Raw genomic sequence first — 240,590 nt, forward strand, 5'->3', positions numbered from 1 at the left:
TTTTCTCATCCAGATCAAGGCGGGCACGATATCAGAATTTCACTCCACAATTATTGTGGCCAAAACCGTTCACAATAATATTATTATCATTATATTTTTAAAAAAGCTATTTGTCTAATTTATCTTTGTTTACTGTGTGATTTTTCTGTCATTTTAATAGCAAAAAAATTACACTCATAATGCGGGGTTGGAGAGAAGCAGTCTGTAACAATAACTGTACAAAATCAGACAAAAAGAGCAATGATATCTATTTTATAATGAAAAGGCGGCCAGAGTGGGCTGTGGAAGGGAGACAGAGCAAAAAACAGAGAAAATAAAAAAAGTTTACAAGGTGCTGGATTATTTACACAATATTGTCATGTGTATCAGACTATTAACATGATATCAGTTTTTCATTTCCAAATAGAGTTATCTTCTAGTGTATCAACAAAAACCCTAAAGCAGAAGTGAGATGAGTCTTTAAGGATTCCAGTGGTGGAATAAGTACTTTTACTTATTGTACTTAAGTACAGTTTTATACTTGTACTTACTTGGGTATTTCTAGCTTATTCATACTTTGCCTTGACCACATTTTGGATGAAAATATAGTTGTATTTTTTGCTACTAAATATGTTTGACAGCTTCAGTCACTAATTATTTTTAAGATTCAGATTATTAACACTAGATATAAATTAAATTATAAATAATGCTTATCATTAACAAGATGTCCAGCAGTAAACAAAGTTGTTGAAATTAGTAGGGATGTTATGATATTAATTAAAAAAACAAACACACGAACAAAAAACAGCTGTTTACTACAAATACTGTAAAGATGTGAAATGATTGCCATCATTCTCATATGGCATGGCTCTAGCTAAACCCTAAACTGTGGGACTTTGCAATATATAATATTACTAAGTTGCTGACAAAAAACAGCTGTTACACAAGAAATCTAATTTTCTTCATCACTCTGAACATGTGGCTGCACAGCGTAACTTGCTGGGTAGACTACTGTTTTACAACAGCGAAGAAGAATTGGTCTCCAGGTAAACTATCTTGTCATACAGGTAAGAAATACTTAAAGGTACGTGGTATTGGATCAATGCGTACACTTGCATATCAAAGAAATTTCTGATACTTTTATCAGCTCAGCTGCAACACTAAAGTGATATACACATCATTACATCAATAATTATAATCCAACAACATTATGAAATGGGCCATTTTGCAATGAGTAATTTTACTTTTAAGTAAAATTTGATGCCAATAATTTTATACTCTGAATGCGGAACCTTTATTAGTAACAAAGTATTACTACTGTTAGTTGAACAAATTTAATAATTTATGAGCTCTGTGTTTCAAATGTAATGTTTATACATGAGAAGCACAAACATGAGCTGTAACATGAGGACTGTCTGACAGTAATTTACAGTACATACCCTGCTACATTTTAACATTTCAGTTTATGGAGCTGTGTGACGAAAAAAAGTCTGTGCTGTATCTCATACTGCGTAATTAGTATCACAATGCAGGAGATCTGCACACTGTAGCATGCATTAATGTAATGTATGTTCAAGTGGCAGGATGGTGCAAAGCAAGTTCATTTTCCAACAAATAATATATATAACTAATATAATATATATCCTCCGTTCAGCCCTCGCTTTTACATTAGACACTCTTATACTTTTCATTGATGTAATGTAGCTTTCGCTGTTAAAAAAACAACCAAAAAACGGTTCTGTAGATTTTTCTCTACAATCGAAGAAAGTTCCACTTGTGCAACAGGCCGCGACAGATAAAAAGTGATGAAATGAGAGGTACAAGATGACAACCCATTTATTTAGTAATACATTCTGCAAACTAGAAATTTTATTCAAACTTCAAAGGCTAAAAAATGAAAGAAAGGAGGGAAAGAAGTGGAGAAAATTTAAGGAGCAGGGGAGAGAAATGCATCAATTCACAAGCAAGGAATGCAATTTGTTCAATCGACAACACAAATAGTACAATTTAGTTCAGGGAACAAAGCTTTTTTAAACATTTTCTTTTTTTTCTGCCATTCCTTTGGAGCTAGAACATAATACAAAATATACAGTTATTGAACTTTGTAAAATCACTCACAGAGGCCTCTGAGAAGCATTTGAATCAACATTGACAATACTTATCTACAGCACTCTAAAGCTATTCTTGAATGTAATCATAAATATAGCAGACATGAATGTATGTATGCACATTTTGAATGCTTACGAGGTTACCATGTTAAAACACTTGCATTAGTTAAAAGTATGACATCATCTGCAGTGAGAAATTAAATAAGCTTTCAAGACCGAGATTCAAGAACATAGGGGGGAAATAATAGCAGACACACCAGCGATGGTTGAAAAGTTGTACCATGTGACAACCAGGACAAAGTCACTTTGTTGATAGCTTATGTACCCTAACACAGGGACAGATTTGAATCAGTAAGAGTGTAATGTCCACAGCATTACTCCGCCTCATAGTGTTTTGTTGAACGAGTACTTTGGGGGGAGGGGGGGGCAACATGAGATTGGGTAAGGCAAATCGGTGAGCTTATTTACGAGCTGAAAAAGGTCAGCAAAGTGAGGCTCAGGTCACCCTGTGAGGGGGACAAATAAACCACAACTGCTAAGGGTCACACAGTAAAACGCCACAACCGAGGTACATCAATATGTACAAAGAGGGCGCAAGCATTTAAAATCTCTTCTGCCAGGTAGTCGTCTCTGTACAAGAATATACAGGATGCACTCCAGGCAACCAAAAAGGTAACTCTGCAAATAGCTTTATAATCTTTTGTTGTTCTCTATAATAACAATTTTCTGAAAGAAAAAAAAGCTGATTATACGAATGATCAGTGCATATGACTTCTGCCATTTAGTCCCACACATCTCACATTTCTAAAACCCTGAACTGTCGATAAAACAACGATTTATGCAAAGTGAGCGCCACAAGTAAATTGGTGAAACTACACAGGTGAGCATCTGAGAGTGCTGTTTAGGTGGTGGTGGTGGTGTGTGTGTGTGTGTGTGTGGGGGGGGGGGGGGGGGGGGGGGGGGGGGCAGCTTTATATGACAAGGCCAATAGTGTTACTAAAACTAGTTATTTGTGGTCACCACTTGAATCATTATTTGTTTCACATCAGCACCATTCAGTCAGATACTGTACATGAGCACAGGCTTATCCCACTCAAATAGATCAGTGTTTTGAATAATGCGTTCGGGGTGAACCAAAAGAAGTAGAAGAAAAAAAAAGCTATAACTGAAGAAGTCTCTACACGAGAACTGCTTCCTGAAGAGTTTGGATCCACAGAACACAAGACGAAAAAAACCCACTTCCTATAAATGTTATGAGGTATTTTAGTTCTTAAAACATCAAAACAAGGAGAACAGATACTTAGGATCTTTTTTTTTCTTTTTCGTTTTTGTTGTTGTTTGGAAAGGACGACTAATGGATGCAATGGAAATTTTAAATCATTAAAAAAATACACCCAGATGTGACAAATCACAGCTAAGCCACAGTCAATATCTCCTAACATTTCAGTTATTTTGTATATTTAAGAAAAAGCAAATTTCTACATTTTGTATCCTGTGGTTTGTTTTAGACATTGGTAATTATCCAGCATCATCCTGAATTATAAATCTCTTGGGCAATGAAGGTCAGTCCAAGGTTTTTAGGGGTATCAATGGCCTCGAGATGCAAATAAAATATTATTTGTTTTGTATTAGGTGTGAAGAAAAGCTGCATGAAATGTTACTTAAAGAGTCATCAGCACCAACCAGGTTTGCAATAAGCAGCTGGGTGCCGAGAAACAACGAGAGACATTAAGAGCACTCACTTAAAAACAAACAATGCATCGCAAAATAAACCTAACTAACGAAAAAGGCATTTTCATACACATTACCCTTCAAACATACTGAATAAACTGTTTTCATTTTACAAGTACTGTGGTAGAAATACAATACTGAAATCTAAAACCATTAGATGTGAATTAAACAATGTTTTAACTGTTCTGGTTGTATTTTGTTGCTTTTTTTTATTTTTTTCATGGAAGGGAAAATCCAGTAAAAGCACATTTTCATGCAAACACACACACACACACACACACACACACACACACACACACACAAAGAAATCTTCTAAATAATGTTGTTTTTCATTTTTCAGGTGACTGTTTAAAGATACCCTGTGGAGCCTCCACTGTAAACACACTGTTAGGTTTACATTCAACATTTCTAACCAGAATAAATTGTGCGTATCATTAAGGCCTAACAAACATGTTTAGTGCTATTCCAAACGTCACAAGACATTTTCGATGGCTTTTTTTTCTTGTTTCTAAACTTGCACTTTTTTACATCAGCTTGTCGTCTTTTACGCCTCGTTACAGTGACACCAACTGTTGATACACACAGTAATCATGTTCACATGCTAGTAGAGCGAGGACCTGCTCATCAAAACATCTCTCTACAGCACCATCAGTGGTCAAAAACTCCACAGAGCACCTTTAAACACTTAAAAACATCACTCTCTAACAGCTTTACATTTTTAAGGGTTATTTTAAGGGTATTTTTACAGGGTTACAACTCCTTTATATTGTTACCTCTTGTGATATAGACTTCGCAGTTACAAAATTGAAGTGTCTTTGGCCTTTTTGCCACAAAAGAAATATATATCATATTAGAAAGCAGCTAATTTAGGATTGAAGTATGTTTTGTTATTAAAGATTTAATAATTTCCCATAAACCTAAATGCAGCAACATAGTTAGGATTGTCATTTTGATAAATGGAGTTACAATTTAGTATAGTATTATGGTGTATTATATAAATTAAACAGTTCAGTGTTGATTAGAGGGACACCAAAGTAATTAGAGGGAAACACAAATATTCAACTAACCGTCCCAAGACAAACCAGAATCACATTTTGTCCACGGCAAAAAACTAACTCAAGCGACATGATTTATTCCTTGAAAGTTTAAGTCAAAAATATATACATACATAAATTTCCAACAATGCAATTTTAGACAAATAAAATGGCAGAAAATAAATCTGAAATAAAATCATTTCTCTTCAAGAAATATATCTACTGTGTGTGTGTGTTAAATACAGATTTAGTCAGTGACTATTTGTTTCAGAGGGGGAAATTAGCTGGGAGGAAAAAAAAAAAAAATCAACCCACAGATCATTCACTATAGCAGCAAACTGTTTTGTGCTCTGGCTTGTGGTGCCGTGGGAGAGGGGCACACCCGATGGGGATTAAAAAGGTGCGAAACAACCACAAGAACTCATTGCAGTTAGCAGATTTGTTCTTGGTTTGCATGTCTGACTATGTGAAGAAAAGAATGGTTTTAGAGTCAACAGTTCCTCCTATCATCAGACTATTAATGGGTGATTTTTTTTTCTAAAATAGTCAGTGCTTAAACTGTTCACATCAAATTATCAGATGTTAAAAGTAGAAGCTAAAAATCTATCTGTACCACATAAAAAAAAAAAACTTAATCTCATGAAAAAAAAAACCAAAAAACTTGGCATAGGCTGTCATAAAGCTGAAACAAGTGATTATAAATCATATGGCACCCGCATAGGGCACTGGTAACAACGCATATTTAGAAACTGATATTTAAATATGACACAATAGATGTGTAAACTAGTCTAGACTCGACTAGCTGAAAACCACTGTACACCACGGGTAAATTGAACTACTTGTGTCATCTCAGGTTAGTTCTGATATATAGCTTGAAGTTGTTCAAACAGCGTAACAGCATGTAAATTCTGTTATCCAAAGCGTTTTGGAATAAGAAGTAGTGAAAGTTGGGTTGATGTGGAACACTGGCTGAAAAAAGGGGCAGATAATGGGTAAGCATTTCCCTTAAAACTCCAGCCTGGTCTGTTGTCTGAACCACACATTTATATTAGAGTTGCACACACAGTTCTGCCTTTACACTGACACACGTGCGCACATACAGACACACAAGCACCCACGCACGCTTGCAAGTATCTATCCGCACAGACAAACGTGTTAACAGGGGTCTTTTTCCCATCAGATGCCTCAAAGAAATGAAAAAAGAAAAAAGTTATTTTTTCATTTCAAATGTCCAAAATGACTGACAAACACTTTGCCATTATTATTTGAGCATGTACAGAAAACCACTTACAAAAATAAAATACAATAAAAAAAAGCACAGGGAAAAAAATAATTAGGATTTAAATGGTTTGATATAGAGAGCTTACTGTGCTGTCAACTATACAATTTACCCGTTTCTTAAAGGAGCATAGACTAACTGAAAAAAAAAAAAAAAAAAAGGAAAGTAAAAGCGCAGAGACATTGTGCCTGGAGGACAAGCAGTAATATTCACTGAATAGACATTTGTTACAATTCCAGAAGAGCAGGAAAAGGCAGATAGTGCATAAAAGGTTCTCTTTTTCTTTTCTTTCATTTTTTAACTTAAAATCAAGCTGCATTAAATACAGGCTGTTTGTACAGGACAATTGCACTTCACAAAAACAGAAATATACAAACACACACAAGGAAATGTGAATCAAATTAATTACAGCAAAAAAAAAAAAAAAATCTTACTACTTAAGCTGATTATTTAACAAAAAAAAGAAAGAAAACCTTGTGGACTCACTTGTTATGGATTACTTTAGAGGAGAGTATTAAGGTGGGTGAACATAAAGGGGGAGACAAGACGGTGGGGATCCTGAACTCCAGAGTGGACTGGTGCTGCACTATTCCAGGTTTGTGTGCATGCAACTCCTCTTCTTCCTCCTCCTCCTCCTCCTCCTCCTCCTTCTGCTCCTCCTCCCATGAAATTCCCTTCTTAGAAACCAAAAGCTCAGAGTGACGGAGAGACAGACTGCTGAGCTGAGCTGCTGTGGGTCTTGAGAGGATGGTGGTTTGTAAACTCTATGCTGTGTTAGTGGTAGGAGGTTGTGTTACCACATGTCGTCTGTGGACGCAGAGTCCTTGATAAGAGAGGAAAGGAAGGAGAAACCCTTCAGACTCGGGCTCTACATCCATGAGATCTCTATCAACAGCTGGAAAGGTTTAAGCACGTGTGACACAAACTGACAAAATAACACAAATCATCCAGGAGTTGATAGAGATTCAAAACCATTATTTTCCCCCAAAACCTTTGTTACTATTGTCAATACTTAGACAGATGATCTGGTGATTTAAGTATATCATGTGATGAAATGTATATCTGTGTATTTTTATGAATGTTGCATTGAGAAATTTTAGAGGAATGGAACTGTATACCATTGCCGTAAGAAAAGCATTGCTTATTGGCTGTGTATAAGGCCACATTGCAGTGTGTATCTCTCTCTCTTTCTATCTCTCTCTCTCACACACACACACACACACACTCCAACAAGGGCACAGGTTTTGTCGCATCATACAGGGGGACACATATGAAACAGGGGCTTTGGGGGTCATCTGCCAGAAAATTTTGAGCATTAAAACACTTTATTTCTTGCACTGCAGTGAATTTTTAATGCACAAATTTGTGACTTTTCTGTATCAATTTATGGTGTATGTTTGATAAATAAAAATCCTGTTGCTTTCATGTTTTTATTGAGGGTGACAAATGCACATTTTCTAAATATTGAGGCGGGCCATGTTCCTTGTGTCACACACCCACCACCTGAAATCTGCACCTATATACGCACTGCATACGGTCTAAAGTAAACAGGCTTTCAATACTTTTTACATTTCAAATTTCTCTATTTTAATTCCAGAATTTTCTGTAGATTTTTCAGACCATATTTGACATGTGAGCACAAATAGCAAGATGTTTTTTTTATTTAACTGTTAACATGTATGTCACATTCTCACTATGTATGCCATTATGTTGACAAATGACAGAGCCCAAAGAGTAGGGTCCCCAAACCTGATGTGATTATGACACTGGGTCCTATGGGGTCCTATGCGAGCAGTTTAGACCGGACATATCATAACGCAGATTTTCTTAGTGGCTCAGTTCGGTGCCACGTTGTATCAAGTCAAAAGAGAGAGCGTGCATGTGCATGTGAAAAGAAAAATAAGACTTAAAATTTCAGCGAGTATAGTGATGATTTTAGCATCTCTCAGCCAAACTGCAAACCACAAGTAACAACAGATCTTTATAATGTGTATCAAACTGAATCTACTGGTCACGAGTCGACTTATTTATACTTGTAAAATGAAGGTTGTTTTTAACAGATATTGGACCAGGCTAATGCACTTTTACAGACTTGCTTTTATGTGACGTCACCTTTATTTATTTTTTCATTTTTATCTCTTTCTTTTGTTATTTAGCTGCTGTTTCTGTTTATCTTTACCTCATCCTCCCTATGTCCTGTTCTTGCCATCTTTTCACATTTTATTTATTTACTTGTTCATGTGTCTTTTATTCATGTTTTTATCATCATATCTTTGTTTTATCCCCACGTATGCGACGTTGTCTTGTTATATTACTTCTTAGATTACTTTTATCGTCTTTTTTTGCATTTTGACTGTTCTAGAACTTTCTCTGTTTGACATATTTGTTGATGTTTATTTTTTATTATTCTTTGAGTTCGTGCCTTTGCTTTGTCAGTCAAAGCACTTTGTAAACAACTGCTTTTAAAGGTGCTATATAAATAAAGTTATTATTTTCCAGAAAGCAGCTACACTACTCTTATAACATGGCCTTCCACACTGCTGCCAGCGTAAAGGACAGGGTGGCAGAGGATGAAGATAAACAGCCTCTTTCATGAATTAATTAAATCAATTTGTCAAGAATCTGGTTGAACGTGTGAATATTAATCGATCAAATAACGATCTGATTTTGAAATATAAACAGTGTGCAGTCTTTCCTTTTGCATTCTAGCTATGTGCAGAATGGTGCATTCTGAGAGAATATTTCAAAGGCTAGCATTAGCAAACAAAGCGCGTAATAATACTATTTCAGACTAGACAAGGCAGCCCTCTTGCGGTCTAGAAGAAGAGCGCGGCAGCAACATTGTAAAATGAAGCGGGCAAAGCTGAGCATGATTCACTTATATTCAATGTGTTTCATATGTCTTTTCCTCTACATGCTATGAGCTTTGATTGAGGAAAAAAACTTTTGGTATTCTCTGGTATAAGCAAAGAAAAGATGCTTTTTGAAAAATCAGGATTAAAAGATTAATTGATCATTACTGTTATCAATGCACAATTTAAGTGCACACAGCCTTCAGATCGGCAGATATCCAATATCAAAGGACTTGACCTGAGAGTGAGAAAATTGTAATTTCATCTGGACATCCCTGTTAACGCGTGCTGAGGCATTATCGGCCACAATGATTGAACTGTCTGTTGCAAGCAAATGAAGTAAACAAATAGGTTATAAACTCAACAGTGAAAAAACAAAATGCTACCTTGCTCCACTATGCCAAACAAAAGAAAAACATCAATGCTGAACTCCTTATTTTAGACTATTTTGCTTTCTTTTTCTTACCATTTGGTTGTAAACTGTAGTACTGTAATGTCAACTAGTCATTGCAGTTTACAAGAATATCAAAATTGTAATCCTATGTACCTATTTTTTTTGCAAAAAAACCCCCTAGAACAGTATGACTCCCTTCTCAAGTTGATATGAAACTAATTTTATCTAGTCGAAATAACATTTTATTTATACATTTTTATGGATATAATGTATTGTCTCTGTGTATTATTGTACCTAATACTACCTTTTGTCTTTTTTGTGTCTTATACCACTGTGATTTTAATGGGAAGGAATTTACAGTTTTATTAATAAGGCCTTCTGACTAATGTTCTCCCTTTAAACAAACAAAACTGCCAAACATGTAATTGCTTGATGGAGATGTTTAGGGAGTTTTGCTAAAAAGCAGAACAACGACTCAGAGGTGACACAGAAAGCAGTAAGAGATGTCTCAAAAAGGTTTCTCCCCCTAGTGCAGTTATCTTAGTTATTTCTGTTGTTATTACCTTCACAGAGAACACTTACCACAAAATCTCAAAGAGAAAAAGTAATAAGGTGGACTGACCTATTGACACCTACTACAGTCACAGCATTTATAACAACATTTCACTTCCTTTTTTATAAAGATTTTAGTAACATGGTTTGCTTTTACAGTATAACGGCCTCTGCCACAATGACAAAGAGCCGGTTTAGCAAACCAATCAAATATGACAAAAAATAACGTGAGAAATAAAATGCCTTAATGACACATTTCCCAGACCTTTCCTGCGTGGTACATTCACCTAAACTGTACAGGCAAGAGTAAAATTTGTCGGATTGTGTCAACGGCAAGTAAAATAGTTGGCAAGCCACAAAAGACCTTGAACTAACTTTTTACAGAAAGGAATAGGAAAAAGGCGAGGAGTATTTTGGCAGAAAGCTCCCATCCTCTCTTCAGCTAGTTTGAGCTCCTGAGCTCTGGTAGGCGTTATGGAGTCCCTCTGGCAACCAAAACTGTATTTAAGAAGTCCTTCATCCCAAGTGCCATCACTGTTCTTAACTCAACCAAGTGACGGATGAGTTTAAAACCGCAGACGGACAGTGATATAAACTGATTTAATGTGTTCCTAATGACCCGTTTATGTGTTTGTTTACTTACTGCTCGTCTGCGTTTTATTATGCTGTCTTCCGTGTCTGGTGGGCCAAAGACAAATTTCCACCCGGGTGGACACTAAAGTTATATTCTATTCTCTTTTCTATTCTATTTGCTGTATTTTGCAGTGCTTTTTAAACTTATAAGGGCTTTAAGAATTGATTCGTATAGATCTACCTCTTTGACTTCATATGGCATGTTCAACAAAACAACCTATTAATGTGAAGGTCTTTTCTGAAGAATAAAAGGGATAGGTAGTGGTGTTGTATGATGTACTATGAATAGTCGGTGTGTTACAACAGTCAGTGATGGTAAGATAGGAGAAACACCACAGAAGCTAAGCAATGTACTGCTGTGGACAAAGGCAGCAACAAAACTAATTTCAGCCACCTAAAACAAATATTAAAGTGTTTACCTTGCCATCAGACAGCCTTTTTCAGACAGCTAACTGAAGCTGTGATCTATGCTCTCTTCAAAGCCACCAGACTTCTTTGACAAAAAACACAAATTTTACCTCACTGACCACAGGAGCTGCTGGTATACCGCTGCTTCGATCGGTCGGTTTGTTTGTGTAATTGCAAGACTTTGGTGTTTTACAGGGTTAGTTCAGATTCACCAGTTATACAAATACATTAACTGATAAAGGAAGCGGTATACTAGCAACTTCCCCAAGGTATTCTGCAAGATTACTGTGTGTTTTTTTAAGGAGTGTGGTAGCTTTTAAGAGAGCATAGCTTCAGTTCCCTGTCAGAAAGGGCTGTCTGACGGAGAGGTAAAGTGGTGAAAATATACAACGGGTAATGTACACTAACTAACACCAGTTTTTCAGGTGGTTAACAAAGTTGAGTTGCTCTCCATCCACAGCAGTGCATTGCTGAGCTTTTATGGCGGTGCTCCAGCCTGCTTCTCTCAACTCTGAACATGCTGACCGTCATTTACTAAAGGTAATACACACTTCAACAAATCCAAACTATCCCTTTAAGAGACAGAATGAGCTGGATGGCAAAACGCATCTAATGAAAAGACCATTAACTCCTCAGCCATACTGCTTCATGTTTTCAAGCATGGTCCTGACAGAATTCGTGTAGCGACAGTGTGATACCATCACTGAATTAGACCAAATAAAAACTTTCTCTAAAGCCTGGTGTACGCTTAAGAATTTTGGGCTGTCCCAGGAGAAAGATGACCAGCGTGAAAGAGATGTGTCGATATCTTTGGTGATGGCTCTAAAACGGTGGACCTTCGTCACACAGTGAGAGAGGTTCAAGGACGGCCATAGTAACGGTTGTGCAATCAAATACAGCCTGAGATCAAATTCTGACAGTGTCAAAAATTTGCTCTCGCAGCAAAGTTGATATGCCAAGTTTACCCAAGTTTAATAGATCCGTGTCTCACAGTGTGGCTTGCTATAAACTTATAAGATTGCTAAAATTTCACACTCTGTAGGAGGCTTTAAGGAGAATCTGGTGGGAGACACAGAGGAGAAGGGGCATGTTTGTGCTTTTAAAAACACAATGATTGTACACTAAAGGCATAACAGTATGGTCACCTCAGAATTAGGTGCATAAAACTTTTTTTTAAAAAGAAAAAAAAAAGGTATCATTTGGCCACAAAAGAAATGTCATGTGTATATTTCACCTTAAGCCATCTGTTCTTTAGCTTCAAGATTCCTTATTTTTTTAGAAGTGTATATAGATTTTATGGTTTTTTTTTATTTGATCAAATTCTTATTATTGTCCTTTTTTAATCCTTATTTGTCGTCAGCCTTTTTTCCTTTTTTCTTTTGCGTCTATGCATACCTCACACAACAAAATCAACATCAGAGCGGCTTCAGAAAAAAAAATATTAAAGTCCTTTAGTGGTACTTTATTGTATTAAGTTAAAGAAAAGTGTTCACAGCCTCCTCTCACCCTGCTTGACCGAGCTGAAGCAAAGCTACAAACAAATGGATATATCCATATGTGTAAGCTGATAATGAAGATGTGTCCCAGATGAACTCAAAGTGCCAATACTACCAAAGGTGGTTTAAATGACTACTCACTCAGAGGGTTGAACGTAGCAGCAAAAACTGTGTAAGGTCTCTATGAATCTCTTTGAATTCATTTGCAAACATTTCAAAGAAGCTACTCTCACTTTATCCATGGAAAGCTTTGTGTCGATTTAGCCCATTCTGTATTCAGGCTGCGCTACATAATACAGAGGAAGTCAAGGGGCCTAACGGCTTTCAGAAGGCACCCTAATTTTCGAAATAAACCAATGTGTGAAAGTAATTTAAAAAGTCCACCAATACACAAACATGAAACACTGAAACAAAGTGCCAATTTTCACTGTCAAGGACAAGATAACATGTACACAATTCAAATGTAGCTGACCCAGTGAGCTCATCTGATGAAAACTTAAAAGCACGATATCTGAGTGGACGAGGGCATCAGCTTTGTGGTCCTTATATAAAGAAATGATGAGCAAGGTTCCTTTTTTAAACTAGTATGTCACAGAGTGTAGATTTTTATTCCATCCACACAAATACCACACAATTTCACTATTTAGCTCTTCTCTCTTTGATTTAAACAGCACCAATTAGTGAAATCAGCTCATGTGGTGGGAAACTGAGCCTTTTTGGCACAGGACCTGCAATGCAATTGCAGTCCTTTGTCAAAATGAAACCAAGGTATGCAACTGAAGTTTTACTAGGACAATTTAAAGGTCCATTGTGAAGGATTTAGTGCCGTGTATCAGCAGAAATGCTAAGTAAAACCCTTTTTGTTTTCATTTGTTTATAATTACCTAAAAATAAGAAATGCACTTGAATTATTTTTGAATAAGCCGTTTACATCAAAATACAAAACAGGTCTTCTTCTCCAAGTCCGCCATGTTGCTATACAGTGGGCCAGAATGCCAATTCAAATACTGGCTCTTTGACAGGGATATTTGCATTTTTGGCTCAGTTATCATAGTTCTCCTGCATGTTGACTGGCACACAGCAGAAGTTCCCGTTCTGCATTCTCACCTTTAGATGCCTCTCAATCCTTCACACTGGACCTTTTAAAGGAAACAATCCGACCATTTTCTACTGGCGACGGCCACAATTTAAAAAAAAAAAAACAAAAAAAAAAAAACAACTGTAGTATTAGAACAATTGGTGGTGCTTTTATCAATTTTCTCTGTTCTTCAGACAACACTGAAAATTGATAAAAACGGGACAGAAGGCAAGAGACACAAAACCTGGACAGACCACTATGTCATTGTTGAGACAGTCCGCAACGCGTTTTTTTTTTTTCTCTCTCACTGCATTGAGTGAATTAAAATCAGGCAACAAGCCTATTTTCTTGCTCCATCTTGTTGAATACTAATGACATGCATAAAATTGGTTAAAATTTGCTGGTCACACGTCAAAACTCATGCATATTCCAAACCAAGCGCACCTACGAAGAGTTAAAAGACAAGCTTGGATACTCACTGTGTCATCACTTCGGTAGGGGTTGAGTTTGTTGTACACTGCTTCAATAACACTTCGTCTGTGAGGAGGAAAAAGCATAAAAACATTTAGTTTTCATTAAAATTACCATCAGAAAGATAAATGTCATTGCCATCAAATGTGTCCACAAATTTCACTCACTTGCTTGCCAGCTCTCCTCCAGGTGGGAGGTTAGGGATGCTCTCAGACGCTAACGTTCGCATAACATGGACCAAATCCGGGACTCCTTCATCCCCCTGCTTTTTGATGATCTCTGTTGGAAAACAAATTATATTTGGGTCATTTCACAAGACTGTACAGTGTTTCTAAAAATGATCTGTATTGATATATACAACTAAAATGATAGAATGTGTATCTACGTGCACAAGAATATGGTATACAGTAATAATTAGGTTGACGCAATGGTATGAATATCATGATTTTTCAATTTAAGCATAGAGTTTCTAATGGCTTTACCGCACATTTATGAAGAATAAGAGGGCAGCACATAAAGTTCATGTTTTTAAAAGCAATCTCAAGACCTACCTTTTTAGTTTAGCCTTTAATTGAACAATATTTTACCTCTTGTTAACTTATTTATTGTTTTATTCCTATTTTACTCCATTAACTTATTTATTGTTTTAATAATATTTTACCACTTGTTTACTTATTTACTCTTATTCTTTATACTAGTATGAGTAGTAATATTTTATTTATTTATATAGTTATTTATGCACTCATTTATTCAATTAATTATCTTTATTTATTTTGTATTAGCTTTATAATCTTTTTATTGTTATTCTTATTCTTCCATCATACCTCCAGTGTTTCCTCATCTGAGATAGTGTTTCCTCAGGCATTAATGCCTGTTGTTACCTAGTTCATTAATGCAGATGTAGATTTAACCTTGTGCAGGGTGCAGGGTGGGGGGTGGATGGTGGGGTGGCGGGTCGTATTTCTTTTTATCTGAGGTTAATCTGTCTATTTGTGAAGGCTTTGTGCTACAATGTTTTTTGTATGAAAAGTGCTACATAAATAAAGTTTTGATTGATTAATTGAATAAGAAGTCTGCAATGCAGCTGTCAGTCATGTCAATCACGGCTCATGAACTGCAGTCAGACTGTCCAACTAGACAGCATTGATCAAATATCAATCAAGATTCTCTTTCCGCATTACATATTTCTAGTCTAAAATGTTTTCAGATAGATATTTTAGTGTACTGTAGAATGAGATTGTCAGTCCTGCTGGTATGCAGTACAGTACTGCAGTGCAGTGCAGTACTATTTCCAACACGGCAGCCAGGTCACAAACATTTTACAGCTAAACAGTACACTAAAATGTTTCTGAAACCTGAGAGAGGAGAAATAGACAACGCAGAAACAGAATCTTGATTCATATTTGTTAAGCGCTGGCTACTTTTACAGTTTGACTCATAAAAGCCGTTATTAACTTGATTGACAGCTCTGATTGGTTGTTTTTGGCGGTAGATTTAAGTGAACGTCATAAAAAGCAGTATGAAAAAGAGGACGGATGTAATTGTTTTCATAAATCATCTGTCTCATATACTTCGTTCAGAATAAAGTGACAGTTTTAGTAAATATGACACACTGTCATTAAGTGACCAAATACACCTTGAATACTGTTATTTTGTGTTAATAACGCTCTTTTGCTGATGTAACAGACAAACAATAGGATAACAATCCTCTGTAATGCATGCAAATAAAAGTTACTACCTTCATTATTTAAAACACATTTTTCTCCGTATACACATCTGCAGTCCTGAATGCCAGTCTGTCCTAGAAGAGTGATCCCTCCTCCATTGCTCTCCCTGAGTTTTACCCAACCCCCACCCCCTTAAGGTTTTTTGGGCAATTTTCTCCTTATTCAGAGTGAGGGTCTTGTATGCTGTATAGATTGTAAGGCACACTGTGGTAAAGTAGTGATTTGTGTTTTTGGCCTATATGAAAAAAACCTGGCTTTGCCTGCTGATAGAAAGTGTAAAGGTTTAGGAGTGTAACACTGAAAGGGAGTGGTAACCTGAGACCTATGTCCAACTACTGTACCTACAGTAGAGAAATATTAACCAGAAAGGTTTGATAGACAAGCGCTTTCTCCTGGTTTCAAAGTCAACATTGAACGTGTGTTCAGTTTCATTCCCAGACAAAATGGTGTCCAATTACAAAATATGCCTCCAGCATCAAAATGTAATTGACTGAGGATTGTTATTGTTATACAGTTGACTCATGTTATTTGCTCAAAAAGGAAACGCAGTTGATGCTTGTGTACTTTAAACCATAGATTCTCTCTTGTTTAAAGTCTACTAAAAAGCAACTAATTAAACAAAATGAGCAATTCTTCAACAGTGAGGGGGATTCTTTGCTTCTTCTCACTTGACATTCACAGTGAATATAAGGTAATTCCCTCTCCCTCTCTTGACTTTTACATGAAATAGAGGGAGAGATCTCTACACAGTGGGGCTCTGAGAAAACATTATGTTCTCTCGTCTGCCCAGAAGTGGTGAATTTACAGCTTGTAGATACTTAATATGACACAGTTTTGGACTTTTTTTTTATATCTAGTGCCGGCGTAAAATGTTGCTGCACAAAGCTGATCCGCCGTTAGGTTGGTTACTATATTACAGTGCTGCCATCACACTGAGCCTGTTCAAACCTTAAAATTTATATAGAGCAAAAAAATGAGTCATCGATATTTGTAATGAACAGCCAAATCTGATCGACTGGCATAATTCTTAATCGGGTACAGCCCTATATGTTTTTCTGTCCTACCTTCTACTCTGCCCTCCAGATATTTATCCAGCTCAGCCTCTCGTTTTACTGCTTCTGGAGATACCTTTGGTGCCCCAGGAAAGCAGATTAACACAACACTCATATTGTCCCGGCTTCCCTGTGGAAAAATAAAAACAAAGACAGAGAACATGTAAATCACAATACCAAAGCAGACAAGTGTGTATGAAAATGTCCATGTAGGTTCTGTGGACACGCCATACCTTGTACAAGCAGGTGTCAACAATTTCATTGCTGACTCTTTCAAGATCATCTGTCACCTCTAGTCTTGACCTGACAAAGTCACACAGTTCTTCGTTGGCCATGACATCCCAGATGCCATCACAAGCTAGTATAATGAATTCATCTTCCCCCTCGCATCTCTCTATTGCATAAACTTCAGGCTCAGGAGACACAAGCTGCTCTGTCGGGCCTTTTCCATGCACACACTTGTAATCGAAGTCTCCCAGAGCGCGAGACACAGCTAGGGACCCATTAACTCGCTGGATCATGACTGAGCCACCAGCATTCTGGATCCTTTCCTTCTCCAAAGGGTTGCTGGGTTTGTGATCCTGTGTGAAGAAGTGCACAGCTCCGCCCCGACTGAGGAGTCCCCGTGAGTCGCCGCAGTTGATAAAGTAGATATGGGTCGGTGCAATCATCACTCCCACTGCAGTGGAACCACTGCGGTCCACGCCATGCTTCTTCTCGGAGATGGTTCGCATGTGTTCATCAATCTGCAGGAACCCTGTGCGGATCCCATTCTTCACGCTTTCCACATTAGGGTCCCCCTGCAGAGCACTCTGGAAGTCTACGTTGCTGGTGATGTGCTCCAGCAGGTGCTCACAGCAGTACTTGGCCACCTGAGAGCCAGCGTGCCCATCATAAACAGCAAAGAACGACCAGGGGTCGAGACCATGAGGCAGGCCAATTACTGCTGTGTGTGCATCTTCCATCTCTACCCGCCAACCCTGCATGCTACTCAGCCCATACCTCAGTTCGTTGCCCTCGCCATGGGAATTGTATTTTTCCATCTTTGGTTTGTCAAGAAATGCACCCATTGTGTCCCTCTTTAGACCTGTAGCACAAATTAAAAGAGAGACATATGTTTACAACGTATGGCATAAATATAGTGTTTTCTAATGTAGCCAATTAACAGGGTTCCAACACATTTTCATGGATAACATTTCTAAAGTTTCCCATGACTTTTCAACAGCCCATAATGTTTTTTTTCTTTCCTTTGGCCTATTTGCCCCGACTTCATTCAAACATATCAGATTCAAACTCTGTTTGAACATAATTTTAACTAGCGGAGAGTAATAACACTGGCAAAAAATGTACATAATGGTTAACAAAACATCACACATTGATGCATATCAGAGCTACAGTATGTCGACAGCAACAGAAAATACATTCAGGTTACTGTTATGTTACATCTCTTTTTTTGAATACTTTTTTGCAATGTTTTTTCAAAATCTTACAAATACTTTGTACATATCATTATTTAAAGTTCACTGCATAATTGTTATGCTTTTTTAAGTAAATTAAAGTTTCAAACATAGATGCAAGCGACCATACACAATTACATGAATGAAGAACGGACACCGTGCAAAACGCTAAATTTGTTTTCCCCCTCATCTTCATAATTAATAAAAAAAAAAACTACAACAATAATAACCATAAAACCCAAAAATTAGCTTATAAAAAAAGAAGGAAGTGTATGTCACCCACTGAAGATTTCTGTGCCAATTTCATTGCACACAACAACATTCCATGACTTTTACAAAACTTTCAGGATTTGTGAGTAAAACTTTTGCAGGCCTGGAAACGTGATTGTGAAATTCCATGACTTATCCAGGTTCTTCATGACTGTGGGAACCCTGAACTGAGGTCTTTATAGCAATATTCAGTTTCTAATAAAGTAATTATGAAAAGATTTATTTATTTTTGGCATACACATCTGAATTATTTCCTACAGCATATACATTATGTGTACGCAGTGCTAAACAGGGGGACACAGTGTTCCATATCGATTGAGCTGTAACAGATAACACATAGTCCATTCAAAACTGAACATGTTGGAGCTGAGTTCAGGCCCCCTGCTCTAATCTAAAAATAGTAGACCTGGGCACACATTTTGGCTAACGTTACATATTAGGAACACTGCTGGTGTGTAGCAGATTGAAACGCCCTTTCACATTAGATACAATGATAGGACGTACGTTATTTAATTGTATTTTGAATACACCGCTGGGCAGCATCTGACCTTCGCAATGAGTAACACTTCACCACGTTAGCTAGTCGGGGTAATGATAGTTAACTTACATGCCTGCAGAGCTAACATTAGCTAACCCACTGACCAGTTACTCGATAACCACCTCTAAACAGTTTCAGCAGATCTGGTAAATCCAACATTAAAATCAACGTTGTGGTATGCTAATTTACAGCATGAACCTGCACAGTGAGGGTAGCTTTTGCTGTTAGATTTACGGCAAAAGTTAGCTATGTGGCAAGTACATACCACAACCCAAATAAACAAACAGCTTTGCCTAGCTGCGGGCCTTGACCCTTGTCCCTTACAGCTAACTTTGACAGGCCTCCCTCTGCCATAGTGTGCTAACGTTATGTTAAGGCAAGGAGAGCGCTCGGCCTTGCTAATTGCTACATGCTAACGCGGCTAGCTGATCGTTCACTAACAGTTGCTGGCTTAAGAGTAAACATTTTATGACTTACCAAATATCCAAAATACCGGTTGACAGCAACGGAAGCTGCGACAGTAACAAGGACTGACTGGTCTCGGTTCACACCAAACAGGGACACCGACGAAACTAGGGGGTTTGCGGCGGGTTAGCTAGGCTAGCTAGCCAGTTAGCTAGCGACGAGCAGTCGTCACTTCAGACTCAGTGCATATAAAATGTGTAAGAGCGGAGGTCCCTCTTTGCCCGTGGTGCATTACATTATCTCAGCTGAAGAACTAAAATCTATTCTAACAGGTTTTCTTGGGAATTTCGGGGCCGGAGCTTTGCGTGTCCAAGCCAGGGGGAAGCTGAAACGTCTGTCCCAGCCTCTCCACTAGACAGCTTGACAGCTTGCTTGCTAACATTAGCTTCATGAGCTGTGAGGTTGGCGTAGTGGCTGCGCTGTGTAATTACAACTTCCGGGATCGTCACGTGAGCCAAAATAATAATAGTAATAATAATAATAATAATAATAATTAAACGTCTAAATGACAAGAAAATTATCTCGACCCTACATCATTTTGACCTGCTATTGGGTAATTTATGTTCTACGTCATTTTTAACTGCTGCCACTTTGTTTTTGTTTTATGCTTTTTGTTTGCATGTTTGTTTGTTTTTACTTTATTGTTAAGTTTCAGTCTTTCACTTCTCGTTTTGACCATTTGTGCTTTCTATGATGTCTGATTCTGTATTATTAGATATTTTAAATGCACAATCATTACACATAATAAGTTATATCACTGTCCCTTCTCCCGTGTATTGGTCATCCTCATTGAATGTGTATACTGTGGGGAAAAGCACGGGGAATTTGTGACAAATACTGTATAAATACCAAGCTTAAGGAGACATTAACAAGATATTACAAAGACTTTATCCAGAAAAGATTTTGTTGGAAATTCTTAAACTGAATATTTATTAATGTGATTTTTGTCAGCTGGAAAAAGAAAACATTTGTCACTTATTTTTTCTATGTATTTACACCAGAATGTTTTTGGATTGATGTTGCCAACCTTCTAATAATAATAAACTTTAAATGAATTTTGCGTATTTGATATAATGTTATAGCATAACCTAGCATCATCCAATATGAATTTATTTATTTTTTGTTTGCTTTTTAGCTTTTGTCTTTTTAATGTATTTTTATTTATTCATGCTTTTTTTGTTTTGTCCTTCTATTTATATATATAGGCTATGCATTTTTGTAATGATCACTTGTCGAAGTTATTTTTTTTTTTAAGAAACGAAAGGAAAAAAGGCTTTTAAAAAACCCACAATCATTGGAAAATGAGTGGCTGTCAAATGCATACAATTCTATTAGCGCCGCAGCAACATGACTCTTTACATTTTTAGAATTTGTTCCATTTAGTTCAATAACATCTGTAAAGGCTGGAAGAGTCGTGTGATTAATTCATTTAATACCACTACTGTGTTTGGGACATCAACAGGAAGTCAGATGGCTCTCCGCGTGCCATGTGCGCCTCTATGCCATGGATCTATTATATGCGCTATGTGAGCAACTTTTATTGTAATGAATGGGGCGCCATCTTTAGATGCGGTATCCAGTTCTACTTGACACATCAGAGGCAGCACCCGGATGTTGCAGGTTGCGTACTCGAAAACATGACATCATCCCTACAGAGTCGAGCTGCTCAGGCTACAACACAGGAGGCATGTGTGCTCGGATATACGCTCCCAAATGTGATATTTACATCATGTCACAGATCTTATATTAGATATCAGCAGATATTGCATAGATACTACCCTTATTGTTAATCTTAGAGTAGCCATTTCTCCAACTTGTTTTTTTTCTGTAGAGCAGAAATTGAATCAGTCTCTAATTTATTCTATGAATGTTCACTCTCAAGGTTGAAGGTTCTCTGTTGATCTATCCCTACATGTTTTAATAAGTTTTAAAAGACACCAATATTGGAAGACATGGTCTTGTTTCTTCACTGCTTTGCAGCCTCGCTGTGGCAGCGATGTTATGTAATGCAACTGTAGTGTAGTTCATTTATTGCCTAACTTTTGCTTTTTACCCCTGGCAAGTGCATTTAGTAATCAAAAAATCTGAAAGTAGTGTTCTTTGTGAAGATTATCTAGCTGAACAAAATGTGTAAGTACTATAATTGTTTGTTTACCACAGAGCTTATTTTCTGCAATGATCCAAATCCAATGCAAAATCACCTGCTGACAAGTTATTAAGGATTTAAGTTGTGCATACTTAGGGGCTGAGCCGATTGAGTGACAGGCTGTTTGTGAGGCGTCACAACAGTCTGTGAGTCATATCTACCACAGCTCCACCCTATCCAAATATGGTCACTTCTGGCTCAAAAACAAATAAATAAATAAAATGTGATGTCCCAAAAGGCGCACAAAAGGTCTGTGGTTAACACAAGCTGAAGACACCTTCATGTTTTGTTTTACAAAATAAATTACATCAGTAAATACTCCACAGTCAAACTTTGAAGCTTTTAAGGCTTAGCCTCTGAAAAATAAATCAACTTCTTATTTAGTGATTACTAAAATCTGATCTTTTTCTTACAACCCCCCGTTAAGAGAAATAAGGAGCAAAAGAATAAATCAGCAGGAGTCCTTTTGCTGTGCTCATAGGCTTCTCAGAGGTTTCTAAACTCCAAAACAGATATAATACACTGAGTTGAGACTTTTGGATCTTACTGTTATCCTAAGAGCTGATTATTTCAGACAAATGAAGATTACTGCAACGAGAGAAGAGAGAGAGCATTAAAACATTTTTAAATTAGAATTGGACGGAGACAAGAGGAATACTATTCCTCAGGAGTTGAATTTATGAAATGGTCAAAAACTCATGTTGATGTTATACTGAACTCAGTTATGTCTAGGAGAAATAGGCTGGACAAAGATGAGATCTCATTTTAACTTTACCTTTCCTCACCATCTCATCCTCCACACTTTAAAATAAAAATATAGTGTGTTTTTGTTTGTTTGCATTTAGCACACAGGGACTGCAACTGCATTTTGATGACAATAATTTTACCCTAGACCTTGAAGGTAAGTTCTTCAGTTTTGCTGCCTTAAAGGGGTCAAATTTAAGTATATAAAAGTCTATATAAACAGTCTGTAAGTTAACTGTTGTAATTAAATTTAATTTTAGAATCTAAACTCTCTTTAGTTGCTAAACCCAGGGATTTCCAGGAAGAAAATACAGAGGACACAACCTCAGTTTTCTCAATGGGAGAATCTACATTGTCAGTAATAACCAGATAATTGTTCTTTGGTGTTCACAATTGGAAAATGATTCTATCTCTGCTGCATAAGACCTGCATGAACCAACTTTTTGGTCAATAGTTAATGAAAATTAGAATGCTGAATGGTGAATGGCCTCTTTTGACAAAAAAAATACACAATAGAGGACTCTTTATCTTTGATGCTTTAGAAACACCTAACTAACTGAACATGAGTCAGCCGGTGCTTTATCGATTTAATGTTTTATGTCCAAATATCTGCTTTACGTAATAATATTATTCAGGATTGTGCTAAAAGAGAAGCTGTACCTCTTTTAACAGGCCCCTGTGTCACGGTCACCTTTTTAAGCTTCTCCTGTTCTTTATCTCTTGACCTGTGCATTATTGCACCATTAGAGGCCACGGACAATTTTTTCCAATTTTCCTTGGTCATATTATGCTTTGTGTATTTGTGTATCGCCCTGCTGCACATTTGAACGCAGTGAGAGTGAGCTTGGCTTATTTTGGTTTTCCATCTGTGTTCTGAAAGAGGATATTGTTTTGAAACAATCGCTTTTAGAGAAGCGACAAGCTTCAGAGGAACAGTTGTGGTTGAAGCTCATTATTGCAAAAATCTAACATTTGCCACTGCGAAAAAGGGCAGTTTCTGCAATCTGAAGGCAAAGAAGACTGTTGCTTCATGAAATTAAAAGCAGATAGATACATAGATTGACTAACTCACGGGCTGACTGATGGAATTCTTTTCATACCTGCATTATACAGACCTAATACACAAAACTGGTCATGGAAATGTAAACCACAAAAACAGTATCACAGTTTACATTAAATGAGCTTAATTTAAGAAGTTTATTTGTGCTTACATGATGCATTTTCCTTAATTATTTGATTTTAATCAAATGACCACACAGCAAACCTGGGGCAATAGACCTATTTCAACCAGTGGTGTAGCTAAGTACATTTACTCAAGTACTGCATTTAATATGCATAATATACATATCCTTAAATTATTTGATTTTGATCAAATGACTGCAGAGCAAACGCAGGCCATATTCCATGCAGTGGTGCAATGTAACTATACACATTTACTCAAATACTGAACCTAAGAAGCTACGGCTACTCCTCTACAATCCAAAGGAAAATATTGTTCTTTTTACTGTATTTATCTGACAGATTTAGTTACTTGTTACTTTATAAATTAGCTTTTTTGCATAAAAATATTTTGTAAAATACAACGTGTTTGTTATAAATTAAACTACCTAACATTTCATACACATACAGGAGAAACAATTTGTAAAGTAACCAATTAGCTGATTGGAAAAAATAATAGGCAACTACTTCAATAAACATTCCTATAATTTTCTATTTAAAAAAAAAAAAACAATAAAAAAGTTTTCTGCTATGGTTGTTTTTACATTTTATACTTTAAATACATTTTCCTGATTATACCTAATTACTTTTACCAAAATAACATTCCCAAAGCAGAGCTTTTACTTTGAACAGTTTTAGTGCTTTTACTTAAGTAAAGGAAAAAAATACCACAGAAGCAAACTGTAATAACTGAAGAGCATGCCCCAGGGCCTCATTGCAGCTTAAACTGACCATGACTGAAAATACTAAAGAAATACAGACTAAACTGTTGTTATATACAGTGGTGTAATGTAACAAAGTGATAATACTTTGTTACAGTACTTAAGTATTTTTTGGTGCTTTCTGTACTTGAGCCAACTGTCACTTTTGCTCCACTACATTTCCTAAATAAAATGTATACTTTTACTCCAATATAGTCCCCAATACATGTTTGTTGCTTACTACAAAATGATATATAAGGGAGGATGGAGGAAGAGACAGATGGATGAATAAAGAGGTGTAAAGAAAAGAAAAACTGAATTTTGAAAAAAAAGACTCATTTATTTATCTGTTAATTTATTTATTTATTTATTTATTTATTTATTCAATACTGACTAAAATGTCATTCCATTCAGATAGGCCTTCTTCACCCACCACTGGTTATATATTTTATATTTCCTCGAAAATCTACTTGATGGTATATATACCCACCTTGGTTGGTGCTCCTCATCGTTAGAGCTTTAATTTTGAAAATATCAGCGCGGAAGTGACGTCGATATCCTTTAACTGCAGCTTTGTTATTGCAGAGGGAGCTTGAGTCTAAACCTAAACTATAAGTGTATTCATATATTTATAATAGATCCACGATTCATATACAACAAATGGACTGTTGCATTGTATCCGCACTGTGGTGTTTTATACCACTTTATTTATTTATTCACCTCCTGTGTTTTATTTTCGGGGACGCAGATTTCACTTTGCTGTGGGCAAGTGTGTTAGGACACAGACCAGGTGAGTTAACCTGTCTTCATGTCTCTTATTGAGTTTCATATTCACTAACAAGGTAATGTATCCGTAGATGGTTGCAGACAATATCCCCCGGTGAGCCCTCGGTATCGTTGATAAACCGTGAATAAACAGTCGTTAAACAATAATTAGCTCTTAATATTTGATCCATGTCTGTTAACTCAAATGTTGCTCCTCTGGGCTCCTAAAAGATCAAACTCCACCTTTTGTATGTGGTTAAATTTTACCTAAACTCCTAAAAGTTAGTGCAGTCATATCTGGGATTCATATCAAGGACCATAATGCCGAGTTATAGTACAGGTTATAAAGTATTATTGTAGCTGTTAAAATCGATGTTAGAATATTTCTCTCTGAAATGTAGAGGATTTTAACCCCTTGAAACCTCGACAAATTGGTCTGATTTTCGTCAAAAACATGGGAAGGAGGCAATGAGCAACTCACTCAAGATGGTATGACCGACACATCTGGAAGAAAATTAGTAAAAAAAATAATAAAATAAAGAAAAAAAAGAAAGAAAATTACCTTTACAAATAGCAAAAAAAAAAAGAAAAGAAAAGAAAAGAAAGAAATAAACAAATTAATAAATAAAATACAGATTGGAAATGGGGAAAAAACAAGGAAATTACCTAAAAATATTTTAAAGTTCTAAATATTTTATAGAATAATTTTAAAAATATAATTGTATTGATTAGACATATAGTTCTCCTAGCTTTTTAACAATAATATTTTCCTAAATCTACTAATTTCTTGCAATTTGCAGGACATTTCTTTCCAAGATGCTCATTTCCCTCTTCTCCATGTATTTCAATAAATCAAACCAATTTTTTTTAGGATTCAAAGGTTTAAATACTAGTAAAAGGCTTCTGAATGTACAAGAAATTTGGCACAAGTGATGCTGATCCAAGTTTCAAAAGGTTAATTTATAAATTACCATAAAATGAAAACACTACATTAAAATAAAATCATCATAGTATATATTTACCATAGCTGTAAAATAAATGTAAGGGAGTAAAGGTAAAATATTTTCCTCCGAAATGTAGAGAAGCATGTTGCAAAAAAGTAAATACACAAGCAAAACTATTTAAAGCTGTACCCAAGAAAAGTTACTGACAGTGATGGAATGTAACGAATAATATAAGTACAGTTACTCAAGTAAAGTTCTGAAGTACAATTTTGTGCTACTTTGCATAAGTATTTCGATTGTATGCTACTTTTTTTTAACCTCTACTCCACCACATATCAAAGAAAAATCAATTCAAACAATCAATTTGTTGCCTGAAATTATAAAATATGATTTCTGTGAAATGTAGATGTCAATTCCATCAATTTGTATATTGCAATATATTATTTATTATAATAGTAACGACTTACTTTAAACAAAATTAAGATTAATAATACAAATATAAATCAACTAAGAAATTCTGATATATTATTTTTTTATAGATAAGGCGACCCAGCAGTATATATGGTTCATTAAAACGAGCCCCACCTTCACCAGCTGAAGTCATAATCAAATGATATAAATAAAAATATATATTTTCTGAAATCAGCCATTCTGCATAATGAGTGCTTTTACTTTTGGCCTTTAAGTATAACCTGACACAAATACTTTTCAACTGTTGCTTGAGTGATATTTTGAATGTATGATTGTAACAGCTTATTTCTACAGTGTGGTATTGCTACTTCTACTAATATAAATGATTAGATTAGTTCTTCCACCACTGTCAACCTTCCACAGAGTTATTATTCATTTTTCTGAATTTGTTTTGAAGGTTTCTTCGGGGAACGAAAACCAGTAGTGGTCTCATTTTAAAAAATAAAAATTGAAAAAAACATTTTGCTCATGTGATGTTGAGCAGACTCAGACTCAGCATATGCTGCATAAGAAATTTTCGTGTTTTTGTTTTTTGTTACCAGAGAAAAAGCTGAAGGGGCTGGTGGTGTGGGTCACTGGAGCCTCCAGCGGTATTGGAGAGGAGCTGGCCTTCCAGTTAGCACAGTGTGGCTCACGTCTCATCCTGTCTGCTCGACGTGAAGATGAGCTAAACAGGGTGAAACGACGCTGTTTAGGTCGGAAGTTTAAAAATGTTATTACTTTTGAATTATTATTTTTGTATGGCCTGGTTAAAAGAAAGTCCAGTTAAAATTCATTAATACTAAAACTTAACTGTCGATTCAGACGCAGAATAGTAATGCAGTAATCACACAACTAACAGTGAATAAGAGTTTCAGTACTGCACCTGAGTTTCTTTGATTTTCATGTAGCTTTACTCAGTTTTGACCAGCTGAACTCTGTCCGTCATTTATTCCTCAAGATTGCTCCGACCTCCAGGATGAAGATGTTCGTGTTCTTCCACTTGATCTGTTGGAGAGGACGTCACACGAGGGAAAAACAAAAGCTGCAATTCAGTACTTTGGACATGTAAGGCTGCTACAGTTGCTATTTTATAATACAATGTGTTTTTATCGTTAGTGTCACTGCAAAAAGAACATTTCTATTTGATCAGCAGCCTAATTTGGTGGGAATGAAGATGACTTTGTTGTTGTTTTCAGCTGATGGTATTGCTATTATGCTCCTTTATTTGTGTGTGTGTGACCTTCTGTTGTAAAAAAAAAACAGCAACTCATTCACAGTATTTGATGGACTGGTTTTCAGTTACATAATAGACACCCTCTCTGCTTGCTTGAAGGACACGGCATTTAGTCCATAAACATTTCACTTTTGTTCCCTTTCCATTATACCACGTACAGATGACCTACGACCGAGCCGAAGTATTCTGTCAGTGCAGATCAAATGAATTTTTCTGTCCACTTGTCCTCTTCAGATTGATGTCTTAATTAACAATGGCGGCCGCAGCCAGCGCTCTCTGTGCTTAGAGACCAGTGTTGATGTGTATCAGGCCCTGATGGAGCTCAACTTCCTGGGTACGGTCTCCATCACCAAGCAGGTGCTGCCCCACATGACGCAGCGAGGAACTGGGAGCATTGTGACTGTCAGCAGCGTGGTCGGCCTCGCTGGGGCGCCCCTGGCAACAGGATACTCAGCCAGCAAACATGCTCTTCAGGTGATACAGAGAGCAGCTGTTTGGACCAGAGCTACAACAGTCAAATAACATTGTGGGGTTTTTTTTTCTAATTTCAATCCAGAAAGTGTTTGCCAACAAGTTGTTGACTTGATTTTTTTGGGGAACATTTTTCTCTCATAGAGGAGCAGATCTGGTTTATCTGGACCGCTCCATGAAGGGAAATTTTAGTGTTTTTCAAATCTATTTTTTCAAAACCTTTCATTGTATAAAAACAAACCACTGTATGTATATTTTTTTATGCAATCAGTGGGATCTAAATCAACATCCAACATCATAGCACTACTTTCTGTGCATTCTGAGCGAGAATTAAGGAATTAACATTTGCCTATATCAGTAAAGATAAAAATAAAAGTGCTTTCAGGATTATTCATGTGAACAAATTAAGAAAATAAGAAACTGTAAAAACCTGAAAGTGTTGGAAAATCAATACAGTATCATGAAACATAATATAGCAATACTGAAGTACATCGATATTTTCTTACACCTCTATTTGTCAGTGTGTGTGTAACTGAGTCTAACGAGTTTTACCATGACATTGAAAATCTTTTAGGTAACACTAAGATACACTTTCTGTACTCCAGCACAACACACCGCTCTCCAGCTCTCCCAACGATTCTACTGTTGTTTTCCTGCAACAAGTCACCTCTCGTGAGACTTCAGAACGAGACTTCAGCTTGAGGAAGACTTAGTTTGACAAACCTTTGACAAGACCTCTTTACAAGGGAGACCTGGCCAAAAATAACAGCAAGTTTTGACAATCATCCTAAAACATACAGCAACATAAATTTGATAACACTGAAATGATCAGATAACCTGAAAACAGATTTCACCATAGTTTTAAGATCAATCAGGATCACCATGTCTTGAAGTTTAAGATCATTTTGCGAATTGCTCCACGCAGCGGGCACAGAGAACCTAAAAGCTTTTCTTTTTCTATTTTAGTTTTGACTTTGGGCACCACAAAAGTCCTGCAGATGAGTGAAAGATAAAGACAAACATTTCTGTAGTGTCCTTTCCATAATGTTGTCGGACACTTTCAACAACAACACTTTTAACAATCTGAGCCTGTCGGTGACAAAAACAAGCACTTTTAGCCCTGAGTGGTTACATCGCAGCCTGTCATGTCTGCAGCGCACACCCTAAACACTGGACCAAATTCAAAAATTGTTGCCTCCATTTGTCACTTAGACATAAAAACGTGAAAAACAGGGCCCAGCCTGAAAGCACTTAAGCTTTCCTTAAACTTTTTTATTAGTTTTATATGTGAAATAAAGACCTTTGCTGATTGTTACTGTGCTGTCTACAGGGTTTCTTTAATTCCCTTCGGACGGAGCTCACTGACTTTCCAAACATCCTGATCAGCACAGTGTGTCCAGGCCCTGTACAATCACAGATTGTCCACAATGCCTTCACAGAGGAACTGAACAAGGTATTTGTTAGAGAGCTGTTGATTCTGAACATAACAGTCCTGTATTTACCTGTTTATGATATGACAGTAGCTATGCCAGTATTATGTTCTCGTTAAATGTTTTCTTTTAATTACCTGAGCCCCTGGCTGCAGCTGGTAACCAGGAGCACAAGATGCCAACAAGCCGCTGTGTGCGTTTGATGCTGGTGGGAATCGCCAACGGCATCAAGGAAATGTGGATCGCCCAGCAGCCGTTCCTCCTGTTTTACTACGCCTGGCAGTACACGCCCACATTCGCCTGGTTCATCACAAACATGCTGGGCAGAAAAAGGGTGCAGAATTTCAAAGCTGGTCTGGTAGGTATATAATTGTCTTTGTACAAAGTCAGTGTGGTGCAAATTCACCCAAAACATTGGCTGGATTTATAATCAGGGAGCCAAAAGCTTCAGGAGCAACAGTCATGACTCTGTGTAGACAGGCAAGGTGACTGTCATTTTCCAGCAGAGGACCACCTGATATGAATTAATTAAATGATCCTTCACGCTCTGTCACTAACGAGAACAAACACAGGTGGTTGAGATTCATGTCGTTTTACTTAGTCCTGAATTCTGCTGCTAAAATCCGAACTGAAGATGTGTTACAGGAAGCCAATAAGAGATGATTATTGTTCTATATAAAGTCATACTTATATTTCAGTTGACTGGTCCCTTAGTTTTTTAGACCCTGCACACTCACAAAGATGTTTCTAGTTACTGTGAAGATAATGAACTTAAAGAAGTTGTTCAGCATTTTAGGAATTAGACGTCTTTCCTTTGTTACTGAGAGTTAGATCAGAAGACAGGTACCACTATCATTTCTGACATATAAATGTGTAGATATAGCTTTCCAAGTTTATGGACGGGTATATATTGAAAAGGCTGCTCATAGTTACGTTGGGAAAAGGCTCCCCTAAGTCACATCACGTTACCAGACAAAGGTTGGATAATGTTACGACTCAAGTGGCCGAAACTCTTAAAAATGTAAATTACATTATCTTATGTATGTAAATATTTATCAGTCTTGGGAGGTAAATTTGGTAGTTTTTTATTTATTATTATTGTTATTATTATTATTATTATTATCATACGATCAATTTCTCATCATTTCTCAGCACCTTAGGGGTAATTTGGCAGAGAAGTTACAGCCATAGGCTGCATGTCTTTTAAATCAGATTTTCATAGAAAGAAACATATTAGCGTAATAGATCAGAACTGAAAATGTCCTCGGAAAAGGCCTGAAAATGATCTCTAGAAAAGAAAGAATAGTTCTTTCTTATTAATTCCTAATTTTGACTTATTTCTTGGCACTGAGCATTTGGTGGACAACCAGTGGACACTCCTCGAAGTTACTCGTGCTGGCCAAAAATAAATGGACTAACACATAACCCACCCACAAACAATAATTCTTGTTTTAACACTTTTAACATTTTTTTTGATGGATGAGGATTTTACTTTAAATCAGAGCCAGGCTACCTGTTTCCCCATCTCCAGTCTTTGTGCTAAGCTTAGCCACATTTATCATAGAGATATGAGTGATTACAATCTTCTCATCTGACTCTTTCAAGAAAGCAAATCAGCAAATTTCCCAAAATGTCAAACTATTCTTTTAAAGTTGGGTGGAGCTATGCTGATTTTTTACTTAATACCAATCAACCACAAACTCACATAGTCCCAGTTAGACATTTAATTTGGCCAAAATGAGTGCTAAATTAGTTTACTTTTTAAATTATTTCCCATATTTGTGATGTACAAATTCAGATGAAAAGGCTCACTGTAGTCAGAATCTACCACGAAGCCTCACATGTGGTGACACCAGTTTGTTTTTATGTTCGGCCTTATGGTTTGGCCTTGCTCCGTTGGACCTGTGACCGGGGGATTCTCACTGTGTCAAAGGACTTAAAATACTTGAATAAAGCAGAACGTGGCAGACGCTATGCAAAACTGTGTCTAACAGCTGGGGGGCCTCAGCTGTTACTGACCTTGCTTGGCTCTAACAAGAAGAAGACGGTGGCCAGGCTATGACAGTGAGCATGACTACTTACCCGCGGTGCTGACTGACTGACCAGTGTGCCTGTTGGCTCCTGCTGGACAGTGACAGCTGAGGGCCGTGAAGAAAGGTCATGTTCCAACTGGCCAGACATCGGAGCGTCACATGCTTATACTTCAGTGAGGTCTGTGATGTATCCTTTTGAGACAAAACCCCCCCAAAAAATCTGCACAATATTCCTAAACAGTGAAGGTTAGGACAGTTACGCCAGGTTTACAAATATCACCAGAATGCAGTACATGGAAAGATAGTTTTCATGAATAACAACAACTACCACCGTGCGATTGTATGCCTCTGCAAACCTACTAAGTTGCAGTTTCAGCTTACATCCATGTCTGTGAAAACATGAACGCTACACACACATCCTCCATTCGTCAGCGCAAAAAGAACCATACAAACAACACAGTTTCAAGATACGTTTCAGCAACTCTGTGCGTGACCAAATGACCTTCTGTTCCTAAATTAGGACATTGAGCCATAAAAGTTTTTTTGCAAATTATGTGGCAGTGAAGTTAACCTTTGACCTCTTGGATATAAAACATCAACACTAAGTTGTTTTATCCTGTCAGACATTTTTGTGAAATTTTGGCATAATTTGAGTATGAATTTCTGAGTTATGGCCAAAACATGTTTTGTGAGGTCAAGTGACCTTCGACCACCGAATTTGAATCAGTTCATTCTTGAGTCTAAGTTAATGTTTGTGCCAAATTTTAGGAGGTTCCCTTAAGATCCTCTTGAGATGTTAAATTTGCAAAATGACAGACATAAGGTCATAGTGACCTTTGAGCTCTGATCACCAAAGTCTAATCACTTTTTTGTTGAGTCCACGTGAATGTTTGTGCCAAATTTGAAAAAAAAAATCCCTCAAGGTGTTTTTGAGGTATTGCTTTCACAAGAATGAGACATATGTAAGGTCATGGTGACCCTGACCTTTTAATTTTGACTGAAAAAAGCTAATTAGTTCATCCTTGAGTCCAAGTGGACGTTTGTGCTAAATTTGAAAAAAAAAAATTCCTTCAGGGCATCCTTGAGATATCGCGTTCATGAGAATGAGACAGACAAGGTCACAGTGACCTTGACCTATGACCACCAATTTAATCAGTTCATCTTTAAGTCCAAGTGGACATTCGTGCCAAATTTGAAGAAATTCCCTCGAGATGTTCTTTCACAAGAATGGAATGGATGTATATATGAAGGTAGAGATGGATTGGCTACCCGAAAACAAAGTGTTTTCCGGCCACAGCTACCGCTGGTGTAGAGGCATTAAAATGCTAAAAGCTAAACAATAGTCAAACATTTCTAACAGCTAGTTCTTTCTTTTGCAGGATGCAGACTCTGCATACTTCACGAAGCCAAAGACCTCCTGAGAATCACACCTTCAAGCGGAAACACATTTGCAGCATTCCTGATGTCCGACCTGGACAGTGGTTTGAGTTTTCCTGCAAAATGTGGTTGTCTTTGCCTTCATTTCAGAGGAAAACATGTAACAAAACAGCTGCTTTGAAAGTGCAGAGCTCTCTCACCAGAGCAGGGCAGGATCATGTCAAATGTGACGAAAATCTTATACTCTATTATTCTAATGGAACAACCATCGTCAGATTATGTGAATTTCTGTCTGAAAGCCTACATGAATTTATAACATAAGCATTATGGACTAGGAATATAGGAATGAAACACCCCTACTAACTGTTTTTACTGCCTAATAAAATTTAGTTTGAATCAATTTTAAAGTTTGTTTAGTCATACATTACAAAACTGCTTCTGCCAAGCTATTTTATTATAAGTATATACAGGTACACATATAAAAATCAACATTATGTACAAGAGAATATGGACAAATTCATTTAACGCTTCATCCTAAAATGTAAACAAGTGAATTGTAAACAAAACAATAGCACTAAAACACCTTACACATACAGCGAGACATACCCAAGGCACATCCTTGATATCTGAACATAACATTAAAATTGTATTTTGTGGACATAAGCGGAGGGGTCACCTGAAAATTATAAAATCTAAAAAGTACAATAAAACCAGAGGTATTCAGCAGGTGCCATCTACTGTAGAGGGGAGGTGGACAAATTCATTCACTTTCTTTGAAGCACAAACATTAATAAACAAACCACACAACTCTTGTGCTTCGCATGGGGACTCCCTAAAAATGCAGGGTTTTTCCGCAGTGCCTTACATCCTGTGTCACGCAGAGTATATCGTGCCTGAAACGCATCCTCATCAGCTCACAAACCTAATCTTTACCTAACCCTGGGACTGAATTTAAGACCCTCACACCTAACTATAACTTGAAACACATAGATTGATTCTTTAAAATTCTTTGTGATAATCTCTGTGATGGTCTATTTAGGTTGTTTTTTGGTCCTTGTACTGAGAGCTGCTGCAACCGCAACTAGACTTCTCTGCATTTTTTCAAATGACTATCTGACTACTGATAAAGGTACCATCATATCCTCATACTGGGAAAAAATAACAACTAAACAGTGCTTTAGTATTTTGACATTTAGATAGACTAAACTGTGTCCCAACGAAAATCTATTCAGACGGGGCACCCACAAGCTCACCCGGGAAAGTGGGCACCCCATAAACAAAAGCCATGTCCGTGTTGCAGCAGTGGCGGGTTCGATTCCATCTTTGAACCTTTGCTGCATTTCATTCCTTCTTCTCTCCCCTTTTCATGCTAAAGCTGGCCTGTTTAATAAAGGCCAAAAAAGCCAAAAAGGTAATCTTTTAAGAAAAAAAAAACTGTCAATATATCTACTCAGATGACCAGTCTTAATTCCAATATCAATATAGTATAAACATTAGACGTCCTTATGGAATTATAAGGCAGACCATTAGTTTCCATGTATATAAATGTGAGACCAGATATACAAATTATAGGACACATGAATGGTATATTCTGTATGCCTTCAAACTTGTAGTGTGTGCCTAATTTTCCAAGCTTTTGAAAAAAACAAAAACAAAACAAAACAAAAAAAAGCTAGCCCATACTTTGCCAACTTCTCATTTTCATCAAATTGCAATATTTCAGGATTTATGTTCTGCATTCTTACAAAGGCGCACCCAGCTTATCATATAAAGTATAAATGTGCACTCAGAGCCAGGCTGAGACGAAGCGTTCACTGCTGCATCCTGCAAAACCATCTGAGTGAAACCCTGTGTTTTTAGGGAATCCCAAACCCATTTTGGACTTTTGTCTTCTTGAATGTGCTGTTCTTGGAGGTAGTCCACATTGTCTATTAAAATCAGTTGACAACATTTTGCAACTTTTACAAGAGTAGAGTGGTGATGCTGCCATTGCTTCTTGCTCTGCGGTGCAGCAAATGAGTCACCAAAAAAAGTCAAAATAATGTGAAAAAAAAAACGTTCCCAACAGACATTATTTTTCTTTAGTCATTTGAGTCAAGTTTTCTCTTGAATTTGCTATAGTTTCCACACGATAATAACCATTAACTTTGGAAATGGACGTTTTGCTGTGGTAGTACCGGCTGAGGAGCGACCTCCTACCTCTCCAGAGTGTGTTCAGCAGAGGGAGTCGCAGGTCAGAGGCAGGGGAAGTGAAGGGGTGCTGAGGAGTAAATGGGGTATCCCAGCGGGGGATCGGCAGCCTGAACAGTCAGATTCCTCAGCATGAAGGGGTGAGCCTGGATGCTGTAACGCTCCTCGTCATCATTGGTAGCGTACAGGAGCTCCCAGGAAAGGTTTGCCCACTGGCCCCGCACCCCCTCTCCATTCAGACGGCCCACCTGCACCAGCTGCTCCTGCAGGGACAGGACTCGCCCTGTGTAGGTTCCCTATGGACAAGGACAGCAATACAAATGTAATACACACATTTCACTGTGATTCACTGTAAAGGCCTTTTTGCACTGAGTCTAGAAAGTCCACCATGCGGCTGTATGACTGCGCAACCAGTGAAGTTACACTTACAGTTTACATCCATATCTATGAAAACATGGATGCTTCACACACACATTTTCTCCTGGCAGCACAGGAGATCTAAACAATCAGCACAGTTTCAAGACAAGTGTCACCACTTCAGTATTTGACCAAAAGTCTCCCCTTCTGTTCCTGAGTTATGACGTTCAGTAATGGCCAAGAAGTGTTGTTGCATAACATTATGTTGTCACAGTTGACCTTTGACCTCTTGTATAGAAAACATCAGAACTTCATCATTATATCCTGTTTGACATTTGTGGAAATTTTGAGCGTATGAATTTCTGAGTTATGGCCAAAAATGTATTTTACGAGTTCACCCTGACCTTGACCTTTGACCACCATATTCTTATCAGTTCATTCTTTAGTCCAAGTGGATGTTTGTGCCAAATTTGAGGAAACCTGATCAAGGCCATCTTCAGATATTGAATTGGCGAGAATAAGATGGATAGAAGGTCACAGTGACCTTGACCTTAACACCAAATTCTAATCAGCTCGTTTTGAGTGACTGTTTGTACCAAATTTGAAGAAATTCCCTCAAGGCGTTCTTGAGATATCGTGTTCACAAGAATGGGCTGGACGTACATCTGGACATACATACCAAACTAACCGAAAAACTGACTCAGTGTGCAAGAGCTTTAAATTGTCCTCTGTTTTACTTTAATGGCATAATAAAAATAAGCTGCAGATGAGGTGTCATTATTTGTACTTTTCTATTTTGTAGCATAGACAAGATGTAAACAAAGGCTGGTGTGTGTAATTACCATAGCGAGGTCGTGTCCTAGAGAGAATAAGAAGGGTTTCTCCTGAAGGACGCTGTCGTGCCAGCCTTTCTCCGTCACCAGGCCAATGTACCAGTCCCTTTCATATTCCTCCAAGGTGCTGAATAACTCCTCAGGAGACTCTATGGGCCCAAGACTTGCTTGATCAAACAGCAGCTTGAAACTGAACCTGAAGGAAAACAAAACCATAAAAGATGAATTCAATAACATAAACATCTCTATTCTTCTGGCATTAATAGTCCTGCAATGCGTTTCAATACACATACTATCATACTATATAGTAAGCCAGGGACAGATTTAGTATGTCCCAATACATAATATATGTAAAATGTAGTATGCCAAAAATCCCAGGTCGTTCTACTACCTCCGGTCAGATTTTGCAATACTCAAGCCAGCATGATTTTCTAATTATAACCCACAATCCTCTGCACAGCAGAGTATACGTCACATCCACTGACACGCTAACAGGTGACAGCTGATTGACAGCAGCGGATTCAAGTGACTGATGACCAGTCGAATGGTAGTAATAGGAATATTAATTGTTTGTGAACAAATTGTGACAATACTGTAGGAATAACTATTGGTACTTTGAAAAAAATATTAACGCAATTCCATTTTTGATCAATAATCATTAGTAATGTACATATAATGACTAATTGGGTAAAGGCAAGTCTTAAAACAATTAGAACTGTCTGAGAAGTCGAGAAAAGTACATCACTTTACTGTAATGCAACTTTTAAAATCAGGAAGAAACACCATTTATTTGATATCACAATATAAAAATATCCAATATCTAAGACGATAAATACTACCTCATACTGATACGATATAATATCTTTATATTGCCCAGCACAAGAAGTAGTATGGCCCAACTGTACGCATTCTGCATCCAACAGTACATACTTTGTAAGGGCAGCTGCAGAACATACTGATCGTGAAAAGAAAAAGTATGTGATTTGCAACCACCCGTGATGTAATGATTAGAGTTAACAAAACCTAGAAACGACAACTGCTAATTTTACCTGAAAGCTCGGAGAGCGAGCTGGTAAAGTTCTTTACTTGAGGAGAGCCAGTCGAGTCCTTCCGTCCACGGTATATCTCCACAATAGAGTCTGTAGACGTAACTGGGACTGGTGAAGGTGGACTCTGCCCCCACTGAGATGAGACATGAAAGTGTAACCTGTGTGTGCAGCTCTTTCAAGGCTTCATCCTCCTTCAGGGCTTTGGTCATGTCCTCTGAGGTCTCGCCCTGCACAGCGGGCCCAAACCGCCCCAGGGTGAACCGAAACCAGTCCTCAGGAAACAAAGGCTTGAGCTGCAGCAGGCGGGATGGCAGCAAAGGTGCAGTCCTCCACCCTGTCGGCAGGTTGAACGACTCCGACTGGGGGCAGCTGAAGTTCAGCTGAGGGAGAGAGCCGGGACTCTCTCTGAAGACCTCGGGGTTACGGCCTTTATCCACCGCTGGCATCCCGATGCCCAGACCCAGAGGCTGCAGTGGCTGCAGAGCAGAGAGCGCCATGTTTTCAAAAAGACTGTCCATCTCCACAGAGCCCGGCAGAGAGGCGCCTGTCTGCAGCGCTGCGTGTCCAGGCTGGACCTCTGCAGTCACTAACGCCACTGTCCGCCTGGCTGGTTGAGGTCCAAATAAATCGTCCTCATCTGACCAATCACCAAAGGAGGTCAAACTGGAGCTGTCCTGTCTGAACCTGAGAGAAGACACGTTAGATTCCACCACCACAGCCTCAGGTGGCTGGGTACAAGTGGTCTGAGCCAACTGGGAGGACTGGGACTTCCTGCCTCCGACCCCTGGCCCTTCTTCACTGCTCCACAGAAATCCTTTATGCTTCTGCACGCAGTACCGGAGAAGCAGCCACACCAGTGCTTTCAGAAAGTCATCTTGAAGTTTCCTCAAATTGTCATGAGAGTCGATGATGCCAGAGAGGACATTTCGGGCGTCGGAGTAGACTCGCACTGCAAGGGCAGCGCAAGGGGTGAGGGCGTTCCCCCAGTGCAGGTTAAAGCCCTGCGTGAAACCAAGCCGCTCAGGGCGCTCAAAAGCAGCCTCGAACACCTCGTCCACCCTACGTGCCTCCACTGTGTGGCAGGACGTCTCCTGAAGCTCCAGACCCTGTAACAAAACACACCACATTATCAGGGTCCTTGAGGATCTTTAGAAAGTCTAAAAATCTTAAATTTGTTATATTCAAGGACTAAAAGTGTCTTGGAATGTCTATTTTTATCAGTTTTTATGTTTTATTTTAACAATATTTTATATCCCACAACAATGACCATTTCCGCAACGTTTAGTACATATTTATCATTTATGTGTTATAGTTTGGTAGGAGGCATCTTGTGTGGCTGTCAACCACATTTTAACCTAGAAGAAAAACTTGTTTATCCAGTTTCCAATCTGAAACTGCGGAGAGGGAAAAAGTTAACACCACACTATAAGCAAGTAATGAAGGCTGAACCATGGGTAGTATTTCAGTGACTAAGTTAACATGCACACAAATTATTGGGAATATGGCATTACTCTTTATTTGATCCAGGTCAGCATTTTTGGTTTAGATATTCAAAATTCACCTTTTTTTTGCAAATTACGCCTTTTTTCAAATTTCAAATTTAGCATTTTCCAATTATGACGTGGGATATGCTGACATTATTTGCGTTTTAATAGCATTATTTTGGAGTTTAAACAACATTTTCGGAATAAGCTTCTATATTGGGGTTTTGACCGCTGCCCGCGATACATGGCCTCTGGCCTGTTTACATTCAGCTGTGTGTTGTCATTCATAAGTTGTACAAAAAACAACTCGACACCAGTTTGCAAGTCTGTGGGAAAGAGATGCATGCCCAAAAGAAAAGCCAACATTTTTGTACGGAAGAGCACACCTACTTGTAAATGTAGTGACAATAAACCATCCACTGATTTGTTTGGGGCATGATGGGAACTTTTCCAAGCCCTATGCTAGCAAAAAAGTGCTTTATTTATAGAGTAACTCCTAATAAACTCAAGGATGAGTGCTCATTTATGTGTTGAGGAAAAAAAGGCTTGTTTGTCGATTTCTTTTGCTGCAGAAATTGTTTTTTTTTTTTTCTTTAGAGGTATTAAAACAGAGGATGGGTGTTCTCTTTTTGTGGTCCATTTATTTTATCATTCCTTGTCTCCTATGTAAATTTGAACCTTTTTGCAAGTTCGTGAACACAGCGCAGGCAGACCTCGTCATGAGTTTTTTTTTTTTCTCTCAGCAGCAGTTTGGGTCGCTGGTTGGATAACTGAATAACCGATCTGTCGTTCCGGTCAGAGCAGACAGATGGATGAGACACAGAAGGCAAACTTTTGGATCCCGCACAATGAACGATTAAGTGTCACTTCACTGCGCCTCGCACTTTGCCGCTCTGTCTGTACCCAGAATACGCTCTGCACTCTCAGAGTGTGGCAAAATGATTAACCAAAAGGTATATATATATTCAAATAGTGTTCCAAATAAACATCCCAGCTCCTAAGATATAAAATCATTAAGTGGCGGCAGATTTTTTTAATCAGGGCAGGCTGCCACAAATAAATATATATGGCTCTTCGTTAAAAAAACAGAAAGACAGAGTACCTTAATGTTGACTGTACAGTAGCCATATCCTCTCTCCAGGATCATTATCCAAACCATACGGTCCTGAAAGCGCCCAAGAAAATGAGAGCCTGGGGCTAAAGAACCTACAGAGGGGGAGAAAAAACATCAGCCATCAACGCATCTAACATGTAAAAAGATGTGACCTGTAAATTTGAGGGCAATATGGAGGAGAAACAATATATGTACATCATGTAACACTCGGAGGTAATGGTGCACATTCCTTTCATTTTGCATCAGCTGTGCGTCCCTCTGCTGACTATGTGGATAACATGGCTACTGGATGAGCTGCAGGGAGACGCGTACCATCACAGTCGTACAGGAAGGTCATGATACTGTTTTAACTGGCTGACTGCACAGAGATCTAAATATTACATCTGTTCTTAGCCCTAGCTTTCCATTAGTCTCTAAAAATTACTCCTCTTTTGAAATGTGAACGGAAGACAGACATTTATTCCAACACAGATGAGCAGAAATGGCAAGGTGATGGAGGCTTTTGTTTAAGATGACTAGTCCTTGCTTGGCTCAAGAATAATGTCATCTCCCATAACGACATCTCAGAATAGTCCTGGCTGCTACCTCGTGATGGGAAGTGACAAGCTGGGCGGACTCCTTTGCCGCTCGCTGCTCCGCGGCCCCCGGTGTGAGCAAAGCAAGAGAACACTACAAACTGCCATTGTTAGACTGTGGGCATCAACCTAACAAGAGCTTATTCTGAATTATACATCACAGCTACAGCTCTCCAAGCTCACAAAAAAAGATTGAGTGATGACATCACCTCAGCGGCTTTATTCAGTTTTGAATCATCAACCCATAAATAATGATTCTCTACTTGTAATGTTTTTTTTATTCTCTCTTGCCTTCTCCTGAACAAAACTGTGGCAGCAGCTCCATTCTGCCTAAGAGTATTACGCGGTTAATGGTGTGGAAATATTTGGATGTAATGAATACAGATCAGAGCTATTTTTTTTGGGTCACTTCACAGGAGGCTCAACTGGATCATGCGAGCTCGCATTACTGCCAGCGATTCCAAAGAGCTGCTCACAACAGTATTCCTCCTACTATTAAACCATATGAGGTGATGGTTCAGTGCTCTCTGATCTGCATACAGGCCCTACTTAACCTATAGGAAGGTTCAGTCACTGCAATTAGAGTGCAAGTCAAAACACATCGTGAAAACAAAAGAAGAAGAAGAAAATCATACTAATAAATAATAATAATAATAATAATAATAATGTTTGAACTCTTAGACCTATGTATATAAGCTGTATATAAAAATCAGAAAAAAAAATTGTGTAACTGGAAAAAAAAATACAACTGTATCACACTGAGTGATATAAAATTAAATTTTAGATAAAGTTCTAAAACTTAAATCTAATTCTTGGATTAATGAATTTAAACACATATAAATAAAAAAAAAATATTTTGATAGTTAATATCTTATATATTTATTTATTAGTATATTATTTATTATTGCCATTTTCATTATTATTACTATTATTATTACCAAATATTTGTAAGCTTTTATTAGATTTTTTGTCTTTTATTTTTCAAGAAGTAAAAAATAAATAAATAAATTGCCACATTATTTAGATCTAGTTTTAATATAATGATATGCTCTCAATGGACACTACAATAGAATATTCACATCTTCTAAATGCTAAAACAGTGTGTATATGTCAAATCTGAGCAAAATTTGAAAGAAAATGAAAAAGACATCATAGACAGAAGACAAATCAAGCATGGACAACTGACCCAGTGACCCTCTCGCAAAGGCCGTCCTCAGAGCAGAGGCCAGACTTCCGCTCATCTGTTGGTAGAAGATCGAGTCCGGACAGGGACATGCGGTACCTACGGGGCCTGGCCAACTGCGCTGAGGCCTGGGGAACCCCACCAGGAAGACGGGCAGGGTGAAGAGGGGCAGCAGAGGGGCAGAGAGAAGGGCAGACAGGGTCACCACCGCTAGCAGCAGCGGGCAGAGGGAGGCGTTCAGAGCCAAGAGAGTCCCAGCCGACTGACGGCGCTGCTTCTTCTCCGTCCAAGATGTCACCAACACAGTCAGGGTGAACTTTAGCTTGGCGAGGAACTGGGTCAGTCTGTCCATCAGGAGGCCCACCTGGATGAGAAACACACGGGCAAAACATGAAGAGCACCAACTGCCACCAGGTCACCAGCTGATGTAATACACAGCATGTTTGAGTGCTTTTTCTTCTTTAATTTTTTTGTTACATTTTTCTGCTTTAAAAGTGTGGTGTGTAGGAGTTAGTAAGATCCAGCGGTGAGGCTGCAGAGCTGAAATTTTTTCTCATTTTCACGTTTAAAAACGGATGACAACAAAGTTATGAATAATATATCACTTTCTGCTCCATATGTAGATATAAATGACTCATTCTAAGGTAACAAAAACAAAACTATTCTTATTTTCAGGTGATTAAACACTGAAAAAAACATACCATATTATACTTATTTCTGCAACTACATCCCCCTAAATCCAAAACACTGGACCTTTAACTTTTAACAAGATGGTCTCATTATGGTATTCATGTTTCAGACAAATATTGTTTGAGTTCAGATATTAAGTGCCTACATGTATGTCAGCAGTTCAGAGTGCTATTCACAGCTAGAGTGTAAAGATTTGAGAGATGTGACGGCACTATTTCCGTCAGATTTATGCCTGCAGGGTCTAATTTAGGGTGGAATTATGGGGGAAAGTGAATGATGACCTCACCAGAAGAAGCTGAACTCCAGTACCCAGGTTATCCCAACCTGGCAGCATGTTGCTTCCAGCTGCAAGCCGCACCAGAACCACCACCACCATCTGTAGCAGAGCGTCCTCTGAATTCTGCCACACCTGCACAAAGAACCAGCACGGTGCTGAGCATGAAACAGGTGCAATAATCAAGTAAAACTCACTCGGGGATAACCCATAGTTCTTGTTTTTCTGCATGTTATGTTCACATTGATAATAACATTGTGAGCAGGAGCAAGTGTGAGCGTACCACTCTAAAGGCTCGTGTGAATCCCACACTGAGGGAAGCCCTGTGGAGCAGCTGCAGAGATTTGTCCATAGACAGGAAAGCGATCATTGCAAATGGAGACACTGTGAAGTAAAACACACAGTAAATGCGTGTCAAAAACACATTCACATACAAAGCATTGTTGTTTTCACACCTGAGAGAGACGCTCAGACTGGAGAACATCACGTTAAAAACACACTTTATAATAAGCTCACCAAGATAAAGCAGGACTCGTCTGATTGCTGCAGCAGTGTATAATCCTCTGCTCCTCTGCTTGAAAGTCTGCACACTGGACATGCCTTTGGGGTACAGGGGATTGAGGAACACCCCTCCAAATACATAGGCCCCCTGGATCTCTCTGAGAGCCCAACAGAGGCAGAAGAGTACGAGTAGGAGGTAGCTGACAGGAGCCTGGGGTCCCGTAACTAAGCTCTGGGACTGAGCTGAACCAAGGAAGTGATGCAAGAGCCCTGCCTCTGCCATCGCCACCAGAAACAGGCTCAAATATAGCAGCAGCTCCCTGCAGCCCAGATTCCAGCCAAAGGAACTGGAAAGAGGAGGTGGCGACCCCCCTCTGCGAAATCCACGGTCCCCAAAGGCTTCCCGGGGACCTCTGCAGAGTGTGCAGACCTGGCTGAGGTCCAGGCTCAGCAGAAATCCCGTAGAGATGGAGAAGAGAACCACACCCAGCGTTGACGGGATGAAGTAGTTGCACACAGCGACGCCGGCAGATATACCAAACATCAGCAGCAGCCTGTGGGACAGCGAACCCACAATAAGTCAGGGCTGGTGATACACAGGCTACTGTCACGCTTGTCATTTCAATGGGACTGTTTGAATCTGATGAGGACGTTACACATCACGTCAATGAACAAAAACTGGGTTTTGCTCAAGTTGCTGTTATGAAAAAACACTGAGGCTACTGCTTTATTTCATGATATCCAAGTTTCAGGCGCACATAATGACTGCATTTATGCGCAGTTCGCATAGATTTTATATATTGTACATTAAAGCAGTGAATTCTCTCCCCTTCTGGTGGACCAACATGGACCTTTACCACAAGATTTATTTTTTAAAAAATGCACGGTAGTCTATACAGATGTGCAAAATTAATTGACCAGTCGGTTAACCCTTTGAAACCTGGATCAACATCACCTTTCTTGTGTTGCATTCAGACACTTTTCACAAGTATTAAAACCTTTGAAACCTGAGCACACAGGTTTGATTTCACGGGGAAAAAAGTCAGTGAGCATCTTAGCAAGAAATGTCCCGTAAAATGCAAGTGTAACATCCAGAGCGATCGAGAATTAAGCTTCTAATAATCCTAATTACAATTATTTTACAGAATCATTATTGTCTTGACAACATAACTTAACAATCTAATTATCTAACTTGCACATACACACACACTGTATCAGATATATAAAGGGTAAATACAGCCACAGCCTCCATTAGAGACAGAAATCCATAATACTAATCTCAAAACATCACTGGTATCATTTACAAAACATAGTTGTTAGTGTGGTTTACGACTTTCAGATTTTCTCCCCCTCTCTCTTTTGACATAGTCAGTAAAATAACATTTGTCAATAAAAACTGCTAATGAAAGCTAAGCTGAAGTGTGATGTGTCAATAATTACCTGAGGTTGCTGGACATGGGCGAGCCTCCTAATCCAAACACAAGAGCCTGCTCCATTCCCCAGAGGAGCAGGGCATCCAGGGGAGGCAGGATGCCTAGCGCCCAGAGCAGAGGTAGGAAGAGGAACAGCACGTGGAGAACCTGGCTGGCCAGTTGGAGCTCAGGGACAGGGCCTGAGAACCTGTGTCAGAGCAAGACAGCGAAATGTATTACGGCAGCAAGCATTGTAAAACATCTAAAATAACCAGACAACTGTTGCTCACCTCTCAGCCAGGTCCACAGCAATGAAAATAAAAATGTAGAGGGGCCGCGTGAGTGGTGTGATCTCATAAGTGTCCTGTGCCTGGAAAGTGGCCGTCTCTGTGGCTGTATTTACAATGAGTGAATACTCAGCTATACACAGTGTCACCCAACTCATGACAAAGACGACCAGGGATACGCCAATGCTGCCGTAGAGAGCAGTCAGTCTGCCAAGGAACACGTACCACGTCCCAAAGCCACAGAGCACCCCAGCTAGTACTGTATGCAGCACCACATTCAGCCCAAACCTCTTCCCCGGGGCAATAAATCGCACCGTCTCCGGGCTGACACAGTGGGTGAATTCCACTTCCTCTTCATCAACCAGGATGTTGGACGCACCAAGTCTCTCCACAGCGCCGCTCCTCCGAGCAGCATACAGTGCCAGGGCCTGGACACCCGCTGCAGCCGCGAACATAAGCATACCAGAGAGCACTGTGGCGTGGAGCTCCTGAAGCAGCTGCAGCTGGCAGAGCAGAGTACCGATGCCCCCAAAAAGCCATGGTGTCAAGAACAAGACTGCCTGATTGACGTAGACATATGGTGGGGCACAGTAGCCCAACTTGAAGCGTGGACCCCCCAACACTGTCTGAGGGAAGCGCTTCCAGAAGAACTCCTGCTTGTACTCATTAAGAAGGGGCACATCTGGCCCCATTCTGACCATTACCGAAAGGGTGGCAGGTCATCTCCACACAGCTAAAGGAGGGTGTCCATTCATCGTCCCACACGCAGTGAAGCTCTCTGCAAGGAAGCACACGTTCGATTAGGCAATGGAGAAATAACTGATACCAAACAAAATAAATATGGTCCGAAAAAATACAGAACAAACTAGCTGGTGAAATAAATAAATAACTGATCATCTTGTTACAATGCAATGTTCTGCTGGGAAACCAAAGGTCCTGTCAGCATGTGGATGCCACTTGATGAGGTCCACCCACCCAAACCCCATTTTAGACAAAGCTATCTCCCTCATGGCAATGGCACACCCAAATGGCAGTGACCCCTCCAGCAGGATGATAACTGCCCCAGGAATGATGATTTTTTTAGGCCAAACCAGAAAGCTAGCGTCGCCCTGGTTCCCTTGTCAAAAAACCTATGGGACTTTTTCCATTGGATTTTAGATAATTGCAGAAAAATACCTCTGTGGCAAACAAATGTTTATGGCACTTACATGTTTTGTTCAGCAAAATAATCTTCACAAATGAACACCACTTTCAGGATGTCTGAAGCCTAAATGTAACAGCCAGAAATAAAAAGCTTTTGCTAGGCTAAAAGGAACTACAGTACAATCTCATTGCCACCACTATGAGGCTGTGGAGCTGTGTTCGGTGTCATGGCGTTCTGTAGCCTCATTTAGCCACTTATTAGCGACTGTTTTTAGTAAGAGACATATAAAGCATGAAAGTTTGCGAGTGGGGTATTTACTAATGTATTTTATGTCATAGAGCAAAACATGAAAGTGTCACCCTAACCCTTATTTCAGGCATCAAACTAAAAACCCATTAAAAAAAACACCTCTGACTTTGATTTTTCAGGTTTTGGGACTTATTACTGGGGTTCTCTATGTACCATGCCACAGCGCAAAAACTGCTCGGGAATGGCTTGAGAAATGTCACAAATAGCTCAAGGTGTCAACCTGGCCTCAAAATTCTCTAAATCCCAACCTCAATGAGCATCAGTGGGACATGCCCATACCGACCTCGTAACCCACAGGACACAAAGAATCTGCCGCTAATTCCACGGTGCCAGACAGCACAGGACAACTGTGTCGATGTCTCGAAAGGTCAGAGCCAAGTCTGAGCCAAGGAGGTCCTACTGTGGATTGGGGTACCTCCGGGGTACCACCACATCTCACTGATGCTCGATCAGATTGGGATGTGGGTAATTTGGAGGCCAGGTCAAAGCCTTGAGCTCTTTGTCACGTTCCTCAGGCCATTCCTGAGCAGTTTTTATGGTGTCGTATGTTGCATTGTCCTGCTGGAGGGGGCCGCTACCATCCGTGAGTGCTGCGTCCATGACGGGGTGCACTTCATCTGCAGCGGGTGGGTGATGTGCATCAAGTGACATCTACATGAATGCCAGGACTCAAGATTTTCCAGCAGAGCATTGCATTGTTAGAAAATGATCAATGTTATTCCCGGTTTCCTACAGCTTAAGGCAAGTGTTTTTTAAGACTTTTTCAATGCCATTCGGAATGAAATTAGGCCCAATTTAAAAAAAAAACAATACTGAAGAGAAAAAACATCAACCAACATAAATTACTTAGGGTTAGGGACAATTTTGTCCAAATATGTTTGGTAACGTAAAACACTATTCTTTGGGTGATAGTAATGTGAGAGAAATTAGAATGTTTATTTATTTATCAATTATTTTTATTTTCATTTATTTTATAATGTAACGTCAGAAAAAAAAACTCTTCATGAAAACCCTTTCCCTTGCCTTATTATTTCTAACTTTTGAAAGATCGATTTAAAACATTTTGATACCAATTAAGGCCTTATTTTTGGATTGCATTCAGTGCCTTTTCAGACTTTTCAAGCATCTGCTGGAAGCCTGTATTCATGTCTCCCACCAATCGGTGTCTATCATTGTCATTCAAAAAATACAATGCCCTATCAGCGGTTTTTGCTGCCTTCATATGGATGATTTCTGAACCCCTGCAAATGTCTCCCAACTCACATCTTATAGATGTCATACTATAAACACAATACTAGGGTCACTGCAACCAGGGGTTTAACTTTTATGAGCAGTCAGAAATACTTTATTGATCCCCAAGAGGAAATTATTGTTCATTACAGTTGCTTCGATGCCAACTATGGACAATTACATAAAGTAAAAATAAGCACTTGCACAAATATGTAAAAATACAAAATATAAATACACTAATAATAAAAAAAAAGCACGAGTATAAAACAGAAATACAGTAATAATAAAAAAAAAAATTCGCTGGTATCTGAATACTTAAAATGCTAAATATGACTAATGCTCTGAAAATAATGTGCTAAAAATATTAAACTATGCTACGTAAAAACTATTATGTAAAGTTAGAAATATAAAATATGTGTATGATGCTACCATCTGCAACAGATATATATGAAGGAAGAACAATTAGAACACATACAATATATACAATATGCGTAACATGTTAAATAAAGCCTACTTTCAAGAGTTTAGCACTAATAGATAAATAATAAACATATAGGATTTTATGGTTAATCTAATACTACTGCCAGACAAAATGAATAATAATGGTTAAAGGACTAATTTCTTTACAAATCTGATAACACTGTCAGAGCATCCCTGAAACTCTCACAGAGTTCATATGTCGAAATTATCGTTAGCACCTTTCATAGCAAGTCTCCCTTAAAAGTGGATGTTTTAATAACAAAATGAATCACGGTCATCCTTCAGTTTATAACATACAGCACAAAATTAGACTGAGCAACAGCTGCTGAGTTGTCATGAAAACACACCACAGCAGCTTGTGGATGCGCTAATGTGCGCTAACCTGTTCAAGCTAGTAGCTGGACGTTACAAATTACACCCCATACAATCAAACCAAGTTATAAGCGAAATGTAAATTGCTTTTTAAACCTCAATGAGACTGTTCTTATCTTTATACGTTAGCTAGCTAAAACATTATTATTGTTAGCCAGCGATGCCAGCAAGTCTTTTTCAGCCTGACTATCCGTTAGCTTGCTATTACTAACAGGTAAATAACAGCAGGTTGGCGACCTGCGGAGTCACTGGTGTGAGACAAACTTACCGTTAACAGCAGAATAACCGACTGCAGGTAAGCGTTGTGTAATATTTGACGTTATAGGTGATACTGTGAGGAAACAGGAGGAAATCGTCAACATTAACATTAGCTGCGAGCTAACCGCTTGAGAGCCAAGCAACATCGGCATGATACACAGACAGATTGTAGCCAATAGGAGTGGAGAGATGAGGAGAGCGCGCCCGCTGATTGGCTTAAAATTCGTGAGCCCGCCTCCTACATCAACAAACCCCGCCCCTTCAGCCACACACGTTATTAAAACAAAAGAAAACACACACACACACACACACACACACACACACACAGGCTATTACTTACAAACATACAATACTCTAAGGATAAGGTAATGAACGATCATACACAAAAAAAAAATATAAATCAGTAATGACTAATGGTCAATGTGTCTGATCTGGAAAATGAGTTTGTGCCTGTGTGGTGTAATATGAGGCTTGACAGATTTTGGTTTTTCAGGACCGATACCTATTATTAGTGTTTAATGAGACCAATAATCAATATATGGAGCTGCAATGCATTAATAATAAAAATTAAAATCTTTCTGTCAATATTTAGAATTTGAAATATGACTCCAATAAACTCTAACACAAAACTTTGTTTAAATGCCTTTAGCAAATATTTAATCAAAACTGAGACTTTCAACACCAAATGCAGCAAGTTCCCGGCAACTTTTTCATAAAGTCAAGTGAAAATTGAAATAAAAAATGAATAAATAAAGGTAGCTCTCTGAGGCTTTACAATGTAAAAGTTCCTCCCATGCTGACACTTTCTTTGCACTTTTTAATTAATTCATTTTATCAGCAATCATTGAAATAAAATGCTGATACAGGCAGACAACAAAATACCGAATATCGGCCCCAATAATCAGCCAGGCTGATATTCTGTCGACCTTTACATCTGACAGTCTGCATGAGCACGTTTTGTAAAAAAACTAAGAATTGTGATTAAACTGTGAAGGTGACCTGTGAGTTATCACCTGTGCAGTGGTGTAAAGCACTTAATTTTTGGGAGTATCTGTACTTTACTTGAGTTTGTATAATTCAACTATTATATATTATTACTCTTATAATTCTGCCAACTTTCACTTTCACTTCACTCCATTTCCTAAATAAAATGCTTCTACTCCTCTGTGAGTATCACATTTAACTGCTCCAACAACCACCTTTATTAGAAACTGTGTTGTGAAAACTGACAAAAATACATTATCACAAAGTCAATTGTGAAATGCTGATATCCCTCCTAAATAAATAACAAAGGATTTCACCACAACAACTTGATTTTCACTGAACAATAAAAAGACCGTCCCTCTCTGCAATTATAATGATATGAAATGACTTGTTTATCCTCCTTCTCCTAAATAATTTTTCAACCTCTCACCTCTCACTGTCTTTAAATCCTGAATCTAATGTGCTCAGTCGACCCCAGAAAACTGACACAGGATTAGAAATATTAATATTATATCCTAAACCCTTGTTATCATGTTCTTAATACTAAAAGAGCAAATCCCACAAGTATTTTATTATTTCAATATAATGAAAGTGTTCAAGTGTCTGCCTCTTCAAAATGTTGATTTACTTTGAGAGAAGGAGGGCAAAAAGGGGGATCATGAAGTGATCAACTAAAAAGGCCACAATATCAACACTAACAAAGATAATAAACTGGAGCCATGGAGATTAAATTGTTGTTGTTGTTGTTGTGATTCTTCACCAGGGCTGAGGGGATAAGGGTGAGCAAGAGGCTGTGTTTCCTTGTCATCTTGAAAAAGCAATTTCTGCTCTGTGTAGGACACAATAAAGCCTGTCAGTCACAACAACATGTGTGTAATCCCCCCTGTAGCACCACTTATTTAAAATCATTGCTCCATTTTTGTTGTAGCTTAGCTGCCCGATGAAGAATACAAACTTGAATTACGACTTAAGACTCATTAAAGGAAAAACGCAAATGCAAATATCATGACATAAAAAAGGCTGACACCAAATTGGCTACAATCTCCAGAAAGCAGACCGTCTGACGCTGCTCTGAAAATTGATTCTCGTTAAATTTACGAGAAAATTGGGTCTGTTGTTTTGTTATCGGCACCTTGTTTTCGCCATTTTACCCAAGCCACAAGCTTTGTGTGATTGAAATAACGTGAAAAACGACAAACACGTTCAATAACGTAATAAATCACACACAAGTCCAGAGATGAAAGCAGTTGAGACTTAATGCTTATGTGAGACGTGCGCTCATCCAAAATATCTACACAAAATAAAAGCATTTTCCTTTTCAGTCTAATTGTCACTCTCACTACATTCTTTTATCTGTGTTTCCTCTCGCTCCATTCGCTCTCTATTCTTGGGAGCCTCACAGGAAACAAATTACAGGGAAATGACAAGCGACAACAATAACTCAATGACAGATTTCAAGAGAAGCAATATGGCGAGATTGTTTTTGAATAGAGGATGTGTTCGTGGGGTGGAAAAATGAACTCTGGGGGCATAATGTGCACCTTTTGAAAACAAAATAATTCGTATTTTCATTATCTGAATTTGTTTGCCATCAGCAGCCAAATGTGGAGAGGGAACATTTCATTTTTACAACAGCAATTCTGAGTCAAGTGATGGTGTTGATGTAATTCTATCGAAGCACTTCTAAAGTTAATACAAGCTGGTAAATGTGTAATGCACGTGGAGTTTAATGTCGCTCATCCATTACTCGCAGGGTGCATAATGCTTCGATAAGCACTTCAAAAGATGCTGCGTTATCCTCTGACATCAATCAAAGTCCTCATCCCTCTCACTTCACCCACAACATCAACCAACACTGGAACCTGAGCAGATAGCGGTGAAAACATGGTCCATTCAGCAATTATTCACAGAGTCTTGGACTAATGGCGCTCTGAATGCACAGACAAAGCAAATGTAGGGAGTTAGTGGACCTGAAGTAATGGCCCCATACACAGCATGTGTTTCTCTGTGTGTGTGTGTGTGTGTGTGGGGGGGGGGAGCATCATCTATAACTGATTCACAACAAGCGCAAACATGTCTAATTATGAATCCAGACTACAACTGCAGAGGCCAACTCACTTTCCCCTCTCTCTGTGTCTCCCCCTCGTTCCCTCCCGCCCGCACCGGGCTCCATATCAGGCCGATGAAAACATAACCTGTCACATTCCATCCCATTAAACCAGCTACGAACCATGTGGTCTACTCACATGGAGGAGCGACGGGGAGGGAGAGAGATAGACAAGAGAGAGAGCAGTGCATCTGGGTTCACTCAGGACTGATGAATTATTCACAATCTTTATGCTAATGTCATTTTAATGTTAAAAATACTGGCAGATATGCAAAAAGAAGAAACATGCTGCATGAAGTTGCAGTTGCTCTAAACTTATACCACACATGGACATACAATTGCATTATAAACAGTTATATTCCTAACATATCCATGCTGCACATACTGTACACAAATATAAAATGTGTAATTATCCTTTGCAATACCTAATGCATTAGAGGGCTCCCACTGAGGCCCCAAATCTGTGCATTAGTTGTTTTTTTTTGTGAGTCCATCAGCTGCCATTTGATTTCAGGCAGAGTAAGGTAATGACAGTGCACTCACTTGTGCAGTCATTGGCCCAGCTTAATGCTGGGAATTAACACAAATCAAGTGAAGTTAAGTACATGCATTAGAGGAGCTTGTTTAGGGGAGAGCTTTTCACTTCTGCTGCTGAGAGCTGGCTGTTGCCTCACAAATGTTCGTTAGCAGGGAACACAAAACTAAAGCACACGTATCCGCCTTCAGCTGATAAATTACTAGCTACAGGGCATGTGGTAAATTTATTGAGTACTGATTAGCTGTGTGTACAGAGAGAGCTAATGGAGCTCTAAGGACACCTAGTGGTCACATTATCACCACTGAGCCATTGAGTCCAGAGTTCAGGTTGGTGGAGAAAAAAGAAGAGAAAAGAAAAAAAAAAATTAAATTTTTTTTTTTTTTTTTTTTGTTTTTTTTTTACAATGTGGGCATATATTTTCCAAAATTGAGTCCTGACTATGTATTTTCGGTCGGTTTTTTTTAAAGGTACACTATCCAGACATTGTCAGTTGCAGCAGTGGTTCCCAACTGTGGGGGGGGTGGGGGGCAGTTCGAAAGTAGGTCGTGGGGCCTTTCTGAATTGACTGCAAGTAACTCACGAATGTGTCAAGTTCGTAAAAAAACATTTCATTTTAAAGCACAGTAAATTTCTGATACAGAGCTTTTATTTGGAGTGCCATTTCTCCTTCTTACTCTCTGCCAAAATGTTTCATTTTTTTTGTGTCCTAAGCCAACATGTTGTTTACATTTTATGAAATAGATGGATTTATCTGATGTGTGAATTTTGAACTACTGACTAAGAAGAAATATGGACCCCGTTGTTTGACCAGTTGGGAACCAGTGGGTTACAGTATAAATATAACCCAGTATAAATACAAAAATGTCTTCCTAGTTTATAACATTATGTATGGTTTAGCTCCTCCTATGTCCGGTTTAATCAAATCTACTGAGGAGGTGAAGCTAAGGGGGGACTGCACATTAATAGAATTTAGTGCCACGATCAATTAGAGTCCCCATCATATAATTCATTTAAGTGTAATATTAATGTTAAGGGTTTACTGAAAACTGAGAATCTGTTTTGCTGATTCCATGTAAATGAAGCATATATATTTTCACATGTAGGTTTTCATTATACAATGATCAGTTTAGAGTTCCCAGAATGAAAAAGGTTTTAGATCACATAATACAGGCTGTATCCTCTATGTTTAAGGCTCAGACTGGTGTTTTTGTTAACTACAGAACTACTCGACTAAATTGACAGGAAGACAGGAAGGATTATAATCTCATGTTCAGCAGAACTAACAGCATAAACATCAAGTCACTGAAATGCCGTTTCCAGTTACAACACACGAGATTTGCCTATTAGTCGAAACTGTGGTGAGCTTTTGGAAAAGAGGCTAACATGATGAAACTGACAATCTCTGAAAATCCATTTGGACCTCATTCAAGATTACATCTTTATCTGAGTGACTGCAGATTACTGTCCACAGAGAGGTGTGCTAAAGCTGGATTATCCACTTGTTGGGGATGCATTTGACCCCGCAGAAGCAGCATGCCAGCCTCACACGCCCTTACATCTGTGGGTGTTTTTTTTTTTTTTCCACTTGTTTGGGGCCAAGGATGGGATCGCAGTAGAAATGACACCAAAACCTCTCATCCCCAGATTACCATGGTTAGTGATCCACATATGTGGATAAAAAAATAAGGTCACAGTCATTATGAATGCATGTGAAAGAGATGCACTGCATGCAACCTTCAAGTAGCCTAATTTTCCTAAACCCCAAACATGTTTTAGTTTAAAAATTCAAAGAGTGGAAAAGCTGATTTAATGATACATAAACAGCAAAAAAAGGAACCTTTAAAAAATTAAAGAAAGTTATTCATTGCCATGTCAAAAAACTAAATGCACCGAAACTGTCCTATGGTCTGAATTCTTCCTTGATAAATATGTAAATATGCAGATGCTCATATACATTAAGGCACACTTAAACTTAAAAACTCCACCATTAACCCATTAAAATCTGAGCAAATTGGTTTGATTTCTATTAAAACAAGGCAACAAGCAACTTAAAAGTACAGTAAAAAACAAAAACCTAAATGGACCTAAGGAGAAAATGGACCTAAAAGAGTGCTAAAAATATATCTGACAGACTTTTAAATATATAATCATAAGAGTTATGGATTTAATTTTCAGGGCATTTTGAACTTGTGTTTTGATACACCCCTCCCCAGCCAATTTCCAGGTCAATTTTTGTCAAATTTTCTTTGTAGGAAATGCATGCTTAGTTGCTCATGAGCTTGTTTTCAAACCAATTTTCACAGGTTTCAAAGGTTTAAATGTGAAAGGTGTGTGAATGCAGCACAAGAAAACATATGCAGATCCAGATGTTCAAGGGTTAAGATATGATGTCCTGAAATACTGATATATGACCACACCACAGTCATGGCTGTCACATGCGTTCACCTTTGTTTCATCTTCATGCTCCACCTCCTCTGGCTGCTACATGGATGGAGGTTTGCCACCATTAGGAAATCTGGAAAATAACGAGTACGAGGAAAAAGTCAAGGTGTGATGTGTTATCTTTTAAACAGATCTCTCTTTTCCCTTTTAATTTTCGATGTGCCAACCTGTTGTCTTGCTCCTGGCTGGGGTACGTGATGATGACTCTGTTCCCATCATGAAGGAGACCTGTGGTTGAAAGGTTGCCTCCTGTTCTTCGGATGTTTCTAAACGTAATGTCAGCTTGGCCATTACGAACAGCATTACCATGCTTGTGCTTCTTGTCTGTAATGGGAATTAATACACAGGTGAGGCTTAGAGAGACGGAATAGGGAATGTTATTCTGAGGGATAGTTCAGATTTTCAGCCGAGAGCAGCAGTAAAACATATTTTAGTCATCTGTGTAAATACCTGTATGTAGGATATTTTCACAGTTTTACCTTGCAGGCAGACAGCCCTTTCTGACGTGTAACTAAAGCTGTTATTCAGATTCAAATTCAGAAAACGTTTTGTTTATCGTGTCAGAAAATCGTCTTAGACGTGGCTCCACATATACTGTAAAATAAACTCGGACAATAAACATACTTTATGTGTTCCTAAAAATAACACAGAATAAATACCTGATAAAATAATTCAGACAAAATAAATATATTAAACCTTTTGTTTAAGGTGTTTATGGCAGTTGGAGTGAAGTAGTTTTTATAAGTATTTTTCTTGGCCAAGGGGGTTATCTATGCTCTTTTCAAAGTCACCAGACAGTCACTTTTGGCTCACTGAGCAAAGGTAACTGTTGTTCTACTGCTGCCTCGAAAAATGAATGCACCAAAATTGAGTGGTAATACGTCAGACTGGAGTGGTGGATTGGTCCTAAAATACCAAACTTTCACTGAGACTTTCCCTAAGAGATGCATGTGCAGAACCAAAGGAACAATAGGAACCGTTCTATGAAAATACGTTGTTTAAAGGGTTCATTTGGACTCACCAAAGTCACACAATAACACAAACAAACTAACTGCCTGATGCAGTGAAAAAAAAATAAATAAAGAGTACCTATACACGCTAATTCATTTTTTTTAGGTTGCTAAAGAATATTTTGTTCTTTAAAATCTAATACAGTCATAAGGATTGACCTTCTGGTATAATCATATACCAGAAAATTGTTTATTAAAGGGATAGTTTGGACTGTCTATAGATAAGTACCTCACAGTTTTCTGGTATGTGGTTATTCCAAAAACTCATTCATTATGGGTGTTTTAGAACTTAAAGAAGCTTGTTATTTATCATATTCATCAAGAAATGTATGATCTTCAAGAGGAGAAATGTCACACTCACGCTTGTATGTGTAATGAGTTTGGGCCTCGTCCACGTGACTCGGTAGGATATCGTGCCCATGCACAAAGTTCTGCAGCCCTCCACTTATAGTCATTCCTCTTAGAGGGGTGTTTCGAGGCATGAGGGGCAGCAGCCCAGGTAGGTTTATTTCAGTTGTGGGAAGAGAAGCTCCAGGGTACTGGGTGCATGGCTTTAAGAGAAATATTCAAAAGGGAGTATAAATAAGTCAGAAATGATACTCCAGGAAAGAATTATGTTTTTAAAAAAGCAGATATGTAGATAATGTGTGACTCCAGGGCCAACTCAATGTCTTTGACCCCCTGATATTTGCATCCAAATCCTGAAACCATTTAGCTTTTCTCTGCTGCGACTGCTGTCACTGCAGTGTGTCCTCTCCACCTACACACTTGGCAGTGGTTTGATGATTATATTGCTTGTTGTTCCACATATAGAAGCATCTTATAAGGGAATAGTAATTACTACTCATCAACGTTTAAATTCAAACAAAAGCAGAGGCGTAGGCATAAATTGACAGTGACAACCGAGATGGCAGTCATTAGAGCCAATAGGGGGAGGTTTGAGTTTGTGTTTTTTAATGAGGAAACTCAGGATCTCTGCTCTGTCATTTCCACATCTACGATTAACAAGCAGAGGGGGTCGTGTTGACCTGGCTAATAGGGGGTAAATCCACTGGTGCATTATCGGCCGGTCACATTTCATCTAATCAGCAGGATGATGCCAGCAGGCTTAGGCTGCTTTTAATTCAGAGCTGCAGGAGAATTACTGCCCTGGTCTCTCATTACATGAACATCAAATCAGTCAGACTGAAAGAGTTTGATCCAGGCTTTTCCCTTTTTTTGGTGGCTGTGGTTTGGTTGTTGACATTTTGATTCTTTCAGTTGGACTACATCTTACCTGATAAGGCCCATTATGAGCTTTTAACTGAGATTAAGTCTTTATTCATATGTAGCTCACACAAAAAGGGAAGTACAGTGAGAGTGATGGAATGAAAGATCTCTTTCCTACACACTAACCTTAAAGCTAACCTTACAAATATGTCATAAACTGACTTCAGCGCTCTCCCGAGCACAACTTTTATGTGCCAGCCTTGAGATGTAAATTGTGTTTAAAAGCACTCTCTTCACTGTTACCCATTTTTCACAAAATTAGCTCAGATTCTTGAACCAGTTGTGTTAAGGATTGCTGGAACCATGGTACTATCTAGAGAGCCACCTTACATTTTCACCACTTTTGAAAGGAATTACTGTAACTGAGGATATGTCACTGATGGAGGGTGTGGCAAAACAGAAGTAAACTGTAGGAGCAAAATGGTAGATCACGTTGATGACTTGCAAGGTTTTGTTCTGTCATCGCAGATTTCTTTTCATCAGGGTTCCTACAAGTGAGGGCAAGTCTGATTTAAGACTTTTTAATTTAAGAGCAATTTTACAATAACCAAAAAAAAAAAAACTGACCTGATCAGTTACTTGCAATTGATTTTCTGAATTTTTTTGTTTCATGGCAGGAATGAGGGCAGACCTTAACTGAACAGAACTGGGAAATATCTGCTATTTGTTGGCTGGTTCTCTTGGCGATTTTGAGTTTCTTCCTTTACATGTTGGATTCCACTGTCTTTATTCCCATCAGGCCAAATTTCAAAAATATGTTTTGCATATAGTACACTGGGCATTGTTTGCAATGCCTTGTAGCGTTGTTAGCTATGCTGTGAGAATCCCAGCTGGAAACAGAATATAAGGGTTGTTGGTTTCACTCTCCTGTTCCACATGATGTTAATGCAAAAATCATTTTCTAAATTATTTGAAAAAAATAGATACTAGCAATTATTTTGAGATGTTACAATGCAACATCAGAAAAAGAAAAACAATTAATCAAACCATGCCTAAAATGTCTTAGCATTTTTAAGACTTTTAAAGGCCTTATTTTTTTATTAATAAATGAAATGCCTTTAAGACTTTTTAAGGATCCATGGGACCCCTGTTTTATCCAAAAAACAAGCATGGGCCAATGCATGCTCTTTTTTTCCCTGACAATTTATTACTTGACTTTATTGTTTCCTTCTCAATCCCCTCTTTCCAATCCTAAGAAAATGACACACCCTCTGAATAAGTCATGATTCACACTTCAGGTTAAAATAAAAAGAAAAAAAGAAAAGTTTTTGGTACCAGCTGAAAACCAAATGCTTATGTTCCAAGTTAATTTACATTTGTTCGAAATGCTCTGAGCAGTTTAAAATTAGGTGTGAGAAAGGGAATGGAACCCGTTCCGTGTTGTTGGAAAATGGGTATGACAGCAACAATAACATTATGGGTGATCAATTCTGCAGCTTTAATTTATGTATTGCTCTGTTATCCTTAAAGTAGTCTAATTTAAACCAGTGAAACACTAGGGGACAGAACAGAGGCATACTGAAATACTACAAATATCTTTGCGTCCTTAATGAGGACCACAACCCTGTATGTATGTGTACATACTGTATGTGTATGAGTGTGTCTGTGCGTGCATGTCTTGTGCAGCTCTTACTGATGGATCAGCACTGAGGAGTTCAGCCCTGGTCCTTTCTTCCAGGGTGACCATCACTCCATCCAGGACCTGTAACTGGGACAGACGGAGCACCATTGCTGGTCTGTGGAGAGAATTTTTGGCCACCTGGAAGAAAGAAAAAGAACCTGTTCAATAAAACAACCTTGTAATAAATTACACAGCAGTTCTAGCTGTGGACCATCAATGAAGCCTGCCCTGAGACATCTGGGATAAATATGATGCACTGTGGGTCCCAATGTTGTTATCATGTTCCCAGCAGCTACTCCAGTGACCCAGCTGAGTGCAGCAGATAGCTCCCAGCTGAGGGCACAAATTCAGCCTATCCAGTCACACAACTTTAAAACGATAGTTTGGGTTTTTTGTGTCACTGTCTGACTTTGGTGAATTGATACTAACCCTTTAAAACACCCAAACCACACAATATCACAAACAAACTAACAGATCGAGGCAGCTGCAGACCAGGAACTCCTTCTTCTGTCTGCTTCTCCAAACTGGTGCTGATTGCCAACTACTGTAGATAAACACAGACTTTGGATGAGTACCTAATATATCTCCACTTTACTAAGTTTGAACCACTCCTTTAATGTTCCTATAGGACACTGTTGCAAAGTGCGTGTCACTGGATGTCCAGTTAAGAACAGAAGACAGACTCCGGCGAGGGAACATGGGCGAGGTAGCAATCTCATGTTATCAACAGCAGGAGGTATTGTCTCCAGGGTGGCTGTTGGCCTCTACCCCCTGGCAGGATTAACCCCCCTATGGGAAGAGAAGGGGGAGGGGGTCCAGCAGTATAGTGGCTACCACAGCTGAGCATTGCCCTGTGGACGATAGGGCCGCCCTGGGCTGCAGACTCTGCTCAGGCCTGATCCATGAGCTCCAGATGGGTGATGTAACCGGGCCAATAGCGCCCTGCCATTTGGTCAACGGATTTGTCTCTGATGCCGACCAGTTTGAGGCACAGCAGATGGCCCATCATGTAATCGCTTAATTTGGGGCCATAGAGTTACACTGGGATAGTGTTTTGGATTGTGCAAGTGAGAAATTGAGCCCATTAGCGAGCTTTTGAGCATTTCTTTGTGAGTTAAAGAGTTCAAAGTGTCCTGTGACTGACAGCTAGTAGATTCATAAACCCAGGCAAAGCTCATAATAGAAAACAAACTTGGATAATATTTTTTAATATAACCTAATAGTGTTTAGTGCACAAACACTTACAGGATTGCCAACAACAGAGAGCTCTGTCAGTGATGGAAGGACTTCTAGTTTGTCAAGCTCTGTGATGTCCTGCACAAAAAGAAAAGAAACAAAGATTATATTAAATTCTCTTTCACCAAACCCTCATTTCACTTTTCATTCCTGCTGTTTGTCACCTACTGTGTTGATAACATGCATCAGAGCTGAACCTTTCATAATTTTGGTGTAGGGAGGATGGAAGCAGCTGATGGGAGAGATTACATATGTGAGCTCTCATTAATCTCATGAGAGAGTTTGGGCACGCAACAGGGCATGGGCGTGTTTTCTCTCATTCCCAGGTTTATGTTTGTACTTGGCTGCGATTCAAAGACGCCCCCACTGTGAGAACTGCTGTGCTGCGATGATTGCTGTATATTATGTCTTAATTGAATGCATGGAAATATTAAGGATGTGAAAGGAACTGGCAACAAAAGTGCAAATCACTTTCTGTGGGTGAGAAGCAGATGCAGACTGAGAAGCTGATTACACGTTGTCCTGATTGTTCCCCTCTGTCTTCATACACACAGCCCTGACCTTCAATCAAACTTGATTCTCCATAATGCTACCCCTCGCATGCCACAGTGGGGTGGTAACGACTCATGATTACTATACTTCATGTCTTACTTTGCAAATGCAGGGAAAAGTAATTCTGCTACAAGCTGAATAAAATACATTCTTAAACATCTGACAAATTTTTTCAATATGAACCAATCAGTAAAATTTGGTGATAAATCAAAAACTGCATAAAAGCTTACTGTGACCTTGATGGTCACCTTAAAAATTCACTGCGGTGTGTGTCATTAAGGCAGTTTCAATGAAAATTTGAATATGTGGCTATATTAAAAATCTGAATGTCAACATTAAAAACATCCAGCGTGTGAGGAGACCGCCGCTGCTGGTGGAGAATACCTGCAGCTTGTTCATGCCGAGAAAGAGCTTGCGGAGCTCAATTAAAGGATCGAGATGGTTGAGCTCCCGGATCCGGTTCTCTGCTAGGTGCAGCTCTAGCAGGACGTTCTGGGCTGCAAAAGAGTTTTCAGCCAGAGTTTTGATCCGGTTCCTGTCTAACACAAGCTCTCTGAGCTGGTGAAGACCCTCCAATCCTTCCACCTGGCTGATCTCATTACCTAAGGGGAGAAAAAAACTCATAAACACTATGAAGATTTAAAAACTGTCTAATATTTCTGTAACGAAAACAAAGGAGTAAATTAAACACCCTAAACAATACTAGGATAATGCACTCAAATGAGAACAGATCTGTGACCAGGCTGATTGTGGCCACTCCAGACAATTCTTGTAATACCAGCAGATGCGTTTCAGAAGCTCAGAGAAGCTAAGAAAAATACACTCCTCATCTATTTTTAATGCAGCCTTGGCATTAAGTGGACTTTGAGTGGTATTAACTTTGTTTGCAGGCTACAGGAATGGCTACAAGATGGCAGTGAGCATAGCAAAAACAGGACAAAAAAAGATCTCACAATGTACCTAACTTCAGTGGATCATAAGATATCAGGTATGGAAGTATTCTGCAGATGATAAGGCCAAAATTTCTATGGATGCCAGTTTTTGAGCCACCACAAATGCTAAAATAGTGCCGGTAAAAGACGAGATGCCTGTTGCTTTATGACAAGCTGATTTCTGATGTGAAAATCTCTTTCTTAGACAATATGTGTTTCCCCACTTTCTAAACCGTACCCAAACCCTTAAAGACTCAGGCATACTAGCCCTAAACCCCCTCCCATCGAGGGGGAGCTACACATGAACAGGAGGGAAACACTTTTCAATGGAGGAACACATCTGAGTTCAACACTTGATAAAAAATAAAAACAGGTCATACCGGCCTGCTGAGAGGAGTGAGGAGTCAGCACTTAATAAAGGTATAAAACGGTCAATAAAACAGTTTTTTTAAACAATTATGAATCTCCATCACCAGGAGAGATCCTTGAACAAACAGTCATAAATGTGCACACAAAATATGAGGATTATTAGTAGTTTTTGAGATTGGCAGAAGACAGATAGATACACACACATACACATATACACACACACAACCGTGATCCCTCCAGGCTTAGGCCTGACGGAGATAATAACAAAAGGCAGCGTTTAAAGGCAACATAAACATTTGTTGGGTATTTGCTGGGTGCCCCTGGTGTAAGAGGCGCTGAAATTACAGAGACATCTTCGAAAGGTTTCAAGCAAAAAAGGAAGAATAGACAAGTAACATCGGCTTTGTGGGACAAATCACCCTGACAAAGCAAATCTCAATCAAAAGCAATCAAAAGCATCTGAAAAGAAAGTCAGTAGTTCTTTTCTTCAGGTCTCATCTCCCACCTGGCCCACAGTCTATGGGAGACTTTGCTCTCAGTGCTTGCCTTTTCACAGTCTCTATACACTGCACTTTGGATGGGCTTTGTGAGGGAGGGGTGGCACGACAACCATACATACCTTGGAGGAAGAGTGCTTTAAGATTGGTGAGCCTGCTGAGCTGCAGATTGGCCATATTCGAGATGCCATTGTGACTCAAATGCAGCACCTCCAGGCTGCCCATCAGTGGCTCCAGGCTGCCAGCAGGCCCAGTTTCCCTTAAACAAAGTCACAGAATGACAGTTTACAACCTCTGTGGTTAAATGAACATCTCTTTCTCCCTCCCGCTGCCTCATTGAACTGGTCAGACCTCACAGACGCAGACCACCTAAAGGCAATCACAGCCAGGGCAAACAAAACCTTGTCCTGTTACAGCATTGCTCATGCGCTGCTTTCTATAAAAAAGAAAATGTGACTGCAAGATCATATCATTATTCCCACAATATACTGATCACACACACACTCATCACAGGTGGTATACATTTCTACCACACCAGGGCATTTAATATAAAGAGGCGTGACTCTCCTCTTAAGCAAAAAGGAAGGGATCACTGTTGTTTGTTATTTGTAAGGCTCTACTGCAAAAACTGCCTTGTTACCAGACAGTTTAGCATTAGCTGTACCTCTTGTTTACACTGAACTTGGAAAAATGGGGGCTCAAATTTCAAATGCAGTTCAATTTTTTTATTTTACTTGAACATGACAGTTGCTGAGTGCATGGGGACTTGGGAACCGGAGCTTTGCTGTTTCAAGTTCCCGAATGGACAAAGTACGAAAGTGGACCGGTAGCTAGAGAGGTGGCAGTATGTGCTCCTGGACAGGACATCGAACTGTTGAGGGTACCTGTCCATGAGCAGTGCCCTTCCTGCGACATTTCTGCATGTATTGCATGTGTTTAGGCCCTGTTTGTGCGTGTACTTCGGGCCTGTGTGCGCCACATTTAAAGATTCCTAAAGATTATATAAAGATTTAAATATTTTGTTAATCAAATTACAACATCTTCAGCCACCAGTGTACTCCTGTACTTAGTCCAGTGAGGAACGTAAAAACAGCAACTCTCAGGTTTATGAAACTGGTCACAAAGTGATTATTCTACATGTTCAAGTGGTTGCTTAATGCTCAGTGTTCCCCTGACAAATACTGTTTGGAAAAGCTGCTTATAGTTTTTGTGCTGCACCTATCTGGAACATCTTACAACGTACATTCAAACTCAAACAAAATAGTTAATGTGCCCGTTTAAAGCTATGATTACTCTGCTATAGAATGTAACTGATTTTAGTAGTGTTCGGCCTGTTGTTTTTGTTGTTGTTTGTTCTTTCATTGTTTTTGTCTGTGCTCTCAACATCATTGAAAATTAGGGCTCTCCTTTAATGAATCCTAAATATTTAAACAAAGGTTGACTGAATGATTCTTAAAAATGTGTTTACCACTAGATTTATGAGGGCAACAAATGACAAAAATATGACTCAACTGTCAAGAGTCAGTTCTTACATCTGATGGTCAGTGCTGCCCCCTAATGGTTACAGTCTGCACATTCAGTTGAAGGTTGTACTTCACATTTTGCAATATTATAAAATATAAAAATACATGAACTGCTGGAATAAGAACAGTGTTACCCTTTGCCCTTGGATGGGCTCTGTTGGCCGTAGCCACTGGAGTGGACTTTGCTGTACAGGATCTGTCTGTTTGTCAGAGCAGTCTTCTGTCTGGGCAGGATGGACTCAATGTGGTTGTAGTTCAGACACAGAGCCTGTCAAGAAGACAATAAAAGTTACTGATTTGCCCATGGCTCAGGTGCTTTTTAAGTCATTTTTTGACATTCAAATATGCGCCATTTTATCAAAGCGTCTGATTTTATCAAAATCAGACGCTGAAATCTTCATACATGCCTTTAATAACATCTAGAATAAGCTACTGTAATGCACTTTTCTCTGGCCTATTTAAGACAGCAGCAAAAAGTCTGCAATTTTCCCGAATGCTGCCGTCATAGTTCTTCACAATTTGTTATTTGTTCATTTGAAATTCTTTTTATAATACAGATTTTTTAAATTTTATTTTATTTTTTATTTACCTTTATTTGTTATAGAGGGACAATGCACATTAATAAACATTTCAAAAATAAAACATAAATGCACCCAATTGCAGCCAAAAGGCTAATTTACATTGGCAGTCCCCCTGCCAGAAGGAACATGGCAAAGTGACCTGGTAATAAAAGCTACAGATTACATAAAAACAAATACATGTTATAAGTACAATATTTAGAAAACAGCAACATTACACATAACTATAATACCCCCCTTCTTACCTATAAGGCTCTAAATGGACTGTCCCCCTCATATTTTTCCAAGCTCTGTTGACACGTTTAAATCCGGATTAAAAACACACTTTTTTCCTGTTCATTATGATCTCTTCTACTTTCACTGGCTGGGAACCTAAATCACAGACTGTTTTACCTTGATGGCAAGTAGGCTACATATCCCAATGCTGTTATGGTTTTATTGTATGATCTCTGTTTTTAAAATCGCTATGTCTGTGTACTTCTACATGTAGTAGTGTGTGTTTTCTTTCCTGTTGTTTTTTGTACTGACTTGTAAAGTGTACAGAGACTCTCTGGGTTATGTGCACTGTAAATAAACTGTAGTTGAAGTTATTTAATATAATTCTATAGGCTTTCATTTATTGATTGTTCATATTTTCTTGTTTTATTGTCATTATTTTCTAGTTTTGCAAAACTTTATTGTTGTTGTTTATTTTATTCTTGATTTTTTGGGGGTCTTTTTAGTTTCGCTATGTGAAGCACTTTGGGTTGCATGTTTGTATAATAGGTGCCATATAAATAGAGTTGAGTTGTTATCCGTACCTTGATGTTGGGCAGGTAAATGAGACCTGAAAAAGAGGTGAGGTTGTTGTGGTCTAAGTTGACACTGCGTAGGCTACAGAACAGGTCGGCTGGAGACAGATCAACCATCCTGTGGGGGGGGAAAAAACCCATTTAATTAGCTGTGCCTTTCAAAGTGCATTAATCACTATAATCATGCTCATTTTATGATGTCTGTCATTATTATCTGTCTGAAAGCTGGACCATTACCTAATGGAGCAGGACTGCAGGGTGAGGTAGGTGATGTCTGAGTAGTTTGAGTGGCCCAGCTTCTCTGCTACCATGTCAGGGGTTAGTCTTCCTCCAAACATATCTTTTGCACTTTCACATTCAGTTATCTCCTACAGAGCAAATTCAAAACACTGGATATAATAATGTCATCATCACTACAATATCTAAAAGTTTCGACTGGCTGTCACTGTTTGCACATACCACTGCGATGCCATCCAGAGCTTTAAGGGAGGGTAGGTGGAACACCACATAAATCCGATAGTTTTCCAGTTTCTCCACTAGAGGATTCCCATGAAGATCCAGAATGATGAGGTTTGTCAAACTCTGAAAGGAAAGAGGAGCATACGAGTTCATACAACACGCACGGGAAATGATGGGAAAATTTAACAACCATACTGTCCTTATTTCTCTCCCACTTGCCTTCAGGTAGTAAATGTCACGCGACGTAGATATTTGGTTGCTGCCGATGTAGAGCTCGAGAAGGGAGCGGGCTCTCTGGATGCCGTGCAGGGAACTGATACAGTTGTTCTCCACAGACATAAAGGACAGGTTGGGCAGCTGATCGAGGACTGAGGCATCAAGACTAGACAGCTGATTCCCATCTACACTCAGTTTATTGAGGCTATGCAATTTTGACAGGCCTGAAGAGACAAAGAGCAAAGACAGACAGAAATAATAATCAGTTGAGGTTTAACACTTGAACAAGCAGCAACCTATTTTTTTATATATATCCAATAGGTCCAGTGTGTAGGATTTAGGGGAATCTTTTGGCAGAAACTGAATATAATATCCATAATCATGTTTTCTTTAATATAAAATCACCTTAAACTAAGAATTGTTTTGTTTTTATTACCTTAGAATGAGCCGTTTATGTCTACATAGGGAGCAGGTCCTCATCCATCGAGTCTGCCATGTTGCACTGCCATGTTTCTATGACAGTCCAGCACAAACAAACCAAATACTGACTCTAGAAAGGGCGATGTACATTTTTACATTACCTAAAAGCCACCATGGTTCTCTACACACTTGGAAAGGGAAGTGGTGAGTAGAAGGGGTAATCTCTATAAAAAAAATCTGCAGATGTATGCAGAATATGAAGGCAACAAGACAAGATGTTGGTATTGGAAGTGTTCTGGTATCTGTTTGTATTTCAGGCTTTAGTCAGAGTGCTACTGACAAATCATGTTTAAGCGGGCGTTGGCTTTAGCAGGTAAACAGTCTGTGGTGAGAGCAAAAGAGGGGGAATGCATTGGCCGAAATGCAATACAAGAACCCATCTTCTATTAATCTCTATCAAGAGATATCAGCAAATGAACGCAGATTATGAATGAATGTAACAATAAATCACCGTCAGACTGATACCTGATGGAATCCAAGATGGTAGAGGAGGTCTGTAATATCACAGACAGATGCCACTAAATTCTACACAATGCACCTTTAATGCTCTGATTCCAACTTCCTTGTTAAGTTGTGACCAACCATTGAGTGTGTTTATGCTGTTGTTGTTGAGTGAGAGCTCCTCCAGCTTCGAGCAGCTGTCGAGACCCTCCACTTTAGAGATGTCATTGTTATTAAAGGAAGCCCAGCGGAGATTGAACAGCTTATTCAGATTGATCAGTTTGGAAATCCTCTGGCCATCCAGGTTCAGGACAGTGATCTGGTCAATATTTAGGGCCACAAACATGAGAAATGTAGAAATGATTATCAAACATGTATTGCAATTCAAATATACAATTGACAGAGTATCAACATGATGCAGCCTGGTCACTCGCTTTACAACGTTACAAATTCACCTTTAAAAAGCAAAAATTTAGGGAGAAACCAATAAGCGTGTAGCTTACCTGTGCAGTCCAGTCTAGCTCCAAGTCTTGTTCGAGGCCCCAGGGTGTAGGACTGAGAAGACATAGGAGCTCGGCTGTTGACAGGAGGCTGAGACTGCGGGGACGCTCGCTGTGGGTACGCGAGTGAGCTTGAAGAGATGCCTGCGATCAGAGTGTCAACAGGTCTGATTAAATTACAGTGATAGACACAGGTAGACGTTCACCTACTGTTCTGCGTCCTATTTATTTATTTAAATTCAAATTTTTACTTTAAGTTGTTTTTTGGTCTTTTAAAGCCTTAAATTTGATAGGACAGCTGGAGAGATGACAGGATACGGGGATGAGAGAGAGTAGGGATGACTGCGATGAGGAAACACGCGCTCTACCATCTGAGCCATCTGATGCCCCTGAAGCATGTTACCTATTTTTACTCAATAAATCAACATTTCAATAATAATTAAAAAAACAACAGTAAAAAAACAAAAAAAATAGTAACCTACGATATAGGTCTTAACCTGGTTAATTTTGGATCCAGCAGCCATCTGAACAGCATGAGCAGCCTCCTCCTCTGCTACCATCATATCATCCAGGTGTGTGAGGGTTGTCAGACGGCCCAATATGGTAATTCTGAGGGCTTCAAGCTAAAAAAAACAAAGAAATACAGCTTCACTGTATACCTCCTCATTGTTCTTTAAAAAACGTGCTTAATTAAATTCTGTTTGATGACAGCACGCACCCTGCTCCAGGGGTTGTATCTGGTGTCAAGCCTCAGTAGAGCAGGTGTGTGTTTTCTCAGAACAGCCGTATCCTCTCTGACCTTAGTCAGCTGGTTCCAGCGCAGGTCGAGCTGTTTGAGCTGCCCCAACCTCCTCAGTCCTTCAAGGGTCACTATGTGATTATGGCTAGCGTCCAAAAACTCAAGGTTGGGCTGTGGTTAAGAGACAGTGTTAAATGTTTCCACTTTATGCTTTTGTCCATTACGTGTCATCCTACTATTAGTTTAACCACATTAAACATATTTTCTGTCGTCAATTTTACCATGTGAGAAATGTCATCCAGGCGTGTGAACTCATTGAAGCTGATGGTAAGATGCCGCAAAGCTGTGAGATGGGAAATCTCCTTTATTTTACTCAGACTGTTGCCATGAAGGTTCAGCACCTGGAGGTTCAATACATTGAAGATTATTGTGATTTTTTTTAAATGTCATCAAAGTTAAAGTTGTCATGTAAAAAGCCAGAATACCTACAGTGATTTGACTGAGGACATTGGCTCTGGCCACATTAAGCAGAATTTTGTCATCTAAGCTCAACAACTTGGGCTGTGGCTTCAGCACAGGCTCCATGTTGAGGACTTCCCTGTCTCGGATGATATCGTTGGACTGAGTGTTGTCTCTGCCCGTGCTGTGTGGTTGTTCTTCATCCTTGTAAAAAAAATATCAGCAGATTTAAGACAGGTGAACTGCCCTGAGGTACATAATTTTTGACTTGCAATGGGTGTTAAAAATGACTAAAGTAACACTAAAATAAAAATTTGTAGTCTTATAATTTCAATACTGTATATATTACAGTAAGATGAGATTCCCTTCGAACAGGACCTAACTTATTTGGGATTTGTTCTGAGGTAAGTATAGAATCTACGCACACTGAAAAGCACTCATGCACATTTTGTGCAGATATGTTTGTGAAAAATAATAGGTTATCGCGTTTTCTTCTATTCTACAGTTTTAATTATATATGATTTAATTTCCAGCAACATTTCTTATCATTTATAATATCTTTTTAATAAATATTTAATCATTTTACAAAAAGAATTAAGTTCTTTTCAGCTAAAAACTACACTGACACATCAATTCACATCAGTTATGTTAATGGCAATCATGCCATTCAATAATTAGTTTTTAATCACACTAGAAAAAATCGCAGCCTGTTTGGGCGGACGGGACAAAAAGTGACAAAGCAACATACCAAATAATATATTGATAACTTACAGAAGCATTGTGTGAATTTGTTCCCCCTTTCGACCTTCTCTCACCCTCTATCTTTCTTTCAAAAACACACATCACCCTGCAGAGCGCCACGGTGCTAGTCTCTGTCCTCAGTCCTGGCTATTGTGCCACTATAATGCATAAAGTCTGAGGTTGTAGGTTGGGTGGTTAAGTAATGTAGTTTTTTTTCATTTAGACTTTTCTTATGATTTTTCTTAAACTCAAACTTAAGAAAAAACGTGAAGATATTGGTGAATGAGGCCCAATATTTTCATCTGACGTGTAGTAGTACAGAAAAGTTGCATTAAATGGAAACCATTAGGTAAAGTACAAGAACCTTGAATTTGTATTCAAGTATAGCGCTTGAGTTAATATAATATAATTAACACAATAACAAAACCACTCAGTTAATTACCGCTGTGATGTATTGAAAATAAATGATGTACTCAGGCAGGACGAGTTCATGGTCAAACACAAACCACTGTCTTCGTCTGGGACTGCACTCTGGACCGGTGTGTGTTTTGGTGGAGCGCGGCCTCTCTGAATGGAAAACACACAGAGATACAGTCACATTTTACAAATACTGACAGAAATAATCGTTTTCATTTGCTATACCGTCTACCTTCACTTATTGCAGTTCTGTGCTTGGTGTCCACATTTCGATACACCGAGTAGGCTCTGGGATATTTGCTTCTGTCCAATGGCTCCCCCTCTCGGATAGGCATGCTGTGGCCCACAAACACTTTGGAAACAATAATCTGACCTACAGACAAGAACACTAGTATTTTACTGATTTGGGGGGTTAACAGCTAAGGGAATTATAACACTATGAGCAACTCACTGTGCCTGAAGGGGAGTGCGTCCATACTCTCCATGGAGTCGCCTTGGCTGGCCCGGTGCAGTGTGTGTTCAATCCTGGGTTGTTCAGTCACACTCAGGCTGTTGGATAAAGGTATTGCACCCTCTCCTTCTAAGGCCTAGTCCAAAGTCAACAATGTAAAAGTCAGCATGATTATGGAGTTTATGTGACAATAAGATGAGAAATTACAGATCCTGCTCTATTGCATAACACTCATGTTTAGTTATTTACAGTTTACAATTTCATACTTAACTTTTCCCTAAAGTTCAAGTTATTTATTGTTACGTCAACAATTACCGAGAAGAAATTGTTGACAATGAAAATCTTAGATTTCATCTACCTTCAACAGTCATTAAATATGTACACACAACAAATGAAACAAACATGAAAGTAAAGAAAAAAAAGAATCTTGGATATTAAATAGTGCAAGGGATAAAATATATGAAATAATATAAAATAAATATATGGTGTGCAGTAATCGCAAATTAATAAACTCAATGTAAAAAAAACTGCAGTAAATGAATGTGTAATGAGAAGTAATGACTACATACAGTGCTGTAGACAGTTTGTATAACAGTAATAAAAACTATATAAAGGTTAAGTGATGATGAGATAGTAAAATGTGTCAAAAAGATACAAGGAAAGTCATAAAGTGACTACTGATGATTTACTATCTGAAAGTTTTCCCTTGTTGCTCAGTGGAATGAAGTTTGGGTTTTGGGACTGAGTGCTGTGTGGAGGTGGACAGAAGTGTACACACCTTATATTGTTCGGATGTTTTGAAGCCTTGCTCCAGGACGTAAAGAATTTCATCCTTCTCACTATGTTTTTCAGGGTCAGCGATGTAGAACAAATGCTCCAGCCGACGTCTGTAATTCCTGCTTACAAAGTTAAAATTAGACTCAAATTCTAATAATGGATAATCCTGTAATTGTCACAGTGATGACAATAGTATGATTAAAATGCCTATCACTGACCTTGTCACATTTCACCCTCATAGCCAAATATTTTATGTTGCTACATTGGAAAAGTCCTAACTACCCTGGCAATTTTCTCTTTTCTCCTCTGTCTACATAGTTAGAATTACTGCCACACAGATGTATGCCTCCACGTCAAGTTGCACTTCCAGTTTAAAAAATATTCCCTTAAAGTGTTCGTGAAATATTACATTTACAAGAATGAGACAGGTGCAAAATTAAAATGACCTTAACTTTTGACCTATGACGACCAAAAAGTTCATCCTTGAGCCCAAGTGGACCTTTTTTGCTAAATTTGAAGAGCTTCCCTAATGGGATGCTTGAATTTTGGACAACTGGAAAACATAATGCCGCTGGCCATGGCCATCGCTGGAGTGGAGGTAAAAAATCTAGCACACAGTCAGACAATCTGTTAAACGAGTTCACATAACTTGGGCATCCTTTCTTTCCTATATTAATTCACTAACTTTGATAAATGCCTCTTTTTAACATTTCAGAAAACTGTCATTATTCTAATTTGCATTTTGTATCTGTATTAAATGTAATATGCTTTTAAGACTGCTGAATAAACACATTTTTTTAAGTCTGACAATAATTGATAAAAACTTGATCATCATCACATTTCCCTACAGTATAGCTTAACTTACTGTGAGGAGACGGCAGACTCTTCACTGCCTAGAAGGGTGTGAAGTTTATCTTCAAAGCGAAGCCTCAAAGCGCTGTTATGGATGCGGATAACTCTATTGATCTTCATGCCGGTGACGCTGTGAGCCTTGAAATCTGAATGAGAGAAGCGGGAATGCAGGAGATCGCAACAGGAAGTAAACCTGTTGAGTAAATAACACAGAAACTGTGAGTTAAGAGAAATATGCTTGTGATTTTTCCTCTGTAACTCTGTGATGGTTGTAACTGTATTTAATAATACCAAGTACGTACCAAGGGTCTGTGGAGCAGCCCTCTTCCAAACGGATATTTCCAACACTTTCTAGTTCCATCAACAGAAACTGGATAGTGTATTCCATCATGTTTGTGGCTTGCATCAAATCCTGTTCATACCAGGATTCAATCCTGCAGAAAAATGAAGGAAAACAATTTTTTTCCCACATAAGAACGCTTCCTTTAATCAGATACTGTAACCCTTTGAAACCTGAGCAGATTAGCTTGATTTCTTTCACAAACATGGGAGGAAGACAATGAGCAATGAATGAAGAAACGACCAAAAAATTAGCAAGAAATTCGTTTTAAGTACAAGAAATTATCTGAACACATATAATACAAAAAACAAGCATGGGAATGACCTGGATAAAGTGCTTTAAAAATTATCATAATTTTAAATCTGCATTTATGATAATTACAAATATATTGTCCTTTGCCTATTTTTTTCCCTAGACTTTTTTAAAAAGATATTTTTTTAAATCTACTAATTTGTGAAACATTTATTGCTCATTACCTTTTCCTCATGTTTTTGAAAGGTATAAATACATCTTAAAGGCATCTGAAAGCAGCACAAAGAAGGTGATGTTGCTCTGGGTTTCAAAGGGTTACAGTAGGAAAATGTACTGTACAGTATGAGACTTAAATTCTCTTTGTATCTTATTAAAATATACAGACTCATCCAGCCTCCTCGTCCATAACACCAGTCTCTCTCTCAGTGCTTCAGTCTTGCTGAGTATTTTGTGCTCCATGGCGGGATCGCGACTGGCGTCCAGCGTTGAGTCACTTCTGTCCGCTTCAACCAGGTGAGTCGATCCGTCCTCCAAAGGGCAGGCAGACTTCTTGCATCTAGCCGGCACCTTGGACAGCTCACGCTCCAGCTAAACATGTATCCAAATGAAGACAACAGCTCTTTGCACTTTGTACAATAACAGCAGCCTGAAGCTGGAAATCGCAGCTAAACAACAGTTCTCTTGTTAAAGCTCATGCAATAACTTCAAGAATGTGTTGAGGAATGTACATACATTTTTGATGGCGTGACTGAGTGTTCTGATGCATTCTTCAGGTAACTGTAACATAGTTTTCTTTCTCTCCATCAGACTGAGGCGGATCTCTGCAAGGTTCCTGCGAGCAGTCCGTACACGCATGTTGTAGTACATCATTTTCTTCATAACTGTCGACTAAAAGGAGAAAAAAGAAGAGAAGAAGAAGAAAGGCACTGATGCAACAAATCACAAAAGTATAACATGATTACTATGAGGGCTGCACAGCATATCATATCTTTAACTTCGTCGCTATGTTGACCACGTGATGAACAAAATGGAAAGACTGAGATTTTGCACTCAGGGAGTATTAGGAAAAAAATGCATTTAAAAATGTGACGATCATTCTGTTTTTCATTGGTTCCGCCTGGTTTCACTTCAATGTTCAATTTGTCAGTTTGTTATTTTAAGGTATGTCATCATCATGTTTGTTTTATGTAAACCTTACCTACGCAGCATTACTTTGACAAACCTAACTTATGTAACTTGAAATTCTTTGCATTAGGTAAATAACATTATTCATCAAATATGTGATTGCCACAAATAATATCTTTATGATGTTATTCAACATTATCACATATTGTGCAGCCCTACTTTTTTTTGGACAGAGACTGTATACAGTTTGAGTGTTTGTGTGCATATGCCATGCAATTTAAAAAAATGTATTCAGTAATCATGTCTTGGATTCAGATGTTTGACTTATTTTACATATTATTTGTTTATTGTTACTCCACTGAGGAACAACCAAATAAAAAAAAATGTTATTAAAAAAACATTAAAAATGTTTTTTGTAATTATTTTTCTAATATTTCTAAAGCTAGCTAAAGGACATGTTATTAAGATTTAAATAAAATCATTAGCAACTGACATAACTCAAGAGAATTTGTAGCATCTCAAGAGCCAGAGACTCAGGTGAGCTCAGCTGGTTTAATGCAGGGATCCTGCTGGTCTTCTCAGTACCTCAGCTGCTTCCTTGACTTGCTTGCTCGAGACATCATAGGTGTCAAGTCGCTGGAGGCCTGGCATGTGGTAAAGAACATGTGTGGCGTAGTTACAAAGCAGACACACTGGGTTTGGGGTTGACGTGGGGTCCTTCAGTGCTAGTTCTTTCAGATGGGGTAAATGGGCAAGCAGGGTCAGCTCCTAATACAACAAAAACGACAACCAAACATACAGGTTAGTTCATTAATAGGGGTTCTCTTAATTCTAAGGCTCAGCCCTAAAAAACAAGGATCCCAGGTTTCTTAAACATAATTTCAAAACTTTTCCACAACTTTTCCACGACCTCTAATAAAATACATTTTATTATTACAGGCAGTCTGCAGATGTGAAGCAGTACAGCTGCTGAGATGAGACAGCTGACATTTCAGTGGGCCCCTTTGGTTAATTTGTTTGGGGAAAAAATGCTCTCTACCTTTAAACTACCACAGCCTACTTTCAGAGCAGTTAAAACTAAATAAAAGTGTGCATTGGCTGTCTGAGTGATTAAATGCCCTTGGTTACTGTAGATCTAAAAAATGTGCCACAATTTAAAAGTACTAGTGTACATGTCTTATTGACAGTTTATATATTAAACAGATGTTTTAATAAGCCCACACTTCCTTTGGAAATCAAATTTTTGTTTTTTCCTGCTTTCAACTCGCTGTACATCATCTAAAAACAAATTTCACATTGTAGTGATGAAGGAGCAAATGCTTTTTCTTTGATTTCACAGCACTTGCATTTTGTAATATATTAGGCACTATGTGCAGTGAATGACAACAGCTGCATTCCTTAAAGCCAAGCTGAGCTGGGACAAAAGGTGGATTGCAGGAATATGATTAAGGTGTTAATCATCCAATCAAAGCTACAACCACAAAATGTTTTTAACAGAATTACCTTGAACAAGACAATGACTCAGTACAAATGCTGTGAATGAGTGTGTTTGCTACAGTATGTGTAAAATGTGTTCCTGACTAACAAGAACCCACATATCGCAAAAATCTTAAGTGGTCTTTTAAGAGTAGTTTTTTTTAAAAAGATGCCGTCATGAATGTATATCATTGAATCCCAAATGACATCAAATTGAAATTGCAGCTCAGTACCTCATTGAAGGTCTTGTGCAGTTGGCCCATTGTAGAGTTGATTGAAAATCTGAACTGACCCCGACATTTCACAAGAATTTGGAATAGCCCTTTTCAGACCAAGGATTTTAAAAAGATCTTACAAATAAGTAGGAAAACTTTTTAGAGAAGACATTTCAAAAGAATATTTCTGTTTTTAATCTTACCTTAAAGAAGCTGATCTTGTTCCCGGACAGATTAAGACTCTGAAGGCTGACATTAAGATCAAGGCTTTGCCCTTAAAAGAATTTAAAAATTATTTAATTATTACTTTTTCACACAGCTCATTTAAATCTCGATCAAATTTGGCCCAGAAAATACAGGGGAATGTAAAAACCTACCAATCTTTTCAATATTGTTGTCAGCAAGGTTTAGTTCTTTGAGGTTTTGAAGCGTGTTCAAGCCCTTTAGAAAAACAATCACACATCAATAAGCACATGCTACTTTCATCATATGCACAGCCATTAATTATACTGATATGCTAAAGTGTGCAAAAATGGCGTTATGATGAGCCAAATCAACAGAAATTCTAAAATAAATTTCCTAGGTTGTCACAAATTGTAGAATGTTGGATGATAAACATACAAACAGACAGTCAGATTAATTCATAATTTTCAGTTCAAACCTGTATCTCAGTGATGCAGTTGTTGTTGAGCCACAGGACTTCCACGTTGATCAGCACTTCCAAGTTTTTTATTTCACTGATTTGATTATCATAAAGGTAGAGTTTCTCCAGTTGTAAACAATTCTGTAGTCCAGATATTCCCTGTAAAATAAGAGGATGGGACACATTATATTGTAATGTACAATATAATTCATCTATACAGGATGCTGTTTTGCTTTGCTTGCCCCCCCCTCGAATCATAGTGGACTCTTTTTAATCAGCACTACCAGTATTATTTTTTAGAAATCTGACCTGCTTAATGAACTTACAGTCAGATGGCACTGAACAACCCAGAGCTCCCGAAGCAGAGGACAGCTCTCAAGTCCCTCAATGTGTTTTATATTCTGGCCCACTATGGTGAGCTGACAGAGCCTAGGGAAGAAGGAAAGCCCAACCATGCGGGGAAAACCAGAGAAAAAAATCTCCAGGGAGCTGACATTGCTTCCTTCTTGTGCAATTTTTTCATAGGACACTCCATTGGCCAAGCACTGTTGAGAAAAAAATATTCACGTGAATCACCATTTGGATGGAAAAATAAAGGCAGTGAAAATATCACAAGTGCATATACACACAGTGGCCACTTTATTAGGTACATCTATACAATCTAATGCAGTGTTCAGCTTATTTTCACTAATGTATTCATTGTCAAAGTGAGCCATGTGTGACAAAGAGTCTTAAGAGTGACTATACTGATTTATACTGACAGAATTCTGGTCCTAATCATGTCTAAACTTAATGGCAGGACAATTTTAATGTATTGTGCTGGATAACACAGGGGTACCTAATGATGTGGCTATCTGCTGTATTCCATTACATTGCAGAATTTCAGCTAAGAGACTGCTTGAGAGGGGGTTGTGTGAGACAGGGGAGGCACTTTACATAACATTTTCAGCAATGGGGAGCGAGTTATGCTTTATCCTACTGCTTTTCTTTCAGTAGCCAAAGACTTTTTCCTTGGCACATTCAACATTAAATAGTCATATTATGTATTTATTTCAAATATCCTTAGAGCCCTAAAACACAGATTTGGATGTCTACACGTTAAGCTTAGTGTGGGTCCTTGCTTTCTCGTGAAAGCTATATGTTGTTTCTTCATTTTGCTTTATGTTGTTGCAGTGCTATTGTTTTGTACTGTCGTTGTGCTGTTTCTTGTTACATTGCATGGCTTGTGCTCTGTCTTGGGTGTTCCTTTTTGTTGTAGCTTTTGCTGTCTTTATGGTATCCTGCTGCTGCTTTATGTGAAATTTATCATTTATATATATATATATATATATATATATATATATAATACATACACAATATATACACATATAAATCATACACCCAGTCAACACCCACCACCACCACCCTACATCACCTACAAATAGAGAACACTCAACACACACAAAACAAATAATGAATTCAGTTTTCAGAAGCTATAATGAGTAAAGTTATTGAACACAAAGTTATGTACCATTCATCATTTTAGCCAAATAATTGTGGATGTCATACTTACCAGCTCTTTGACCACCTCCTCGTCACCACGGTGCTTTTGTTTCTCACTCTGTATCATAACTTTTGTCTTGAAATGTAATGCAGTTGTAATAACGCAATTAAAGGAGTTGATAATTCATATATACTGCTTTATTCTAGTAACAGTCGATTTGGAGACTAAAGAAAAGGGTATGCCAATCAAAGAGATTAAATATGGTCACAAATAACTATGGTTAGCGAGCCAATACAATCATGCTAACTTCACTAGCTTCTGAAGTCATGCTAACTTCCCAGCTAACGTTAGTTCACGTCAGGTAAACGGCTTATCATAAATACCAGCATTAACATAAATTATTGTGCTAAAATCGACCTTACATCACAGACAAAATCAACCCTGTTTTCAACGGCGAATTACATATTACCGGAGGAGTTTTGCTCAAAGACAAACTCTGTAGCCCATCTGAGTTCAGCTGTGTTTGTCATCAGTGTGTATCCAGGCAGGAGCGTCTGGTTGCTAGGGCGCCATGTTGAAACTTCTATGGTCATGTTGAGATGCATATAAAACATCTATATCTCTCTATATATCTATATCTACATATATATATATAATATATCTATATCTACACCTATGTATATATATTTCATATTATAACGTTGCTAAAACAACAAATCTATGGTAACTAATCAGGTAAACCCCTGTGGGCCAATACTTGTCTCATTTTATTATACATGTCTCATTCTCATTTGTAAATATCTTTATTGACCACTGAATGTACTATTCTCAAAACTGTTACTAAAAACTAGACACAAAAGCTACCAGATGAGGGCGCCACACTGCAAGGTACATTTTCACAAAACCATAAAAAAACACAATTCTCTTTATTTTTAGAAAGACTTTTGTATAATATAACACTTAAAAACTGCGATTTTTTTTTTTTTTTTGTAATCATCTGCAGTTAGTAGGCTATTATCGAGCTGGATATTCCTCTGTCTGTCCTCTGGACCATGCGTCTAATTTCACTGACTTCTCTGTAGAGTCACTGCAGCCTGTTTCACCACACCAAGCATGCACTGTCATTCACCCCGTCAATGTCAAACACTTGACTTCATTATCACGCCGAAAATGCCGCTCGTGTTTGACTCTGCCCCAAATAAAGTGCCAACCCCTAGCCTCGCGGACACCATGACGTCACCGCTGGAGCAGTGAACTAAAACAATCAACCTCACTCCTCTCCTCTTGCTCCCCAACCGACCGACCGACCGACCGCACCGCCTCCTCTGTGGCGTCTACAAACCCTGGGCTCGAGTTGACAGACGTCAGCCAGGAGCTGCATTGTTGTGTGTTGTTGTCTCCCATCCTCGCGTGAATCATTTACAGTACCAGCCGGCAGAGAAGAAGAACAAGAAGCCGTGTAGCTAGTGTACCTTGTGTCCTATAACAGGAAAAAGCATGTCTGCTCAGCCCGGTGAGGAGCTAGGCTCGGAGGGGAAGTGGTTTGGGGATGATTATGAGAGAAACGGCCTGTTTGGGAACACATCGACCCGGTTCGACGAGCTACGTGAGGATTTTAAGCCGAGAGGCGGCGACGTGTCGGCCGACCTGGATCAACAATTTCATCCTTTCCAGGAGGACGGGAAAAGGCCTCCCGTTGCTATGGAAACTGCATCTACAGGTAAAGCGGGCAGTTAAGTCTCCCGATTTACCAATCATGGTATTTCAGCCACATTTGGGTTCAATTTGGCCATCTTTTGACAAACACATGCCGGCATTTGAGTAAATACAGCGCGAGAGAGACGCAGCAGTGTCCATTTGTCACAGATTTAGCGTTACGGCAGGCGGCCTGGCTTTAAAACTTCTGGGATTCAAAACACAAAACAAAAATGCAAGCGAGTAACTTCCATAGCATGATAGTAAGTCAACTGTGACTACAGTGCTGCAGAAGGGAATAATATTAGGCATCCTCAAAAGTAAATCCATGCAAACTTGGTGAGTGCTTTAGCTTATGATAGCTATAAAACGTCTATTATGAGCCATTGTTTTCCCCACACTCACACACAGCTCTTTAGTTGATGATGATGATGCAGCATGCATTAACAAATAGCCCATTGAACTTTAAATGGCCTGTAGCTCCACATACAGGCCTAAAATATCTGCAGTTTTAATGTAACTGTAATATATATATATATATATATATAGTTTTCCCCCAAATATTTACATGATCCTGTATTTCAAGATGAAAGGAAAATCATATTAATATTACAAGAATAAACTGTAAAAACTCAGGTATTTTTTATGACAAAAGTACTTGTACTTTCTGTAATTTCAGAAGAAAACAAATACAAAGAAATCCGGTCAATAATATGTTAAATAAATGTATAATTGCAAGAAAATATATGAAGAAAAATAAGAAATATTTTGGCATTTTACATAACTTACTACTTTACATACAACACCCATTTCAAACCTGAGCAAATGGGTTTAATATCTTTGAAAAAAAAAGGGAGGGACAGAAGCAATGACCATTGACAAGGAAACAACCTCAAAATTGAGTTGAAGTTGACAAAAAAAAAAAAAAAGTGTGCCGGGGGAAGGGGAAAAGTTCACAAAACTATACTCATATTTTCCATAATTCTATATTCAAAATTATAGTAAAGGGGAAAAAAATCCTTTTTTGTGTAATTGGGTTTTTTTCTTTTTTTTTTTTGGTGCTTATTTTCAGGTTATTTTCTTTTAACTCTATTTATTTTTATTTATTTATTATTATTATATTTATTATTTTATTATTTTTTTATACAAATTTCTTTCTAATTTTTGAGCCTTGTGTATGAGTTAAGTTCCTCATTGCCTTATCCCCATGTTTTTGAAAGAAATAAAACCAATTACCTTAAAGGGTTAACTGAAAAAACACAGGTATTAACTATCCTGTGAGACAGTTAACAGGGTTTGACTATACTATTTGTACAACTAGATTTTAAGATTTAATTAATGGTAAAATAGTGCTTTAAATGTTGGAAAAACTGTCAAACAATAGAGTTCCATTTTTAAAATGCGTCTTTCCTTTTACATGACACCTAAATTATACATAAACTACCTATTTCTGCATTTCCCAATGCACAGAAAAAGGTATTACAGTGCATCTGTGCAACATGTTGGGTGCACATTCCTAAAGATAAACAGATCACTGCCTCACTTTCATAGCCACTGACTGGGTGAAAAATGATGAAATCCATAGCTGTAGATTTGGGGGGGAATGCAGGGGGCATGCTCCCCTCAATATTTTAGAACATGTGCCTTTGTCTGCCCAAATAAAAACATGAAAGTAGCAGATAATGTTGACAAAATTAAATCCATTTACACCATAAACTGATGCAGAAAAGGCTCATATTGGTGCATAAAAAATCCCCAGAATGCAGGAAATTAAGTACCCTCCATTTCATGTGTCGCCCTCAATGTTGAAACAAAAACAACACCTCTGATTAAATCCTACAGTTTATCAACTTGACCATAAGGGTTTGTCTTGTAACAAGTAGCATGCATGATGACAGGAATTCTACATTCCTGTTTTGGTGCTGTTGATAATGATGTAGATATGTTATTGGATGCTGGAGGTATGTTTTTAGTGGGAACATCATGCAGACCTCAGTTCTAAGTCCGTCACTCTTCTCAGCACAGCTCGACTCATGCTGCTATTTTTAATCCTCAAGGAACAGGCCTCACTATTCGCTTGGCTAGCAAAACTAGAGCCCTGTACTTTCATTCACGAATTCACTGAAAAATTCATGAGTTGATGTTTAAAAAAAAAAAGGCTGCCTAGTTTCCTCTCTTTGCTGCTGAGGCCTTTCTCATTTGACTGGCTGCTGATGGTCAAAAACAAGAAAAAAGACAAGAGCAATATTGAATGCATAAATTAGACTTGAATCCTTTGAGGGACCGAATTTAGTATAACCTGAAAGTGTTGCTATTGGAAAAAAGTCAAAACAGAAGCTAAAAAAGATCCTTTTCAAGCACACTGACTGTAAAATATATGTTAAGTAATGAACTGACTTGTCGATGTTTGGCCTTGCTTTCGAGAAAAAGAAAACAAAGCACATGCTCTTTCAATGAAAGTATGCCAGACAAGCTTCTTGTGTAGGTGCACACACACACACACACACACACACAGAGGATGTTTTGATTTGTAAAAATGGAAAGAATAGCCATCTCTCATTGCTGTGGCTCCCGCTGAGCCATGTTCACACCAGCGAAATAATCCACTCTGTCACTTAGGTTCTTGGTGGGAACAGCGCAGATCTCATCACATCTAGTAGGGCAGACTGGACATTTTCCTCATGACCAGACATGTTATAGTCTGCTCTAATCGTCAACGACGTTCACTCTCAAACACCTCCTTTGTAACAAACTTTCCTTCTCTGCTCTGCTCATGGATAATCGCAAAATTACATTTCTAGTTTTGGGAACTTAAAGGTCCAGTGTGTAAAATTTAGTGGCATATGTCAGCGAGGATTTAAGATTGCAACCAGCTAAAACTGCTCCCGGTTAGAATTCCTTCAGTGGTCATTGTTCAGGAAGTTTTTACCAGGAGACAAATTATCCACAAAGGTCTCTTCCTCTGCACAGCAGACAAACCAGGTGATTTAAACCAAGAAAAACTCAGAATAAAGCAGCCTGGGTCTTTGAATCTGTCCAGTCAACTGAGTTTGAGCTGACTGATTCCGGTCTGGCGTTGTGACATGAAAACAACCATTTCTCAGTTGAAACACAACCAGTGAGCGCCGTGGGGGTGACTAACAATTAACCGCGATTAATTAAGCGCCATGGGCAGGAGTAACGGCGTTATCATTCTGTTGTCAAGAGTTTTCAAGAGGTGCCAGCGGGCTGAGCCATGGCTAAAGGTGAGCCGTTATTATGCAGTTAGTGTTTTTCCATCACACAGCACGGCAGGTAAAAGCTGTTTACCTGTTGGAGGTGAGCTGTTTGGCAAAGCATCAGGGTGAGTGAAAAAAGATTCAGGTGGATAGTGATTGGTTAGGGTAAACTGAATCACCCTCACCCACAGAAATCTGTTAGAGTGGACGCGATGTCAGACTGAAGATGGAAATTAACTGTAACAAGTTGACAGTGTTGTCTGATGTCAGGCAACAGTTTCACATTACAAATTAGTGTTTCTTCTTTGATGTTCAGCTCGTCAGAGACTAGTCCAGCATCTGTTAATATGTGCTCACCTTTTTTCAATTGTAACCTGAAATCCAGACATTTGGGAGGTTTGTTTTACCCAGAGCCGAATTAACCACAGAGGTCTGCTCCTCTCCAAAACAGACAGATCCTGTGATTTAAAGTGGTAAAAACACTGAATAAAGCAGTTTCACGTTTAAAATAAGTGTTTTTCCAGTGCTGTTTGGCTCATCACGGAGGGACTGCTAACTATGGAGGCTGAAATGAAAACACAAACCGTCCTATCTAGAGCCAGTGTTTTGTTTGTCTGCTCTGGGCTACTGCAGAAACATGACGATGCAACATGAAGATCTCCATGGAAAGAAGTCGCTCCATATGTAGACATAGATGGCTCATTCTATGGTAAAAAAACAACAAAAACACAACAATTATTACTTTCAGGTGACTATACGCTGCAGAAAAAATACTTTTATATTATATTCTATTTCTGCCAATATGTCCCCCTACACAGTGGCCCTTTAAAGATTACTGAGGGCAGAAAAGAAGTTTGGCCTTTGAACAGTCTGAACTGTGAAATAGTATCTCTTGAAGATGTCTAGAATTGCCTCCCTAGGTAATTGATCCATGCCTGTCCTAAATCTTGTTCACAACAGTGATCTACCCGCAGGACGCTGATAATGCTGATTTCGGCTGCATCGAATTACCACAGGACAGAGACTTATAGCCTGAGATCACAGCCAGTATCGCCTCTTTTATCCTAAAAAGCTTCCCATTCTGGGAGGGTTTCATGAGAAAGAAAGTTGTGAAAGAATTTGCAGCATCACGACGACATCCAAGTGTGCTGTGAAAATCCCACAGCTTGTTTTTAGCACATGGTGCGTCTAATAGCCTCCCTTGCTGTCTGGCACAAAAGAAAACAACTAAGTGCATATTGTACACAAGCAATTGCTTTGACATCCTTTTTTCCCAACAAGCTCTTTGTAACTCCTCATAGTGCATTATAATGGTTACTTCATCACATCTTGACAAAGTGCATCAGTCATGAGAAACGTTCTCCGACAGTCCAGTCCCTGATAGGTGGATTAGACCCAAGTCTTTCTCCATTTCAGCGTATCGTCAGTGGCAAGGATGAGACAGCATAATGTCTGGCTGGGTCCTTTCCATATCTGTCAGATAGAGAAAGCACTTAGTGGACTCGGCTGGACTGCATAAGCCAGCGCGGTGCATTTGTGCCTTTAGCTCCTGTTCCCAGGGGGCCGAGCAGTGCTAGGTCTTTTAAGACCAGATGATAAAGATGCAAGATAATACAGGAGTGGAAGAGGAGGAGGAGGAGGGAGGAGCAGCTTAATGGCAAAGAGAGCCAAGGCTGTGATGAGGAGGACGATAGTTCAAATGGCCAGACTGTGAGGGAAAAACAGGAAATACAAAGTACCCTGTTTTCCTTCACCTTTAATCCAGTATCTGACTGACAGAAGCACTTCAATGTCAGTGGTCAGCAGAGGAGCAACTCCCAGGTGGGAGCTAGTGTCTGCATGTACTTCTGTGTTGTTAACCCTTTATAATCTGGGCAATGTGGTTTGATTTCTTTAAAAAAAAACATGGGGAGAATGCATCTAACAAGACATGGCCCAAAAATGTGCAATATATTAGTAAAACTGTTACAAATGATTGAAAATAAGTAAAATAAATAAATACAAAATTAGAAAAAGTAAAATACAAACAAAAAAATGACCATGGAAAGTGCTAAAAATCTATGTATTCATTTTATACATTTTATGTTTTTTTCCTGTAACATAGTTTTAAATATAAAATTATTATAATTACAAATATAGTTTTCTGGACATTTTTCCTGTTTTTGTATCTTCCCTTTGTTTTAAAAACAACTTTTTAAGTAATTTTCTTGTCACCTTTGACTAATTTCTTGCAATTTGTGGGACATATTTTGCCAAGTTGGTCATTGCCTTTTTTACCCAAAAAATTAAATACAAATGAAAGGGTGCACAATACATTAATGCGTCTGTTTTCTCTATGATTTTGAGTGCTCATCCTGTGTGTTATCACCAGGTTTGCAATCTCATTTATCTTCATCTGTCTCCAGGACCAATTAGCTAATGCTGAGTTATAAAAGGACGGATAAAAGCGTGAAAGACCCTGCTCAAAAAAGCTCCACTGCAGGGGACAATAACAAAGCTTTACTGCTATCATCATATCAATAAATCATCATTTCTGATGTCTTCTGATCCCCTGTGTTTACCCTGTAAACAATTAAAAGCTAGTATGTGAAATATGATGCTATATTTACGATCTCACTGCCTCTGTCCAGCTCTCTCGCCTGTGGGCACAGAGTAATCCCCGAGCAGAGTATTGCAAAACTGCTCATGGGATTAGAGCTATTATCAGCAGAGATGCTTTTAACAGTGTTAGTCCGTCTAATTTTTTTTGTGTTGGTTTTTGTAGCCTATGCTAGCCCGCCTCCCTGCCCGTGTCTGTACTCTTTAACACCAAGCTCTGCCAGCACCATGAAAGTACAATGCCAATCCAAAGTCACACTGAATTGACAGCTTTGACCCAAAGCAGACAGCTCGCAGACACTCTGTCTGGATCCTCCCACATCCTCTTCATTCATCCATAAAGCTCTTTCCAAGCTAGAAAAATACAAATCAATATAGTGGGAGACAGGTACTGTACATACCACGGCTTCAGAATCAGAATGGGGGCAGATTAGCTTTTATTTAAACTGTCTCTACATTGATTTAACGTTGACAAAGGCTGCTGGAACAACATTTGTACTGTGTGGCCTTCAGTGATTTTTTTTAGCAATAGTAGATACACTGATGTTTCTCAGAGTAATTGTGGGGCCTCGTTGTTTTGGATCAATGCAGCTCAGGGCAGTTGAATCCCTCAGCGCAGCTGTTCTCCTATCGACCCCTGCTGCAAGTAGTTTTGTTGTGCCTCAGCTCTTAGTAAAGACTGTCCCTGTGCTCTCCATTATCCTCTTCTTTAAGTGGAAGACTTAGTGACTAGTATTCGTGTATTTGTACAGCCATGGATATTGTAATCAATACATTATGATAACAAACGTCATAACCAAAGCTTTAAAAGCCAGAGTCCATTAATAGTCTGAAAGGTGCTTCAGTTCAACTGTAACAAGTGTCGGAGAGTTACTAATTACATGTAATTAAAGGTTCAGTGTGTCGAATTTAGAGGCAGCTATTGGCAGAAATGTTTTCTTTAATTTATAATCATCTGAAAAATATAAGTTGTTATGTTTTTTATTACCTTATTACTTTACCTAAGGAGCCGTTTATATTTACACACAGAGTGGCTCCTCTTCCACAGAGTCTGTAATGTTATTCCTGCAGCAGCTCGGAGCAGACAAACCAAATACTGGCTCTAGATAGGTCAGTTCACATTGGCCATTGTAGTTCTCCTACAAGCTTGGCAAACAAGAGACATGTTAAGAAGGCATGAGCAGTATCACGCTATCACAGTATACCAGGGTTTTTAGAAATTCCGACAGTGGGATTTTAAATACCGTCAAAAATACAGACCCTCATCTTTCTATTAACTTCCCACTGGAGAGGCCGTGTTGAGGATCTTTTGCATGCAGTGCACATCATGTGCCCTGGAGGTTACGCCCAGGCCACACTGCATGTGTGAGCAGTGTGTGTTCACATTGGCAGCGTTTGTTGCTACAGCGCTGCTGCAGTGCTGCCTACGGTTATAACTGCTGTATTATCACATTTAACAGTACAAACTCCATTCATTTATGAAGTTTGTCTACTGTGCTGCGGCTGTGCAGCATGGCAAAATAAAAAGCTGCAGGTCATGCAACACAGAAGTCTTAGTTTTAGTAAAAGACAGAAACATGAACTCAGAAAGTGTATGAATCTCGCTCTCTATTTATATTACCTTTTGTTGATAACTTGTGAGTGTATGAAAACAGGGGTGGGTAGTAGCGCCACACACTGGTCATATACCTAGTGAAATTCCAGAAAGGTATGGCGGTATGAATTTATAGATACTGCCCAAGCCTAATGTCATGTTCTGCGACTTCACTGAAATTCAACAATATTTTCCTTCTGAGATCCAAAAAGTGCTCAGGCATTGCTGCACAGTGTGAAGCTTCTTTACCAGCAGTGAAAATGCTGTCAACATTAAAATTCTTGATATCAAACCATTTATTATACTTTTAACAGTGTAACTAGTAACCTGTAACCTATTATATTTCAAAGTAACTTTGCCAATACTAACTTACAAAAAGTAAGTAAGGGACTTGATACAGGACTCTGCCACTCTCCATAAACATATTACTTCTGTATGAAATATGTTATTTCAAAAAACATATTTATGTCAACATTATAAAATACATTTTACACCAAATTACAGGTAGAAGAAAATAAATATTACCAGGAAAACCTATAGTTTGTGCTGGGAAAAGATGTTTTTTTTCTCATCTCCTAGACTTTCTTAAAGTAATATAAGTGGCTAATTTAATTATTTTATAATAACTAACTGAATACTATAATAAAGTAACTGATGGCCATGTTTCCAAAATCATCTTCTGTTTTTTTTTAAAAATCTTTTGAAATAAAGTATTGTGCACTTCCCTGTAAAAAGATCAATTTATGCCTAAAATTTTAAAGCCACAGCATATTATTCAACGTCAAGGCGCAGATGGCTCTGAAAGAAGAGCACATTAAGTATCTTGATGGATTGCTTTTCACGAGGTCATGGAGTGAAAGAGAAGTCCTGAAAGGTAACACCACAGTCGAGAGGGTCAGGGACAGAGTAATGGAGTCATTACACTGCAGTAAGTTAACAGATATTTAGAAATAAAGTTAAACTACATATGAGATTAAAGGGGAACTAGACACATTTTCAAAATTCATACATAATTCCTCTGGTCTAAGACAGTCCAAAAAATATTAGTAAACATGAACAACTCCAAACAACCAAATTTTAAAAGCTAGAATGCTAAAACTAGCTAAAAATTGTAATAAAGTTTGACATTTGGGGCTGCTCCATAGACAATGAATTGGGTAAGCCATTATAGGCTGAATACCAATATTAAAAATTCTGGGTAGAAAACCCCAACGTAACGTACATGAAAAGAGAGCGTTGTTTTGTCACCTTTCATTGATGTTTTTGCAATCGGCGGGACATTGTATGCCAAGTTGGCTCGTTGCCCTTTCTCGTGTGTGTTTTTTTTTGAAGACCAAACCAATTTTTCCACGTATCAAATGTTTAAATACTTGTGAAAGGTCTCTGAATGCAGCACAAGAAAACTGATGTTGATCCAGGTTTCAAAAGGTTAATGATGCTGTGTGCTTGGACCGACAGAATATTACACTGAAATTCAGCAGCATCTCTTCTGCCTTTGCAGAGGACTGCAACACAATGTTCTCGACACTAGCAAACAACTGTTTGCGAGTGATATTTGGATCGATTTTAAATTCCATTTGCTATCACATTAGTTTTTTTTTTATTCCATACTGGAAAAACTGCAGTGGATCAGTAAGTGTCTTCAAGGGAGTAAACCCTGCTGTGCATGGGGTCCCACATGCAGCTCAGTAAACCCTTTAATTTGAGAGTGGTAATATATTCATTTTGCAACTCCGGCTCCTTTGATATCGCCTGTGCTCACACGTTTTTGTCTGCAGCCTGATAATGAGGAGCCCATGCCTCGGTGTAGCTCACATTGTCAGGCTGCATTAGTTTCGGAACCGCACTGGCTGCACAGAGGACAACAAAAGGACTGCCCCTTCACAGCACATCCACCGGGACTTATTTAACTGCACCATCCCTTCAGTGACATGATTATGTTGTGTGGCTACAGTGTGAGCTGAGAATTCCTCTGTTGTCAGGTCCAATCCCATCTGAGCGCAGCAAAGCATTTGTTTCAGCCTTGTGGGGTTTGTTTCCTGCAGTGTCTGGGTGCTACGACATATCAGCAGATTCAAAATACCCTCGATCTCACCACACTAACTTTGTCAAGTATCTGCTCAGAGTGGCTGCCCTCATGGCAGTTAAAGACGAACACCAGCCTCGTTCTCTGTACATGTGCCTTACGCAACTGCTGGTGAGTTTATCTGTGTTGTTTCGTAGAATGGGTTAATAAAGCGAGAGGGGGCGTGTTGCCTACAGTCAACAGGATTACTGGCAGCTCGCAGCTCCGCACATCACCTCTTTTCACAGTTTGTAGTGGCCCTAAGTGCTTCCCACATCTGCACACTATGTATTTATACAGTGAATCAGAGAGTGTAAGATTATGATGGTGTTGCCAGGGCGATGGCTGATGGGATCTATACGACAGTAGTACGCAAAGAGGATTATACACTGGTTCGTTTTAGCAGTACATCAAGGGCATTCATGTCGCTGAACTGGATCAACAGCTGTGCTGCTCAGATCCACAGGCAGTTCAGATCTACAAGAAATTATTAGATACAAAATAATCTAAAGCTCAGGCGCCTGCTTTGCTTTCTCCTTCATGCCCCTCCATGTCCCAGCATGGGTGTGTAGTGTTTGTACCATTGTACTGCGGTATGATGTATTGTTAATGACTGAGGGAGCAGCAGTAGGAAGGGCAGCAGAAGGGAAGGGTGGTGGGGCTTTTTAGAGGAAGCGAAGGGAGGGACGGGACGTCCTGACCTGTTGGGTCTTCTGTCAGTCAGTCTGCATCCTCCAGAGCTAACCCTAAGGCTGCTATTTTAAATCTTCCCCCCTCATCCAGCCCAGCAGCTGGACCCAACCTATTTATAGCACCGCCGCTGCCCTGGGAGAAACAGGGCTAGAGAGCAGGAGGAGGAGCTCAGTATGTGGAAGTACAAACTCCAACTTGTACACAGAGCAAAACAAATACTAGCATCAGATGTGTGGTGGTGTGTAGTGTGTGAGTACTATGTTTGTGCTTGTGTATTTGTGTATGTACATAAGGCATTGCGTGTTTGTAAGCGGAGTTGCAAGATTAAGTCAACAAATCTGACTTCTTGACCTTGACTTCTGACTAAATGATTTGAAATAACATCCCTATCAAGTCCGCCTCTTCCTGTTTTGCAAGTCATCTGTAATATGAGCATCCTTATCGTTTCCCTGCAGCACTGCAACAAATTATTCTGTGAGATGTTGAGTGATATTTTACAGCAGAGCACACACAAATTCATAGCTAACATCTGTCGCTTTGTAATTCCTAATAGTGGCTGAAAACACTGTCAGCATGACAATTGTATTACTGTAATTAGTGTTAATTCAGTTATTGGTGTGTGTTAAATATCACGGCTAGCATGCTGTGTTTAAAATTATTACTTTACACATATATCATGGAAGAGTTTTGTCAACCTGGTTTAGCTTCATTACAACTTTGGAGAGAGTAGCATGCACCTAACAGTATATTGTTCATATGTGTGGGTTTGTTTTGATGACACTAATTTGTTGGGGGTCATAGGTATAGATTTCAGGGGGATATATCCCATTCTATATTTTGAGAGTGTGCATTTGCCCTTCCAATAATAAGTATTATCATCAGTAGCAGAGGACTTTAATTTTGACTAAATTGAAGACATTTACACCATAGACTGATGCAGAAAAGGCAAAAATTAGTGTATAAAAATTCACCAGAATGCGAGAAATTAAGTGTTTGATGCTCAAAAAATGTTCTGGTAGAGAACTCCCAAACCCAGTTTAATATGTGTTTCCTCCAATGTTAAGACACAACGTACGCCCTTGGGGGAGGTGCAGGATTAGTGATTACAGAGCAGAGATGTGACTAGAGAAAGCCTTGTGCCTGCATGATTTAGAACAGACTCTGGTTGTGGCACTGTGGTTTTCGGGGTCTGAACAATCCCCCTTTGTCCCTCGCTGGGTACAAGTACCCTCTGTTACTGCTGCCTCACTGATCTCTACAGACAAGCGCTCAGTCTGACTGTGCAGTGCCACAGCCCTTCTCCCTGGCAGCAGCGCCAGCTGAAGCGTCACGTTGTTTAACTGGATGTTTTCATTAATCAGACATCTCAGGCACAAGCTGATTTGATTTGATCGTGACACAGAGACTGCTGTCATTCTTGTGTGTAACATCACTGAGTCTCAGTTCTCTCTCTTCCTGTCAATCTCGGCAGATGACTCCATGTCTGGCCTGTTTAGGAAGCCTATGAATGACGATGGTGATGTCTACACTTCCCTGATGTCAAATCAGAGCTTCACATCAGGTCGAGAGGCCTCCTACCTTTCGGACGACCTGAAACCATCCAAGCCCTCCTCTGGCTCCTCTGCCCTGGATGACTTCTCCAGCGACAACTACAGCTTCAGCTCAAGCACCAAGATGACTTCTGACCTGGCTGATGACATGCCAAAATCTCTGTTTGGCACAGATAAGACAGAATCCTACAACTACATGGACATCAGCCACGGGGATGAGCGCCGTGACCAGCACAGCCTGGTGGACACAGGCACCACTGGTGGTGACTCACTGGGCAGCTACATGGATAAAAACCCCGGGAAAGATGAGGATGATGAGGAGGAAGAGGAAAACCTCGGTCCAGCACTGGGCTCACACTCTTTCCCCTATGTGGAGGAGCCATCTGATGAAGAGCTGTCAGACTACCGCTCCTACAGAAACCTGGGTGGCACCCCACAGACGGCCAGCCCGGTGAAGATCACCCTGACCGAATCCCAGCCTCCAGCCGCCAAAGCTGAGCCGCAGCAACAACCCCCTCCAGTCAGTGTGTCTGACCGTGAAAACGTCCTCAGTGTGGGCTTGCAGGGGGTTCCCACCGTGACGCTATCAGAGCCAGAGGACGACAGCCCAGCTTCCACTCCCAACGCTTCACCAACACGTAGGCACAGCACACATACGCAAACACACCTGTCGCTTGGTCAGATATAGAAGTTGGTGATGTAGATAAAATTACGCATCATGGTATATATGGGATTTCATATTGAGATATAGGGCTGCACGATATGAGGAAAATGTGTGAAATGTGTTCTCAATTCTACATTGCTGCTGCTTTCAATATATAATATAATAATATAATCTAATATACATAACAATCATATGGAAGTGAATAAAATATCTGACCAATCAAATAACTTCATAAAGTCAGAAAATGGGCTTGGTTACAGCATTTATACAACAATAACTATCCAAAGTTTGTTAACATTAGCCAATATTAGCCACCATAAGCCACTAGTCATATTAGAGCAAGTAAAATGTAAAAAACTGAATAGAGAAAAGTAATCATTTGATTTGTACAAGCAAGATTGAATTGTTTCTTCTTTCAAAAGCTACATAGGTTGGCTTTTAATGAATACTTCATTCACAAAATGATTGTGTGTATATCAAATACTCACCCTGTTTTACCTTGAGCTCTGGAAGAGAACAAAGAATCTGTACACAAAGAAACTTCTTGCTGAGCTGGGGGACCGTGTTTAACAACAGCAAAACTGTATCATAGCATCCATTTTCACATTTACACACAACTCATGCAGTATAATCTAACTCTCATTTATCCAGTCATGTTCAGTACTTCTCAAACAGACAGCTCTGTCTGACAGGGAACTGAACTGAAACTGAAACTTGTCAATGGTCTCTTCAAAGCCAGACTCTATTAACAAAAACAATACTTTTAGCTTGCTGGACACAGGAGCTGCTGGTCTATCACTGCCTCAATCAGTTTGTTTCTGTGTGTTATTGTATGACTTCAGTGTTTTAAAGGGTAAGATTAACCAAAGTCACACAATAATACAAACAAACTACTACTCCAGGCAGCATTAGACCAGCTGCTTCTGTGTTCAGCGAGGTAAAATGACAATTTTTGTAAATTGAGTCTGGCCTTCAAGAGAGTATAGGCACACTCACTTTAAGTTAAATTTTAATAGTAAGGTTTTCATGAAAATACATGTGTTTGGGAAGTACTGAGCAAGCAACTGGGCAAATGAGTTGTGAGACAGTTTGTAAATGGATGTTATGTTATAGTGTTGTTAAATGTTGACCCTTATGACTTCAATTCATCAAGAATTTCTAGATTTTTGAATTGTTTGTTCACCATCGAGGCATGCATGCAAAACAAAGTTTCCGACAAAAAATTAAACGTAACACAGGTTGAGTAAATGATGTACAAATGATCATTTTGTGGGTGAGGTATTCCTTTAAGTTATATGCGCTGATAATATACGCTTGTAATGTGAATAAGGACTTAAATGCCCACTTTTCTTTGCATTTCTTTGTGAACAGAAAAAGAATTCCCTTCCCATGACATGTTCAAAGCTGATGCAGTGAAGCCTGCAGCGGCCAAAAGCAGTCCAAGCACAAAGGCGGGCAGCAGGGAGCATGATGGCAGCAGCGCGGAGTCTGGAGACTCAGAGATCGAGCTGGTGTCTGAGGAGCCTCCAAAGGCCACTAGCAACCCATTTGCCCAGCCGCCTAAAAGCACAGGCACTTTCAGCCAGCCTAACAACCCCTTTGACAATCCCCCAGTTGCCAAGGGTGGTTTCGGCCTAGCAGGCAACCATGCTCCACCCACAGCCTACAGCATTCTGAGGGAGGAGAGAGAGGCAGAGCTTGACAGTGATCTCTTCATTGAGTCTGCATCTGAAGAGAGCCCAAAGAGAGAGCAGGGCTTCAGTGGCCCCAAACAGGGAGTCAGCCCTCCCTCTCCCCTGGTTCCCAGCGCTGTCCCTCCCCGCAGTACGGCTGAGACGGTGCCAGCTGAACCCTTGATCGCAGAAAAGGTCAAGACTCCTGCTAAAACAGAGGAGGATCGCCCCACCAAACCCAAGCCACCCACTGCTGCCGTGCCCCCAGAGGTGCGATCAGAGAGGCCCCACCTGGACGACATGCACAAGCACACCAGTGAGGGAAAAGGAGACCTGGGAAAGTCTGCTGCCTCGATCATCCTGCAGGGCTTCGATAAACAAAAAGGTCAGTTCTAACAAATCTTCTCTTTTGCCCAGAATGTGGTGTTTTCTAAAGGATAAAATTTTCTATGATTAAAAAAATACACATCGTTGCTGCCTGTTTGTGGAAGTATTTCACAAAACATGTCTGTAATCTTTTCACTGTTGCAGAGGTTTCACCTTGGCTTATAAACTGCTATCTTGAGTACTGGCTTTCCAGAAATAGTGCTGTCAGCTTGTGGAACAGGTAGAGTCGTGTGTGCTGATGTGACTTCATGCCCGGATGACGCTTTATCGCATGTGCATTTATGTTCAAAGCCTTCCCCATCATATCGAGGGATAAAAACGGTTTGAAAACCACTGATAGTTTTTTTCTAATGAAATCACTAACGCTGTTATTGTGTTTGTTTACCTCTGGGTAGATACCTGCATGGTGTGCTTTGACATTGTTTTTGTTGACAAGGCCGGGAGAGTAAACAGGATGGGATGTTCCACTGCTGAGTGTGTTTTCTGCTGGGAGGGTGGGAAGAGTTGTGCTTTCCTGAGGTCTGCTTCCCCCTGGTGGAACATGTGAGAGAGAAAAAAGCAGCGTGAGGATGCACTGATTCAGTTATGACAATGCATTATGACTGACGCTCAGCAGCCACACTGTTAAACTGTAGACATCATTTTCAGTGGAAACAGCACAAATATTTGCAGATGCTGAGAGAAAAGAAATCTCTGCATCATGATAGCATCTGGCTCCTTACATCACTCTGCGATTAGAAAATTTAGACATGCCAGTTGCAGTCAGCAGGAGTTAAAGCTGTCTAAGCTGCACATTTGGGGTTGGCATTCGGTTTTTTGACGTCTATACGCTGTTCTCTTTATCCTTGTAAACAGTGGGTTTACATAATCATATGATGTCAAAACTGGGGCACTCCTCCTACTTCCTCTTGAATTTCACACTTAAAAGCAAAAACAATTTTTTTTAAAACATCTTAACCAAAGTGTTTTTTCTGAAACTCGCAACTTCTGATACAGCCTGGTAAAAACTGAGTCAGTCACAAATTTCAATATAATGTTTTGAGCTGCTGTGATTAAATAAATAAAAGAGTCCATCCTTGTTTGTTTATGGACTGTAAGAAGGTTCTGGAAATACTGAAAAAAGCAGGTCACATGTGTTTTTTTCTTCGCCACAAGGGGGCGCAGTTCACCTTTGTTGCTCAGTTGAAGACCAGCAGATATTATGGTGCACTTCCACGCCAGTTGCCATAGCAACAGTGATGGGGGAGCATTCAGTCTGGTCCAGGGAAATCTTTTTTTTCTGTGGTTGGTATTGGCATCGAAGCCTGTCAAGGCTGCAGTGAGCAGAAGGTGTGAGGTGTGGCAGTCTGCAGGGGGGAGGATGGGGGGGGGACAGGACTAATGGCTTTCATTGGATTGAAAAATGACGTACACTGGAAAGGACTTGTTTTCCACTCAGTGCTGACAACACCATGACAGTGCTGTTTCTTTTGCACTAACTTTTCAAACATGGCGTTTTCAGTCCTTTTACAGGCCAATTTCTATCAGAAATATATTTGAGCGAGGAAATCATAAACGCATTCTCAGGGCACCAAACAAGGAGCATTGTACTGTAAAGCACAGTGTCTCTCTCGTCATGAATTTTTTAAATATAAGCACTTTGCCTCTTCAATTATCAGTGAGTCATCATAGTGGAAACAGCTATTTGAAACTCTGGCTACAGCCTTAAATATTGTTCTGTGCAAATAAAGAACAACAGACCTGGATGTTTGCCATATTTTTCCTTAGCAACATCAATATCAAATCCGGCCATTTTTCCAGCTTAAGGAAACATTGCCACAGCACCCTGTCTGGTGTACAACATGACATCAGACTGTTAAAACGACTCTTTAGGTTGCACAGAATGTAGCATTAAATGTTACACTGAAGCTACAAGGGAAGCCAGAGCGGCATGCTTGAAATTATATGACAATGCTTTGGTGTCTCATCAAAGCGTATGTGGGATAACCCTCCCACTGCTTGTACCCCTCTTTCACCATTGTGTTGTGATGCTCTGTTCAGGCTTTTATTGTGAAAGCTACTGTACTTTCCCTTTCAAGAAAAAAAGGTTAAGTCTCAGTCATCACCACCCACCCTCTTACCCCCCAAGGCTCTTAATCATTGCATGGATGGTTTGCTGCAGCAGCAACTGTGGTGTGTGGTTTACAGTGTGACTCACCCCCCCCCCCGGTGCTCACACTCACACACACACACACACACACACACACACACACACACACACACACACACACACACACACACACACACAGACATACACATACGCACTTTCCCCGCTCCTTGTGTTCTAGCCAGCGCTGCTCCACAGCATCAGTCTGTGAGCTCTGCGAGCCGGCAGCACCTTGGAAACCTTTCCTCCCTCCCTCCCTTCCTCCCTCTCAGCCTATCTCCCGCATCCTTTTTTTGACCATTCATGCCTTTCTGGGATGAGTGAGTGAGTCGGTGCTACTGAAGAGAGAGACAAAGAAGAAAACGGAGACCACAAAGAGAAAGAGAGACAGAGAACAGGGACATTACTGATCACCAGCATGCAGGCCACTGCAGACGTGAAGAAGGAAAGCTCCTGGAGCGGCTGGAAGGGCCAGGGTACTGATGTGTTTACTGTGATTTGCCCATTGGTCTGCCTGTGTTTTGTGGCTGTCAGATGCACTGTTATCTCTGCATGTAGGTTAAATATTCACGACAGTGTAGGTGCGCATTCTTCTGTGCTTTGCATGTGTACATTTGTCTGCTTTTGTCGAGTGTTGGGGGATCAAACGGCAGTGTTTACCTGCGCCTCCTTTCATACGGACACGCCCTAATGACAGATCCTTTCTGCTGCATGTGTGCGTCCGATTAAAGAAAAAAAAAAACACAAGAGGAGAGGGGGCGAGTGATGCTGGTGGGTGTTTTGTAAAATAAGTGTACGCACACCGGTGTGCTGGGAGCCATCTGTTTTGGGTGCATGTTAATGTGGATGCTAGTGTTGTGGACTAAGGCGTGTCAGTGTCATTACCCTCCCCACTTTGCAACCGTGCAGGGGAGCTGGTTTTATATGGCGTATGATCTGTTTTTTTGTGTAACGAGGTAGTCAGAGTATCCGGACGGCACTGACAAGACTGTCTCCATGGTAACCAGGGCACACCCATCATGATTACATCAGCCCTATCTCCTCGGCTGCCATGGCACCTTGCAGAGACTGGGCCAGAGAGGAGCATCCTCCGTCTGTCTGTTTCCATAGCATGGAGGGCTAGTAGAGGGGGCCAAGAGAGAAAATGGCGTCACTTCGTCTACACTGATTGCGATTTATTATGTTCCATCTTTTTAGGTTTAGCTCAGCAGTGTAAATGCAAAATATGGGCTGCTTATTGTACTCTGACACAGAACAACACAATCACAGTCACTGATTGTGGATGTGCAGCTCTGTAAAAATAACCTTGATAACAAACTTTCATTTCTCATTATTCTACTGAGTCATTATCCATTTAATTTGACCGAGACTGTAAAATGATAGCCTATGATGGGATCTGTCGACAACATTAAGAACGCATCAAATTAAGCTGATACAGTTAGCAGAGCAGAGAGAAACTGAGCAGATTTGTTTTCTGCAGCTGAATGTTTGCACATCACCTTGAAGCTGTAGGCATTTTTATGTTTAGTCATTCTCGGTGCACATGCACAGTCCTGACTCACTGCCACCAAGCTACTCACGAATCATAAAACAGTGATGCAGACATATCAAAAACTGAGTCATGCAGGATATATTCGAAGGGGACAATATGTCACACAGCAGCCAATAAGTTTTACAATGCTCAAAACTAAAGATCTCTACTTTGTTCACTTAATTAGTGTTTTATCGAGCAGTTACCCTTAACCATCTTAAATATATATATCTATATATATATATATATATAAAACCACACAGATAACATGATGAGAAGAAGAGATGTTTTGCAGCTAAATACATGATCATCAAACAAACCTAGTGACTACAATGTTTTGCATTGAGGAAGACACCAGTTTAATTTGCTGGTTGTTTCAAATCATCCCAGAGGAAATAAAAATTCAAAATAAGATCTCTCCTTTGTCCAGCCTATTTCTCGCAGACAAACGTCACTGAGCTCAGTGTAACATCAATATGAAATTTTGGCCATTTTCTTCTCTCACTGCAGTAATCTTTGTGATAACAAATAAAACAAATACTTGTGATAACTTGAGTAACAGTGAGATCCAAAGGAGAACTTGAACAAGTCTCAACTTTGTATTTTATCTGTTTTCAGATACCTCTGAGAAGCCTATGGGCACAGCAAAAGAACTCCTGCTGATTTGTTATTTTGCTTCTTATTTCTCCTAAAAGGGGGAGGGGGGTATGGGGGTACACAAGAAACAGATCTGACTTTAAAAATCTCCAAGTAAGAAGTTGATTCATATCCCAGAGACAAAGAAAAGGCTGTTAGGAGCAACAAAAAAATCCTCTGTGATTATTTGATCATGTGGCAGAAGTTTGTCTTTGACAACTCCGGGATAGTTCAGAAAGGCATAGGTCAGATTTTCTGACATAACTGATTGATGCTTAAATGTATTCTATACAGGATTGTCGGTTACAGTTTCTAAATGTGCTTAAATTATTAAATCTTAGTTAATATATTGAAGTGTCGGTATTTATGGTAATCCTATTCTTAAACCAAGTCGTCTCATTGAGATCAGGATTTTTTTCTAATAGAGACCTCTAACCAAAAAACACAAAACAAAATAAACCCCTAACAAACATGTAATGTTTAAAAGTATACTACGCAGGATTGTCAGTTGCTGGTTATAAACACACGTGCCAGCAAAAGTGAAAGTAAAAGCCAACTCCAGATTCACTCTTGTTTGACATTTCCCCTTGCCATATTTGTGGTTATTTTTCTGCACTGTGTATCTTGAATGCCTGCTGCTTACAGCCTGGCACCTGGTTTTCACCTTTTTATAAAGCCGCAACATAACCAGAACGCTGTGGGTGTTCATGGCCATTAACATCCAGAAAACAGCAAATTAAGCAGAAAATAAGAAAATACAAACTAAATACAGGCTTAAGAAGTAAATAAGAAAAATACAGGCTGTGCCTGTTGGACAGGCTGAGGGCAGAGCTTCTGCAGAAAAATACACTGCCATGCACTTTTAGTGGGTCGTAACTGATGACTGAGGGAGATTACTTCTGTATAGGTCTATATATGTTTTTTATGAAAATCCGGCAAAGTATATCTTTAAATCATTCAAATACATAATATATAGAGTGGTCAGAGAAGAATACAGCTTTAGAAATACACTAAAGGTGTTTGGAGGGTTGAAACTTTTTTTAGTGTAGTTTTGTTTTCAAATGTGTTGGTTAACAGGCACCATTTGTTCATTTCTGACAACCTGCTTGATCAATGAGATAGCACCAAGTGAGCACCAACAACTGTCTATTCATTAATATTAAGTAACTAACTCATTCCTATTTATATGAAAAACTCAAAACTATCACTCTGATAATAAATTTGATATTAGTAAAGTCACTATTTAATCTAAACGAATCATCCTGAAGTTCAAGTTCGAGTCTCAGGTTGGGAATATTGGCCGTAGAAGTCCCTTTGCATGTTTGCTCACTCTGGATGATGGCTTGTTTGAGGCCACAAGGATGTCTTCAGTGATTTAATGAGGTCAGGCTAAACTAGTTTCACTACAGAAAAGGGGGAGGGGGAATCATATTATTGTCACTGGTGTTAATCATTTGCTCTGTTTTTTTGCTCACTGTATGTGTTGAATGGCAGAGGCAAGAGTCATGTCAACAAACAGCTTGGCATGTGTACTTTCTCTGTGCTCTGGTTCAACATCGTGCAAGTTTCACATCTCAAACTGGTTTCATTTCTTGCCAAAACATGGGGAGAAGGCAACAAGCAATTTCACCAGATGTGGCCCAAAAATTAGTAAGAAATTAGTAAAAGTGACAATAAAATTACCTGACAACAGGGAAAAAAAGGTTAAAAAAAAAAAAAAAAAAATCCAGACAAACCCCAAAACCCAACAAGAAATGTAAAAAAAAAAAGCTGTAAACTGGAGGAGTAAACTGGAGGAAAAAAAATTTTTTTTTGTAACACGTAATTAAAATAATTATGAATATAGTTTAGTTATAGTTTATAGTCATTTTTCCTATTTTTTATTTTTTTATTTCAATAATCAAATGTAAACAATTTTTAGTGCCACCCCAACTGTCAGCTTGTGTAAACAAGCTGCACCAGACAACTGAGCATTTTTATTCTTTTAAACAGAAATCAAATTGGTAAAAGTCTAAGCTTGCAATGTGACTCTATCAGTCAACAATCTTTATGTCGTAAATACACATCAGCTCTCTCATTTTCTTGAAAAAGGCTTGACAACTAACTGGCCTCGTGTTAAACCTGCCATTGTCCTTTTGTGCTCCACAATAAAGGGAGAGGCTGTCTTCATGAGTCGGGGTTGTACAGACACATTATGTGCTGCTGATTCCCCAGATTCGGAGCAAATGAATCTCTCTCTGTTCCCAAAGGGAGGCTCTCTCCCCTCCCTCCCTGTCTCTTCCACTTTCGGCCCCTCCCTTCCTCCTTCTCCATCTCTTGGTGAGTGGTAGAGAGAAAATGGAGCATGGTAACTATGGTAACTGCATCAGGCAGGTGCTCAGCACCGAAGCATTTTAATAGAGGGGTAGATTATGGCTACAGTCTGTGCGGTTTATTAGCGTGCGATGTTGACGGCCTTATCCGTAGCTACTGAAGTCACATGATGCACATAAAGTGGACTCTGGTTTCATTTTCCATTTTGATTCTTTTATTTTAGTCGCTGCTTGGCAGACTTCGTCACGTGTCAGTAGGGCTGCGCTTAAAAGCCTCGGCATAAAAGAGCTCGCATAGAGAGTGTTTGTATGTGTGTGTTAGTGTGTGTGTGCTGGATTGCAATGTGATTCTTTGGCAACCGCACCCCACAGACCCCCCCCCCCCAGTCCCCCTGCGCAGGCGGATGCTGATTTGCTGGTGTGGCTGTGGCCCCTCCCCTCCTGTGCAGGGGGGACTCCCCCTTCATTGCTCTCCTTTTGTCCGTGGATAAAGCAGCTGCCTCTTTCCCTGTTCAGCCATGGGAGCCGCAGGTCAGTACACGCTTCTACTGCACTAGCTAAAGCTTTTTTCAGTCTGCGTGCAGTCTGTGCTGCACATCACAAGGCGCAGTCGCTGTCGCCGGTCAACACCTGTCTCTAGCAGAGCTGTCTGTTGCTGATGTGTGTTGTTACAACTGCTGTATGTGCTACCTGTGCCTGTCTGTGTGTGTGTGTGTGAGCATCTCCATGCAAATCAGCAGCCACATGGACAGTTTGTCAGTTGTGGCAGCAACAATGGCTTCTGTGGGGAGTGGTGCATGTCCAGAAGAGAAGGCACATGGATCCCAATGTTTCTGAATGAGTGCTGTCTTTGATTTGATAGTGTGGGCGGGGGGGGCAGATAGGTATTGTAAGTCACCACTGTTAACTGATAAGAAAAGACAGATTACACATCTCATTTTCATGTATAGGAGCGTTAGTGTGTGCATAGCAGAGATTCACTTAATCACAATGTCGGTTCTTCTGCCACCTGGGGTTAGCCTGCCTTTTTGGCATCCACAGATGCCTTTTAGTGGAGAGTAAAGATGGCCGTCATCACTATGCTGCTCACAGCTCCACGGCTAAAATTAGAGCAGGCAGGCAGGCGGACAGCTCAGAGAGGAAGAGTAAGACACCCAAGAGACCTCAGCCGTGATTCTCTCTTCTTCACAGGCACAAAAGTTTGCATTAACATGACGATTTTGCTTGACATGAAGGATTTCCAGGTGTCTGTACAAACAACTGTAACCCCTGGTAAGACTGTTAGACATGCAGTGGTGGAGGTGAAACAAGCAGTTCTCATGGAAACAGGCCCGTGTTTCCAGCCGACACAGACGACTGCCAGAGGAGGACCATGTCGGCTGTAATGGTACACTGGGCTAATCCTCCTCATCACTTCTCTCTCTCATCTTTGCTAGTGGCTTTGGATTTCAGGCCCCACCACCCAAAGAAGTGTGAGCAAGAAAATGTTAGAATAAAAGGAAAATGGTGCAGCAGGACGCACAGAGTGCCTGCAGGCATGCTGTATATTTAAACTGCTTGTTCCTTTATAAGTTTAGAGGAATCGTGATGTTTCACTGCATTGATGACACACCGCATTGAAGCATTGTCATCACTGACCACAGATCTGCTTGTCTGGCCAGGTCACATTGAACCTTTATCTATGAGCTGCTGATAGTGCTTCTATTTCTGCTACTGCCTTCACCGAACTATAGGTCAATCATTAATTCTGAGAGCAGAAGGTGCAGGTGTGCCTTCAGTGTCACACAGGTCCCTCTGCCTGCTTTGCATGTATGTTTGTATACGTATGAGAGCAGACCAGGTGCCACTGACGATAAGTACACGTCAGATGTAAATGTGAAGTCCCACCTTTCTGGAGTGTGGCAACACAGACTCAGGGACTTGCTCGACAAGTTAGAGTCAGCTATTATCTTCTTCAAAGGTCGCTCTATATATAGGAGTAAAGAAACCGAACTGACAAATCGTCACCACCTCGCAGCTCACTCTCACCTAATGAAAAGCTAGGTTAGGAAGCTGGGTTAAAACAGGATCACGTGACAACTGAGGATCTCTGAGGACGCTGGGTTGTGAACAGCTTCTAGATATTTGACCCAAATGTGTGGTGTGTAGCGTGCTGCAGTGGCCTAATCCACTTTGAAATGGATACGTCTATGGATGCCCAGGCCTGCATGTCACAGAGTGAGAGGTCAGGTCATGGCTGTGTCTGGGTCCTAACCCTGTTTGTCCTTGTTCTATCCTTCCCTCGCAGCGATCGACCTGCTCTACTGGAGGAATGTGAAGCAGTCAGGGGCCGTGTTCAGCAGCGTGCTTCTGCTCCTCTTCTCCCTGACCCAGTTCAGTGTGGTCAGTGTTGGAGCCTACTTAGCCCTGGCAGCCCTCTCTGCCACCATCAGCTTCAGGATCTACAAGTCTGTGCTACAGGCCGTGCAAAAGACCGATGAGGGACATCCTTTCAAGTGAGTAAAAGAGATTTCTGACGGTTTATGGATCTCATTAAAACGTACACAGTAAAAAGGTCTATACTTCTGACCCTGTTTTTGTCCACAGAGCCTACCTGGAGATCGAAATTGCTCTATCCCAGGACCAGATTAGCAAATATGCCGACAAAATCCTGCTGTACACCAACACCTGTATGAAGGAGCTCCGCAGGCTCTTCCTCGTACAAGATCTGGTTGACTCCTTGAAGGTTTGTTTCAAACTCACTTGTTTGCCTTTAAGCTTCACTAGCAAAAGATGACAGTATCTGTCAGTTTCTTTAAACTGCACCACCTTCAGGTACAGTATAAGATCACATCTCCCTCTTGGGGCCACTAGTGGGGCTTTTTGACACGTGTCATAAAGCTAAGAACTAAGGCGCCAAAATATTTGTATTTACTGTCAGACGTGAAGTTTACAAAGATTAAAACGTGCCTGTGTGTGTTTCAGTTTGCCGTTTTGATGTGGCTGCTGACCTACGTGGGCGCTCTCTTCAACGGCCTGACGCTGCTCATCCTAGGTGAGGTCATCCCAACTCACTACATGTCCCATTCAACACTTTCCAAGCACTGCTGCTGACTCACACATGCTCAGTTTTTGGGTGTCAGAAGTTCAATAATCTTCAGAGGACTCAATGAACAGAATAAACACAACAAAGCTACATTATATCAAATGTGTCATTAATGAGAAATGCAGCGTGTCCTTATCACTATGCCAGAATCCAATTCATTTATTTGGCATGTTTACTTTACTGTCGTGCATGTACAGTACCTGTTTACTTTTCCAGTTTACCTTAGATAAGTGTCGGGGTGTGCTGACGACCCTGCTGACACAAGAGTGTTCCTGTTTGAGCAAATTCCCACTGTAGGTCAGAATACTTTAACATTAACCATCCCTTTCCCATCCCCTTTGCGTGCCTTCACAGCTGTGGTCTCCATGTTCACCATGCCTGTGGTCTATGAGAAACATCAGGTACGACTTTGAGCATCACAATAACTCCGTCAACCCTGGTTTAGACAAGGTTATCTGATATTTACAACTGTCATTTTCCTTCTGTTTTCAGGCACAGATTGATCAGTACGTGGGACTAATACGGACCCAGGTCAACTCTGTGGTGGGGAAGTGAGTATTTGCCACACAGAATTTTTGTTCAAAGTTCATGTGCGATATATAAACAAATATAGCTGTAAGCACCAAGCCAAACAAGTACAGTACTTAATGGTGTAGTGATCATCGATGTAGGTTACCAAGGAGGAAGTGGGTAACTCCCCTATACATTCTAATGTTTTCTGAAAGATAGATGGGTATACCGCCTATACCTGTGCATACCCTCAATTACACCACAGACAAAAAAAGAAAGTGAAAAGTCTAGAGCAAACAATTTCAAGAGCAGAACATGCTGTTCCTTGATAACACTGCAGCTTCCAGGTACTTGTGAGTACGCAGGGTTTTGCTAAAAAGAGCATTTGTGCTCAGCAAACCTTACAATCTGCAAGTTTATAAATATCATGCATTACAAATCATTAAATAGTCATAAATTCTAATCTGTGAGATCTAAATTTATACAGAAATTTTATCTAGGGGCGCCCAGTAGCTCAACTGATAGACCAGGCCCCCCATTTACAAAGGATCAACTGCAGGTTTGATTCCAACCTGAGTGTCCATATCTTTAAAGTTATACATCTTAAAACCAAAACTGAACCTAATACTGTCTTTTTACTTGGATTTAACCTGTTGGGAAAATACAAATTAACTTAATTCACTCTAATAACCATATTCCTACATAAGACCAACCTCTGCATGTATACTGTGTACCTACCTTTACACCAAACTGCAATGCTTGGGTACTAAAAGATGATTTGTCCAAAAATCTGACTTCAATTTAATGCTTCTCAGACTATTAAGTCTGTTTAGGACAAATTAAAAAAGGCTGCACATGTTAACAGGTTGCATGGAGTTAAATATGGATCAGCTGCTCCGTTTAACTGACTTTAACAGACTGGTGTATATTTACAAATTATGTGTATTGGTTTTTTAAGGATTAATAGATGCCAAAATGTCCGCCTGCAGTATTTTGGACCAACCACTATCAATTTGCCAATTTTAGTAAAACCTGACGGTCAGTTCTATGGACTGCCATAAAAAGAGAGTATGAAAACAGCGGGAGGTTTAACATAAAGTAGAATAAGCACAACTTAATCTAAAATAAATACCTTGTTGGACACGTGGTGTTAAGGCCTGTTTTCTGTGTACAGGATCCAAGCGAAGATCCCCGGGGCCAAGAGGAAGGAGGAGTAGACCTGTCTGTCTCACCATGAAGCTGACAGTCCAGTCCAGCTCAGAGTCAGGCAGCTCACTCACTGTTGAAGAGCCTGGTCGTCATCTGTGGGGCATAGTGCTATGTCATCTTGGTATTCTCTAAAAGCATCCACTGGAGAAACCGTCACCCTGTCTATAGCAGTCTACACACTAACACACACAGTCACACGTACATAATCCTGTTTCTAGGTAGACAAGTACACAACCTAAGAAAACAAAAAAAGAAACTGACTTTTTTTGTGTTGCTTATTATTAAAGTGCATGAAGTCGAGCCTTGGGTAAATAATATTTGATATCTTTTGTGCAGTTTTTAAATCACGCTACATTTTTGCTTTGCAGTGCTTACCACAAACTGTATGGTTCGGCACAAAAAAGCTAAATGCCCACAGACGTGCTCTGCTGCCAGTGTTAAATACTGCTTCATGTTTCTGAGTTAGCAGACAGGGCTTCTCTCAGTATATGTCCATATATATACATAGCAAAAATGATTTCCTTTTGGTGTTTCCAAGCACAACATAATTTAACAATATGCGTCTTAGATGTGGTAATTGTAGGGTTTTGCTTTTGTATAACCATAAGGAACAATACACACGCTCATGTTTAAGGTACTGTTGTACAACTACTATGAAGACAAGGAGTATCTGGTGATATTTAGCTTGTTTGAATAACTGTCCAACTTTGTACTATGTTCAACTATACTCTGTAGTTCTTTAGACCCTGGACTCTTTAACTATTTGCACTTACACTATGTATTTAATTACAAGAATAAGAAAAATAAATGTACCTTGATGTATAACATCTCTTCAGCCACTTGACTGACCAATTCATATTCTTAAGGCGACTTCAGGTTGGGTGAAGATGAGCTTGTGTGTGACACCATGGCTAAGTTTGACGTGATAACATCTTGGATGGGAGACCTGGAATGAAGAGCTATAAATACAAGCCAATGAATTCTGGCACAAACACACCTCTCATCTTATAGTAGGAGTTGTGTGTGTGTGTGTGTGTGTTTGTGTGCTGTGGATATATTTAACGTGACTCTTGGGTCACAATGAGACTATGTTTAAATGAAGACTGATTGAGGAGCCTCATCTGTTGAAAACAAGTATTTTTAATGGCTGACTGCTGAAGCGCTGTTACAAAGTACTTACAAGATGTTTCACATCAATGAACTTTAACATTTATTAATTAGCAGCCACTTAATTTGAACAAGGAGTCACTACTCGTGATAGCTGCAAACCAAAAATGAAGCATTGAGGATTTTGCTGTGCTGCTGAAAGCTACAATCCCAATTGAACCTAAATATATACTCCTCTTAATATAAACTTAAAAAAACCCCAAACTCTTAAAGTACATCATTAGAATCAGTTTCATTTCAACACAAATGCAAGAAGAACAGTGACGTCTTAGCTGTTGAGGAGGACGACAGGATGCAGCTGGAAGAGAACACCTCTGGTCTTTCCTTTTCCAGGCTCGACAATATCCATCTTCAGAGCAGGATCCACCTGCATGTTCAATACATCAACACATGAAACACACACTGCTAAAATGTGCCCACAAAACAGCCTGTGACGGGGCTATTGACATAGACTGTAGAAAAAAAGTCGTCATACATGGAGCTTCTTGTACGATCTTACAGTCTGAAAAACAAAGCAAACGCGAAATGCCTTAATGGCCAGCAGGGGGTGACTTCACTGGCTGCAAAAAGAAGTCCGACTAAATATAATTCACTGAAAAAGAGACCGTACTTCTTGTTTGATTCATTACCTCAGTAGACATTTTCCTGATGACTATGTCTCAATTACTAGTCTTTCAAGTCTTCTTCAATACAGCATAATGCTCATTTTATAAATTATGGTCCTATTTAGGGTGAAACCGACCATAAAGAAGGCCATGCTTTAGGGAGTGGGTACCTTGTGATTGACAAGTGGCTACCATGGGAACCTGTAACGTTGGGGAAGCTATTTGGAAAGTATGGCTTTGAAAGCTACCAATAACTTTACACTGAAGGAAGTTGACTACAGAAATGTAGTGTGGGTAACTAAAGCTACTTAGAAAAAGTAGTTCAAAAATACTTTGAAAAAATATTAAATTGATAATGTAGCCTACATGTAATACGGAATTATAACAACCAGAAAAAAAAGACTCTTTTAATGAGTTTATTGCAAAAAGTGCCTGCTTGCTCACAAGTCATGGACCAAAAAAAATATAACGCCTCACGATTCATGGTAAAGTGCAAGAAATGTCAGCTTTGGTTTTGTGTATAATGTCCACCAGTCAGACACCTGCCTTCAGAAACTAGAGACCAGGCAGGGGAAGCCTATTGCACTAGGCAGGATTATTCAATTATCCATGTAACTTTGAAAATACATGTAGCATGCAACAACTTAAAAGAATTATTAACAAATAATCAATACTTCTGACTAACTGTGGTCACAGAGGGTTCACTTACAGCAGAGAGGCAATGTTAAAATATATATATAAAAAAAAAAAAATTCCTTCCATTTTATGGCCCAACAATTTTTGTAGTTTCTGTGTTAAACATTGTATAGTATGTCTGAAAATGCCAATACAAAAAATATTGTATATTTGAATCCTGACACAAATATGGATATAGTTTAACTACCAGCGAGCAATTGCAAAATGCAGTCAAACTACCAGTGTAATTACATGGGCTTCACTATTCCCCAACACTGATGACCTGCCATATATGGTCAGTTCTGGCTCCAAAAAAACAAGATGGCGAAGGCCAAAAATCCAAACTCAAGGCTTGAAAATGGTAGTGATCAAACTAGTGGATGATGTCATGGTGTCTACATCCTCTTCTTTTATACAGTCTATGGTTAATGATCAAATAGAAAGTATTAATTGTTGCATCAAACTCTTTAATGTACCATACCTGGTTCCATTTTCCTGGTTTCTCATAGTACACTTGACTGATAGCTTCCCTTGGTGGTGACTTGGTGAACAGCCTGCATTACACAATAAAAACACACATTAGTAACTGCATACACACTGATCAATCTTTAAACTTTTTACTGATTTCTGTGGGTGGATGTAAGTGACCTTATGAGGCGGTCCCGACAGTCTTCCTGCAGGTGGCTGATCCTGTCGGGCCCCAGATGCATCGTGCCACTGGGCCCTTCACACACCAGACGGTTTACAGCCACACGCAGAGCATTTATCTGATAAAGGGAGAAAACACAGAACTTATCAGTAATACAAAAGAGAATGCTACATCATGTATCATACTTTGCTTTAAAATAGTATTAATAAACACACGTCAGAACGCTGTCAATCATAAGCACGCCAGTACCCATATAACAAAGTGCATGTTTTTGAGTTTATTATTTCTACAGTTTTAGCTGTTGAGATACTGAAATAAAAAAAAGTATAAAGAAAACGTAACTAGATTCCATGACATTTTTTGTTACCTCAGTGATATCTTCAACATCAAATTTGACGTCAAAGGCGAGTTCGATGTCATGCTCAGGTAGGATGCTCTCTTGTGTTTGACTGCTCCAGCTCAGGCCACAGAGAGCCCCAGTGTAGCAGGTCCTCTCTTCATCAGTGCTTTAAAAACAAGGGGGGAAAATATCAACTTGGATATTTGTATTATGCTGCCTTTAAGGTGTGCAGTGAAATGTGTGTATGTGTGTGTGTGTGTGTGTGTGTGTGTGTTTGTGTGTGTGTCTAACTCACCGTAACTCCATGACAGGAGTGAAGAGCATGGTTACGAGAGCAGGAAGTCCGGGGATGTCTGGCATGATGGAGGTATCTCTCAGTAGAATGCGTGTCCCTGCAACACAACCAAACATTTAAAGCTACAATAATTTAATTTGGCACTTAAAAGAACTTCAAGAAGAACAAGCTGAATATGTACATCCCCAGCCTTATAAAGATGGTCTGACAAATGTGTAAGTAAACAATTGAATGTTTTCACATTTAGCAGATCCAGAGCAACAATAGCATTCATTTGGAGTTGTATCTTTGGACACCTGATGAATCTAATCAGAAAACATCTCTTTAGCTGCTAACTGCACCACTATGTTTGTCAACCAAGAACTTACACTCTCTGTCTGCCGTTTGGTGCTGGGCACAAAGTTTAGTGTGTGCTGAAAACAGATGCATGTTACTGTAAGTTAAGTGAATTGAATCTACCTTTATTCCATGACTAAGATGAGATGTTAACAATCAAAAAATAGATGTTTGATAATAAAAACTATGACAAAATGTATGTTTTGTTTTCGTTGACAGACAAGCCTGAAATGTCAGTGGTGGGCTACTGGATATTCAAAATGCATATCATTTTTCTCCAACTGTGCGTCTAGTTTGTCAAAATGTAAGCAATGTCATTGGTTGAGAGATGTGTGCAGGCTCCCAGAATTGAGGCCATACATACTGTATGATAATGTCCCAAACTGACAGGGAGTTAATGATAACAACATGATGGTTTCAATGCAAAACGAGCTTGCTTGGAAAAGAAAAATGAATATGTAGACACACTTTATTTATAATTTGGCAGACACGAAAACACAAGGTACCATACTAACGGGAGTTGGGGAAACACCCTGTGGCAACATATAAGTTTGGAAGAATATGACCATCCTGAAGAGACAGTTTAAGGCGTATTTATTTCAGGGTAAGATGAAAAATGAAACCAAACATCCTGTTGTTAACTAAGCTTATAAAGTTGACTAAAATGTAAAGATTTTTTTGTTGACTAGAATATTTTGAGTTGTGACAAAAACTAATAAGGATCTTTCTCTTACGACTAACGCCAGCTTTACACCAGACGTGGAAGCTCTGAGATAACGTGCCAGTTTTCTGAGCTGCTCGGTACCTTTCAATGCTCATGTTAATCCGTTGGGCAAGACGCACTGCGGCCCAAGGACTGCGGTTGGCCCACAATCTGCAACAATTGTTTTGGCATCTAATCTATTTTTTACCCAAGTTAATCTGGCAAGAAACACACCGATAAGCTATAATGATATAAAGGACATGAAAGAGATTTAAATGACTTGATTATGATAAATAATAAAATATGCATTACATGCTTCCACATATATGACACCTGTGTCTTAACAGAAAATGAGAACAATGAGAGGACACACACTAAAAAACACACGCAGACAGAGACAAAGCCCTACATGTGATTAATAAAGGGCAGAGGCGCAGAATCTCTTGCTGACTGCCGGAGAATTACGCTTCCAGTGTGAAAGGCCAGGCAAATGCTCACATGCGGCCACACACGAGTTGACACAAAGGGACGATCTGTGTCAAGTGTGAACATGGCATCTGTCTAAATCTAAAGTAGCAGTCAAAATTTAACACTGGTAAAAGTGAGGGACAGCAGAGAGTTTTGATAGTTTGTGTGTTTGTCACTTAAAGCAACCCCTCTGACATTACATTTAGCCATTTGATCCAGTGTTAATATAGCACCATTGACTAGCGGAGCTTTGAGCAGTTTTTATTAATAAGGAGAAGCTGTATCTGGTACCTGTAGAGTTGACTGACACAGTCCCAGCCACCAGCATCCTCTGATGTTTGTGGTGAGGGTTTTCATTCAGGGCCAAGTAGTTGATGCTTTTCCTATCTATGCACACTGTCCTGCAGGAGGACACACTCATAAGCAATACCGGAGGCATTCACAAGCTGCAAGTTTATTTTGGTCTGTGTGTGCGCGGTGCTTACTTGTAGAACGTCTTATGGCTCAAGCTGTGGAAGTTTATCTTATGAGGGCTGTGTGGTCCCTGTAGATGAACCTGTGGTGTTCGAAGAAAGGCTTCAGTTAGACACATCGCATGACGTTTTCATGCATCTGTTGGTACTGACAGCCACCCTGTCGTCATTGTCAGACAGAATGGGTGTGCCTCTGAATGAACGCCAACACATGAACTGAATTACTGAAATGGCCCCATCTCCTGGACAAACAGAGAAACAGACGGCCCCGGCAAGATGTCGTCATCCAAAACCAGAATATCACCATCTCAGACACTCAAAGTCTGTGTCCTATTTTAAATTCCTCTTCCAAACCCATTTCAATATTAAACGTTACTGTTAATAGATTGTAATTATTCAACTGTTTGGAATCCTTGTAAGTGTTTTTCTTTAGATCGTTTGAATGCACATTTTTGAAAAGTGCTATGAAGAAAATACTTTAAGATTTTAGTACAAAAATAAAAATATTCTGTACACCACAGTATATCTTGCCTTTGTCCTGGAACAGGTCTGGCGGCTCTTGGAGAAGTGGTCCAGCAGGTTGTCAATGAGCTCTTTCTCCTCTATTTTCCGATCTTTCCAGGAGCTGCTGGCAGCATTGGGGACATATGTACCTTTTTCCATGTCCTTGTACAGGGTCATCAGTGCTTCATGGTTTTGCTGGAAGAGCACACAAATATAAGACATTTGGACTGAGAGACTTTTTTCTTTAATAATCAATTCAGTTTGTTCTCAACACATCAGGGTTTTTTGTAGTAACATAACCCAACAGTCAAGGGGCGGAGCGGAGGTAGAGCACGTCGTCCTCTAATCAGAAGGTCAGCGTCTACACTGAAAACAATGGATTTGAGGGTGCAAAATGTGGCAAGTGGCCGGGCACTTCGAGCAAAAACATTAAATAATTTGCCACGGGCTAGCAAATCTATGAGTTAAACATATGAAGTATTTTGATTGACAGGGATTTATTAGAATATGCTGAAGGTTTGGTTAGAGAAGTTTCTCTGGAGGTTTTGCTTTATATTTGTCATGAAGCTCTGTAGTCCACTGTAACTGCAAGCTACTGCAGTTACAGTGGCTACTGCTCTCTTTCTGGAGAAGATCAACTTCTATTATCAAGCTACTTTCAAGCCTGCGGGGGCAAGTTGTTGATACAAAAAGGGCATGTTTAGGTGACATATGGCTTTAATTTGGGGAATGTTATGACTGAATGATTTCTGTATCGCACACTGTCAAATACATTTCATGAGGGACAATCTGAGCTCCCATTTGCTGCGTCACCTTGGAATCGAAGCTTTCTTCGGCCTTCACAGCATGTTCCTCTTCCACCAAGATGTCTACCACGCTGGTGTTTGTCGTCTCTGTGTTGATGAGCAGCTGCACACGCATGACGCCATGGAGGATGGAGTACAGCGACACAATAACTGAACGGCCCTTCACCAGAGTGACGAACCGTTCGCGGGCTTGGCTGCTCCACTGGTTCCCCAGTATGATGGACTGGGCTGAAGGACGCATTTCAGACACTTGGAACTCCTGAGCCTGAGACCATGAGCAGAGAGTACGTCTGTCACTGATTGTGAAACAGATGAGAGTGCATTTATTCTCTGAACACCCATTTTATTGCTGCTGTACCTGGAATGGGTGAGACAGGAGGTCAGACGGGAGCTCCCTGAGGCTGCTGCAGGAAACAACTGCTGTGTTGCCAAAGTCCAAGAAAAATACCTGCAGGACAACAACATATCCTGTTTTCTCTACATTCTTTTTGCACTGTCGACCCTGAGGACAATAAATTACATTTAACTATAAATATGTACATATATAAAAAACACACATATCGATCAGCTACAACATTAAAACAACTGACAGAAAAAAACAACCTTTACACCTGTACAGAACAGATAGACATGTTAAAATATCATTAAACCATATGACAAAATGATGTTAAGAACCTATGGTTTCCCTACAGAACATTACATTGTGAGGTGATGATCAATGTTATTTACCTAACAGTGTTTTTAATGTTGTGGTGATAAGCGTGTACATTATACTAAATACTAACTTCTGGCCAGTGAAACTTAAATTTATGCAGACTTAGCAGAATGCCGATTTCTTTTCTCATCCCTCTGCGCTATGCTTTTCTTTAAATAATTCAGGTCTCTGGGTAGAGATTTCTTTTCCTGACATTTGGCTGGTTCACGGTCACCTTAGACAGATTTGGTTCAGAAATAAGCTAAATAACTTGTGCAACCTATTGTTGTTGAAAGTCCAGTGCTATACATTCATGGAATTAAAATGCCAACATTACTGTCTAATTAGTTGTACCAACTACCAACATGTCAACATTCTGCATGTACACATACAAAGAGGACATCAAGCTCCTACAAAATAATAAAACTAAAAGGTACAGAAGTGTATTTCCAAACATTTTGTTTGTTTGTTTTACCATGATGCAATCTTAAAAAAGCATTGCAGAGAGAAGCCATTAAAATCAGACAAGGGAGAAGTAAGTGACATTTGTTATACTCACCTCCACTGTATTGCCACGCATGTGCAGAATCTTGGCGCGGTAGTACATGCTCTGCTCATTGACTTCAGAGTAAGGAGCCAGACACAGCAGGTTGGGGTAGAGAGACACAGTTAAAGGGCTCAGTGTACAATTGTTTATCTCTGCTGTCAGATGGCGCTGCCTCTCCAGGCTGGCTTCATCTGCCCTGAAGCCCCAGAAATGACCCACCTCCACCACCTGAAGAGAGGATACAACCATTCAAGATTCAGACATTTAGTCAAAAATCCAACAAGCACTTATCTCTTTTGAAATTTAACTCTGTTTGATGAAGTTAAATGTAAAGGACTGACCTCTGTGATGTGGACGACAAACAAGCGGTTGGGGGGAAGCTTGTCAGGGTCAATGGTGCTGCTCACTACTCCTACTGGGCACACAGACTGGCTCTGGAAGTCTACATTCACCCTGCAAAGCAACAGCACACTGAGAACATTACTACAATGTTATGTTTATTTTAACTGAGTGTAATACTAATGAGACACAAATGCAAGTATCAGTATTGCAACAGAGCCTCTGTGCCTTGCTCACAGATAGGAGCACTTCAGTGTCAGTGTCTGCTTGACAATATGGGGGCTTTAATCCAGTTCCTTTGGTTTGGGTGGAGCATCAAGAAAGTGATGCCAAACAAGAATTGAATACAAAGTTTATTTGAGGTTATCAAACATTTGCCAAGATTTTTAAAGTTTAAGGCGGTTGGAAACACAAGGTTAAGTAATCAGTGAGAATAGTAGGTGAGCTGTGTTGGATAACGTGCAAAGTCACCCCATCTCCCACATCCCAGAGGCAGGTAGGAAGAAGCTGGTGCTGCCTCTGCCTAAAACCTCCCCTCTCTGAGTACAAGTGATAGCTGGAGAGAGTCATGTAGAGTGCGTAGATGTCAGATTATATAAAAGCTCTTTGCAAGGGCACTGACCACTGCAGCCTGTGGTGCAGAGGGTTCCACTTTTCAGAAATACTGCCAAGAAAGGGACTTATCAGCCACCTAACGACTGACAGAGTCAAACCCTTCTGATCTTTCTTATGGAATTTTCTGCACTCACAGCAATTGTTAGATTTTTTTTTTAATTCATGCAGTAATTAATTTCTCTCTCACATCAGTAAAGGTTTCCATACTGTGTGAAGAGAGCCATACCGTGCATATTTCATGTGAGTTACATTTCTACTCCCAGCACATTTTTCTATTTGTTCGAAGGGGAAGACAGACAGCTCCATGGGAGGAGTCTGCTGTGCCAGTAGGAGTGCAAGGGACACCTCAGGCAGCACACCCGAGTCTTGGGATGTCTTGTAGAACTCCACATATGCTCTGAGGAAACACACACACACACACACACACACACACACACACACACACACACACACACACACACACACAGGTTACGAGTTTGCACATTCCATTTCGATATTTTGATTGAGAAACTCCTTGTGGCAGAAATGACATGTTTTGAGTTCAAATAAAAAGGTCAGAGTGAATGAAAAATGTCTGATTTGCTATAGTGTCCTTCAGTACCTAGAGCTGTCAAAGGACATGGCTTTGACCTGTCCACACAGGCGAAACAGAGACTGCAGCTGCTTGTAATACAGGTAAGAATATGGAGGCAGGTTCCTCACCTGAAAATAAAACGTGGTCTGATGTTATTTTACAATATCCTTACCTCCTAATAAATTAGACTAGAAGACAATAGCCTTAAAGGTTTTGATGGTCATTACACACTGGAAAAGTGTCAGTCAATAAAAATTATATACAGTAATCAATTCTTGGCTCTCACTATGGGTCATACCATCACTGTTGTTTTGGGGTTATGGCCATTCAACTCTCTGGAGGCCAGGTCTTCATCTATTTCTCCCTGGACAAAGTAGTTTGGGTAGTGGGCACCAGCAATGGCCACCTAAAACAGAGAGAGGCGCAACCTAAAACAAGCTGACAGTATAGTATTATAGTATAGCTTCATTTACACAATATACACACCGACTAACCTGAAGGATGAACTTCTGCCTGTGTGTGCTGGTGTAATCCATGGGTTGAGTGCTCTCCTGTACATGCATGTTGAACTGGGACACACGCTTCTTCAGGTCCGCATACAGCTCTGCAACCTGGACAGCGAGTTACTGCTGAGGAGGTCTGAGCTTAATGGATGCAAGATTCATTCAACACATGCCTACAAACTGCAGGATTGATGCTGGTTGTTTATTGTTAGAAAAGGATGGGTTATGACAAAGACATCTTGTAATGTCTGATAAATTAATGCGATTCAGCTCTCTCTGTACCTCTCTGATCCTCTTGATCTGAATGAAGTTGCCCTTTCCCCAGTCTAATTCATCCTAAGCGGAGGAAACAGCAGAGGCAAAGAAAATGTACACTTCAAGAAATAATGCAGAAGAGAACAGAGTGCTGAACTGATTCTTAATTTTGGATTGTTTTAGTGTGAGTTGCAGAGTGTTGGAAATATCAGCCAAAGTGTCGGGATTTCTACATTCTCCCCAATATAATGGAACTAGTTGGCATTCTGTTTGTGGTGCTCACAGGACCCCTCCATCCAATTAATAAAATACAAAACTCAACAGCAATGTCTCTTTACAGACATTATGACCCAGTAACTTAAAATAATCCACAGACCTTGTTGTGAGCAGTTTCATATAGGAACTATCTTTAGAAGCGTGCACCTACTCATGGATGAGAGGCTCGTGCTTGTGACCGCACGAGATGTGAACATTAATGGAAATTGTCTTGAGTAACCTGGTCAAGATTTCCGGAAAGAGACATTGTTATTGAAATTTTCAAATGTATTTTTTGGGCCTTTGAGCTCCACAAGATGAGTGCCATCTAGTTTCATTATATTGGATTGAAGGCAGACATCTCTATAGCAGATATCTCCAACACTTTGGAACTCACACCAAAACTATCCAAACGGATAAAAAGCACCACAGGTAAGAAGAAAAATATGCATTTCTTATTCTGGATGAGCTGTCCCTTCTAACATATAAACAGAGACTTTTCTCAGAATGGGATGAATTTGAATAAACCGTCTAAATAGGGACCGTACTCAATCAATCTTCCGTTGGCAGCCACTCTGTAAGCTATAGTGTTTGCACAGTTCTATGTTAATATATTACAATTAGGACAGAGCAATAATAAGGTATAAGGTAGATTTATTTAAGAATTAAAATTTGTCCTTGATCCTGCTACATCTTTTGAGTTGTATATTGTTGATATATGTTGAATTTATGTGTACTTCAATGCAGTTTCTGAAAAATGAAGAGTGCCAAGAGTGCCAAGAGTTGGCTCTTCACAACAGCAGTGGCAAACTATTCTAACTTTCATATGTAAAAAGGAAAATCAGCATATTTGTGTGTTGTTTCAGTGAGCTCATTCGTGTTTGGTTGTTTTCACCTTTGGGTGTCTCAGCTGTCCTTTCTTTTTGGATGAGTGCCATGCCTAACAGTAAGAGACAACAGGGAAAAACAACAGCCATCAGGCAAATATGTAAATCCACTGAGCACCACAACTTGCTGCTGACTTGCCATTACACACATTACCTTGAAGGCATTGACAAAAGCTATGGAATCACTTGGTGTGCCACGGGCAAAGGCCAACATGCTCCTGGATTAACAAATAATATTTAGTGTACAAAGAAAAAACATACAAAACACAGAACTAATATCTGTTTCTGGCCTGAAAGTTAGTCCAGGGCACCACCAGAAAAATTCTTCTTGCTGTGATTTGCCAAAACATGCAAATATCTTACAGGGAAAACCAGATCTAAGGGAAACACTACATGGCAAGATTTTATTTTACTTTTTAGTGTTTTGTATGTAAACAGAGATGGCATCTTTTTGGACTGTCAGAATCTTTTGTTTTACTGCAAGGGCTCTTATAAGCCACAGACAGTGATGGGCACACATGAATGAACAAGTGGGATGTAAGTTGCAATGCTATTCTATAACTACAATATATTCAATCATCATTAGCCACAAATTACTGTGAGAGTTAAAGCTGTAGAAATGAGTAAGTCGTCAATAGATAGGTATGGACTCCCTGGAGTCTGTTACATGACAATATAATGTCCCAAATATCTTATGGCTCTTTTTTAGGATGCCAAAATGATCCACAGTGACAGCCTGGCAGTCTGTGAATGAGTGTGGCTGCTGGATGTGACTCACCTGTGGCCGGCAAGCTGCTGCATGGTTGGAATGGCAAAGAAACTCTTCAGAGAGTGTGCAGCAGCTGAGGATAACAGAGACTGTTATTGTCGTTTGTGCAAACAGCCCACAAAAAGACACCAAAACATCACTATTAAACTGATGTTGTTAAGTACACCATCACATTTGCAAGAGTGCAGTCATGACAGATTTGTTGTATGTCTCAACAACTGTATACACATGCATATGCAGTAACCCTTGTCCGTAAGAGTAGCATAATGACAGACTGACCTATGATGAGGCATTCATCCAGGCAGCCAAAGACATGGCCCAGAACAATCATCTTCCCCAGGGACAGGTCCACGGGCAAGTGGGCCAGCACTCGGCCCAGGAACGTTAGCTCCCCATCCTCACTGTAGCTCTTGGCATCATTTTTTGCAGATAGTGCGCCCATCTGTAGATAGAAACATACCTCCAATGAACTCCTTAAACCTTACCTTAGAATAACAGTTTGTCTTTTAATATTTAAGGATTTAGGCATTAAAATGCCTATTCCATTTTCGCCTTAATTAAGAATTGTAAGATAGACTTATTGTATCAATCACACTTAATGGTTGTACATTTCTGAACTGCTGGCTGCCTGTGAGCCAGAGGCTGGCCTGAGATCTTCAAAAAGAGACTGTCCAGCAGTTTTTAAATCCCTGGGAATAAAGCTGGCTGAGTTTTTGCTTATGAGGCTCCTCAGCTCTCAAACTCCTTGTCTGAGAATATCAGGATAGATTCTGATGAAGTAAAATCTTTTAAAATGACCTCTTAAAAGTAATAACTTTTAAGGCCTTTTCCTAACTGGTTGTGTGTTATCGATTTACTGCGCTTGTCTTGTTGTTGTTGTCTGTTTCATCCATGTTTTTGAATTCCCTGGCTTCACAATTTTTTGTTCAATTTCTACTGTAGTTTATCTATAGCCTAGCTCTGAAAGACTCTTGTTTATGAGGAAGGGTAAAATGGAGTGTGTGATGGACAGGTGGTTTGGTGTGTCAGCAGTGATGCAGGTGTTGCGCTCAACCATTGTGGTGAAGTGGGAACTGAGTCACACAAAGTTCTGCATGTACCATGCAATCTAAATTTTGACTCTCACCTATGGTCGTGAGTTTTGGGTATGGACCGAAAAAATAAAATCATGGATACAATCCTCCAGATGAGGGCTGGTTTCAGTGATCATCTGGATATGATAGAATAAGGAGCTCAGACGGGTAGAGGAGTCACTTCTCTTTCGTGCTGAAAAGGTCCAGATGAGGTAGTTCATCATCTGAACAGAATGCCTCCTGGTTGCCTCCCGTTAGAGGTTTTCCAGACACGTCCAACAGGTAAGAGGTCTTAGGGTAGACCCTGAACATGCTGGAGACATTATGGTGCACTCTGAATTGCATACTAATTCTTTTTACTTTTACTAAGTTCTGCAGCTACCCTTACAAATCATGTACTGTATGTACACATTTAGGTCATACTACTTCTTTATAACATTGGGCCCTGAACTCTGACCTTATTGCTCAAATATCCATTACCATGGAGATCAAAGGAAACACCATTTGCAGAGATCATCAGAGAAGGAGATCAGCCCAAGCAGCTCTGCTGTTGTTAATTGGCAATGTATGTGGTTTAACCCTCAAGTTATAACTGCACACATTGTGGATTCAAACATTTCAAATTATTAAAATTAGCCTACAGATGCTACATTGTTTTATTATTTTTTTCTTTTCTTGTTGGATATCTGTGATTATTTTTTAACCTATAAAATGAATACAGGCCATAATACAATTACTATTCGATCATAAGTCACTCAAATGCGCTGTCATCTGTCATTGCGGCTTCTGTCAACTGTTTGTCAGCTGTCTGTCAGCTGTCATCTGTTTGCGGCTTGGTTGATGTAACGTATCTGCCACTGCGCAGAGGATTGTAGGTCAGAATAGCCAGAAAAGCATGCTGGCTTGCATGCTGCAAAATGCAGTAGATGCAGTAGAACATCCTGGTATTTTTAGCATACTGCATCTGACATACTATGTATTCGGACATACTAAATCTTTTTCTGACATACTATAGAGTAAGGGTTTTGAAATGCACAATATACAGTATATCTCATCTGGCCTGGGAGCACCTTGGGATCCCCCAGAAGGAGCTAGAAAAAGTTGCTGGAGAGAGGAACGTCTGGAACACCTTGCTAAGTCTGCTGCCCCCGCGACCCCGCCCCAGATGTGCAAATTAAAGTGAATGGATGGATACTCACAGTGATAGAATTATAGACTTCTTCCACTTTCCCTTCCCCGACACAACACCACCCTTCATTACCCTCACCTAGCAAACTTGACAAAGCTAACACTGGCTGACACAAAGCTCCTGTCAGAAAGCTCCTGGTCTAATACTCTGTGACAGAGCTGGGTGGTCAGCTGCCCGCCCAAATACATCATTACAGCCACACACTCATTCTTGACTAGACATTAATGGCTTTCTCAGAGGAGAATCATCAATCTGCACTTATTTACCTCTTTGAGTTGCTGCACTGTCCTCACTATGTCACCAAGGTTAGGGGGTGAGAGGGCTGTGGAAAGGATGGAGCGGGGATCGCCCATGTCCAGCAGCTTCACCTTCAGCATGGTGGTGGACAACGGGGCAAGCTGAGAGGAAGGCAAACAGTATGGCAGTGTTTGATTGTCTAATAAGGTTCAAAGCAACATAGAAAAAGAGGTGTGCACATTGTCTTACCAGCATCTCAGGGATTGTGTAGTCTGGGATTTCATTTCTCCAGAACTCATTGGTAACAAGACGGTAACAGTAGCCCTTAGACACCCGACCTGCCCTACCTGAAGGAGAGGGGAAACAAGTGTAAAGGGACAGAAGCAAACAGACACTTGCACCTCAGAGGTAACCTTCTGTGCTGTAACTATTATACCTCGACGCTGGTTGCAGCTGGTTTTGGATGCCCAGGTGAGACGCAGAGACTGATAATTGGTATCTGGATCACAGACCAGGTGACGGGCCAGGCAGAAATCAATCACTGTGATGACAAAAAATACCAAAACTAATTACGATTTGATGATACTTATTACAAAACAGACATTAATCTTATAGACAATAGTAGAGTTCCTAACAACTAATTCCCATGATCTGTCCAGGAAAAAAAATACTGTGTCCAGAAAAAAAAAAAAAATGTATATTGTGTTTTGTGTAAGAGCCATCTGAAATCATTAATGGTGTTTTTCAGTAACCAAAATATAGATTAAATGCTGCTGAAATGTGCCGCATTTTTTATGGAGCATTATGAACATTTTGTGTGAAGGCTTGCACGTATTTTGTGCATCTCTGGACATGCACATAAGTCTGACACACATGCCAGTCTAAGGGTGTGTGTGTGTGAGAGACAGACAATCAGACAGAAAGACAGACAGACAGACAGACAGCAGGCAGGCAGAGAAACTCATATTTCTGAAGTTTATGAGTTGAATCAACTAATGGTGTACATCCCTAATAGATAACACCAAGCTGAGGGGAAAAAACCTCACCATATTTGACATCTGGGACAGTCACTGAACTCTCAGCGATGTTGGTGGAAAGGATGACCTGTTAAGATGAGGAGGTCGTCAGTACAGCAGATACTGACACCACATATGAGATAGAATAAAATAAATGGTTTTTACCTTCCTGTATCCAGGGACAGGAAACAGAAACACACCATTCTGCTCCTCCAGAGTCACAGTGGAGTGGAGAGGATAAACCTGCAGTCTGAACAACAGAAGCATAATCATTAAGGTAAACATTCATAACATCTTGCGAAAGCAGATAATGAAGAAAATAGATATTTGCTACAGAGAGAAATTCAACAAACGGATTAACTCAAAGGCTCACCTTTTGTGGACCAGCTTGGCCAAGGCCTCCTGCATGTAGTTTATCTCGTGTAAACCAGGAAGGAAAACCAGCACACTGCCCCGCTCCGATGAAGTCATGATACTTTCTTTCTTTGCTTTACTGCTCAAACACAAACGCTCATCATCATTTTTTATGACTCTTCCCATCTGTTAAAGCAGTTAAATGTGCTAAAAATACCAAGGCCTTACTCAGAATCTTTGCCCTCCATCTCATCAAAGCTCTGAATGAGACTGATGGCAAGATTGTACATCTCCACTGAAATGAAAGGGTCATCTAGATGAGTCGACTCAACCTGATAAAGAACCACAAAATTCACATATCAACTATTTGGCTCCAATACAGAGAACAGTTGTAGCATCAGAAAACATTTCCCATCTTATCACCCTGTATGGAAACAGTTTGCAGAGGTCATCCAGGTAAAACTCCTTAATGGCATAGGGTGCCCCCTCCACTTCAAACACGTAGGCCGGGTTCATTTTGCCACGAATCGGGGTGCTGAAATAATCTGCAAACTGTTGGCAGTTGATGGTGGCTGACATCAGGATGATCTGAAAAAACACAGGTCCTGTGATACAAAGTTCAACTGACGCAAAAGGAGGTCAGAGGAGGTATATTACTTAAACATGCAATTACCTTGACATAACATGAGTTGGAATGTAGAAGTTTTCTCAAAACCAGCAGAAGAAAGTCCATCTCCTCAGTACGCTCATGAACCTTGTGCAAAGGCAGAGTAGTTAAAATTGCTAATTTTGGTCCAAACTATGGAGAATCACTGATAAGATCACAGAACTCAATAAAACCTGACATTGATATGGCATTGTGCCCCTGCATCACCTTAACATTGATATAATATTGGGGGGGTGGGGATGCAGGCATTCTATGGTGTCACTCTAATATCCAGCGTATATGTAGAGAAAATAAGAGAAAATCTGCCTCATGCTTAATCACCTCATCTACGAAAATGTGGGAGTACTCTGTGAGACACTTGGCTGTAACCATTTTTTGCAGCAGCACTCCTGTAGTCATGTAGATGAGCCGAGTGTGCTCAGTAGCCATCTTCTCCAGTCCAACCTGAAATACAAATATGAACATATGTATTCATGAACGTGGACAACACCAATAATACTTTAATTCTGGCACTTAAAAAATTACAGTTATCTGTTTTTCGGAAATGATAGTCATTTCCGGTCGAAAGGCACCTGCTCGACATGAACGAAAGTCCATTCATGGAGGACATCTGTTTTTTCTTGTTTCATGCACACTTAGCTGCAGAACATACAACAGTTCTAAAATAATAACAAACCAAGTCATTTATTTCTGCCAGTTCCTGTAAATGAGGTTTTATTCTACTGTTTCAGAAAAATCAACAGGAGAGGCCACAGTATGCTTTCCCTACAGTCGCTTTAGGTCTCAACTTTTTCCAGTGTCTTAAATACAAACATCCGCAATGCCAGCATGACTGTATGTGGTTGGTTTTGAAGAAAACACCAGTGACCTGTAATAAAATCCACTGCTACCCTATCTCCAACCTCAGGGAAATACTTTCTGGTTTGCCAACTCAACTCTAGAGCACAGAACTTTCCATTCACTGACTGCACGACTTTCAGCCCAAAAGAGGAAAGGAAGGAAAGAGCTCTCTTCTTACAGCTAACAGAGATATTTCAGAGGGAGTTCAGACAAAAATCAAAGAGCACCTCTGAGAGAGATACAAAAATGAAGAACATAATGTTCAGGTTATGCTGCATAACTTGAGCATTATATCTCTTACTAACACCAACTGTTTATCATTGCTCCCACTGTCAGTGACATCATCCTTAACTCCAGAGGTCTACACCAAGCGGAGGAGACAACAGTTATTCTTAGACATGCTGTTTCAGAGTGCTGCACAACACAGCCAGACACCCTGGAAACAATGTAAACTCAAACGCTTGTTAATACAAGCATACAAACACTCTCTAAGTTATGAGAGTTGTTCATGTTTTGTTTTAAAAGACAAAAAACAAAATTTTGTAGGCGCTAAGAGTATATGTGTAGGCTTATGTACATACATGTTACATACGTATATGCATTGCACAATTTAGGTAGAGGTCAAACCCTGTTGTGAATCAATCCCTTCAGCTTTGGTGCCAGTTTAGGAGGCATTGTGGTCTACAGTGTGTCTCAATTCTCTTAGCTTTAATCAAAAGTCCCCTATTCTCTTCCTCCTTAAATGAAGATTTTTTAGGATGTTGGTACATAAAAGGGCTAAAAACAATTAAGGACTTGCATATTGACAGTGTATTTGGATCTTTCTCACAATTCTCTCAAAAATTCAATCTACCAAATTACCATTTTTTTGATATTTTCAATTCTGCCACTTTGTGTGAAAGAACTTTCCACAATTCCCACATTCCTCCCCCTAAATCTGACTTGGGAAACATCCTAGAGGTCAATATTAGAAAGAGAGGTTCTATTTCTCGCCTGTGTGGTCTGATTAACTCCCACCCCAACTTTGCCTGCTTAACAGTATGGGGAAGATGATCTAGGCCATACAGTTTCAGATGCAGAGTGAAGTGACATCTCTAAAATTTATCTTCTTTTTGTGCTTGTCATACCCTTATTCTATTAAAGCTTTTACTGAAGTAGTTGACAGGACTAGGACTAAAATAAAACCTGACATAAACCTCTCTGCGACAGATATCACCAAGCCAGCGGTACTCTTATTCATATGTTTTGGTCCTGTCCTTCTTTGACAAATTTTTGGCAATCTATCTTTAAGATTTTATTTAGAGATGTTCTGTCTAGATGTTGCACTAACCTGATATCCCACCAGACTACCCAGGGTGCACTTCCTCTGTGTGGCAACCCAGCGGGCAATACTGGTTGCCCCGATTTTGCGTGGTTGGGTGACCACAATGTTGCATGAGGCATTTTTCTCATTGTAGTGGTCCAGAATGTACTGTGGCAGCTGGGTGGTCTTGCCACTGCCTGTGGCTCCTCGAATGATCACAACAGAGTTGTTTTCTATGAGGGAAATCAGCTGGAAGCAGGAACACACACAAAAAACACAAACACAAGCAGACACGTGCACAGTAAAAAGGGACACAGTTAACAAAAATAGAAACACCATTTGGCTATTTGTGCCATATTACTGAAATAAAATACATACAAAAGTAAGTTATGAAATTGGAGAGCAGATGGATGTGCTAAGCTGATTTGCAATAACAAGTCCACACTTTATAATCTGCATTAAGAAAGTGCAGCTAAAATGACAGCATGTGCTCCTAATATATACACACACTACTCTTTATTAGACATCAGAAAATGTTAGGCCAGTGAATTTAAAGTTAGCTGTTGTTGTAAAATGACATTGAGTTCATCGTGAGCAAACAGTAAAGGCATAAGTACACCAACGTCCTGAGGACATAATGGTCATTTTGACTAGAACTCATAACACGACTAAAAAAAGAAAGTACTTCAGGAGAATGAGAATGTACTTTCAGACCATCACACTGTGTGTCGAGGGTATGTGGTGTATGGATGTTACATTTTACCTCCTGTCTGTTTTTGGTAATGGGCAAGCTGGGGTACTTGTAGCTGGCAAGTGGAGGAGGAGCAGAGCCTAAGGATACATAATCAAATGCACAAGAAACAAGGTTAAACCATCTGGGGCATAAAGTAGATTCCTGTATATCTAACAATGCAGGGGAGTATGGTGTAGGACAAGAAAAAGCTAACAGAGTTTAATACTTACTCTTTGCATGTTCTGTTTTTTGAGTCCGCCCTCCATCAGAGTTCGAACTTTTCAGGCACCCCTCATCAGGAACCTCTGGTGGGCTGAAACAAATTTAAAACAAGCAGCTCTATTAACCAACAAATCATATTTTTTTCCTTCCCTTTGCACCCATTTTCCCTAACATAACAAAATCACTTAAATAAGGTTCAAAGACCATTTAGCAATTTATTTACTTCCTTCTGCTCATAAGTGAAAGTCAACAGAAATTGTTCACAGCAATAAAACAGGTCAAAAATTTAGAATAAGCACTGTTCAGTTTACACCTGCTAGTCTCAACATCCAAAGGAGCATTGCGGTAATAAACATGCATTTACCAGATATAAATTCTGTTACATGTATTGGTAAGGACCAGCTAAAGTTAGAGGCTGAGCTTTACAGCAGCTTCAATCAGCTGCATTTCAGATTGTGGCTAAATTTTGTATCCATACAGAAACCGTGGTGCTCTATTTTATGCTTAATTGAAATGACTTGTAGTGCTGTAAATGCTAGAATTTATCAGCTGCTATGTCCTCAGCAACATTTGTTGGGGCTGATGCTGGGTTCTGCAGCATTTAACAGTTTCCGACATACCAGACACCAAAGAATACGGCAATTCAGAAATGTTTTTTGCAATAGGGTTTCTACACATTTTCAAGGCTCAAAAGGATTTTCCCTGTTTTTGTATTTCTTAAACACAGTAGATTCACATTTTATTCAAATATAGATTCAGTTATTGCATATACGTAGGGGAAGGGTTTTCCATGACTATGGGAACCCTGTTATAATCACTTTTAAAAGCACTCATTCTCATTAGTAATAATGATGTCATCATTAAAAGTAAACCTACAATGCAAGTTCACAGTGGGCAGAAATGCCAGCAGCTCTGTTTCAAATATAATACTGAAATATTTGTTCAACCAAATCGAACCTCTCTGTTATCACTCCTTTAAGAGTCTTTCTGAGTGATAATAGTAATAATTCAATAAGACGTGATACCACGGTATTTTCTGAGATAGTTATCATACTGTGAAAATTTAATTGCACTGCATCCCTACTTGGTACCATTTTGAAACTTTGCTCATTTGATTTCCTGCCTCTTCTCGTCTTTCCCTCCGGTCAGCTGAACCAGGCCCACAGCACTGTAGCCAAGAGAGCATTCCCAGTTGTCTCTGCCTCTCGCTCTCCCTTAGCAGGGGGAGGATTTTATCGCAACAGCAGGCACAAGCCCTGACAGTACTAAGAGGAGCTCAAATACAACACACCCACGGCTTGTGCACACACACGCACTCTCGCCCTCTTCCTTTCTCTCCACTGCACACAATTCGTGCAAGCTACAAAGCAGCTGACCTTACAACAAAGCTGCACACTGCACAGAGGAGAGTGGGGTGAAAGGAGAGGAGAGGTGACAGCTCTTAGTCAGTTAACAGTGTGTGACTAACTCTCCTGGAAAAAGTCTGCATGACAGGAGGAGCAGGAGGGACAATAGGGACAAGATAGTAACTACAACACAAAGAGGAGAAACGCTTCAAACAACCAAGACATTGGAGGATTGCTGCCAACACCTGTGCTCTTTTGATGGCATTTGACACCAAGGGATGTAGTCGACAGCAAGTAAAGGGATAAAGTTTACAGTGATTGACCCATGGAGACAAGGAGCTGGAGGCTGTACTCTGTGAAAATCTCATCTTTGCCTAATTTCTGAATATCAAGCAAAGGTGTCAGTGGTGCAGTTTTCACCTGTAAGTACAGATCTGCCTTTTCAAATCTGCAGCCAGAAATTAGTGTGTAACTTTTTCCTGCACATGCTGGATAGCTGAGTAGTTAAAGTACTGAAATCATATTTGACAACTGACAAAGCTTTGTATTGCAACTTTATAATATGTGAAGCCACACATCAGAGTTTGTATTTCGTTTGATTGACCTCTGACCCTGCAGGCGGTGTAATCTATCTGAATCCCAGGTGGAAGCTGTGTTAGATCCATCAGTCTGGGGAAAAAAGCCAAATATACACAACTGGGACATTGTCCTTCACCGAGTTTAACTTGAACTAAAGGCAATCAGAGCACCCATCACGCAGGGACCATAGGTCAGCTTGGTTATGGGGTGATCATTTTTCACTGTCAACCGTAAAATTTTAATTATTATAGGGCTACACTGCACAAGTTGTCGATAAAATAAGAATCAGCGGGTCCTCGCTCAGAGACTTGAGGTTGCAGCGTTCTAAAACATTTCTCACTGTGGTCTTTGAAGCTGAAATTGTGACCTGATTTTTGGTACAAGCACCAAGATATTGTCAGAAATGGAATTGGATACATTTCACCAACAGGAAAATATTAATTTTGATTCTTTCATTAATTCATTTTAATTTTCCTTTCCTACCATTACTTTTCAATTTTTCTTTCTCATATTACTTTCATTTTTTCTATTTTGCTGTAAATGAGCAGTTCATCACATAGTCTAATGCTGCCTTGTCATTTGTAGGTGCAACGTAAGAGAAATTAGCACCTAGTTTGAAGCAACAGATATTCCACCCTTTTTAAATGAGTAAAATCATGCTATGGGGAAGTTGTGGCATCATGGTCCAGAATAACAAAAAAATAAAACTTGTTTCTTCAGTTTTTCAGGACTGTCTGCTGTGATTGACATGCCCCTGTTCAGCTGGATGAAATGGTCCCATGAAACAAGAGTGCAGGCTCAGGATGAAGCAGCACCTCTGAAGTCCCCGGGGGTCGTACCAAGTCGCATGTTGATCAGAGAGCTCCTGTGGCATGTGGAGGAGCGTGAGCGGCTGGTAAGGGAGCTGGAGCGAGAGCACAGGCTAGCCCACAGCACCCTGGGTCTCCACTGGTTTCAAAAGTACCCCAGGTTACGGACTCTCATCCCCACATCCGAGCTACACCAGCTGGAGTTCCTGTGTGCCCAGATCCCACCCATCCATGCAGCCACTGTGCTTTCCAGGTGTGTTTGATAGCGGCCATGCTCCGTCCTCACATTAGTATGCTGTCAACAGTGGCTATCTGCTGTATCATCAACACAAAGCCTGACAGCAGGCAAAGCAGGGACGACCTAAAGGGAAAGGGAGGCAGGGCGAGCTGCCAAGAAAGCCATTATGTGTTACTGTCACAGAGGCAGGCGATGTAGGGTGTGAACATGTGAAGGTGAAGGATGCCCTGTAAGGCTGAGTGAAGCCAGACTGCCGGGGTTTGCACTCATCATCTCTATGTTAGCTATAATGATATAAAAAAACAAGGTTTTCATGGTTGAGCACAGTGACCTACTTACTCATTTCCCATTAAACTCAGTACTGGGTCACTGTTGTGTGCTTACATAACCACATTACCAAAGAATAGCATATTTAGTAAAAAATGAGTTATGTCTGTACCATTTCAGAAATCTGTTTTGTTGTCCTAGATGTGTCATTCCTGAAACTATGAGAGACTGAATTATAAAATATTATCAGGGTTCCAGCAGCTTAAAGCGAGGAAGATTTAAGACTTTTTAAAGACTTTTTTAATACCAGTTGGAATTAAATTTAAGACCAGTTTTCTAATAACAAAAACCGAGGAAAGAATTTTATTTTGCCCAAATGTTTATAGTCAAGGGTAATTAATTACATCAAATGTTGAAAAAAAACTACCACTTTTAGAGTGGATAACATGGAAGTCAATGTACTTATTATATTATCATAAAAGTATGTATTTGGTTTACCAACAGAAGTGGGAAATATCTGGTATTTCTGGACAGTTTTCTGGGCGATTCTGTGTCTCCCAATCTGCATGTGAGATTCCACTGCATGGATTCCCATCATGACGAGTTTAGGAATTTATTTAATTACTTAACAAAAAAACAGATGTTACGTTGAGATTTTACGTTGCAACATCAGAAAAAAACTATTCATAAAATTCTACTTTCCATATGCGAGCATTTTTAGGACTTTTGAAAGATTAATTTAAGCAAATTTAATACCAATTCAGGCCTTATTTTCAGATTCATGAATTCAATGCATTTAAAGACTTTTCAAGGATCTGCAGGAACAGTGACTATAACATGCAAAAAGAAAATCTAGGACAGTGACAATGTGTTAATGGAGATCCTTGCTACTTCAACAAGTATCTAATTAATTCTATTGGTGGCATCCTTTTACAGGTTTCGTGAGGTGCTTGCCACAAACAACATAAGGCCCTGGGAGCTTGCATCTGTCTTCAAACAGGTTCTGAGGGACTTCCTGAGCCAAAAGGAATATGACGAAGAGGACAACCTCTCAGTGCAGCCAGCACAGCTCCGACCAATGGAGGCATGGACCAGCCGCTACATCATGAAGCAGGGCTTTGTCACACCCACCGTCCCCAACTGTGGAGACCACCCAAGGGAGGAGATCCCAACTATCTCTGGATATGTGGATCGGGCCATGCGGCACTCAGGTTCGTTCGCAGGGTCCACCAGGGACTGGGACCTTCCATATTACTATCCAGTTCCTCTCCGGCCCACAGGGACATACAGCACTACACTGTGAGAGGACAAACTGCTGCAGAAAAACAGTTATCATATCCACATCACTAAGACAAAATGCAAAAACTTGAATATTTGTAATAGTTGTTGATGTATAGTAGTTTGTGACCAAAAATGTTCAGATGGCACAAGGCTAGGTGGACAATGCAATGAACTGTTTTAGTATAACTAGTTTGTCAACCGCTCTTTTTAATTCCTACTCAATAAACTGATTTTCTGTCATCCTGATAAAAAAACACAGTTACACTTTGTACAGCTATCATGTATTTCAAAGGTATATTGTCAGGTGGTGGTGGGAGTGATTTCATACAGGCACAGGATGTTAAGACATGCGTGACCTGGACCAATGGGCCCAGGCCTTAGCAGCTTGTGAGTAAGTGAACAAACATCTACTTGTGTCTGCTTGTCACAAGCTGAAAATGTCTGAGGTTTGAAAAGTTAAAGAGAGATGATGAGAGAATGATTTTTTTTCCTCTCAGATTGTTTCATGGTGATTTTAGAGCCCTAAAGGAGGTATCATAATCAAGTATTAAAAAATAAAAAAGGAGAAATTGAGGGAAACGATAAAAAAAACATAATTTGTGTAGATTTTCTTGTCCTCTCGTAAATTGTTAATCATCCTGGGTTTGACACGAATGTCAATACGTCAGTGTTGAATTTTCTGGGTATCTTGGTGTTTTGTTAAAACTTGTGCATTTAAAGTTCCACAAATAATAGATCTTGAGACTGGGAAAAACTGGAAAATAAACATAATTTGTGTATGTTTTTTCTGTGGTCCCCTAACTTGCTATTTATCCTTTCAAACCCCAGTATGAGTTTTGTTAACCTGGGGAATTTGTAAAATAAAAATTAGAAATCTCTTTGGTATATTGTCAGAGGTTTTAAGATTGTGGGCAGTATTTCAAAACAAAAACAATTAAAAAAATAACCCCACTTCAGTGTTATACAACTAAGTCACAATTTATATATTAGCTAATTGGAAAGTTATTAACAGATCATGATTTTGGAAATCACATTCACACTTAGACAAGTCTTGTAGTTGTGTTGTTTTGTGTTTATAGAGTATCAAGCTGAGGTAACTTCCACTACTAAGATCCACCACCATCACTTAAGGAATTTTACTTGTAACAGAGTTTTTCTACACTGTGGTACTGCTACTTTTAAAGTAAATGATCTGAACATTTCATCCTCTATGGTATATGGGTAGTAAATTGTTTGCAACTTTGATTTAGCGAATTTACTTAGGATGCAACAGTGTCACACTATAAACATATAGTATGTATAAAGGCCCTGCAGGCAAAAGTTTTAGGCAAGCAACATCATAAAAGAAATAGCAAAAGTTTCAAAAGTAAACATACTCCTACTACTAAACTGGCCATATCAGTTTTGTATCATTGGGTCATTATTATCAATGCATTATGTTAACAGTACTTTAATATTGCAGTAGAATGAGCTGGAGTAATTCTTAGCTATTAAACTACTCTATATACTGAGGACATTATTTCAGACACCATACATGCAGTCTGACCCCTGGTGGACCATGTAAAAGACAGAAATGGGCATCTGACCCTCAGATCATACCCAATTCAGTCTTAAAAAAAAAAGGGGGGGGGGGGCAGCAGTAAACATTTGCTGGCAAAAACGTGCGACTAAGTGATTAAATATGTTAAAATAAATTCTTGGTATTAACTTAACTTTTAGCCTTTTATAATAAACCTCTAAACCCCTATGTTTTGCTAGGGACAGATGCACGTGCTCTTATTTTCAATGGTTTTCCATTCTTCAGAAACGTTAATTAACTTACCAAATGTTAAAGTTAGCTAACATGTTTCTGCCATTCTTTCTGTGCACTGTTGTATTATCAAAAAGTTTAACCAGTCAGGGTTTGTGACCATAGAGGAAGGGTTAACGGTAGCCTTGAATATCATAAACGTTAACTCGTGAGCTCCGAGGATGCTAACTAGCTTTAAGCTAACGCTACAGTCGCTGTCTCACCTGGTCTCTTTCGACGCGGCCTCCTCCGACTTTCTTTCAACCACCTCCTCTGTGAGCTTAACGTTAGCAAAGCTCGACCGGGAGGTAAACCAGTCCGAAATTTGTTCCGCGGTAAACGCCGTCTTCATGTTGCAGGTGTTTGTGTCTATGGCATTTTTCGCTTGACTTTCTCCGTCCAGATACAACGCCACGGTCACGAGCTTGAGGCGCGTGAGGTGAGTCATACGTGCTACATCGCCCCCTGGCGTTTGGCCTGAGAAAGTGAAAATTAATACTGCAGCATATTTATTCTGCTATCTATTGGTGGTGGCAGAAATAAGTACATTTACATTAGCAGTGTTGGAATATGACAAGGTAAATTTACTCAAATACTGCACTAAAATACAAATTTGAGGTATTTGTACTTTACTTAAGTCCATTCTTTTCATGCCACTTTAAACTTCTACTCCACTACCTTTCAGAGGGAAATATTGTACTTTTTACTTCCACTATATTTATCTTACAGCTTTAGTTACTTTACAAATTAAGATTTTTGCATTAAAAAACATGACTTTAAAAAAGGTTTCTGTGAAAATAAACTACCCAATTGTCTTAAGTACATCTGAGTGATTAGTCGATTGATCAATTTGCCAATGGACTGAGAATTAATTTGCAATTATTGTTTTTTTTTTCCAAGAATATATTTATTACATTTTTATATATCTGACACAGAACAACAAAAAAAAGCTGGAGCAGCATGACATGATAAAATGAGTCCCTAAAATTAAGAAAATAAAAACAAAAATAATGGGCATTATATTCCTCCCCAACCCTTACCATCCCCTAGGTGGCAACTATTTTTGATCATCATGAAAGAATTTTTTTAATTTTGAGTTGTTGTGGTTTCTTTCTCTCTTCCCTATTGGGTACTTTTATTTCTAATACTCCAAGTACATGTTGCTGATAATACTTATATCGAAGTTACTTAAATTATCTTTTTTTAAAAATCTAAATATTAAAACCTTTGCAGCAATACTTTAAGTAAAGCAGAGGTATGTGAGTATGTCACATATAAAATTATTAATTCAAATATTTTATAAAAAAAATTAAAAAAAATTCCGTTTATTTCTATCAGATCCATAGACCTGGATGAAAGAAAATCTTTATCCACAAGCTTATTTTTCACATCTCTCAAGATCTGTCATGAGATTGATTCAATTTTTAGGAATCAAAACTAAAACATACAAAGTGAGACGTTAAAATTCAGATTTTTTTTTTTTTAATTACATGTTCCAAAAAAATAAAAAAATTCATTAAGCTATAAAACTCACTGGCTATACGCCTCAGTAAGATGGTAAATTACAAGAATACAGCTCAGATGGTCAGATGAAGACCACAGTAAAAGAACTAAGCACCTAAAAAAGTTTTCACATTCTGATGTGGTTACCAGCATTGTGGTTAGAAACCCAACAAGGTCAAGACAAAATAGAGCTGGACTAATGGTCTGTCACAGCTGGTCTGCCCATGCTGGTCAAGATACAGTATGTATGTACAGTATGCCTCTTGGGAAATAAAAAATATATAAGAGATGTTATAATATAAACACATATAATGAGCAAAGTCATTACTGCACACTCCCTGAATGTCTTTGAAGCCTTTTTGACTGGAAAAGATGCACCTCAATTAAAACAATTAAAAATCAGGGATTTACGTCATCTCCAGTAGAGGACATCCAATGTTTTCTCGCATCAAGTTAATCTCCGTTCTGAGCTTTTCATTTTCCTTTAAAGCAAAAGAAAATCACAAAGTTCATTCAAGTGAGTTCACGCGATCAAAGAGAAACACTGTTTGATAATAGAAATGTTTGTTACCTCTTGAAGTTTTGTGTTGTCCTTTTTCAGCTTCACCAGATATTCAATCCTCTGTTTGTGGTTCTTGTGCCCAACAAGTTTTCCGTTCTCCTCCGACAGCTGAACATTCTGCTTACGGAGAACCTCATTCTCCTGTGGAACAGCAATCATGGCAACAATTATGATGATGTTTGTGAAAACTATAACATGCATTTCCTGACATTTTATACAATAAATATTTAATCTATAAATCAATAGGATGCAGCCCTAATTGGTTTTCAGTGTTCAAACTGTGGTTGGTAACTTAAAAAAAAAGAACTTTTTAATTTTTTTCTGAAACTGCATAAATATTCACACATATTCTGTGAAAACAATCATGATCCTCTACGTACTCAAACGGTGATAGAGAAACTATTACTGTGCGTTTGCAGTTTACCGAGTATCGGCTTCTGTGATTTTTTTACTGCATACACGCTGAAGAAAATCTCTGCACACCTGAATGTATGACAGGTACGTCTGCAGAGGGTGCATTTTATTTTATTAATCTGATTATTTCTCTTATGCTGTATCTATAAACAAAGAGAAACTCCGGGGCCCGGTCCAGCTTTCTGCTGAAAATAACAGATCGTCATCAGGCGTATCAGATATACCCGATAAAGGTCTGTTAGACCAAAATGTTATTTTATTCATTCAATTATTATGTCAGCAGTAAGCCGGACAGTTTATGGGCGTTTCTCCTTTTGTTTATAGACACCACGTGAGAAGTAATCAGACACACAAGAAAGGAACCCCCTATTAGCCTGATGGACTGTCCCTGCCCCGTGTGCACGGGAAACTGAAGGAGAAAACAATGGAAAAGTTGTTTTTTTTTTTTTTTTCAGATGCCCTTAAACATATGGAGGGAATCTAATGATGATAACTACACATGAGTACTTTCACCAGGAAAAAAATGCAGTGATGACAGTAATGAGTTCAATCCCGATGTACGCATCACATTACCGCGGTATTGCGTTATTGCAGTTACTGTCACAGCCCAGGAACTTATTAGCAGTCTTTCTCTGGGGACTGTGACTATGTATACCAAATTTCAGCTACTGTCTGTGTTGCTAAGGATGCATTTCATCGTACTTGAAGGCTTCACCATACCAAACCGCTTTCTTTAATAAAAGATATACTAATCCACTCTAACCTGGAGTAGTTTCTCCTCATCCTGTATCCTCTGGTTCAGGTCTCTCAACTGTAGACAGCGGTTCCTCAGCTCAGTGGTCAACTCCTGAACACAGGTTTGAGACTGGGCCAACATCGACTCCTGCGCTTGCAGTCTAATCCACAGCACAAAGACACAGACAGAGCTTGTCAAACAATAGGCATTAATTAAGGATCAGAGTAACATGTACTGACAAAATGTTCAATTAATCTACTTAAATAAAGCACTTACTGTTTTTTAGTATCAGACAGCTTCTGCATTACTTTGATCTATTAATCAATGAGAGATAAACAAATGAGTAAATGATTATGCAATAAAGAAAGAAAATAAAACCCACAGATACACAAATACAAACCTTCTCTTCTCTTTCTTCCTGTAGCTCTTTGAGTACAGATTGCTTGATGGTTTCATTCAGCTCCTCACTGAAAATGACAACATTATTATTTATGCCATCAACAATGGATGACGTAAAGTATACTAGGGCAGTGGATGGCTGAATGAAGGATGAATAAACTCAACCCATTTTTGTTTCCATTTGGTGTCAGCTGGCTCTGCTTGGTGTAAAACTGGTCAAGTAAAGCCTGGATCTCTATGCGGACCATCTCTTTCTCAGTCAGCTGCGTCTGAGGACAGTGAAATCACATTATAAGTATTAATGGACCTTAAAGGGGCAGTATGCTTTTTTTTTTTAAGTAGTCTTGTAAGATGTACATGTCAGTAGTCAGTGCCTACAGTACATGACATTAAGAACGCATCCAGTTTGGAAAGGCAGCCAGGAGTACCACCATGGAGGCTAAACAATGCACTGCTGTGATCGGGGGCAGCAGCAAAACATATTTTAGCCACCTGAAATACACTATAGAGTATTTTCACTGCTACTTACTTTAATTTCATACAGCCCTTTCTTACATCATCTACTCTTTAAAAGCCAGACTCCTCTGACAAAAACAGTCATTTTTATCTCTCAGAACACAGTAGTCGCTGGTGTACTGCTGCTACGATTGGTTTGTTTGTTTGTGTCGTTGCATGAAATGGATGCTTTAAAGTGTTTGCTCAGGTTCACGAAAGTTACACAATAACACAAACAAACTAAGTGATTGAGGTAACGACGCACCAGCATCTCAAGTGTTCTGCAGAGTACAATTACTATTCTTGTCAAAGGAGTCTGTTCACTGTTGGAACAGGTCAAATGACGGCAAGGTAAAGCCATGGTAACATTCGAAACATGGCATACACGAGGCACCCAGTGGCTCAGTTAGTAGAACGGGCATGTAGTTTCCTCTCTTTGTCCCCCTCTCACGCTTGAGCTGTCCTGTCCATTAAAGGCTAAAAGCCCAAGAAAATAATCTTTAAACATGGCATACACTTAAACAGATAGATATTTTTTTAAGTTGCTAAAATACATTGTTTTGCTGTCGACAGCAGTACAGTTTAGTTTCCAGTAATCCAGCCTGCGCATCCCAACTGTGGACATGCCACCCGCCATCTACTGTAGGTAATATACTGACTGTGGATAACTACACTACTACTCATAACAGCCCACTTCAAAAAGTCCAAATGAAAATGAATGCACCAGTCCTGTGATGAACATCAATAAATTAATTCAACTTTTGTATAATGATGTACCTTCAGCCTTTGGATCTCCTCGTTCTTGGCGGCCCTCTCTGCGTTCAGCTCAGCTAAAAGAATCTCCATGGTCATCATGGAGGAGCGCCGATTCTCAAGCTCCCTCTCCTGGCTCTCTAGCACCTGAGTCAGGTCTCTATTGAAACTTCCTGGAGTGCAGGGAGTCTTCAGAGACAGATAAATAAAAATAATAATAATAAAAGAAAATAAAATTTAAAAAAAAAATAAAAAGATCAGTACATGATGCATTTCTGTCTGAAATATGCCACACGTGTATTACCCTTGGTAATGATTTAGGTGTCACTGTCAGTCCAGCGAGGGGTTTGAAGCTTTCATTTCTGATCGTTCTTTCGACAGCTTCTTGCTGTTGTTGCACCTGGTACAAAATAAGAGTTTTGGTCTTATTTTGTACATTTTAATAAAATGTTAAACCATAAGATTTTTTACATGACTGGTTTTGTATGTTTGCTTTTTGTTGAGATGATGAAAATAAAAAAGAAATCACCTTTTGCTGTAGATTCTGTATCATGATGTCCTTCTGGGCCATTTGCTCTTGAGATGCTTGGAGAAGGCTGTTCTGCTCATCCAAGACCTTAGTGAGTCTCTCAACCTCTTCAGTGGCATAAACAACCTCCTCCTGCAACACCTCCACCTGAAGACAGACGGACGGACGGACGGACGGACGGACGGGGACACACACACACACACACACACGCGCACACACACACACACACACACACACACACACACAGACAGACAATTTATATTGTAGCTTTTTTTGCCATCTACAAAAATGGTCTCGGGTAGCTATTCCTTGCAGAAAATGTACCAAAATAAATAAAAGAAGTGCTTAACATGATTAAACTTACCTCTATTTTGTCGGATGCTACCCGCCTCTCTAAAGCTTCCTTCAGGTCACAGACTTCTGCCTGCATCTTAGAGTTTTGCTCCTGGATATCGTCCCTTCCAAGGCAGGCAGCATTATACTTGGCCTGGAAGAGCAATTCCATTATTATAATAAACTTATCCTGACTGATTCAAACATATGAGGCGGTAGAGTAAAGGAATAAGTAACTGAAGCAAACCATAAAGTTGTTAAGACAAATTAAGGGTTAAATAGGTGGAGGAGTAAAGTACTGTGATGTCTTTGATGTCTTCAGACAAGTGGGTGATGATCTCGTCCTTCTGACTCTGCTCACTGCGGAGGTCTCTGGTTTTGTTAATCAGATCTAGAACAAAGTCCTGTCAAAATACACAGGTGAGATTCAGGAGGGTAGCAGATACACCGCATTTATATTTGGAGGAATAAGAAACAGGAGAGAATTAATCTCTCAGGCTTACTTTGTCCTCTTCAATCTTCTGCTCCAAGCCTTTTATCGTTTCGTTGGCAGAGCTCAAATTTTGCTCGAGATCCACAGTTTTGGATGCCTTCAAAACAGAACACAGGGAACTACTGAGCTGCAGTTATTGTTAAGATGGTCATAATTCTCAAACATTTATGCTGTTCATAGGACTGACCTGTTGTTGGGTCTGTACCGTCAGGTCTGAGACTTGTTTTCTAAGCTGCGTATTCTGCTCCACCGTTTCAATAAGTTCTCTGAAGGCATACACAAAGGTCATTTGAGTTGACATTAGAGTTATTTTAGATGTTAAAAACTGTTGTAAGCAATTCTTGAAAAAAATAAAAAGAAAACTACGGAAAAACTTACTTTGATGTACTTTCTTTGTTTTCTCTTAACTGGGAGATCAGGGTGCTCGTGTGTGCTTGCTCAGTTTGCAGAGAATTATTCAGCTCCTATAACAGAAAAAAAACAGTACACAGAGGCTGAGAGCATTATTGTTTGCAATTTCCAAAAGCTGTTGTCACAAGATTTCAAGTTAATGATTTTGTTATCTCTAGAAAGCAAACTCTGGAATCTTGAGATAATGAGATAGTCAACCAGTTAACGCGAAAAAACGAAAGGTCGTTTACTCTTATTATTAGGAATGTTTATGATAGATCATGCATGCCAGTAAGAAGCTTAAAAATTGTAGTAACTGGTCTAACAAATTTCAGATCAAGGAGTACCCATTTTTGAGTTCTCAATAATTATCCTGTGATCTTAAAAAAAAATCAAAGTTTTCCTGTGATAAATTTATCTTATGTCAAAAAAAATCTGCCTTTCATTTTCTCAAAAAGAAATCGACCTAGGTTGATCAATTTCTACGAGAAAACAAGCTTTGTTATACCAAGATAATGCCATTAAAAATGATTGCAAGGGCATCCATTCTCAACTTCTGTAGAGTTAAGAGATCACAAGTCACATTTCAGGATAAAATAAAACATCCATAGTTAAGTTTATGAGTTCACCTACCATGAGCTGCGCCTTCAGTTCATCAATCTCCTGCTGCCTGTCCTGCAGCTGCTGTTTCGCCTGATCAGCCTCAAACTTGGCCTCAGCTTGGAGTTGATCAAATGAGTCCTGCAGTGACCGATGCTGCTCCAAAAGCTGCTCCCATTCCAGCCTGGAATAAAAACATGAAAGTTGGAGGGCATCTGAACACATGGGATCAGGACATGTCAGGGTGCAAAGGTATTAGACCATGCTTACTGGACTTTGTCAAGTTGAAGCTGTGTGCTGATCAGACTGTTGGAGAGCGTGCTCATCTCTTTGTGCTGCTCGCTCTGGACATCTCTCAACTCGTTCCTCACAGCGGCCAACTCCTTATCGGACGACTGCAGCACCACGCGAAGATCACGGATCTCAGTTCTCAGCACTAAAAGCGGGTGGGGGGGGGTAGTTGTCACCTACCTCAATCTCACAGAAACTTTCAAGTTCAACATCAGCAAAAACCTGGGTGAATACAAGAAGTGTCAGCCCCTTACCTTCTGCAGCTTGCTGTTCAGACTGCAGGCTCTCCTGCAGATCATTGACAGTCTCCTGCAGGTTGAGATGATCTCTATTCCTGTTTGCTCGCTCAGAAGAAAGCAGCTGCATCAGGTTTAAAGAAAAAGAATGGCTGGGTAAAGAGCAAATTCCCACATATCCAGTAAAAAATATGTTTAAATAAAAAACACTGTAAAAAAAACTGTAAATGCGCAACAAGAAGAAACTCTACCTCATCCTTGCGTTCAGACTCTTGTGACATGACAGTAATCTGCTCCTCAAGTTTTGCAATTTGCTGCAGCAGCTTGCTGTTCTTCAGCTCCTCCTCATTAAACTGCGTCTGGACACGGCTCACTTGTTCCTGATGAGAAATCGGAGATAGTTTGACACAATGACAGGACTTAATGTGTTTTCTGTACACACATTTAACAATAAACCACACTGCTGTACCTGCACTTGACGCAGTTCCTCAGTTAAGGCCATCTCGGTCATGTCTGAAGGAGGCGGCTCAGTCCAAATGTCTTCTGCATCATCGTCTTTCCCATTCAGGTGTTCGGGGCTTGAGAGAGGCACGAGACGGGTCCGCAAGTTGTACGCTTTGGTGGGCGTGGTGAGAATCTGATATAATAGACATTTGAAGGATAAAAGATAAGGACTTTGCACAGTGCTTGTTAGAGAGTCTGCAAGGCGAAAATACAATAAATACAGAGGCTTGCCTCACAGTGATCTGAATACAAGTTTCACCTTTATAGTTTCAACGTGAATTCTGTTCAACTCGGAGACCTCGTGTTTCTTGTGAGCATTTGTGGCTTCCAAAATGTTTTCCAAATGTCTGTTGGACTTGTCAAGGTATCTTTTCTCAGACTCCAGCCGTGATATCTGTTTCCTGGAACACAAAGCACCATCAAAAACTACATTAAACTCCGCAAAACTTACATCACAAGCACATAAAGGCATTGCATGAAAAGTGATATCTTAACATCCCTAAAATAAATCAACCTCACAGTTAGGGCTGTAACTATTATTTTCATCATTGATTAATCTGTTGATTATTATTTAGATTCATTAATTAATTCAGTCTAGAAAATGTTGAAAAAAAATATCTGTCTATCTGCATTTCCCAAAGCCCATGATGACATTCAAAAAATGTTGTTTTCTAAACTACATAAAGATATTCAGTTTACTGTCATAAAGGAGTAAAGAAACCACAAAATATTCACATTTAGGAAGCCAGAATCAGAGAATTTTGACTTTTTCTCCTTAAAAAATTACTCAAACCAATCAACAGATTATCTAATTAGTTGACAACTAATTACTTTATCATTGCAGCTCTACATACAAGGAAAAAAAATATGACATTCTCGTAGTCTAAATTGAAACAGCTTCTACCTGAAGCTAGAAAATTAGGTGTGCAATATTCAAATATATATTACAAAAAGCAGATTTACCAAGTAGGGGAGGACTGTCACACCATCAAATATATGAAGCACAAAAAGATAGTTATTAAATATGGCTACCTATAAACGTCCCTCGACAGGTTTCCAAACATCTGCTAAGCTTTTCTAGATAACACCCATGTGAATGTGATTTAAGAGAGGTTTTCGTCATTAAACCACTCCCTTACTTGGTAACTTCTTTGTACTCCTCAAAGGCCTGAAAGGCGCCTGTGAGGTCAGACTGTTTCTGAAGCAGCTGAGCCTTCAGCTTCTCAATTGTAGCTGCAGAGGCAGAATCTACAGCCGGGGTCGAAGAGGCTGCTGGAGCTGTGGAGCAACATGAGTTTATTAAACATGAGATCAGCACATATCAGATACAATACATTTACTTGGCCATTTATCTAATGAAGCTAATGATTAGCTTACTTTCTGTCTCCATGACTCTCTGGAAGGCCTCTTCCAGCTCGGCAGAAATTTGGACCGCAGCTTCTTGAGCTTTCACCACTGATTCAAGAGAACGAAGCTGACGGTTCTCCTCTCTGAGGCTGAAGTTCTCCGCTGCATATCGAGTCATCTTTGGGTGATGTTCAACCTAAGAGGGCAAAATTGTGTACATGGGAAAATCGTGTGGCACAGATGCAACATTTTGGAAATGTAGGTCTGTTATCTAAAAATGTTTTTTAAAAAAAAAACAACTAACAAATATAGAAGATCTAATTTGACTCTGCTGTTCCTTTTAGAGTAAGCAGCTACAAAAAAAACATACTTTGGATTTTAGAGGAAACTAATTGTGTCAATATGTCAAAATAAAACAAGTTTTGTATAACTCAACTATAGGTCCTCCACACTGACCATGCAACCCCACATTATACACACATGTACAGTCGTCAGCAGTGAGTTAGGCAGTGTTCAAATGGTATTAGATTTTGTACCTGATCTCTCAAGATCTTTATCTCTTCTTTCAGTTGGTCAATCAGAGTCTGAGATTCCTTGTCCGACAGTAAGACTTGTCCTGCCTTTAATTTTTTCTCAAGGCGATAGATGTGGTCCTCCCGAAACCTGACAATCATTCGGCTGGAATGGATGAACTTGTCTTTTTGGGTCCACGCCTCCTCAAGCTTAGCCACTTTCTCCTGCAGCATCTGAGTGTAGTCAAACATTACTGTAAGTTTTCCTGCACCAACAGCTTAATAATTTCCAAAAATAAATGACAGTGGAAAAACAAAACTTTCTCATACCCTCTTCTCCTCTTCTCTTTTCCTCCACAGACGAACGGCAGCCATGAACTTTGCTTTATATGAGACATCATGTTGATTTTCGTTGTATGGACCTGATGAGAAAAGCTGATTTACACTATTGCAACACACCAGAAAACACCTGTTTAAAAACATGTGTTGCAGTAGCCCAAGTTACTTTATTATTGCTGACACAAAGTCAACATGTTGACTAAATGTTATGTTTACAAACAATAACCGACAATCCCTGCATAGTATATCTTTAAAGTCGACACGTCCGGTTTGTGAATAGTTACCTCTGGGGAGTTCAGGTCCTCCTGGTGCTACATCTCTCCCATAGTCCACAGACCGAGAAGCAAGTGCTTGTGCAAGCTGCTCTTTCAGCTTCTTCACCTCAGCTTGTAACTGTCTCACATTTCCCTGTGTGTCTTCATTGATGATGGCCTGGAAAACAGAATAATTGCACAGGGATGAGGTTACAAAGTGCTTTTTGAAATCACAAGAACTTGGTTTAGTCTAGTCTGTTTCAGTTAATGAGAGATACCTTATTCTTGATCAACTTTGCTCTCTGAGCAAACTGCAAGGTGGACAGCGTTTCTCCAAAACACTTTGAACCAGGATGCACATTGGCTATGATGTAAGTCTTTGCATTTCCTCCAAGAGAGTCCTGAGGCAACGATAGTATTTGTTACAGCACATACCTATTAAAATCATACAGTGCAATTACATCTTTAAGTGTAGTATATAAGATATAGTTTAGCATATAAGATATAGTTTACCAAAGCAAAAAGAATACAAATCAATATGAAGCAAAATTCAATACTTAAATGTAAAATGCACAAGATTGATACTTCTTTACTTTAATTTTATATCCACAAGTATTTCTTACACCAACTCATTCCAATAGTGATTTCAGGAGCCATAACAGCATGAAAAAAGTGTATTTTTACCAAGAAACTGCATGTCAAGCAACTGAAAAAACTGTATGTACAATCTCTTAATTGCAGGGAAGTCCCAACTAATACACAACAAAATAACAAATTCTCTTACAAATCCATATCCAATCACATTGTGTATATAGAGTCACTCACCCTGAGCAAGAAGGTGAGTTTCGAATCTCTGTAGCAGATGTGGCGGTTCTTCCCATTGGACACATCAACCAGTGCCATGATCACCTGACCGAGACACATGAGGGAGCGATTGATGCTGCTGGCCTCCTGAAAGAGAAGCAATGCATACAACAGCTGTTAGCACAAGCAAGCTATGAATGCAGTGCCTCAGTATGAGACTGAACTCATGAGCAAAGTTTCACCTTGAGTCTGGAGCCTTCTGTGTGTGTGTCTTTCTGTCGCTCAGACCCCGCAAGATCGACCAAGTTCAACTGGGACATTCTGATGTTCACCACTTCATTGATTGACTCTTTGGACTCCAAAGTCATGGTGAACACTGCGTGAGATCTGGAAGACTCTCGGTTCATAGAGGTCGAGGCCACTCGTCGATTACGCCAGCCCATAGACAGCACCTGTGTGATTTCAAATAAAAATTCTGCACTTTTCCACAGTACATTCCTAAGATGACACCTGAACTTATTTATCAAATTCAATGTGATCTCAAATGTGTGCAGAAATGTGATGCTTTTTAATGAAGAAAACAAATAATCAAGCGTTTTTACATTATGATAATGGAATTAGATACAAGGTGTATAGTAATGTGGGGGTTTCATCCCCTCTTACTCGTCAGAAAGTAAGAGTGTTAGCATGCATTATCAAGTACAAAAACCTTGTATGAGCCCCAAAAGGCAAGGGTTTTTTTACCTGGTAGGCTTCAGCGGCTGAGTTGACAAACTTCTCCACAGCTCCCTCAACAAACAAGCCTTTCTTGATATTCTCCCTGAGAAAAAGGCAGGCTGAGGCTGTGTCCAGAAGGTCGTAAATTTGTTCATTGTAAATCTCAATGAATGAACATTTGCAAAGGAAACTCTTGGCCTGGCCAGACTTTAAGGAAAAAGAAGAATCAAAGTACCGACTTAATTAGAAACCAAACATGAAATATTGCTTTACAACACTGTCATGGTGATGAAATGTTGCAGCTCACCCGTTCCACTTCTCTGTTGATGAGAAAAAACAGGTACTCAAAACTTCGAGGAATAACCCCCCTGAGTTCATCTGTGAAGTTATCCAACTCGGATGGTCCTAAAGTCGGAGAAAAAATAAAGTGTCACTACAATCGTTCTACTGCTGGATTTTAAAAGCATTTATCGAACACAATGTAAATAACACATTAAATTCTCACCAAGCATGGTGAATGTTTTTCCTGAGCCTGTTTGTCCACTGCAGAAGCAAGAGAAAAATCCAGTGAGCAATTATGTTGGTGCTGCACACGAAGCACAATGCAAAGTGATTGTGCCATAAAATATTTTTTTAATTATATAATTTATAAACAATGTAAAGTCCACTTACTAGGCAAATATAGTACCATTGTATCCATTCATGCAAGACTCAACAATGTTCTTTGCCACACTGTTGAATACAGCATCCTGTTGAAGAATGACAGAGAAACATTATGCACACAACGACAAAGACCAACTTCATGAGTTAAAACAGTCTACTCAGACTAGTTCTGCTCAGTCCAGTGCTATAGTGACTATGAACATTGCTGTATGCTCCTAACCTGAGACGTGTCCATGTCTGCAACATGATCATAAGTGAAGGTTCGTGGTTCTGGTTTTGATAGCAGACGGATGGTGTTGGGTGAAGTGACCGTGAGACACAGTTGTTGGTCCCCATCTGTGGTCAGCCCAGTACTCTGGGTCAGAGGTCGTACTCGAACAAAGACTTTGATCGAGTCGCTGTCATTGCTGTAAGGCCAGAAATGAAAATGAAACCATTAACACTGTAAAACACACAAATTTTGTCAATGATGATGGGAACTAAACACAGCCTTGAAAAGCAGGGAAGTGTTTCATATTGTTTCCTATTTCATGGAGGACATTTTGACAAGTCACAGCAGAAAAGGCACAAGCACATCAAATCAGTAAACCTAGAGGTCAAATTCACAGAATCACCTCAGACAAAAAAAGCAATCACACAGACACGTGCAGTTGGGAAGACTCAGGGTGCTTGAGCCCCTCGATGTCCAAGGTGCTCTATTGTTTCAGCAAGTATTTCTCACTTTTGATATAACAAGTACAATGACATTATTGCTCATTATATGAAATCAAATCAAAAAGAAGACTTGACATTGTTGTACTGTAGTGTATATTTATTTAAAAAAGGGAACTCCAAAGATAAAATATTATCAAATAGCCGGATCACCTCTGACCTATCATAAAAACCCTTCCTTTATCAGTTAGCTGACAGGGCAACCACGACTATGACTATACAAAAAATATAAAAAAAAGAACACCATATCCAACAGCATTATAATGTATTTGTCATGTTAGAAATTACTCTCTTTTTTGGGGTCATTAATAGATTATATGAAATTTTAAAAGGGTTCCTGTTCAGGATTTCCCTGACTATGTCCATGTCAAATTTATAGTGATTTTACTGTTCAGTTTAGGGGAAATTTAACAGGGGAAATCGACTCAAATTACGTATTAACATTCATAATCACCTCATATTTATTTATCATAATGCCCCTACAGTTTCACGGGGAGGGGCAGTGACAATATAGTGCAGTTTGTTGTAGATTCCATGTTACAGTCGGTTTGAAAATGAGATGCTGTAGCTTAGCAGATTATGTTGTTAATTATGAAGGTGAATGAGGTTTTAAAATATAACTTCGTGTGCCCCCTTTTTCATTTTGAGCACTTGCCCCTCTAAAGGTCTATGCACGGCCCTGCCAAGGACCGCATACTAAGGGGTATGGGCCAACGACTGCACTTTAGCACATTTAATAATAGTACTGTGCCAATGCTAGCAACTAGCAATAACTTAAGGTACGTGCGGTCAGATTTTGTTAAGACAAAAACAGCAGTGCGTCCTAGAGGTACATTACCTGGCAGCAAGTTGGCTTGAATCAGCACATCCTGTCAACAGAAACATAAGATTGTTAACGTCTGTTTAGTTAAGGTGGACACGACAGCTGTAAAGTGAGGTAACGTTAGCTAAATCGCGTTAGCCGACACCGACTAGGTTACCAAAAAACCGTGAACGTTAGCGTCAACAAGATCAACGAGATAGCCATGATGACATTCAGTTTGCAAGACGAACAAATACGCGGTACGTTACCTTTTCCACTGGAATTCATTGTTGACAAAGAAATGTGAGCTGTTATGTGGTAACTTTCTTCATAGTAAAGTCAGACGAAAGAGGACGACGGTGTTTGTGTTTATCCTTCGAAATTGGCGGGCAGGTCTGCTTCTGCTTCTTCTTCTTCTTCTTCCTGACGGGTCACAAACCATCATGGCGGGTGCACACCGCCACCTACTGTAGCACAGAGAGAAGACACGGATACTCAAGTTGTTGACAAAATGTGAGGAGGCCAGGTCCCAGGGTCCAGGGTCCAGGGTCCAGCGCCGCAGTCCCATTCATGTTTCTAGTATTTTAGGACATTTCTGGGTTTTTATGAAGTTTCTAGGATTATACAGCGTTTAAAGGATTTTAGGATGTTCATAGGATTTCAAAAACATTTCAGGAATTTTTGGTCGTTTCCGTGATTTTAGGATGTAGCTGGGATTTAGGACATTTCTAGGATCATATGATTTGAAGATTGTCAGACGTTGCAAGGATTTTAGCACGGTTCTTTGATTTGGGACATCTAGGTTTTGGGGATGTTTCTATTTTAGGACATTTCTCGGATTTTAGGATATAGGACAATTCTAGGATTGCAGAATATATCAAGGAGTTTTATTACGTTTCCGTGATTTTAGGATATTTCTGGGATTTTAGGACGTTTATAGGATCATATGACATTTCTAGGATGTAAAGCCATTTCTAGGATTTCAGAACATTTCTCGGATTTTAGGATATGCTTATTGGACATTTCTGGGAAAGAATTTTTATGACGTGATTTTATGATGTTCCCGTGATTTTAGGATATTTCTGAGATTTTAGGACTTTTCTAGGATCATATGACATTTCTAGGATGTAAAGCCATTTCTAGGATTTCAGAACATTTCCAGTATTTTAGCACGTTTCTTGGATTTTAGGACATTTCTAGGTACCATGTATCCTATACAGGGCCACATTTGGCCCGCGGGCCGTAATTTGAGTATCACTGGTGCTTGCTAATGGTGCTCGGGAGTCCCGCCCAGCCGCCGGTTGGATCATATCCGTTCTGTACCGTGATTGGCTGCTGAACCAGGAAGCGCGTTTCCTTTGAATGTTTCTGGCGATCGTATTGGTCCGTTTCAAGACTTTAAATTCCAAACGGTTGTGACCGCAGGAGCAGAGGGGTTTTCAAAAGAAGTCATTTCTGGTCACAGTGCTGCTGAACACTTGGACGAAAGACGTGATAACTCCGGTCAATTGTACCTATATTTTTGAGGTAGGTGGCAGATATTATATTAGCGTATACCTTACGTTTCTTCAGAAAATGTGATCGCAAGTTTGTCTTTTCCTCCGTTTTACGTTAACTGTGGGCTCTAACGTTTGTTCTAAACTAACGTTTTTCTAGCAGTTAGCTTAGCAAGCAAATTTTTTTGTTGTCAACATTAACCACGTTAAAAGTGCCTTTGGACTATCTTAGGTGTCGATGGCTTTTATGACAAATGTCGAGTTAACGTTAGCAAATTCAACCAAGCCGTTATCTATTTCCAGTCTCGCTGGAAATGATGACAGGTTAGCTGTGAGTCGCGTAATGAAAACACGTTTATGTTTTATCCTCTGAGTACTGCAGTGTTGAGAGTAACGTTGGCTAGCCTGAAGTAACGGATGGATGAAAACGTTAGTAAAATTGCCCCCAAGACATCATGAGACAAAGATGTGACTCACCAACGATGACTGCCCTCAAACCTTGCATGGGCATGTGAATCTTTGGATTTAACCAGTTGATGGCCAGCAGGGGCAGTGATTTAGGCCATTTGTGTGGAGACATGAATAACTAAGCATATTGTCAGAATAATGTAAATATTTGTACTATATCAAATAGGAGCTACATTTTACAGTTTGTTAAAGAGTGCCTGCTGCTCAAATTCACCACACAATTATCCACATTGAAAAAATACCAACAATAATGGAAGCAAATAAAAACTGGAAATTGTTGTCACTTGCCAGTTCAAATTCACTCAGTGTGTGTCACTGCTTTGATGGCATTTCGCCACCAATGCTTTAATAGACATTTTGTTATGTCATGAAAACCATAAGTCATTAACATAAACAATGGCTGCATAAATTTGACATTAGCAACTTCCAAGGCCCTTGCATTGCATTGGTCATTGTTAATGTGAGTATTTACACCCGTGTTTAACCTGCTAGGACAATTCAAGAAATCTATAATCTCATCAGGGCTGACAGATCAGGTGCTTCAAGTGATTCACCTTTGCAATTTATCTTTTAAACAACTTTAATTTTAGCCAGAGTTCACACTTTTGGGCTCAATAGCCTAAAAAATACATCTAAAAAAGTTGATACATAAGATACATTGATGATGATGTATCAGATATATTGAGATTTTTTTTTTTTAAATAGGTAAATTTGTATTGTTAGATCATAAATTTGATGTTCTGAAGTGGACTGTTTACAGTTGAAAAATGAACCTGTTGGCGCTCTCTGGTGGACAAACTATGTAACGACAACACAGTTTTTTCCTCAAACATTTTTGGATAACTGTTTTCCATTTTTATGTTACTTATTAGCCAGCACGTACACTTGTCTGATACTAACACATCTGCAATATGCTGATAACGCCCAACAGATCAACTCTGCACACTCTATATCTTAACTCTAACATCTTTGTATTTATTCATTTATTTTTCTCAATCTCCAGGGATCAAAATTCTGGTTGTTTTTTTCCTTCGTTTTGCTTCTCTACCTTTTGAGGAAGGAGTGTATTATACCAATAAAAATCATAGGCATGTGCCAAACAGCACTCACCAATGTAAATAAACTGGTGGAGTCACATCTGGTTTGATTCTGCTGTTAACTTTTTCATCTTTCTCCGTGCAGATCCTCTTTTCTCACATCAGCTCACCACACTAAAAGTGTCTTATCAGCTGGGTGCAGCTTTCAGGATGACACCTCCCCCGTGTCGTCAGATCGTTCCAGCCCCATAACTTACAGTTTGTCTCTCTGCTTTTACAGGATGAGTTCGGTTGAAGTGAATGATGAGAATCGTGGGGTCTGCCCTGGAGGAAAGCAGAACAGTTTAATTAATGACATTTTCGCTCTGGATCAGCCAACTGGGAGGCCTTCCATCCTGCGACAGACGGAGAACCTGCCCAGCAAGACTGTGCCAAAGGGGACGAAGGTACAGAACTCGTTTTTTTTTTTTGCATCCTTCTTCTTATCTTGATCCCCCCACAAGCTAAGCCCTCACTACATCTATTAGATGTTGTTAAACTAAAATGGCAGACAGGTAATTTGGCGTTTCCCTTTTTATTAGTTTTGTTGCCCCAGTTAACACTGGCCACCATTAAAAATATATATATATATGCTTTAACTATATGAAGTTTTTAGCTTACATTGCCAGACCAAATCACAAATGTATCTGCTATAGCAACTAAAGGATGAGTTCATGGATTCATCTGGTTCCTTGGGTGGTGAAGTTTAACCCTCTGTAATGAATTTGCAACAAAGCTGAATACAACTTTAAGTAGACTGTAATCAAACAAACAAACAAAAAAACAAAGAAGCACCTCTGTTGGTGGACAAAACTTTTTTAAAAAAAAAAAGACTGTTTACAAAATGTTTCTAGCACACATTTGCAAAGTATTCTAACTTTTGTGAATTATAAATTTGGTTAAAGGGCTTACTGTTATTTCTGTATTTAATTTGTATCCAGGTGACATTTCTAATACTCATCACATTACTCTTGTGCAGGTTTGTTTTCAGACTCCACGAAGAGACCCTGTGACTAAAAGAATTGTATCTCCCACTAAAACTGTCAAGATGGCCTGTGTAGAAGAGTGTACAAAAGCAATGGAGTCCTTAAATTTGGATAAAACAATGTAAGTAACGTTTCTCTTACAGTAACATGCCTACAATTAAATGACTGATCCGTGTCAGTAAACAAATCTGTTTTGTTTTATAGTACTTTACCACAAGATGCCTCCGGGCAGCCTGATGAGCCCAAACAAGGTAACTCATCCATGATGACAGGTTTTTCCTTCAGTCTCCACCAAATGCCGAAAAATTGCTGATGATCTTCTTGAATTTTCCACAGATGTGTCCTCTTATCCTGATGACGACATGCCGATTCAAAGCAAAGGAGGCTATCAGTTGGATTTTGACAACCTTGACGCCATAAATCCATTTCAGGGGTCTGTTAAGATGGTCCTCTCTCCTGTGAGGCCTGCTGTTGAAACTCCCCCATCAGGGTCTCAGCAAACACAACCAGAGAATATCTCCGACGAGCCCGCCAAAATCGAATCTGCGCTGGACGAGACGCTTCCATTCATCCCATCTGTGGAGAACTCACTGGCCGACATCTCCACCAACATCAGCTCCACAGAGAGCAGTGTGGTCACCGTGGTGAAGGTCGCAGAGGTTGAGGAGCTCGACTCATGCACCGCCACCCCTGATGAAAAACAGCCCGCTAAAATCTCTCCAAATGTTGATCAAGACAAAGTGTCAGGCGGTTTAGTGGAGGATGCTCCACTGCCAGCAAAAGGTGCCTACACTTTGGATTTTGACGACCTTGATGCAATCAATCCTTTCCAAACTGGGGGATCTAAAATCCAGAATTCCCCTGTTGTTGGAAGAAAGGTGCCAGATGTTAAACCGCCTGTGGAGGAGATGCAGGTAGAGGAAAATAAACCCACAAATGTTGACATATCTGAGGCGGCACCTGAGATGAAACCTGTAGCTGCAGTGGCCCCGATAATAGCTAATACTGTCGAAACTTCAGCTGCTGAATCTACATCCCAGCCCGCTGACGCCCCGGTCAAGGACGGACCGGTCAAACTTGAGTTCAACTTTGATGATGGCAGTGAGGTCAAACGCAAACCGCCACCCAAGAAATTTGGCAAAAGGCCCTCTGGTCTAAAACCTAAAGCAGAGAAGCAGCCGAGTGACGTCAAACCACCAAAAGCGACACCCGTGGAGCCTGATGCTGCAGATGTCGCAGATGTTCCAGTTCCCAAAGGGTCTTACTCGTTTGACGTCGACAAATTTGACGACCCAAACTTCAATCCCTTTGGCTCCAAAGCAAGCATGGCCAACTCACCACAGTGCAGCAAGAAATCAGGCACCGTGCTGACGGAAACTTCAATTCCAGAGCAACCGGACAAGCCTGAGGAGGAGGAAGCTGCATCATCAGCATGGTATGATTACTTTTTTATCTGTGTATTAAGCATTTATTTGCCAGCAACACTAAATTTCACAGTAAGTTTATATGCTTTTGCCCTCTAGTGCAGGAGAGTGTGTCCCAGCTGCAGAACCCAAACCTGAAGCAGTAAGTGCTGCACTTTGATACAATCCTAATACATTTTTCTATTTAAAGGAGCGGTGTGTGAGATCTATGGGGATTTAGTTGCTTTTAAAGGTCAGGATTGCAGATTTTTATCATTTGGAACTTCTCTCAGTCTGAATTCCTCCAGTGTGCATTGTTCAGGAGGTTTTTACTGGGAGTCACATTGTCAGCAGAGCTCTCCAAAACAAACAGACTAGGTGATTAAAACCGCTAAAAACACTGAAAACAGCAGTTTCATGTCACAAATCAGTGTTTCCCGGATGCGGTTTGGCACGTCGCAGACGGGTTGCAATCCCAGCAAGATGGTTTGTGATTACCCGTGTGCTCGTCTTATTTATGATCTAAATTATCAGTTAGGTCTGCTCCTTTTCAAAACAAACAGATCAGGTGTTTAAACACTACAACACTGAATAAAGCGGTTTCTCTTTACAAATCAGTGCATCTCCGATGTTGTTTGCCTCGTCTGGCGCAGGCCGCCAGCCCCAGTACCTGCTAATGTGTGCTCACCTTTTTTTCTCTGATGACTTAAGGTCCAGACGTTCAGGACGTTTTCATCAGGAGCCGAATTATCCTTTTAATGACTCTTCCCCTCCAAAACAATCGAACCTGCTGGTAAACCAGTAAAAACACTGAGTAAAGCAGTTTCATGTATAAAAAAAAAATAACTTTTAACTCAAATAACTTTTTCTGACTCTTGTGGTGAAGGTCTGTTTACTATAGTGGCCAAAGTGAAGATGCAAATGACCCAATCTAAAACCAGTGTCTTAGATTAGATAAGATTAGATTAACTTTATAAATCCCAAAGCAAATTAAGGGGCCAAGCAGCTCACAGTGAAAAGAATAACATAAGACAATAAAAGCGAGTAAGTTGAGCCTGGCTGAGACTCCATGTACTAGGAACCATTCCTTAATAAACGGCTCACTCTGAGGCAACAAAGATACAGCACTTCTTATTCATTTTTGGGTGATATTACACGAAAGAAGACATATTTATTATATTAAATCCCATTTCTGTAAATATATCCCCCTAAAGTTTACACACCGGACCTTTAACTTTCCCTTGGTTGAGTGCTTTTCACATTAAAAGTGTTTTGTTATTGTGACAGAAAGCCGAAGACAAGGCTGCCTCTGACCGGGACAAAGGATTTCAGCTTGAGGCTGGACGACCTGTGGAGAGTCTCCCTGAGCAGAAGACGCAGGCGGCCACGTCCGAATTTAATGACGAGTTTGTTCCTGGAACCATTTGTAAGTAAACTTTGGATGTAACATAGAAGTTAAATACACCTATTGAAACAAACCATTGGTTTTGAATAGCAGAAAGGTATTCTATGTGAATTTACATTAATTTTAATGACATTAACGACTTTATTCCAGTCATGGCCAATGACTTTGACGGACAAATCGACTACCTTGAACAGTTTGGGTCCAGCAGTGTAAGTACCCACTTCAAGTACGTGAAATTACTAAATTCTCGTCAGTTAAACATATTTAAAGGTTTTTTTTTTTTGTCAACAGTTCAAGGAGTCTGCACTGAGGAAACAATCCCTGTACCTTAAATTTGACCCCCTCCTGAGAGAGAGCCCCAAGAAGTCTGCGGGCCCGGCCGCTCAGCCCCACGGCCCTCGCCCCGCTGACTTTGTTTCACGGTATGACGTACTTCTGTTTCCACTCACTCTGTGATTGCTGCTGTCACTGGACGTTAGAGCTGAATTTGTTCCGCTGTTCGGACATCCTGTTCAACCGAATGAGAGCTGTCTGAAACGTAACCACTCTGACCACTTCACAAGAGCGTTTCTCTTCTCCCTAACTCAGGCTCGAAACTCCACAGATGGCAGGAAAGACTACAAATGCACCACAGAAGGATGATTTCAAACTGTTTGATGATGCAACAGCACCAGTAAGTCACTCTGGAAATGTCTCCATCGACTTCGCCTGGCAACCTTTATTAAAACAAAGTGGATGTTTTGGAAACGACATCCAGCACTTCTGCTAACTTCATTTATTTACACTGAACTGTCATCCAGGCTCCTTCAATCCTCACGGACCTCGTCCCGCCTTTCCCCCAGCCAGCAAACACAGAGGATGCTATCATTGAAGTGCTGAAGTACAGTCAGAAAGACATGGACGCAGCCATTGCCAGGGTCCGAGCTGAAGTACGTCCCGCTCAGTGTTTCATGATTTGACAAATAACAGCAGTCGAAAAAGTTTTCCTTTTGAAGTGAATTTGTTTGAGTCAAATGTCCACGGTAGACCTTGTTGATAGCGTGGTTTCTGTGTTACTCCAAACAATCCCTGAAGGACTAATCTGATTTAACCGCAGCTATGACGGTGCATTCTGGATTTAACACAAGAATGTCATATCAAAGAAATGTGTTTAACAGGCAAATTTCAAAGATTTTTTGGTTTTTTTTTTCCCCGACAGGCCTGTCAGTGCCTGCTGACTTTCTTGCCTCATTTGCTAAGATCAGTGCGCCATTGAAAAGAGGCCAAATATTTTTTAAACATATTTTGGACCACATTAGGCACAGTATTCAGTTAAGGAGTCACATCAGAAATGTCACCGATAGACCCATTTGTTTACCACTCAAAGTCCATCCTCAAACCAAATTTGTGATTATAAATTTGGTGCTGCAAATCAATCAAACACATGCACAACTTTAAATTCATTAAAATAAAATAAAAAGTTCCCCCCTGATTTAAAACAGATTGAAAAAGGTCCTTCCATTAATGAATACATCAAACTGCTTATTTTCTCAAACAGGGAATGGAAAAAGAGGAGCAGTGGAGCGCAAAGTATAAGAAGGTCCTGGATGATGGTCAGGAGATGAGGTAAGCTGTGCTTGGTTTCATCTTGTTTTTGTCATTTCGGTTCAGTAATATCAATGATTCCAGGCATTTGACAACCTTTTTGTTTTTCTACACAGGAAGATAACTGCAGAATTTGAGCTCATGATTGCAAAAATGATGGGTAAGTTGATATTAATTATGTACACATCACAGTCTTAAAGGTATACGGTGCAGGAATGGTTTGCAAACAATATCGGCAGAGATTCGCAGATATACTTTGCTATATTGGTATTTTGTCAACAGTGTGTCCACAGTTTCTGTAGCTTCATCTTTGATATGTGCTGCGTACGGTCTCGCACCTGATCTCAACTTTTTCAGAAAGCCCTGACCTCACCTGCGTGCTGTGCCAAGAAATGCAGCAAAATGAGAGGAAAATATTAAGACAGGGTTATACAATTTAGGTGGCGAGCAGAATTAAGATGTGGGCTCTGTCTCCAAATACATTAGAAAATCACACCAGATCTTTTTAAACTCTCCAAGTTTGTCCCTCAAGTTATATATTATCTAAATTACCCAAAGTGTCAAGCAAATAACCTAAATTGTATAATTTAGCAGGAAATATTTTAAGGTAGTATTGTTATTATTAACTAATGCATTTGTATTTTTTATGTTTTAAATATTCTGTGCAGTTTTTGCTTACTCCCTTGCTTTGTCATTTTTAAAATTGTTTTTTATCAGGCACTCATGCTAAAAAAATGAGGGCTTGGACCTGAAGGTGTGGGTGGTATGGATGTGTCGGAGTGAAAGGAATTTGGGAGAGAGACGAGGGCTCAATGGGCATTTATATGATCACATTTGTACATTCTTTGTTGATTAAGTAAATAAAATACAGGCAGAGCACAGAGCCTCTCAGACAAATTCACCGCCGCACACTTCCAGTAAGTTTACATGGTGATTCAGAGGGATTACTTAAGAAGTGATACATTGTTTTTCATGAAAATCTTTTTTTTTTTCAGGATTTTAATGTAGTGGCATATTTTGTTTTGTTGTATTATTTAGCTGATCAAGAGAAGGAGAGGGAGGTGGCCCAGGCGAAGCTCACCGAGGCTCTGCTGGAAAAGGAGCAAGTGTCCAGTGACCTGAACACAATGGAGAGATCTTTCTCCGACCTTTTCAAGAGACTGGAGAAGTACAAGGACGTTGTCGAGGGCTACAAAAAGGTTTGAAAAGATGAGGGCCCGTTTATTAACCACAAAAAAAGAAACATATTTTTAGGTTTTAAGAAAGCGCGGCAGATTTTGGTCAATTAATTGTTGTCTGTGCCGTTTCCTCAGAATGAGGAGACTCTGAAAGCGTGTGCTCAGGATTATCTGGTGAGGATCAAAAAAGAGGAGCAGCGCTACCAGACCCTTAAAGCCCACGCCGAGGAGAAAATCAGCCAGTAAGAAACCCGACTCTGCTGTGTTGATGTTATAAATTGCAAATGTTGCAGTGTCTGACTGATATCTATTGTTTTTCTTGCAGTGCGAATTCAGAGATCGCAGATGTGCGGTCCAAGAGCAAAGCTGAAATATCTGCACTTCAAGCCCAGCTGCGGCGGGAGCAGCTGAAGGTGCAGTCACTGGAGAAAAGTCTGGACCAGAAGGTGTGTAACAAACTGTGTGTATTTGCAGACGTCTTGAAGATAAGATAGAAATATTATTGTCATTTTATTTCTAATTTATTTGCCTTTTGTTTTTATTACACAGGAGAAGGAGGTTGAGGAGCTCACCAAACTGTGTGATGAGCTGATCACCAAAGTCCAGAAGGGTTGAGCTCATTTGTAAATCCTGTAAATATTTTTCAGATTTTCGTTGTCGGTGTCCAAATCATTTTCTTGTGTAGTATGTTGTTTGTCTTTGTATATGTTCTTATGATACTGTAAAAAGAGTTAATAAAGCTGATTTACGAGTTTTAGTGACTTTACGATTAATCGTCTCGTCTTTTTAATAGGTGCTTGATTAGAAACCACTAGAGGGCAGCGTTTGCGTATTTAATGTTTTGCATCCTGTCATCTGGGTTTTGGATTACAGTTATTATTTAATGATATGGAAGCAACGTGGCTCTTTGAAGCCTAAAAACAGTTTTCTTTGTAGATTTTCTACTTTAAACACACAAAGCTAATAAATGTACTCGCCTCTCGTCTGTCTGGAGCCAAAGCTCATCCCCGGACAACAACACAAGAGCCCACCTGATACAATGCTCCCCTTCTTTCCTGAGCAATCACAGGGTCCTGTCACATCAGTCCCAGAGGCAGGACAATGCACTTCCTAAATGGTGAAAGGAAATCCTACCTAGATTGGAGTTGAATGAGGTGGTAGTGCGGACCGGGGTGGGGGGGCGGAGAGGGTCTAGTCACTTAAATGGGAAAAGATGCTGGTCACCGGGTGTAGTCTTGCAGGGGCCGTCACTCATCTAAAGAGGACTGTGTGAGAGACTGCTCTTGTGTCTGTACGGTATCTATTCAGTCATTCATCCCAGTAACTTCTGTCCCTCTGCTGGCTGCCCTCCGCGTCACCCTCAGCAGACACTTCAGCTCGCTCAAAGGAAGAAAGCTGACCTGTCTGGACCCAGCACTCGTGTACCAGCACAGATAACCGCCACAAAACACCTTAGTTAAGGGAATACTTCACCCACAAAATTATCATTTTAAATCTCACCCCGTGTTTCTCTGAATTCCAGAAGAAAACTTTTTCTGGTAATCCTTCAGAGAGGAATCTAAAAACTAAGAAAAATCTTGATGAATTTAAGGAAAAGAAGAAGCCACATTCAGTGGTTGTATGTAAGTACAGGGTTCACCCTGATCCTAAAAAGCTCTTCAAAAGGCTTTAGATTAATGTATCTATCAATAAGGCCTTAATTGGTATTAGACTGTCTTAAATCAATCTTTTAAGAGACTTAAAATGCTAAGACATTGGAAAAAAGTATATTATGAATCTTTGTTGGAGACATTGCGGTGTAACATCTCAAAAATAATTGGTAATATTAATTTTATTTAATTATTTGCCAAATTCTAACTTTTAAATTGACCAAAAATTAAAAAAAAAAAAGTTTTGTCTTGTAGTTTCCCTAACCCTTTATTTAACTTGGTTCATGTTTTTCTCTTTAATTGTTGTTAGTATAAAATTGCTCTTAAATTTTATTCTGAGAGGCATTAAAAAGTCTTAAATTTAACTTTCTTAACTTGAGTCTGTACTTTTAATGTTACATTATACTTTTACTCCATAACATTTCAGAGGGGAATACGTTTTAACTTTATCTGACAGTTTAGGTTACCAGTTACTTTACATATTAACATTTTTGCATAAAAACACGAGAAGAGTGGATAAAATGTTATGTTATAAATTATACTACCCACTAATTGTACACAAGGACATCTGACAGAATCAGTCCATTTTTGGATTCTTCATTCACTACAGAAAATATAAATTTAACTTGAAGGTTTAGTGACATCAAGTGGTAATATTACAACCAACAGAAACTTCTCTGTACTGAGCATTTAGGACAGGGATACTTAACTGGCTTTGCTTCAGGCCCACTTTTGAAAAATGCCTGGCAGATTCCAGATTTGAAAGAGGACCTGCTTCAGATATAGATATAAATATTGGAAGGTAACAAAAGTACAATTCTTATTTTCAGGTGATTCGAAACAAACAAACAAAAAAATTATTCAGTCACTATGAATATTATAATGGCTTCTTGTTTCTTCATATAGACGCCTAGTAGAGATTTCAACTCACTTTCCACGTTAAATAAACAAATCAGTGCTGAGTTGTGTTATTTACCGTGTTTGAATGTTGATTGTAGCAGGTTGATTTTCACAGTCCAGTCTGAAGAAACCAGTGATGATAATCCAAAAATCCTTACAAGCAACAACAAAAACTTGAGACAAACAAAAGTGGTTGAAAGGCTGTGTGCTGGTGTTTTCCTGAGCTGACTAAGTGATGACACCTGGGTTACTGCCCTGATTATCCCACATCCGCAGGTGAGTCAAGGCTTCAAAATAAGAGCAATTTCAAAAATAAAAGGAAAAAATCTCACCTAAGCCTGTAAATAAACGAAGGCATAGATCAAAAACATATTGGGGATCAGTTATCAAATACTGATATAAACAAAAGTGGCTTCTACAAATATTATTTTCCATTTCTGCCAACATATCCTAAATCCTACACACTGGACATTTAAAACAGGGTGAGTAATTAACATACAAATGATAATTTTGTAAGTAAAGTATTCCTTTATAAAGAGCAGATTGTATCCTTTGCAGAATAATCATCAAATCCTGACAAATCCTTCTAACTCTTTGAAACCTAATGTGTTTAATTTCTTTCAAAAACATGGGGATAAGGCAATGAACAACTTAACAAGACAGGGCCCAAAAATTATCAAGAAATATGTAAAAAGGAACAAGAAAGTTACATAAAAATAATAACAATCAAAAGGAAAATAAATACATAAAAATGTCTCATAAATAGTGCTAAAATTTTTAAAATGTATATGTATACATTTTTTTCCGTAACATACTTTAAAATATATCATTATAATGATTATAAATACAGTTTTATGGACATCTTTCACAAATCTTTTTTAAAGTTTCCCCTTTTTAAAAAGAGCAATTAATTATCAGGTCATTTTCTTGTCACATTTTACTAATAGCTGCTCATCCCCCGTGTTTTTGAAAGAAAAGAAACCAGTCTTTTCAGGTTTCAAATGGTTAAATAGCTTGTGAAAGGCAGCTGAACGCAGCACAAGAAAACTGGTGACGATGCAGGGTTAAGGTCATTTAATCAAACTACCAAACCATCAAACTTCAGATGATTTAGTTTTTGAGCTTTGAACAGAATACATCATACAAGATTGTCAAATACAACCAATTACATACAGAAATACCTAAATATTGGCATGAACTAAATGTGTATAAACTGGGTGACACAGTACTCAAAATGTACTATACACAACAACAACAACAACGACAACAGTATACTTTAATAACATTACATAGATATGTAAAACGCCTTACTCTGAAAAATAAACTTTTGATACATTTTTTTTAGCAAAATAAATTAAATATTCATGACTCAACTTGATTATAAATGACTACAGCTTCATAAAGTGTGGTTCCTCTGCTGGTTTATTTCAACATGCTACTGACTGATGATGGGAAACTACGATGAGAAAAGTCGAAATGATAATGAAGACCAATTCAGTTCACATGGAAACACAATTCATCCATCCCTTGCAGTCTCAGGCAAGGTTTGCGTGCCATAAAAAGGCTGTAAAATCTTCTACTCTATCACTTTTTTTTTTTTTTTTTTTTTTTTTACCAGAGAGCAACCGTGAGGGATGGAGAAAGGTAATACAAAGGATAGTGGTCAGCATTTTAAAAATGATGCATCTTTAACAAACAAAAGGACTACCTGAGTAGGGCACAAAACCAGCCCCTTTTGTAAATCTTTTTCATCTTCATTACCAGGCAGAACGAACGGAGTCTCTGCGCTCCGACAGCTGAATACGTGAAAGGGAAAACCTAACGTCCATTTTCAGCTCAAGTAGGAAAATGCAAAACTCAGCTGCTGAGGATTCAGCTGGCCTGAATAGCTGCGATTCAACTCACACGCAAAAAGTCCTTGTCCTTCTTAAGTGCACAACAAGGATTAATGGATTTTAGTGGTGTGAGAATCTGACAGGTAAAAAAAATAAAGCACCAAATACGGAAGTTTGGATGTAATAACTGGCCACTGTTTTTCCCCACGTGCTCCCTCTCCCATCAGTCTTGGAGAAGAGTCTTTAATGCCAGGAGCTGCTGTCCAGTCCGCAGCTCGTTGTCCCTCTGAGATACTGGTTATATTTGGCACTAAAGGCTAACACTGAAAATGAATGTGTTGATGCTGGTGTACTTTCCCGTCCACGTGGGAGTGAGTGTGTGTGTGAATGTCAGTGTAGATTTTGGGGTAGATTTTCGGGGGGATTGTTGGTCCTCCCTGTGTGAGGAGGAGCTGCTGCTGCGCCAGGTACTCCTCATAGTTCATGGAGCTCATGCAGTCTTTCTCCGGGCTAGAGGAGCTGGAGGACGGAGCGATGCAGCCCCTGTCCCGCTCTCGATATGGCAGTCGGTGGGAGGTGTGTAGTACCTGCGCAGCCGCAGCTGGAGCGCTGGGAGGGGGACAGTGCTTCCTGCTCTGGCAGAACCACAGAAGCACTGTGCCAAAGATGAACACGATTCCAGCCGGGATGCCGATGATGACAGGCCAGGGGAGGGAGCTGGAGGCTGGCGAGAACATGGGCGTGATGGGAGGCTTCGTGTCTGCAGAAGAGGAGAGAGCCAAAATAAAATCAAAACAGGTCTCAAACTCTTAAATGTTGCCAAGATGTTTGTTTATAGCACAGGTGAAGCGCTTAAAGCATGAAACTAATTATCATTTTCACCATCAATTCGTCTGCTGATTATTTATTTGGTTCAGCTTTCAGTCAATAAAAGACATAAAATGACTGAATCGCAGTCCAAAAATCTTCCAATCTTTGGAGCGGGATAGGTTTCCATCCCCTTCTCATATAGGACCATCTGTTATCACCACCTGTTCAAGACGTAGGTCATGTGAGGACTAAGGAAGACGGTGGGTTCTCTCATTTGTCTCTTTTGTGCCTCCTCGTCTCCTCTTGCCTCTCCCGCTGCCTGTGACCCAGAAATTGTACTGAGTGCACCATCTCAATGGATGTTTCAATTCCTAAAATGCATCTCGAGGGGAGAGGAGGCCTTCAGGAGGAGCTAAGAGTGAGGATGCACAGGTGTATCCTTTGCAGAAGTCTTTTTGGCACCCGTGACATATAAAAGAGGTATGAGCCAAAGCTGATGATGCATTTGTGCCACACGCATATTTATTTGACGCTGCTTTAAAATGATGTCTCCATGATGAATGATGATGTATCATAACCCTAACCCAACCCCCGTCTCCTCGTGTCTCTCCTTTCCCTCCTCCACTCACATCTCAGGTGGCAGGGTCAAGAAATGAGAAAACCCTTTTAGATTTCACTGATAGCTCTGCAAAGAGCTCCTCAGTGGACTTTTAGTTATTTTTTTGTCAAATTACATGATTGATTTAGTCAGACATTTAAGAGGAAAAATCCAGTAAGCATCCCCCTCATTTTTTCAAACTGACTTAAATAATCGCCCCTAAACAAAATTATTTTTATCTGTCAATTAAGACTAATCATTTCAGCTCTGAAGTGCTTACATCTTCATTGATCTCCTTCAGTTCATGTACACAAAAAACTAAAGCTAAAGACTAAAATGCAACCCTCTAAAAAATACAGCTTAAATATATTGGCTGCCTGTTGAATTTGACAGATTTTTAAGAATTTGATGGAGAACAACACAAGTCCAAAATGCATCAAAAACTGATAGAAAACAGGTGAGAACTAAATATTTGTGCTCGTTAATATTAATTTGCCGTCATCTGTCCTCATTAGTATGTTTTGCAAACATGCACATTGGCTGTATTCAGAGCCCTTCACTTTTTGTGCACTTTACTGTGTTACAGATGCAATTTTAAAGGTATACTATGCAGAAATTGTCACTTTCTGTTTGTAAACAATATCACCATCAAAACTTAGAATGAAAGCTAACTCCCAATTCCCTCTTTTTTGCTACATTTGTGATTTTTTCACAGCTGTGTCTGTGATTTTCTAATCTTCCTTTTGGATTTGTGCCGCTTGCAGTCTGGCACCTGTCGCTATGTTTTTATTAAGTCCTTAGTCTCATGCGCTGTGCACCAGAAACGCCCTGAACACAGCAAAATCAGAGGAAAATACAGGCAGGCAGCAGAGTCTCTGGTGATAAATACACCGCTAGACACCTCTAGCGGATCATAAGTGATGAATTGAGAGGGCTTACTTATGTAAAAGTCAATAAATTGTGTTTTAGGGAAAATGATTGATGAAAAAAAAACATTTGCTCCTATCAATCTACACTCAATAACTTGCGTCTACAGAGAGTTCCTTGGCCTTCATGGCTTGTTTTTTCTGTCCTGACATGCAAAGTGAATTGTGAGACCTTGTATACACAGGTGTGCTTTTCTAAACTCTGTCCAATCAATTCGATCTGCCACAGGTGAACTCTTATCAAGGTTTACAAACATCTCAAGGATGATTAAAGCAAACCTCTGACCACAATTTGAGTGCCAAAGGAGCATGTTTTCACTTTCACAATGGGTTTTTGAGTGTAGACTGATGAGCAAAAATTGCACTTTTATTTCTTTAAAATCTGTCAGTAAAGTTTGCAAAAAGTTAAGGAGTATGATTACTTTCTGAAGCTAGTATGCATGTACGCAGTCTGGCTTTCATTTCACTTTGACAGATTCCTCTGATGTTTTTGTGTTACGTGCACTAACGCAGATTCCTAAAAATAAACAACCACATAAAATACACAAACTGATAGCACAGATCCTTGTCCAAGCTGCTGATTTGTTGCTCTGCAGCTTTTTTGTAAGTGCCACGCTGTAAACAGACATACCCCAGGCCTCACCTGGCAGCACAGTGAGGAAGGCGCTGCGGAAGCTGTAGCCCATGGTGTTGGCGCCTAAGCAGATGTACATGCCAGCGTCCTCCTCCTTGGCGCGGGTAATGAGCAGCTTGTTGAGGTAGGAGCCGTCGGGTCGTGACCACACCTCCCCCGTGGGCAGCACCACAAACCGGTGGTCTCCCACCTCGATGGTGGAGTTGTAGCGGCTCTCCTCATTAGACTCCACGCGTTTGAGCCACTGAATGACCGGCTTAACGTCACTCCTCACTTTGCACTGGAACGACGTGGTGCCTCCATAGTCCACCGTCGTGTTGACCGGGTGAGTGCCAGTCAAAATAGGCTTGGAGTTTGTCCTCTCTGCACAGACACACACAGAAACACTGTGAGGACACATACACAGACCTTCTTTTGACATGACAGCCCTTCTGCGGCTAGAAGAGGTCTTAGTTGTCCATACCGTTATTAGCCTCCGGCTTAGAACTTATAATTGACAGAGAGGGAGGAATACCACATGTAACACAAGAAGTATGTGTGATTAGTTTCCTCTCTTTCTTTGCTCCTGGTTGTACAGCACACATTTCTCATGGGAGGGAGGAGGAGGAGGGGGGTGGCGGGTCTGGCAGACAGCTGGGCTTTAATCAGCTCCAGATTGGGTGGAGGGTCTTTGAGTTGAACAGTCTCTCTCTCCCCCCTGTGCAAACACCAGGGCACAAGCCCTCAGTCTCAAGCCTGCTTCCTCAATGTGCTTCTCATATACATGATTACACAAGCACATTCATCCATGCAGCAAGGATATGAATACGACCTGCTGATCGCAATCAGACGACAGGAGTAGGTAGATCAGAGAGAAGATTTTACAGTTCTTCCTCGGGCAAAATCAGACCCACAATTACAAGCATTACGCTGTTTTAATTTCCCGAAGCAATGTATAAAGATCACAAAAACGATCCACACAAACATGAGTAATCACTTAAATTAATCATCTCTGCCTCGTGTGTTAGCATTAATATTTCCAGGTGAATATGTTCGGTATGCGTACAGTTCAGCCTCTCTTGGGGATACTCACGTATGACCTCAACCTTATACGTGGCGTTGATTTCCCCAGCCCGATTGGAGACCCTGCAGGTGTATCTGCCGCTGTGCTCCGGCGTCAGGTTCTTCAGACTCAGAGTCCACTTCTTCTGGCGGCCCTCCCCGACCTCCTGCTCCGTCAGCGGTCTGTCGTCCTTCAGCCACACAATGTCTGGTCGAGGATTTCCACTGGCCGTGCATTTGAGCCGCACTGAGCTGCCAACGGGGCGAGCTATGACCCGTTTTCTCATCTTAGCGGGCTGGGTGAAGCGGGGACGCACTGCATGGGACAGGAGAACACATCTTGTTATTAACTTGTCAGTGGATAAATTGCATGAGCTGATAGAGGAAAATACATTAAAAAATCACATGCGTTTGCAGAAGATTTAGATGTGATTTGTAGTAAACACAAGGTTCCCACAAATTTATTGAAAAAAAATCAAAACATACGTGGAAGGTTATCTTAGAAGAGTACTGTAACAATTTCATTATACACAATAAAATTCCATGACTTCTGCAAAACTATCATGATTTTACTAATTCCATGACTTTTCCAGGCCTGGAACATGTGATTGTGAAATTTGAGACATTTTTGAAGGTTTTTCATGACCCTGGGAACCCTGTAAATAGTATAAAACATGCAGAGGTACTGGTTTGGTCGGGTTAATTTACCACTGCATCATTACTGGCATGCCAACAGAGCTCTTACCAAGTTTTTCTGACAAGCCATCAGTGCCCAGCTCAGACTCCACTCCATCAGCCGGCGGCGGCCCAGCTTTATCAGAACCTGAGTCATCTGTTAACACAGCAGGACAACGGTTAGTCAACAGATGACTGCCTAACGAAACAGCCAGGTGTTCTTTTGCGGTGAGGATAAAGGAAATCTTGCAGCACAGAATTATGCGTATCAGTCATGCACTGACATTAATCTGAAGCATTTATTATCAACCTCATGCTTCACGAGAAATGCATTTTTCTGTTTTTATTGAAATGTTAAAGGAATGCTTTACTCAGAAAAATATTTATATATCAGTTACCCACAATGTGTTAGTTGATTTCGTAGATTTCAAATGCCTTCACGGTAAATGGAGAATCCAAAAAAGGTGAAAAAATTCTTGATAAACTGAAGTCAAAGGAGTTTTTATTTCATTACAGCAAGGGTTTCACTGCACCTGTCTACACATTTTTACACAACTCATGCAGTATAATCCAAGAGTCATTTATCCTGTTGATTGCTCAGTACTTTCCAAACACATGTATTTTCTTGAAATCCTAACAGTTTAAAACACTTCCACATAAACAGTCTCACGCACAGACAAGTAGTACGCCTGGACTGTTTGCTCTGAAGTGTTTTAAATAGTAAGGTTTTGGTGAAAATGCATGTGTTTAGAAAGTAGTGAGCATTCAACTGGATAAATGAGACTTGGATTATACCGTATGAGTTGTGTGAGAATTTAGCCCCGTTCACACATGCATTGCAACCCTGAAATTGTCCAGACATTACCCAGAGGAGCTTTAAGTGAGAATGCAAATGTCCGATCAGTTGATTTGGACATTAGAAGGTCTTTGTCCTGCCAACTCCCTCATAGAAAGTTTGTGTAATATGTGATTGCACCCATGAGTGAATAGAGCAATGTCTGGAGAATTCACAGCAGGCGTGAGGGCGTGTTGATGAAGTTTCTAACATAAGGCTCGAGCAAAATCAGAAAACAACAAGCATTCGAAGCTGAGGATGATTCGTTGAACAGCTACAAAAATGTCTAACTGGAGAGACGACGTTAACTTCTGTCAGTAAAGGCTAATGCTGACACTGTCGGACAAAATCAAAGAATGGCACTCTGTTCTTAATAACCGAATTACAATCTGGCTATGGGTAATCGGTGTCATGTCCTGCCACCTGCATGCCCTACCCAGGCGCCACCCCTCGCCCAAATCAAACAGAGTATTTCCAGTAAGTGAGAATGCGCCTAAAACAGACAATCTCCTGTTGTGTGCTTTGTGTGCGAAAGGGAAACTCCAGACAATGTCCAGGCCTGATTTTCCAGATATTGTCAAGAGTTTATATAAGAACAGAGTTTTTGTGAACATATGTTTTGATATGGTTTTGCTTTTGTTAAACACAGATCCCAAAGACTTCAATTCATCAAGAATTTTCTCAGTTTTTGGATTCTTTGTTCATCATGGAGGCATGTGAGAAAAAAACAAAGTTTTCTTTCCAAATTCAACATAACATGATGACCATAGACGGTATATAAAGATGGACAACTTGAAAGTTTCCTCAAAGTGTAACGTTTCAATCTTGATCGCCCCCTGGTGTCTGACTGCAGCACAGGTCATAAAGCCCGTCCCACCATGTTAGTGAATGGGACATGCTTTCTGACACTAAAGGTAGTTTTCATCACCCTGATGTTTGTTAAAGTAATTGTTTTTATGATAAGTTAAGTTTTAAAGAGTTATTCAGTTCTACAAAAAGGGGATTTTCCTCTATGATTGACAGCTGTGTGTGCCAATCCATGCGCTCGCATTCAATGGAGCTGCTCATGATAAGTCGGACAGGTGTACCTGGGATATCGCTACTGCACAGACTCTGGCTCTCAATGACTTCACCAGCGCAAGACGGCAGCGCCTGTATCCTGGATATTTTAACCTCACTTAAGCAGAGCAGGGGAAGCAGGGAGAACGTCGTCCATCTTTTTATACAGTCTATGACGATGACATCTAAATGATCATTTTGGGGGTGAAGTGTTCCTTTAAGACAGTGAACATTATAGTATGGTGGGTATATTTCTACTTTAAAACCCTGTATTCATTTTCCATAAGAATTCCATTCTTAATTTTTAACTGTGTCACCATCACAGCTCTCATGGCAGCAACCCAACACCGACAGGCCCAGAAAAGTGTTCTTGGCTCTATTTGAGTAGATTTCGCATTTATAGATAGGCTCCTCTGAGCAGGGTACATGCTCAGGTCATACTCTGTAGCATTTGGAAGTAATATGATCAGTTTTCATAAGCTCAGTTCCAGGAGACAGCTGTGGAGTTTATGTCATTGGCTGACATCATGCAGCCGAGCTAAGACGGGGCTTAGAGAAAATATAATGAGTGAAACCTAATCGACGGTTTGTGATGCGAATCGACTTTTCGAGTTAAGCATTGATGAATTAACGGGGCAGATCGTGTTCCTCGCCAGTATCTGCCACTTTGTGCAGGAAGAGATATTAAGCAGATGATTACTGACGAAAAGCTGCTGTTAACTGACCTAATACGGTCCTACTGAGCCATCACTTCACATTAGATATTGTACTCTATGTCACTCTTAGCATGCTCAAAACTTATCAGCCATGAGCCAATGGAAAGACAGACACAGGTAAACTGTTTAAATAACAATGAAAAATGCAAAAAACTACCAGCCAGTCCTGTACCTTTTCTACCTCATTTTGATTTTGAGTTCAGCCTCAAGTCGGATTTTTCTAGATGCAGTTTGGCACACTTGATTCCCTCTCAGGGTTTGATTGGGTCAGGTAAAGAGGCCAGATGTGACTTCTAACCCCCTCGTTCTGCCTCCCTCCGAGTCCCCCCGAAACCCTCACAGCTCTCTAGGGTTCTCTGGGTACAAACCCTCCTTTGTTTGTCCCCTGCAGCACCAAGCCCAGCCATGATGTCATGGCTATTTGAAGGGGTTTAACTGGCCAACTATAATAACCCATTCCTTTAAAAAACAGCCTCCACTGGAAGAAATATTTCTCTGTTGCTCACTTGGGCTCTCCACATTCCTCCCGGTTCCTGAACCTCCCAATCCAAACAGAACACGGTCCCACACTGCCGGGGTTTTCTTTTTGACTTTTTTTTTCCTGAATCTATTTCCTCTCTACTTTTAGGCAATTCTAGGGAACAATGGCACCCTTTATATGTCTGTCCTGTTAAAGCTATCCCTTGCCACTATTGTCTTTACACAACATTGGCTCACTAGACTGCAGACAGGGGCAAAGTAGGACATCAGGTCTGCCATATGATTGTTATTTTTGAAAGACTGACAAACAAAATAATCAATAAATGACTGAAAGGCCTCCAAATCTACAGTACTTTGGAGAAGTCTTAGGGTAGCAAAGTTGTAATGAGGATTATATATATATATTTGTAAGTGTCTACAATGAATACAGAGAACATGTACAATGCATTAAATCATCAAGTCAGTTTGCAGTTTGGCACACTTGATTCTGACTTGAAGTCAGAACAAAATTGCTCCTTCAGACTGATGTCAATATTTAGTGTGAAACATGGAACAGTACTATAATCATAACAAAATGTAACTCAAATAATCAATATTGAGCTTTGGACATGTCTTGAATGCAACCTGGTTTAAATGCACCAGATTAGTATTATAAATCTCATATTGTCCACCCACAAAAGTTCAAGACATGCTAAGTGGAAAAGGGGGTCACACTAAATACTTGCAATTTTAGCCTGTTGAAGCTGTTCTGAAATATTTTGTTTTAATACTATATACATATTTCTGTATATTTTGGTTGTATTTTCGCAAAGAGACGATCGAGAAATACATATGTATGATCATTTTAACTTTGCTACAATAACAAAGTTCACAGTGGCTTAAGACTTTTGCACAGAGCTGTATGAGAGGCCCTATTGTGCTTACTGGAAAGTAAGGAAAAGCTGCAACTTATTACAGAATCAGTGATCAAACAAAAAATCCCAATACTGTATGTACTGCATGATATCAAAGGTGGGTTATGCAAACGGAAATTCAATCACAAGAGCCACGATTTGAGTGCATGCTCATGCAAATGAAAAGTATCAAGTTTTTAAAATGCAATCAGCCTCCTTCCACACAACTTAAATCCATTCATGGTCTCGCTACAGTGTTTAGGGTCTGACGCCATCCCCTCCCACTTCATTCACAAATCCAGCCACAGGAAACAGGTCACTACACACTCTCCCTGCTGGCCTCCTGTGCCAGCTGAATCACAGGAAAAGGCCTGATGATTTGAGGTCACAATGAGCTCCAGATGTTATTGGGGACATTGTACTGTCCAAGGAAAGTTATGCGCAGTGGCCTTGCATCACACTCTGGAAATCTCCAAACAGCTACCACATGTGATCAGTCACACACGGGGCAGTTTATCCAGCAGTTGGCCTGACAACGTCTCCAGAGAGGAGCGAAATGAAAAATGTGCTGCGAGAGCCAAAATTTCCATGTAGGAATAATGACTGCCTCCAGCACTGTATTAGCCCCATAATATATTATCTGTGCAGACATAAACATTAAAATACAATGCTGTAAATGTTAATATGACAATCCCATGTTAATGCGAGTATGAAGCCTGCTGCAGACTGAGCAGCTGAGCTTGAAGCTGCATGCATCGGTGTGTCCTGGTGGGGGTGCTGGGAGGTGATGGGCCCAGTTGTCAAGAGACCACCCCAAACAGGGCCCAAACAGCCAGCTGGAGGGATTGAGGAGGCGCCATGTTGCACTGACTGACCAGATTCTTCAGATAGCTCAGGGGAGGACAGGCTGTCCGCTGGCAGATGGGAGGAGGGATATCTCTCCAGTTGAAGAGAACCCACCACCCCCGTCCCTTCCCCTTCTCCTTACATCACCCTGCAAAACCCCTCACTCTCTCACTTCCAATCTTGCTCCACATCTTTGCTGTCGCTTTATCTTACTGTCTTTCTTCTGCTTGGCTTCTCCACAGGGTCCCAGGCGATGTTTAAAGAGTTATGCGTTCTACGTTGGGCCTTGGACTTGAACAGCTGCCAGGATTTCCGTAGACACGGGATACTCAATTTGCTCAGCTTGGGGGTCACTTTTGCAAAATGACAGAAGGCCAGGGTCGCTGTCGCCGCAACCCCATACATGTTTTTAGGACTTGAGGATATTTCTAGGATCTTGAAATGTTTCTAGATTTTAGGACATTTCAAGAATTTTAGGAAATGTATTGGATTTTAGGACATTTCTAGGGTTTTAGGATGTTTCTATGATTTTAGGCAGTTTCTGTGATTTTAGCACATTTCTAAGATTTCAGGACATTAGTATGATTTTAGGACATTTTTAGGATTTTACTACATTTCTAGGACTTTTTAGCATTTTAGCATTTTAATGCATTTCTAGGATTTTAGAACATTTCTAGCATTTCATTACATTTCTAGGATTATAGAACATTTCTCTGACTTCAGGACATTTCTAGGGTTTAAGGACATTTCTAGAGTTTGAGGATTTTTTTTTTTTTTTGGATTTCAGGACATTTCTAGGATTTTAAGAGTTTAGGGGCTTAGCTAGGACCCCAGTCAGTGGTGTGGGGATAAACAAGCTCTATTTTGATGCTGTTTTATGCACTCTGGAGCCTTATGTATACTAAAAGTACAAAAACAATTCCCAGTGTGAATCACTTTATCTTTATTGTGAATTAGACAATGGTTGGGGGTAACTGGCATTGACATCAAGTTGAGTATAGACTCTTCTCCCATAGACCCTTACCGGTCCGTCACTATAACCAACTGCTCATCTTACCTTTTCACTCTACAATCCAGTAAAAAGAACCAAGTGGAATGATGGATACTGTATGCAGAGCTATGCTGGGAGTTACCCCCCCCCCCATTTACAGTATTTCAAATAAATAATCTCTCTCCTCTGATCTTTTTGAGCAACATAATAAGCCTCCCTGCAAGTCACGACACTTAACTGCATGCAACTAAATGCAAATGGCGAACAATTAGGTGATTCAACGTTAATGGAAAGTGTTACTCATGATAATTGCACAGTATTTGGCTGTATTAGCTGACTTCAATCCTGGAAGTATTTTGACAATGAGGCCCCCTAATCTTTGTGGCCAAAAAAAGGCACCCAGAATGCAATGCAGCTCTGATGAAACAATTATCTGTAAAAACAAACGCTGTGGTGGTGGCCTGCCAGTGCCTAATGGGATGATGGACAAGAGAGCAGAAAGAGGGGAGGGGGTGTTCTTGTGTCTAGAGTCGGTCTGTCACGCACTCACCAGCACCAGAGGACAACTAGGAAATGGAACAAACCGGATCAGGATTAAGAGACCGGCCAGAAAGTCTCTAGGTAACTCCATAAAGGGCAAAAACACTGATAAAAATCTAACGGAAATATGCTTCCAAGAAAGACTTATGATTTAACTTTCAATGGTATTTCTTCCTAACGTAATCACTGAGTGGGAGCAATGCATGCAGTCAGGTTGAACTGATCTCCCGGCGATCGCTGCCAGCTTCATCACATCAGTCTTAAACTGTCTTCAGTGAAGTCTCATTCTCACTGCAGCAGCAGCCAAACCAGACAGATTATCTGTCGCATAAACACACCGCAAGGGGAAAAGTTGTTATCTATCACTAAGATTAATTGTCTAATCGTGTGTCTTCTGTGTATGTGTGTGTGTGTGTGTGTGTGTGTGTGTGTGTGTGTGTGTGTGTGTGTGCGCAAGTGTGAGTGTAGGTCGCTTCAATTTATCAAACTCATCATGATATCTTCCAGCTTTAAATCAAAATTCAGTCCAAAAGCAAATTCCATGTGGATGTACAGTTTTATTATTTTAAAAAATAAGATGTCTCACATGTTTAAAGAGCTCAGTGGTCAGTGAAACTATTGTAAACCCTTTTTTCCCTTATTTGTATTTGCTTGTGTTTGTGCGAGCTTTTTCCAGCTTACATAGACCTCTCAGAATGTCACAGTACAAACTAATTTATATTCCTCCTGTTTATATGAAATAACAAATTACAATCATTAGACTGTCAGTCTGCACTTTTATCTTAATCATCTTTTCAGAATCTTAACAACAAGTCTTTGGAGCTGACCCTTAAGAGATTTTTAGGTATTATTCAGTCTCTACAGAAGCTGAGATAAAGGGAAAGTGCCCATTTGGATGCATCTTTCTTTTACTGAAACTTAATCTTCTTTTAGCACTTCCATTTTAACTGCCAATTCCACTATATCAGTAGACGTTTTTTGACTGTGACTTCAAGTACAACTTTTTCAGTATTTAAATTATGAATTTTCAACAGTAAGCAAGCGTACATCTTAATTTAAAAAAAAAAAGCCTTTCTAGTTTATGAAATATGAAATATATTTTCTACATTGTATTCTTGTAATGATGTCTAATCTTGCAACACTAATGCCTATCAGACACTAGGTCAGGAGATTGCTTGTGTGAAAAGGGGGAGAGAGACGAGATGACATGCAGATCTAAAAGAATAAATGATATCAAATCTGGAATAAATGGATCGAATTCATAACCCAATTACGAACAGACTTTGTATGACCCCACCGCTGTTTTAACTTCCTCTTATCGATTTGATAGGACCTGTACACTTCCTCAGTTCCAGTGTATATGATTAAGTCTACTTACAGAGCTTGGGATGGACACAGGATATGTGCATATGTGAGTGCTTATGTGTTCATATGTTTATGTGTAAGTAAGTAAGCTAATGAGGACATGGAAGTATTATAAATGTTCTTTTCTTTTTAACAAAAGCTAGAGAAAAAAAACAAAAGAAGGGGAAAGAAAAGAAATGCCGCTATCCTGTAAATCTTACATCCGCATTGAACAGGCATTATAATTGTAAGTATTGTGGGTAAAAATATGGATTTTTACAGCAGTGGTTTTAAAAGTCATAAATAAAAATACATTTAAAAACATTTGTTTGTTCTAAATTTGGCATAAAGAGAGGCCATGAGGAAAGTGTTTCTTTTAAATCAATTAAAAATCAAATGCCAAAAACGAAAGAATATCTCTACGGATGTATTTGGCTGCATTTTTTTTCCATTCACATTGACTCTACTGCTTACTTGAAAGAATCTACATTTACTTTCTGCAGTGGATAAACATGAAATAGACCTACTACTCCATCACATAAAAATGCACAGAGGATTGTGACAGTCTCCAATCAGCAGCCCTGACAGAGCCTGAGCCCTGTTATCCATCACATGATTGATTCTGAGTGAGCTCCACAAAGATATTTTTGTGGATGTAAAAACTCAGGATGTAGACACAGACGTAGCCACGTCTGACTTTGATACTATATGGCACAAAGTATGAACCTTGACATTATAGCTGGCTCCATGCCTTCATCTCCAGCCTTTCATTTTCGCACAATCAGCAGACACCCTCTCTTTGAACTCACTGGCAACTTCATATTGAGGGGGACCCTAAAATAAACTTTGGTCCAGACTATTCCCATGCTTTACTACAAAAATCACCGCTTTCTGAAGTGCTCTGTGTTTTTCACATCTGCTTGATTATGGCTCTTCTTCTGAAGCCTGGCTGTCACAGGACTAGGCAGCAGCTCCTCCTGTGATAGAGAGCGAGCGAGGGAGCGAGCACAGACTCTGGCCCTAATTAGGCATCTTAGAGTAATTAGACTAAACACAGCCTTAACGCTCCACTCCGCTCATTCATCATGCTCTGCTCTAGCACAGAGGAAATGCACTGTATGCACACGCACAAATGAGTAACACACTGGGTCAAACTGGGGCTTAATCCTCCAGGCCCCATTCAAGAGCTGTGTGAGAGTCTGAAGACAAACCGGCACTATTACACTGAATGTGTTTCTCATTGCAGGGCTGCAGACCTCCTGCCTCCACTGAGTGTAGCCTAAGGAAAAGGAAGAGCTTGAGATCCAATTGAGTCACAGAGGATGAAGTAGTATGAAACAATATCCCGTGCCGCTGTTGACTTTGGGCAGGGAGAGGTAGGGGCTGCAACACATACAATAGACGAGAGGATAAACCGCTAAACCCCCATAAATCCACTTGTTTTAGACCTTGACCTCTGGGACTGATGCTGTCTTCTTGTGGTGAGACTGCAGGAAAGTGTTACAAATAAGGCTTCGAAATACCATGGTGGAAGATGATGCGGTCTGATGGTACAAATCAGGGGTGTGACTCATGGTCATGGTCTCTGGATTTAGTTAGCAGACAGGTGACTTCATGTTTTTATAGATGCTGAATCGAGCTTTTTAACAAGAGTGACACGTTTTACAACCCTAAGTGATCTCATCTCAGGAACCTGCAGAGCAACAGGTTACACAAACACTAATGTGATATACACATTTCCATCAGGCACTCACCGATGACGATGAGGGTATAGTTGATGTTGACGCTGCCAAAGCCGTTGGTTGCTTTACAGATGTAGGTCCCCGTGTCATCTGCCTCCACCTCCTTGATCTTCAGGCCCATGCGGAGGATACGGAAACGGATCCAGCCGCTGTGGATGTTGCGCCCATCTTTGGTCCACATTATGAGGGGTGGAGGGTCTCCTTCCACTGGACATGGCAGCTTAATGGCGCTGCCGAGCCGAGCTGATTGTCTGTGAGCAACCTTCTCAGACACTCGTGGAGGTCCTAAGGACACACAAACACAACAATGATGAGGTCAGTGCAACCAAGAGGGGCTATTACACTCATTTTCAGGTTCATACTTTCCTGAAGTATGACAACAACATTTCTATTACAACATGTTTACATACTTAAATGTAACAAAAGCACTGCATTCTCCTTATATTGTCTGTGCTGGTAACAGTGCATTTACGCTCTGTCTGATACACTCTCTCTTAAAGCCTCCCCTTCAAAAAAAGCCTGTTCTGATCTGATTGGTCAGCGTTTCCGTGTCTTTGGTATTGCACCTTCATTGCAGCTGAAGAACGACTGTAACAGAGTACAGCAGCACTTTCTACCATTAAAAATTACAAATAAAAACTTCTAAACCAAAAAATTTACAACTGGACATGTTCAAGAAGGAATATTTTCTAAAATTTATAACATCAAACAAAAAGAAGGAAAACAAATTTGAATCTGCATCTGACATGAACATGACATGGAACTCTAAGGCTGATACCAATATTTTTAGAGGTTATTCCACATCTTTTAGCATTTCTTGTGCCAAAAATATCACAAGTATACAGTAATTCCCCACAGTCTTATTCTAATAAGGGTGAAATAGACAATAAATCATTGTCCACGCCAGTGATTCAACCTATTTTTGATCTATGATCCTTTTAAACAATGCAATATCAACTTGCAACACTTCGTCCCAGGTTGCAAGCCTCTGCCTGTTATGACCAGCTGAGTTGAAGGGTATATTTTCTATTTCAGGTATTTTTAGTTTTTAATCAATTTTAGAGGTGCAATTCACAAGAATTTACAACATGAAAGCACAAATATTACAACAAATTCTAAAGGAAAATTAATGTAATGTGTGAGGAAATATGTTTTTTCTAGTTGTTAAGAGAAAATCTCCACACAAGCTCCCTTCAGTAGCTGCTCTGGAGCTTTAATCTGAATTTTTAAGCCGACAGGGACAAGAAGTCCTTAAAGTACCTATAGGAGTGGAAATTTGACATACATTTTCATGACATCTGGAAAACTTCATCTACTAATTAAGATCACATTATTCCATCGAAGTCTCCAGAACAGCTGCTGAAAGAACCTTATTGTAAAATTGTTTTACCATCTATTTCCAAAGTCAGGACTGAAGTTTGAAACTGTTTTGTTTTTTTTCCCCCAGTTTCACTGATCAATACTAATGATCCTCAGCCTTTCTGTGTCAAGGACCACTAGATTGATACACATTAGATCACAGATCATTCAACCATGGTGTAGTTTGTTTATAGCCTAATGTTAGCTTTTTACTTCTGGAGATTGCATTTAAATCATAAAGTGATGTTCATGTGTGAAAATTATCTTGCTGAAATATGCAAGTGTCATAAACTTCTGTTTGCCACATATTTTGATTTTTGACAGTAATCCAAAATCTATCTACTGGCCTTTGAGGAGGTAACCAGGGCAACGCTTACCAAATCAGCCTGCAGAAAAATGTTATCCCTGGAGCGCTCTATTGTAGCAGGAACTACAACACAAGCTGTTTTGAGGCAGGTGTCTGTTTGTCTGTGGAGTGATTTTGTTACCGCTATAGTGTCACAACCAAGCAAGATGCTAGAAAATGTGTAGTTGTGCGTGTAGCTGAGATCAAAATTGACGTCTGAGTTCAAAGATGGGTGTGGTACAAGAAATGGCGCTGGAAGTAGTAATCAAAAGAAAAAATCCAATTGGCTTTTTGTTAAGGGAACCAGGGCGATATTAACTTCCACGTCAGCCCTGTAAATAAACATAATCCCTGCAGCATCCTGTTGGGCTCACTTCTATAGTGAATTAAATAGTAAAAATAAACAATTCCCTATTTTCTTGAGAACCCCCTGGAACTCACTCAAGGACTCCTTTTGAGAACCACTGATCTAGACCACTGTATACTGTTTTCACATTAAGTGCAATTGTTTCGTACCACAATTGTACGGAGTACACTTGCATATGTACACACTGCAATACAGTAGGTTGCAGTATGCACATAGTTGGTTTTTGCATTCCACCATAACTCAAAGAAGACTCAATAACGTGCGTCATCAACTAGGAACATTTGTTTATGTTCTGTGCTGATAATGGACCCGGTGCTGCGTGGATACAAAGGCTCTGGAAGAGACAGAAGGTATTTAGGAATGTCTTTACATCTCAACTCACTAACTGCAACTTGTGGCTGTCCATGAGGTGAGAAACAGACCAGATGTTGACTAGAATATTCTCTTTTGATTTCCACAGTGTATTTAAAATAGTGTGGACAAGCTACCTAACCAGTGGTTAGGGTGGTTTCTTATTTGGTACCCGGGCCCAGATCTGAATACACTTCACCTCAAAGTCCAGTTCATTTGAGTAATGTGACAGAAGTTATGATATTATAAAGTGACAGAAGTTATGTTATTATATAGTGACAGAAGTTATGTTATTAGAATGGCAGTGACCGCAGCACACACATAGCATAGCACGGTTGCTTTCATACTTTCATACCTCCTGTGAACCGTACCTGAGTACACATGAATCATGCTGGGACCACCTTTTCAAGTGGACTCCCGTACAGGAGTTCTTGGAGGAGGACTTGTAGAAGTGAATCTCGTGAAAGCTTAGCTCGCTTGTTAAGTGGCAGGTAAAACAATGAGGTGTGTGCATTTAGGCTCATCAGTGGAAAAATCATTAAATGAAATAAGCATGATTGAGCAGGAAGCTGTCATTGTAGGTCTTAGATTGTAAGCATAGTCAGAGACACCTTCATATTCAACAACTAAAAAAAATAATAACAATGGGTTTACTAAATAATGACATTACATAAAAAATTTTTGAACACCAGAGTGGGCAGCTTGACTGACAAAAGTGTACTGGGATCAGCAGAGTAACCAGGGTAGTATCCTGACTTCCCTGACTAAAAACAGCTCTAAAAACAGCCTGGATGTGGGCAGATGGAATGAGATGAGAGGTAATTTGTCATCTTTTTGTCTGATTACCCAGAAATGTTGAAACCAGATTGTAATAATTGGACAAGCCCTGTCATCCGCTGCCTGCACAGAGAGGGTAAAGATTTCTGGCTCTGGTTTTGCGTGTGAGAGATCAAAGCGATGAGGGGGGCGGGTCGCAGTGAGACGGACAGCAGCCTGTTCTCCCTGCTCTTAATTGGCTCAGGTCTGCTCCCTCAGATCTGGTGAAGTGGAGCGGGCCAAAACACCCTGTGATGGTGTTAGGAGGCCTGCGCCGCTGCTCACACAGCACCAGGCGTTCAACTAACCCCCCACCACCAAAAACTAAACAAAACACTGAATTAATGCGCAGACACCGAACAGGAGACTGGGGGAGTGAAAGACGGGGAGGAAATGCAACCAAACCCTATAGCACTCAAAAGTACACAGTCTGTGCCTCAGAACAAATGGCCGGTCTGGTAGCAGTAAAAACAATGGGGAGGGTAAGCACACATGGCCTCTCCTAACACATACACACACGCTCAAACGCACACACAAAGTCACATTCCTTTGGTGCATTTCACACATATGGTAAACAAAAAGATCATTATACTGATGGGGCTGCAGTGGGGGAAGGTGGCACAGGTAACTCCATCTGGCTGTTTTATTCATCACATTGCCAACAGATGTATCTCAGCTGCAGGTACAACATCTGGACTGCTGGGCTGGCGACCTTCAATACTAAAAAAGCTGCACCCACTCATATTTTTATACCACAAAAGTCAGTGGAAAAAAGTGACACTAGTGAGTGTAAAACTAAGCAAACCTCCATTCTTTTTCTGTTTCTAAGCCTTTCTCAATCACTCAATCATGCACGAACACACACACACACACACACACACACACACACACACACACACACACACACACACACACACACACACACACACACACACTCAGTTTTCCTTCCTCTTGGTAGATGTCCTTTCCTGGTGCACAGCATGCACAGGAAATTGGAAGTGTCATTGTTTATGTCTGTGGAGAAAACGCAACCACAGTTTTTTTGGCTGTTGTCAGCTGGCCTCGTATCTCACTCCTCTGCTACCAGGAAAGCAGAACAGAGACACTCACTGTTCAGTTTCTGACTCTGCAGACTCTGCCTTAGGAACACAAACAGGTCACAGCATTGGCCTGGGGCTGCTGGAGCTCATATGGACTGAATTGATCCCAAAAAGACTGAATCGCCTTGTGAAAACATAAATACATTTCTGCCAAATCTTGAACAAATAGGCTTCAGTTATCTTCTGACTTATGGTCCCGCAAGCCACTCAGCCATGTGCTCCTTCTGGATTTATGGAGGGAGCTGACATACAAAAACAAGGCCTGATTCATGTCAAAGGTTTAGCTGAAGCAAAATGTCAAAACACATTGGCCCAGCATAGGCACCGCTTCTGTCAAACAAAGATTTCTGAAGGCTAGAAGGACATTATTTTGAGCTTTATTCCCCTCCAGAAAATCAAAAGAGACAGGGCAACATCTGAATTCTCTTTTCCGTTTGTAAAAATATACAATGGTACACTACGAAACCTCTCCACAGTGATGTTTGCGGGGCATTTCACATTCAGCTCCTGCCTCCTAGTGGAGATCCTTCTTTAAATTTCTTTTTAAAGTTTTTGATCAGATGTCTTTATGTTGGTGGTGAAGTGAAACTTTGGCTAAATTTGCTTGTTTGGTAAACTGTGACATCATTAAGATGCTTTTTCATTGTCGTGTGACTGTTATTAATCATCTAAAGGAACAGGTCAACATGCCCCCTGAAAGTTGGAGATTATAATCATCAGTAGGAGACCCCCCCTCCCCCAGTTGACATAGATTCTTTTTCAAGTTTTGTTTTTTTGTAATGTGCAGCTACTTCTGGGGAATGAAACGTCCCCAGAAGTAGCTGCAGAGTGAGCGCTCCTCACTCCTACGTTGCTCTTGGGTACAGGAAGCTACAGGCCCAGATCACCACAGGTCAAATGCGTACATCAAAAAAGGGGACACTAACACAAAGTCGACCTACACAGAGCTGCATGTTTAGGCCACCTTGGCTTGTTGACTATCTTACGTGAAGGTCAACTAAAATATTTGTTCTGAAAGCCAAATCTGTTTTCGACTGACATAGCTCTGAATTGGATACAGCCCTAAAGGTTGGTATCAATCTTCTCATCCTGGGTAAAAAACAAAAACAATCAATAAAACAAAGAAAGTATTCCTGTCATCGTGATAAAGGTTTATGTGATCTTGAACTTCGGTTACTAAAGATGACTCCAGAGAAACTTTGTTTGGGGCTCCAAGTGCAAGAAATGTGTAACAAATAATTTCCTCCCTCCATCTCCGCTTTTAAGCAAAAAAAAAAAAACCCAAAAACCTTTGAAGTCTTTTTGAAAAACAAGGCATGAAGAGGTGCTGAAATCAAGGACATCATATGAATAACTTCACAAGTATTTGTGCTGTGTGCATGACCCCATCTTTTCTTCAATGGGTTCTCTCCTCCTCCTCCCTCTCAAGGACAGGTTCTCTTAACCTTGGAGATGAAAGCTCGGAAACTACCACATAAAGGTCCTCTGTACAAAAAATCACCCAATTCCCAGATAAATTGTTGCCATATCTGCTTGTTTATAAGACACATAGTTGTACTTTTCTCTGCTGCTACCTTTAGTCCTCTCTCCTGGTTGCTGAACTAAGCACTGTGGTCCTCTCCTGAGGCTGTGATGAACGGAAACCACCCAATTTATAACAAACTGCTGAGCATTTCAGAGTATTTACTAAAATTGTTCGAATTGTTAGCTGCTCTGTAAATGGAAAATGATACTCAAGCCCATATGGGCTTTCCCGTATTGCAGTGTTGGTGCGGCGCTCCTTATTATAGCTGAGCTCCGTGTGTGAATGGAATCTTTCATAGTGCAGGAAGAGGAGGAGGAGGCCTGGCGACTCTCAGAATTAGCTCTGTTTTTCTTTGCTCAGTTTGGTGATGGATTATTTTAAGAGAAAGGGGCACATTCAATAAGAGGTATTCTTGTGATCCAGACTAAATATAACCATTTTTGAGAAACCTTGGGAGCAGGTTAATGAACTGTTGATCTGACATGCAGGCGTCCATGGAGGGAAACATATCAGGAAGAAGGACTTTAAAAAAAGACACGACAAAGGCTGCCAGACTTGAGCAATGTTCAGATGTGCTGGCACCTCTCTCTCCTCATTTATTTTCTCTTTTACAAAACACCTGTGGATTTGTAATGCTGTGTACATGCATTTTCCCCGTATATACAAAGAGCTTTGGTCTTTCTAATCATTGCAAACATGTCAATAAAGGGCTGGCTTGGCTGCTGACAGCCGTTCCAATAGCGTACACCTGGAACTAAACCAACCGCACGGAGAACAACTTGATAATGCACGCAACACCGTCCCCCAATACAGGATATAGTTATTCAAACAACACTGTTAACATTGTCTAATAAAAAGGATTTGGTCCTTAATCTCCAGCCAACTGCAAGAATTTCTTGCGCATCAAAAGGCTTTTGCACACTGCCAGACTGTAGTGATTCATTACTTAGATAAACACTGATGTGAGTGAATGTGTCTTCAATATGCGGTATTTACATAAAGGATAAGAGAGGCAAAGAGACAGATAGAAGCTGGAGAATGCTTCCTCCTACTCAGCGGTACTGTGTTAGCTCAGCAGACCGTACAAGAGCAGACAGACCTCGAAGACAAGAGAGGAACTTTAATGGAGCCTGTGCTTCCAGGGAAATATTCTATCATGCATCTCTTAAAACCTCAGGAGCACTTATATAATACAAATCATCAAAATGGATGAGGAAAAAAACCTCAAGGAACATGAGAGGGAAGGAAAAAATGCACCAAAAACAACATGAAAGCTAGAAACAAAATCCAGAGCAGTTTACTTGAGACTGGAGGGGTTGGGTGAAGGCGAAAGGTGAGGCAGACCATGCAGCTCGGGGAGTGTGTGAAAGGCCAAAGCTTCTGTTCAGAGCCTGGGTTAGCTATACATTTCACAAGCAGAGATAAAAATCGGCATAAAATAGTGAGAGAGAAAGAGAGAAGGGGGAGAGCCACCTTGGCAAATCAAGAAAGGAGGTGAGGTGATGGAGGGGGGGAGGCGGGGGCAGCGACAGGGTGAAAAGGGACGGGATATGTGGAGTGGCGGTGGAGGCTGTTCTGACAGCAGCGGGGCAGCGGAGGGTGAAGAATGCCGTCTTTTCTTACCCCTCCAGACGTCCTGCCCAGCAACTTCACCCAGCGTGGTAATCAATACCCGTTATTTTCCCCTCTCGACTTTCCAATCAATAGATAAGAGCGGGGTAAGACCAGCCGGGACAATGGCTCTTTCTTCGGCACCATCTGATGTGGGCTGAATAGCAACTGCTTCGGTGGTGGGAATAGTGCAAGGGGAGCTATTAGGTGACATGTGGGACTAGAGAAACAGCAGGAAGGGGGTGAAATCTAAAGAAAAAGGCAAAGAGAATAAGATGCTCCAGTCGATCTATCTGACTAAAGCAGAATCACTGGAGTGATTCCCAAATCTTATCCTATACATCTGATGTATTGAGTATCCGCCGATTCCGAGTTCCCATGTTTTTGAAAAAAAAAAAGTCAATTTGCACAGGTGTCAGAGGGTTAAATAAATAATTTGATTGCATTTCCCATCTTTGCTGTGTACAAATTTATTGTGAAAGAAAACAAAAGCCCCTCCCATATAGACGCCTGTCCCAAATATAAGCCTCTTAAGGTCAATGATTTAAGCAAGAAATAGCCAGGGCTATTATTCGAAGTTTTACAGTCAACACAATTCCACTTCAAAGTACTTTTATAGCTGAACTTTAACATTCCCAGTCACAACAAATAAAATCGGTCACAATTCCACTTATTACAGCATTTTTGTAAAACTAGTTCACTAAAAATGAGCAACAAATTTCAATTCCACTTTAAGTGGTGTAGCAGCTTCAGTTGAACATGAAAAAAAATAAAGTTTCTACTTATTGGAGTAGCAACATTACAATGAAACCTGAATATCTGCTGAAAAAGTTGTTCTCCGTTTACAACATTTTGTATGACGGCGAATGTAAAGAAAGGATTGAGTGGGGCGTTTGCTCAAAATAACCAATCCCAATCAGTTAAAAAGTGTGGTTATCGGGCCAGATACCGATACTGCCAATCCAAGCTTGTTTGCAGTGAATCTGTTTCTTTCACTAATGGCCCCCTGAAACAACAGGCTCCCACCGACCCCTCATCAAAAGAACAGGAAAGAAACAGAGTGAAATTACTCCAGCGTCATAAAGCTTCTGGAAACATCTCCATCACGCAGCCGACCCTTAACAGGCCCTACTGTGGAGCCTTTGAACTCTAAGCTGCTATATTTCATTAAACCTGACTGCCTTCTCCTGGCCCCAGCTGCGTCTGTCGGAGAAAAGCAGAATGTTTGAGTGTGTGTTTTTGTAGACTCCTTACTTCTGTCATCTGTAGCTTCACCCAAAATAAATCAGTTAGACATAAATATTTGTCAATAAACAGGACAGATATTTTTCCAAATATCTGTTAACATTTATACAGACAGCCACTGTCCCTGAAACAAAGCTATTACTACTAACATAATAAAAAATATATAAATATAACTGCATATTACAAGATGACTTTTTGTAGTTGTACAATCACTCTGTTATTAGTATTTATATAGTTTATGCAATTATTATTAATATTTATCTCATGTATTTATCATTCTTTTTGCTTTAATGAGCAGGGGGATATCACTTATTAAAAAGAAAACGAATACAATTTTCTTTTTTTAATCTATAAACAAATGCTAATTTAATAATTTACTGAGTGTGGTTATTGTTTAGGCCATCATCTACTTTCTAAATTATACTCACTATTACCTCAGCTAACAATTTTCTGAGGGAGAAATCCTTTGTTTTATAACTTATTGATACTTTAAATCTATGAAATGCCCCCTTTCATTCAATTCATTTAGGACTTTCCATGAGGTCTCCATACCTCCACAGGCCTGGAAAAGTACAGAGCCCTTATGGAAAGTCCTTAACTTGAATTAATAGAGGCCTTTCACATGATGTTTTTGGAGTGGCTACTTTGTCGTATTACTGAACAGTTTGCACACGAGTTTCTGTGGAACACTTTATAGCTTTTCCAATTTTTTACCTGGTCTACTCCTGGACAGAGTTGGCTTTAGGAAGTGGCCACTACAAGAGCCTTCTTTTCTCTGTTAAAAAATGCATCTAATACAGAACTTTCTTGAACTGGCAGCAGTAGCCATGGAGCCCGCAATGAATGAAATCACTCAGATTAGCCGCCCAGCTCAACGTAGAGGAAGACATGGAAATGAAAAATGTAAACAAACAGCTTAAGTCAAGAGGGAGAAAGGTTGAAACAAATGTGATATATGAGGTAAGACTGTTTTTCTATAACCATTTGAAACATTGCTGTTGTTTACTGCTGCACAGTAAATAAGCTTTGGTCTTTCAGTAGTGTAGTATTGTTGTTTATTTGCTAGCTGGCTAAATAGCTTCATGGTGGCTTTCCGATTTCCCGTTTTAAATGATGACTACAGATGGCCAATGTCTGCTGGTATGGAGGGGTATCTCGTCTCACATTGATGCAAAAAATATGTGCTGGTCGGCCGTTGATTTGGGGTGTTCCTGTGTAACTTTTGGCTGAGATATTGCGAGGTAAGGCAAGGTGAGGCAACGTGAGGCGACGTGAGGCAACATGACGTGGCGTGAGGCGGCAGGGCTTTTGTTGCTGCTAGTTCTCTGATGTCGATTTGATGTGTCATGGCCTTAAGATTTAAGTCAACAGGAACCAATGGGCTTGAGGGTAGAAAAACTAGAATGCATTGTTGGTTTTGGTCTTTTCATGACATTTTGTTGACAATAACAAAAATATAGAATAAAATAATGCTACTCGTATCATTCAGCCTGATGTGTTTCTCTCTTTCTGGTTATGTTTTCATTTGAAAAGTAAAGGAGGAAGCAGCAAATAAAAGAAAATTACATAATTGTTAAACATTTTGTTCTATTCTCTCAATAAAAATGTCAAAAAGGAAATAAAATAAAATAATATTATCAGTTAATAAAAACCACTAACACACTTACAGCATACAACTTTTCCTGTGAGTCGGTAATTCACTGGTCTTGCCCTGTCAGAAAGAGCACACAGTGAGTGGCACTCTAGTCGCTTTATCTCACTCCATTAGGCTAAGGCCTGGTGCACACACAGGGGCTGAGTGTGTGCTTAGGGCCACTTATCAGGGAGGAGGCAACAGAAGGGAGGCTGGGGAGGCAGAGAAAGGCCAGATAGAGTGACAGACAGAGACAGAGAAAGAGGGTTCAGAGGAGGGGAGAGACAGAAAATCAAACCAAGAAGAGAGAGAAGTGCAGGGTGAGGGTTAAACAGAGGAGGGTTGATTTTAGAGAGTGGCGGGGAGCAGAGGCTAAGATGGCAGAGAGGCCTCCTTTAACACACAGCTCATAGGGAGAGGAGGGCTGCATGAGGGAGTGAAGGGGGATTAGGTGGGCCCAGGCGGCAGTAACCAGGAATCCCAACAATCTCACACCCCACTCCCTGGCCTGGGCTCAGCCTCAGCCACATGACACACTCAAACAGACCTCTCTCTGCAACACAGAGCAGGGCACCAACGAGCACCTGTTTATTACTGTCTGTCTCACATGTTCAGAGATGGACCGACCACTTGGCACTGAAAGGGACATTGTGTGAAAGCGCACACGTGTTTGGCAGCTCTGGACCATGCCTGTTTATTGTCTTTTATTCCCTCTCGAGAACACACACAGAAATCAATTTTATAAAGAAAATTTATGCTGTAGTCCTTATGCCACAGAAAAAAGGTTGTTAACATTACAAGCCCTTACTTAAGATCAGTATTCAACAACATACTCCTTCCTCCAGTGTACTGGTGCCCAACATCCTCCTGAGAGGTCATGAGACTCAGCAAGGGAAACAGGAAAGCAGGAAAAAAGCCATTTATGCTCCTCAGTATTCTATTGTTTTTCCTAGATGTTCCTCTAATCCAGCAGTTTCCAACCTGGGGTTAGGGACCCTAAACAGATCCCATGATAAAGGGCTATCCACACCAAGATTAGGCGGGTTTGCATTACATATTTGCGCAGAAATTAAGCAATGTTTTCAAAATGTTGATAAAACACAATGTCAAGATGACTGTGTTTCCACTGAGTGATGTTATGTGACTTTTCTGACAACATTTTGCACTTTGGCAATGACATGGTAATGGATATTCAAAACATTAGCAGGTTTATTTCTATTGCAGCCACTGCAATAACTGTCATTTCCACTCTAAGATGGCGCAGATGTGTTATGGGAGCGATAATGGAAAGGCAAGCCCCTTGTACGCAGGAGCGGCCACATATGAGGGATTTTTGGGAGGTGATAGTCCACAATTTCACATAGGAACTGTGGATTCAAAACTTCCAGATGATCCCCTCAACTTTTGAAGAGTTATGCGATAACACCTCTTACCTGCTGCATCATACCGAGGGAGCCAGTTCCTACCGACAGGCACATAGCCATAGCATCATGTGATCTATAAAAGCCAAAAAAGTGTTTACATTGCAGTTTTTAAACCACCTGAAATATCACCTCATGCAAGCGTAAAACGTTTTTTGTGATAAATGGGAGTGTTTTGACTTGACGTATTTTATATATTGGCAATTTCAATTTGTGCAACAATAACTACAACAATAACTATGAATATATTGTCTTAAATATCATTCTGACTCAAGCAGATGGCAGAGGTCAAACAAAACTACAAGGACAACAACAATGGCAAACAATATAATTTGAACAGGCTGTTCTCATGCATTGTTCACACATTTTCCTACAAAAAGTAATGCACCATAATTCATACATATCCAGCCTAATGATGAGCCAGTAATACGTGCATAACCCACAGATTTTGAAAAGCTGCAATCATGTGACCAGTGCGCTGACAGGAGTAAAGAAGGAAGCGGTCTCTTAGACCCAGCATTATGAATAAGAATGTTTTACTTTAAATACTGCATATACTATAGTTTTACTGCTCCATCTGTGCCCAGAGTGCACTCTGCACTACAAAAGGTGCATGAATGGGTGGACAGTTTATATATTTCAACAACTATGCTAATGCACAGCCCAGCCACAAAAAAAAAAATCTATTTGTGGGGGCAGATGTTTTTATCAGGGCAGACTGCCACAAATAAATAATTGTGTGGGAAATCCTGCCTTTTCAGGCTAGTGAAAATATGAAGAAAGATTTTGCAAATGGAAACACTGCCTTAAAAAAAGAGAAATTGCCTTTAGTTAAAATAAATATAATAAATACAGTTTTTTGGAGTTTTTTGGAGCCTAACAGTGAGCAGACCTACATGTTTTGTCTTGCACCTGAGTATTACTGCCTGGATATGCACACATATTTGTGTCCCCCACCTAAGACTGACAGACTTGCAGCTTTACAGTTAACTTAGAACAACATGAACTCAAAAAGGAATTGATTGACTCATAGAATAAAAAGGTAAAAGTACAAATTCAGACAAGCATTTAATGCCATCTTTCTATGAACATTTCTAGTTGGTTCCACTAAGCCTTTCTCCTACAATGTACATATGCAACAGGACACATGTAGAAATTACTTCACCAAAAACATGGGAACCTGTGCTCCACAGCATGCCTACAGGACAATAAAACCTGGTGGCATGCTAAACCTACTCCTGATAACAAGAACTTTGTTTATGTTGTTGAATGGCCTCCATCAGTCAACAGCGAGGGGCATCCTGCCACTCCCTCCTTCTCCTCCTTCCACCTTCCTGCATTCCACAGTTGGGAAAAACGCACTATCCAACCCGGTGTTTGGCTCATTGTGTACAGTTCACACAGTCGGAGTCCAGTCTGGAGGTGCTGAATGAGATGCAGATGGCTTATTAAGTCGAGCCACCGTCACTCTGCGTTGGTCTGATGTTCTACTGACTGGCATAGAAGCACAGAGGCCGTAAACAAGACTGTTTTGAGCCAGACATGCTGTCACCGGTGGACTAGTGTGTGCCTGTGTTTGTGTGTGTGTGTGTGTGTGTGTGTGTGTGTGTGTGTGTGTGTCTGTGTGTTGTGGTCACATCTGTGTGATGATGACGATGATGATGATGGCCGAGCCTGGCACTGAGTGCCCCTCATTTCTCCGTCTCCAGAAACCCTACACTAGCGTACAGTCTGAGGATCAGCCAATCTCCATGACACTGGGAAGCACTTTACACCAGCGCCTTTGTCAACAAGGTCTTTTCAGGAGGGGACTATTGACAGACTGCGATGTAGCAGGAGTGTTTGGGCAGAATGGAGCGATTCAGACTAGAGCAGGAGGGAGGGAGAGGCTAGGAGAGGAGTGGGTGAGGGAAAGAGAAAGGCGGGTGAGACAGGGACGAGACAGAGGGGGGAGAGGCAAGGCGAGACAGACGGACAGGGTGGAGGAACTGGCAAAGCTCTCACTGACAGCAATGGGGCCTCTTGACAATCCAGGAATATTGTCTGAAATCAATCTGTCACCATGGAGCTGTTGAACCTGTCATTACGATGTGGTACTCACCCTTTCACAGTGACAATTTGTTCAGTGCTTTCCCAGTTCACCTTACTACTCGGTTGTACAAAGGTCACTGCCCTCTATCCATCTCTGTCTGCCAGTCTGGCTGTCTCTCTCTTTGTTAATCAACTGTCCACAGAGACGTATAGTCCTTTTATCAAGGTGACCTGTGTAGGAACAAGCTGTTGATCGCCAGAATCGATCTGTTGCAAGCAGGGTTCCTACAGCTTAAGGCAAATCCAATTTAAGACTTTTTGAGACTTTTTTTTTAAACTGAAGACAAAAAACACTAAAGAAACTTTAAATGCAGCATCAGAAAAACCTATTCATAAAATCCTACTTCCAATGTCTGAGCATTTTTAAGACTTTTGAAATTGACTTAAGACATTTAAATACCAATTAAGGCCTTATTTTTGAATGAATGAATTCAATGCCTTTTAAGATCTTTTAAGGATCCATGCACAGTATCCCATGCACAGAAACATCTCAAATAAATGCATTTTTACTAGTTAGACTACAGTTTGGTACTGAACTCTGTGATTTTAAGGGTACCAATTACATCTATACTGATTCACGTTAAACCAATCAATGCCAAATGTAGGTACATGAGAGTGTATCTGAGTGAGAACGCCGGCAGAGGCAGAGTGAAGCGCCCCAAAGCCTGGAAGCCAGTCACAGAGCTTCAAGATCGACAGCAGAGCTCTGCAGAGCCGCCAGGTACAACTTCAGACAGGAGGCAGAAGCACGCCAAAGCCAGGTGATCAAATAGAAGACAGCAGCACTACAGGTTTGTGGCAAGGCCTTCAGCCTCCACTCCGTCGACTGCTCTTTCGCCTTACCAGTGTGCCTTTTCTATAATGTGTTAGTAATAGCCTAATATCACTGCTAGACAAGCAGACACACGTGCCCACACAATCAGACGGACACAAATACTGATGATGAGCTCTCTGTGTTTTATGTCACCCCTGCAACTTGTTCAAAAATGTAATTTTTGGTATTACAGAGAAAATAAAGCACTGATGAAAGGTACAATGCAATGCTTGTGGTGTCCACACAGACAGTGTTGATGCTGCGACACTGCTTCAGAGCTGTCTGCTGCTGTAACTACTATTTCCGCAATTCAAAGCCGATACTCCACACATTTACGACGCCACCGTGTTGTCAACAACAAGGTCCTGCAAATTTTTCACTGTGAAATGCCTTGTGTTATCAACTAATGGGATTCTGTCGACAGAAACGTTGTCAGAGGGCTCCCATTTTGACACGGAGACAAGAAAGGTTGAGTAAAACAGATGTATATGTGTTTCTTCATGTCTGTGACAAATACAGACACTAAAACTAAACGAAAGGAGGTATAAAATTAGCATGGCCATTACAACTTCATGGTCACTGTATATTTTTGCTAAAAGATGTACTTAGATGTACTTGACCTATTGGCATGAGCCCTGAAAGACAAAAAACAAAACAGGTTCTGTGATGCTAAGTGCTACTTATGCATGCAGTGTGTCCCGGTCGTAAGTTTGACAATCTGCATGAGTTTGTTTCAAACATTTGCACTACTCGTCCCTCTTCGGCACACCTGTCTCATTCAACAGATTTACTAAGTATGCTTCTGTTCTGTGCAACAAATGTCAAAAGATCACTACATTTCAGGACAGCCATTTAATAGCTGTTGATATATCTCAGTCTGGAGGTGAGAGAGGTAAAGCCACAGACAAGCCAGTATTGCCATCCCTAGAGTCTTGCTGCTAGCATGGCAAAAAAAACCCCAAAAAGAACAGTCAGTTTAGCTAATATTCAATTAAGACACAGAGTAACTGTATGAATGGAGCAGTGCCCCTATCTGCCAAGCCTCTAGCTCTAAGTACATCCAGGCTGGGGGCTGATCCAAGGCCCAAACTCCTGTCCCTGTGCATGAGGAAATCAAATCAGTTTCACTGCATCGTGCAGAATTCCAGTCTGGAATAGCAGTAGCCCTGCTATAAAATATGACAGATTATACTCTGCTCCTGAAATGATTTTTCCTCCTTGTCCCATTCCACTCTTCAAGTCAAAGCCGGGACATATTTTTCCATTCATTACAGAAGTCCCCTGAATGAAAAATCAGGGCCTCTTTGCCTCACCTCCAGTGTTGAGAGAGACGGCTGCTGCTGGAAACGGGTGCAAACAAATTCCATCATGACAGGCGATCCACTCCCAATGAAAACTCCTATTTTGACATACTGTGACAAGCAATCACCCAGATCAGACTCTTTATGACCACAATCAATGGGGACAATACATAAAGAATTTCCGAGGTTGCTCAAAAGAATCGCTAATGAAAAACAAAGTGAAAGTCAAAAAGCCACAAAGCCATGTGGGGTCTCATTGAAGCTCATCGGAGGTGAACTGAAAGAGGGGGATTGAGGAGGGGAGCAAACTGGAAGGAGGGTCCGGGGGTGTGTGTCGAAGGCAGCGGAGGCCTCATTCAGAGCTCGTTATCCCAGCCGTCCCCTAGCGCTTGGCTTTCTTCAGGCTCAGCCAGCCATCGCTGTTGCCACCACTATAACTTTCAATCAACCTTTTAACTGCAGAACACCAGGGTGTGTGTGTGTGTATGTGTGTGTGTTAGTTAGGGTTTGTCAGGACAACAAGTGGTTTCTAATGAAACCCCAGATAGAGGAGATAGCAGAAAAACAGAGACAGAGAAAACTTTCAGAATCCTTTCGACATGATGTCTGATATCAGATTATAAAGACAACTGCTTCCAAAAATTATCAACAGGAGAACAATGAAAGACTTGATGGCATGACAAGAAAAAAAATAAGACAGGAAGCTTGTCATCATGTTATATGCAACAGGCACCTCCTGGCTGCCTGATTTGGTATTCTGATAAGTCAGTATGAGGCGACAGCAGCCGATTCAAGCAGGCTGTGGCAAGTACAGCAAACAAGCACATACAGTACGATGGAGCAGATAACATTTCTGCAGTTTAAATCAGCCTCTTATTCACTAACATAGCAATCACAACTGCTGAACTTGTCCAAACCTGTTCAGTCCAAGCAACATCCTGAAGGCCAATATCACATAAATACAGCATGTTTTCCTGACAAAACAAGAGCTCGTTACATGTTTTGCAGGTTTGTCACAAGTTGGCTCAACACCAAGGAGAGGGTAGAGGACGGAAAAAGGAAGGACAAGAAATAAGCACTGGAGAGGTGACTTATGATTTCTGCACCACCTGGCTGCAGCTGTGCAGACTCATGGTCTGAATTATAAATCTACAGGATCACAAAACCAACTTTAGGGCTGCACAATTAATCAAAACGTTATTGAAAAAGCAATATGGCCAATTGCAATATCCAAATCACATGAGCTGTCATTTTTTAATAAAGGCAAAATGTGTCACGACATACCACAATGTAACAGAAACAGGATATCCTTATACAATGATTCGTATGATATCTTACGAACTCGCACCCCACGAAAGAAGTTTGTTTCGAAAGTTAGTTACTTAAATAATTGGATGATGGCTAGGTTCAGGAGAAGCAACATGGCAACAATCTTCCTTTAAAATGACTCAAAGTTTGCACAGTTCAGAACAATCTGTCTCCTGGGGAAAGTCTCAGAGGAGAGTCTGGTGTTTTGTAACCATGGATGTATTAACAGACCAGGATACAGCATTTGGGGCGGGGCCATATTTATTCTTGGGAAAGTTGCTCAGTGGCGCATGACGTAAAAAAAGTTCTATTTCCGCGGTGCACCACTAACTTGAATGGAGATAAAATGATTTAATGATGCGGCACTTCTAGACTTTCCAAATGTTACTACACCGAATGGATCAAATTCTGATCATTTTGCAGAGGATTCTGTCATTTAAAAAATGTATCCACTGATTTACAGACATCTCTTTCATAACGCAAGTCTTTGAGAAAAGTATTTTTGGGTAACATGGCATCATGTGATGGACATGGATCGTGAAATTCCACTTTTGGCCACTTAAAATTGGCTTCAAAGCCTGACGTTATTTCTGGGAGCTTGTTTGTGACCCACCCACCACATCAATCTGGCACCTAGCAAGACCGCCTCCTTTTTTATTCTTTACTCCCATAATGGCAGTGGTCATTGTGATCACAGCCTTTTCCAAATACCTTACGTGGTGGCTCAGGATTCTGTAGGTCTATTCACAAATTTTGGTGTATTACTTTTTGTTGTAAATGTACGAACAGTGCATTTAAACAGCTTGATGCAAACATGCTTGTTTGATACAGACCCCAGCAAAATTCGCATCACATATCATCAATATTGTATTTTGTTTCAGTGTGAAAACTTGAATGTGGAGGCTCATGCACACCTTCAAAAACTTATAGACAGGTGCACATATTGAAATTGTTCATTGGTGAAGAAAAGGGAATTCCTGCACACTGTCCTATAACTCACAATAAACTTAAAAACTTTATAACAGGCCAGAGTGAGGAACTTCTCTTTCCTTCACCTATATTTTTTTTCAGTGAAAATAACACAAACACTCCCCTTAAAATTGTGACTCACATTGCAATATCTGTTAAAATAATTGTTATTTTATTTGCATATTGTGCAGCCCTCACCAGCTTCTACTATTGAGAGATGAAAGAGGAGAGTAACTAGATTCTCATCATTTCATTTACTAAAGTGACTGAGTGAACAGCTGTGGAGCACAAAGCGGTGAGGAGGTGGGAGATGGAGGAGGAGGAGAAGGAGGTGGAGGGGGGGATGTCTCTCTCCACAACTTGGCTCCTCAAGAGAAAATGAGAAAACAGAGCGGGACTGGAGAAATGAAGGAGGCTTAGAAAGAGGGGTTGTGCAAGACAAACACTTCCCACTGTGGGGCTGAAATGTTATTGTAAGGTCACTTGTAAGGTTCCAGCGAGGCGGACCCTCATCCCCACCTACAGGCTTGCTTCCAGTCAGTCCACTCTCTTTGGCCAAGGGTGTAACACAGCAGCCTGAACTGCTGACTCTAAACAGTGTCCAATATCATCAGATGCTTGTTTAACACCAAACAGCTGCCAGTTAACAAAAATCTGTTATTAATACATCTGATAAATCCTGCAAGTCAAACCAAGGAGGCGCAGAAAGTTGATTATCATCTGAATGGTGACAGCCGGGCACCTCTGTATGCATTTTGTGAGCAGTCTCATGGGTTTTGCAAAGGTTAACGGGAGCAAAAGGAATTCTATTTAACTGAACCCAAATCCATTCAGCCAGCAGGAAGAGTGTGTGTGGTCTGAAAACACTCCCAGCGCCAACTGCCCAAACAAACTAATGAGCATTGTACACACGCAGACCTTCTTATGATTCAATAGGATTTTTTTTTTTTTTTTTTTTAAACCTCTCCTCATGCACATTGAAGCATTAGCATACAGCTGAAAATGACGAACACCTAAAGCGGACAATGCCTCGTAGAAATTCCACATGAATGCTAATTGAAGTGGCCATTAAAGTCAGTCAATGAGGGGAGTGTTGCTCACTGGGATTATATGACCATGCTAAAGTAAACACCAACTGACCTCCATTATTACTACTTATCACAGCTACAGCCCTTTCCTTTCTTTCCCCTCAGAGGGGTGAAGTCTGACACATTCCTCTTAATGAATGTTTCCTCCTGAACTCACAGGGTCAGCAGTGAGTGCTGATAGATGAGGAACATGGATTGCTAGAGTGGTGGTAACATTATTTCCGTGATAGAAACAGAGGGATCGTAGCAGGAGGATTATTATTTCCACCTGGTTTCAAGGAGAAAGAGGTTGAGCGGGAATAGTTGGTGTACCTCTGAGGTTTTCCAAATTGCCCTGTGCTCCATGGATGTCTCATTATCATGACTTTTCTCAGGGTAATTTCAGCCTGCTTAATAAAACACACGCATATATTCAGACACACGAAAGCAGCGCTCATTCACTCTCGTAACTTCTTCTCACGAACCTCTAAATGGCAGCGCCTCAGTAAAGAGAGTCCCCAGTCTACTGTGAGCTCTAATTTGATGGCAAATAAGTCAGGTCTGCAGGGATGAGGAGTGTTTAAAATTAATTACTGCTGCTCTGTCCAACCTGGGGGACCACAGCACATAAGAATCCAGCCATTGTTCTCCACAAATGGACCCAGACTCAGTAAACAGGGGGTACGGAGAGCTGAGAAAGGCTGGGTGGGACTAAAGGTCAGCTCATGCCTTGTTTTAACGACAGCACATTAACTAAACTTACTTCCTTCAACTTTACACTGGTAATAAATGGGAGGAAATGCAGAGAGAAGCAGGGGAAAGGAAGGGGGACAAGTGTCAGAAGAGTGGCAGGCAGTGTTGCGTATATGCAAAAAGTAATCGAGTCATCAGCCAGAGACCCCTCAGTCGACTGAGTTTTTTCAATTCGACCAGTTGCTTTTAGGTTTGTTTTTTTTTTCAGTCCTCAGATTTAGCTGCAGAGTGAATGTACCTTGCTTTCATGCTGCTCTCCGCTATAGGAAGTTGTGGACCCAGACCCAGGGTGAGTTTAAAGCCCTTTTTACACAGAGATCAGGCTATAGGGCCACAAGGAAGTAGAGCTGTACCCAACTCAGAATTATGCCAGTACAATCAGATTTGACTGCTTGACTTTTTTTCCCCATATAAAGATTTAAAGTTTTAATATAGAAAACAACGTAACTGCGGATTGGTGGTGTGCAAAAAACATTTGTGCCGGTACCAGATATGAAACAAAAGACAGAGACTGTGTCATATTAAATAGCCGTGAGCTGTAAATTTACCACTTTTCAGCAGAGGAGAGAAGTAGTGCTTTCTCATAGCCTCATGGAGCACAGCTCTCTCCCTCTATTTCGCTGCCTGCGTCCACGCAACAGCCTGTACCGAAGAGAAGTGTGAAAGTCAAGAGCGTTCACTCTGCTCCAAAATCAAACGTCCCCAGAAGTACACCGCTCAGCACACTGACTAGCAAAAACAAACCAAAAACAAAAAACACTTGAATCAATCTCAGTTGACTGAGGGGTCTCCAACTGATGATTCAAATCTCCAACTTTGAAGGAGCAGCCCTGAAGTCTCTTCTTTACGCCACCTTTGCATTTTTATATCAAACCAAACAGTAGCAGCATGCCACCCCAGCACGTGATGTAAGACAGCATGCCGGCATTCCAGAAACAAAAGAGGCATGACAGGTGTGACATATATCACAGCACTGGCAACAATCATATCACAGCAACAATCATTTGCCGTCTCTGTTACATGGCGGCAAATTCAAGGGCTCCCAGACCTCATTGTTTTCCCAATTTCACATTTTCGGCCGCACTTTTGTGAGTTAGCTGCTAGCTATGGAAGCTGTTTTTTAAATCTACCCGTGATTGGTTGCAAACATAACATGTCCTGTCCTGTCAGTGGTCCTCGCCTGCCAGCTGTCCCTTTTATAAAGATGTAGATTTGGCGCTGTTGCTACTTCTGCTACCTATTTAAAGATGACACAGCTTTGTCCCACTATCCAGTGTTTGTAGCTTTAATAAAGAAAAATAAGGTAGAATAATGGTGCAAAAGTTCCTACTTAACTTGGCATTGCCCGATGATGCACAGAGGTGTTAACTTCTGCCTTCTGCTTAAAAGTGATGAATTTAGAGCTCACGGTAATTTAATAGAGTCTCTGACCTTTGTCTCATATCTAGCATCTGTAAAAAAAAAAGAAAAAAAAAAAGGTTGCTGCACACTTCAGTTTTGTGGTTATCATAGTTAGCTCATGTTAGCTCAGAGGGCCAACTTGCCTTGTTTATTGTATTTCGTAAATGTTGCCGTCACTCTGAACTTCCCACCAAACCAAATCCGATTCGACTGAGTTGGGTACAGCCCTAGGGTCTGGTTTGGAAAAAGTGGAGGTGATGTGAAGACAAAAAGTGTTTCACTTCCCTTGAGTTCTACTGTTCGGTGTGGGCAGAGAAACAAAACGTAACATGAAACTGATTTTATTTCTAATACCTAAATGGAGCATAAAAGTGCGAGTTGGGCAAGGACTGTAAAAAAAAACATGCTACACAGCAGCACAGCCAAGCTCAACCCCCCCCCCAATCTCACCAGCTTGGCCGACAAGCCAGAACACCACTGTTACACCTTCTTACTATTCAGGAGCTATTTAAAAAATAAGAGGACTTTGGGGCATTTGGTTGCTGAGAAACTAGCTTCATTAGGGTTAAAGGAAATGGAAAACTGTCTGAAAGCCAAATAGCCTTGTGATTTTAAAAGCCCTTGGCATACAATTTATCTCATAGTACCCTCTTGTTATGAACCCATGATGTAACACTGCTATAAAATGTATATTTTCCAGCAGGGTTGCAGAGCATTTTGCATGCTCTAAACATCACAGGCTGCTCCAGAGGGGAAGCAAACATGCATGTGTGGTGTTAGCAAACAGGAAATAAAACAGAGTCACATACATGCACAAGAAGGCACAACTGTACGATGCCTGTTTCTAATTAAAATGCATGAAAACAGCACCACTCAGTGTGTGCATGTTCTTTGTTAGTTAGTCCTGGTGCATAACACAGACACCTGGTGCCTCTCTATTTCTCCCAGGGTGCATTTCTGCAGACCCATATGTCCAGGGCTGCTGCATTCCTCTGTTAGTGGAGCCCAGTGGTCCCCTAGCCTGTCACCACATTAGAGGCTCTGCTGGGACACATCACCGAGCACCTCCTCCAGCTGCTGGGGGTGGCCGAGCACCAGAGGGGGAGGAAAGAAGGCGCTGGGATGGAGGAAGTGAGAGGGGTTCCTAGGGAGGGGTCTTAAGAAATAATTCTCGTTTGGCCAGTTGCAAAGTCGCAGCAGTGGAGAGAGGGAGGGTCCATGTGTGCGTGTGTGAGTGGGCAGGGGGTCCAGGGTCAGATGTCGCCAGATGACTGACAGCAACAGGCTTAAAATCGTTTACCCAAACTCACTGTCTTCTGGTGTGTTGCTTGAAATGTTGACATAACAAGCATAAAGTAACACTTCCAGTGTGTTTTTGCAGTTTCACACATAAGACAAAGCGCGCCTGTCCTTCTTAATTTAATTTACATTTGTCAAAGATGTCCTCATGCATTGTTAAATTTTACAGGAACAGTTTTACAGCTTTTCTGGCCTAAGCTGCACTACAGCAGCACAAGTTTCGAGTCTAAACCCCCTGACTGTATTTCATAGGTTGTCAGAGTCGAGCTGCTGCATTTGGACTGTAACATAGAAGTCACTGTATCGCTGCTGCTTCTGCTGCCTGGGAAAACTGTGGAATATTTACACAGATTTTCACAGATTGACATTCAAAATCAGAGGTGGACTAAGTACTCACATCCTTTACTTCGATAAAAGTACCAATACCACACTCCACACTGAAAATATTGTGTTACAAGTAAAAATCCTGCAATCTGCATGCACAGCACCAGCAAAATTTACTTTAAGTATGAAAAGTAAACAGGTTTCCAACACATTTGAATGAATAAAATGTATTAACTTTTCCATGACTTTTTAAGGAGCCGTAATATTTCCTTCTTTTCCCACTTGCCCAGCAATTTCAAAAATATCAGATTCAAACATTATTTCAGATAGCTAGCATCCACAAAGGGAGAGACAGAGCATGGACAGAAAATAAAGAAACATACATGATGGTAAACAAAACATCACATGACGCAACTGGTGTGATGTTACATTTCATGGAAGATTGTCCATCAAAAATTATTGTAACAATTTCATTACACCACAAAATTCCATGACTTTTCCAAAACTTTTAAAAGTTTTTAATAATTCCATGACTTTTCTAGAACTTGAAAATCTGAATGTGATATTCCATGACTTTTCTAGGTTGTCCATGACTGTGGGAACCCTGAGTAAAAGTACTCGACAAAATTGGATGTTTTTATAAAGATGCTGAGACTGCCATTTTCTCTCACAAAAAAAGTTATTTTTGACGAGACATTTAGCAGATTTTTTCTGGCAACAAAATCAGGTAATCTAAAAAATATGCTGAAAAACTTAGCAGCCATTGTCTATCTTCAACTGTATGCCGGCTTTCTTTGTTCTTTTGCTTTGCTGTATTTTAGGAAGCCTTGTATAACACCTTGGCTGAGGGTCTACAGAAAAATAGCCTCCTGGATAATTCTTGCATTTTTATACCTTGTGTATTTATAAATTTGTAGTGCCCTCCTTAAAAAAACTAAACCCAAACCTAAACCTAGACAAAACAAAAATAAAATATTTAGCAGGTGTTTTTCTGGTGTCAAAACAAGGTATTTTTAACTATACACTGAGAATTTAACAGCGGCGTTTCTCGCAACAAAACAGGGTATTTGAATCCCTGCAAAAAAAGCAAAAAACAAACAAAAATCTTGATTGGAAAAGAAACAAGTAACTAAAGCTATCAAATAATTGTAGTGGAGTAAAAAATACAATATTTGCCTCTGAGATGAAGTAGAGCAGAGGTAGAATGGGGCATAAAACTAATACTCATACACTACAAGAACCTTAATTTTGTACTCAAGTACAGTAATTGAGTAAATGTACATAGTTACATTCCAAAACTATTCAAAATCATCTCGCTGCCATATACATATCTGCTGATGTGTCTAACTGTCAGTGCATCTGCAACTGCTTTTACAGAAATTATGAAAAACAGGCTGTAAATTCTTCCTTTAGACCTCCACCTTCCCATCGGAGTCTCTTTTGGATTTCTCCACCACTGACATCTGTTAATCTGTAAACATACAAAATTGCCTGTCTAATCTTATTTAGCCTTCACGTCTTGTTTACTTTTTGGTTAGTCGTGCCGTGAAGGCCTGGCTTCCACATTGTGAATAAGGCATTGTCTGCAGACCCACAGATCTAATCTCCCCCTCTAAACTGCCGCCAACCCCCCGCCTGCCCCTCTACCTTGAGCCCTGATAGCCACATGCAGGTATTGTACCTATCAGACGCCTCTTGAATTCACTTCCATGCTGAGCTGGTGGAGCCTGCTTGTTTTGCCAGTGCGTGGTCTTCTGGGGAAATGTGTCTGGCTTTTAGATTTCTCTCATTAAACTGTAGTTTCAAGTTTTGCCTCGGAGTTTGACTCCTGCCGCTGGGTTGCATCAGACATGGTTCAGTAGTCAGTGATGGTGGATGAAATCATAGAAATTGCCTTGACAGTTATTCATGAACTGTTGACAAGCTCACTGCAAGTTGTCTTTATGAAGAAAAGTATTGATACTGGCGCAATAAACAGTGCAGTGAATTGTGGTTGGACTGAGGTCTCCCACTCTCCACTCCACTCACTGTTTCGGTCAAGAACACACACATACGTGTGCATGCATAAACACACACACACTAATGTGAGACAGTCCCTTGGCCAGCCGCGGGAGAGCTGGACTCTTACACTGACTTGTGTTCTTTCACCCTGGGAAGCTGATGGATGATGTTTGTTTGGTTTAGCTGTAGTGAATGTGCACACACACACACACACACTCACATACATGGCTGTGACTGAAACACACACAAACTGGGGGTAGGGGTTGGCTTGCCCTCTCTCGTTCCCCTGCCCTGTGTTGATTTTGGGCCCTGTTAAGAGATTTTTTAGTTCTTAGTTTTCCGTCTCTTACTTTTCTGTGCATTAAGAGCCAACTGAGACTTTCTTCATGCTCACAAGAAACCAGCCAGTGGACTTGACTTATAATGAGCTATGAATCCGCTGTTACCTTCCAGATTTTTAAACACATGCAATATTAGTTTAGAACATTTATGAAACAGCTCTTACCTCTTGCACAGTCGGTCAGTAAAACAGCCTCAAAGATGAAGAGCACAATCTTCAGGATGCCCATACTGTCCAAAGACAACTTCATGTCCCCTAAATCTAGGAGAGACATGGTCACAGTGACACAGTTTATGCATATTATTCTCAAAGGGACTATCAGAGGATTTATTTTTTTTTAAAAATGTTGTTTGAACCAATTTCACATGCTAAGATAAAACATGACTTTCTTTTATGAAATATTACACTACAATATAGATAAGTAACATCAAATGTTATTACATTAATAGCAACTCATTTATAATGTCAATAAAAGACTATTTTGGGCGAACAAAGTTTGGGTTGGTTCCCAAACTAAACTCCTGGGACATTTTGGGTCTATAAGGGTCTAAAATTAACCCAAAATGAAGTAAGTTTGGTGCAAATATTGACAAAAAAAGCAATATACATTCCATAATAAACACTGACAATACGTTGGCACTCTCACATAATACGTCTGGGTGAAAATTAAACACAGCACAGGTTTGGGACTTAATATTTTGGGGCACACAATATTTTCAGGTTCTTTATTTAAGTTGAGGAAGTCATGGTTAGTGCAAAATTACAATTAGGAATACGTTCACCAAATATCAAACTAGCTATCCGATGTACTGACTAGCAAACGTTTCTGTTTTCGCTAGTTTATCTTTGTTTATACTCTAAATTGACACTGATGCTGCCCACTTTTAGCTTTGGTAACGGTTACGTTAAACAGGCAATACATGTGAATATTTCGACACAAAATGGACAAACTGCCGGTATGAAAGTGTCGGTAACGTACCTGGATATTCAATGAATGGAGTCAACCTTGTGTCAGCCTCTTGACAGAAACACTTTTAGCTAAAGTCCGTGTTGAGTCCATGAATCAGGAGTGACAGTGGTCGACTTTTCACCGACCTCTAACGGACCAGCACGCGCGCGTCTCTGCGATAAAATAACGTATTAAAACACGAAATAAAACCGGAAACTTCTGTAAATTACAATAAAACTCTCATGTTGTGCGCCAGTTTTTTAAAAACTCTGTGCAGTCCTGTCTGTGTAGTCCGCTTCGTCCACCAAGTGACTTTTCCAGTGTGCGCACAGAGCGGAGGCTTGTTGTCCGTCCCAGCGCTGCAGCTGCGGGCCAATCACAGGCTGCAGAGGCCGGACACATTTAACTCTTTATCTCACACTAACCTCTTCATCACAGAGCCATTACCTGCATCTGTCAGCTTAATGTAAGAGAAAACAGATAACAGCTGTGCAGCTTAACAGAGGGTACTACACAAATACACTGCAAAATTAAGTCCTCATTATGGCTTTATCAGAGAGAATAGGCCGCTTTACTGCCATGCTATTCTCCTATAACAGATTTAAAAACTTCTAACAAAGTAAAAGTATTTATCAACTTACTGCTGGGCACCAGAGACTCAAATCCATTCATTATTATTTCAGTATCCATGTCTGGGATATAACATTTTCGATATTTAAGGGTAACTAAATAAATAAATATACTCATGTTACCAGTAGTGGAAAGTAACTAAGTACATTTATACAAGTAATGTACTCGTGGATTACTAAATGGGGCTACTGGACCCAGGGGTCCAAAGTTTCAGTGTCCACCCCTTACCTGCAAAATGTCCCTCAAATTAACAGGTACATAAATTGACAGGAGACACTCAGCATGACTGCAAAGATACACAAAAAGAACACAAAGAGATACAAAGGAACTGCAAAGAGACACAAAATAACTAAAAGGGACAAAACAACCACAGAGTCACAAAATAATCACAATAAAGGGGTAAAAAAAAAACACAAAGAGACACAAAATGACTACAAAAGAGAAAAAACAACTATAAAGAGATCACAAACAGAGACAAAATAACCACAGAAACACATTACTGTAAAAAGGGACGAAATAACTACAAAGAGACACAAAATTAATACAATTACAACAATCACCACAAAGTCTGTGTGTCTCAAACAGAGGTTAAATTGTAGATTAATTTGTAGATTAAGATTTTAAAAACCTATAATGAGTACCCTATATAAAATACAATGCCTTGTTATAGTCTACACTAAATTAAACCACCCAACAGTATAAAAACTGAATAAATTAAGCTCTATTGTAGCTAGCTACAACTTTAAAATGCAACTTATATGTTACTGCATAAATGATAATAAAAATATTATAATATGTAAAGATGCAACAACTGAGCCTGTTTGGCTGCATAGTAAGTATTTTCTTATACAGTTTCTTTATTATACTTACACAACATTTGTAGGACTTTTACTTTAATTGTGTTATTAGTAATTGTACTTAAGTAAAAGATACTTCCTCCACCGCTGATCAGTACTGAATCTCTGTGCTGTCAATGATAAATACAACGCCATGAACAAGTGCTGCCACCTAGTGGTCCCTGATCAGCTCCTACCATGATGAGAGATTCCTCAGCACAATCAATATCTATCTCACTCATTAAATCAAGGGTGTTGGTTTAGTTTCAATATTGGGGGGGTGGGGCATATAGAACAGAGATTTGTAGATTGTCCACCAGAAAATTTTAATCATCAAACACTTAATTTCCTGCATTCTGGTGACTTTTTATGATCCAATTTCTGTCTTTTCCACATCAATTTATGGATGAAATGTCTTCATTTTTGTCAAATTAAAAGTCTCTGGCAAGAAAGGTGTCCTTTGCTGGTCCAGAATGGTGCACTGTAACTGTTGGTGCTCTTTTATTTTTCTTAGAGGTTACTCCAGCAATTTTCCCAAGAGATGGATAAAAATAAAAGCCAAAGCAGCAGAGTCTGAGATATCCTGACTTTAGTCTCTTTTGGGCTCAAGCATTAAAAAAGGGGGGTCCTACTCATCCCATTAACACAAACGTTTGGTTTTAAAATTGTCGTCTTCTTGACTTAGCTGAGATAAGTCAAGGTTTCTTTAGAAAGCCTCAACCCTGTTTTCCCTTCAACTATGTGGAAATACTTGAAGGTCTAATAATGTGTCAATCCAGCAGCTCCCAAAAAAACTCAGAAATTCAGTTAAGCAGGGTGTTGCTCATCTGATGAGTCGGCCCACACTGCCTACTCAAGTGGCAGGAAAAACTGACAAATAGCATCTAAAATAGACTCGGGCTGTAAATGAGCACTTTTTGAGAAAATTCAGTCAAGCCAATATTTAAATAAAAATATCTGCAGCTATAATAATTTCCAAAAAACTCAGTGTTCTGTTTTTCCGAAAGGATGGATTGTTGTTTGGGAAAAGGACCTCTTTTTGCTTTTTTTGGACCATAATTAATTAACAATGAGTTGATCAGGGAAGTGGAGAAGTTAACAGTCAACATTTTTTAACAGGAAAAAGTAATTTATTTCAATATACATCGCATTTAAAACTATATAACATTATTTGTTTGTTGAGTATTTTACACAGCTCCTTACGTGGAAATGTCCTGGAATTTTACAAAATAAGACCCAAGCTCTGAAACAATAATATGATATCCCGCCCTTTAATTACTGCATGATTTTTTGTATTTTACATAAAAGTGATTATAGCTTCATACATTATTTTTGTTCTTTATAAAAGGAAAAAAAAACTTTTCAAACTGAGTTTATGTGTCCTTTGATGAAAATAAGATTGATCCAAGAAGAGAAGTGAGTGATTTTGATTATGTAATGCCTGAGAAACTGCCTTGCGTCAGAGCAGAATGGAAACGATGTAATGTTCGGCGATGTTGCTCAAAGGTCCACATTTGTAGAGTGGCCACTTCAGACCATTCAAATGTACAAACTGTGATATATCATGAGCATGGAAGATACTTTGTATGCGGTCATTGCAATGGAAGCAGATTCAAGAGCGGAAAGGAAGTCAGTCTGCGAACAAAATATCTGTTCTTGTCCGATACCAGTACCACCAGAGCTGGAAATAATTTAGTGTAAACCCAAATCAGCATAACTTATCTCCTCAGAAATGGCCTGTAACTACAATTTAAATAGTGTCGTCTCTAAAATGTGCAGGACCATTAGAGTTAGTAGTCACAATATTGCACTATAACGAGTGTGAGGACGAGAAATCAAAGGGCAATAATTGGCCTGTAGTCTGTAGGCCAGCACCTGAGAAGGCCTCTGGTTCAGAACAAATTGTACACAACACGGTGGTGAGAGCACTGAGCGAAGAGAGGTCAACTCTCCACTAGGGGGCCTTCAAGACCTGACAGTGATGACTGAGGAGTCCCTTTCATCCATCTCAGTGTGCAGCAAAGTCCCCAAAGAAAACTAAACATGCCACGGTGCAACTGTAAAAGCGGCGGGCACAGCCCATTGCCGTCAAGAGATGAGCAGTCAAAACTTGTTTGAACCTAGACGCCATTTCACAAAGTGATACAGAATTACACATTCATTGCCATTAAAAGCATGAAAGAATCTCAATATAAAAGCTGTCTGTTTTTCATTTTTGCTTTACTGGGAATGGTAGCCTGGTGAAGATTGCTCTTCCAGTTCCCATATAAATACCAATCGTTTTCTGAAGACATTGTAGTGTAGCTATTACCAGAATTATCCTTATTTACATGGTTATCATGACTTACATTCTTTTGAGTAATCCGAGTCCCGTGGGAGCTCTGGCACAAATGTAGGAAGCTCGCTAAAGCATAGGAAAATATGTCACAAGTCCTGTCATTTACACATAAAGCAACAAAACAAAGTGGCCTGCTCTGATTTTGTGCTGCAACCTGCTACAGAGGACTGCTGCGCAACGACAGTTCAAAATCTGTTATTGCCCGTTTGTCTCCTCTCTGTTTTGCACCTCTTTAGTCAGACAGGCATTTGCGGATCATTTCTTTGTGTTGGCTGGACACTAAAATCAAACCTTTTGGTTCCCAGGGACGTCTCTCTGAAGCAACACAAACGGGTCGAATCATCGCTCGCGGCTGCGTGTCTCGTCTCTCTGCTCTGTCATCTGTAACGGCCTCATTCTGAAGCCTCACTTAGCAGGTATGATGATGACCATCAAGTTTTCCGTTGCATATGCTTGTTGTGGCGGACTGTGTGCTTTCAGTGACAGTCTTGGATTAGATGCCGGCCTTGTCACTGTAGAAGGGGGTGACGTGAAACATATAGCAGTGCGTGCAAACCCTGACGGGCTTCACCTGGCCATACCGAGGCAGAGGAGCAGAGTGAGAGGAGCAGCGAGAGCAGAAGATCTGAAAGGACAGAGTATATGTACGTATCAGTTACTATCCATACAATGGCAATGTACCATGCAGAAACATAAGTTTGATCGACTCTCACGTACAAAGCAGCACAGATCAGACATTCTTATCTCTTCAGTGACAGTGTAGGAATGATCGGGTGTCATCATCATTTAAATATCCCGCTCCAATGTAATCTCAATTCGGAGGCCTCATTCTGAGAGTTCAGACAACATTGGAGAGGTGTACAGCCAAGAACAGAAAATTCTCTGAGAGAGAAATGGAAACGCTGACATCCCAGGATCAATTTAACCAATGGGTTCTATTAAGCAGTCTGAAAAGTGGCATCAAAGAAAGTCGGAAAAACGCAGAATCGAAAGAAGTCACTGCTGCAGTCAACTGTGTTGCAGTGGACAATCAAACTCGGGGTTGAAAAATTTAATTTTTACATCTATTACATGGACTTAACCATAGCCTACACATATTACTTATATGAGCCTACATATTATATAATATTCATATTGTAAAATATTCCTATAAAAGCTTGAAATCATAATAATAGCTTAATAGCCTAAGCTAATATTTAAATAATCGCACAGCTGCAGGATTAATTTATTTCTTCCTAATAATGTTTTAATGATAAATTATATAAACATGCTTTGGCTTGTCAGTGTTTTAAAAAAAGTTTCAGATAAACTTAAGCCGGGCATTAGAGGTGTTCAGTCTTTGGTCAGCCTGCAGCCAGTCCCAAAGAGCCAAGCAACTGACAGCTGTGAGTTCATCAATGTAGACTGTACAGAACATAACATTTTCTTAAAGGCTATACATTTTTAAGTGATTGATATGTGGCTGAAAATATTTAGATGCCAGTCAGAATATTTTCTAATTACAAAAACTCAGCCGCATTTACCATTTTGCACCATAAGACCATGCTAACTCAAAATTGCATACATTACTTGATACCTGAATGGAGGTTTTGTTTTGGTTTTTTTTGTTGTTGTTTTTTTAAGATTGTCTTTTAGGCTTTTTTCACCCTGAAGTGAGTTTGATTATAGCCTCAGCTCACCTCTACAGTGATAAATGCTGAGCTTTGCGTGGAAATGACGCTCAGTTTTCTGTTGAACTTTCATTTCATAAATGATTGTACCTTTCCACAGCTTCTACAGTGATGCTTCCTGCGGATGACAGTGAAGGGAGCCTTGCAGGCAATACAGGAGTTGCAGGCTTCATCGGGGACCCAGTCTGGAGGGTCTGCACAGAGAGAAACAGTTAACACAAAATAGGCCTGTCATCATCGGTACATCTGCTGCAGGGAAAAAGGGAAAAAGGAACAGACTAACATGTCTTTTTTTTTTTTAATCACTTGTCTGTTTCATTTAGTTGCCTTGTAAAGCACTGTGTAACTCTTTTTTTAAGTGCATCATAAATTAAGATTATTATTATATTATTATTTAAACTAAACTTTGAGTGGGTGGATTTTCTGACCTTCGAAGTGGCCGTCCCGGGCCTTGGCTGCTAATTCTGATGAGGAAATGGTCTCCTGACAGAGAGCACAGTCCTCCAGCACGGCACTACGCAGAACAGGACCTGCTGGATACCACAGAAGAAGAAACAAAAACATGTGCACTGTGTGACTGATTGCTGTTTATGTCAAAAGCTCTGCTGCAGAATTATGGACCAGTTAGACAATATAATGCAGACTAGCTGATTCGGGTAAAATGGCATTACAGTCGTCACACTGTCATTAAGAGGTATTGGTGATTTTTTTCAAAAAGGTTAAAGGAGTTTGCAACATCTTTTATTTGACAAGAGCAGGACAGAATCACTGACTTCACATTAATTTATATTGAACTTTTAAGAGGAAATCAGCTGCGTGCTGCAGAAGAAAACAGTAAAGCTGTGGGCCGCACAGCTAAACAAAGAGCTGAATCTCACTATAAATCTCCGAGGGGAGCCAGGTGATAATTCTCTGTGGATCCATCACTAAAAGCGATGCCCTACTTTTGAGGGACAACATACAGGAAGATATTGTTCATCCAATACACGTTCCTCACCTTTCTTGTGGTTATCGTTGTCTCCCTCCTCACACTTGGTTGCCATGACTTCAAACAGAGTCTTGAGGATGCTTCGAAGGTCACTAGCATAGTTGGTCTGCAGCTGATCAGCAACGCCTGCATCACGCCAAAACATAGATCAGCACGACTGAGACAAAGAGGTGGAGGGAGAGCGACTAACTTACAGCGTGACAGCTTTTACCTGATATACAAACAAAGAGACGGTGGATGAGGTCGCTGCTGCTGTGGAAGCGTGATCGGATCTTGTTCCTGGCGGCCAACTTGGCGTTTTGCAGGGCCAGCTGGATCTCCTGATGGTCCAAATCTTCTGACATCCCTGAGCTGGGGGTCAGACTGCTGACAGGGCTGGAAGTGGTGACAAGACAGGGAAAGATTGACATTTTTTATTTCTGAATTGTTAAAACATAATTTTCCACAACATTTTTTATCCATTGTAGATGCTAATCTTTTAAGTTAAAAATCATAAATAAAGCATATAAAACAAAAGGAAACAAATCCACATTTTTCACAAATTGCGAGGAATAAGCCATTAAATAAACTGTATAGAATATAAATAGAAATCAATATGACAACATCTAATAAATCTACATGCTAAGCCAGGAGGCAAATTAAGGCTGTCACCTGTAAGCCATATGGGAAGGAGTGACTCACACTTCAATAGATTGCTGCATAAAGACTGGAAATTACCAAAGCTATCTTTTCATCTATCATAAAGGACTCAGTTTGTAGATGGGTAGGAAAAAGACACTCACAAAGTGAGACACACACTGAAAAACACTTTCATAAAAAATGAGTTACCTGGGAGTGTATGCACTGCTGGACAGACTACATGTGGTGACGGACACGCTCTCACAGTCACTACCTGATACAGAGCTGAGGGGAGAGCTCTGAGAACTAAAAACAACCAAATAAAACGTGAAAATGGTAAAAGAAACACACAGGTAAAAAATAAAGGCAACATAAGGAGAAAGTGTGATGAATGCACCTAGGGATGTCACGATCGCTTTTTTTTTTTTTTGCCCCGATTCGATCCCAGTCATTTAATATGAGCATCTGCCGATATCAAGTCCTGATCCAATACTTTTGTTTTCCTAGATAATACAGCTGCACTTAAAGAAGGCTTCTCAAAAGTTATTTAAAAAAATATCTGCATACCAGCTGTTCCTTAATGTTCTTTTTTTAACTTATTGGCCTATTATTATTATTATTATTATATATTTATTTACTTTACAAAATAAAGTATAAAATGATAAAACCTCCTTTTAATCTTGTTGGCCTTGCCGCTGTCTCAAGGGAATGTCTCTGTCCCTTCAAAAGTCCAGTGTTTGCTGCTGCAGTGGACAGTCTCAGTAAACCAAATGAGCTGTATTCTGTTGAGTGTCTATTTTAGTCGGATAACCCTTAATTAGCATACAGTATAAGCCATGTCGGCTTCTGGCTCACGGGACTTTTGTTTCACTTGGCGAGTTTGTCTGTAGTAAGCTGTGCACCAGTCTCTTCTGCTTTCTCCTCTGTGTGGGGCTGAGAAACACCAAGCGATATAACTGAAAGCAAAACACGAGACTCACACTTTGTTGAAATGAAACAAGTGCTCACAACTTCTATAAATAACATAAATAAACAGTCTCATGCTGTTTTTTTCTTTTATGGTGTGTGGTGTTTCGCGGCAGGTAGAGCTCAGCCACTGCTCTGAAGTTCAACGGAGAGGAGAGACAGCCAAGTGGAGCACAGGTTACGAAGGCTGTGCTCCACATTGCTCTGCATGAAAGTAAAAACATCTGTGTGGCAGCTGACGTAAAACAAAGGATCGGATGCTCTATAAGCTTAATATTTTCGATCCCCATCAGTCAAAAAATGTCTTGCTCGACACCGAAACCAATTTTTGAGATCAGATCAGGACATCCCTAAAAGCAACAGAATAAGACAAAATATATGATGAAATACAGCAAAATAAAAAAAGATTGCGCTGAGATCTTACATCTCCCAAATAAATCAGAAAGCTAGAAAAAGGACAGCTCACCTGGAGCTCCTCCTGCTGTCCTCTTTGGTGTCCCTCTTTGAGTCTTTAGTTCCTGGTTTGTCCTTGTCTGTCTCTTTTTCCCTCTGTCGACCTCCACTGGCCTGCTGCCTCTTTTCATTCCTCAGCTGGTGGTTGCACGGAGAGGTTACGTCCCCTCTGCTGGACCCAGAGTCCTGAGCATGATGCCCTGGCCCTGGAGCCACAGCCAGGCACTTCTCACAGAGTTGCGAGTTTGACTCCTCTTCCAGGGTTTCTGCAGGGCAGCGGGAAGTAGGGGGAGGCAGCTGGGCAAGCTCACCTTTACTGTGAGGCTCGTGAGCTCGCGGGGGCAGACGGCAGGCAGAGGACTGGATGACAGTGCTGGGGGCTGCGGTCTTGCAGTGTTTGTCCAATCCCAGGGCAATACCTAACCCAAGTCCAGTGGTGTCTGTGCCGATGGTATCCTCATGGCCGTCCTCACAGCTCCCACAACAGACACAGGAGTTGAGCAGGCAGTGAGTGGCCACCAGAGGGCCACAGGGCTCAATCTCTGAGGGAGCAGGCCGAGGCAGCAACAGCTTGTCTACAGCTAGCTCCGTCAAGCTGGGAGAGCGAGGGTTGAAGATGACTGTGGCAGACAGCTTCATCCCACCCATACGGTGAGCGATGACCTCAGCCGTTTCAGACGCTGTCCCCTCCAAACCCATATCCCACCCGTTGGTGTAAGGTAGAGATTCAGAGCCAGGAGCGGAAGTGCAGGGAGGGCGCTTTGTATGAGGACAGTGTGCATTCTGGCTGCGCGGACGTGGGCACGGCTGCTCTGACTGGGCCTCAGGGTACCAGCCGTTCCTGGTGGAGTCTGGCCGTGGTCCCGGGTTGCGCTGTACAGGACGGGCAGACTCTGGTGCTTTGGAAGGAGAGGCAATACAACGACATGCCTCTCTTGAAATGCTGGTGATGCTGTCTCCTGCTGCGTCCAGGTCCTCCATGAAGAAAACCTTGTCCTCCTCCTCTACGTAGATGCCTGTCCTTCCCCGGCTCACCAGGAGCCTGCGGGGGGAGGCTTCAGTGCTGGAAGTCCCACTGGAGCCTCCTGCCTCCCCTCCATGAGGGTGGTGCGCTGGGGACTGACCCTGGCTGGGAGGCGACAGAAGGGTGGACATCTCGTCCCCCACGCGGTACACCATCATGTTGAGCTGTTCCAGTTCCTCCTCATCGTACTGCATGGAGCAGGCCAACTCGGCCTCCTCCGCCTCCTCGCACAGCAGGCCCTGCTCCTGCTCCCCCTCCCAGCCCCTTTCCACTTCTGCCAGCTCCTCCTCCTGGCTGGGACAGACAAACAGAGCCAGATGCTCCTGCTCCGCCTCACTCTCCTTCTTGGAGGTGTCATTATCAAGGCTGCAGGATGAGTGATTCTCTTGGATGGAAGCTGGTGAGCTGTTTGTGGCCTGCCCCTCGTCTATGGACAATTCCCCGTCCTGAGAGATACACAAGTTCCTTTCCAGTGTTATCAACTCCTCCTCAGTCAGGGTCTGCAGCAGGTCTCTGCAAAATCATCGTAGGATAGTTGTGACAGTGATAGAGGAAAAAAGATAATTTAGAAAGATAGTTTTTTATGATGATTAATATTCAGAGACTGTACCTGATTTTCTTCAATAAAGTCCGAAAAGGCCGGAAGAGCTCAGACATGTCCTCAGATTTTCGGTCTAGGTTGAGAGGTCCCTCTGAATACACAACCAGCCCACTAAAAATACATTTAAAATTCTATAAGAGGGCAGGAGAGAGTAGAAAACAGGGAAGTGGGCGTAAGAATGGAAAGGACAGGCAACACTTACCACACAATGGCTAGTCTGGGAATTGTAAACATCAGTGCAGGTTCATAGTCATCGATCATGTCTTGAGTGAGATAACCCAGTTTTAGGGCCCTGGGACAAAAGAACAGGGGAAATCACATGAAAGAAAAATTAACCACATCATCTCCACATATTATTGAGATTCTGGTAAAGTCCAGATAAAGTCCAGCCTGATAACCAAAGGAATCTGCAAGCTTGTGTTATATGCGCTGATGTGTCGTTACTCCACCCCATTTAAAGTGTTTTTACAGCTTAAGGTAAGTGGGATTAAAGGCTTTTTGATGTCATTCAGAATGAAATTTAAGTTCATATTTCATTAACTAAAACTTTAGAAATTACTTAGAATAGGGAGAATTTTGCCCAAATATTTATCATAACATAAAACAAGTTTTTTTTATGACAATGCAAGAGGCATTCTGTGATTCTTTTTCAAGTTACCAATTATTTTGAGATTTCACAACGCAAAGTCATAAAAAAAGAGTAATAAAAATCCTACTATTTTTTTCATAATACCAATTAAGGCCTTATTTTCAAATTAATGACTTCATGCCTTTTCACACTTTTTTACAGACCTGGCTCAGTCAGCCAAATCACTACTGTTAATGACAACTTGTGTTTATCGCAAAATAAATGACGTCATTTTTAATTGATGCATCATCACTTAGAGGACACTATGACAAGAATGAGCAGAACCCTTAAGCATTTTTTGAAAGAAAAAAAAAAGATGGCTGCAGCTGATGTGGATCTTTCTGCTAAAGTGGTATTTTCACATTCTGATGGCATGAAAAGCAGCACCTAAGTGGTAAGAAGACAGGAAAAAAAAAAGAAGAAAAACAAAGTCTGCACACTACATTGTGCCCCCATGAATATTACATAAATTACCAAAGAGGTGACGTTTTGCGCTGCATGCTTTTCATTAGACTTCATAAAAAGCAACACTCACAGACATGTTTAATCTACATCACAGCTCATCTCTGCACGCTGTTGTCTGTTTACATTTGACTGTCGCTCAGCACCACGTCTCATTTCGTTGCTCTGTTTGGTTGTACGTCTATTCAATTGCATCCACTGGCATTTTCAACTACTATCATTGACAGCGCCCCTTGTAAATTAAAAAAATCCAGTTCCAGCTATACCAGGCTTAATGTGGACAGTAATACTTTATAGGGCGAATTATTCAAAGTGTTCCTTGGTAAACTCACCTCTCCACAGTCTCACAGAAGAGCACAATCACGTCCTGCTGTACATAGTATTCTTTGGGAGACTTGACAGGCACCATGGCTGACACATAGCTGGCAATGGAAGAAAAAGAAAGAGGAATTTAATGACATTTACAACTTTGTTTACTGTTTTTGGCAACCTTGTCCCCAAGAATCCTTGAGAGGATGATAAATGTGGGTTAATATTATTGCTACCATTACCAATAGTGTCTGGCCCCTCATTTACCTGAGCTCAAACTCAGCAAAAAGGCTGTCGAAATGTCGCAATGCGTCCTTCATGCGGTCCGTGTACAAGTTGAGGTCTCTCAGGGCCTGGTCTCTGGTGATGTTACGTACCTCCTCCAGGCTGCGAGTAAGGTCCTTAGCAAGGGGCCTCATCGCTATACTCTCTATCTCCCTGTTCATGATGATGGAGCCAGCGGCCAAACACTGCAAAGGAACACAGACATCAATCATTTTGTTAACAATGGCACACTTGACTATTTGTAGAAATGTGTAAATATAATATTTTTATGCATGTGTGTATGACTTGTGCATGGTTGTTTTCTCCTGGACTGATGCTGCAGGGAATACACTACCTCAGCTCCAAACCACAGCTGCCCTGCCAAGTTGTCATGGCGAATCTCCTCGGGGAACTTGACACAGAAGTCTCTGTTGGCCCGGTCGGTGGGAATACATTCATCCATGATCTGATTGATAATGTTCAACACATTGTCCTGCAGATGAGCACAAGAGTGACAGAAAACAACATTGAACAAACTAGTTGGAGAAGCAAACAAGAGTAAGTGAAAATCTGCTCCCAAAAAACAATTTTCTCAGTGTTTACTTTGAGTGACTAATGTTGGTTAATAATCCAGATTTCAGCTCTTTCAGAGGGCCATTGTAGTGCAGCATTTAAAGACCATTGATTAGGAAGTGAATGAAAACTATTTGACAAGTACATGAGACCATTATGGCCCTTGCAGTTACATTCTCCCTCAATAAAAACACGAGACTAAAGCCCATAATTCCAGCAGTGAAAATGCAGTGTCACACACAGCAAGAGCTAATCAAGAGCTTATGTGCCGCTGGCATGTACAACAGCCATAACAATGACTTACAATGAGCCTTTCACTCAACCGCAGCTGCACTGTGCACTGTAATCTTGTCAGGCACAGCACTGCGTCTTTCTCTGCTGGCCCCGAGGAGAAAGATTAAAAAGCTTTGAGAAGAAGAGCTTAACCACTGATTCCTTTATGGCTGTGTGTGTGTGTCTTGGCCAGGCCTGAGTACCACCCCACTGTCTGTGAGCGTCTCCCTGCAGGGGACGCCGATGATAACCTTCACTGCTGTTGGTTCAAATAATCCAGAGGTTGTGACTCTGGCATGATACCTGCGTCTGACAAAAGACCATCTTCTATCCTTTTTTTATAGCATCCCTCTCAGTTTTCACTATCTCTGACCTATTCTCTCTCCTCTGTCTCTGGTGTATGCCGTCTAACTCAATCTTTGTCCATCTCAAACACACACACACAGTCGCTCGCCTGTTCCAGCAGGTCGCACTGTAAGAACAGCCGTGCCAACATAATATGAGCAGCATGCCAGCAACCCCCACAGAGGCCCATGAATAAGAGCTGATAGCAGCAGTGGCAGGTTCAAGTGCAAAATTTTGGCTTGAGTGCACTTGCCTTCTATTCTTGGGGCCCCGGGGCTGTGGGGTATCATGCTGCTTAGTTCATTCTCTGAAACCCTTGAGGAAGCACAGCACTGAAAAGACCCCTCTCCTAACGTACTGACAGTTCGCCGTTAAACATTTTGACTGCAACTTGTAGTGTGACAGAATCAGAGACTAATTTAAGGTACGAACCATAGGCTGTATAAAAATAATGGACGCAGTCAGGGTAAAGACACTTGGAATGAAATTTCATAGCAATTTTACAAAATCCTGCAAAATATGAGCTAAATCTATCACTAAGGGCTTAGGGTAAATATTTACTGTTACATAAAACATTACTTCTTTAGACAAGTTAAAAAAGTTGATGATGATCTTCTTAAAATGCTGTTTCAAAAACTTTCTTGAGTGGAGCAAAAGGAAAATAATTTACTTTTTTAAATGATAGCAGTAAACATTTGGTTTGCTTTGGAAAAAGCTTGTTCACTTGTCATTCGATTGGTTGTGGTAAATAAATATGAGTGTTGTTGTTTCCTCTGTCCTCATCTGAGTAACTTTAATGCAAGAGGCATTCGCCAAATCATTTTAATACGTATATTACTAATTATTTTGAGATCAAAAATGATTAATAAAATTATACTTACCATGACTGAGCATTTTTAAGACTTTTGAAAGATTGATTTAAGACATTTTAATACCACTTAAGGCCATATTTTTAGATTAATGAATTCATTGCCTTTGTAGACTTTTTAAGGATCTACGGGAACCCTGGACACGGCCACCTCATGTCACCCGCTGGTTTGTGGACCCCTGTTTTACAGCCTCAACAGGGCTAAACAACAAGGACTGCCCAATGAGCGAAGGCAAGTAAAATGCCATTTTGAGCTACTACATGTAGCAACTCTCTTGCCCTGTTGGATCAAATAGAGATAGTGATAAAACATAATTAAACACATCATATTTTTCAGATGGAAGTAGCTAGGAGAGAGCCATCTCGCTTCCTTCTCATCTCTGTTGAGAGTCGCACATGAGCACTACCAATCTGACACTTGCTAGAAAACAGCTGGGCGTAAAGACAGCGTTTATGAGCTGAAACACAAGGGAGCATTTCAATTATCCTGGATAGTGTAGTTTTTTTTCCTAGATTTTTATAATTTTCTAAATCTGACTATCTTGCAATATGGGGAACATAATTGGTCAATTGTATCTAAAAAAATATATGTATGTTTAGCGCTCTGTAATAACACATTACAAATAATCTGTGAGAATGAAATCATACTTAAACAATGCACTAAAATATGTTTCTGACAGCATCTTTGATCAGCGCTGCCTAGTTTAAAAGTTTGACCGCAGTTCACAAGCAGTGACAGACATGATTGACAGCTGCTTTAGAGACTCCTCGGCTCTGACTGGTTGTTTTTGGTGCACTGTAGTACATTTTAGTGAATGCCATACAGAAGGAAGAGGAGGAGAGACATGATTTTTTCACAGATCATCTGTCTCGTGCTTTTTTCAGAATATAGTTACAGTTTCAGCACAGCACACATATAGTGATTTTCACTGAAATGACCAACTGTAGCTTTAATATGAGGGTCGATGGGAACTGACTCACTCTTGGAGCCAGCCTCAAGTTGCTGTTAGAGGAACTGCAGTTTTTGGCACCTCCTTGTTGGTTTCATTTTTCCGCCTGGAGGTTTCCGCTTGGTGTAGGCACGTTCTAAGAAGAGCTACTCATTCGATTGCTTCTGCTTAAACGTGTCAGCTTGATCATTTCGGGAAGCTAACAAAATAACCTTTGACAATATAAGTAAGAGGAAAGTAAACAAGAGGACAAAGAGCATCAGAACAATGAAAAGAGGAAGAACCTGCAAAGACGCATCAAAGAAAAACAAGGTGACAGACTGGCAGAGGGATGGATGGAGGGGAAAGAGGGAGAACAGTCGGGGATCAAGTGATGACCTTATTAAGTGGTTCTCCCCTGTGTGCTGTGGCGGTGGGGGAGGCTAAGGCACAACGGGCCAGATGACGACCTCCCTCCTCCATCTCCAGCTCTCTCAGCGTGATGCAGCATGGCAGCCATCACTCATGAACTGCATCACCTTCTAAGCTCCTCTCAACCCTGACCACATAAAGACCCGAACCAGCAAACACAACCTGAACCTGCATCACCACATAACTCATTCATACTGTTTCATTCAGCACTTTTCTTGAGTGAAAAGAAAAAACATTCTGACCTGATTCTTGTTCTAAACACAATTACCTCAGTCAGGGTTACAGTTATAAAACGCCTCTTTCCCAAAGAAGCCGCTCTTGCAACCATTTACTAAGAAACCGCATGACACCCAGCCCAGTCCAAACAAAGTCTACTTATCTAATCTTATCAGCAGAACCCCTTGATGTAAGAACCCAGTCAAGCAATGTTTAGTGAGGCAACAGTCATATCACCACGCCTGTATCCAGAAAGCGGTGATAAAGGTGTTGTCTATTTTTGGCTTCCAGGCCAAACCCAAAGGTCCAGTCAGGTCATTACAAGAATGAAAATAATTCTAAGTAAAAATAAAACTTGGCTCACAGGCAGGTGCTTCTATGAAGAGTTAAACAGGTTTTGCTTGCTGTTATGATTTTCTAAGATTATCTAAAACATAACTTTATCCGAGTTAGACAAATTAAGCTGATATGTTCTTGCTGTTGTTGTTAGCGCACAATTTTCGTAATTTGTTGCTGTTCATCCACTGTAGACTAAAAAGTGGCAAAACAGAGAGTGAATATGGATACTAAAAAGACTGGAACTTTGGAAGATACTCACTTGATTTTTCCAATTCTGAGCGCTGAAGCTTCACATTAGCTTCAGATAAGGTTTAGACTACATTTTTGAGGACAGTGGATTTTGTTCCACTGTCACTTCCATTTACAGCACATTAGGATGGGATCTCTTAAAGGGGCCGTTCAACCTAAAATTAGAAATGCACATTCTTCCTCTCACCTGTAGTGCTATTTATCAATCTGCATTGTTTTGGTTTAAGTTGCAATGTTGATGATATAGGCTGTACAGATGTCTGGTTTAATTTTCCATTTTTGTCTCCATACCTGCTTTAACTTCTAACATTGCAGTGTCTTACATTCCTGTTTATAATTTAGTTTAAAATAATAAAGCTTCGATACTTTATTAAGGAAAATTGTTCCTCCAAAAGTAAATAGTACAATAGCGTGCCAAAAAATAAAAATAAATAAGCCTGTGTAAACATACTTTTTAACAGTTGTAACAGTTTAGTTCTATGTAAAATTAGTCCGGATAGACACTAATCTGGCACATTACTGCCTCTCAGGACCTAATTGCACCTATAAATGAAAATTCAGTTTACTCCAGAAACAGTTCAAACTGACCGGGCTGATGGGGTGGCACCTGGGGTGGCCAATCAGATTTCAGGGGAGGCCACCCCAGACCACTCTCTAGACACGCCCTTGCAAAGCAGAAAAAAACATTTGAAAAACTCAACAGTATTGTCTCCTTTCGGAAATCCTGATCTGATTAGTCAAGACAATCCACAGACCTAATTAGTTAGTTGGTTGGTGAGTTAGTTAGTTAGTTAGTTGAACTTGGAGCACCACAAGAAGAGTGTCATCTTGTTCCATTATATTCAAGAGAAGACAGTCTTCTCTATGGCTGACATCTCCAACGCTCAGCAACTCACAACGAAAAAATCTAGACTGATAAAGAGCACGAGAGGTAGGGAGTAAAACTATGTTTTTTTTATTTTAGGAGTGAACCATCCCTTTAACGGCCAGTGTGAAAAAGGGGAATGATTACAGCAAGCAAAACCTGTTTCAATGTCTATATGAGCACCTGATTTTAAATATTATGATCCTCTAACTCAAGCTATTTGTATGTATTATACATGACAAAAAAAAGAAACAGAAAAAAAGAAATAACAACGCTAATTCACAAAGACTGAAATGCATCCACAGTGAATTTAAAGGCACAGACAGATGATGACTTTGTTGGTTTCTGCCTGCTGACCTGACAAGAGCGAAACTGATTGACCAACAGGGTACATCTCTGAGGGTCCTTCCTGCCGTCGAGGCTGTCCAGCTCAGTGGCCACCTGATTCAGCTCTTCATCAGCGTAGTAGAACTGGGCCAGGAGCTGAGGGTCCGTCCTCTGCACAGAAACACAAAGAGACACAAGGAGGTCATTTTAAACACTGGTATAACTGTGTTTGAAACAATAAAGATGAAGGAATGCATAGAATTTTCAAAAAACAAACAAAAAAATTTGAAATTATAATCAGTGTGATAATAACAACAGTGAACCATCTTTACAGTTTGTCTGTGTTCTATGCTCATTCATTTATTGTGTTATTTCTTATGACATCTTATACCACAAGGTACTGTACTTTGCACTCTGGCTGCAACTTAAGACTAATTTCATTACTGATTAACCTGATTATGTTCTTGATTAGTAGTTTGGTCGACAAAACGTCAGAAAATGGTGAAAAAACCTCAATGTGATGTCTTTAAATGTCAAGTTTTGTCTAACCAACAGTCCAAAACCCAAAACATATTCAGTTTGTCATTAAAGAGCAAAGAAACCTGAAAATATTCACACAAAATATAACCAGACACTTTTTTTCTTATTCTTTTTTTATCTTTATTTTTTTAAAAAGCCTAATCCTTCTTTTAGATTCATATAGCCTCAGCTAGACAATATATTCTCTCATTTTGGGTTTCTTTTAGTAGTCTTTCTAAAAGGTTGAAGCATGAAATTGGAGTCAGAAAAGTGATTACTATTTTATTACTATTCTGGCTATAAGAATTTGAGCATTTTGTATTTTTAACAAAGCAAAATGATTATTTTGTTTGTGTGTCAACATATCCTGTGAGTCACAGACACACTGTCAATGCCTTAAGAGAACTACAGTTGCTGGACTGATAACCAAACATCATAAGCAAAGCCATCAAATTTAAGATACCTCTGAATATGTTTGATTTAGAGAACTTCACTCTGATCAAAGCAAAGAACTGCAGTGCAAAAATGTTTAGTGCCCTTTACTAACTGGCCTCTAAGCTGTGGACACAAATACAGAATCAGCGCTCCAACAGCTGTGAAATGATCTGAGCCAACCTTGCATCTCAAAACAAAATATTAGCTGAGGAAATGACTGATATCAAAGCAAACAAGATTTCTATTTGACTCTAAACAGAGGGCAGGCTAAGCCAGGATAACTTGGAAGTCTGGAGACCACGTGATATGTTTTTTTTGACAGAAACAGAATCTTACTAAACTGTAACAGATGGGAATAAACTCCACAGTTTCTAAAACATACTAGCTGATCTCATAAGGTGCGTCAATTGTTGATTTTAGCTGCAGAATTTAGTAACTAATGTCAAGTATCAAAGAAATACGGTAAGAAACAGAGTGAGGAATATCATTATTCTATTGATATTTGCCGGTCCTGATCCAATACTTGTATTTACCTGGATAACACAGCTGCACAATGCACACTTCAAGTACTTCAAAGTTATTAAAGTCAATCCAGTGTATATTCTTATAATTTACTAGCACTGCAGTGCCAGCAATCAAAAAGTGCCTTAAGGTTTTTAAAATTATTTGAAAAATATTTTGTGTGGCTCTTACCACAATTCCACTGAGTTCATCATTTGTTTTTTCAACAAAATAAAATGTGTCTTTAGAAAATGCTTGCAAATCCACTTAATTTCAAATTGTAATAGTACAGAACACTATCAACGATCAACACAACAACAGTTCTACCTCAGAGTAGTGCTATAGCTGAACTTTAACGTTCCCAGTAACAACAAATAAAACTCGGTCACAATTGTGCTTATTACAACGTTGTAGTAAAACTAGTTTACTAAAAATGAACACAGAAAATTTCAAGTCCACTTAAACTGGTATAGCAGCTTAAAGTAAACATGAAAAAAATCAGTTTCTACTTATTGAAGTAGCAGCACTACAAGAAAACCTGAATATTTGCCACAAATCGTGCAACAAAGGATCGCGTGGGGCGCGTGCTCAAAATAACTGATCCCGATCAATTAAAAAAATGCACTGAATGGACCTGATACTGATCCGTCTAATCTGATTAGGACATCACTAGTTATTCATTATTTAGGAAAAGGACCTGTGTTCATTTATCAAACTAGTTTCCATGTGTAGTGCTATTGGGAATTAATGTGTACACTATTTAGAGCTCTTCATAACTGAAATACAGTGTCAGGCATGGACAGCTGCAGTCTCCACAAAACCAGCTTGATGCTTGGCAGTTCTCTAACTGTGGGCAAGAAAAAACATGAATTACGTATGATGTTCAGCAAGTTTCCTGGTTACAGCACCGCCGTGTTACTACAGCACTTTGGTGTTAACAGGTGGAGTATTAGCATAGTTTCACCCACTCTGTTAAACCCAACAGTGAACTCTTTTAGTCACCCTATGCTTTAAAGGGATATAAACCGTAATCTCATGCAAAAAAGCATTAAACTTGGAGCAGTCATGTCGAGGCAATAGCAACATACTTCCAGTCTGTAGGGACAAAAATAAAACCAGGTAAGTAGGGCATTCTATAGGCCATCTTAACAACAGATTGCTCTCCCATTTGCCAAGGTAGTCTGATGATTTATGAGCACACACAAGGCATGGGTTATACAAATTCATACACATAAACACATTTTCAACAAGTACAGGAGGGTAAATGATAAAAAATGGCATTAACCCTGACAAGAGGAGTTAACAAAGGTTAATATAGTGTGAAAGCTCCCCAGAAGAGTGGGTGTAATTAGAGAGGCTGGCCCTGGTAGAGGATTTATGTCATTATCTCCCTCCATGCTCCCCTCAGAGTGTGTCGGGGGGAGCAGCACAACACAGCAAATCACTGTGCTGCAGTGTGAAGCGAACGTACAGTACAACACACAAGGTGTGGAAGAAATAAATATGTAAACCCAACGTTTGTATTGCTAGGCCCTACCCAAAATGAAATAATTGTAATTAAATTTTACACATAAGAACTATCAAGATACCAGTTTTTGAATCACAAATTGATCAAACACTGTATACACTCACACACACATATCCTAGGGAGGGCTCACGTTGATCGAAAGGTTAATGGTTTTGAAAATGGCGACCGCATTCCGACGTGCATCATCACAAACCACACAGACCCAGTGACGGTACAGGAGCTTAAAAAGGACAGCATGACTGTGCAGACTGGAAGAAGGGAGAGCAACGCCCATATACAGGCTCGTTCTGTCTGCCACACGTCGACTGTCTGACAATGTTTTTTTCGTGAAGTCGAACTGAATGCTGGTATTTACTGAAAACCTCTCGCAGGACCTTTTCCCTTAAGTTTGCAGTGCTTCCTGTTGCGTGATGCTCTCCCTGTGGGCCCTCGCTCCTCTCTCTGAATATGATACATGGTGCTGTTCCCTCACTCTCTCTCATTAATAATGAAACAAACAGCAAGGAGAAAACACAGAGATGTAACCTACAGCTGGGGTACTTGTCGCATCATTACTGTGAAAAGGAAGGGAAAAATATTTTATATTTTAAAGGTTATTTGGAGGACTGAGCTATGTCACTAAATTACAATTAACGTGGGAAGGGATATATTTTGACAATGGTAACCTTTATTTTTTGTGAATGTCATGTTTTTTTGGGTGTTACCGCAGTTGCAATTTTCTAAAATAACTGGTGTTAGACTTGTGTTTTCATTTGCCCACAGGCAAATTAGAGCTGAATTAGGGTGAGTTACAGAACAGCCGTGCCTGATTGGAGCATATTGGGGCTTATTTTTTTGCACGACACTTCAGCAGGGAGAAATGCTTGTCGAAATAAAACCCAGTTTGTCTAATGAAGCAACATCAGCAACAATCACGCAAATTTTGTTTATGTGTTTGAATTTTGACATCTCTGTCATGATAAGTTTACTGAATAAACTGGAAGAGTGATGCAGAGAAGACATTTAATCCAAACTAAAAGAGGCAGCGTGTCTATATTACAGCAGGCAAATATAGTCAGTGTTTCACACTCTTCTCAAGTGTTCTTTCTTAACAAGGTCGCACACATGCTCGATATATAAATAATCTGTGAAGAATGGGAATATGCAGCCACCACATTACAGTAAGACAAAAAATAATCAGCAGATTGAAATAGTCATATTCATCATCGCACTGGCATTGCTACAATAGAAATACATTTAAGTGGGTTCCTCTGAATGTGTAGGCTAATGGGAAATGAGCACATAGGAAATCTTAATTAAATAAGGAAACAAACAAACTCACTGTAAAATGAGGTATTTATCATAACATGCAAATGTATTCTCTTAACAGTGAGAAAGGCTACAATATCACCAGTCAGGAGTCAGATTTGACTGGACTTTACACAACAATGAGTGGGTCTATGATATAAATGTCATGATGACCAAACAGGAAACAAGAGTGGGAGACAGTGAAAGACCTTTTTCTAGCACCGGCAGGCACAGCACGGCCCACAGAGTGGTGGCATTCATTTTAAGATTTCTGAAGCATATAGGCCGACGTTGGCGGAGGAAGAAAAGAAGCATTTGAGACAGACGCCATCCTATAGCCTCCTCCTGCTGCATTCCTCACACAAGAGGGAACATTCCTGCAGCATTGCATCATGGGGGAAAAGTCAAAGGCAGGCAATGTTCAAGACATGCCGATTTACTCTCAGATAGACGAGGACACTTGAGCTGTTCAGTCTATAAGTTTGGAATAATCATTTATCAAATATTAGAGAAAAAGGTATGAAAAGATTAAATGAGAACAGGTTGAAACAGGTTCAACCTCACATACAGGGAGATTAGGAAGATTTCAGTTGTTACTATGTATTTGCACCTGTATTTGCCAGGCGTGACTATTACCAGAGACAATTTAGAAATGAGACGGCGCACCTAAGAATCATTTTTTGTATCTGTGTCTCGTGGGCTTTGCCATTCCCCTGCCTTTTTAGGCGACTAGTAGTGGCATGTTGTATAATGATTTTATTGTATTCTATTTTCATTTTATTTTATCTTATTTTATTGTGCATATATACATATGTGAGTGTATGTATATGTACATTGTATTTATGTGTTTGTATGAGATTATATATATATGTTTCTCAAAAATTGTTAGGTTTGAAATCTTGCATGTGAAACACTTTGAGCTGCATTTTATATATGAAAGGTGCTATACAAAAAAAGCTTATTATTATGATTATTATTATTATTATTATTATTATTTCCAGACTGACCAAACAGGAGAAAATCAAGTTTGTTCAAGACCTGTCTCTGTCTCAGCGACACACTCTTACAAGATCTGGCAACAACTGATACTATCTCGTACTCCGTTGATATCAGATATTGAGCTTGCAGATGGAAAAAAAAAAAACTAAATAATTTAGGAGACGCTGAATTATCTGTACAGTAGTAATATAGGTGTATTATGAACATGTTATCAAACTTTTTTTAACATCACTGTCATCATCAATAGGGATTTGTATCTCCACACCTCTAATATATATAGATACCATGTCATTCCTAGATTTACAAAAAATGTAATGTATTCATTGGCCTTTTAGATGATTGCTTTCGACTAACCAGCACTTTAAATGAATGACTGATTTACAAATTACAAAAGTTTTTACGAGCTAAACTAGCTTTCTAACAGCTGCTACAGTTTGACAATAATGCTATTTAAACAAATTTAATTGAGTTAACACCTCTGGCTAACAGTTTATAAGAAATGAGGCCATACAGGTCCTAATCCTTTGTTTGAAATTCAAATTCAAAGCCTTGAAAGGTAATATTTACTTTGTTAAACTGACTATGAGTCAGTGATGACGTTGGACTCTAAAAAGCAAAAAATAAAAAAATAAAAAGGCAAACTGTCTGGTTACATAACAGATTGGCACGGAGTTCAGTATTGGCATTTGGGTAATTGCTTAAGAAGATGTAGTCCTGCTGTAACCTGCAACTAATAAATAAAAAGCAAATATATAAACCTTCAGACTGAGAAAAATAAATACATATCGACAAAAAAACAACAACTGACTAGTAACAGTCAAATTAAAAAGCTGGAAAACAACACCTTCCTTCAAGGGTATTACAATAGTTTAAAAAAAATAAGTGTGTGCCCACCTGGGGATTGGACTCCTGAACTTGCGAGTTGTGTCATCATCACCAATGACAGCTCTACCTTGCGCAAGTGAGGAAATGAATCAGCAGATCTGGCTGCTATCCCCTGTGGTGTGCCGCTCTCCTGTTATACTCCTGCTGTCAGTTGTCCTGGGTGCCCTCTCTTTGAGATGACTCAAAAACTCTATCCATCGTGGTCAGAAAACCCATCATTTCAGACTATTAAGCTCCCATAACTTCACCCAGAGTGACAATTACTACTAAGCCCCCTTTAGTCACATCGTTTCACAGTGACTCAGTAAAATTTCTGTCCCTTTTGTTTAACATAAAATCAATAACAGGCATTGACAGTGTGACTCTTATTGAAGCGTGTTACTAAGAGTTGCCTGCTGCTGTACCATCAACATTTTCATCAGCCAGCTCTCTCCTTGAGCGGCTGAATCCGGGGCTTCATTTCTATTCAGACTGTGCAGATGATGGAGGCCGTCAGGCTAATGCTTCATGAACGTCCATAGCATCGGTGCGTGCACATTGAGCCCACTTAAGGGACTTATGAGAAACCTTGCCTCTGTCCTCCATACTCTATTCCAGGCCCAATTTGCTGCCTTCTGGCTGCCATCCAAGGATCAGAGGCAAATATTGTAGGAAGGTAAACCAGTTCACTCTGCTTCATCCAGTCAGTTGGCAGACTGGCAAAAAAGCAGCCGGATACAGTTCATCACCTCATTTATTATTCAAGACTCAGCATAAAAGCCCTGGCAAGAGTGAGCCAATCGCTTTGGTAACAAACAAGGAAACTTCCTCAGCCATTATTTATATTAAGTTTGGCAGAATAAAAAGTATAACCTCTCTAAGAATGCAGTGTTACAGTGAGGTATGTTCACTTGTGTTGAGTCATTCCTTTCATGTTCAGCTTGCATCAGGAGTTTCTTTCCTCGCCTCTGTGTTGTTTTTTGCAGCTACAAAACTATTGATGGTGGCTTTTCAGGCATAAACTCAGACTGTCTTAAAATCATTCACATTTAAAGACCACTTCAGATTTTCTTTTGAATAAATGTGCAATTAAATCAACAGCACTAATCACAGACTGCTGAGGAGTATGTCTGCACTAACCAGCTGAAAATTGGATCCGCAGCAAACTACAGATTTACCTTCATAGACTCAATACGTTCAGAGTGGTCTGCCCATCTGCACTGATGGCATAATCTGTGTGCTTGCCTCCTCTCAGAGGGCTGCCCTAATCTCGCTTTTGGATTTAGCAATGACCAGTGCATGTGCCTGGCACATGATTTAGCATGACAGGCCGAGGTGACATGGGGGCAAAGAGGATTTAGGTGGCTACAAGTCGTGTCCAGGAGCCCCTGATGATAGTGTGGTGACACGTGGGAACCCCCTTCTTCCCAGCAACAACCGGAAAGTTCTTATGCAAGAAATAATCTGGTTATACAATCCAGAACTGGCTGTTAAAATGTGGCTACAGAGGGGAAGGAGATTTTTTAGATGCACAAAATCAACAACTTGACAATTTTCATGGAGTGTCCTGAAGATATGAGAAATTGCTGTAGATGCCTCCTATCTTTGAAGAACAACACCAAAAAATACTACCATGCCTAACATTTAAGAATGAAACTAAAACAAATCCACCTATGCCCTGGCATGACTCCTTCATGCAATTTTGACCCACATCCCTGCTTCACTGCCGAGGATGTGAATGACAGGCTTGTTCTATCTGCATACCTTTCATTGGTACAAACAGTGACTGAGAGCTGGCATTGCTCCGACTGTCCCACATTACACACAATGACAGCAGTGGACGACAACGGTAAACACAAATCTTTGATTACTGTATGCAGAGATTAGAATTTAAGTCACTGCGCTTGTGCAACTGGGATTGCACCTAAAACTGCACAACTAACATTTTGACTGGCAACAATTTAGAAAAACAAAATCATAAATAATACAAATGTAGCAGTTATCTTTTTATATCTATTTGCCAATGTCAGGGTGTATCTTAGCTGGTCTGTTATTTTTTCTTGTTTCTACGGATCACTTATAGCATATATTAACTTATTTTTGAGTCATTCCCTAAAGTAAATTAATTTTATGTTCTTTTTGTGTTTTATACTGCTCGTTTAGTATTTGCATTTTTTGGTTTATGTTGTCTGTCTATAACTTATGTTGCTGTCTGTCTTAGCCAGGACATTCTTGAAAAATATATTTTTAATTTCAAAAGTTTTTTTATGGTCAGTAAAGGTTAAATGAACACATAGGTTTTTACCCAAAACAAAGCTTTATTTTGCAGAGGGTTTTGGGTATGAACACTGCTATTGTTATAAGCTTTTCATTAAAAAGGGTACATTTAAAACAGTGTTCATCAGGGATTCGTTACTGACTTTTGTCAAGCCCTGCCAACACATGAAAACTACAGGATGTAGTACATATTTTTCTTTCCATCTACTCTACACATGCTGTTTTCTATTAAAATAGGAGTTAAAATATTGAAAACTCTTTGAATTTGAATTTGTCAGTTCTTCAGGATTTCTTATCATCCCAGCCCTAGAGTCCAGCAAGAAGAAATACTAGAGCTACTAAAGAGAGACATCCTCTCATTTTATCTACTCCCAACTGTTTCCAAGGCCAAAATCTAATCCCAAAAATACAGGCCTACTGTTCTCCTCCTCTCCTCCTTTTATTGCCATTCTCCCCTGCTGATAAGACAGAGCCCAGAGCAGGAGGGGTGGCATTTCATTTGCTGGCTCTTCCTAGAACAATCAGATTCATAATATAGACAAAGGGCACCTTGAAAGCATGCTTTATGTTTATCATCAGTGACAATGAAGAAAGGACTTTAAAAAGCCTTTGATCAGAGAGGGAACCAGTTATTGCCAATAAGAAATCGGATGCAGCAAATGAGCGCAGTCTCTCAGGCCATGCCAGGACAATCTGATTCTCTGTAGTACTCTTAAATCTCACTCTTCTTCCGCAGCTATTTTCTTTCAATCATCGCTTCCCCACACCTCGGACAGTGGGCCCTGATTCCCCAATCCTGCAATGAATTTAAAAAGACCTTCAATCGCCTCGCCTGTCTCAATCTGCACTAGGGTCAGCTCTCTAAATCCCGGCAGCTGACACCAAATCAATTACCGCATGGCTGGTGGGTAAGCAGAATGGGACGTCCACAAAGAACTCCAGAATTAAGGCTAAATATGAGGACACGCTGGCTACTGCTCAGCAGTTTGCCGTTCCCTCTTCTTTCGACTCCGTGCCAACAGTGCAGAATCAACTTTGTAAAGACAAACCCCTAATGGCTTCACCTGCTCTCAGTCCTCCCGCCTGCATGTTCACAAATATTCACAACAAACCAACGAAGTGATAAATGACGAATGAAGGGCAAACAAGAAGGTGAAGGAAATCATGTTAACAACAGCAGAACCTATCACAGCCAGGAAGGCAAGTGACCCAAAATCTGTCAAGTGTGTTTAAACATTTTCACTGGTTGCATCAGTGTGCCTGACATTTAGCAGGTACATTTCTGCATATGCACTGCATTATTTTTTTTCCCATCCACATTATGCAAAGACCTAACCCACCCTGTACTCCTCCTTGAGCGACATTACAACCTTAAAACACACCAGCAGTTCAGAATGAAGAGAACTATTGATTGTTTTCTTTTGTCAAGAAAATGGCACGGTGCCCGTTACACCAGCCCAGACCCGACATCATCGGTGGAAGTAACCGCTGCACCACCTGTCTCCCCTGTCCTCTAAAAGATGTCATCTCATCCTGCCCCAAACCTCATTCAAACTCTCAAAGCCGATACTGAAAAAAAGAAGGAACAGTCAAATAGATATTTATATTGAACAGCCAAATCAGATTAACTCTGAACAAATTTAAGTCTGGTGTACAGCCCTTGCGTTTACAATGGTTTTATAATGAGTTAAGAAATTAACAATGTGTACGGGAACTGACAGACAATTGTAGTATTATTGCAGCCCCATAAGGCAAAGAGAACAATTTTAAATGCAGCTTAATGAAAAATTAGGTGCACCACTGCAACCAAATTGTAAAAAGTAGTCTGGAGTCCTGACAGGCCTGTTAAACTCTGTAAAAGTGAAGGAATCATTATGGAGGAAATATACAGCCATAATTCACTGGTTGTTCAGAACTGTGACAAAATATGTCCACGAGAGAAAAGTAGTTCTCTGATGGAAATATATATGAATGGCATTTCTTGACTATTTTATATTTTAGTTATCTATTAATTTGGAAAAAGCACCTACATTTGTAATTATTCAAAATGTATTAAATATAAAAAATAAATGAATGGGTGTTAACTTAAAGAAGAGTGGGGCTGCGGATTATTTCCTAGATCAATCATTCAGTCAATAATATGTGAGGAAATTCTGAAAAATGTCCCCCAAAATTTCCTAGTGCTCAAGTTAATGACTTTCAGTTTGTTATTTCTGTCTGACAAAGAGTTGAAAACAAAAAGATATACAAATTAAAATGAACAAAAGGAAAGCAGCAAATGCTCACATCTAAGAAGCTTGTGCATTTTCGGTTGATTAACCAACTGAAATGATCAACACAGATTAGGAAAAAATGTTGCCAGTTAGTTTTCTGTCAGTCTGCTAATTGTTTCAGCACTCGGTGGTAGACCACATTATTATTTAACTGAATTTATGTTTTTTGTTGATAACAAAAATCTTTAATTCAGATTTATATTAAAGTTATTATCTACTGAGCTCATGGGGTGTCAACTTAATGACAGTATGTGCTTGAAAATGTGTCTTGGGTTTTCATTAGCACTGCTGCTGATTGTTGTTGTTGTTGTTGTTGTTGTTGTTGTTGTTATTGTTGTTGTTGTTGTTGTTTAAAACATTACAAATAGGAAAAATGAATAGTCATCCATGGCTGCATGACCCTGCTTCAACCTCCATACAGATTTTTGGTGTTTTTTAATTAGACCTTCAGAGATAATACTGCTGCCTTAACCATGTGTCATAGCCACCTCTTCATAGATGAACATTTCCTTTCAAAATCAAATTCTACTGCTGCATTTTAAGTAGGGCCCACACAGCTGGCAACAGAAGGAAAACTGACTCCTGAGTGGATGATGAGTACAAAAAAATGTGTCGCTTTGTCAAAACCATCAGCTGTCAACCAGTTGAGTTTTCTTTCTGACAGTGCAGACAGACATCTCTAAAGCATCTTTTATGGTGGCTTAACAATAATTTATGACCATGATAAATACTTACATGCCTTGTCATGTTTCATTAACATGTGAACAAATGATTTTGCAACACTGTTTTTATGAAGTTTTACCATAAACCACTGAATATATGTATATAAGTTGAAGTTTAATTTAGAGCCGAAATGATTTACCCAATTATAATGGTAGATACATTTTAAAGTTGCTGTTTTTTAACAGAAACCCAAAAATGATTTGGTTCTAGCTTATCAAATGTAAATTCTGTTAGATTTGCGTGTGTGTGTGTGTGTGTTTGTTCCAGGATAGCAAATTGAATACATTTGGGTTTTGGACTGTTGCTCGAAGAAAATAAGACATTTAAATATGCAGACTTGGGCTTTCGTGAATTCTGAAAATAATCTGAAATAATATCTGAAAATTGATAATAAAAATAATGATTAGCCCTGGCTGTTAATATAGTCTTATTGTATTGGTCTGCATTATATTGTTTAAATTTAAAACTTTCATTAAAAGATTATAAATATAACAAGGCTATAACCAGACAACAATGACTTCTCTTTTCTTAGTTATCAGAGAACAGCAGAATGTAACATACATACAAACATTAGCAGTAAAAAACAGAGCAAGGAAGCACAGCTGGTACCTTTCTATAGATACTGCAGATGGAGTATTGAAACTCAACTTCAAATATTCAGAATCAATATGTTTTGATTAATCAATATTTTTGATGATACAAGGAGATAAGATGCTGAAATTTAGCTTTTGAGATTATACATTTGTGCTACAATAAGTGATTAAATAAATAACACTGTTGACATAAAATGACCTAAGACACAAAAAGCATTTGTCAAATAAATAAAAAGGTGTAATTAGGAAGTAACACTGAAAAACGACTTAAAAACTGAGAGCTTTTCCTATGATCGACGATTAACATAACCATTGTATATAATAACATTTTTCTAAAAGTAATTTTGTAAGAATCAATAACCTGTCAGATTTTTGATCACCTTGTCAAAGTAATCAGGCATTATCGTGTTCATATACTGGCTAACTGGCTCCACTGTTACACACTAATATGTGTCTGACATTTCGATAAGGAGAAGCACAGAAAGTATCAGCTACCCACGCACCGAACTGTCCGGTGGGGAGAGGGGGAGTGAAAGGCAAATTAGTACCATCCTGTAGATGGAGGTGAGTGCACCCGGCTTGGTGCGAGCTGTGACGCCGTCACACTGACAGATGAGGTGGTGTGGAGCTGAAGGTCAGCTCCTGAATGCCTGATAGAATAACAACTGAGAGAGGAACACAGGCTACAGAGGCAGTGCACTGCTTTAGTCTCCTGACATCTCTCTCTCTCTCTCCACCAGTCACTCTGCAAGTTTGCCGCTGATGAATGAGAGGTGAGGAAACAATGGCCATTTTGGCTGCTTGGAAACCTGAGCAAGGTCTCGTGTTTGTTTGCAGGGATGAGTGCTGAAGCAGTTTTTTATGAATGCTTCTCTGCTGATTTTACCCTCTCCAGAGCCTCTTTACCATTAAAACTTTTCCCTGAAGAATGCACAGTAGAGATGCATGATATTGGATTTTTTTGCTGATATCTGATATGTTGATATAAAAACAACTCATTTGGCCAATAACTGATACTAGGGATAATATCAGTTTGCAATGGGTATTGACAGACACTGGCTTTAAAATTAAATTTCAGAATCGGTCCAACATACTGATTTCTGACAATATGACAATACTTTTTTTTTCAATTGACAAAGTAAACATGTACAAAACATCAACCCTAAGTTAAAGTATTTTTCTTATTTTGCACAATGAATTAATATTAAATACACTAAAAAAACATGTATGCAATAGTCATTCACTGTGCAAAATAAGAAAAATACTTCAGCTTCAGTTGATGTCTTGTACATGCTCACTGTCAATAATAATGGTTTTTTTTAATAGGTTTGTGATATTGGCAGAAATCAACATGTTGGCCAATTCCTGTATTCCATCTTGAAGCCAATATCTACCGATACCAATGATGATATTATCATGCATCCCTACTGCACAGTCAAAGTTCAACTAATGAGCAGTCACAAAACACCTGGCGCAAGTAATAAGAGCTCCTTTGTAGATACTTGGGGAAATAAAGGTTAACTACTCACACAAAAACCAGCTAAACCAGTTCAAATGCCTAGAAGGAATGTGGGAAATATCCTTACTTTGAGTTAAATATTATAGCCTTTCAGAGAAGCAGGACAATCCATTCTTACACATTTATCCTTTTGCGGGAGTTGGCACTTTGATGACAGAGTCAGGCCAAATAGACAGGTACATTATGTCCCGTACAGAGCTGCACACCGCTCTCCAACACACAGGGATTGTGTAGCAGGAGCAAGAGAAAGTCCTCCTCAGTGGGACTTATCTGGTGAGGTAAAGAGCAGCTCTGGAAATATCAATAGCTCCGCTTCAGTCAAGGGGACATGCTGATTCAACACTTTTCCGTTTCCAGGAGAACATAGTTCAATAATAAACGGCTTACTGTTGATGCAAAATGACAATGCTACACAGAGTTCAACTATAAATGCCAGAAAATGTGGGTTGGGCACTGATTTTAATTACCACAGAAATATTTTCTCTGTGTGCAAAGGAAACTTGCTAAAGCTAAAGCTGATCTTCAGTAGCAGGAGCATGAAGTGATCCGAACCCTCCTTTCATTACTGTTGTCGTTTCATACTTATTGGCATAATTACAGAGGCTTTTAGCGCCTTTCTCCTCACTCCTTTGAGGCAGAACTGATCATTTAAAACCAACAGACTTATGTGTAATTCTGTTAATTCCTACCATGGCTGTGATTTGGCAAAAAAGCCACTGATGTAATAGCCCAGCACTTTAGATCAGTATGATGTGACAATACTCTGGTGAACCCCAACACTTAGGGCTAACCCCAACAATAGACTGCCGAAATGCTGTGACAGCAAACATGGTTAAACAGAGAATAGAGGAGTGACGCAGGTGTGTGTATGTGGGAAAGGGCAGGTGGATAATATATAATCACAGGGATTTCATTTTATCCCTGTCTGACATTACTGTTGCAAAAATTCAAAATTACTGGTACAGTTTGACACTGAGACGCAGTCTTCCACTATCAGAGGGACTGACTTGTCAGTTCACACTGCCCATTAGAAAATGTCGGCAAGCCTTTTAACGATTCAGTGTGCAGGATTTAGGGGATATATTGGCAGAGATGGAATATAATATAACAATTATTTTATTTTCGTGTATAATCACCTAAAAATAAAAATCATTTTGTTTTCGCAACCTTAGAATGATCCGTTTATATTAGGGGTCGACAGATATTGGTTTTTCATTATTAGTACTTAATGAGACCAATAACCATTATTTGGAACTGATATGCATTTACAACAAAATTGAAGATCTTCTTTCAATATTTAGAATTTGGAATATAACACCAACATAAAACTTAGTTTAAATTTCTTTAGCAAGCATATAAATCAAAAATGAAACTGAACTCAAGTGAAAATTTAAATTAAAATGAAGTTCCTCCCATGCTGACACATTCTTTGCAATTTTTAATTAATTAATTTTTTGGACAACCATTAAAGAAAAAATGCTGATACAGATAATCGGCAAATGCCAAATATCAGCTCAAATAATCATCCAGGCTTACAGTCTGTTGACCCGTAGTTTATATCTACGTTGGGAAAAAAAGCCTCGGAGAAAGACTGGTTTGTAATGGGAAACAGCTTTATTCTGTTTTTACCATTTTTTATCATCTGGTCTGTTTGTTTTGGAGAGAAAGAGAATGTGTCTCCTGCTGGTCCTCATCCAGAGTCCGCTATGTTGAACCACCAGGTTTCTACAGTAGCCCGTAACAGATAAGCTGAACAGCGGCTCTCAACAGGGCAATCCGCGTTTTCGCATATGCCTCCGTAGTAAGTAGCCCTTCACAAAGAGCAGTGTCGGGAAAACACAGATTTCTAAAATGTGAGATGGATTTTTTCAGTGTTTTTACAGGTTTCAATCCCCAGGTCCATTTATGTTTTTAAAGGAGTAGACCCCTGTGGATAATTCAGCTCCTGGTAAAAAACAAATCCTGAACATCTGGATTTTAAGTTATCAGAGAAAAAAGGTGAGCTCATCTTAGTAGCTGCTGTCTACCTGTACAGCCTCAGAGAAACACTGATAAGTATCCTGAAACTGCTTATTCAGTGTTTTTTACCCTGGTCCGTTTGTTTTGGAGAGATAAAGACCACTGTGAATAATTTGTCTCCAGATAAAAAACTGAAAAATGAACACTAACAGAATTATATCCTGGAAAGGTTTCAAATGGTTACAATTTGCAATCCTCGCCATGAGATGTCACTAAATCCCCCTAAATCTTACACACTGCTCCTTTAAAACAACTTTTTAATTTGCCAGATTACACAACACTGATTGCCAAGAAACACAACACTGCACCACAGTCATCAACTTGTTAAAGAGGCTGTCTGTAGTATATTTTCCTCTGTTTCTATCAATAGAAAAAATCTGCCTCCGGGACTCTTATCCTACAGCTGTTATGATGCAAGACTAACTGTTTATGTGCAGCTCTTGTGCCAATATAAAAGGATTAATTAATAAAAACACTTAATGTTTTACAAGCTTAACAACTTTCTCTGGTGTGTGGACTAGAGAAGAAAACTTAACACCCTCATCTTTTTTAACAAAAATAAAGGTTTTTAGCATAAAAAAGTTTGAGAAATTCAATATTTTTCTAAAATTCCATAATGTGTTTATATAAAAGCTCTGCAGCTAATAACAGTAACCTTTTGTACCCATCCTCCAGAGGCTGCATTAGAATACTGTGTAGTACAAGTGATGTTTATCACTTCCTAAAGTGCTTTTCAGCAGAATATTTGCTCAGTCTTCCCAGTAAATAGACAACTTTTCGTAAAGCATATGAGTAATTTGGGCAAGGAGATGATGAGCGCATTTTAGCTGTAAACTCAAAGATATTACAACATCCATAGCACAGTCATCATTCAACAGAAGCCGATAAGGTATTCTCAATCCAGCTTGAGCAAGAAATCTGACTGTTTATGATTCAAGAGAAATTCTTGAGGAAAGAGAAAATGCTTATGATGATACAGCAATAAAAAAATCATACACTGCTTAATGGCAACTTTCTTTAGATGTATGCATCTTTGTAGGTATGCAAGTCGTCGCATTAAGTAGCCTGCTTTACAATTTCTCCTCCTAAATCCTGAAAGTTACAAGAATTCCTTCCCTGGAGAAATATTCACATCCACTCAAACTAAAAAAGTGCTGCAGCTGGTATATATTAAACTGTTCATTTAACAAGGCAATCAAGCCTTCAATAATTCCTCTGCTGTGTCAGGCATGTTTCCACACTCTGAGCTTGATTTAAAGAATCGCAGCACATCTATTACTAGCTCACCCCAAAGGTGATGATTTTGCCTACAAATGGTGTGTCCTGGACCTGAGCAGCATTTGATCTATTTATCCAGTTTGGGGTGTTGTCTGCAATCAACAAACACAGCAAACCCATTCAAAGGCAACACGGCTGATACAAGCAGACATTAAATTAAACAATTAGAAAAAAACATAACAATTTTGATAATCAATTTGTCTTTAAAAAGCATAAACGCCAAACATTTGACCTGCTTGCAGTTTCTCAGTCATGAGGTTTTCCTGTCTTTTGTGATAGTAAATTAAATATATATTTGGGCTAATAATTTTATTTAAATGGGATGAGCCCCTTTTTGGTCTTTAAATATAAATCAACAAAAAACATATTTGAAATACTGAGTTTAGCTGCTTGAAAAGCTATTACAAGGAGATGGCTTCAGCCAGATGCCCCATACAGAGAGGACTGGTATGTATCTATGAAACCTTTGGAATAGAAAGAATTACCTTTTCATTTAGGCTTCAGGAAACTAAATTTGAGGTCATTTAGAAGAAGTGGAAAAAGTATATTTCCCCCAAAACGCCCTTCTTTTGTTTCACTATGTTTATTCAACCCTTTATTTTTATTCACTTACATCAAAACACCGTACGTTCTGTTTGTTTTTTGCTTCCACGATATAAAAGAAAGAAAGAAGAAAAACAAACAAAGAAAAAATGGTTCACTCTGTATAAGTACCTAACTAAAGATGACTGTGTGACTGTGTCACCAAATAAAGGAAAAAAAGATAAAAAGCAAAGTCAATACCTCACCTTGAGGTTAGGTAAATTATGATGGGCATTTTTCTTAATAGACACACCTAATTATTAATCGCTTAATTTTGAAAATAACTTCAAAATGAACTGATTTGTAAAAAAAAATCAATTACAGCCCTAAAATACTCAGCTTTTCATATACCTCTCTCTCAATACCTACTTTACATTTAATTAATCTCGTTTTTTTTTCAAATAACATTATTATTATTATTATTATTATTATTATTATTATTAACCGTAGTACCATTTTTAATATTACTTTATCATTACTGTTGCTGTTCTTGTTGCTGCTGTGCTGATATGTTTTCTGTAAAGAATTGGTGACTATGTCACCAAAAACAATCAATTTAACAATGCCTGTCATTAATGACAATGCCAGCTGAAGGCAGCAGTAAGTCAATCAGTGTAATTCAGAGAACACTGTCAGGCTGTGATACTGTTAGCCCTGTCTGGCGCTTGCAAACAAAAGCATCATCATCATCATCATCAACAACAACAACAACAACAACAAAGGGGTTGCTGCTGGTTAACACAGTGTAACATCAGGAGCACAGGCTAACGTTAGCAGATGTGTGGCAGTGTATGAAGTGATCAGTCTCGCGAGCCACACTGATCGGCTAGCTATCTCCAAAGCTAAGCTTAAAATAATGACTGACTGCAGAGCTGACACAGCGCGTGGATGCAAGATAACTTACCTTGGGCTTGTAGAGCCACTTTCGGAACCGGTTCATCGTTACCTCGCCACCTTCCTTTGTCACCAGCCCCTCCTCTCCTCTCCTGTACCTGTGTGTCTCACAGTATCGGCGGTAGGCTGCTAAGCTAGCTCGCGCTGGTGGGTTCCAAAATGTTTAAAAAAAAAAAAAAAAAAAAAAAAAAAAACACAGCGCGCGCGATAAGTTGTCCTGAACGTTACACCGCGGCTCCGGGAGGGTATAAAGCAGATATTCGGAAACAACGACTTATTTCCATCTCCACTGGATCCTGAGGTTGGCTGCCTGTCTCCCCCGCCCCGGCCACTTTCCAAGTCCCGACGATACAGACGAGCGGAGCGGCGACGGCTCTGCTGTTCTCTGCCTCTCTAACGTTACTTGATGACAGTCACGTTGACAACATTCACCTCCCACTTTCCCAGGAAGTGATGCCTTCATGTGCCGCTCCCAAATACCGTCATTCCAAACACTTTGTAGTCGGAAATATGACACTAATCAGACACTGTAAGCATTTATGAATCATCTTTTTAAAAAGAAAAAAAGAATACATTATATCAGCTATATGTAAAAAGTCGGTTAAACATTTTATATAGGTTCAAAATGATAGCAGTACTACTAAAAACTGCATCGTGACTGAGTTTATGATAAACAATCATGGCCTGCCATTGACCATTACAACAATACCGTTACGTTAATACAAATTAATGAAATGATCACTTTATTATGTTAACTCGTGTAATTGTGTAACTCATGATAACTTGTGCATGTATAAATGTAGGCTATACATTTGAACAAAATCCCATTCATTTATTATTTTTTTGTAAAAGCGTATGCCACTGTAGCGGACTACAGTGACTGAGAAAATAAAAACAAATAATAATAAAATAATAAGCATGACAGAATAACTTTTTTTTAAATTAAAAAATTCCCTTCAGGCATGTTTAGCATGTTTATAACAAAAGAATTGTGTTGCTTTTTATAATGATTTGTGTCAATGTCTTATTTTTATGTATTTATTTATTTGTATAGGCATATGCCAATGTAACAGACTACAGTGTCTGAGAACATGAAATAAATAATTTTCAAAAAGCATTACAGTGTGATTTATTTTTAATTTGTGTTTAAAGATTCCCTTAAGACATGTTTCTGATTTTTTTAAATCTCTGTTTTTAATAATGATTTGTGCACTTCTCTTGTGCTGCTTCTAGACATCTTTCATAAGAACATAACCATTTGAAACCTGAGCAAATTAGTTCAAATTCTTTCAGAAACATGGGTGGAAAGGCAATAAAATGTCTAAGTAAAAAAGAATAAAGCTAGGGAAAATTATTCTTACTATCACTGTATTTTTAATTACCATAGTTGCATATTGTAAATTATGTTGCATAAAGTTATACTTTTAAGCACTTTTTTCAGGTCATTTTCCTGTTTGTGTGTTTTTTAACTTTTTTTTTTTTTTTTTTTTGCTAATTTTCAAGTAATTTTCTTGTACTTTTGTTAATTTTTGGGTCATTTCTTCTTCAGTTGCTCTTTGACTTGACATGTTTGTAAAAAATCGAGCCTTTGCTTAGGTTTTAGAGGGGTACACTGACATCTTTCTGCTAATTACACATACCACTTTAACATAATTACACACAATATGTCATTCAAATATTTATTTGAATGTGAGAGGTCAGATGTTAAAATTGACTTCAAATGTGGGGACAGTTGCAACAAGACACAGGGCACATTGCAACATGTTAAAAATACACTCAATTTTGCTTATGAACTTTTGCTTTTTTTCACAATAAGCAAAGTAAGCTGAAAATATGCATCCTTGTACAATAATATTACAATATTAATTTATTATAGTATTATTTATTTATTCAGCATTATTCATCAAATAGCAGTTATAGGCCAGAGGTTTGTTTGTTTGTTTGTTTGTTTGTTTGTTTGTTTGTTTGTTTGTTTGTTTGTTTGTTTGTTTGTTTGTTTTGCTGGCTAGTCACTTAGAAGTCATTATAACAATGATTCAAATTGAGTAAGTTCTGATTAAAAGGTCAGGACAACATGACAAAAGTACAGCTCATAAGAAAAATAATTTTAAGACCTCAAAAACTGTTGTTTTTTTCTTTTAACTTAATGCAGCAGCAGATGTTGAATGTGTCTCCTGTCTTCCTTGGCATTTAAACTGGAGGAAAAAGGAAGTGTCAATTTGGCAGTTTGGGAGTTGATTGCTAATTTTCCATCTTTGAAATCAAACTGTCAACGTTTTAATTAAGACTTCTTGTTCATGTTGTCCTCAGACTTGATCTTCTTATTTTTACTCTTCAATCATTGATGGCCAAGTCACTGTTAAAGATGACCAGTGTATGATTAAAATATTTAGCCTATTTAAATTCAAAACTAAACTTGTGCCCACAGAGTTACAACCTAGTGACTTTGCTTACATGCCCACAAAATCCAGCTTATGTTAATTACATCCATAGCACAGTCATCATTCAACAGAAGCCGACAAGGTATTCTCAATCCCAGCTTGAGCAAGAAATCTGACTGTTTGTGATTCAAGAGAAATTCTTGAGGAAAGAGAAAATGCTTATGATGATACAGCAATAAAAAAATCATACACTGCTTAATGGCAACTTTCTTTAGATTTATGCATCTTTGTAGGTATGCAAGTCGTCGCATTAAGTAGCCTGCTTTACAATTTCTCCTCCTAAATCCTGAAAGTTACAAGAATTCCTTCCCTGGAGAAATATTCACATCCACTCAAACTAAAAAAGTGCTGCAGCTGGTATATATTAAACTGTTCATTTAACAAGGCAATCAAGCCTTCAATAATTCCTCTGCTGTGTCAGGCATGTTTCCACACTCTGAGCTTGATATAAAGAATCGCAGCACATCTATTACTAGCTCACCCCAAAGGTGATGATTTTGCCTACAAATGGTGTGTCCTGGACCTGAGCAGCATTTGATCTATTTATCCAGTTTGGGGTGTTGTCTGCAATCAACAAACACAGCAAACCCATTCAAAGGCAACACGGCTGATACAAGCAGACATTAAATTAAACAATTAGAAAAAAACATAACAATTTTGATAATCAATTTGTCTTTAAAAAGCTTAAACGCCAAACATTTGACCTGCTTGCAGTTTCTCAGTCATGAGGTTTTCCTGTCTTTTGTGATAGTAAATTAAATATATTTGGGCTAATAATTTTATTTAAATGGGATGAGCCCCTTTTTGGTCTTTAAATATAAATCAACAAAAAACATATTTGAAATACTGAGTTTAGCTGCTTGAAAAGCAATTACAAGGAGATGGCTTCAGCCAGATGCCCCATACAGAGAGGACTGGTATGTATCTATTTATTTGAATGTGAGAGGTCAGATGTTAAAATTGACTTCAAATGTGGGGACAGTTGCAACAAGACACAGGGCACATTGCAACATGTTAAAAATACACTCAATTTTGCTTATGAACTTTTGCTTTTTTTCACAATAAGCAAAGTAAGCTGAAAATATGCATCCTTGTACAATAATATTACAATATTAATTTATTATAGTATTATTTATTTATTCAGCATTATTCATCAAATAGCAGTTATAGGCCAGAGGTTTGTTTTTGTTTGTTTGTTTGTTTGTTTGTTTGTTTGTTTGTTTGTTTGTTTGTTTGTTTGTTTGTTTTGCTGGCTAGTCACTTAGAAGTCATTATAACAATGATTCAAATTGAGTAAGTTCTGATTAAAAGGTCAGGACAACATGACAAAAGTACAGCTCATAAGAAAAATAATTTTAAGACCTCAAAAACTGTTGTTTTTTTCTTTTAACTTAATGCAGCAGCAGATGTTGAATGTGTCTCCTGTCTTCCTTGGCATTTAAACTGGAGGAAAAGGGAAGTGTCAATTTGGCAGTTTGGGAGTTGATTACTAATTTTCCATCTTTGAAATCAAACTGTCAACGTTTTAATTAAGACTTCTTGTTCATGTTGTCCTCAGACTTGATCTTCTTATTTTTACTCTTCAATCATTGATGGCCAAGTCACTGTTAAAGATGACCAGTGTATGATTAAAATATTTAGCCTATTTAAATTCAAAACTAAACTTGTGCCCACAGAGTTACAACCTAGTGACTTTGCTTACATGCCCACAAAATCCAGCTTATGTTAATCACATCAACATGATGCATTGTGTCACTATAAAACCCCAGTTTGCTTGTGATTTGTTCAGTAATCAGCTTTTCCCCACTAACCCCTCAAAACCCCAAAGGGAAGTTAGTCACTTTTCCTACAACAACTATTTGTGACAATCACACATAGACCTGCTGCCTTTATTTAAAAGACATTATTCCAAACGTAGCACAAAGACAGTACATAGAACACACAACATAGAGGAAATGTTTACAGTAATATTTAGCCTACATACTTGTCATATCTTATATATGTCGTACCTTAATCTTCTGTATAACAAAACAGTACTAATAATTCCATTGAAGAAAACAATAGAAATAAAATAAATCCATCTTATTAATACTACTAATGCTGCTACTACTACTACTAATAATAATAATAATAATAATAGATTCAACATCGCCTGAATTAACAGGGATTATTGTTTATTATTATTGTTTATTAAACCTGTCCATTTTCAATCGTCTCGCTTTTCCCGTTTGTAAAATTGCCATTTCTCTGTCTGCTATTGAGAAATGCTGCCTTAATCTGGTTGTTATCATCATATATTCTTGTTATATTTATCACGTTGATGTTCTGCAAGATTTCCAACAGCACGTGAAGGCATCGCGTGGCTCGCACAGACGTCACAATATGCTACGTCATATTTATTGTTACGGCAGCCAACAAAGGATCAGGATGTCACACTGTTAATCTGCATCCGATGGATTAAAACCAGGAGTGTTTTTTATATGTTGAACAAAACAGCACAAT

General features: G+C 39.7%; 11 protein-coding genes across 14 annotated transcripts; 4 read left to right on the forward strand and 7 right to left on the reverse strand.

Moving 5' to 3' along the window:
* Positions 1-4,930: 4,930 nt before the first annotated feature.
* On the reverse strand, positions 4,931-19,892 carry ppm1aa (protein phosphatase, Mg2+/Mn2+ dependent, 1Aa). Its single transcript, XM_042500441.1, has 6 exons — positions 19,537-19,892; positions 17,028-17,881; positions 16,807-16,924; positions 14,183-14,294; positions 14,024-14,081; positions 4,931-6,954 (listed from the first exon to the last, which is right to left on the reverse strand). Exons 2-6 carry the CDS (start codon positions 17,862-17,864, stop codon positions 6,925-6,927), a joined length of 1,155 nt encoding a protein of 384 aa, XP_042356375.1. The 5' UTR covers positions 17,865-17,881; positions 19,537-19,892; the 3' UTR covers positions 4,931-6,924.
* A 4,997-nt stretch (positions 19,893-24,889) lies between these two features.
* Positions 24,890-35,035, forward strand: dhrs7 (dehydrogenase/reductase (SDR family) member 7). The gene is made up of 7 exons (XM_042500587.1): positions 24,890-25,123; positions 27,056-27,208; positions 27,454-27,560; positions 27,964-28,203; positions 29,531-29,653; positions 29,773-29,988; positions 33,043-35,035. The coding sequence occupies exons 1-7, from the start codon at positions 24,994-24,996 to the stop codon at positions 33,082-33,084; spliced, it is 1,011 nt and encodes a 336-aa protein (XP_042356521.1). The 5' UTR covers positions 24,890-24,993; the 3' UTR covers positions 33,085-35,035.
* A 90-nt stretch (positions 35,036-35,125) lies between these two features.
* Positions 35,126-48,920, reverse strand: pcnx4 (pecanex 4). Its single transcript, XM_042500586.1, has 11 exons — positions 48,793-48,920; positions 44,993-45,767; positions 44,731-44,910; positions 43,306-43,844; positions 43,073-43,173; positions 42,802-42,924; positions 41,829-42,189; positions 40,056-40,159; positions 37,470-38,575; positions 36,430-36,616; positions 35,126-35,526 (listed from the first exon to the last, which is right to left on the reverse strand). The coding sequence occupies exons 2-11, from the start codon at positions 45,688-45,690 to the stop codon at positions 35,275-35,277; spliced, it is 3,651 nt and encodes a 1,216-aa protein (XP_042356520.1). The 5' UTR covers positions 45,691-45,767; positions 48,793-48,920; the 3' UTR covers positions 35,126-35,274.
* Positions 48,921-54,856: 5,936 nt separating this feature from the next.
* lrrc9 (leucine rich repeat containing 9) lies at positions 54,857-77,423 on the reverse strand. Its single transcript, XM_042501376.1, has 32 exons — positions 77,367-77,423; positions 76,141-76,359; positions 75,833-75,973; positions 75,549-75,612; positions 75,375-75,445; positions 74,066-74,248; positions 73,088-73,243; positions 72,741-72,943; positions 72,066-72,197; positions 71,777-71,956; positions 70,913-71,030; positions 70,135-70,270; positions 69,916-70,056; positions 69,709-69,833; positions 68,556-68,729; positions 68,348-68,467; positions 68,046-68,237; positions 67,825-67,950; positions 67,331-67,471; positions 66,969-67,146; positions 65,910-66,130; positions 65,691-65,813; positions 65,469-65,599; positions 65,241-65,349; positions 63,997-64,130; positions 62,462-62,598; positions 60,926-61,143; positions 59,999-60,067; positions 58,766-58,891; positions 56,225-56,414; positions 55,021-55,177; positions 54,857-54,926 (listed from the first exon to the last, which is right to left on the reverse strand). The coding sequence occupies exons 1-32, from the start codon at positions 77,421-77,423 to the stop codon at positions 54,893-54,895; spliced, it is 4,506 nt and encodes a 1,501-aa protein (XP_042357310.1). The 3' UTR covers positions 54,857-54,892.
* Positions 77,424-78,566: 1,143 nt separating this feature from the next.
* Positions 78,567-105,702, forward strand: rtn1a (reticulon 1a). The gene is made up of 9 exons (XM_042500535.1): positions 78,567-79,017; positions 90,632-91,348; positions 92,746-93,432; positions 102,347-102,554; positions 102,646-102,784; positions 103,024-103,093; positions 103,499-103,545; positions 103,637-103,695; positions 104,829-105,702. The coding sequence occupies exons 1-9, from the start codon at positions 78,795-78,797 to the stop codon at positions 104,869-104,871; spliced, it is 2,193 nt and encodes a 730-aa protein (XP_042356469.1). The 5' UTR covers positions 78,567-78,794; the 3' UTR covers positions 104,872-105,702.
* A 283-nt stretch (positions 105,703-105,985) lies between these two features.
* Positions 105,986-131,684, reverse strand: tdrd9 (tudor domain containing 9). The gene is made up of 35 exons (XM_042500854.1): positions 131,490-131,684; positions 124,965-125,047; positions 124,765-124,832; positions 124,029-124,250; positions 122,180-122,302; positions 121,865-121,945; positions 121,615-121,779; positions 121,420-121,523; positions 121,211-121,330; positions 121,003-121,087; positions 120,868-120,925; positions 120,258-120,362; positions 120,071-120,168; positions 119,851-119,982; positions 117,602-117,764; positions 117,332-117,395; positions 116,708-116,771; positions 116,562-116,606; positions 115,439-115,492; positions 115,148-115,264; positions 114,952-115,059; positions 114,681-114,781; positions 114,306-114,476; positions 113,467-113,578; positions 113,138-113,353; positions 112,243-112,332; positions 111,892-112,149; positions 111,106-111,273; positions 110,587-110,657; positions 110,393-110,502; positions 108,595-108,691; positions 108,327-108,465; positions 107,959-108,077; positions 107,792-107,864; positions 105,986-106,397 (listed from the first exon to the last, which is right to left on the reverse strand). Exons 1-35 carry the CDS (start codon positions 131,615-131,617, stop codon positions 106,299-106,301), a joined length of 4,011 nt encoding a protein of 1,336 aa, XP_042356788.1. The 5' UTR covers positions 131,618-131,684; the 3' UTR covers positions 105,986-106,298.
* rd3l (RD3 like) lies at positions 127,630-129,498 on the forward strand. Its single transcript, XM_042500855.1, has 2 exons — positions 127,630-127,943; positions 129,132-129,498. The coding sequence occupies exons 1-2, from the start codon at positions 127,630-127,632 to the stop codon at positions 129,496-129,498; spliced, it is 681 nt and encodes a 226-aa protein (XP_042356789.1).
* A 1,105-nt stretch (positions 131,685-132,789) lies between the features above and the next one.
* On the reverse strand, positions 132,790-148,782 carry kif15 (kinesin family member 15). Its single transcript, XM_042500674.1, has 36 exons — positions 148,727-148,782; positions 145,922-146,119; positions 145,689-145,719; positions 144,360-144,546; positions 144,149-144,225; positions 143,982-144,019; positions 143,784-143,881; positions 143,504-143,683; positions 143,002-143,211; positions 142,781-142,906; positions 142,234-142,356; positions 141,986-142,133; positions 141,693-141,784; positions 141,387-141,596; positions 140,881-141,046; positions 140,643-140,781; positions 139,763-139,904; positions 139,469-139,636; positions 139,251-139,379; positions 139,018-139,123; positions 138,743-138,908; positions 138,506-138,656; positions 137,861-137,946; positions 137,670-137,748; positions 137,493-137,579; positions 137,289-137,393; positions 137,021-137,143; positions 136,657-136,803; positions 136,432-136,527; positions 136,152-136,316; positions 135,045-135,148; positions 134,881-134,947; positions 134,757-134,794; positions 134,508-134,640; positions 133,340-133,471; positions 132,790-133,250 (listed from the first exon to the last, which is right to left on the reverse strand). The coding sequence occupies exons 2-36, from the start codon at positions 145,938-145,940 to the stop codon at positions 133,176-133,178; spliced, it is 4,143 nt and encodes a 1,380-aa protein (XP_042356608.1). The 5' UTR covers positions 145,941-146,119; positions 148,727-148,782; the 3' UTR covers positions 132,790-133,175.
* Positions 146,952-156,012, forward strand: tacc3 (transforming, acidic coiled-coil containing protein 3). 2 transcript variants are annotated; one of them, XM_042500675.1, is made up of 17 exons: positions 146,952-147,179; positions 148,934-149,099; positions 149,672-149,799; positions 149,883-149,929; positions 150,015-151,113; positions 151,202-151,244; positions 152,369-152,507; positions 152,637-152,695; positions 152,778-152,908; positions 153,075-153,159; positions 153,287-153,415; positions 154,024-154,091; positions 154,187-154,230; positions 155,109-155,269; positions 155,384-155,490; positions 155,574-155,694; positions 155,798-156,012. In XM_042500675.1, exons 2-17 carry the CDS (start codon positions 148,935-148,937, stop codon positions 155,861-155,863), a joined length of 2,592 nt encoding a protein of 863 aa, XP_042356609.1. In that variant the 5' UTR covers positions 146,952-147,179; position 148,934; the 3' UTR covers positions 155,864-156,012. The 2 variants fall into 2 exon arrangements, with proteins under 2 accessions (XP_042356609.1, XP_042356610.1); XM_042500676.1 differs by lacking the exon at positions 146,952-147,179 and having other exon boundaries at positions 148,927-149,099.
* Positions 156,013-158,858: 2,846 nt separating this feature from the next.
* LOC121953599 (fibroblast growth factor receptor-like 1) lies at positions 158,859-200,488 on the reverse strand. 2 transcript variants are annotated; one of them, XM_042500766.1, is made up of 7 exons: positions 200,184-200,488; positions 199,370-199,465; positions 173,775-174,047; positions 164,387-164,473; positions 163,673-163,957; positions 162,610-162,963; positions 158,859-160,392 (listed from the first exon to the last, which is right to left on the reverse strand). In XM_042500766.1, exons 2-7 carry the CDS (start codon positions 199,452-199,454, stop codon positions 159,950-159,952), a joined length of 1,527 nt encoding a protein of 508 aa, XP_042356700.1. In that variant the 5' UTR covers positions 199,455-199,465; positions 200,184-200,488; the 3' UTR covers positions 158,859-159,949. The 2 variants fall into 2 exon arrangements, with proteins under 2 accessions (XP_042356700.1, XP_042356699.1); XM_042500765.1 differs by having other exon boundaries at positions 162,598-162,963.
* Positions 200,489-202,727: 2,239 nt separating this feature from the next.
* zfyve28 (zinc finger, FYVE domain containing 28) lies at positions 202,728-235,960 on the reverse strand. 2 transcript variants are annotated; one of them, XM_042501101.1, is made up of 14 exons: positions 235,658-235,960; positions 217,387-217,527; positions 212,296-212,433; positions 211,944-212,146; positions 211,700-211,789; positions 210,480-210,569; positions 210,287-210,388; positions 208,666-210,189; positions 207,444-207,539; positions 206,827-206,990; positions 206,625-206,741; positions 206,056-206,157; positions 205,718-205,821; positions 202,728-204,582 (listed from the first exon to the last, which is right to left on the reverse strand). In XM_042501101.1, the coding sequence occupies exons 1-14, from the start codon at positions 235,691-235,693 to the stop codon at positions 204,451-204,453; spliced, it is 3,039 nt and encodes a 1,012-aa protein (XP_042357035.1). In that variant the 5' UTR covers positions 235,694-235,960; the 3' UTR covers positions 202,728-204,450. The 2 variants fall into 2 exon arrangements, with proteins under 2 accessions (XP_042357035.1, XP_042357034.1); XM_042501100.1 differs by having other exon boundaries at positions 206,056-206,160.
* Positions 235,961-240,590: the final 4,630 nt, after the last annotated feature.

Source organism: Plectropomus leopardus, chromosome 14 (genome assembly GCF_008729295.1).
Source record: "Plectropomus leopardus isolate mb chromosome 14, YSFRI_Pleo_2.0, whole genome shotgun sequence".
NCBI lineage: Eukaryota > Metazoa > Chordata > Actinopteri > Perciformes > Serranidae > Plectropomus > Plectropomus leopardus.

Coding starts and splice junctions, on each gene's coding strand:
- LOC121953599 (XM_042500765.1), bottom strand. CDS start 199,454: ATGAAGTTGTCTTTGGACAGTATGGGCATCCTGAAGATTGTGCTCTTC. Junction 164,474..173,774: donor CTATACCCTCATCGTCATCG/GTGAGTGCCTGA, acceptor CTGTGTTAACAG/ATGACTCAGGTTCTGATAAA. Junction 162,964..163,672: donor GTATAAGGTTGAGGTCATAC/GTGAGTATCCCC, acceptor GTGTCTGTGCAG/AGAGGACAAACTCCAAGCCT.
- lrrc9 (XM_042501376.1), bottom strand. CDS start 77,423: ATGATACAGAGTGAGAAACAAAAGCACCGTGGTGACGAGGAGGTGGTC. Junction 69,834..69,915: donor CAGAACTGCAATAAGTGAAG/GTAGACGGTATA, acceptor TTTTCCATTCAG/AGAGGCCGCGCTCCACCAAA. Junction 67,147..67,330: donor AGCTAGACTGGACTGCACAG/GTAAGCTACACG, acceptor AATATTGACCAG/ATCACTGTCCTGAACCTGGA.
- kif15 (XM_042500674.1), bottom strand. Junction 144,020..144,148: donor AATGGTACTATATTTGCCTA/GTAAGTGGACTT, acceptor TTGCTTCTGCAG/TGGACAAACAGGCTCAGGAA. Junction 141,047..141,386: donor TAAAGATCTTGAGAGATCAG/GTACAAAATCTA, acceptor TTGCCCTCTTAG/GTTGAACATCACCCAAAGAT.
- tacc3 (XM_042500675.1), top strand. CDS start 148,935: ATGAGTTCGGTTGAAGTGAATGATGAGAATCGTGGGGTCTGCCCTGGA. Junction 155,491..155,573: donor GCCGAGGAGAAAATCAGCCA/GTAAGAAACCCG, acceptor TTTTTCTTGCAG/TGCGAATTCAGAGATCGCAG. Junction 155,695..155,797: donor AGAAAAGTCTGGACCAGAAG/GTGTGTAACAAA, acceptor TTTATTACACAG/GAGAAGGAGGTTGAGGAGCT.
- ppm1aa (XM_042500441.1), bottom strand. CDS start 17,864: ATGGGTGCATTTCTTGACAAACCAAAGATGGAAAAATACAATTCCCAT. Junction 14,082..14,182: donor GGAGGAGAGCTGGCAAGCAA/GTGAGTGAAATT, acceptor TCCTCCTCACAG/ACGAAGTGTTATTGAAGCAG. Junction 6,955..14,023: donor CCTACCGAAGTGATGACACA/GTGAGTATCCAA, acceptor TCTCTTATCAAG/GACTCTGCGTCCACAGACGA.
- tdrd9 (XM_042500854.1), bottom strand. CDS start 131,617: ATGAAGACGGCGTTTACCGCGGAACAAATTTCGGACTGGTTTACCTCC. Junction 116,607..116,707: donor CTTTTGTCAATGCCTTCAAG/GTAATGTGTGTA, acceptor TCTTACTGTTAG/GCATGGCACTCATCCAAAAA. Junction 115,493..116,561: donor GACAGCTGAGACACCCAAAG/GTGAAAACAACC, acceptor TCCTCCGCTTAG/GATGAATTAGACTGGGGAAA.
- dhrs7 (XM_042500587.1), top strand. CDS start 24,994: ATGGACTGTTGCATTGTATCCGCACTGTGGTGTTTTATACCACTTTAT. Junction 27,561..27,963: donor CAATTCAGTACTTTGGACAT/GTAAGGCTGCTA, acceptor TGTCCTCTTCAG/ATTGATGTCTTAATTAACAA. Junction 29,654..29,772: donor TCACAGAGGAACTGAACAAG/GTATTTGTTAGA, acceptor TAATTACCTGAG/CCCCTGGCTGCAGCTGGTAA.
- rtn1a (XM_042500535.1), top strand. CDS start 78,795: ATGTCTGCTCAGCCCGGTGAGGAGCTAGGCTCGGAGGGGAAGTGGTTT. Junction 91,349..92,745: donor TCCCAACGCTTCACCAACAC/GTAGGCACAGCA, acceptor CTTTGTGAACAG/AAAAAGAATTCCCTTCCCAT. Junction 93,433..102,346: donor GGGCTTCGATAAACAAAAAG/GTCAGTTCTAAC, acceptor CTTCCCTCGCAG/CGATCGACCTGCTCTACTGG.
- pcnx4 (XM_042500586.1), bottom strand. CDS start 45,690: ATGGTCAGAATGGGGCCAGATGTGCCCCTTCTTAATGAGTACAAGCAG. Junction 43,845..44,730: donor CCCATGTCCAGCAACCTCAG/GTAATTATTGAC, acceptor GCTGTCCCACAG/GCTGCTGCTGATGTTTGGTA. Junction 38,576..40,055: donor ACTGTACAGTCAACATTAAG/GTACTCTGTCTT, acceptor GTTTTGTTACAG/GGTCTGGAGCTTCAGGAGAC.
- rd3l (XM_042500855.1), top strand. CDS start 127,630: ATGCCCCTGTTCAGCTGGATGAAATGGTCCCATGAAACAAGAGTGCAG. Junction 127,944..129,131: donor GCAGCCACTGTGCTTTCCAG/GTGTGTTTGATA, acceptor ATCCTTTTACAG/GTTTCGTGAGGTGCTTGCCA.
- zfyve28 (XM_042501100.1), bottom strand. CDS start 235,693: ATGAACCGGTTCCGAAAGTGGCTCTACAAGCCCAAG. Junction 212,147..212,295: donor AGCTGTGGTTTGGAGCTGAG/GTAGTGTATTCC, acceptor GTTCCTTTGCAG/TGTTTGGCCGCTGGCTCCAT. Junction 210,389..210,479: donor CCCAGACTAGCCATTGTGTG/GTAAGTGTTGCC, acceptor ATGTATTTTTAG/TGGGCTGGTTGTGTATTCAG.